The 288,358-nt window shown below is 38.3% G+C and overlaps 1 protein-coding gene across 8 annotated transcripts; it reads right to left on the reverse strand.

The window, feature by feature from the left end:
* Positions 1–20,314: 20,314 nt before the first annotated feature.
* Positions 20,315–153,568, reverse strand: ATP2B1 (ATPase plasma membrane Ca2+ transporting 1). 8 transcript variants are annotated; one of them, XM_036251248.1, is made up of 23 exons: positions 110,603–111,059; positions 87,372–87,794; positions 76,683–76,880; positions 71,974–72,228; positions 71,760–71,885; positions 67,214–67,354; positions 64,508–64,546; positions 63,618–63,779; positions 61,881–62,095; positions 58,939–59,181; positions 57,112–57,353; positions 54,196–54,433; positions 49,348–49,527; positions 48,634–48,721; positions 48,153–48,259; positions 40,861–41,052; positions 40,419–40,632; positions 39,749–39,960; positions 35,723–35,830; positions 33,530–33,712; positions 32,989–33,146; positions 32,768–32,819; positions 20,315–23,556 (listed from the first exon to the last, which is right to left on the reverse strand). In XM_036251248.1, exons 2-23 carry the CDS (start codon positions 87,577–87,579, stop codon positions 23,245–23,247), a joined length of 3,873 nt encoding a protein of 1,290 aa, XP_036107141.1. In that variant the 5' UTR covers positions 87,580–87,794; positions 110,603–111,059; the 3' UTR covers positions 20,315–23,244. The 8 variants fall into 8 exon arrangements, with proteins under 8 accessions (XP_036107141.1, XP_036107134.1, XP_036107135.1 ...); XM_036251241.1 differs by lacking the exons at positions 32,768–32,819; positions 32,989–33,146; positions 110,603–111,059 and adding an exon at positions 153,416–153,568; XM_036251242.1 differs by lacking the exons at positions 32,768–32,819; positions 32,989–33,146; positions 110,603–111,059 and adding an exon at positions 152,801–153,045.
* Between the last annotated feature and the right edge of the window lie 134,790 nt (positions 153,569–288,358).

Genomic DNA, 288,358 nt, shown 5'->3' on the forward strand with positions numbered 1-288,358 from the left:
CCCTAAAATCAATCATTTCTACAATGAGCTCTGGTTCCTTTGGTATTGGTATTGTGTCACTTTTTTGGACCATATTTCAAGTCACATAGTGTCTATGGTTGAGAGAGTCACAAAGATCCATGCAAGTTCAAAGCGGAAGGACATAGATTCCATGTTTTAATGGAGGAATGAAAAGGAGACACTGTAAGAAGAATCTCAGAACGATATGTTGTTATGGCCACATTTGGAAAATAAAAGCTATTACAGGTGGTCAGAGTATCTTAATGAAAAGGTGACATTTGAGCAAAGACTTAGAGGAGGTGAGGAGTCCGCCATATGGCTATCTGCGGGAGGAATGGTCCAGATAGAGGTGACAATCAACGCAAAGGCTTTACAACGAGAAACAGCCACGGGGCCATCATAGCGAATGGAGAGAGTGACGAGTAGAGTTATAGACTATGAGGATGGAGAGGCAGGTTATAAAGGGCCTAGAGGACCTCAAGAGGATTTGAGTGAGAAGACATGCAGGGCATAGAGTTATGACATGATCTGACATATTTTAAAGTGGTTACGATGGCTACTGTGTTGAGACATGATGCAGGGTACAAAGGTAGAAGGAGGCAAACCAGTCAGGATGCTATTCCAGTCATCCACACAGAGGGGGTGGTGACTTGGACCATGTTGTCAGCAGTAAAGGTTGTACAGAGTGGTTGAATTACAAACATCTTCTGAAGCTGAAGCTAAGAGAATTTTCTGATGGCCTGGAGATGGGATGTAAGAGAGAGGAATATCAAGCATGGCTTTGAAGTTTGGCCTGAGAAATTTCAGGGATAAAGTTGGCATCAATTGAGGTGATTATGGATGGGGACAGATTGGGAGCTTATTTTTAGAAACGTTGGTTTCCAGATGTCCGTGAGACATCCAAGTAGAGATGTCAAGGAAGCCCTGGATATATAAATCTGGAGTTCAGGAAAGGAGGCTGGGCTGGAAATATCCATTTGGATGTGGCTGCATAGAGATCTGTATTTCAGGTCATAATGAGATCACAGAGGACATGAGAGTAAAAATATAGAAGAGAATACAAAACTGGGCACCCCAACATTAAGAAGAAACCATCCAAAGAGGCTGAGAGGGAGTAACAAATAGAATGCAATGTGAGGAGAGGAATTGGAGACAGTGTAACTATCTCTTTGAGGAATTTTGCTACAAAGTAGTAAAAGAATGGTGTAGTTACTAGTGAGTTCAAGAGAAGGTTTACGTGCCCATAGCAATAAGACAGTAAAAAAAAAGTAGAAGGCTGGTGGTTTAAGAGAGAGGTGGCCAATTGCTGAAGTAATTTTCTTGCATAGGTGAGGGGACCTGGGGTCTGGTGCACAGGGTGTTGGTAGGAACACATGTAATTCCCCGGAAGGAAGGTACAGTGTATGGGTGCAGATACTGGCAAGTTCACGTGGTGTTGAGGGGTCAGTTAAAACTCTCTTCTAATGGATTTAATTTTTCTAGTGAAGGAGGAAGCCAGGTCATCAGCTGAGAGTGAGAATGTGGGAGGAGGTGTTAGGATTTGAGGAAAGAGCAGAAGCTGTAGACAAGGCACTTGGCAGTCTATTCTACAGTGACTGGATTGGCAAAGTGCTGTCAACATCACAGGGCCACCTGAGGTTGGTGGTCTTCCACTCAAACTGAGGTCAGTGGGAATGGCTGTTTTCTCTGCCCACTACAAGGGCAGGTGCACGTAGGCAGAGGTAGGTTTAACCAGGGTATTATGACATGAGAGATGGGGATATAAGCAAAGGAGCAATTGTAATGACTGACTGAGGAATTTAAGCGGAGTAAGGGAGGACAGTGGAAGACGATGTAAAGTTTGTAGGGTTAATGTTTCTGTGGGCAAAGAACAGAAGAGTGTCACACTTTATACTGGTTACCCTGCCCTCTAGTAAAATTCAATTTTAGGAATATGCCAATCAGATCAATTCTGACTCCCATGAACTAGAAATTTTCTAAAGACAAACAGAGATACACTTGGAGTGAGAAGGAAGACAGAAATAGCACCCTTGCCAGTAATATTCATAAAAATTAGATAAGGCAATAAGTAGAGTTCTTTGGCAGTAAACAAAACCATGAGTTTCATCGAGACTTTTTCCTTACAGCATTCTTCAAAGAGGGTTTCTGGCTTCTTATGGCACCATGCTGACCTTTAATACTGTCTTGTGGTTGTCCCACGGAGGGTGGGATAAACACCCCTAACCCCAAAATGTCTTTGGATGTTGTTAGACGAGGCCGCGTGAACACCGAGAGAATCTGAGGGAGAACGACGCGCACATTGAGGCTTTCCGGGGAGAACAGTGCGGCCCCCAAGCTGGGCTGGAAATGGCTGGAGAAGAGAGGGCCCGGTGACGTGTGTGGTTAGGAGGTAGGGTCGGGCTGAGCTGGATTCCTCACGGAGAGAGGGAAGGTGCTGGCTTCCACACGGGTTTGCTCAGATGTGGAGCAAAAAGGAGAAGAGGGTCGGGGTGGGACCCAAAAGCTGGTCGCTGTCAAACATCCCAAATGGAGCCAGAGTCTTCCTCACAAATGCAGCCACACATCTGCTCGGCAACAACTAGAGCATGGCGCTTACAATCTTCATCTCTGGAGTCCGGATGAAGTCTAAGTCCTAGCTCTTTAGCTATGTGATTCTTTTTTTTTTTTTAATCCTCACCTGAGGATACTTTTGGATGTATCTTCAGATAGAGCAGGAGGAAGAGAGGGAGGGAGGGAGGGAGAGAGAGAGAGAGAGAGAGAGAGAGAGAGAGAGAGAGAGAGAGAGAGAGAGAGAATCGTCCATGTGAGAGAGACACATCGAGTGGCTGCCACCCACACAACCCCAACCGGAGCCGGGGACATGCAACCGAGGTACGTGCCCTTAGCGGGAACTGAACCTGGGTCTCTCTGGTCCGTGGGCAGACGCTCTAACCGCTGAGCCAAACCGGCCAGGGCTATGTGATTCTTATTAGCTCGTTGGCCTTAGGCACAGCACGTGGTTTCTCTGCTGTGTCTGTGTCCTCAGTTGGAAGGGCCACCAAAGTAGGTGCTCCTGGGCTGTGCAAGGTTTAATGATGCCAGTAAACTGCTTCGCGCAGCTTTGCAATGCAGCACGCCACGTGCGAGTTTCTGAAAATTCGCTGGCTGACGTTTCTATTTCAGATAAGTGTGATTTTCGTGGTCGAAGCACGTTGTGTTGCCATTGGCTCTGAATATATTCTTTTCCACATCATGTATTTCCTTTAATTTTGAAAACATTACGTACGACTGAAACCAAACTTTTGCCTTTGTGCTCTGTTGTGTTTAAGCTTCTCGAATGGTTCGAGCCGTCAGAAAACAAAACTTGGACATCAGGGAGAAGTCTAGGGTGCATCAGTGTGTGACGTCAAGGCTTCTTTCAAGTTCGGTATTACTGTTCATTTATCTTTGAAGTTTGCTTTTCCATAGATTCTCTTAAGCCACACAACCTATTGAGTTGATTTTGAGAAAGTAAAAGCCTGATTTTGACATTGTTTGGTGGCATCTACTATGTGCTCAAGGCCCATTCATTCTCTCATCACATATACTGGGCCACGAGGGGCAGGCCCCAGGGACTATGCCACGTGAACAAGCAGGTATCGACTCTCTTCTCGTGGGATTTGGCCGTCTAGTGGGTTTGATGCACAATCGGATAATCCCATCCTGACAATCATGGCTGATATTTGCAAAACACAGAAACCAACTCTGGTTACCAGAGGAGGAAGAGGCAGTTTTGCAATGACGCTGCGTAACCCACGAAACCATGGGGAGCTGGAGAGCCATCGCACTTCAAAAAGGGAGAGTTGCTAAGGGAACCTGGGCCCCTGGATAGGCCAAAGCCCAGCCAGGGCATTCCTGCTCTCCCCGCTGCATCCTGCCACAGCACCACCACCAGCACGAGACAGTGCAGCCACTGCATCGCCACGCTGCGGCCACGAGAGCGCCACGGTGCCCTCGCTTCATGGCTCTAGTTCTGGATTCGTCCAGGAGCAGGAGCGGCCGCCTGGCCGAGCGCACAGCCTTCTGCTCCCAGCCTTGCTCCCAGATCGAGGGGGTCCAAAGGAGGATCTTTGTGTTTCCTGTGCTGGAAGGTGGGAAATGCTGGACAACCAACCAACCAGCCGAATAGAATTAATATCGTAACACACACGAAGAAAAAAATATAACAATGTTAAGTGTTTTCAAGGGGCCCCAGCAGCTAACACACACAGCAGTCTGGTGCTTCACAACCTTCGCTGGGCTTGCGCTGCTGGTGCCCTGCCACGCGGGGAGGCATCTGCACCCAGGGCTGTGTTTCCCACACCTGTCATTCCCGTGCTCCTTCCCCGTGTGGCCACAGCACATCTGGACTTAAATACATGCATCACAGCTGCAGATGCAGAGCCAGCATCATCTGCCATACATGTTCCTGCTTCGAGTGATAAATATTAGACAGTGTGTGGGTTTAAACATGGGCAGGATTTGAGTTTGAATTTCACCTCCCACACTTAGGAGCTCTGATGCTAGGCACATTATATAACCTCTCTGAGCCTCATTATACCCACCTGTAAAATGGGTGCAAAAATACCGATTTTTTTTCCTGGTGTGTTACATAAATTACTGTGTCCCAAACTATCTTGTGCATATGAATTACCTGGGGATCTTGTTAAAATGTACATTCTGATGGACTAGATCTGGATGAGGCCTGAGATTCCGCATTACTAATAAAGTCCCAGGTGAAACTGATGCTATCATTTTGAGGGCCACACTTTAAGTAGCAAGGTTACAGGTCTGCACTCTCCATACGGTAGTCACCAGACACATGTGGCTATGAAGCCCTTGAAACGGAGGCAAATGCACCTAGAAAATGGGATATTTCAATTTAACTAAAATTTTTTTAAAATATGTTTTATTGATTTTTTTAGAGAGAGGAAGAGAGATAGAAACATCAACGTGAGAGAGAGATCAACCAGCTGCCTCCTGCATTATCCCTGCTGAGGATCGGGCCTGAAACCCGGGCATGTGCCCTGACCCGGAATCCAACCAGGACCTCTCAGTCCATGGGACGATGCTCAATCCACTGAGCCACACTGGCCAGGCTAATTTTAATTAATTTTTAAAAAATGATACTTGGTTCAGTTATTCAAAAACAATTTTTAGTATACTTGGAACAACTTGTAAATTTATCTTTTCAGTTGTTAATTTTATGAAATCTGAGTAACTGAACATCTATTTCCAATGAAAATGTAATGTCTGAATTGATGTGCTCCAAGTGTAAAATAAACAACAGAGTTTGAAGACATAGATTAAAAAACAATGTAAAATAGCTTAGTAAATGTTCTTTTGACTGCATGTTGATAATACTTTGAGTATGTTGGGAAATATATATATTTTTTCCCTTTCCTTTATTGGTTTTTAGAGAGAGAGGAAGGGAGAGAGAGGAGAGAACATCGACTGGCTGCCTCCTGCAGCCATCGACTGGGGATCAGGCCCACAACCTGGGCATATGCCTTGACCAGGACTCAAACCGTCGACCTCTTGATGCATGGGTCAATGCTCAACCACTGAGCCACACGCCCGGGCTATATTTAAAAAATTAGTTCTTTTGTCTCCTTTTCCTTTTTTATGTGGCTACTAGAAAATTTAAAATGGCCCGTGTGACACGTGGCATATTCCCATCGGACAGTGCAGGCACAGACCAGTGAGACAGGCCTAGCCGTCAGGTCTGCAGCAGGTGGGTGACCTCTGGAAAGTGGAGGTGAGCCGGTGAACAGACGAGCTTCCTTCCCAGCAGGAGGCTGACCGGAAGCCAGCAGGAGCAGCCAGCTCTTGAGCTCCCAGACTGTTCCCTGGGTGGCGGGTTACTTTTGCTGTATTCCCAAGCAGGCTCTGCGTTCTGCAGAGGCAAACAGGATCATGTCAGCAGTGCAAAGTTGCTCAGAGCCGGCTCTCATAAAAAGATGCTCCGTTTTCCAGAGTTGCAGGCCCAGGGCCCACGTGACCCAAGCTCCTCTGCCATCCGAAGGGGAGTTAATGAGGGCAGCGAGGGCTCCTGCAGTGTGCTGCCGTACTTTCTGGTCCACTCATCAGTTCCAAAGGAGCCTCAGTCTAATGAAGAGCAGGGATAAAGGCATCTGCAAAGTGGACAACAACAAGACGTGAGCAAAAAGAGGTATATGGAAATGAAAGGTTTGTTTTCTCATATCATAAGTTACATTATAGTAAACTCACTCTCCCAGTTTTTTAAAAAAATATATTTTTTAAAATCAACTCAGACAAATATTTTCATGTAGAATCAGACCTGGCAGCAAATCCAAAGAAATCTGTTAAGGCCAACAGAAGATGCTTCTGTATCAGAGGCCTGGGTCTCCAGGTCTCAATTAACCTTTCTAAATAGGAACTGACAGCCTTGGGTGGGAAATGTGGAGGGAGACTGAAATATTTCTGAAGTGTGTTTGACTACAGAGTAAACAGCCTGAATAGAAATATTAAATCCGATGATTCCACAGAACTGAGTACACAGTAAAATGTACTATCTAGTTAAAAGGCTTAGATCAAAGAAGTCATGAAACTGTTTTAGTTTAGTGATGTTTCGACTTCACGGTATTAGTTCTGTTGGTGTAAGAAAGAATATTTATTTTTTTATAATTATGTTAGATCTTGACATGAAATTGTACAGTTGGAAGTGAAGGTATAACTTTAAAGATATTTATCTTTTCAGCCTTCTTATCCTTTCTGTCACGAAATCAAACCATGAGAAAATATTGACTAGGTACATTATTTACTAAAGAGTAGAATGTCCTTTTGGTAACCCCCCCAAAATTTTTTCCCCCACAAAATAGTGCAGTAAATATTCAATCCAGGATTTATTTTGCTTTAGACGGAAGTGAAGGAAGGTGAGTTTAGCAATTCCCATCAGAATCGCGAGTGTAAGGGGAGAGGTTTAAATACTGGAGCAGAACATGTCAGAAGCGCACGTTGATAAGTCCGTATTTCACAGGCAGTTTCCAATAATACAATAATCTACCTGACAGTTGTTCTCATCTGAATGCCTTTCTATATTTATAAACAATATAATCCCACACCTCAAAGAATCTAGTTAAGATAAGCCTGTTCTAGAGAAATTTTTAATGTATTTTAAACATCTATAATTCAGTGCATCTTGAAGAGTAGTGAATTCAGAACTACGGCTCACCTGATGGGCTTTAGATCACGCAGAGAACATCTGTCTCTCCTGCTCCTTTGCCCCAGTTCTTTTCTCTGCGGGGACCGTCTCTGTCACTCTGAGCTAGCAGAGCCACGTTCACCTCTCAGTTTCTTTTTATGTTTTCTTTATTTTAGAGAGAGAGTAAGGAGAAGGGAGAGAAAGAGAGAGAGAAACATCGATGAGAAAGAACATTGATTGGCGCTCTCCTGCATGCCCCCCACTGGGGATTTGGCTCACAACCTGGGCATGTGCCCTGGCTGGGAACCGAACCAGCGACCTGTTGGCGCATGGGTCGACGCTCAGCCATTGAGCCACACCAGCCGGGCCATCTCTCAATTTCTCAATGCGGGATTTCTCTGTGAACCCTGGATTTCCATGCTGTTAGAGTTAATCCTTCAACACACCAGGTTTGGGGTCGTTATTGTCCTTAGGGCATCATAAGAATTGTTCCCATATCAGCCTCAGCTCTTCCTCTCTCTGACAGGGAGAAAGCACTTCTCTGAAATGTCCTTCTCTCAACTTACGACTCTCTCTGCAGACGAGTAGCTCGGGCCACCCGTGTTCCATTCTACCATCCTCTTTGGGAAACAGTCCTTACCAAATAGTTCCTGGGCCTTTAACCACACAGTTCTTTTCCATTTCACTTTTCTGTAGTTTCAGAGACTCTGCTATCTTCCCTTCAGCTGGTCTGCTCACCAAGATTGATGGACCATGCTTGACCCCTTCATATATGTGGAATTTTCTTTTTCTTTTTTAAGGTCTCTGATGTCTCCTTCTACACTTTGGACTGCATTAGGCTGTTTCTAAATCCACCAAACTCTTTTTTTTTTTTTTAAATATCCAAAACCCCAATTGTGGACAGTTCTGAAGATATGAGCGGTGGTATTAAGTCATAAAATAAAAATTCTAAACCTTTTAAGTCTGGGTGATGGGGTTAAGGGTAGTTTTCTTTGTCATTAGATACTTTCCTTATTTAATAATGAGCATGAATTATTCTTATAACCTGAAATAAAAACCAAAGCTATTTATATTTGGGGATGTTTCCCTAACACATATAATCAGAAATCTCCCACATCTAATCCAATGATAAAAGGTAATGTTCCAAACGGCAAAGTGTAAAAAAGCCGTTTTCTTCATAAATCTACTAGCTATAATTCTTTTGTTGCATCTTCAAATTAACTCAGTTAGTCACATGATAAATCTCAAAAGAGCTTTATATTTACACATACAAATAATGCCGCATTTATTTAGCAAAGATTCCATTGTGAATTACCCATGTTATCTGCTCTCATCTCCTTTGGGCTGTTTCCCTTTCCAGAAACTGGAGAGGGGAAGAAAAAGAACACAAAAATAAAATGATTCAATTCAGTCATTTGTTATTTGGAGGGGAAAGTTGAAATTAATAGTTAAAATTTTTAATTTAATATTTACTTATTCATTTATCTCATGCATCTTCCCGTTCCATAGGCAATCAAAGGCCACTCACTACACACTCTTCCTGATACACTAAACTAAATCTACAACCTACAGCATGAGACTACCTCCGCATGCATGCTTCAAAGCCACAGGGCTTTCGACGGACAAGTTCTATCATATTCTCCATTCTTGAAAAAAAATGCAAAATACAATACCTGTCAAATGATTTCTTTAAATTTGTGACAAGCATTAGAGCTAAACGAAAGCTAATTTCGGGAAGTTATCAGAAAATGCTAAAAATCTGCATTGAGAAAGCCATGAATTACATATGTATTTTGTAGAGGCAAGAGGTATTGGAGGGTTTACACTAAAAATAATTGATTTATACTAATTTCCATTATTTAAAAATTAAAACAAAAGTTGCAAAATTTTTAAAAGCCTGAGAGTATAGAGATACACTAGCTCTAGATTCAGCCCAACTATGTTTCTAACTAGAACCTTGGGCAAGTCACAAACTTCAGGGTCCGAACTCATTCATCAATAACTTGGAAAAAAATCTATCTGGTCCAAAGTGCTGTTTGTTACATCTCTAGAATTTTAGGAGAGGCTATGGGTTCTACACAAATACCTCTAAGGTTATGAGTGAAAAAGACCAGAGTGAGAAGAATTTTTCTTGAAAGTGAATCCTCATTAGTCAATCTGACATTATTCCACATGTGATAGCAATACAAATATTTCACTTTCCTTAGTTTTACTGTGAGAGAAGAAGTGAGAAATGGTCACCAGCACTCGTACCTGCCAGTGGTCTGGAGCCCTGGGGAATGGGGGGGACCGCGGCAAAGCGGAGAAGGCAGGTACAGCACCAAGCTCTTGTTACCACATGAGCATCAGGGTCTAGTGTGGCTAGATGCCAACAATTTGGACGTTTTTAGTGAAATCTAATTGTCAATGCAGGTAGTCAAGTAAAAAACATAACACTTATGGGCCACTACTATGTGGCCAAACCAAACTTATCGATGGATCAAATTAGGGTTCACAGGCTACCAATTTATAACACCTGACCTAGTTTGTCTCCCTCATGGTACTGGGATCAGCACACATTAAGCAATTTGCTAATAATTCCTCCTTTAGTAAAAGTTCTTACTGTCATAACCCACAGAGTATTTACTGAGCTCATTTTAGTAAAAGGCGAAAGATTTACACGATCTGAAGAGAAACCAGAGTATCCGAGTTCACTTTATAGGCTGTGCTCCATGCTAGAATTTTCTGATTCTTCATCTCATTTGATCATCACAGTAACCCTGAGTGGTAGGTGAACATACCATTATTCCAACTTCACAGGATGAAGTAAGGCTCACAGATATCAAATAACATACCCTAGTCACACAACTAAATTTTTATAGACTTGAGTCTAAAATATTGACATAAAAACACTTACAGTATTATGCTATATGAAAAAAATTGGGCTATAAAAACTATGTGTACTTTTTAAGCTGCTTTTCAAAAAACATTCTTAATGGTTGAGTATTATTCTATGGTGAAGATATGCTGTAATTGTATGTAAACATGCTTTTATTATTAAACACTTGAGTTGCTATTAAAATCATGTAGGGAAGGAGGGTATTATGCTAAGTGAAATAAGTCAGTCAGAGAAAGACAAATACCATATGATTTCACTTATATGTGGAATCTAAAGAATAATATAAGTGAGCAAACAAAACAGAGACAGACTCATAGACACAGAGAACAGACTGATGATTGCCAGAGGGGAGGAGGGTGAGGCTGGTGGAAAAGGTGAAGGGATCGAGAAGTACAGACCGGTAGTTACAAAATAGTCACAGGCATGTAAAGTACAGCATAGAAAATATGGTCAATAATATTGTAATAACTATGTACACCCAAGGTAGGTACTGAAAATACCGAGTGGGAACACTTTGTGAAGTATATGATTGCCTAACAACTATGCTGCACGCCTGAAACTAATACAAAATAATATTGAATGTAAACTATAATAAAAGTGAAAGAAAAAGATAAAAATCATGTAGGGGAGCACTTGAAATTCTGATTTCACTCATTTAAAAATCATTAATTGATGGACTGTAGGTCATTTTATTAGATGCTGCCCACAAAGGAAAGTCTTACTCATAATGTGCCTCTGGTAAGCCAGGCTTATCTTACAGGGGAAAAAAGCCACAGGCCTCCCCTGAGCTATCAGTGGGCGTTCAGATCAGCTCCACGGATTGTTAAGACATCTAAGCAGTCACCTCTGAATCTGGCCAGGTCGCAGTCTCAGGTGGAAGAAGGCAGACTTCTCCAAGACGGGTTAGTCTGCAGAACTGCACATCGGATTACAGCTCTCTGCCCAGCGAGAAGCTTTAGGAGACTGAGATGCACAAACTGAACTTGGAGAGACACACCTATGAGCAGGACATACTTCGGAGTCTCTTTGTCATCTCTCACATGACAAAATGTGCATCTGTATTTTCTTTTTTTTCCCTCAAATTTCCACTTGTCAGAGCAGTGGAATCCCAAATACCACAATTTCAAAATAGCAGCTGTCAGGCTGCAGACACAGAGATATATCAACACTATAGCGGAAAGGGACCAGGATGATGACGAAAGTTGGAAACATACTGTTTTTATCCCTTTAGAACACTTTTGAGAGTGAAAGGGAGCTCTTATTTCAGTGAAGTGGCAGGTTGGTACACAAAGATTATCCCTGGGAAATATGGTCACCCTACTATGAAGAACAGTTGTGGAAACTGGAGATGATAAATCAGCATGGAAAAGACAGGGTTGGCGTTTGGGGGACACTGCCTTGAAGTATCTGAAAACCTCCATAGACGGGTTTGACATGATCCTAATTTATGCACTTGGAGTGACTGGACCAAGCTGAAGAGGCTTTACCGTCGGATGGAATGGTCATGATTGGGTTGTTGGCCAGTATTCTGGCTTTGAATCCCAGATTATACTAACTAGCTGTGTGGTCATTGGCAAGTTTCCTCTTCATTATAAACAGGGTTTGAGTTGTAATGATTTACTGAGGGCATACAGGAAAGCGAGTGTGACCCAGAATAGGGGCTGGATCAATGTCAGTGTGTGCATGGTAACTATTGCTAGAAATATTCAAGACAGACCGTCCACTGGGTAACATTACAGGATCTTTTCGGGATTAACTAAATGGATGGTTGCAGCCAGGCTTTTATGCCTAATGTAACTTGAAAATTTTGTTAGAAATAAAAAAAAAAAAAAAAAATTCAATTAGTAATATTTTCCAGGTAGGAAGGAGATATGGTGATTTTATGTAAAATATTTTAAATAATTATATTCTTAAATATTATAAATATTTTAATATATTTAATGTCATCATACACTATGGCATTTTCCTGTCAAGTGATACATGCTATTTATTTTCAACTATGAAAAAAGCTTAATGTGCTAAGAAGACATTAAAAAATGACATATTGCTTGATTTTGAGACTGTATCTATAAACATGGACTAGAATTTCAAAAACAAGTAAACTTTCACGACCTGATATTTGAAATCCTCTCATTTTTAAATTGGTCATAATTTGTTTTTCAAACATGAGATAAAACGGTTTTAACCTATTAGTAAGCATATTTCCACAAAAATATATTTCGGAATAGTTTTTAATCACAGGAAAAATTGAAAGACCCTTAAATTGAATATAACCACCTATATACCTTTTTAAACATTGATTTTTAAAGTATTAGAGACAACTTGTTTTTTTAAAAGCAGTTTGTCCAAGTACATAGAAGTTTCAGTACTGAATGTCATCTCGATGGACAAATTCACAAAATTACTTTTTAGTCATTAGTGTCTTGCACTTTAGCATTGAAGTTCTCAATTCTTCCCTCTGTTTAACTTGCAAGTTCCCAAACTTTGGCTGCATATTAGAATTGGGTGTGAAGTTTTTACAAATCCCAAAGCCCAGTCCACACTCCGGACCACCCTGCCTGGGGCGGGAGTCTGGAACCAGTATGTTTTCCTTTGGTATACAGTATTATACTAGTTTCAGGTATACATCATGGTGATTCGATATTTATACACCAGTATGTTTTATTTTATTTATTTAAATCCTTACGCGAGGATATTTTTTCCATTGATTTTCAGATAGAGTGGGAGGGGGAGAGAGAGAGAGAGAGAAACATCAATGTGAGAGAGACACATCGACAGGTTGCCTCCCTCATGACCCCAACCAGGGCTGAGGGTCAAAGTTCTCCCAACTAACAATCAAAGAAACTGTTTCCCCTCTTGGAATTTTCCTTCTTCCTTTTCTATTTTAAAACTATAGCAGATACATGCAATCAAAAGGTAATATAAGTGTGAAGAGTATTACTCAGTTGCACTTTAAAAAGCGGGACGTGTTGCAACCTTCCCACTTGGAGCTGACTCCGTTTATCTCGCTCTGCACGCTTCCCTCTGCCCAGCCCTGCGCTCCCATTGGCTGCCAGCACCTGCGCCTCTGCGGGGCGGGGCCAGAGGTTGTGGGGTTGGAATGGGGTTTGGTACACTTTTGCCTCTGACTTAAAGTGCTCATCTAAAACTTGAAAGTACATTTTAAATACACATAAATTTATTTTTTAATCCTCACTCCAGGGATATTTTTCCATTTATTTTCAGACAGAGTGGGAGGGGGAGAGAGAGAGAGAGAAACATCAATGTGAGAGAGACATATAGACAGGTTGCCTCCCACATGATCCCAACCAGGGCCGGGGATCGAACTGCAACCGAGGTACTGCCCTTGACTGGGATCAAACCTCCGACTCTTTGGTCTGCAGGCCGACGTTCTAACTGCTGAGCCACACCAGCCAGGGATATACCAGCATGTTTTAAATCTTCCCACGTGACTCCAATGTGCTGCCAAGTTTGGAAAATACTGGTTTCTCCCGTGGTCTATTACCATATGGGAACACTGACATGACCAGGTACAAAAAAAGCAACTAAAGTGAGGTATCAGTCCCACACCAGCAGGGGTGATCAGCCAAATAACAGTCAAAAACCGCATGACTGAGCCACTCATCTGCTCACCTCGCAGCTGTGCAAGAGGCAAGCCAGCCACTTCTTTCTAAATGCAAAAATGTCTATTGACTACAAACACGGAAAACAAAAAACAAAAAAACTATTATTTCTAATGAGATAAATCTCCAGGGTAATCTTCATAAAGCCTTGGGTGTTTATGAGCCAGTTGGGACATCAGGGCCCTTTTCAACTCTGCAGTGTTGTTTAAACTGATCTATGGGGGAACAGATCTCCACAGGATTGTTTCTGACGCGGGAAGTACCACCTCATATTGCCCTTTGGAACTATAAAGAGCTTTCCTTTCCAAGTTCATCTGAATGTCCACGGAAGGGCAGGAATCGTGACCCACACTCCTGCTGAGGAAAAGGAGGGCTCAAGGGATTAGCAGTTGGTTCAAGGCAGAGTTGGAACCAGAACCCAGGTCTGCTGACTTGTAGGCAAATGCTCTGCTGACATAATCCTGCCTCTCCCTACACCCCAGAGATCCACTCTCGAGCCTCAGCCCTCTCTCCTGGACAGATCTTCCTCTGGACAAAGCACCCTTCACCATCTGTCCCTTACGGGCACTGAGGGTGGGGGGAGGTCACGTGGTACCCACTGTGGAAGGTAGAAAGCACAAGGGTCTGGGACATGGAGAGCTCACCAGGGATTGCCGGAGAGGGTACACGGACACCGGCTTGTAGCAGTGGGAAGGGGCAGGTGACAACATGCGGCCGAAGAGTTGTGAAGAAGCAAAGAACCATTCAAAGGCGTGTTCTTTTGTTTTTGCTATTTATTTTCTCATCCATTTTTCTTTTTCTGAGGAGGGATGATGTGGCCAAAGTGGTGATTTAGAAACATTTGGATTGTGTGTTGGATAGATTGGTGATGAGAGACAGAGGGTAGGGATGTGGAAGAACAGCTCAGGGTCTGAGGTAAAGAGGAAATAGACCACAGCAATAGCAGTGACAGTAAAGAGATTGGCAAAAGAGCACTAGAGATCAAGGAAGGGATATCTGCAGCAAAAGAGGAAGTATAGTTTACAGCATCTCAGTAAGACATCATCTGCTCTTGGATCTGCCGGCTCCTTGTGTGTGTGACGACAAAATATTGTTAGGTGATCCCTGAGCGACTGGGTTAGATGAGCATTCATACGACCTGGGAGTGGTCTTGAAAATTAAGGCAAAGGGTCCCTGGCAATCCTTCTTGTTTCTGTCTCCCAGCTTTGCTGTGAAACAGTAGTTTCCATAAAGAGGAAAGCTAATCGCTGTCCTGGGCCGTATTAAGCTGAGAAGAGTGGAGAATAAACTATATGATAAAATTAGTAGTCAATTGTCTGGTCAGGGTGGCTCACTGGTTGAGCGTGGACCCATGCACCAAGAGGTCGCTGGTTCAATTCCCAGTCAGAACACATGCCCAGGTTGTGGGCCAAATCCCCAGTGGGGGGCATGCAGGAGGTGACTCATTGATGTTCTCTCTCATCGATGTTTCTCTCTCTCCCCCCCATCGATATTTCTATCTCTCTCTCACTCTCTCTTCCTCTCTCTAAAAAACCAATAAACAAAATTAAAAAAAAAAAAAAAAGATTGGGGCTGCTAAGAGATAAGACCATAACAAAGCTCTCTTTTATTCATCCATTCACTCAACAAATATTTAAAAAATAAATAAATAAAATAAAATTAGGAGTCAAGGTGATGAGTTGACTAAAATAGATTAACGTAAAATCCTGTTCTTGGGGACCAAAAACCAGTAACAGGAGAAACAGATGTCTGCTATAATATATGTGTGTGTGTGTGTGGGGGGGGGGGGGATTACTGGCTTCATTGACTGTGAGAGGTAGAACGAAAAAGATGTGTTCTAGACAAAAATAGAAAGATTTGGAATAAATGCAATGAGGAAGGACCCTGAAACGGAGAGACACGTTAAAGGTCAGTCTGAGCACCAGTGAGGGCAATCAGAAAATGTGTGTGAGTTCTGGTCACCAGCAAGACTGGGAGCACACTTTGAAGCTGAGGACAGGTATGATGCTGAAGGTGGTTTGGGTTTAGGCGCCAGAGCAGTGAAACATCAAGGAGGCGAAGCCATCTCCACGGCAGAGCAGGAACGAGGTAGCCACCTGGAGTGCCTTGGTTAGCATGGAGTCACCAAAGGTAGGCCAAAATGACCGGGGGATGATCAAGGAATGGAGAGAGTAGCAGTCACACTTGGTGTAAGGAATATGAGTAGCAGGTGTAAAGAGCTTCCACAGAGGAGGAAGAAAGACAGTTTGGAGGCGATGCCAACCATAGAAGACTTGTGACCATGTTGCTGAGCAGCACAGAGTAAAAACAAAGACTCCTGCAACCCACGTGGGAAACTGCACACAGGCCAAAGCAAATGGAAAAATGTGTAGGTTCTTGAGTTGACTGTAAAAATATCACCAGGCTTGTTATCTGGAAGAACAGGACAAGCATAACATTAAAACAGATACGGAAGGAAGGGGTCCACAAGACTATAGTGGGCTACAAAGGAAGCAGGAAAAACTGAGCTGGAATGGAAAAAAGCAAAGCTTCCAAACCGGTTTCCCAACTTCCAATTTCCTTGCTGCAGAGAGCAGCCAATGATGCTTTCAAAGGTCCGACTGGCTCACAGTCCACCATTGGCTTCCCATAGAGCCAAAGTTCTCACCAAGCCTTGTAACTTGAAGGTCAGGCCAGGCCTCCCAGTCTGTCTCCAAGCCCATTTCCTACTGCTCTCCCTCTGGGTCACTCCACTCCAGCTACATGGCCTCCTTGCTTTTCTTAACTTGCCAACTGTCATCTACTGGAAGGCTCTTCCAGACAACAGAGAAGTTGGCTTCTTTGGTTTCTTAGGTCTCTGCTTAATATCACCGTATCTGAGATGGCTTCCCTGACCACACTATGTAACAGCATCATCTCCTACCACTTGACATAGGTCTGTCTCTCCCACCCACTAGAACAAACTCCCTAAGAGGAAGGACCTTGCCTGACCAGTGTGGCTCAGGGTTGAGTGTCAACCCATGCACCAAGAGGTTGTCAGTGTGATTCCAGCTCAGGACACATGCCCAGATCCCCAGCGGGGGCATGCTGGAGATGGCCAATGTTCTCTCTCATCAATGTTTCTCTCTTTCCCTTTCCCTTCCTCTCTAAAAATCAATAAAGATAAAATAAATTAAAAAAAAGAGGAAGGACCTTTCTTGGTTCTCCCAAGTCTAGAACAGTATGAATTCCCCATGACAGGTACCAGTACTTGTTGAATGGATAAATGGAGAGCGGGAGATGTAGATAAAGTGGTTAATTTGGGGGAGAGGAAAAGGGGAACAGACACTACGGTAGTGTTGTTAGAAGTTGAGTCCCAGACTCCAGAAATTTGGTGTCTTCACTGCTACAATTCACCCTATCCCCACCACACTTCAGACGCTGAGATTACTGCCCATTCTAAGTCTTTAGCAGTGAGAAAGTGAAAGATAAATGATTTCTGATGTTACAGACTTATCATTCTCAGAGGGCTTGAAGCTAACTGAAAGAGTAGGCTTACGGTTAAAAGACTTAGAATACCAGATAAATGAAAAGCATCCTAATTTGAATTTCTAACCTCAGATACCACAGGCCTCCCTGAGGTATCGTTCTTTATTTTTTTGCACACATTCTCAAGCTATTCATTAAGGCAGCCTTACAGAATAACAATGTTTTTAAATATTTTATCTTCACTAAGATAAATATTACCTTAAAGATTATAAAAATGACCAAGCATTTCATATTTCCAGACTATAATGGAAGCTGATGGACTATTCACAAACTATAAATAAACATTAATATAAAATAGTATTAAAACAGTAGTAAAATGTCTGTAACTTGATTTTTAAAACTGTTAAAGTCTAGTCTGCAGCCCGGCAGATGTGTCTCAGTGGTTGAGCATCGACCCATGCACCAAGAGGTCGCCCGTTTGATTCCCAGTCAGGGCACGTGCCCACGTTGTGGGCCTGATCCCCAGTGCGGGGCATGCAGGAGGTGGCCAATCAATGTTCTCTCTCATCGGGTTTCTATCTCTTTCCCTCTCCCTTCTTTATTCTCTAAAATTTATAAAGGAAAAAAATAGAATAGAATAAAGTCCAGTGTGCCTTACACTAAATATTAGAGTAGAAAAATCCTGCTGGAGAACCAAAACAATTCTTCAACATATGTAAAACATCCTATTCTTTAATTTCACAAATTTTTAGAAAAATGCAGAATATCTGATTAATGTGATAAGGTTATTTCCATTCCAAATTTTTTAGGCTATAAAGCAATGACCTGTTAAATTAGATTATCTTAAAAGCATTGAGGTACAAAATTCTCTAACCAACGTATGCTATTAAAGACGCCATTCTACTGAGCTTATTTTTGACTCTTCAGCTCAAGGTATGATTATAAGGAAACCTTGGGTTACACATCTTAATCGGTGATTCTTTGCTTCAGTCTCTTGAGCTATCCCCTTCAGGAAGGTTATGAGGATTTTAAAGACCATCTCTGAAGCATTTGGGAACAGAAAAGAGAAACAGCAAAGGAGCACTTAAAAGTTAAGCATAGATTTTTAGGCATTGAGACCTCACTGGGGGAAACAAGACGGAAGTACTGCAGGAAAGACAAGGAGCCACCAGCTTGGGCTCTTGAGAAGGTCTTCCTTAAGTGTGACTCCCAGTTCGCCATGTGAGCTAGAGCAAGGGACTGAAGCTCTTTAAGCCTCAGTTTCCCCATATGTAAAGTGGTAGTGTTAGTACAGGGTAACCACTTACATCACCCACGTAAACTGCTCAGCATACAGCAAATACACCATAAATGTTATGTTCTGACAATACAGTCGGCCCTCCTTTATCGCGGTTAATCAGTTCCAGACTCTACTGCAATAAATGAATTTCCATGAAGTAGGGTTCTTTATTGATACACAGCCGTCCCTCCCACTTCGCGCTTCGACTTTCCTGGCTTCACTGTTGCGGTTTTTTCAATACTACACTATATATAAAGTTGAAGCGCACAGTGGCGAGGGAAGACTGTATTTATTTTAATAGCCAAGGAAAGGATCAGTACTTATATTTAATAGTCTGAAAAGTAATTTGGAAATTGTGTGGTCCTTGTTACTGATTTACATTAAGAGAATTTTAGGGGACCTCACACCTGTACATGTGTTACTGAGGTGGGAACTAGTTTTCCTAAGACACAGTGCTGGTTAAGGAAGTTGTGCTGAAGACGGATACTACATAGCACGCCTGCACACTTCTACTTTAATTCCCTACTTTGGCACCATATTATATTGTTCAATAACGACAATGAGTTCAGAGAATATCGATTAAACATGCTTACATATAGTATATTCATTCACATGTAAGCTGAAGTGTTTTTCTAACAAACGGAGAAAAGGTTATAGTAGTTCTTAAGACAAAAAGCATAAAAGTAAACTCTCAATTGAGAATTTATTAATCTGTTGAAAAGAAAATTACATAAGGATAAAAAAATTTCCTTTTTGACATGTACTAAGGGAAGTACGGAACCACAACTTCCCTTATTGCATGAAAACATTTATATTTTTATAATGCATATTCTAAAAGATTTCTTTCAAAAATTATTTTAGTTAGATGTTATGTTAGTAAAGGTATTTTTCTGGGGATCTATGAATGAGTGTTAACACTAGAATTTAACAGATAAAGGCTGTTGCCCAGCTGGTGTGGCTCAGTGGATTGAGAGTTGTCCCATGGACTGAGAGGTCCTGGTTCAATTCCTGGTCAGGGCACATGCCCGGGTTGTGGGCTTGATCCCTAGTAAGGGGTGTGCAGGAGGCAGCCGACTGATGTTTCTCCCTCACATCGATATTTCTATCTCTTCACTCCTCTCTCTTTAAAAAATCAATAAAATCATATCTTAAAAAAAAAAAAGATAAAGGCTGCTATGGTGTTTGGACATCGTAGTTTTAGATGACACACATTAAATGGGAGAAAGCAGCTGTATTATGACACACTTCCACTAAAGACACAGGGAAGGAAAAATGTCAACACGCAAAGACTTAGAGTAACTTCCCTTTCTTATTCAGTTAATTTTATAAAGGGAACTTAATTCAAAATTCAATTGTAAAACATAATATACATATAAAACTTAATTTGATAAAATGAAAAACATCTCATGCCATAAATACGGTATTTACATATACTCAATAACTTACCAATAATTTTTACTAATAGAAAAATACGGTATTCATAGTCATTCAGATTTCACTCAGTATTTCAAAGTTGCTATATTTATGTTAATAATGTATTACAAAAACCAAATAAGGGCAATTCGATTAATTGCATTACCATAGAGTTCAGAGAATTGCTACTAACAAGTTTGCATTATAACAAAAAATTACGCTCTATGGTTAACGTGGAAAACTCAACTTTTATAAACCAAAACATTACACTCCCACGGACTGCGGACATGATCGATTGGGCTACAAGGATTGAAGATGGTGGGCAGGCGAGTAAGAATAATAATCCCACTTTCATTCTAGGGGCAAGCTCATGCCTACTGGACACTGGTTCACAACCATAACATTTCAAGTACATTCTAGAATCTTTATCAATCAAATTTTCATAATTTCAAGTAGAAAAAATTCTAAAATAGGTTCCGGTCAATATAAATATTCAAAAAGTTCAGTCCCCATTCAGAAACAGATAAACAGTATATTTATTAAATGAGTTAAGACAAATAAACTTTACAAATAGACAAATAATAAAAGGCTCAGTGGCTAAAATAGATGGTAAGCATCATTGAAAGAAATCAACACCATCACGGTATCTCAGTTGGCTTACACGTGTAAAAAGAAATTTTCAAAGAGCAATTTCACAGAAATGAAGCCAGTTTTTTTTTTTTTTTCTTATAAACAAATCACCATTTCTTGGTTTAAAACTGACATCTGTTATGAAAATTACCATATCACATATTTGTAAGATGACAAGGAGTAACTCATCTTCAAAGTGCAAGTAAGTCTATTTACAACCACAAAAAAGGCAATGATGCGGAGAAAGGATTTTTTAAAAAATATACAAAGATTAAAAACATTTGGGATGCAAAATTAAACAATTTTTTGGTTAGAGGATAAAAGAGAAAAAGTGATTGAATTACAGATGCTGATGTCAGCTATACATACTATATAATGGGATCCATGGTCTTTAACAGCTTGCTTGCATTTTTTTTTCTACTTACATAATGCTCTGGAAACTTCTGGTAAAAATTACAGTGTCTCAAAGAGAGAAATATACACTAAGCATGTCTTGCTACTACTTCATGGATGTTGTAAGACCAGTTTATGGATTACAGTGGGTGTAAAAAGCCATTGCCTTGAGTTGAAAAATGAATACTGTAAAAGCTCAATAAAAATCCTCCAAAGCACATGCACTTCTAAATCTTTTGGTAATTACATTCATATTTAAGCATAAGCCAAAATAAAAAAGAAAACTGAAAGTATTTCCCTTTTCTCTATTCCCTATGCCCTGTAGGCTTCTCCAGTTGATAGGGTCAATTTTTAGAATTGAAAGGGTTCTTCGAGATAGTCTAGTCCACCACCCTCATTTAGGGTTAATGACTTTCCCAAGGTCATGCAGCACGTTAATGGCAAAACCGATGCTAGAAACCAGGTCTTGACTCCTTGGCTGGTATGCTTCCCAGCATATCATGCTACCTCTTTTTACAGTAGGATTCACTGTAAATACCTGATAAATAAATGTACAAGTGCGGACAGAGCCAACGTGTTTCTAAGACATGTAGAGGATTACCGCAAAGGACTGATGGAGAGAAAAAGATTTTCCCCCACCCACCAAAAATATCAAGCACCATCAACTAAATGTTTCTTTGCTGGGTCAGATGTTGTAGTAGTCCTCGTAAACTTTATGTCAACCTGAGGAGTGTTTATCTGGTGAAATCTGGGCCCTAACACAATGCCAGTACCTAAAAGGTAAAGACAGAGGCAAAAATGGGGAGAAGGTAGACCAAAGAAAGAAGACTTAAAGAATCCAATTGGCTTAGAAATGGGCATTCTAGCATATGGTTAAATATTATATCTAAATATATATATGGACCTTTTTCACCTTTCCATATAATCTCATTTTACCTAATCTGCTATTTGGCCACTTAAGAATTAAAATAAATGTACCAAAGACAACGGGGGTCATTCTTCTTCTTCTTCTTTTTTAAACAGTGAGACTATTTTAGACAAAAATTCAATGAAGAATATGTTGAATGGTGAAATTACAGTATTTTCTTAATCTGGTTCTATGAGCTTATTACCACGGAATTAAAGCAGTATTTCATGGGGCTGTTACCATCTTGAAACGCATTCCAATCATGTTAAAGAGGACAGGCTGTTGCACCATACATGCAGAATGGAGTCAAGAAGCTGAAATGCCTTTTAAAAAAACATTGCCGTGAATTTATTTAATAAAAGGGCAGATTTATTTATGTTTACAAACAAGTTTCAAAAACAAAAGGAGAACATGTATGCTTCTACTTATTAACCTTTTTCAAAATGCCAACAGCCCTCATGCTGTATGAAGGTTTCTAAGGATTTATTAGAAAAATCAATACAGTTCACTCACAGTTCACCAAGACATCACTAACTAACATGTTTAGACAAAAACAGAAAGGACTAAGGTTCTCTTGTAGTTTGATAGCTTGATTTAATTTGATTTGCCTGAAACAACAAAAGCATTTCAAGCATCTTTCATTATGCAGCTGATGTCCCACATTAAACAATCTACTAAATTCTGAACAAAAGGTTATTAGCAAGTTTTCAAAAATTTTAAAAATTAAACAGTTGTTTCAAAACCATTAAGTAGTAAATGTATTTAAGAAACTAAGTAGGACAGATGCCGTAACTTTATTAGAACACCACTGCTCATGTTTTTTTTGTTGTTTTGTTTTGTTTGTTTTTTTAAACAAAGCATTAGTGTTATCTATTTGGCTATTAGTATTAGCAATTTATCTACAATATTTAACAAGGTAAATTGTAGGCAAAAATTTAGTACAGTTTCAATAGAAACACCCCCTTTTTTTTTTTTTTTTTTCCTGAAAATAGAGCAGTATTTGAAGGACTAAGTTTTCTCTGCATCAGTTATAAGGAAGCTTCCCATCTATGAACAGGAACAAAAAAAGTATCTACAAACCTTGTAAACAGATCTGTATCATTTATAAACATAAATAATCCAAATTATTAACAGCCAACAGCAGAAATTAAAGTATCAATTCTATGATCCAGGGCTCTTCGCCTGCCCAGCTTCACTCCCCCACCGCTCCCATCAGCTCTGCTAATACACTGTTCAGGACCACTCTCGGGTACTACCGGTGATGCACAGGCCAACTTATGCCGCGTTACTGTTTATCTGTCAGTTCATTTCTCCCACCCCCCAAAAAGCACCCTCAGTCTGGCAGAAAGCTTTGCGTTTTTTTTTAAAAAAATAAATCTACATTCGTACAAGTGTGTCTTCTGTTGAAGTCCAAAGACAAGAATACTATCTTGTCTGTCACAATATGTGAAAAGACCCAGTTTCAATTTGTTTCTTTACAATGCAGCTAGTGTGTTAACATTCGGCTTACAATCAGAGTGATGTTTCCAAACTATGTAGTGGGCTTCCTGGGGATGAAGAGGTAGCAGACTTGTTCATTTCCATGGTAAGGTAAATCCCGCTGTCAACAGCATTGTTATTCTTGTTGGGAGAGGGTGGAGGGCTGGGGTTGCGTTTCGTAGGAGCATCGTCTTCGGCGTCAGTGTCATCGATAAGGGGGATGTGAGGCTCTGAATCTTCTATCCTAAACTCAGGATGCGTCATAAAGTTGTGAATTGAACTTCTTGATTCCGGTTTTTCTAACCCTTCATATAAGGAACTACGAAATGCATTCACCACTCGAATCTGCAAATATCAGAAAACAGAGAAGTGTCAGTACTATTAGCTTCCCTGAAAGGGGGTGCACTTATGAGTTTGAATCCACAAACAGCTAGGTATGAGTGAATCATATATTTGCATGTAATGCAGTGGCACTTGCAATACACTGTAAAAAAATGAATATTTTAGTAGGACACTACGGGACAACAAAACCACATACTCTAAGAATTAAGAAATACAGAATTTGAAGTAATACTAAGAAAATCTCATTGTCACTGGCTAAAATTTAATAGCCATTTTACAGGATTTTTTTTTCCCTAAGAAAACAAAATCAAACAAGAAACAAACAAAACAAAAACTTAAACAAGCATTAGCTGATTTAAAAAATATGCAATTTTGAAAACAATTCAAATAAGTTAAACAAAGTCAAGCACAGAGGGTTATTATTTGTCATGCTAGGAATTGGGGTGACACCAACTATGAGGAAGCCAAGCAAATATAAGCTGATGCCACATAAACTCACATCTACCCCAGTATTCCCATGGGATATAAAATAAAAATAAAGACAAAGCCCAAATAAATATCTATAAAATGCCATTAAACAGCTATAAATATTTGAGTATATGCCATTTGTCTATAAAGTGTTATATGTTTTTCTCTGTTAATAGATTAAAACAAATCGATTTATATACTGTAATTCATTGGAAAAAATAAACTTAAAACATAGACAGAAAAACCCTTTAGGAGTCTTATGTAAAATAGTTCCCAAGAAGACACAAAGTGTTCTAATATTTTTGTCTCTAAACATTTAGCCTAACAATTCATCCTCCTCTCAGAAGTCTGCTGATGGATGAAAAGAGAGATTAATGGGCAAATTAACTGAAAAAAATATCATGGCACACAGTGATATCAGGTCTCATTAACCCAGTGTCATATAGACTTAAAAAAAAAAGTGGGCAAAATCTAAATAGTTGAACATTTACCATATATCAATTTAAATACAGCGTTTGCTTTTGCTTTGATTCTAATGACTCCTATTTAATGAAGACATTATTTACTCATAAGAGAAGTAACCTACATTGACATTCCAGATAAAACAATGCAGTCACCAAAATTATCTTATAAAAATCAATATAAAAATTAATAAATTTCATTTAAATGCATGAACATATCCATCACTCATAGTTACCATTTGCATGTACAGTCGTCTCTCGCCACTTTGTGCTTCGACTTTCGCTGCTTTGCTCTATTACGGAAAAAAACCGCCATAGAGTGAAGTCGTGAAAGTCGAAGCGCGGATAGGGAGGGACGACTGTATATAAATAAAGAACCCTACTTCGCAGAAATTCATTTATCGCGGTAGAGTCTGGAACTGATTAACCACGATAAACGAGGGCCAACTGTGTGATGAGAACAGTTAGGATTCTCCCTCTCAAGTTTCAATTACACAGCATAGTAACAGTCACCATGCTATACTCCAGAGCTCCCGAACTTACTCATCTTGCATAACTGAAACTTTGTACCCCTTGACCAACATCTCCCCATTTCCCCCTGCCCTCTGGTAACCACCATTCTACTCTCCGCTTCTGTGAATTTGACTATTTTAGATCCCACGTCTGAGAATTTATCCAAAGGCACGAAAATCAGAATCTTGAGGAGACACCTGCACTCCTGTGCTCTGTTCCTTGCAGCATTACTCACAATAAGCAAGACATGGAAAAAACTGTAAATGTCCACTGACAGATGAGTGGGTAAAGAAAATGTAGTGTATTGACAGAGTGGAAGATTATGCAGCCTTAAAAAGAAGGGAATCCTAACATTTCAAACAACATATATCCAGTTCTGATGAAAACCTCCTACAGTGTAACCTCAGTTCTCGAACTTAATTTGTTCTGAAAGGCTGTTAGAAAATCAAAGCATTTTTCCCCATTAGAAATCATGTAAATTGCCCTGGCCAGTTTGGCTCAGTGGTTAGAGCGTCAGCCTGCGGTCCAGAGAGACCTGGGTTCGGTTCCCGTTAGGGGCGCGTACTTCGGTTGCAGTTTGTCCCTGGCCCTGGTTGGTCGTGTGGGTGGCAGCCACTCGATGTGTCCCTTTCACGTCGATGTTTCTCTCTCTCTCTCCCTCCCACTCTATCTGAACAAAAAAATGTAAAAATGTCCTTGGGTGAGGATTAAAAAAAGAGAAATAAATAATGTAAATTGAATTATTCCACTGCAGATCCCCAAATGATTCCCCGTTTTAACCTTTCTTATACATAGTACATGTCTAATGTACTTTTTAATCTATAAGTAAACATTTAAAAAAAGAACATGAAATATAAACAAAAATTTAACAAAGGGGAAATGAAATGTACAGCAATAAATGAAAATTTAACAATAATCAGCAACAAAAGGAAAAAAAAAAACAGATTTTCTCACAGCAGTTTCCCGATGTGTTAACAGCATCGAACTGACTCACACTCCTGCATTCTCTCCCGTCTGTCACCTGAGAAACGCATGACTGATCACAGAGGTATCAGCATGAAAGGGTTGTGGGCTTGAGAAGCGAACTGTTTGATATGGGAGACATTCGAAAACCGAGGTCTGACTGTGTCTCCTCAAAGCTGTCCTGCCCGATTCGCTAGGATGTGTGTGGGCTGCGCTACAACTTGTTCAGTAGCCCTTCATGCAGAGAGGACAGCACAGCTGACCGAGGAGACAGCCCGGTGAAATGCCGGGGTGTGAATTCCAGTGCTGCCACTCACAGCTAAGGGGCCAGCAAACAGATTTCCTCAACTAGAAAATGGAAAGTAACAGTGGCACCAAGCTTATGGGGTTGTTGTAGGAGATTAAGTTCGTTCACACACATCCAGACCAGAACAGGGTTAGCGCCCAACAGGATTTCTCAAACTTCAATGTGCACAGGAAGCACCTGGGAGCTTGTTAAAATGCAGGTTCTGACTCAGCAGGGCCCCAAGACCCTGCAGGTCTAACAAGCTCCCTGTCCACAGTTCACACTTGGGGCTGCAAACATCTGTTCTATGTGGGGTGCTACTTCATTATAGGCTAGTTTACGAGTCTATTCTATTCATGTGTATATACTTTAGTCCCTTCATTGGACAATTAGCAGCAAATACATTTTCAATTTCCTTTATTGCTCTAGTTCCCCATTTACTAAGATGTGAAGTGTTTTACATATGGTGTGCAAACAATGCTTCCTCAACATATCATTACAATCACTCAACTGTTTTTTTATTGTGAAACCTTACAAATCTTACAATTATACATGTGGGCATTTAACAAGTATCCTGACTGCCCTGATAATAAACTATGCAATTTAAAAAACCCAAAAGATGACCTCCTCAAAAATATATATATATATCAGTTGATGTCAGTGGTCAGTAGGCACAGAGCACACCACAGACTGGAGGACCAGCAATCTGACAGGTGATGAGAGCTATTCAAGATGACCCTGACGTGACTTGGTCGCTGACATGCACTAACAGAGCTAGAGAAAGAGTTATGTTTTGACCAATCTGGGGAGAGGGGAATATTAAAGAATCAAGAGGGAAATAAACCAATGTTTTGAACATGTTAGACTTGGGGAGCCGCAAAACATCCAAGTGAGAAGAGCCAGAGCTCAGGAGAGAGGCAGAAGCTTAGATTAGAGAGGTGGGCATCAGCAGCACTCCAGGCTGGGCCGAGTGGAAAGAGCAGCCAGTGTGTGTGTACGCACAATTATACACACACCTCTGTGGCACATGATTCCTTTTTACCAAAACTTTTCAATTTTGGTTAAAATTTTCTTCTTTCTGAAAGAATTTATTTACAACATCCCCGCAGAACATCAGTGCCTGAAAGGGTATTCGACACACTTTCTCTCCTGACCCTTTTACAAATGGTGAATCTGAGCACTGGGAGGATGGGTGGCTGACCTCACGTCACTCTTGGTCAGTGTCAAAGTGCCTTGGAATCAAGATTCCTGGGCTCTCCATTCAAGTTCTTACAAAATCATCAAGAGAACATAGCTAACGTCAATAGAGTAAAATACCTCCCAAGACGAAGATTAACGCTGTCTTCCTTCAATCCCCCTCCTTAGCCACACGAAGACAGGACAGCTCAGAACTGCTCCAACCAATGCCGTTCCCAGGAACAGCTCTCATGTTAGACACGTACAATACAATCTCTGTTAACCAGTGGCCACTGGACCGGATGTGTTACTTTCTACTCATGAAGAACATACATAAAGAAGCGCTCCCAAAGTAGGGCATGACGCTCAGCGAACCTGTACTTGCTGTGATCTCTATTACTTTCTAAATGCACAGTGGTAATTCTGAATAACTAAAAAGCAGAACTGTGTGCACAGTCTTTAGGTAGGTAGAAAACTATTTTAAAATTATACAGGATCCAGTTTAAACAGAAAAATAAGCAACTTGAACTACCATTCTTGGCAATCTGAGCCTCACTGTTTATTTCATCCAATCTCTTAACAATTCCTTGAACATTCATTGAGAACTATAATGCATAATTATAAGTCTTAAAATTATTAAAGTAAAGAAAAATCCAATAATGCCTAGGTCAAAACATTTTTTAAAGTGTAAATTCAGAGAAAAACACTGTACAATGCATATATGGTAAACAAAAAATAGCAATGATTGTCATAATCGTAATTAAAAAAACTGAAAATGATTATCAGTTTACATTAAATACATTAAATTTGAGTAATAAACTAAAACAAAACCATACACCCTGCTAAACCACCCAGTTTTCTAAATACAATCCTAACTTTTGAAAGCAGAAAATAGTATTTTTGCCCAAAACATGATATACAAGGTTATAAAATATGAGACTATTTTAGTCCCTACCTGATATATCATACCTTCCACAACAGACTGCCCATTTTTGAAATTCATATTTATCATTACTTTTACTATATGCACTCACAAAGAATTGCATTGGTGCATGGCCGGTTTGGTTCAGTGGTTAAGAGCGTGGACCTGCGGACCAAAGGGTCATATATTTGATTCCCAGTCAAGGGCAAGTACCTGGGTTGCAGGTTTGATCCCCAGCCCCCGTTGGGGTCAAAGGAGAGGCAACCAATTGATGTTTCTCTCTCCCCCTCCCTCCCTTCCACTCTATCTAAAAAAACAATGGAAAAATATCCTTGGGTGAGGATTAACCAGAACTAACCAAAACCAACCAACTAACCAACCAACCAACCAAAGAATTGCAATAGTAAAATCAAAGACACTATGAACAAAAAAGAAAATTCTAGGGTGTTTTCCAAAGTTGGGTATTTGCACATCAAATCTGCTCAGAATAAGACCCACTTGTGTGGCCATTTACTTAACTGCAACAGAGGCTGGCAAACGTTTTCTGTAAAAGCAGAGTAAATAAAGCTTTCCTGAGCGCTGTGTCTCCGATGCAGCCCTCCACTCTGCTGTGCAGAGCGAAAACTACCACAGATGGCCAAAATGACTGAGTGTAACTCTGTCCCAATGAAAGTTTATTTTCAGTAACAGGCAACAAGCCACATTTGGACCATAGGTTATAGTTTACCAACCCATCACCTAAAGACCAGGTTTCCTCTCAGTTTCTCCTTTCCAGGGAGGTTTAACTATTGATTCAGCAAAATAATTTACTAATGATAAAGACTGATATTAGAATGATATACTTTATAAACAAACAAAAAAAACACTATAGAATGTTTTCTCTAGAGATCTTTAGGAGTAAAACTCTGACAAATAAATGAGGGAAAAAAGATAAGATGATCTTCTTCAGAGATGTTTCAAGTGTAGTATATGACAAAGTTGACATAAATTATTTTTCCATTTAGTAAAGCAAAGATTCCAAATAACAGTCAAAGAAGTTGCACATCCACAGATACTTCTAAGACTATTCCGTATTAGTGCAAGAACACTGAGGAAATCAAACCTTTCATTACATATATTAACATTAATAATTAATTCTGTATATTGGCTGATGTTCTGCATTACCACCAAACACAAGGCTTACCAGCAAGGTTAAAAGAAATGTATGGTAACAGCAATATAACAAGTGCCAACTCTTAGTGGACAATGATAACCTCATGAACAAGAATATACATCAGCCCAGCTGGTATGGCTCAGTGACTGAGCATCAACCCATGGACTGAGAGGTCCTGGTTCAATTCCTGGTCAGGGTACATGCCCAATGGGGGTGGGGGAGGGTATGCAGGAGGCAGCCAATTGATGTATCTCCCTCATAGTGATGTTTTTCTCTCTCTTCCCCTTCCTTTCTAAGAAGATCAATAAAAACATATTAAAAAATAAAAAAGAATATACATCAGCCCTCAATACCTCCTTATGTTCCAAGAACACAAACCTGCCCTCGTCTCTCTGAAGCATACCTCTATCACCTGGCCACATGAGCCCAACAACTCAGAGGTCTCATGCATATCTGTACATCAGAGAAGAGCCTGGGCAGGTGTAGGTGGGTATGTCTTCAGACAAAGTTGGTGACTGATCTGATATTTAATATAAGGCCTAGAACACAACTATACAGAGAAACACAATAAACATACCTAAGGTCATGTGACATCCCTCCAAATAAAAAGTCAATTATTTAAAATTTTGCTGAAATAAAATAAATAGAATACATGCCACCCGGGCATGTAAACTTGTCAGCAAAGTTTAACATGAAGCTAATCATGAGGAAACAAAGAAATTCAGAATAGAGGCTACTTTAAAAGACAATTGGCCTGGATTCTTCAAAAAAAGTCAATGTCCTGAAAAAGAAAGGTAGAAAAAAATGGATCAAGATGAAAGGAGACTAGAGATCCCTAACACACCACCGACGATCCTTTCTTGAATCCTGGCTTTAAAAAGCTATAAAGGGCATTTTGGGGGCCACTAGAAAAATCTGAATATTAGACTGTATAATAGATAAAATGATATCATTGTTAACCTTCTTGGATGGGATAATATGGTGTGATTATGTAGGAGACTTCTTATTAAGAGCTACACGCTGAAGTAATTCAGAGATGAAATGTCATGATATCTGCCACTTTCAAATGGCTCAAGAAAAAGTATATATTAATATATAAAGCAGATGCCATGAAATATTAAAAAGTGGTAAATCCAGATAAAAAAGTATTATTCATGTATTAATCTTTCAACTTGCCTGTTCGTTTGAAATTTTTCAAGTTTAACATTTTGAGTGCAGGGAGTCTTTCAGGATGAAGTCTCCTCTAAGATCCTCCTTACAGGACACAAGCAGACCCTTCCCGTCCTTTCCAGCCTCACAGCTCCTTACCATTTTATTACTGTTTTAGTAGCAAACTATGCCACTGAGGACTGCTTGCCCCAACTGAGCACATTCTATCAAGAACTGGCTCAGGAATCATTTTCTTCAGGTAGTTTTTCCTGACTTCCCAGGGAACGTTAAGGACCCTATTATAATATTCTGTATTCTATTACCAGGCAGTAATTCCCAGCTACTTGCTTGGTTTCCTTCCTGGACTGTCATGTCTCCGGGTTCCAGTGCAGCCTGGCATGGGGGAGGCTTTCCACACATGAAACACTAACAGCAGCTGAAGAGATGAGCTGTCGGAAGCCCTCAGGAGTCAGGAATGCTGGGGAACCCACCCACAGAGGGAGGGAGCAATGCAGCTGACGTGAGCTGTCACAGGCACAAGGCCGGCAATCTACATACACCATTCATTCAGGTAGGTAGTCCCAGCGAAGGCTTTCTAAAAATGTTTTATATTGATTTTTTGAGAGAGAGAGGTAGGGAGAGAAACATAGAAACATCGATGTGAGACATACACGAACTGGCTGCCCCCTGCCCGCCCCTCACTGGGGATCAAGCGCGCATGTGCCCTGACTGGGAATCGGACTGGGACCTCTCTGTCCATGGACAATGCTCAATCCACTGAGCCACACCGGCGAGGCTGTTTTTTTTGTTTTTTAAAGAATAGTTTATTGGTTTTTAAAGAGAGAGGAAGGGAGGAAGAACATCAATGTGAGTGCAAGAGTGATGGGTGCCTCCTGCACGCCCCTTACCAGGGATGGAGCCCGCAACCCAGGCATGTGCCCTGATAGGGAACTGAACCAGCAACCTTCTGGTGCAAGAGCAATGCCCAGCCAACTGAGCCACACTGGCCAGGCCTCAGGGCAGTTTTCATAAGAAAGATTCCTATCTGTCCATGTATGCAAACTTAACGCTCTGTCCAACATCACTGGGTCGGCGTGTCCTCAGAACACTTGTCTGCTCCTTGCGCTACACCACACTGCCTCTGCTTATCAGCATGAACAAGTCATCTGAGCTCCAAGTCAGTTCTCTCAGTAAAATGGGGAACAGTTCCTGTTCTTCCTGTTTCACAACATTGTCAAAAAGAACAAATGAAAATTTCTTAAGCAAACAGTGATCAAAAAGGCACTGAATAAACAGTTCTTTAAACAGCACTGTTATCCCCTCAACTCATCTTCTCCCCGGCTTCCCAAGGTGCCTCTGGTCCTTCACTCGCTAAAGACCAAATGGCAAAGAGGTCTTCCCTCAAAGGAAGATTACCCTTAGGTATCTCAGCTGACTTTGGGGGTGAGGAGAGGTCTAGTGCCTCCAATATACTGAGAATCCACCACAAAATCAAGACCCTCATTCACAATAAGGATGATATAGGTTATAAGGCTTTTGGGGAGTTTGCCACTTAGTAAAAATCTGTAAGGAAATCTGTTACTCTACTCAGTGAATGGAAAGTAGGACATGAAATGGTTCAATAATTAATCAATAGTACACTTTCCCTTACTTCTTTGGAAAACTTAAAACACCAGACTATTTCTTACCTAGAATGCAATTTTAAATTAAATTGACTATACAAATAAAAAAACACCTGTAAATACCAAAGAACTCTGAAGCTTATACAGAGACTCCCCCCGGCCCCCCCCCAAAAAAACCAATATCCAAAACAAGGTCACAAAGTCTAGGCTACGAAGGCAAACAACCGGCCATATATTAAAAACTTTTCTTATAACTTAATCTTCCAACCTCAGCAAGATAAAAGTAAAAATGCTGAATTCATTTTTAGCTTTAAAAACATAGTTTCTTGGTTCAAACCTCCTCCCCAGGTCCTGTTCCCAGTTTAAAATCACATGCTTCTGGGCACCATGCAATATGAACATGTTTAAAGGCATATACTCAAAAATTTATAGTAGTTTCATATTTCTAAACTACAATTTTATTCCCTTACTAAAGATCAGTTAACATAGAGACAAGCTCACAGATTTCATATCTAATCTTTGGTTGCAATTGTTCTGCCTGTTATCTAGCCCTCTAAGAAATAAAACAACAACAATGACAACACTTTGAGGTCTCAATCCACTTTACGAAAAGAAAGCTTTATGAAAAGCCTGAACGATGAATTTAAACATTAAGGAGAAAATGAGAAACGTTAGGTGTGTGAAGTAGGAAATGTTAATTTCATGCACTTAGGAACACACACTCACACCCCACAGTAGTAGAAGCAGTAGAAGAGGAAAACACTACATGTGTAGGGGTAGAAATATTTGTTACATCGTGATGCTGGCTGGCGATGGAGGGTTGCCGCCTTAGAGCCCCCTGCATGGAACTTCCACTCTGGAAAGCATTCACTACATCCATCTGCAAGGAATCAGAGATTGTGACAGCTTGCTCAGCGAGAGAGAGAGAGCCAGAGAAAGGACCATTCCATCTATCAACATATAAAAAGTAAAGGAAAAAAGGCACTTTTTACAGAGCAGATAAATAGGCAAGAGTAGTATTTTGTGATGAAGGGGGAAAGCTAGGAAAAAAGGAGCTTGGGGCATATAGACACATTCTTTCATGATCAGTTAAAACTTTCACTCATTCCAGGTACCAGAATTATATTTCAAAACAGTAAGTTTTGTGGGCTGGGAAGGCTAGAAAGGAAGTTAAGGAGGGTGTTCAAACCTCCTCCCCAGGTCCAAAAGCCCTTGTTTGGCTCCCGTTCCCATCACCTGTCCTACCTCTCTCCAGGCCCATACCTGCGTCTGGATTCTGTTCAGACCTCTAAACCACAAGATCTGGCCACGCCGCAACTCCCTCTCAGCGTGATCAATCTCTTCCACGTCCTCTGCTAACTCCTCCTCAGGTATTTCTTCCTTTTGTGTTCCATGACCAGCTTCTTTTAGGAATTTTAAACGACTAGTTGGAATTGTTGAGATAAGCTACAACACAGGGGAAAGAACTTGAAATAAATCATATCACGTACAATTAAACTGATCAACTTTAGTACAAAGGGTATGAAAAGGTGCATAACCAACTAACTTCACCAATGAAGCAATGAGAGATCCTGTCCATCAGAGGCTTTCTTTCTAAAAACAAAAAATAGTCCTCTCTTAGCTGCACAAAAGATTTAAGTTTGAAGGGTAAAAAAAGTTTTCCTGAATAAAAATAATCTGATTACATTTTTCATACTTCAGGACATTCATGACAGTAAATTTTAAAACCATGCTTTGACATGTATATTTACTTGAACTCCTATTAGTTATATAAAATAAATAAAATATATAAAATAAAATAAAAATATATAATATATATTTAATATATATATTTTATATATAATAAAATATATAAAATAAAAATGGCAGGTTGTCTTACTGGATGCAAAACAAATTTGTATTTCATTAGTGCTGTAAGAATTCAATGAGGAAAAAACATACTCAAATTCCCCAAATCTTCAAGGTTAAACTAAAAATAGTGTTTGGTAAACTAAAAATAGTTTTTTTGTTTATGAAATGTATTTATTTTATAAAAGCAACTATTCAAAAAATTGAGTTAACACTGATTGATACGGACACCACACAGGAACAGATACCCCAGAAAACGTGAAGGATACAAAAACACAAACAAGTATCTATTAACGTATAGATGTCAGCAGCCATTCCTACGGCAGCCGGGCTTATCAGTGGGAAACAAGCATGTAGTCAGAATCAGAACCTCTCAGAGAATGTCGAGTCCAACCACCTCATTTCACAGGTGAAACAGGCTCACAGACCCGAGGAGACTTGCTCATGGAATGACTAAGACCCTAAGTCTCCTGACCACCCAAATCAGTGCTTTCCACCACTGCACACTTCAATTCAATGGACAATGACAACCAAAGATGGCAGCTGATGCCTGTTGGGTATGTATGCTGTGCTGACTTTCCTCTTCCTGAAATTAGCTCGACTTGGGGGAGGTTGTGGGGTTCTGTTCTGCCCACGAGAGAACATCATACAATAATCAGGATAGTCAAAAAAGAAAGGTGGAGCACGTATGGATCCTACTTAAAAGAAGGTCTCTGTTAACGAGGTATTCAAATTGAGTAAGAGAAACCTCGGAACCTAGAAACAATTTTTTTAAAAAAAGGTGAGATAAAGGATTAACTTCAAGAAAAACCTGGATGTTTGGTTTGACTGACTTGCAGAACGACAATAAATTAGTTCACACAAGTTATACACCATAACATTATGTTAACCTTCATTTATGAAAACAGTCTAGATTCTCTATCAATTAGTTTTATAGTAATGGTAATGGGCTTAACATGAACACCGTATACACCGTTACCACTTATCTTTTAAAAGTAATGACATGCTCATTCAAGCCAGCTGCCTATAAAAAAGATGAGGTAGACCTCGTTTTTTTAGGCATTGTATTTTATATACATCCTGTTAGAGCCATTCAATCCAAATAATCTAAATTGTCATTTTGTGGCTCATATATCCAGACACCATTATTTTATGGAAACATTCTCTATGTAAACTGAAACTCAAGACTTTTCCTATGCTACCTTTTGGATTGAGTTAACATAAAAGATGATACAGTCTAAAGCACATAATAGTTTATATTTTTGTAAAAATATCTATTCTAAAAATGCAAAAGTATAGAGCAAAGGATACAGATATTAGATTCCTAGCCAGTTATAAATGCATTATAATACTGTTGTAAAAATTGTTCTAAAAAACTAGGTAGGAAATTTAAATAGTATTTTATTATAGAGGCATACTCATAGTAAACAGCAAGTAACATATTAAAGCAAATATTACATTTTAAAAAACCATATCCCTAACTGCCCTTTTTGCCCTAGAATGGTATATACTTAGAACCAAGTACAGAACTGCTTAAAGAAAATACACACTTGAAATTTCTTTAAAAAATTTGCTTAAGGTTTGAACAGAAAATGAGGGTCTTTTTACCTGGCCCCAGAGCAAGGTTCCCATTCCTAGGAATACTGACCATAGCCACTGTTCTATTGAAAGTTCTGAACAACTGAAAGGTTTTCCACCAAACTGCACAATTATTATCTGGAGGAATAATCAAGAGTAAGTTTATTTAAACCTTTTACATTTACAATTCATATACTTTAAAATTTACCCAGATTTGTGTTCTCTAAAATTTAAGCTTAACAACCATTATTCTCATGGTGACATGTATAAATACAGCTGAAAATAAGACAAATGAAATGAAATAAAGTAAAATCATTCTGTCCAAAAATTTCAATGCAGGTATTATTTCATGTTTCAATTATGCTTACTAATAATTTTAAAAAATTCTCATGATCAAGACAGTAACTTTATATGGTTTTCAATATAATCTCAAAAAACTACTACATTCCCCTGTATTTAACTCTTTGGATAATTTATGCCTTTCCACAAAACATAGTACACTTTTGTGGAAAAGACCGTTTGTTATGGAAAAGTGGACATGATATTCAACCTTTTTGTTTTCCTTCTAATAGCTATTCATTCCCGGTTAACAATGAGATGTTAGGACACACAGAAATGGACTGTAAGAGAAGCAACTTGCAGAGTTCTATGAAACGTGTGCTAACTCAGGTGGTGTACCCTCAGAAATGTGCTCTCCCTCACAAAAAGCAAAGGCCAATGATCCGCATAAATAGCATTCACAACACAGTGCTTATGTTTCCCTTCTTATTTTAAAAAACCTAAGTGTAATGGGAATATTAAGAGTTTGTAACAATAGTCACCCCCTTGTAAACTGATAGATCTCCTTTTAATATGGCAGTTAGTAGCTGCCACATATTGATATTAAAAATAATCATTTTGGTATTAATAGCTTTTAAACTTTGTTTCTGAAAGTTATGACCTCCATTCTTTGTAGCTGTACCGTATTCCAAATTCAAGTGCTATGTATCTGTCAATTCTACTGTCCTTAAAGTCAAGATTATTTGCACCCTTGTACAGATTGATTCTCAACTGTTTTTTTAAGGAGCCCAACCAGATGATTATAAATGATTCAGCAATCTTGCTTGGATTTTAATGGACATATTAAACTGTAATAATTTTCTTTTGTAAACCATAAAAATGAGCATGGAAAAAACCCAACACTTCTTTGTGTGTTTTAAATTTTAAAAAAATTTTTAAATTACCTTTTTTGTTTTAGTGTAATGAGGGATGTGAAAAGGATATTAAGATACCGGGGAAACTGGATTAATATGGTTGGTTATGTGTCATAAGAAATATTTTATTTTATAGTTGAAAGAAATAAAACTGTCTAAATTTACTTCTAAAAATAAATTTCCATATTATTTTATTTTATTTATTTTTTGTGGTACATGCCCCTAACAGGAACCGAACCCGGGACTCTCTGGTCCGTAGGCTGATACCCAGCTGCTGAGCCAAACTGGCCAGGGCAGTTTCCATATTCTTTAATACACTCCTTAGATCTACTGTTACTGAGTTGTGTATTTCAGTGTAGTGAAGCATTTCCTAAATGTGTGTGAATAGAACCTAGCATTAAGTGTTGTCTTCTAAATTTAGAAGGGGCTGGATTAAACAAAGTTCAACAGGGTACCTATCTGAAGGATTTCCCAAAGCCTTTGAATTGTTAATTAAAAAGAAAGAAAGAAAAAAGCAGCTCAGATTTGAGTGTTTCCTTCCACACAGGAAGCTCAGGGCTTCATGTGCACTGTTTCTTTTAATGCTCTAGTAATTCTATGACATGATCTAGTTAATGTTATTACCCCCATCTCACAAGTGAGGAATTGTGGCCTGTCAAGGTCACACAGCTACTGAGGCAGCACCATGGCGGGACCCCAGAACTGACGGACGCCCACATTCATGGTGTACGTACTATGTCATATGGCTTTAAGAATCTCCAAGAGGTAAGCAAAACAGGCAATGTTTTCTAAACTTATTGAGGATGTCAGAGCAACTCAAAAGATTAGTGTTTCACGGAACTTATTTTGAAAACACTGATTTTGTGTCAATTGCTACCAAGCAGAAAAAACCCTAAAAATATTTACAAAGAATTTTAAGGATTATTATGTACTTCATGATCAGTCAAGGAAAAAGTAAAAATAAGAAGAACTGGCTAGTAAATAAGATACCGAAATTAACTTAAATATAATAATATATAAGGTGAAGTCCTTTAGGTACTTCAGATCTATAATCAGGACTGGCTATTCTGTTTCAGAAACAAAGAAAATGAGATATGTGTACACCCAGGGTCATGTTTTCCTACCCCTGACAGTCTAAAAAAGTGCTATTCAGGGTGCTAATCCATGACAGGGGGATAAGGAACATATGCTGGAGTTGGAATCAATGCCCTACTTGCACAGTGCTGCTGCTGCTACCACTAAAAACAAAATAACACCCCCACCCAGCAACAACACAAACACCCCTCCTCTGAAATACAGTGTGAGTAGGGAAGTTGTTGGTTTATTTTCTGGCCTATGCTCCTTATCTGATTGGGGACATGTAATAAAGTGTCTGTGGACCACAGGCCCCACTTTGAGTAGCATTGGCGTGTTCACAGGCACTGAAGAACACCACCTTACATGAACTGTTTCAGGTATATCACCCTTTGTCCGGAACTAAGTGACCAGATTTTCTTGAGACAGAGAAGGCCGTTATATTTTTGTAATCCCCATATTTTAATAACACACCAAATAAACCTAATTTTGTGGCAAGTAAAAGCTAAAACTTTAGCATGTCACAATGATTTTTGTAAAATCTAAGTAAAACACTTTCAGAAACTATGTAGCAAGTAAACAACATTTCTCCTAAAATTTATAGAAATTGAAAGCTAATAGAAATAGTTTTTGCAGAAATAATTAAGTCGAGGGTTTTGGTTTCGGTATCCACAGTGCACAAGGTACAGGCTGAATAAACTGTTAAAAAAAAAATCTCACTTTTTCACTTGAAATCTTATTGTGCTTACTGACTTCCTGGGGCGTATGTACTATTATTTACCTGTTTTGATTCCAGATCCTACTATACAGTCATTCACAGAGAAGAGTACCAGAGAACACAGGAAGATATAAAAACACAGCTATAATACAGTTACATAAAATCACCACATACAAAGCAATCATTACTTTTGTTCTTAAAACGACTTTTTCAGTTCTTCCTATTCATTCCCAGTCCCACTCATCACACCCCATTCTACACTCTCTTCTGCCTTGTTTTGACAAGATTACAAAATGAGAAAGTTGACATGTCCAACTCAGAATGCAGCCATTCAGAATCATACAAAATCTAAAACATTAATTTAAAAATCTTATTATTTTAGCATAGAAACTCAAAGTGTAGAAATACAACTATTAATTGCTAGAAGCAATTAAGCAAGCCTAGAAGGTAAACTGTAACATTTACCTTAAATAGCATCAAAATGATAACAGTCTTGATAATAATGACGTAGAATGAAACAAAACCAGAATCAGAGTGATTGTGAGGTATCACAACCACAGAACCCATCGTGCAATTAAAGTGGTTATTTGCTTAACATATTCTTCTCATATGTAGAATTTCAGGATAGGGCAATTTTTCACTTGAGTTATGATATTTAAAACTTTTTTTTTTTTTTTTTTAAATGCTCACCCGAGGATAATTTTTCCATTGATTTTTAGAAAGAGTGGGAAGGAGGAAGGGAGGAGGAGAGAGAGAAAGAGAAACATTGATGTGGGAGAGACACAATGATTGGTTGCCTCCCGCACGTGTCCTGACCAGGGCCAGGGGTTGAACCTGCAACCCAAGTACGTGCCCTTGACTGGGAACCGAACCCTCAGCCCTTTGGTCCATGGGCCAATGCTCTAACCACTGAGAAACACTGGCCAGGGCTAAAACTCTTTTTAAATGTCCTCAAAGCAATACACAGAAGCCCCACACATTGCGGTCAAGTAATTTCCAGAACAAGTCACTGGCTACCTAATATCTCCCACACAATAATCAAATTTGAATCTATCTTTTCCAATTACCTACCTGTACCACGAAAGTGCCTAAAACAATTGTGCAGAAGATGATATTATTAAATATTCCTTCAAACACATTTCTTTCACCATGAATTTTCCGGGCATTTATTTCGTTGAAAAGTTGCATCAGTACAAATGTATTAAAAACGATAGTGTAATGTTCCGAAGGAGGAGCATGCAAAGGAGCGTTTCTTCCACTATCAATATCAAAAAACTTTTCTCCTGAAAGAATTAAAAATGATTATTTTGTAATTATCATACAAAATTACTTAACATTTTCAAGGACGTATGCAATACTAAAACCTAGCCTGACCTTTTTTTGATCCCAAATGACAACACAGAAAGAGTTGGAAGGGGCCTGGGATTATCGAGTTTTCTCTCTTGTTTTACAGATGAGCACTGTGAAGGCCCCAAAGTACTGTGACATACTCAAGATCACATCTAAGTTAGTGGCTGCGGTAGGACAAGCAATGAGGACTCTACTTCCCCCCACTATTTCTCACATGGCCTCCCAAAACTTACTGAGCATCCAACTGATAAAGAGGAGAAATTAAAGGTAAATGAGGAGTCAAAGAGAGAACAACTTATTTTCTTGAAAAGTTTTTTGATATTAAATAATCATCTAAAATACTAGCGTAGAAGAGAAACAACTGAGGCTTTATCAGGTATTAAATTCTTACCAGCAAACAAGAGTGTAAAGACTACTACAAGTTGATAGAATGCATGACCCAAAATATTCTTCATCATTGTACGTGAGATGAGAGGTTTATTTCTACCATAAGGTTTCCGAAGCAAGAGAGACTCAGTGGGGGGTTCGGTTGCCAGAGCCAGGGAAGCGAGCGTGTCCATTATGAGGTTTACCCACAGCATCTGCACAGCCTTAAGCGGCGAATCCTAGAAGAGACAGGTTTCCTGATAGACATTCACAACTACTCAGGGACTCAGCAATTCTAGGACTTGTATCTGAAAACTCAGTGAACAGGCCTAGACTGCACTTGTCAACTAATTAACCTAAAATATTAATCTTCAGCTTATGTAAATATTTAAGTACTTTTCAGAAGCACATTATACACATATCTGCTTTAAAATAAACACGTTTTAATGAACAAACTGTCAACATACTTGAGTAATACAGGCGCCCGTGAAAGCAACAATCACTGCTACGACATTGACAGTGAGCTGGAACTGAAGGAACTTTGAGATGCTGTCATAGACATTTCGTCCCCACATGACTGCCTTAACAATGCTTGTAAAGTTGTCATCTGTGAGAATAATATCAGATGCTTCTTTAGCTACGTCAGTTCCAGCGATGCCCTATTAAAAAAAATTCTGTAAATTAGACTAAATGTTTACAATGTGACTTTTAAATAGTCAAAAGGATAATACTCAATTGATCAACAAAAAACTTACCATTATACTTATTATTGACTTAAATTTACCGTAAAATTAGGTACTATATATAAGTTACTCTAAGACACCATATCTCAGAAATTCTATCTTGGAAGAAATAAAAAATAAAAAAAAGATGGCTTTGAAAATAAAGTTTAAATTGGGTTAAAAAAAAAAAGACGAATGAACACAAGCGTTACCCCGGTACCTTCCAAAAGTCACACAAAAATAAATATTTTCAAAAAATACCTCACAAAGACAAAGCCAGTGGGGAAAAGATACTGCAAGACAATCTTAAGAGGCTGAAAAGCAGACAAGCAAACATTAAGTAACACTGCCCACTCCCAGGTAACCGAATCCTAAGCCAGCAGCAGGGAAGCAGAGGTGCAGCCTTTTCGCACCACAGACCTCTCCTCAGTTCAGGACTGGGCAGCACCCGGCAGACATGGCAGTAGGGGGGAAGGTGTGAATGAAAACAGGAGGGTTTCCTGAAAGTCTACCGATGCCACTGAAGAAGTACTGAGAAGGTCCAAACTAAGAACAACAATGTCCGTCAACAGTAGAATGAGACGGATTCATTTAAAAAGAGTTAACTACACTATCTGTAAGAACACAGATGAACCTCACAAGCATAATAATGAATAAAGGAAGCTGGACTCAAGATAATATCCAAAGACAGACTACAGTAATCTTCGGAACACTGGGCATCTTTGAAGAGAGGCAGGGTGGTAATTAGAAGTAAGTGTGACTGCAGTACAGGTAATATTCTATTTCTCGCCTTGCATAGACCAGGTCTGTTCATTTGGGATAATTCAGTCAGCGGTGTACTTATGACTCAGGCACTTTTCTGTATGTGTCATGTGTTAACAACAAAGTGGGAAAAAAAGCTAGATCCTCAGAGCCCCTTCCCAAGTCCCTGCAACCAGACATCCTGCCACTCCCTCTGACGTGGTGAAAGACTGCCTGCTAACTCACTAGAGGAAGATGACAGAGAAGCTCTGGACTGGAGGGTAGCAAGCACTGCTGAGTCCAGGGTGCCAGACTGAAAAAGAAGAGGTTAAGAGTAACTCTGCTGAATGAGTGCTGAGACTATCACCTTTCTCTTTCTACTTGTTTCCCAGGATACCAGGATTCAGGTTGGCTCTCTAGGCAGCAGACCTGAAAATTCTTTTATGGGAAATCTGATCATCTTATGGGAAAGACCTAAATACACTGCAATTCAAGGTACCCTAAGAAGTGAAATGGCTAAGCCGGATAACTTTACAGAGAAACATCTGGTTGACAAATCCCACCTACAGGCCCAAGACTTTCCAGCTTTTCAACTTTATACAAGCAAACAGGTAGAGATAACCAAGAATCACCTGACGTCTTAGGAAAGCACAAACCTGAAAGATGGAGATTAAACCAAAAGGAAAGTGGAGACAGATTCTGTAGAGACAAAAGCTCATTAAAAAAAAAAAATCAAATCTTTAGAAAGGTAAAAGGTACATCAATGAAATAAGAACAGGATGTTAAAACAAGAACAAAATTCAGAGATCCAAAAACAAGCCCTGGAAATTAAATATATGACTCACCTAACTGAAAAACAAGTTGAGGAAATAGCCCTGGAAATAAAACAAGATGACAAAGGTATGGTAAACAGGAAAAAAGAGACAAGATAATACATCTGAGAAGTCCAAAAATCAGGGAATAGTCCAAAGAGGAAACAGTGGAGAGGAAATAGGAGTAGCATAAGAAAATTTCACAAGGTTGAAAAAACTGAGTTTTCAAAGTAAAAACCTGCTCTAATACAAATCATCACAACATTCAGAGGACAGAAAACAATGCAAAGACTTTTACACTTTTAGAAAGAAAAAAAAACAAAAACAAAAACCAAGAAGTTCAAATTTTTTTTTTTCTTATCCTCACCCAAGGATATTTTTCCATTTTTTGTACAGATAGAGTGGGAGGGAGAGAGAGGAAGGGAGAGAGAGAGGGAAACATCGATGTGAAAGGGACACATCGAGTGGCTGCCACTCGCACGACTAACCAGGGCCGGGGACAAACTGCAACCGAAGTACGTGCCCTTAGCGGGAACCGAACCCAGGTTTCTCCGGACCGCAGGCCGACGCTCTAACCGCTGAGCCAAACTGGCCAGGGCAAGAGGTTCAAAATTTTTAAAAGTATGTAACAACAATGGAGTCGGAACAAATTAAAAATGCTAAGTGAAAACAATTTTCAATCTAGATAGTCTGGATTAATGATGCCAGAAAATCTGGAAGAGGGATCTCATAAGAAGGTAAAATGGGTAAAAGTGGCAAATATCAAGGAGAATTTGGTGACGAATTAGTGTTAAGTACACAGAAAATCTAAACAAAAATAAATAAAATGAAAAAGACAATTATTGGGAATACAAAAAGTTGTGCAAGGAAATAAAAGTAACCATATTGATATACCCCAAGATTATGACAGAACTGCGGAGGCAAGATGAAGGGCAGGTGTGTGCACGAATGTGGACGGGGTGGAAGGGGTGCGTGTGCCTGTGCAGGTGTGCAGGTGTGCAGGTGCAAGTGCTAAGGCCTTCTCTTCCTCAATGAAAAGTCAATAGCGAATGTTTGATGTTAAAAAAATAAATAAGAAAGCACTATGATCATGTCATTTAGATACATGGAGGCAAACAGTTAAAATAGTTGGTTTCCTTTAATCAAAAAAATGAGCTAGAAGAAATGATATGTGGTAGGGGACTTAGGTATTAAGTCTTATAGAACTATTTGACTTTTTGAATGCTATGCATATATTGTTTTAAAAAACACAAAAACCAAGTTCAAATCAGGCTCTTCTCGAAGAATTCAATAAAGGAACTATTTTAATTTAAAATTTTAGTCTCTAATTCCTAATCGGAATATTTTACTTTTAATGTGCCCCATATTTAACACATCTAAGCCCAAGAGGCTTCCCTGCCTCTGATCATTCTCCTGTCTTTTAGAAATGCAAATCTCATCACTCCTTTGTTCAAAATCCTTCAAAATTTCCAGTTATTAAAACAGTCACGGGGATGTAAACTACAGCATAGGGAATCTAGGCAATAACATTGTAATAACTATGTACAAGTCAGATGGGTACTAGACTTATCAGGGGGAGTCACTCTGCTAGGTATACAAATGTCTAATCACTATGTTGTGCACCTGAAACTAATATAATATTGTATGTTAACTATAATTGAAAAATAAACTAAGAAAAACTAGTTCCATAATAATTTTTAAAAAAGGTAAAGAGCTTTTTTATTAGCTTCTCAGAGCTGTATGCTAACACGCAAGGTGTCTCCAAACTAATTTCCCTTCATCAGATGTCGGCTTGGAAAGAACGCCTTCCCGGAGCACGTCCCCATCGTTAAGCGGTCCGTGACCGGTCCGTGACCGTGGCTGTCATTCATGGAGGGGCTCTTGGTTGTTCTTTTCTACATGCTCTTCTCTCTCCCTCAGCTCAAATGGCACCTCTTTCAGAAACCACTTCCCAGTCTTACAGGCAGAACCGAGGGCTTTTTCCTCGAGGCACGCAGTACGCTGTGTTTACTCCTCCACTATGCTTTCCTTATCTATTTCCTCCTGCGCTGAACCTTCAGAAGACAGCAATTGTTCACCTCCAAGGCTTCTGGGCCAGAATACTGAAAACAGCTTTTCAATATTTGGAAAATAAACAAATGGATCCTTTATTAACCCAAAATTCATAAAGACTATATTTTAATTATTATTTTAATATTTTAATTTAGGGAAAAATCTTACTACTATAGATGTATTTGGTCAAAGAATTGCACCTAGTCTTTTATGACAGAAATATCTGTACACATGATTAACTGATACGGTAAGAAAAATGTATACAGTAGTTCCCCCATCCATACAGTAGTTCTGTTCCCAATCCCACTGTTTTTTTCTCTCTCTCTGTATATATATCTACAATAAAGTTTAATTTATAAGGTAGACACAATAAGGGATTAACAATAATTAATAAAATAGAACAATTATAACAATATTCTGTAATAGAAGTTAAATCAATGTGGTCTCTTGCTCCCTCTCTCTCAAAATATCTTCTTGTACTATATTAATCCTTCTTGTGATAATGAGAGATGACAGAATGCCTACAGGATGAGTTCAAGTGATGTGTGCGATGCCAGCGTACCACTGTTCTTTCTTTATAAGTCACTTAAAGGAAGCACTTTACAGCGTCTCTGTGGCACATCCGGATTGCCAGCACCACTCCGTCTGCACTTTGGGGCCATTATTAAGTAAAACAAGGGTGACTGGAACACAAGCACTGTGATACCAGGACAGTCCATCTGACAACTCAGACAACTGCTAAGTGATTGACGGGCTGCTGGAGCATACAGCGTGGAGACGCTGTTCAAAACAGATGATTCACGATGGAGCGAGCAGGTGCAAGATTTTATCATGCTACTCAGAACATCGCAAATTAAACCTTATGAATGTTTATTTTCGGAATTTTCCTTTTAATAGTTCAGGTCTGCAGTTGACCACAGGTAACTGAAACCATAGAAAGCAAAATCACAAATAAGGGTGGACTACTGTATAATGGGAAAAAAAAGCAATTATATTTTAATTGTACTGTGGAGGCTTGGTATCTAAAGAAATTCTAAGAGGAGTGGCTAAAAATGGGAAAATATAAGATTTTTTTTTGCAAACTAATGATGTACTCACATTACAGTCCTTTCATAAATATTTTTGTAAAGTTTATTTTAATGTTGAATTTGCTAAATATATACTGTATGCGTATAGTGTATGTCCATATATATAACCATGTATAGATACAGCTATATAGAGAGAGAATATATAGATAGGGTTCTAAAATGCTGTTTCTGCCTCAAAAACAACAGACAAGTTTAGAAAGGACTAATCAATAGCAATTTCTTGTTGGTATCTAATAAAAGCCCCAGACATATAATTTTTCCCTTCAGTTTTAAAATATGAAATTGAAGAACTGAACAAAGTTAAATTCAAGCTTGAGCAAGTGCTTTCAAATCCAAGCCACTAAGCAATTATTTTTTCACTAAGCAATTATTTTAAAAATAAATTTTGGGGTTTTTCTGTTGTGCTACCTTTTAAAAAAGGGGGTTGATACACTGAAAAGGGGGCCTGAAACTTCCAGGGCTTTAAAAAAAAAAATCAAACAAAGCAGCTGTTGTACTGTGTTTTTGTTTACATCACTATATCCACCTGTATTTATTTATTTATTTATTTATTTATTTATTTATTTATTTATTTATTTATTTATTTATTTATTTTAATCCTCATCCGAGGACATTTTTCCATTTTTTGTACAGAGTGGGAGGGAGAGAGAGGAAGAGAGAGAGAGGGAAACATCGATGTGAAAGGGACACATCGAGTGGCTGCCACCCACACGACCAACCAGGGCCGGGGACAAACTGCAACCGAGGTACATGCCCTTAGCGGGAACCGAACCCAGGTCTCTCAGGACCGCAGGTGGACGCTCTAACCGCTGTGCCAAACCGGCCAGGGCCCACCTGTATTTATTTAAAGCCCTAAGTATTTGCCTTAAACACTTAAGTTTTGGGAAGAAATTTTTTTTTTAATTTTAAAATGCATTATATATAAATGCCTTCCTGGTCAGCTGGCCAGATGAATCCTGCTAAATTCTCAAGAGCAGCAGTGAATGATCCTACTTGCCTTCTGCCAAAAAGCCTTTTAGAACAGCACTTAAATAAATACTTAAATATTCCTTATCCCTTCAGCTTCTCTTCACAAGTCTCCAGAAGTTCATTCCAATGTCCCACCAACCGCAATAAGTTTGAGACAGGGTACAGTCGAGATCTTTGGGTTCACAACCAATGGCTGAGAGCACTTTATCGTATCATATTACTTCCTTTTTCCACTTCGCTCACTCCTGCTGGAAGACTGCCACCATGGTGGTGGTTCTGCGAAAACCCGACTTTAGCCTCAAAGTACCAGGAGGACAAATTATGCAAAAAAACGCTGGTACACATAAATATTCTCTTACCTGAAACCTTTGGGGCCAGACTGTTTCAGAATTCAGCCTCTTGTATTTTAAAAAGGTAACGAGGCACATAACTTCTATCACAAATTCTCCCAGAGGGTGTTTGCACCCCATAAAACACATTAATATCTCTACAACGGCTATGAATGTTCACATTAAGTGGGACAAATAACATTCTCACATCAGGTCAGGATAAGTTTTGCAGTCAAATGAGTCTGCTGCAAATTCAGGAAAGAAATTTCAGTTTCCAGATTTTTGGATTTGAGAATTATTATTATGGACCTGTATTGTCCAAAAATAAAATTGAAGAGAATACTTAAATTTTCTATGGTACTGAGGGTACAAAGACTAATTTCAACACGAAAAAACTGATAGATTCAAAGATATAAACAATATAATTTCAATCATTAAACATTTATGTAGCATATGTATTTCATGATACCCATGTTATAATAAATGCTTCACCAGTACTATACTATAGCTATAGTACCAAAACACCAGTACAAAATAATGATATAATTTATTTTTCCAGTGCTTTAAACAATCAAATCTAAACTGAGAATGATGGTGAAAAAAATACTTTTTTTCTATAAAAAAGGATGATGTAGATTAAATATGAAATGCAACTCAGTTACTCTTTGGAGACATTTTCAGTTGCTTTTAAGATCTCAATTATGTTTTTAACTTTAATACATATAACTGTTCCAAGCTTGTCTAATACTGGGGGGCTGTTGCAAGGTTCAGATGAGATATGAAGTAAATGCATCTTATATAATTTACAGAATACGAAGTAAATGTATGATTTTATTATAACTGTTCAAAAGATGTCATCTTCCAGCCAGATTTCACTGCATCAAATAAAGTTAGTGTACAAACTAATTAAGCTTATAAATCAATGTAGGCTTACATATTATTCCTCACACTAATCTTGAGACAGTATCTAAAAGCAATTAAAATTTAGTAAAAAACAACAACAAAAACCCAACCAGTAGTTTATACTTAAATAGGTAAGTTCCTACCATTGCAAATCCAACATCAGCTTTCTTTAGTGCCGGACCATCATTTGTACCATCACCAGTTACTGCTACAACCTGACGTTGTTCAGAGACAGTGCTGTCAATTATACCTAAAATAAAAGTAAATATTTGGACTGTAAAAACATTCCCTTTAATTAATAAGGTGATTCTGCAGAATATCTGGGCGAGCTGGTTTTACAGACTCAAGGTTAAAAATAAATAATTAAGCAAACACAGAGGAATGGAAACTGCTGAGATATTGTGCAGGAGCAACTCCAGAAGCAAAGGTTACATTAGGAGCAATATCCTGTTTTAATCACTGAAGATTAACACATTCACCTAAGGTATCAAAAGAAAATGCACTTCGATTTTATTGGAAAAGATGCTATCTATGACTCAACCTAACATGCATGCATCATCTAGTACTATTTCAGGAAGCAGAACACAATTAAGAAATTGTGAAATAATAATAAAATCTACTCACCTTTAACCAGTGTATGTTTGTCAGTGGGAGATGACCTTGCAAGTACTCGAAGCTTTGGCCAGATCTTGTCTATCCGCTCTTGCTCAATCTGTGAATTTTTGTCAAAGTTAAAATGTGCCCAAACTTAATTTCATAACTCCAATTTGTTACCTAGAATATGCATCAGTGGTTCTCATAATGTGACTAGCAGCACCAGCAATTCCTGGGAACTTGATAGATATGCACATTTTGGGGAAGGCCCCAGGTTTATCTTATTAAATACTCTGGGGTGGGGCCTACCTGTCATGTTTTAAAGTCTTCTGGGTAACTCTGATGCATATTCAATTTTGAGAAGCACTGCTATATTTATCATTATAAGATCAAATTTTAAAAATCTCCCCACTGCCTGTGAAAACCAAAGCTCTTTAATTTAGCATGAAAAGCTCAGAGAGTTTGGGGTCCCCTAAAGTATGTTCCACATCAACCGTACCAAACTCATCTCCTATTACTCACTTACACATAACTGTATTTCAGAAATTGGCTTAAATTTAAGGGGAAAAAAAAGTACTCACACACATTTGTACCTTTTATTTCCTAAAATGCTTGTGTTTTGCTTGTTGAGGTGTTGGCTGCATTTACTCATATGTAAGCCTAACACATAGTACATATTCAATATATATTTGTCAAATGGAATTTCTAATACATTAAAAATATTAAAAAAATAAAAACCGTTACCTCTCCTTTTTCATTTCGTATTCTTCTGTTGAAATCTTTACCTTCTATACATAGGAAATCTTCCCCAGGATGTAAAATACCGCATTTGCTGGCAATAGCCCGAGCAGTATTGATATTATCACCAGTGACCATCCGCACAGTAATTCCAGCCTTCTGACATTTCTTTATTGCATCTGGTACCTGGTTTACATTAAAAAAAAAAAAATCCGTATTACAACACAAAATTTCCATAGGGAAAATCCCACTGAATGCATTATCTTATAGTCCTATAAATGACAACTTTAATTTCATCTCAATATTCAATATTTCTTGAATTATTTCAATAATCCCTTTTCCTCTTCCATTGCCACAGTCCTACTTCAGACTCCACTTTCAGTTGTCATCCAACTTCATCTGTTTGCATTATTTATTTACTAAAGGCTTTTTAAAGCACCTGGCAATGATCAGGAAAGTCTTCTCTGGACGGCTCCTACCTTTCTGGTTTTAGTGGCTGTCCATACAACACCAGAGTAAATGTTGGGGTTCTTTAGGGTTGTGGGTAGCTCACCTACTCTCGAACCTTCAACCGCTATTGAGGTGCTAGTAACTTCCCCGTCTATCTTTCCCCCATCTCATTGTGAGAGCTGGATTCATAGTTCACGAGGAAAGTGGGTATCAAAACTTGGGTGTCCAAATTTTGTTTTCCAAACCTATTATCTAACAGAAACCTAAGGGCTATCTGACCTCTTCCTTCTCCCTTACCCTATACACCCTGAAGGGCTGTAGATTTTACCTAATCTCTCCTGCCTGGTGCCTGAGCTATTGCAATAACTTTTTAATTCATATCCATCTTTATGTTTGTTCCTTCTTTAAAACATCTGATCTACTTGACAGAAGGGTGCACACTTTCTTAGAAATATATGATGACTCCCCTACTGTTATAAACCATAAAGTTCTCAGAGTATTATATTCGAGCCTCAGAGTACTTTTCTAAAGCTATCTAAAATTTTCTATTATGTAACTTGATAGATAAATGATCTACATATTATTTCTGTGCCTGTTTCTGAAATTCCCTTTGCCTAGACCTTTCCTGCTCTTCACTGCCCAGAACATCCACAATGACCCTACCAGAGCAAAGGATGAACACGCAAATGCAGGCAACATGAAGCGGGAAACAACGCTGAAAGGGACCACCTCCAAGATGAGCGCCAGTTAAAAGCTACTCAGCTCTACGTTTTTACCGTGGGGGAAATGAGCGCACAATGTTGACAAAACCTACCATTTTAAGAGAAAGCAAAAAGCCAGATTTGTGTGTGTTCTCTTAATGTTTAACGTTTTAAACACACACATGTGACTGAAGACTTAATTTGGCCTGTATGCTGTTTATGACTTCTACTGTAAATACAGTTTAAGTGTCCGGGAGCTTCTATAACCTACCCAGACAGAACTGTATTATACATATCTCTGTTATAGCTCATTATATCATATTATAGTTATTTGTTTACCTAAGTGCTCAGCAAATCAACAAGCTTTTTAAGGATAGAACCCACACCTTCTCATATCTGCATCACCAATGCCTAGTACAATGCCTTTCATTCACTTAACAAACAAGTGCCTGGCTTATCAGACGAGCTTAGTATTTGTTGAACTACTGAATTAGTCATCTTTGGGAATACAGTCAGCCTTAGGTATTTTCCAAGGAGGAGTATATTCTAGACAGGGTACCACGGGTACCATTGTGTCTTAAAACGTGTGTAATTTAATTACTCACAACACAAGTATGTGTCTGTAAGTTTTAGGATTTACAATATAAAAGTATATCCCTCCATCCAGTCAAGTCTTAGTCATTCAAATCAATGGAAAGAAACACCATTTGCATTCATGTTAATACTGACTGAATGACAGACAGCACGCTAGGGCTGGTGACAGGTGAGTGGAAGGACAGACAGAGCCTGCCCAGATTATTAAAAATATAAATACACCAGTATTTGATTTTGAAAACACTGGTCTGCTGTATAAATGTAATATATTCTGATGTTTCATTTGAGATAAAATGTAACCCAAATGTGTCCATCTGCGCAACTGGTCCGAGTTTAAAAGTATGTGGCAAACAGTATTTCAGAATGGCAAACTAACATTAATTGCCCACTAACCACCAAATACTTCCACCTAAAGTTCACACTACCTTTACTTTTACAGGTAAGAAACTGGAGAAGCTAACTACCTTGTTCAAGTACTTATACATATGTTATAAAGCTGGATCTAATTAATCAAGATTCTCACGTCAGAACTGTGTAGTGCAGAATTACTCAGAGAAAGCCGTTTCACATCACACTGTCTCATTTTAGTCTACAAGTACCCACCTTGTGATACTGAAAAAATTAAGTGCCACTTCATGTTTAAAAAAGATAAAACTCTCCATGAACCTCAATGCCAAGAACACAGTAACAGTCACACATTTTCCAAAGGACAAAAGCTTTAGACATCCTGATTTAATATTATATTTAAATAAGATTTGAGCCACACATCAACGTCTAAAACTATGAATGGTTTTCCTCAGACCAATGCTGGCAAAAATTATCCACTTTGATATTTCATCAGCATTTGAAACTCCAAAAACCAAAACTGAATTTATCTTTTTCTCTCAAAATGCTGCTGCTTCTGATTCTCTTATTACCATTTCCCACTCACCCAGTTATGCAAGTCAGAGACTGATTCCCGCTCTTCCAGATGTCCAATTGTGGAGGGATGGCTGTCTTATTAAACCCTTGTTAGCTACATACTTGCCTCAGATTTCCTTTAACCTCAAATGTGAATGCTTCGTCCTCGACCACTTTCAGGCTCCTATGTCCAAATGACTACTTGACATATATTTGGATGTTTCAGACACCTCAACAATGTTAAAAACAGTGTATCCAACCCCAACCTACTCATTCCTATCGGCTCTACCCCCCTTTACTTTGAAATCATACCTTTCTTTCCTTCTCCCTGGCCACACTGTAGCTCTAAGCCATGGTCATCTCTTGCCTGGAATCACTGCAAAGATCTTACTGGCTTCTCTGCTTCTACCCCTTCCTAGTTCATTTCTTACCCAGTACTCAAAATAGTATTTTTAACAACATGAATCATGTCACTTCCCAGCCTGAATTTCCTTAATTTTAGAATAAAATTCAGAACCCTTATTGCCTAGGAAGGCCAGAGGTAAACTCATCTGTCCCTTCGTGTCCACAGTGAGCCACACTGGCTTCCTTTCCACCTCTGAAATACTTTCACATCTTCAGGTCTCTGCGTTTTGTTCCATTTGCCTGCTACCTACATGCTGCTCACGTGAGCCCCTAGACCTCAGCTCAGATTCGTGTGGCCTGTTAACGTATTCCACCCCCATGCTTCTTCACAGCCCTTACCACACGTGTCTCTGTCTTACTAATGTCATACCCCGCCCACCGGCCACCCAGAACGTGAGGCCTAGGAGGGCAGGGACCACGTCTCTATACTGGCACATCTAGAATTTTTCTGGTCATCTCACTTCTCTAGAACGGAAGTTTCATGACAGCCCTGTTTACTGACGTAGTTTCAGTTCTAAGAGTGCCTGGTCCCACGCACTGGGGCTGAGTCAGTTAACTCATGGTGAACAGGGCTGAATCAGTTAACTCATGGTGAACAGGGCTGAATCAGTTAACTCATGGTGAACAGGGCTGAATCAGTTAACTCATGGTGAACAAAGCTGTCTTTGCCTTTCCACTCACACGGACGCTTTGCTCAGAATGTGCTTACTGCTATCTCTTGTTTTAGCTTAATACCTCCTCATCCTTTAAGACTCAGATCAGGTAATTAACCTCTAGGGAGTTTACTTGACCACTCCAGTACTTCATACAGCATAGTGCTTTTAAGCATATGTGTTTAAAAAGGGGCAGGATTTAAACACACTAGCTTCTATGGTCTAAAGGTCTCCATAGCTTAACTTTTTTTTTCATCTGTCAAATGAAAGTAATAATAATTCATAAAGGCGAACATTAAAAGAAATAATACATGTCAAGCACTTGGTACAGTATCTGGCACACAGTAAGAACTCAAAAGATGCTATTACTTTAGGCTAGGTTGGGGGCTCATGCTCTGTGACCATATAGCATGCTCTCTATATATCTAACCATGTACCAACATCCTGGATTATAATTCTCATATGTTTTCCATCCTCACTCAGAACAGTGACTCAAGGCCAGAGAACTGATCTCAAAACTCTCTATGTCTCTGGTACCCTAGTACAGTGCCTGGACACAGTAACTGCTCAATAAACTTAAAAAAAAAAAAAAAAAAAAAAAAAAAAGATGTAAAGAAGAAAAGCTAAGTTTAGAGCTACATGCTATCCAATATAGTAGAAAATTTATTTAAATTTATCTCAAAATTTTAAAATTCAGTCTTTCAGTGTATTAGCCGCACATAAAGAACTCAGTAGTCACATGTGGCCAGTGGCTACTGAACTGAATAATACATAGAACATTTCTATCATCACAGAGTGGACAATGCTGATCTAGAGACTGAAAACAAATAACTTCATGGCATCTGTTAGTTAATTTACTATAAATATAAACTGAAAAACCTACTCAGTTGAAGGCACTATGCTAGGTTATGGCGCTATAAACATCGCAAAGAGAAGCCATCTAAACTATGAATAGTTAAAAAAACAAAAGGAAGATAAACTATAAACAGTACTGCATCACAAGCACTATTGTTTCACTTATCTTGGATTCACATAGAAAAAAAATAAAATCATAAACCTAAGAAGTTTATTAGAAAAGGGGTCACAGTTCGTGCCTAGGTCCTCTATAGTTGAGAGATTCTGCACATGCAGAACACAGAAGGTTTCACCACCTCAGGTCTCACTGGATCTTCAATCCCCACAACAGCAATGCATGTAAGGCCGGTGACAATATCATTTTCATTATCCCACTCTGGTTCTGGTTCTCCTGCTGGGAAATCTCTGAATGCAAGACATATGGTTCTCAAGCCATCTGATGCCATCGGTTCAATCACAGTTTTTATAATATCATCACGGTCCCTTGGTCTGAATACTTTTGCCTCACCATTAGCACTCAAGATTTTGAAACACCTAAAAGGAAATGTTGAATCCAAACATCAATAATTAACAAAAATAATGGTTAATGCCATTTAAGTGAACTGGAAGGGCTAGAAATCATGGGATCTGATATCTGGAACTTAGAGAATTACACAGGCTGTATTTTTACAGACTTAAATCATGTTCATTTTCCATGCTCCCCTTTATAAAAGAGACAGTTCTAATCTTTATAGTTCTCTTTTGATAGCTCTCTACTTTTTCGGTTACGCTAGATACTATCTAAACTTTCCTTTTGGAACTGCAGAGTTCGTGGCAGAGGAGAATAAACTGCACCTACCCATTTTGGTACACAGTTAGCCGCTAATAATGATTAACACAAAATTCACAAACATTTTCTTCTTTTACAATAAAAAGCCAAGTTCAATCAACCCCTTACCTGAGACCTTGTTTCATCATCTATACTGTTTTAACCATGAAAGAAGAAAAAAAAATAACTTATCGTTAAAACAAGCATCCTATGACAAATAATGCCAAAATAGTTTTATTGTCAGTGACACTAACAACCTTTTAATTATGTGGTAAATAAAAGTTACACTGTAGATGTCCATATTGAAAGTTTATTTTCACACAGCCTCTCTATACTCCTCTCCCTTAGTGATGCTACCTCCTCCTGCTTCTAGGCATGTGATTCCCAAATTTACATTTGCTGTTTTGTTTTCCAAAGCTCTCCTTCACTCCTGCAGAGTCCCACTCAGAAGCTGTACCAGTATCATAACCTGACTGCATGGAAGACTAAACATGCCTCCTCACTGCCCATCTAACAGACATCAACATTATCCCAATTGTTTTTATGTACAGTAAATGCTCAATGTACAGTAATACCACCGATAGGCTCTGAGACTTTAAGTGAAACAATGTGTAACAAAACCAATTTTACCATAGGCTAATTGATAAAAAAGAATGATTAAGCTCCTACGGCATTTCATCAACATTATAATGAATGATGTTGAAGGAAACAATGTTATTCAAAGACCTGCTATAAATCTCAAATCTCACCTGAATACTTTTTCCTCACCTATGTAATACTACCTCCTAAGGCCTATATATTTGTCTTGTGAATGGTGTCTCTCCTTCATTTCCCCCTGCTAGTGACTTCTGGCTCTTACTTTGAGCTAGAGTTATGTATTATAATAACCTTCTGATACCTGCCTCCAGTTCACCCTTCTTCCCTCCAACCCACCTCATTTCCTGGTGCAAGAATTATCTTCAACCACAGCTTTGATCATTTCACTATCTGATGAAAAAAATACTTCAGTCACACTATCTGGCTGACTTAACTAAGTTTTAATTGCTCAGCCTAACATTTAAGAGCCTCGACTTACTATATACTTATTATATGTATCAGACTCCATGCTACGTTCTATATGCATTATTTTATTTCACTGTCACCAGACTTGGTGGTTATCACCCTTTTTTTCATTGGAGAAAAATGAAAGCTAAGGAAAGAATTTGCCTAAAATCCCAAAGCTAGTGAGTTGAAGAAAAGCATCAAAACCTGATTGGTTCTTGATGTAAAAAAAAATCTCCCCTGTACCTTCTATCTGCTACCCAGCAGGCCATGGATGCAAATCTCTCACCTTCCAGTGAAATCAGATAACCGAGCCCACGGAAGGGGGGAGAGCCTAGGGCTGTTGGGCCAGGGCAGCCGACCTCTCACCTGAACCCACCACCGCTGTTCCCCTGCTACAGCCTGCACACCACCTCCCCGCTGGGTGTCTCCTTTCACCCTGACGCTCTCAAACCAAATCCTACCTCAAATGCTTCAGCCTTCACAGTAAAACCTTCCATCCTAAAACTTGACCCAAACTGCCTTATCGTTAATTTTATACTTGTCTCTTAAGCCTATTAGACCACAATCTGTCAAGCATTCATTAAGATGACACTGATTATAGTCCATTTGAAAGCAAATTAAAAGTAGAAAGATTTTAAAAATCATGATTTCAAGTTCTATATTTCCAAAATTGCTCTTAATTTTTTTAAAGTTCTCTACTGTAATTAAAGAAACCAAAAATAATTTCAATACCTGTAATAGCACATAAACATTAGAGAAATTATAGATAAACATTTAATAGTAAAATTGAAGCTACCTGTCTGTATAAGGACAGTAAAAAAGAAAGATTACCATTCAAAATGAAAGGAGATATTTAAATATGACACCATGGCAGCATAAATATGATTAAAACCTCACTCGAATATAAAAAGAGAATTCTCAAGATCTAGTTTTAATGCTTTGCTATTTTTAAAAACTAAACTATAATTCATTCACCACATTTTTTTTGTTTGTTTATAATTCAGTGTTGAACACAAAAAGTTTTTACAGGAGGCTTATTTTTCATGATCCTATATAACCATGAAATCAACATGTCTAAAAACAAATATCAAGATTTACTTTATTAAATCTATCACATTGAATGTAATAGGCTTATTTTCCTTGTAGCAAAATACTAAGAAATAAAAGAAACTGGAGTATAAAAATGGCAGAATACCATGGGCAAATATCTGGATACTATGAAAATATATTAAAAGGCTCTGAGGTGCCATCAAATACCGTCATAGTCACAAACAAGAAAATAGCAACAATAACAACACAGTAGGTATTCCATAAAGCAACTGTAGTTAGCAGCTTATTCATCTAAGCATTTTACTCTTACTTTTTCAGAATTATCTCAGATGCACCCTTGCTGAATATTCGATAACTTCCATCTGAATTTTTCAGGACAGTACTCATGGACTTCCTAACAGAATTGAAGGTGTAGACTTTGTACAGTGCTTCTTCTGGTATTTCATTTCTAACATCCTGATAATCCCGTTTTAAATCCAAAAGAAGTCCCAACAAGGCACATTCAGTTTTATTACCAACATGACGAGGTAATCCACCCTCTTTCTCTGGTGGCTATAAGAGAAAAAGGTTCAGAAGCTAGCTTATCATCTTGTTTCTCTACCACAGTTTAATTTATTACATAAAACAGAATGTGACGATTAAAAACAAAATTACACAGGAAACCTCCACTAACAGGGATTCAGAGAGTGGCGCGAAGGGGGGAGGTGGAAAGGAGCTTTGGGACAAGAACGAACGTGGGGCTCAGTCTCAGCCCTGCCAGGTACTAACTATGTGGACTTCTGGCAAGTTACCCAGTGGCTGTGGTCCTTGGCTTCAGCATCTGAAAAACAGGAGCACTTATAACCCAAGAATTAGATAAGACATGTGAAGTTTCAAGCTGGTTCCTGACATGTAGTGGAACTTGACTTGAACTTCTCTCTTTTTCAAAAAAATTTTTCTTTATTAATTTGAGAGAGAGAGGAAGGGAGAGGGAGAGAGAGACAAAAAAACTGATGAGAGAGAACATTGACTGGCCATCTCCTGTTTGCCCCCCACTGGGGATCGGGCCCACAACCTGGGCATGTGTCCAGACCGGGAATTGAACCGGCGACCTCTTAGTGCATGGGCTCAACCACGGAGCCACACCGGTCGGGCTAACTTCTTTCCTTTTTTCTTCCTGTTTTCACTCAACATTTATATTAAATAATTCAAAATTAAATCTACTTTACTAATTTTTATGGCTTAAAATAAAAGTGTATGCATTAAAATAAAGAAGCACTATTGCCTTAAATATAACATAAGCTTTATTTTTTCATTGTATTTTCACGTCACATAATCATTACCACAGTATTAAGGGCAGATGTGACCATCTTTACTTAAAAATTAAAGAAAGTGAAGCTCAGACTTTCTGCTAGTAAGAGGCAAAGCTAGAACTAAGATCTGCATTACTTTCCAGCCCAATAATCCAATCATGCATATTTTCATTGAACAACTTGCAATATTAATTTTGCTCTAAGTCTTTATTTATAAATCACTAGAACACATATCAAGTAAAATAATTCCACGTTTTATGTTATAAATAAGACATTTACGAAGCTGAAAATATTTTGCTCTAAGGTAGCGCAAGTTTAGAACTACTTTATTGAGTTAGTTTCAAAAGTTCTAAGCATCACCTTATAGGTAGCATCTACTAAGAAATCAAAAAGAACTTAAAGCAAACATTTAGAAGACATTGTTTTAAATTGCAATCTGGCTTCAAAATTTTCTCTAGAAAACTGAGAGTTGACTTTCTATAAAAGTCTTTTTTATTTTTGTCTACAAAAGTAAGAGAGCCTGCTCCTTCACAAAATGCGCTTAATAAAAATTAAAATTAAGAACTTGTTCTGGTTCTAAGGCTTGAGAATTTCTAAATATAGGAAATTAAAAATATAGGAGAAGAAAATTACAAGTAAATAAATGTATATGTTGACCAACAGATCTTACAACACAAACTGTATCAAAAAAACTTATTTACATTATATTGATATATGCCTTTTAAAAACAACACAATTCAGTTCTTCAATTTATATGCAGCAAAGGTAGGTCTAAAGAGCTTATATACTATTTAATTGCAAATTAAAAAATCATTTTTTATGTATAATTTATTAAAGACACCTACCAGTATTTTTGATGTATAAGCACAATTCACAGAAATTCCTGTTACAAGATAGGACAAGATATTTGGTGGAATAGCTTCTGGTTCAGGGACCTTTTTATAGTGTTTTTCATTTATGTAAGCTTGAACAACTGTCATTCTGTTCATTGTCAATGTTCCTGTTTTATCAGAGCAAATGGCTGTGGCATTTCCCATGGTTTCACAAGCATCCAGATGCCTTACCAAGTTATTATCTTTCATCATTTTCTACAGTGACAAAAGAAATCTCGTTAAGCTACATATAAAACCAATAGCCTCATTACAGTAAAATTATAAACTGCTTTAAAATCAGAATGAAACTCCCAGCTATATACAGATACAAAGTATAAAAAAAAAATTAATGCTGGAAGAATTTTAGTATATTTGACCTATTCAAATAAGCTTTCTGAGGTTTCAATAATCTGACCATTGCATAACATAATCTAGTAAATGAAACAGATACCTGCACTCGTCTGCAAATCACATTGACTCTATGCAGCTTCCGACAGCTTCTGTGAAGTGACCTTATATTACAAGAGCAACGACAATCTATACTCCTAAGTACAGATGTGTTTAGAGCAATGTAAGAGTGTATTACATTTAAAGATTAAGTCTCTTTATAAAGTAGAAAGGAAAAGATTCTTCTATCAATCACCAAGGGAAAAGTAGCTTATCTCAATTAAAATGTATAGGTTGTGGACATGTAGTTGCTTGATTTTTTTTTTTTGACTCTGATAGATTGAGTTAACAAACCAAAATGAGTCATTTTTATCTTTTCCATATACTGATGCAGTTGGAATTCTCACCCTTTGGATCATTTCTTTCTCTTATTTACAAGAACAAAAAAGATAGTTTCTAAAAAAAAATTGAGAGTCTTTACAGTAGCCTCAAAAGGCAATTAGGTTAATATACTTGATAATTAATTCTCAAAATATATGTGGAATAGGTTAAAAATAAGAGTTTTTTTTTTTACTACTAATATGCAAGAAATTGGAAAAAAACTGGTTCCCTAAAGAAATAAATATAGGGAAGAAAGGTGTACCTCCCAAATTACTTGTGATCTGAGTTAATATTAAAGATTAAAAAAAATGAAGTTCTTTCTATATATAGTACACAAAATGTGTTCAATTTTGCAAAGCACTAACAGAGGAACCATAAAGACTACACCTCAGTGAAAGAACAGTAGTTGGTAACATTTAAGCTAAACATTTAATAAAAGCTTAAAGAACAGTAGTTAAAATGCTCCCATTTTCTATTGAAGGAACATAAATCAATCCTGTTTATATCTTTTTGATGAATTAAAAATTAGTATCATTAATGACTATTCAAAATGAACTAATGACAGTAATGGTAAAATGACTGATCAATGTATCTAAAATGTTTACCCCAAATATTTACAATTACCTTAAAACATTATAAAAGGATAGACAATTACACTGTATTTCATCATCACCTGGATACATTTACCAACCATTTTATTTTTGCAACACAAGATGTTAAATGTCTGGGGGAAAAAAAACCCACCTCAAACAGTCATCAAAAAATATTCTTATCATGGCAAGTCTATTGTAAAATACTTGGGAATACTGCAGACAAGAGCGCTAGAACAGAAACTATGACTAATTACTTCATATCGCTCAATGTCTTCAATGCTACTTAAGGAGAATGGCTAATTAACAACAGAAATTGACAAGAGCAGCATTCTCCCAGTAAGTTTAATTTTACTTGAGAAGCCATTTTGAAAGAAATATCAAAATTGTCCAAGCTGAACCGCTAAAATCCTCCTTTCCATATAAAGTACAAAAATGAGAAAAAGTCATACTCTTCAACCAGATTATTACTTTAGGTAAACAGCAGTTAGCAAAGCCATCAAAGCTCATTATTTTAGCATTCTCCTTGGAAAACAAGGAGGACTGAGCCACTGTGAACTGAGTAGGCAGAGAAGGTGACATCTGAAGAGACCTGAATAGAGGAAGAGGGCAGGTGATTCGGCGGAACCAGTGGGCCCTGAAACAGGGAGACTAGGGATAGAAAGAAAGGGGAAAAGAGGGTGGCGATCAGCACCAGGAGGTGAGCAGGGGCCACATTCCTTCTGGGAAGGACCTGGGGTTTTATTCTTAGTGTCATGAAAAGCCACTGAAATAATGTGATCTTAATTACCTTTTGTTTTGTTTGTTTTTTAATCCTCACCTGAGGACATTTTTCTGATAGAGTGGAAAGGAGAGAGAGAGAGAGAGAGAAAGAGAGAGAGAGAGAGAGAGAGAGAGAGAGAGAGAGAGAGAGAGAGAGAGAGAAACATTGACGTGAAAGGGACACATCGACTGGTTGCCACCAGCACGACCAACCAGGGCCGGGGACAAACTGCAACCGAAGTACGTGCCCTTAGCGGGAACCGAACCCTGGTCTCTCCGGACCACAGGCTAACGCTCTAACCACTGAGCCAAACCTGCCAGGGCCTTAATTACCTTTTTAGGAACTTGAGTCTGCCTACCTTCTGAAGGCTAGACTCTGAGGTAATGGGAGTAGGAGAGGGGAAACAAGGAGGCTTCAGAAAGCTGGGCTGGAATGAACCCTCCCTTTGCCCTTATACCACAAGTAAATGCCATTTTTAATCTTATTCATATGAGAAAAAGGAGGGGACATGACTGGACAACATAACTACCACAGAACGAAAATTAAGCCACAGTCTGCCTATCAGGGCTGTACTCAGTTGTATGGCTGTCCTCCAAGGAGCGTGCAGGTCTCCGTGCACAGGAACCTTCAACTGGCGGAAAGAGAGGGGATCAATGGCAGCATTTCTAAAGCAAACAAGTGTAAATTTATGAAATTCTCTTCCTTTCAGAGTCAGAAACAAGAGTAACCAGACGTGCATTTTCTATACCAGCCAGGGCTTACACCTTCGTACACCTCCAACCATTTCTACTTACCTTGACTGAGTAGGCCAGTGAGATAGTGACTGCAAGTGGAAGACCTTCTGGCACGGCCACCACTAAAACCGTGACTCCAATAATGAAGAACTTCACAAAATACTGTATGTAAATCGGTGTGCACTCAGCAAGCCACGGTCTCTTGTGAACCCAGAATGTATCAATTACAAAATATAATACTAGAATGATAACTGTGATGGCAGACATCAACAAACCTTTCAGTATACAAAGAAAAGAAAAATGTAATTATTTAAATATTCCAGGCACTGCTCATTGTCAGTTACAAACTGGCCACTGGAAGAATTGTAACTGGTTTGGTAATCCTTATTTTAATTTCTCTGGGAAACTGTTAACACCTCCTTATTTGCACTTGACACTGTCATACTTAATTTTTGCTTCCAAGTATAGCCCTGTCCCCAGGAGAACTAGGAGAAAAGTATTTATGATTCTTTCCTAGACTTAAATGTATCTTCAGTCTTCTACTAAAGCGGAGACAAAATAACAGGCAATGACAAGAAATTACCAAAAGTTTAGCATAAACTGGTGCTTTACATGTTGGTAACTTACCTGTTGCTGAGAGAATCCAATAAGAATCTGATGAATGAGGTGACTTGAAATTAAATATTCAACCCTACCTTTTTTATAAAAAAGAATTATCTGAGTTATTTTTTTCAGTCTATCCTTACTACTGCATTAACTTAGAAAAACAAGAGTTAATTATGAATCATTTAGCTATGTTGTGGGCTATTAACTCCGAGAACAGGTAGACAGCACTGACTGGAGGGGGGGGGGGAGAACTCATGGGCATGGACATTAGTGTGGTGATCATAGGGAGGGGGGGGATACATGGTGATGGAAAACATAAAATAAAAAAAATTAAGGCAAGTCCACATATCTGGGTCTAATAACCCAATCCAATGCTTACTAAACACCATCACTATCTTAAATCCACCCCTATCCCCAACACCACAGTCAGCATCATTATCTGCCTTATTTGTTACAAAGTATTAGATAAAAAGCTTCTTGAGGACAGAAGCAAAAACTTAACTTTTTCCAACATATTCTTAGGAAGTAGTAGGATAATGCAATTTAAGTGATTTTAATAATACACATAGACTAACAGATTAACAAAGATGATACTGCTGGAGGGCTCTGTTTTCATCTAAGAGCTTTTTTTTTTTAAACACAGTGCTTCTCTCAACATGTGTTTTCTAGTGATAACAACAACTGAGTAATTTCAGCCTAACCAGGATGATGCTCTAAACTATTTAATCAACTAAACTATAACTTTTAGAAAACCCCATACTTAAATTTTTCATAAATAGTGGAAAGATGAACAAAATGTGTGGTAAAACTTTTTATTAAAATGTTGTTGGGTAATCGGCATGGAGCAAACTCTGTGCCCTCTACAATTGCTCCCAGATATTCAGAGATGAGAGCATGGGCCTGTGAACTGGGCAGACAGGTGCTAATCCTACCTTGACCTCCTATTAGCTAGTTGACAGAGGACATGGCCCTCGGTGTAACATGGGGATAACAACCTCTAAAAGCTGCAATGATGAGGAGCTATAATAATGCAAAAGGCCTGGTACATTGTGGAGAAGTCTGATATTTTTAACTTCCCTTCCACTCACAAAGCTACGATTTTCCAGCCTTAAGTATGTCAGAAGATAATTTTTAAGCAGGAAGTTAGTGCATTTTAAAACAAGACACTTTATTTTCCTTCATATATCATACCTGCTTTGCCAATCTGAACAGCCAGCTTTGTAAGTTTCCCTTGTAAAACAGATTTTTCCTTTTTTGGCAAATTTGCTTTCTTTTTGTCTTTTTCATCACCGTCACCACCATCTTCACTCTTCAAAGGCTGCATTTCCATGGCTGCGCCATCCTGGGCTTTTGCTACATTAAGAGCAAATGGAATTTCATTACATTTTAAAGGCACACACAACTTGACATTTTGAAGCACATCTTGATAAAAATCGGTTTTCTTTTAAAAACAAAAAAAGAATTAAACATTCAGCTGTGTGTGTGTGTGTGTACCCAGAGAAAATAAGACAACAGTGAAACTTGGTTATACCAGATTTGAGAATATTGTGCTACGGAATATGGATGAGGCATAGGAAGAAATACAGGCTCCTTAAACTAAGAACTGAATACCAAATCACTTCTCTTCCCCTGTGCTGTGTTAGGTAATGAGACCTATTCCAAACATCACAAGCTCTTTCCATATACTTTGTGACCAGAATGCAGAATATTATGCAGCACCTTACACAGTGTACAGACTCTTAAACAGATGCAAAAATATTTGTTATCTGTTTTGTTTCCTATGCATTTTTTGCTAGTAATGATACAGTAACCCATGTTATAATACCCAAAATGTTTAAGTTGAAAGACACCTACATCTGGATTTTTCTACACTTACTACCACAAGTCACAATTAAATTCTTAACGTTGTAAAAGCAGCATGACTAAGGCACTAACAGGAAGAGAGTTGAACCCAAGTTAACATAAATTGTTGGTTTTCCCTGCTACATGTATCTTGTACGTTTGGAAGACTACAGTACACAGTAGACATATTTTTAGATATAACAAGAAGAAGCTAACTGTACTTTTAACTCATAATTTACCTTTGTTGCGATTCTCAATAGCTCCATCTTGTTTCTTATCTGTAGGAACAAAATGAGAATTAAAGCTTTCCAAAAAAATGAATATAGCCATGCTAAATTATGCAAAAGTGGTTCACATTTCTGTAATAGCATTGTTACACAATGGTATGAGTGTGTGCACAGATTAGAAAGCATCTGCTTGTAATGACCTACTGGGTCAATCACTCCCTGAGTCTTAACCATAGAGGTATACTCTAACATAATCTCTAACATAATTTTGGCATCTGTACTTGTTTGTTTTCTCCATAAGACTTTACTCTTTTACACTGTAATAAACCCAAATATAATACAAGAGGTTTCCAAACTAAATACAGATATAATCCTAAGAAAGTAGAAAGGACAAGGGTAGAGAGGGAGGGAAAAATGCCACAGAAACATAATAAGCAGGAGAGCTTTGATGAGAATGAGAACAAAAACATTATGTATACAAGAGAGCGGAGGCAAGTAAGTAAAACTAGAATGGGGATGTACTATCAGTTGAGATAGTCTAATAGTTGCCTTAGATTTGAAGAAAAGAGAAATATGAAGATGTCTGAAGCAATAAAGTCATCAAAGAGGGAAAGGGTCACTGGAAGTAGGCAGGATAACATCAGGATAAATGAGAAAGAGGAAGTGGAATCACTCAGGCTATTTTTCTTCCAACTTCTCTATCAAGGAGAACTATCTTCAAACTGGAAAACGTGGAATAAGTATAGGCAAGATGGAACAGAGGCTCAAGATAAATGAGGAGATAGCAAGAGAACACCTAGATACTTTCAATGACCTCGAGTCTGGAGAGAGATGAGAGAGCCACACTCCAGACTACTAGGGGAACTGGACAGGGTACCTTACCTGGACTGCTTGTAACTTTGAGGGGGGGCTGGAAGTCTACAGATATAAAAAATGGTGGTTCTATTACAAAAATAAAACAACCCCAGCCCCAAGAATAAAAAATGGTGGACAATGAGTTAATTAATTCCTTGGAATAGCCTTGACTGGATTCAGAAAACAGGAGTATAATATATAAAAAAGGGTGCTTAGTAGAAAAGACACTGTGAAGTCAATAAGAACAAAGTCATGATGAGAACTGCCCTCTTTCTTAATAGGGCCCCTTGACTAGACTCCTATAAATTAGGAGGCAGCACAATGTATGGTTCAGAGCACAGACTCTTGAGCCAGACAAGTGGGTCTGATCTGCAACTTATTAGATCTTTGACCTGGAGCAAGTTACATGACCTCCATAACCCAGTTTAAAGAGATAATAATGCACATAAAGCATTCAATAAATGGTATCATTACTACTGGTTTTCAAATTGCCTTCCACTCTTCCTTAAGGAACCTAAGGAGGCACATGGGAGGGCTGTGGAGAGGGGCAGGAAAAACCTAGAATGTGGAGCTTGCTACCCTCGTTCACAGCAAGAACTCTTCAAACACATTTTTGTTTGAAAATAAGATTTCACAGCTATATAAAACCCAAAGAACAAAACAACTAAATATTTAAAACTCCACTGTAGTTTGAACAAACCAAGATTTTAGCAAAACAATTATTTTAGAAGATCTCAAAACACTTACGTGTGAGAGAGAAATATGGGCTTACTACTCTAAGCAAAATTAAATAAATCTAAGTGGTTAAGCCACAGTAAACTGCTGTCAAACTTAAAAGGAAAAAACTTCGAAGTGATCCTGAGTGGAAGGAAAGTGTGATAGAACAGACACAGAAGCAGGGAGGGAGGACTTTGTATGATGGCATTCTTCTAAGACCCTCGGTAGATGAACTATGGTCATCAAGTTTGCTGATGATAGATTACTTGGAGGGACAGCAGATACAATGGATCAAAATAAAGATCTTCATTTCTTTTCTTTTTTCAAAAATTTTTTTCCTTTATTGATTTTAGAGAGAGAGGAAGGGAGAGGGAGAGAGAGATAGGAATATTGATGAGAGAGCATCGATTGGCTACTTCCTGCATGCCCCCCACTGGGGATAGGGCCCACAACCTGGGCATGTGACCTGACCAGGAATTGAACTAGTGACCTCCTGGTACATGGGTCAACACTCAACCACCGAGCCACACCAGCTGGGCAACATCTTCATTTCTAATGATGAAGTGAATATAACACGACAAACATAATAGGTATCAAAGTGAAGTCTTGGTCTTATATCCAAAAACCAACTACATAAGTACAGACTGAAAAATATGCAAAGTAGAAAACTTGAAAAAGATCAATAGCTCAATGAGAACAAAATGTCATAAGGCTGGCACACGCGCGCACGCGCGCACACACACACACACACACACACACACACAAGCTACTACAAAAGTAGCAGAAAAAATGAGCAAATAGGAATCAAGAGTTTAATTCATTTTTCTGGTCAGATGGCAGAAAGATTCTAAAACTAGAGAGTAAACAGAATAAAGGCAATGGGAAAGTTCAAGGAGATGATAAATTTATCCATGGTAAAGGGGACTGATGCATTTACTAAAAGCCCTTCATGGACTATTTTAATCTAAAAGAAAAACTTTCCCTCCAGTAATTCTACTACTTGAAAGTATGATATTGAGTGATATTGTAACTTTTTGTAAAATTTTCCATATCAAATCCCATGAAAGTGTATGTTTTGGACCAGTTCTTACAACTTAGTTGCCGTATTTCCAAATACCAATTCTTATAGCACACTTCCACTCTTACTTTTCTTTTCCTTTTTCTTCTCATCTTTCTTCTCTTCCTCTTCCCCTCCAGCTCCAAGTAAGGTAAAGATAATTCCAGTTTGAGAATTTACACCCACAGCAGTAACCACCATTCTTCCAGAGCCTTCCATTACATGAGTACCTACAACAGAAAACATGTTTGGTTTTTAAAATTGGAACAGATTTCTCCTCCTACCACCGAATTTCAAACTTCAGTGACATTGTCTTTAATCTCCTTAATACTTCATAAAATAAACTCTATAAACAAGACATTAAATAAAACATAATTCTTACACTTAAGGTTTTAATTCTGTAATTGCTCACATCTGCGTTCAAGGCCCAACTCTACCCCTCATTTATCATGTGATACCGGGCACATTATAACATCTCAATTCCTGAGCTATAAAATGGATGTAACGGATCAACAATTGTAAAGTACGTAGCACAATGTTGGAATTTGTAGGGGTTCAATACATGCTCAGTTTTTAAAATTATATCATCATCAGGGCAGTTTTCTGGGAAACACATTGCTTGTAAGAGAAATGTGCTTATAATCAACGGGATTCCACAGCAAAAGACATCACATGTCCTATACCCAGCCCCACAGCCTCCGCCCAGCCCCAGCCCAGACTCTCATCCCAGCCTGCCGAGATCCTGTCTAGTCTGTCTTTCCAGTGCATCTCGAAATCAGTTTTAATCTTCCTAAAATGTGACTTCTGTCCTAAGCCTCTCATGCCTCAAAAACTTCTGCTGCACCAAGTGCAACATCTTCACCAGGAGGCCAATCAACCTTTCAAACTTTCCCACCGACTACCTCAACGTCAAATCCCATTCCAGAAAGCGAGGGAGCAGACAGGGAATACTGACTAAATTCAGACCGTCCCTCACAGCAGTGCCCAGAGTCGGCAGACATTTTTATTCTTTTCTAGAAACTATCCCAAGTTTACAGAGCTATTAAGCAGCAAGGCAAACATTCAACCCTGCTCTGCCCGAGGGCCAAGGCCATCACTTCTCAGGACGCAGTGCTGAGGAATGTGCTCCCAGCTCCCACGTGGGCGGCCGCGCCCCTGCACCTGCCAGCATTCCCTAACAGGGTCCTGCCCCTCTCCTCTAACATTCCCGTGCATTTTAAGTAGCTTTCAAAATGCAACTTTTTTTTTTAACACTCAAGTCTTGACAGTTATCATTTATTTGATCTCCTAATTCACAACCACCCGGAGGACAGAGTCTATAGCACCTACCACCATCGTACTTAGGTACGAAGTCAATGCTCAAAGGTTATTTGCTAAATTAGACCATTAAGCATATGTACTTACTTCAGTACTTAAGAATTTATATGTACTTGGTTATGAATTATGGAGTGACTTCTCTAATATGAAATTTTTAGGCCTTTGGTTTTCTTGCTTTAAAATTCTATATTCTGGCCCAGCAAGTGCAGCTCAGTGTTGGAGCGTCGACCCATGCACCAAGAGGTCGCCAGTTCGATTCCCAGTCATGGTACAAGCCCAGGTTGTGGGCCAAACACCCAGTGGGGGGCATGCAGGAGGCGGCCAATCTCTCTCATGGATGTTCAATTTCTCTCTCCCTTTCCCTTCCTCTCTCTCTAAAAATAAATAAAAAATAAATAAATTCATAAAAAAAATCTATATTCTGGCCCTGGCTGGTTTGGCTCAGTGGTTGGAGTGTCGGCTCAAAGACCAATGAGTCACGGGTTAAGTTCCAGTCAAGGGCATGTACCTCAGTTGCAGTTTGTCCCCGGCCCTGGTCATGGTCCTGCGGGAGACAACCAGTCGATGTGTCCCTTTCACATCGATGTCTCTCTCCCTCTACTATGTCTGAAAATAAATGGAAAAATATCCTTGGGTGAAGATTAAAAAATTAAAAAATATATATTCTGAATATTTCACTAATCATTACTTTCTTTGCCAGTGAAAATGCAAGGGAAACAATAAGTGAAATTCAGGACAGTGAAACAATATTTACTGGGCAAGTGCTACGTGTAAAAGATAGCTTGTTTCTTTTAATAATTCTGGCTTTCGGGCAGATTTCAATTTTTTATGTTCTGTTCTTCCTTACCACAGGTAATCATATGTTGGCAGTTAATGTGCTCAAAATAAACAGTTTTTGTTCTAGTCATATCCCCACTGCTAACTAAAAACTGCTTTTAAAGATCTAAATTTAAGAAGCCAAGAACAGCAGTGAGAAATGGCATCATGAGAATAAATTTAAAAATAAATGCATTTCATGTTTTTTAGTACATTTTTGGAATAGGGAAATAAATGCAGAAAAACGTTCCCACCCGTACTGCGATAAGGGACTCGACAAAGTTATTTCAATCTTTTCTTAAGCATGGAAAATTTATCGAGTTCTCCTGGTATATTTGGTGTATTAGGAACCCAACTCTATATTAATTTACCAGCCATTTCTGTAGAAAACAGGAAAGGACGAAAGTTCAGTCAAAGGATGTCAACCTGAAGGGCTAAGCACTAGGTAAACAAGCTAGATGTACGTAAAAGTCCATGAAGTATATATGGCAAAAAGGCAAGAGGAGACTATTTTAGTTTACCAAGTATCAAGGCCCAGTTAGTCTATGGAGGTAAGCTAGGTATGGATTACATAGCTTCTTTCTCCTTTGGAAAGATTATAGATTTTATTTGGTTAACATTAAATACAGTTTCTTAGATGTATGTCAAAGAATAATAAAATAAGTATACATTATACGTAATACTTTATATGCCCAAAACATTCCTGTCTGTTTGGAATAAATCACAAGCACATCAATATAAGGGGAAACCCAAATGCAGTACAAATGTTCTCAGTAGTGTAGAACTTAGAAGGCACACAAACCTCAGGATTTTTTCAAATAAATATTGTCTATATTACAACTGAAACATTTACCCTGTTTATAAATGTACATACATGTAATTACAATGATTTTTTAATAGTTTATTAATTTTTAGAGAGGGAGAGAGAGAAACATAGATGCGAGGGCAGAACATCAATCACTGCCTCGTGCAATGCCCAGGATTGAGCCTGCAAGCAGGCATGTGCCCTTACTGGAAACTGAACCAGCAACCTCCTGGTGCACGGGACGCTACCCAACCAAGCCACACTGGCCAGTGTTAATTACTGTGACTTTTAGTAATTACGGTGGAATGTAATTACTCTCATTTTTGGTGGTGGGGTGTTCTGCAATATGTTTTTTGGCACATATTTGCACATCTTAAAAAGGTAATAGTTAAACTTAGGTATGTGCCCCAAAATTGTGATTCTAACTTAACTGACCCAAGTCACAGGTTTGACTTTGGTTTCAGTAAAACCATGTTTAACCAATTGAAATACAAAATTCACAGAGAAGAACTAGAAAATTAAAGTTGCCAAGTTATTGGAGAGTTAAACCAGCAGGAATCTCCTCACTATGTATACAAAGTGTTAGCATTTCATTAACTTCTGAAAATGATAACAGAAGACAAAGAAACAACAACCTGCTTCCTCCAAACTCTGGTATAATTCGACCCGATGCATTTTAGAAGGCAGCTGGTAACCGTTCCCATCACCCATTCCATTTCATCTCCAGCTGACCTTAGGTCAAGCTGTCACTGTCAGGCTGTGGTAAGAATCTCCCAAGCAGACAAGCACCTTTTCAAACAAAGTCCTTTCACCCATACAAATCCTCCCTTTTCCCACTTCCAGCGCATGTCTTAACCATGTGCAAATTTAATCCCGCCTTGCAGATGTGGTGCTACTCTGGACCTCCTGTGGATTAGTTACATAATCTTTGAGAAACAGCTTATGTTTCAGACTGTCCTCAGTAATTTAAAGCGGGAGTGAGATTTGGTAAACTTTAAAGACAACAACAATAAAACAAAACTATGTCTTTTGTAGACCAACATAGAGAATTCATTAGTTTGCTTTAAGCATAGTCTTCAATTTCCCACTTCAACAGACCATAAATTTAGATGTGATACAGAAAAAAAGAACAATTCAATCAAGATCATTTGACTATAATATTTTAGTTTTAACATTAGCTAATACTGACTCTCAAATCTCTAGACTTTTTTGGACTCAGTTTCCTCATTTGTAAAATACAGCTCTGGATTCAAAGATCTCTAATATCTTCAACAGCTTACAAAGGAAAATCACTAAGTATTATAAATTATAAGTCAGCATAAAATCCATTCTTGTTGTTGTTTTCTTTGTTTGTTAATCCTCAATGGAGGATATCTTTCCATTGATTTTTTTTTTGAGGGAGAGAGAGAGACATCAATGTGAGAGTGACACATCGACTGGTTGCCTCCTGCACAACCCCAACCAGGGCTGGAGATCAAATCTACAACCCAGGTACATGTCCTCGACTGGGAATTGAACTCAAGACTCTTCGGTCCGCAGGCTGATGCTCTAACCGCTGAGCCAAACCAGCCAGGGCATGTCAGCACAAAATCTAGTATCCTCTTCACATTACTGGCTCTTATAGAATGCATGTTTGCTGACAATGGTATACAGCTGTGAGGGAGAAAAAAGTTAAAAGTTATAAAAGAAATTCATACCTGATAGAAGTAAGGGGTCCTTATCTAAAGATTTTTTAACATGATCAGATTCACCAGTCAAGGAACTTTCATCAATCTTAAGATCATTGCCTTGAATAAGTATGCCATCAGCAGGAAGGAGATCACCTAAAACAAAAAAACACACGATATGCTCAGCTGGGAACAAGATGACAATCTTACATTTGGTGTCAGATTGATTCTCTTCTTTACTTACCATATTTCACTTGAGCAATATCTCCAACAATAATGTCAGCTACAGGTATCTGAATGACCTGACCACCCCTGATGACTGTGAACTTCTGTTCTTGTTCAATTCGACTCTGCAAACCTCTAAACTGTTTCTCCTTACTCCAGTCGTTGAAAGCTGTCACTAACACTACACATACTACTGACAGGAGGATTGCAGCTCCTTCAATCCAACCAGTTTCACCTTCACCTTCTTCCTCTCCAACAGAAACTTCTCCACAAACTATTTGGAAAAAAAGAAAATGTTCATCAGAAAGGATCCTGAATGGATAGCAATAACATGTGGTAAGTTATGATCTTTATCTACCTTGCTAATTTTACTTAACACTCTAAACACCTCACTGAGCTCAAAGCACTCCATAAGGACAAAAATGCTTCCTAGGTCAACTTCAAGTTCCCTGTCTCTGAAGATTCTCAACCTCAGGACAGGGGAGGCACTCTAGGGTACTATTTAAGGGTAAAGACTGGAAAAATTTAAACCCCAACCCTTAGGCAAGTTACTTATTTCTGAGACTTGGTTTCTCCACCTGTCCAATAGGATACCATCACCTACTCCAGTGTTGTGATAATTCAATGAAGACATTTGCAAGCAGGTAGAGCAGCAGGTAGCTAAGATGCCCATGGAAAGTATTATGTGCTACACATGAATCATGCTTACTTGTGACATTCATTTTACAGGAATACGATCAAATGTTGGCTTTTATGGCATGAAAAGTTAAGTAAAGTGCTACTCATTAAGTCAACTATTTCAGCACCTAGTCTAGGTGCCAGACAGACACCATTTTGGGAGCTGGGGACACAGAAGTGAATGAGCCACGCAAGCTCCTCACAGAACCCATACTCAGATTGGTAGGTGCGGAGGAAGTATGACGACTTCGGATAATAAAACACATATAATTCCTATCAGATATCCTAAGGGCCATGAAGAAAATAAAACATTGATGACGTGCTTACAAATGAAGAAAGAGGGCTAACTGGTTAGACGGACAGAGAAGGCCCCTCTGAAGTATCCATGACATTTGAGGTAGGAGCCAAATGATAAACAGGAACTAATCATACAGCTCTAAGGAAACAGTATTCCAGGGACAGATGTAAGTCAGTACGAAGGCTCTATGGCAGAAAAGTGTTTGAAAAAAGACAGAAGAGGAAAATTTCAAAAACTCACAACTGTAGAGTCAATCATGATGAGGAAAGAATAATAGAATGGCAAGTGCTGCTTGGACTTTGGGCTGTAATTTTTTTTTATCCTCGCCCGAGGACATTTTTCCATTTTTTGTTCAGATAGAGTGGGAGGGAGAGAGAGGAAAAGAGAGAGAGAGAAACATCAATGTGAAAGGGACATATTGAGTGGCTGCCACCCGCACAACCAACCAGGGCTGGGGACAAACTGCAACCCGGGTCTCTCTGGACTGCAGGCCGATGCTCTAACCGCTGAACCAAGCCCACCAGGGCTGGGTTGTAATTTATTTGTCAGTCTAAAATCAATTTGGTGGCTTGTGACCAGTCTTGAAAAATGAAGCAGAACAAAACATAAAAGTAGTAAAGGTACATAATGTTTCTTGAAAGTTTACTTTGGTTATTTCTAAATTCACATGAAAGCGTATGTTCTGCATTCCTATATGAATTCTTTCTTACTGGAGCATTGAACTGAAAACTGTGAAAGTCAATATTTCTCTTAGCACAGATAAGAAAAAGATGATTCAGAAGAAAAGAATGATTAAATGAAAGACACTAGAAATGATTAAAGCATATTCCAGAATAGTGGACATGAACAGAAGAGAGGATTGAGGTGCAAGGGTGCTGAATAAAATTAACTGGGAGAGTATGTGGGTCAGACAAAGAGAGAGAAGACAGAGGCTAGATAAGTCCAACTGGGGATGAAATAAAGAATGATATGAATATTCACAAAAAATTTTTCTTGTATTTCATGAACGTGTAGTGGAATTCTCCAAAGAATGCACTGCATGTGCTAATATGATACAATGCATACAGAAGCAGGTGAGAATTTCATTATCTTCAATTAAGACTGACATTAAAGAGATACAATAAAATAAAAAACACCACTACTCTTTTTATTACTTCATTTAAAACTTCATTAATCACAATTAAACATAGTAATTATAATTATTTATTATAACAGTTATTTTAAATATGTTGATAAATACTTTTAAATTTCTCAGTTTTAATTCAGAGTACAGTAAACACCTAGAGATATAACTACATAATCAAAGCTCATTGGAGTCCTCAGTACTTGAAGAGTATCAAGGGCCCTGCAACCAAAAAGTCTGAGAACCACTAGTAGTATATATATACTGGTGACTAAAGATTATTCATGATGTGGTTTATAGTGCTTCTTTTTACATCAAACGTAATCAGTAAGAAATTTTGAAAATTTGAAGATCTGTCCTGACCTTATTAGTAACAATCCAGTCCTGTCGAAAATATTTTTCTTTAGTTTTCTTCTAGTCTTGGGAAAAAAATGTTAAAAGTGGTAAGTTTTTTAATAATCTGCTAACTCTTTAATTCTAGAATACCAATTCCCAGTGTTCTATAATGACAGCTGGGTAAACTGAACACTAATGATTTTAGCTATATATTGCGAAACATGGTATGACCTTCCTTTTCAGATAAAAAGACATACATTTACACATTCTTAAACCTACCCAATCATACACATCTACACAAAAATATTTTTAAAAATTTTTTTCTTTATTGAATTTAGAGAGAGAAGAAGGGAGAAGGAGAAATAGAAACCTCGATGAGACAGACATCAATTGGCTGGTTCCTGCATGCCCCCCACTGGGGATTTGGCTCACAACATGGGCATGTGCCCTGACTAGGAATTGAACCAGCAACCTCTTGGTGCATGAGTCAACGTTCAACCTCTGAGCCACGCGGGCCAGGCACACACACACACACACACACAAAAAAAAAAACCCACTTTTTTTTTTATCCTCACCCAAGGATATTTTTCCATTTTTTGTACAGATAGAGTGGGAGGGAGAGAGAGGAAGGGAGAGAGAGAGAGAGAAACATCGACGTGAAGGGACACATTGAGTGGCTGCCACCCGCACGACCAACCAGGGCCGGGGACAAACTGCAACTGAAGTACGTGCCCTTAGCGGGAACCGAACCCGGGTCTCTCCGGATCGCAGGCCGACGCTCTAACCGCTGAGCCAAACTGGCCAGGGCCAAAAAAACACTTTTAAAATATGGGAGGATATATATCAAAATGGTATAGCAGTAATCTCTGAGAAGTGGGATTTTCAATAAGCATTATTTCCTCTGAATTGTCATTTCCTCCCTAATACTTCCATAGCAAAATACGTACTATTTTATCGTATTCCTTAACAAAAATAAAAGCTTTTAAAATTAAAAAGAAAAAGAACAGTGTTAAAAATAATTTGCCTTAATACTAACGAGAACATTGCCTAAATCCTTTCTTTTTTTTGGTACGTGCCCCTAATGGGAACCGAACCCCGGACTCTCTGGTCCACGGGCTGACACTCCAACCGCTGAGCCAAACTGGCCAGGGTGCCTAAATCCTTTCTTAGCTACATCAGTTATTCTAAACCACACAGTTTTGACCTCCAAGGGATACTGTGCAATGCCTGGACACTCTTTGATTGCATGATCGGAGGCGGTATAATGAACATGACAACAAAGAATGTTTCAGTGCAAAATGTCAATAGTGTTGCTGCTGAGAAACCCTGACTGATCCAAACTGATCTCAGATAAACTGGCTTCTTCTGTGACCAACTTTCTTCAAAGGAAAAAAAGTTTTCACAATACCTTTGAAGGAATTACTTTACAGTCAACTTTTTGAGCTAGCAAATATATATTCAATTTTCATAACTTGAAAGGCACAAGAATGAAGTTTTCACAAACGAAAGCATTTTGGTGAACCAAATTTATGTGTCTTCTGACATATAAAATATTACTGATTCACTTTATAGCTACTTAAATACACTGACCAAAATCCAAACTAGATGTCCTAGCAGTTATAGAATATACTGTCAGATATACCCAGTTGAATACATTTTTTAAATGGAGAAGAAGAAATTGAAGAGAGAAAGGAAGGCCATAGAAATATAGGAGAAAAACAAAACCATTTGTAGCTACAAGTTAAAGCTGATCTACCATTCCTTAATGTATTTTTCCACTGGTCAGGATACTTTGTAGTATAAACTTATCTAGAATGGTAAGGAAATGATTCAAATCATGAACATAACAACACATTTTAAGAACTTCAAAAGTAATGGATTGGGAAGAATTCTGCTTTCATAATGATTTTCTAAGATTTAAAACAAAAAATCCAAATGAAAAATTATTTCACAAGAGTATTCCAAAAAACTTAAAAACAGTGATGGAACAGACCACATCATGCATATGGTTTAGCTCCTTGCCAGACACACAGTGTGCATATATGAGCAGCTTATTTACCCTGTCTCTCACTGTAAAATGGAGGTGACACTATCTATATCATAAGGTTGTTGTGAAAATGATCTGTGGTGATATAGTTAAAGAACTACTAAAGGCACTATTAGAATGGTGTCCAATACATAACAAACAGTCAATAAACGCTGGTCTGCTATTATTATTATGTATTAGGTAAGCTAGTGAGCTGAACTTAGCCTCACTCACAAAAGTCTTCTTTTTCCTCTTCAATGTACTTACGTGCATTATTCCCTTCTGGAGGTTGATAAAAAGAAAGGCCCAGTGATACTATGGCTGCAATTTCTAATATAATTAAAGTGACATCTTGTAATGCTTCCCATACTAACTGAAGAAAGGTTTTTGGCTTTTTAGGAGGTATAAAATTCTTTCCAAACGCCGCTTCTCTTCTTTCTATATCTGTAGGGTTTCCACTTAAACCTAATAAAAAGAAACAAAATTTCAGTGAACAGTGTTACTACTTACAAATAAAAATATCTATTTCATTAAAAATACATTCACTCTTTACATTTTAGATTCCAATTAATAAGACCTTCTCAGAATGGTTTATTTTTGCGTGTTAGCAGTGTTCAGAATTTACATCACTACAAACATAATCAACACTTTAAGAGAACACTTTAAGCAGATAATTCAAAATTAGATTAAGGATATTCACTTTTCCAAACTGCTTATTTATTATTTTTTTATCATACTCTCTTATTCCACCTTGTAGACTGCTAGAGAACTGATACGATGCTTTGATCATTTTTATATTGGAATTAAACATTTCCATGACCTTCACTTATGATATATTCCTGCCCAAAATGGGGGACTATATAAAGATATTAGTTTGCCTTATTTATTGCATCTTGGTTAACTTGATCAGTGAACTTCTCCAATTTCACTTGTATTTACTGAAGAACAATAAAAAGTTAATCTATCACAAGCTCTAACAACTCCACTTCTTACCAAATGTCTGTTATGCTTGGATTGATAAAAGATTTGCAAGTCACAAAAAACAGGAGACTTAGGATGACCTTCATTTCAAGTTTTACTTTTAGGATTTATTTCCAGTTGAGGAACTACTGACTGACTGCCCCTTCTGTCACTGTGAGGGAAATAATATTATGCCTGGAGTGTGGAATTAGAAATCTATGAGGGAAGAGGTTGAGAAAGAGTTGGGTGAAGATCAGTTCTGCCTTTCCTTCACCTTATCAAACAAGCCCTACTGTGATTTAACCTGTTGATCCTGTCAAACCTAGCTCTATCCAAATCTGCTTATGCAAAGCATGTACATACTTACATTATCGTGGCGGTATGAACGCACAGCAGTGGCAAGCATTTTTCCTTAGTTTGTTTAAGACCAGCGAAAAGGGGGCAGAGGTATCAGGGTGATATGACTTAATTTATCACCACAAATTTAAATTTGTAATTAATTCAATTAACTCCAACCCTTTTTGGGGGCTCGGGGGCAAGAGCTCATTGTAAGAGAACATCCAGCAGATGACTGGAAGGCTCTGGGCTTTAAGTGGTTTACTATTAACCTCAATGCAGAGGCAGGCGGAAAGCCAGAGAGAGAGAACAGAGAGAGCACACTATTAGAATGCACAGTGAGAAATATAGATTTTTTAATTATTTACTTTGTTAAAGGTACCAAAAATATTCCAGAACATGTTTGTTAGCAGCTCTAACAAAGGTGGTCCACACTGGGCAGCTCAGAAAGTGTATTAGATTTCTGAGGACAAAAGTCATCAACTGAAAGAGTCCACAGAGTTCTAGGCTTTGAGACAAAGTCAATGCAAAGAAAAGTAGCCAGGGATTGTAGCAATTGTTACTAGGGGGAAAGGCATTATGAGAGAAGAAACTTGCAAATTATAATTTAGAATCCACACTGTTTCTGCAGACTAGAGCAATGCTGCCCAATCACACCTGGCTGCAGAGTTAACAATGGCCCATGGTTTGAATGGAGGACAGGAAAATCAATGCAATGTGGTTTTCCACAAACAAAAGTTATTTGTTTTAAAGAATTATACTTTGAGATGCTGTTCTGATCATGTGCTTACTGCTTTTCAAATTAAATGTTCTTTCTTCTACAAAAAGATGATATTAGATAGTGGGTAAGTTTGCCTTATATTTTAATGCCTGTACTAGCAAAAATAAAAGACTGCTATTTCTCTTCCTGTCAGTCTTCAATGTTTTCTAAGAAATTTGTTTGAAGATACTGCAGTGTTCTACCAGTTTAGCTTATACTTAATAGAGCTTACCATTAATTACATATACAATACCAGGTAGTTTTAAATATCACCACTGTAATTATAAAAATAATCAAAAACTTATATTGGTTATAACAAGGACCAATATTTTATGTTAAAGCTGAAAAGAACAGCCATACAGTTAACGATAGCTTTAAAATGTATCCTGGAGCCCGGCCGGTGTGGCTCAGTGGATTGAACATTGTCCCATGGACTGAGAGGCCCTGGTTTGATGTCTGGTCAGGGCACATACCCGGGTTGCAGGCTCAGTCCCCAGTAGGGGGAGTGCAGGAGGCAGCCGATAGATGTATTTTTCTCACACTGATGTTTCTATCTATCTCTCCCTTCCTCTCTCTCTCTCTAAAAATCAATAAAAACATATTAAAAAATAATAAAATGTATCCTGGAGGGAATTTGGGAAGGAAAAAAGCAGCTGGTGCTAAAGGGTTATAATTCTTCCATAATACCACCACACAAACAAACAACACCTACATCACTACAACAATCAAGGTGTCTCGTTTAGGAATCAGAAGACCTAGGTTCCAGTTCACCTATTATAAAATAATAAACTTATATAACCTAAATAGAATGAAGTTAGGTGTTCTGTAACAATAGTCTGTTCCCCCACAGATAGTTATTGAACATCCACTACTTCCAAGGACTGTTCTACATGCTGGAGTCAGTGGGAACAACAAAAGTCCTACATTCAGCAAGCTTACATTAAACTGGAGGGAGACAAATAAAGACAATTAAAATAACATGGAGAGAGGACTGGCATTTACTCTCAGTTCAATGGAAATCACAAGAATCTCATTTAAATAGTTGTGTGAAGGAAAAACTGAAGAGCGCAAGATGTGTGGATGAGAGAAAGGAAAGAATAAAGAACGCCATCTAGATTTTGGGGGGATTCATGTATTTAAGTGAATAGATGCCAGAGACATTTATCAAGAAAAAGTAGGCTTTAGGAATTGTGGGAAAAGGGAGGCAGGAGTTAATGGTTCTGCTTTATAGGTTTACACATGAGATGACCATTGAACACACAAGTGAAAACGTCCAGTATCTGGAACTCAGGGAGAGACCCGAGCCAGAGTCATCAATATACAGATGATTCTGGAGCTATGGGCCCAATAAGAGCTCCTGGAAAGCTAGAGTAAGTAGACAAGAAGAGAGAGGGCTAAGGCAAGAGTCTTGGAATAATGCAACATCAGATGATCAGATAGGGAAGAGAAGCTAAAAGCAACTAAGAAACAGAAGGGTGGGGAAGGGTGTATGACTCATAAACAGGTTCATGCAATAGAAGGTAAATCTATAAAGGTTTTTTTAAAAGCAGAAGATAATGTGGTGGACTGTATCAATGGTGTTACAAAGGTTGAGTAAGATGAAGACAGAGAATGGACAGTTGGCTTTCACTAGATAGAGGCTGGTGACCTTGATAAGGAATCTTCCAGTGAAGTGGTATGTAAAGAAAGTCTGATAAGAAAGAATTGAATGAAAGATGAAAATGAGAATGTGGGAACAATGAGTATAGATAACTTTTTCCAGGAGTATGATACAATGGGGAGAAATAAAGCAGTAAAGGTTAATTAAAATGGGTAACTACAACCCCATTTTACTATTTTAAAGATGAGTGATAGTTATTAAGGCAAGTTATTTACCCACGGAAATAATCTAGCAGAGATAATGATGATACAGGAGACACAGACCAGTGCTCAAGTAAAGCCTTTAAAGAGGCAAGAGGGACCCAGATCCAGGACATGGATGTTAGTCTATTATAGGTGCAGGAAGGGGCTTCCACTTCAAGGAGAGAAAGCAAAGTTCGTGGGGAGGAGACATAGCTAAGCCTGTGGAACTGGGAATGAGACTATGTGGTCTGAGTTATAAAACAGAGTAGATATGGTATCAAATCATTTAGAACTTATAAATAAATACAATGAGAAATCTTCGGCCTAGTCCTACTGGCTCAGTTGATTGTGGTGTTAGGGGCAATGAGGCCAAGGGCAGGCGTTGCATTGATCTACTTATTGCCCAGTTAGCTTTGCACACTCAGAAAAAAACAAAACAAAAAAACATCAAAAGCATCCTCAGAATTATATGCTTTTGGCTTCTGGATTCACCACTGTGGGAAGTATTTTTAAAAAGCCTACATTTATTCTATAAATACATATGGCCTAAGAGTATTGTTACAGATTTAAAAAGGACATGATATGGAATAAAATGTAAATTACAGCACTAGTTTAATGTTTGACAAGAAAATGTAGCATCTCAACTGCTGGGACAAATAAAATCATGTCTCAATTTAGGAAATGAAGAGGGTGGAGTACTAGAATGTAGTAAGTAGGTAGGCTAAACTGAAAATCATGGCTAACACATTAGTCTTACGTCCTATTTGCACATGTGCCCGTGTACATGAGTCTATGCATATGTGACAGTGCTGGTGGCAGAGGCTGCTCTGACTCTCTGTGGGGCCACAGGAAAACATGCAGACCTAGAAAGCACGCAAACATTTATCTTTATGTGCATTCTTCTTGGGAAACAGACTAATACTCCCATCATATTCCCAATTTCAAAAGATAAGGAGACTCCTGGCTCCCTCAACAGTTCACAATCACTGGCCTAAAGTCAAACTTAACACATTTGTTCCCAAAACGCCTACCTCCCAGGAGCCAGGCACTAAGTATACAAAGGGACATGAGTCAGACAGGATGCCTTTCTCCGGCACTTGCCCTCAAGGAACTCCCAGTTTGGTGGGGCAGACTGACAGGTAACTGATCAATCACAGCCCAGTGTGTTGAGTGCTAGGACAAGCGGTGAGGATGTTCCAGGAGTACACCAAGGGAACTGGAATTAAAAACTTAGGGGGTTGGGATGAATAAGGGAATTCTAAGACATCTAACTTGAGATCTTAAGAATGATTAAGAGGTAAACAGTCATAGGAAAGATGAGGTAACGTATTTTAGGTGGAGGATAGTATAGGATGTAGGAGGCCCAGAAACAAGAGGGACCTTGGCACAACAGTAGTTAAGAAAACTGAAAACTCTGCTATGCCCAAGCACTGGGGAGCAGAGGAACAGAGCTGGAAAGAAGAGGTGAGGTCAGAGAGGGAAGCAGGAGTCAGACCCAGAGATTTGCTGACCCACATGAGGAGTCTGAACTTCATTCTCGGGGCCGTGTGACACCACCACCAGCTGTGGGCAGGAAAGTGACAGGCAGCATGGAGGAACCACCACAAGAGAAGACAGTGGCCACAAACAGGGTAGTGGGATGTAGGGAAGCAGACACCCTTAAGACAACAGCAGGAGTTAGAATCTTCAAGTCTTGTTGACAAAGTAAGAGTGGGTGAAAGATTCATTCTTGTCAAGGTCAAGGGGCCACCTCTCAAGGTGGGTAACAGTTTTATTGGAAAGAGGAAAAAAGGAAAGTATGCTTTCAGAAGGGGTACACTGAGAAAATTAAGGTATCTAAAAAGAATTAAGCTTTCAGCCTGAACTTAAGAGGTAGCTACAGATGTGGAATCCCAGCATGCAGATGACAGATGAAGTCTCAGGAGTGGATGGCATCATCCAGGGACAGTGCAGATAGCATGTGTAGATGAACAGAACCTGAGGCCTGCCAGCATCTAAGGAAAAGTATAGGAGCTGATGAGACTTGGCCAGATGGGACAAAAGAAAACCCTAAGAGTATAATGTTATGAAAGCCAGAACAGACTATTTTGAGAAGAAAATAGGTCCATTATACTCAGAAAACTAAACTTTAAAAAAACTCTAAAACTATGCTGCTTCAGGCTCTATCAAGTACAACTTCATAAAATAATATGTATGCTACAAAGTTAGAGGAGTAGTCAATGTTACAGCTATCTTCAAGAAAACTAGTGACCTGAGCAGGTATTAAATGTGTAATTCTCTATTTCTACTACAGCAGCAATAAAATTCTAGGACAAGGTCATACAGAATTATCAACATAAAACCCTTGTTAGTTGCTCTGTACCCGTATTGAAGCATCTGTGACTGACATGCCACAGCCATGCAAATCCTTGCTAAAAGCCTGCAAGGGCTGTGCCAACCTGCATAACCAAGCACATACATCAGGGCATCAGAGTGTTCTTGTAGTAACCAACAGGTCAATAATGACTTATTCTGGGCAAAGGGCTGATGTTTTGAGAGTTAAAATAGATTTTCATGTGTGAAGGTTAGTTTTATTGTATTACACCCTGACAATGTGGTTAAACACACCATTACTAACAGGCTTACTTCTTCTATGAGTGCAAATATAAACCGTCATTGAAACATTATGGAAACATTAGTCAGCAAAGGACAATTGCTGGTGACTCTCTCAGCTTCCTACCACACTACCTTCTGTTTCTACCACTGTTTCCTTTTCTTATTTCCTTTGCTTTTTTCTCTTCTAACTAATTTTAGCAACCACCATTTAAAAAGCTTAGTGTTTTATTTGCTTTCTTGATCTTTCCAAGTCCACAAAGCCATGCCTCTTACAGAATACACTCACTGCCTGTCTTTAATTTTTATAAATTCATTTTTACCCTCTGTTTACTGCAGTATAACGGAATGATAAATATGACACCAAGGCCAGAGATCTGCATACTACACATCTTATCATTTGAAAGTCTAGCCTATAACTCAATATAAGATATAATATTAAAACGGAAAAGATACTAAAAGCTAGTGTAAAAATATGATTTAGAATAGAAATAAGAAAGTAATGTAGGAAAACAGTAAAGATATAGAATAAAATCTTGTCATGGCAATTTCATGCAATTAGGATGTCAGAAGCAGGTTATTTTGGCATAAAAGTACATTCTTGGGTTCTGAGGACAAGACAGGTGCTTGCTTTAATAGAAAAAGCTAAAAATATGAAGTTACAAATCTCAATTCCTGTTAACCTCAAAGTTTATAGTTCTAATTCTTTTAAGAGTAAAGATAATCACTCTTCCTTAATATTCTTAACACTTTTGCAAAGTGTATGAGCTGAAATTTTATAATAGCCAAGTACAACAGAGTGGAGTGGTTAAAAGCATGTTCACTGTAGCCAGAATGTCACAGTGTGAATCCGTGCTCTGGGCTTATGAAATGTGAGACTTAAGGTAAAGTCACGTAAGCTTTTTGTGTTGTGGGTTCTTGGGCTGTAAAACAGGATAAGGTGATTGTGTGGAGAAAACGAGTTAATATTAGTGAGTGCTAACAACCAATCTGGCACAAAAAGTGTTATGTGCTAACCTATTTTGTTGTTGCTGTTCTTAAGAAATGTCTAATGTTCCTCCAGACTTTACAGTAATCTAACAGTAGCAACCCCAATATTTCTGGTTTTCCTTCTCCTCTAATTTTTCTCTAAAGTACCTATCACACTACACATTTCCTTTAGCTGTCTTGTGATTTTGTCTCCCCCACAAAAATATAAGACAGGAATTTTTGTTTTGTTTATAATTTTTGTTTGAATGCATGTTCAGAGCCTTAAAAAAGTACCTGCCACATAATAGATTCCCGATGAACACAATATCCCAGCAATTCGAAGATGCACACATTCTTACATTTTATTAACATCTCTGAAATCGAGATGTAACTTAATCATATACTTAAATTATCTTACAATTAAAACTGCCAACACTAAACTTTTTTAGGGGGTACATAAAATACATGACAATTAACAACATAGATCTGGTGAAAGAATGTGTCAAGACATGAATGAATGAATGAATGAATGAATGAACGAACTGAAGGGAAAGATAAACTTCAGTTTTATCTAACCAAAATTCATGTATTTCGAAAAACTGTTTTACTCTTAGTTTCCCTGATTATAAACAGGTTATAATAACAAAAAAGTACTTGACGTCTAGACCATTTTCTTAGGCAGTTAACTCCTAGCGGATGATTCCCGATGATGATTCATATTTATCATCATTCACCTACTTGATCAGTGATAAAAAGTTCATCAGCTTTCTGAGTGAAATATTTCTAAATTAAACTAGAACTATTACTTTGGAAAGAATATTCTTGTCTGGTTGCTGCTGTTCTTATTTATTCTTACAACTGTAAATACAAATTTGATGTGCAAAATGGCCTTTTTCATACTCAGTAAAAAATTTAAAAATGACAAACTATAAAAAAACAGTGAAGACAACAGTTTGTACAAATTTTTTTAAAAAAATTAAATTCACAATACTAGAAAGATGAGCAAGAATTTTCTAAGAAGGAAAAATATTGCACACATTTATTTAATAGCATAAAGCAGCAACAATACATAAAATTTGAGGGTTAAGTGACAATTTCTAGAGATTATTCACAGCTTCCATAATGTTGCCAAAGGGGTACAAAACCATCCCCTCCTCAAATTTTAAAAATGTACTGATGCAACGTTTTCAGATAACTCAATAAACTTCACTAATTAAATCAAAATCAATAGGAGGAGTACTGCCCAAAATAATTGCACAAAAGAAACTCTAGTGCAAACTAATAAAAATCGTATCTATAAAAATGAGAACACACCATGGAGAAATATTTAATTATCAGAAGACAGGGTTTTAATTAATAGTAGAGTAATGCAAAGACATGCTTGGGGGAAGTACAGTTAAGTAGAGATTTAAAACTGAAGTTCAGTATCATTTTTATGAATAAACCATGTTTTTATATTGAGCGCTTTTTAATATTAATGCCTCCTATCAATTTAGTAGTCATGAAACACCCAACAATTAGGTTTTAGATTAAATGTAATAAGTACACATGGTTGAATAAATGAGAACAGTGTATTAATGTGCAAATCTCTGAGGTGATCTGAAGTCAGTTAACATTTCAAGTGGGTATGCATAATGAACTCCGTATTTTTATCAAATTACTATCTGTTAACCTCCATGGGTCTGTTCCTGATACCCAGAATTTACATCAACAACACGAATCCCAGCTACCTTAAGATGCTACAGCATATTGAAAGTATAACTAAGAAGAATTCATGTTTCTAGTTGTTCCAACTTGAGGATAAGGTCCAGAAAATCTGGGAGTTAATTGGTCTTGCAGAAAAAAGAACATATTCCAAGTAAGTGAGAAAGCTCTTTTACTATATGTGTGCACACTATTGTCCTCAAGGTTATGCAACCTCAGAGAAATCCAAGTAACTACTCATCATTGAAAGAATAAGAAAGTCACATAAAATTATACAAACATTAAAAAATAATTTTAATGTTATTTAAAATTCTTTAACAATTTTGGAAATAACTTTTTGCTATTATTTTTTTTTTTTTATCCTCACCCGAGGATATTTTTCCATTTTTTGCACAGATAGAGTGGGAGGGAGAGAGAGGAAGGGAGGGAGAGAGAAACATCGACGTGAAGGGCCACATCGAGTGGCTGCCACCCGCACGACCAACCAGGGCCGGGGACAAACTGCAACCGAAGTACGCGCCCTTAGCGGGAACCGAACCTGGGTCTCTCCGGACCGCAGGCCGACGCTCTAACCGCTGAGCCAAACTGGCCAGGGCTTTTTGCTATTATTTTAATTTTTATTACAAGTAGTAGAATGGCATGTTTCAGGAAAAAAAGCTAAGAAAAACACTTCTGCATAATTTCTCTAGAATTGGCTTTGCAATATATACTAATATACTTTTAAGTTTCAGCATTAATAATTTCCCATCCTTTCTAAATTGTAGTTAGCACCAATCATCTTCATGTATTCTTCTCCCTCCCTTTGCAACTTGAAACTATGTAACATTAATTTTATGTTCAACATGATCAATGTATAAAAGGCCATCCTTTTAGAAATATATTGATTTATTTTTAGAGATGGCCCTCCTACAACAGGCCCCCACGCTGTTCTCTGTGTCCATCGGTTATGTACATACTCATGTAAGTTCCTTGGTTTATCTCCTCCTGCCTCCCCTCTTCCCTCTGAAGTCTGTCAGTCTTCAAAGAACATACTGCAATTACGTTATAATGAATTTTCCTTTCTTGATTTCCAAAAAGGAAACCCATTACAAATCAAGAATAATGAAACCAAAGGCTTCTGTGAACGGAGGGGAAACTAAATGTAATTCCAAGATTAAAAACTATTTTTAATCAAAGGAAATGCCTGCCCGGTCAAACACTGCCATTTAATTTACTCCATTTGCTTTAGGACCATCTGAACTAATTATTAAAGTTTAGGTTAAAAGCAACTCAGTAGCTACTGTAAGTGACAACTATTTTAAATCACCTGGCAAAACAGAGACTAGTGAGCAGAGCTTATTTCGACTGAATGCCTCTGAGGGTTACCAAGCCTGCTCCCATACTTAGCTCAAGGGGAAAGACAAGCTTGCTATAATAAACAAGCAGCAACAGTATGTACACCAGTATAAAATATTTCCTCATATCAACCAAAAATATATTAAGTAACTTGCAACATTTCTTTTTTTATTATTCTTTTTTTATTGTTGAAAGTATTACAGATGTCCTCCATTTTCCCCGCAATGATCCCTTCTCCTCCCCACTCCCACCTCCCTCCTGCTTTCCCCAAACTAATGTTATTTCTTGATCTAAAGATACTTTAACTGCACCAATCCAATAGTTAACCCATCTTTAATATCACAAAAATTATGGTACAATCATACAAATAGCCAAGACAATATAAGCATATTCATTTATAAGCCAAGTATACAGTCCTCTCTGCACAAAGAAGTAAAATCAAATGCAATAAAACTCACCTTCATTGGGAGATGTTTTCAATCTGGTGCAAATTCCATAGACATCTCCATAGCTTTCCTGTATTTTTCGTAAAGCATCTGTAGACCTGAGCTCCATGAGAGCCCGCAGTTCTGCGAGCGTAATTCCAAAGTCTCCATCATGATTAGCTTCCTTCAAAGAGTTTTTTACTCCACTATATGAAACAGAGTTGTTTGCCATGTCGCCCATTACAAGGATAATTTTTTAGGAGGAAAATGTTTCCCAAAAGATTCTAATTTTCACTTGATATATTTCCAAGATGAAAATCTTTTAAATATGAAAATCTTTCTTAAACCAAACATTCATTGTATGACTTTGTAAAGCAGCATCAGCATTTCCCAGAGAAGTGTCTTGACCTTTGACCCATGACTAGTTTTTCCACATCAATCATGAGATATGTACATCTGTAAGGAGAAAATATAAATTACTAAAATTCATCTTACAATATTGTGCATGTAAGCAAATGTCATCAGGTAAATTAATCAAAGCACAGCATTTAATTATAAAAATATTTTTAGCTGTAATCTCATGCCCTTAAAATGCTTCGTATTATAAAAGATCAAAGTATAATTTCTAAATAAAATTATGTATCATGTGACTAAACAAAACTGCATTTCACATGACTGAATTTTATGTTTCATTCAGCATTACTGTTATTAATAATTATCATTAAGTACTTATGTTCCAAGCACCATGCTAGTTGCTTTAAATTCATTCTCATCTAATCATCACAATTTAATCCCATCAGATATTACTCATTGCTCTTTTAAGAAGAGTAAGCCTCAAAGACACTGAAGAGTTTCTGTGCAGTCACAAATACTTGAAATGGATGAGCTGGGATGTCTCTAAGCCATGTTCCTTCTAATACACAGACCTCTCTTTCCAAACATTTCATATAGGATAGCCTCTGGAAGGGCAAAAAGTACAACAAACCCTCTAATATGCTTTCCTGAAATTCTCTTTCAGGACACCAGCATCTTTTGTCTTCCTAAAATTATCTTCCACCATGATCTTTGTCACATGTCACTACTTCTGGTGTTCCCTTGACCAGGTATCTAAAGAGGTTCTCAATTCCTTAAGTCCCTTCTTACTGACTGTTACTTTATTTTCTTTCTTGGCCCTTAGTATTATCTGAATTTACCTTGTTCGTTTGTTTTTTATTTGGTTGTCTTCTATCAAAGTCTTGGTTCTGAAGGCCAGGTTTGTCTATTACTGTATGCTGAGAACCTAGAACTGTGCCAGGCACGTGGCAGGCATACAATAAGCATTTGAGGAAAGAATGGGTGCATTGCTTTACTTTTCTTAAAAACCTTTTCCAATTCTCTTACTCTATACTACTTAAAGATGAGCTCTCAACTCTTCTTTCTCCACGTATGTCCTTAAAATAATCACTTCAAAGTTAACACGCCCAACGATGGATTCACTTTATTCCCACATTGGAGAGCCCCCTCCCTCAATCACCAATATCCTGATTCTATCCACTCTAGTTCAGTCAGTTACTGAGTTGGGTTAACCCTTCCTTTGAAAAGCCTCCGTCTGTCCCCCTATGCAAATTATAATCACTACCCCCCAGGTTCTCTCTCATTCCAATATCTCCTGCACCCAATTCCTTTTGCTGCCACATTTCGTTTTTTTAAGTAGGCATCATGCCACTGTATCTAAACCCACAGGGTGAAAATAACACTCATTGCTCATGCCTATTTCGTATTCAAGCCTAAGCTCTACTTTAACCTATTCAACCCCATGTTCCCTGCTTAATAAATATTTCACAAATAGGAACTGGAAAAGATTACTGGCACATGCAACTAATCTTCAGCTGTTGTTATGGGGATGTTTGGAAATCATGGTTATCTCATAGTTCAGTATCCATCAAAATCACCTGGCAAGCTTGTTAAAATACAGATGCTGGGCCGTACCTCCAGAGTTTTAGTTTCAGAAGGATTGGAGCAGGCCCCATAACTTGCATTTCTAACCAATTCCCAGGAGATACTGATGCCATTGGTCTAGGAAGCACACTGTGAAAGGCACTGGACTGGAGATTGGGCTAAAACTTTGGATTCACACCAGCTGGTTGAGGACGACTGGTGGAAGAAATTCTCCCTACCTTGGGTTTAATTTGCAGGCATATGATAGTTATGGATTCTATAAGACATCTGCTTTCATGTCTGCTCCCTCCCATGTCATAAACCCTTATCCTTGCCCAATTATTACCAATTTAATTAATCTCCTAGGCAAAATGGGTTTCCTCCTACTCACACAACAATAATTATAATAATCCAATTTCAAAAACTGGAGAGGGAGCTTACTGATAATCTCCTTGAGTTTTCACACTCCAAATTTGTTGGCATCTGAACGAACATCACACTAACTCTATACTAAATTGTTATCATTTGTCCAGAGATAAAATAATTAACATGCATAAACCTGTGTGTTAGAGGCATGTATGTCATCACTGCTCTGGTTTCCACAAAGAGAAACTTCCTCAACATTTCCTGGCCTCTGACCCACCAATTCCCACTGAGGTGAAATGAGCTGCCTGATAGATTTTCCGAGAGCTATTAGACATTAAGTCACTTCTTCATCTCTCAGACTCCTTTCGGGAGCCAGATGTCTGCAGGACTCATGCATTCTGGTCTGCGTTATCAGGGGCAGACCCTCAGGTTAAAAAACTTGTTGTTCAAAGTGCCTGGGGTGGGGGTGACTAACTGTTTAGTTCTGGGTTCCATAATAGCGCCTCACTGTTGTCACACAAATACCATGTCCTTCATTTCAGCTTCTGTCAGTAATAAAACTAATATTTTTATTCCAGCGTGTCAATTTTCATCTTTTCTCTTGACAGACTTCAAGCAGGAAAAAAGGGTGTTATTTACCGGGTGCCGTTAAATTCCTCAACAATGAGTACACATAATAAAGCTAATACTTAATAGAGCTAGGATCTGAATCTCCATTTGTGACTCAAAAGCCATGCCCCTTCCACTAGACTGTTTCCACTTTAAATCTTTACATTTATTAGGTTGAAGCGGAAGTCTTCTTCGGTCAAAAAACAGTCAAATAATTCCAAATGTGCCAATTTGTCATAAAATCAGAATTCAAGAAGCATTATAAGTTATTTGCCACCTCAACATTCTTTCCCCCCATTTTTCAGCAATTGCCCCACTTCTCGTTTAGAGATCTGCCCTTCCCAAATCTCCCCGCAGTCTGCGCCCACGTCCAGGCACCGCCTGGTTCAGGGAGGAGGAGGGGACTCAGGGGCCAACAGGTAGCAGTGCGACGTCTGCTGTGACCCCAGGGGGAGACTTGCTCCTTGAACTGAAGTCTGAGATGTAAAAGCTTCTGTGAGAGAAGGGGCGACGTAGGGTAAAAGGGCAGAAAGGAGCCTGTCGGAGCTGGCTCAGGTCAGGTCAGTGCCAGAAGTCTGCCCCTTCCCGATCTTTTCAGTACTTTGTCAATAAATTCCTTTTTGGAGTTGGGTTTTTCTATCACTTTCCAACCCACAGAACTTTAATAAGTACATGATTCCCAAACACGTTCAGTTCCCCCACTGTTTAAGGAAACGAAAATCCAGGCAAAAGCACCAGATATGCAAATGAGTCACTTTCCTGAAGTGACGATTTGCTTACCTACCAATTCTATATCAGGGTGTTGTCTATTTTTAGGTTGTCTATAGCCTCATCCAGCCACCATTTTTCTCTCTTCCTACTCTCCACTCTTTCATTCACCAAAGTGGATTGACGGAAATGCTACAGACAACCAAAGAGTTTTGCCTTTCACTTGTTAGCTACAATATGACAATCAGGAAGAGATACACTATTTGGGATTGAGAAACAACAGAAAGTAAATATCTTTTTTGTTTCTATTTGTTCTCTGAAGGATTCTGATCTTCCATTTAAAAAGCTTAAGAAGAAATGTTAAGTGGAAGCCGACCGAGGCCCCGAAAGCGAGCAATTTTAAAGAAAGCACGTAGCCACTTCACACGGGCCTCTTGGCCTACATACCTTACAACCCAGAATCCTAAAATGACATCTCTGATCAAACCACTGCTGGTAGTCTTGAGAGATTATGGTAAAAGAGATGTGATTTAAGACCAGTTAGGTGCCCTGGCCAGTGTGGCTCAGCTGGTTGAGTGTTGTCCCACGCAAAGGTTGCTGGTTTGATTTCTGGTCAGGGCCCATGCCTGGGTTGTGCACCTCTCCCTCCCTCCCTCCCTTTCTCTCTCTCTCTCTCTCTCTCTCTCTCTCTCCCTCCCTCCCTCCCTCCCTCCCTCCCTCCCTTTCCCTTCCTCTTTCTCTATAAAAATCAATTTTAAGAAATCTTAAAAATAATAAAAACTAGAGTCAGGCCAAAGGGTTACAGTCTTCAAAAAAGAAGGTAGATTCCAACTGCCACAGAAACTTTCCAGTAATTAGGCAAGGCCACAGGAGGACCAAAGGATGGCTGTGAGGTCCCGGTCATGAGTCGGGCTCGCAGAAAAGACAGCTTTGTTAAATAACACAATTTCAATTCCTTCTTGAATTCAAAAGGTCACTTGATTTATAGATCATTGACTGGACATAGGGGCATTATCTGGACTCAACCATGATAAAACAACAAAATCACGTGTTAGAAAAACTAAAATGAATAGAAATGGTTAAAAATTACGAGGTAAAACATGGAGCTCTAAAAATGATTATTAATATTGTATAGTAAAGAGATTCCTGCAGGCAAGATAGAAAATACACGCTAATGTAATGAAGTGTGTTAGAACAAGAGGAACAACTGGAAGGTGGTTTTTAAATGATCACTGTGTTCCTAATTCTTGACTGTTCTAAACTTCAGTGATGGGAAAACACAGAAGTCCTATTTCTCCAACCTGTAGATGACATGAAGCTAGGTAAGTCAGCAAATAATCAGATGACAGAATTGGGACCCAGAAAGAAAGGTGGCAATGAGAAGCAAAACTTAATTGGTACAGAGTTTGGTTTTTCCATTTAATTCCAAAAACATAATTGTGGAAATAGGACACATAAAAAACAAACAGTATGTATTCAAAGGCAAAGGTTCATTTTGCTCAAAGCTCAGTATGCATTACTTGTTAATTTAACAGGATGAAAGGGCTTTCCCCACCATCCCCAAAGCTGTCTTAAGCAGTAATGACAAGAGTCTAACATCTAACAAAGGGAGATAACAGACATATTCTACTTTGCCTTGCACAAAGACACTTAATATAATGTTATAGGTTCATCTAAAAAATATGGACACAATAGCAGTAAATACATACCTCGTTAAATGTGTTAATACATGTAAAACTATTTGAACTTAGCCTGCCACACAATAAATGGTAAATACATGTTATCTATTTTTGTTGTTGTTATTTAAAAATATTTGCAGATACATTCTACAGAGAATACCCCTCCCATTAGAGGGATCCCCCAAGCCATTTCAGATGAGGAATGTTTACAGAATTACTTCTAAACCTAGAGGAAAAAAGAATCCTGATGATAGTCTAAGAGAAATGAAGCTCTGCTATGCGGATAAAGCACATGATAACTGAATATATCAAAAAGATTAATGAATGAAGGAGAGACACCCAACTTTTATTTGAATTATAGGTAACAAGCCCACTAAACTGCATTGGTAAGATCTGAATTACCATGAAGCACATACTGTAAAATAATGATGAAGAAAATGTTGCAGAATCAGGAAACCAGTCCACTGAAGAACTAGAAGGAATTTAGTCTAGGAGAGGAATGACTTATGGTAACTGTCTTCAAACATCTCAAAGTTTACAGTGTATAAAAGCGACTGGATATAGTCTGTGGAGCACTGAAGAACACAACGAGAATGAAAGGAAAGTTACAGAGAAGCAGAGTTTGGGTAAGGCAGAAAAAGTTATCCAAAATTGGAATGGGTCTATAACAGTTAATTTTATGTAAGTGTTGGGGTGTCCAGATACCTGGCTATACATTACTTCAGGTTGTGCCTGTGAGGATGTTTCTGCATGAGATTAGCATCTGAACAGGTAGACTAGGTAAAGCAGGTTGCCCACTCCAATGTGGGCGGACATCATTCCATTCCACCCACAAGAAGGGGAGGAATAACAAGAAGGGGAATTCACACCCATTCTCTGCCTGAAGACTGGAACTGAGACATCCATCTCCTGCCCTCGGACTGGAAATTACACCATTGGTTTCCCTTAGACTGAACTAAACCACTGGCTTTTCTGGGTCTTTAGCCTGCAGATGGCAGACAGATCGATCCTGGGACTTCTCAGCCTTCATAACTGCCTGAGCCAATTTGTCATAATAAATCACTAGTATATATATTTACACACACACACACTTCCTATTGGTTTTGTTTCTCTGGAGGACTCTTATTAACACAGGATCCCTCAGTCAGTGAGAACTCCCTATCCCTGGAGTTGATCAAGCAAGATACTAAATGAATGCATGGAAGAATGTTCAACACCTGAAGACAGCCCATGCCCTTTTTATGATAAATTTAAGCTGTTAAAATCCATTCCTATTTTAAAAGAGAACATCATTGGTCCCAATCTGTAGTAAGACTGATTTATATATGTATAAACTGACTTTGTTTAGCACCCCATTCTCCATCGATCCTATTTAGCTTTTAGGTAAGATTACTTCAGAGACAAAATAACCCAGACAAGAAAAGTTACTCTTTCTTGTGTCTAAGATTGATATATACCATCTAATTTGAAAATATAGTAATTGTGGTCATAAGCTTAGGAAAGTCATTTAATTTCAACCCTAAATTTACACAAACTGGTTATAAATCACACGTAATATACTTGTTAAGAAATAATACTTTCATTTGTCGCTTAAAATGTCCTTTGAGTCAACTAATGATTCCTATGTAATACTGCTTTTTTCAAATCACTCCCAAATCAGAACGAAAATTAAAAACTAACATAAAAAATTGTAGACTCAGCCCTGGCTGGTTGGGCTTAGTGGTTAGAGTGTCGGCCCAAGGACCAAAAGAGTCTCAGGTTCGATTACGGTCAAGGACACATACCTCGGTTGTGGTTCGGTTCCCAGCCCTGGTCAGGGTCGTGCAGGAGGCAACTAATCGATGTGTTTCTCTTACATCTATGTTTTTTTCTCTTTTTCTCTTTCTCTTTCTCTCTCTCTCTCTCTCTCTCTCTCTCTTTCTCTCTCTCTCTCTTCTTCCCTCTCTCCCTCACACTCTATCTGAAGATAAGTGCAGAAATATCCTCGGGTGAGGATTAAAAAAAAAAAAAATTTGTAGACCTAAATCTTACTCTATTTTCTAATGTTTATAGATTTTTTTAACTACTTCAGTGTATGAAGTTACTTTTGATTTCATATATTCTTTTCCAAGAAAATTCAAACAGTTCTCTGAAGACATGCATACTGAAACAGCTCAATAAAAAAGGTCTTTGGATTTTCATTTGATGTACTAAATAATTTAAGTGTTAAGCTAAATTTCTATTTGCCAGCTTTATTACATGTCCCAATAAAATAAATTATTTATAAAATTTGATTCTATAGGAACACAAATTATTGATTTTTTTAATCCTCTAAAGACAGCCTTTCTTCATTCATTTAAGAGAATATTTGTTTAAAAGTTTCTAAATAAAAATATCAAACATAAATTTTAAAAAGCCAACATTCTGTTAAAAAAATGGTTAAAAAGGAAAGAACCACAGAATTTGACAGCTCTACCCTTAGAGATCATATTCAATTGCTCATAATCTGCTTCCAAAAATAATAAAAATGCTTATAATAAAAGAAAGCAAGCATTAAATACTCAGAAAATCATTAAAAAGAAGAGCAAAAGACAAACATTTAAATCATGGGATAAATCATAACAATATATAGGTTTTAAGACAGCTTATGATCAGGGAAATAACGGGCACTGTACTTCAAATGGATAACAATGAATCCATTCAACTGTACGATTTGATGGACCAAAAGCTAAAAAAAATAGCTGCCTGCAACCTTTTAAAAAAGAACACCCAAGAAATCTCCATTTTATTAGTTTTTTCTTTTTTCTTCTTAACATAAAAATTAATTCAAGTTCCTTCATAGACAAGCAGCTGTGAGAAGAGGGTAACTAGTCTTTTTTTTTTTTTTTAATACTCACCCGAGGAGGAAGGGAGGGAGGGAGGGAGGGGGGAGAGAGGGAGAGAGAGATTGATTGATTTATATTTTAATCCTCACCTGAGGACATTTTTGCATGTATCTTCAGATAGAGCTGGAGGGAGTGAAGGTGGAAGAGAGAGAGAGAGAGACAGACATCGATTGGCTGCTACCCGCACAACCCCAACCAGGGCCGGGGATGAACCGCAACTGAGAACCGCAACTGAGGTACATGCCCTTCTTGGCCAGAATTGAACCCTTTGTCCAAAATGGCCTCTTTGGTCCATGGGCGACGCTCTTACCACTGAGCCATACTGGGCCAGGGCGGGGGTAACTAGTCATCACAGCTGTTTCACTGTGGCTGCTATTGGCATTTTATTGACAGACAACACTACCTCATAAATTAAGAAATCCAGCTCACCCCACCCAACTAGATGCTAGCAGAACCGTCAGTGTGGACAACCTGACACTCACCACCTTAAATGTCCCCTATGGGGGTTGGACAATACAACTATTACATAACTCAGCCTAGACACAGGCCCATTAGATTGAGAGTTTATTTAAAGGCAAAACCATGCCTTACTCACCTTTATCTCCACATCTTAGCAAGAGATACTATGATATACTTCAGTGTTCTTAAAAAAAACAAAACTCCTTATACCTGGATTCACACCCTATAATTTTTAAATCTTTGAACATTAAAATAATTTTTAATAAAGATGTACTATAAACTGCTAAATATGAGTACTGGAGTGTAATATCTGAGTCATGGCAGAAACAGCAGATGATCTAATATAATGCACATCAATGAATGGTAGGGACTTTCTCTTATACTCTTCTTATAAGAGACTTTCTTGTTATATTCAAATTATTTCATTAAAACACTCCAAAGCACCAATAATTAACCCAATTTTAATATTACTCTGAACTCTTATCTTTCACTTTTTAAGTGGGACTTTAAAAAAAGCATATATACTGCATAAAAAAGCATAAACACTTTAAAGCTTGTGTAGAAAAGTAATTTTTATCAGGTGAGTAAAGAATGATACAAAGAAGAGTAAATTCACCAAACAGGATTTCCACTTTATAAAACAAATAGAGCAGAAAAACAAGCACTGTTCACAATGCCTAATTAGTTGCAAAAGGTCACGAATACTATTTGCTGTGTCTGTGGGGACTAAAATGAGTCCCAGTCCCCTCAGTAAGTTACCTTTATCACCTACTAGACTCTTCCAGAGGCAGACACTATACATAATCCTTTGAAGGACAAGTTACAGCTGCTGCCAATAATAAACTCAGATGACCACTTCTGCAAATCTCTAAGGGTGGGACACAAGTAGAATAGTGGAGGCACCAATTTGTTCTTCCATTGCAGCGATTTTCATTCCATGTGCTGCAACAATTAAAAAAAATGATTTTTTCTTTATTGATTTTAGAGAGAGAGGAGAGGGAGAAAGAGATGGAAACATCCACCAATGGCAGAGAACATCGACTGGCCACCTCCTGCATGCTCCCCACTGGGGATCTGGCCCATAACCTGGCCACGTGCCCTGACTAGGAATCGAACTGGTGACCTCTTGGTGTATGGGTCGATGCTCAACCACTGAGCCACACTGGCAGGGCTGCAACAATTGTTAAAACATTCAATACTTGACTATTCAGGGGTACTGACCTCTCTTCCCTTGAATTGTTCAATCAAAAAAAATGTCAACAGCCAACACAATAGCCGTCTGGTGTGAATGAATCAAAATTACATCTATTTTTTGGATCAGATAGTTGAAAAATGTATATTTGTGTGTGTGGCAATATTGTAGTAATTAGTTTGTGTGTGCCATGAGATGAAAAAGGTTGAAAATCACTTTCCTATTGTATATAGCTTTTATCACACAGCTGCAATGATTTGTTTACCTCTCTGTCTTCCCCCAATGAACTGTGATCTCAAGGCAGGGTTTGTATCATTTATTTTTAACCCTCAGCACTGTCTGGAATATAGTAGGTTTAATGTTTATTTAATAAAAATGTTTCTGTTTGAACCTTAAGCCAAAAGCCAATTTGAAAGACAAGTTTACAATAGTAAACAAGGATAATCCAAACAGCAGAGCAAAACCAAACCTCACAACCCTATGTTTAAAATAATATGATAGGGGTGTAGTCAGTAAAGAGAAAGTCATGGTGTTCAAAGAGCTTTCAAACCACCTTGGTATGCAAGATATATAAAATGTAACTTTCCTTTAAATTCCTTTAGACAATAGAAATTAAAAGGTATTTCAGATTTTCAAATGAATTATACAATGACTGCTACACGACAATGGTTTTTAACCAGATCCTAGATACTTGAGGCTACATACAAAGTAACAATGCTGAGTTTCATAAACCCCCAGAAGAAATGATAATATATTTACTTGAGAGAGATAATCTGTTAGGCTTATCTATGCTAAATTAAAATGATACCAAATCAATCATAATAAACAGAGCAATCAGGTCTAAATAATAAAAATCTTACCCAGTTAAGGCAGTTATCACTCTCTGAAATTTGCTATTTCTACTTTATTTCCAACTCACAGCTCAACACATTTCAATTTAGCGTCTTCTCCTGTGCTGCATTGAAACTACTCTTCAAGGTGACCACTGACCCCTCTTGTTCCTGTATCTAATGGACATATTTAGTCCCTCTTATCTGTCCGACAGGCAACCTTTGCTACTGCTAACCACTCCCTCACTCTTCAAATGTTCTGTTGCCTTAATTTCTCTGATGCTTGACTCTTGTTCCCAGCACACTGCTATCTCTGGCTGCTTGTTCTCATTTTCCACTGCATGTTCCTCTTCTTGAATAATTGTCAAGGGAGTCAGTGGGGAGGGGTTGGGTGGCAGTGTAATCGTGACCACAATTGTTTTCATCTGTTTTTAGTCAGCGAGCATGAGATCAGTTTACAGATGATAGTAAAAATTTATTTGCATGTGGCTTTACACGATTTATTTTTTTCTGATTCTCTCATATTTTAGAATTTCACAATTCAATTAAAATGATGAAACCACACTATAGCAGTCTGGCTTAGCGAAAGTGTGAATAAAACCACCCGGTTTCCTTATCCTAGCCCCACACACAGCTCCTATTCTCCATAGCCTTTAGTTTATAAAAAAATATGCCAGCCCAAAGCAGAATAGGCTTTAAAAGTTGGTGATTCATCATCCTCCCTGGGGGTCGTAAGAGAATTATTCTTTCTTTTGATAACTGTCATTTCCAGCACAGATGATTTGTTTACACTAACAAAATATTTAATTAAGCAGAGTACATGATCAAGTTTGTTTGTTTTTTTTAAATCCTCACCTGAGGACACTTTTTGCATTCATAGAGTGGGAGGGAGAGGGAGAGGGAGAGGGAGAGGGAGAGGAGGAGGGAGGGAGAGAGGGAGAGAGAGAGAAACATCGATGTGAGAGAGACGCAATGAGTGGTGGCCACCCACACAACCCCAACTGGGGCCAGGGACAAACTGCAACCGAGGTACGTGCCCTTAGCGAGAACTGAACCCGGGACTCTCTAGACTGCGAGCCAACGCTCCAACCACTGGGCCAAACCGGCCAGGGCCATGATCAAGTTTTAATGTGAATGATCCCAAACACAGATATCTTGAAGTTCACTACTGACATTTTTGCTTTATGATCAAGCCATTCCGAATCATCTTATTTCAAACACTGCTGTTGCCCGTGTCTCCTGAAGGACTGTCCAGTCTTTGCAACGTTGTACTTACAGAGTCAGAAAACACAATCCCTCTGAATTTACCACAATCAGGATAAATTTAAAAATGGTGGGGCAAATACTGGATAATTAAAATCATTTATGTATGAATTTTACGTACTGTGCAGATCAGTGGTTCTCTAGCTTATATCAGAATCACTTGAAGGGTTCCTCAAAACACAAATTGTTGGACTCTACCCCGAGTTTCTTTTTTTATCCTTACCTGAGGACATTTTTCCATTTTTTGTTCAGAGTGGGAGGGAGGGGGAGAGAGAGAGAGAAGCATCGACATGAAAGGGACACATCAAGTGGTTGCCACCTGCACAACCCAACCAGGGCCGGGGACAAACTGCAACTGAGGTACGTGCCCTTAGTGGGAACCAAACCTGGGTCTCTCTGGATTGTAGGGCGATGCTCTAACAGCTGAGCCAAACCAGCCAGACCAGAGTTTCAATTCAATAGATCTGAGGTAGGGCACAAGAATTTACATTTCTAACAACTTCACAGTGACAGTGGTGCTGATGCTACTGGCTTGGAGAACCACTATTGTAAATAAAAAGTGCCCCCTGAACTCTGACTAAGAAACACACAGTTAATTACTCATGGTTACTGTGCTGTTCATAATTTGCATAAATAGATGAAAGCAGATCATACTCTAAAAATATTCTGAGATATTACTTTAAATTGGTTTGATTTTACTATCAAGTACATTAATATTTTTGTACTTAAAATCTAACATCAATACTGCAAATAATAATATCCTTCATTGAAAGTAAGAAATGTGATAGCTAGGTGGCTACATTTTGAACATATGGAAAATGATTTTCAACACCTGAAAGTATTCTATTTTAACACATTTAATTGAAAACTATAATTTAGTCACCCACCTTCTGCTCTCCCCCAAAATAAACTACCCTTTGTTTTTCATCTATTCTATTATTCCATTTAGGCATTTTAGAAACTTTCATCCTAATAATAATAATTTCCCAGTAAAAGAAAAGCCTTTAAAAAGCTCAAAAATAAAGAAAATTAATTTTGTATAATTCTGTGCAACTTACCACCAAATATAAAAACGTATTATATCTCCAGTTAAATATGAGAACAAAATGTTCTATCATTTTCTAGGCTCACTGGTTTTGAGAATGTCAGCTACAGTCAAGGAAGAGATTTCAAAATTAAAACCGTGTTGTTTTCCCCTTCTGCTTAGGAGCTAGAAGGCAACAGGAACGCTTGAGTGTCACACCAGCTGCTCTATCAGCCTACTCAGTTCTTGGGAGCTTCTATCCTGTCAGTTCACAAGAACCTACACTTAAATGCTTAAGGAAACAGGATGCTCATTATGTCACTGAATGAGCTCACAAAAATAAAGTTGGCAATACTGAGGGAGGCATAACTCTTATCTGAAAATCTAACATGAGTTTTCTGTTTTCTTAATTAAAAACTCTAGATTCCAAGGATTTTTTTATTCCAGTATTTAAACATCTGAATACAGAACTATGAACAGAAGACACCTTCCACTTCTTTATCTTCTTTTGCTTTATTTATACAGTTTGATCGTTGATCATCTGTTATTATTTCCAGCTGTGGTTACTAAAGAACAGCTGAGTAAATCAATACTCACTTTTGCAACACATTCAGAGTCTGGCTCAAAATAGGGCAAGCTATACTTTAAGAGAATATTGGGGCAAGAATTCGATTTACAGTTAACTCATCAAAGTGCAAAAAAATATGAACATTAGGGGATGTGTCGGGGTGTAACCACTCCATCCCATCATGCCAATGGTCCTTCGAGCTGGTTTTTCCTATTTCCCCCGTTCATCCCAAGACTGATTTGTCCTCTGTGCCTGCTGTTCAAGGATGGGGCCACACACTGAATGTCATCCCTTGAAATCGTTCTATGTTCAAGATTTCCTCTCCAGTACACTTTATCTCCCTTTGTCTCTCTTCGCTTACACAGAATCTCGCATTCGTTCTAACCTCCAGTTTCTAAGGCAGTCCAGACCCCTTCTGATTATACTTGCCTTCATGAAAAAAAAAAACTAACTTCCCAATGATCAGCAACTCCAGTCCTGCACTTGCTCTTCCATCCTCCCACTGTGCCCATCTGTTCAATGAGCTACCCCTGAACAGACATAACATCTGGCTGAGCAATGTTGATTAAAATGTTTAAAACTGAATTCTTTGTTCCATTAGAAACTTATTTTCTCAGTCACAAATGATCCACAAGTACATCTCTAACTTACTAGTGTGTTCCTCTTCCTATTCTAAGTTTCCTAAATTACTCTCATCTTTACCCAGGCTACTCAAGTCTCCCTCAAGACCTCATTTCCTTGATTGTCATTACGAGCTACCACCACACCTCACACTGGTTCCTTTCCTTCGCTGAAGCAATATGCAGACATATTATACCACCTAAGACTGTTCCGTCCACTGCCCCCTCTGCCCACAAGGCCTATCCATTTCCACCTCCTTTTACCACACACACCTCTTAGTAAGGTCTATCCTCAATGCTTCTGATTGTCCACTCTCACCGTGACCCTGGCCAAGTGGATCCATCCTCACACTCCTGAGTTGTCTCTCCGTGGTGATCAATAATCTCAAGCTTCTCAGTCCTTATCCTTCTATATACATGTGGGTCATCTGACAGTCCTCCCTTTTACCCATTTTATCACTTAGTTCTCATAGGTCTCTATGCAGTTCTTGTTAGCCCACATTCCTTGGCTTTTTAAATCTTTCCACACCCTAAATGAGGTTATCACTTTCTTCCCTACAACCTTTCTCTTGGCAGCTCATACCACATTGTGACCTACATCTAATGCCTTGATCAAGCTCCAGGCCCATGCTTTCAACTGTTAACAGACATCTCCATTGGAATATCTTGCAGCACAGCAAAGTCAATACTCAACATAAAATGTCCCTCCCAAACCTGTTGTTCTTCTCTTTCATTTCTATCCGTTCCAAACATATATGAGTAAGCCTTAAGTCCAAGGCTCTTTCTTCAAGGGCTTTACAGCTTAAATGAGGAAGAAAGACAAGCATACAAGCAAATACAATGAAGTACAACAGAGAGCATGAACAAAAGATAAAAGTGTTAAATGGTATGTGGCTTTGAGAAAGACTCCACTGTCTCAGATGTACCGAAATTGAAGCAAAGGGGGCACAGATAGGAAGGGGCTGAAAACAAGGAGGTGGGATTGCTAGTTCGATATCCTTGAGCACAAAAGGTCTAAGAGGTAGCACAGGAAACATCTATTTGTACCTCTAGAAGCTTTCTTAAAAGTCTGTGTTCTCTCCTCAAATATAACTTAAACTTCCTGAGGGCAGTAGCTACAACTGTGTTCCTTTTATAGCTCATATAGAGCCTGAGATTGCTCAACTGTTCACTCAAATAAAAATGGCGAAGAGTAGAGTTTAAATTGTAAAAGTTAAATGCATTTAAAATCCTAAAACTCCACTAACAGAAAATCAAAATAAAATAAACAGGCACACACATAAAAAAAGAAAACTTCAGGTTAATGTAATACTGAAGTTTCATAGTAACATGCAGTTTTCAAAAGCTCTTGACTTCTCAATTCTTTCTGATATTTTTTTCAACACTGATGATTTAAATCAATGTATAGAACTAATGAGAGACTTGTATCATCATTTGAAAAAGATAGGACATATTTAATTTCTTTTTGTAGCACTGCAGAAAATAAAATGACAGAATCAGGAAGGTGATCAGAAGGAAAGATTACTGTCAAGATGGTGAAAGACACTGGGCAGCATCTAGCTTGTAAGCACCTCCTCTGTACAGGTCTTCAACAGGAGACAGCTTCAGCATGGGTGTCATGTACCAAATCACATCCCTCCTCTCACCCATTTGTTTCAGTATTGCCCTCAGACTCCCCACGTCCTTTTTCTTTGGACAAGTTTCCAATAAGTCTCCTAATGTCATTTTCCCCAATAAAAGGTGGCCTATTACTTCCCTTCTACAAACTTCTCCTTAAAGGAACAGTTAGAATGCCCCTTCTACTCTGATACCCCATGCCACGGAATGTGTCTACTTCTCCGGGCTTCTGTAGTCTGTTTGGGCCACTATCAGATTACTTGTGTACCTAGCTCTCTTCCTGATTAAACTGTGAGTTCTGAGGGCAGAATGGTCTTGCTCATTTCTGTTTCTCCCAGTGATCACTACAGCAATAGCACTTACTCAATACAGGGGAATGAATTAAACTGAGAATATGCGGTAATGCTCTGAAGACAGTGTCCTTTAGTAAGGCTCATCTCAGGCGCCAGCAAAAAGACTGTCAATTCCAGAGAAGCAGAGGTGCTTTCAGCACTCGAGAGCATGCCTGGTTCACCACTGAATTATAACTATGATGATAGCAGGTCTGTAACTTCTTAGATTTCGTTCCAGCACTTTGCTGTACTAGCTCAGTGACCTTAAAGTGTTTCAGCTTCCTCACTTGTAAAATAGGAATAGGAACACTACTTACCTCACAATGTTTGAGGTTTAAATTAACATATGAAATATCTTAATATCATCCCAATATCTTAATACCTAGCACTTAAAAGTAAGCACTCAATAAAATTATAGCCACTTATTTGTTACAATTAGCAGTAACCTTTTTAATTAGTTTCCAGTAAACTGTCATATGCAGCATACACTATGGAATACTTCAGTTAAACTACTAATATACAAGGCTCATCATACATACATCTTAAATAAACAAATTATTTAATTCAATATTTGAATGGGATATCCTTATATAGAATGACACCTAATAGTATTTAAAGAATGAAAAAGCAAGAAGACTGTATCACATACAGAATTTTATGACAGCTGATGTATAAACTAGATTGGTCTACTTTAAAAAGAAGAGTCGAGTGATGTCTCAAGGGGAGAAAAGTGCCCCCCCCATACACACACACAATTAAAAGCAGATAATTGCCCTAGCCAGTGTGGCTCAGTTGGCTAGAGTGTCATCCCTTGCACCAGATGGTTACCAGATGATTCCCGGTCAGGGCACATGCCTAGGTTGTGGATTCCGTGAGTTTGGTAGACAGCCTATTGGTGTTTCTCTCTCGCATTGATGTTTTTTCTCTCTCTTTTCCCCTCTCTCTAAAATCAATAAAACAATTTAAAAATAATTCAGATGATTAATTGTTAAAGATTCTTAGAGATTTACAAATAATGATTTAAGAAAACTAAAGACCAACCTGCAAAAAACTCTTCGTGACAAAATTTGCAAGGCAAAAAAAAAAAAAGAAATATAATCCATCCAATGATTAAAATCACATACCATAAATGGACAAGAACTAGAAAAAATGTGCGGGGAAATGAGCTAATGTGTCAGAGTAGCCTACAGATTTTCTTCTTTCCTAAATGCGTTGGGTGTTATTCGCACAAATTAAAACTGAAGTATTTCTCCTCAATTGTTGGGCGTTCTGAACTAGACAAACCAGCATTACACTGAAATTCTACTGCAATGAAGGAATTTGTCAAGTCTGGTACTGACCCACAATATCCTTACCCAAACTGCGAACATTTAAAAGTCAATGCCCATGATCTAGGATGTCACATGCAAAATGTATACCGAGCAGCAAACACAACACTGGTTTAATCATCTTAATTTACAAAATGCACTATGCAAACTACAATCAAGGAACTACTACAAATAATCATTCATATGTTCAGTGCTGGCCTGAGCAAATGGAAGCCTAATGTAAAGAAAAAGAGATAAAATGACCTATCACAGCAGTGATTTTCAACCATTTTTATCTCATGGCACACACAAACTAATTACTAAAATTCTGCGGGACACCCAAAAATATATTTTTTGACAATCTGACAAAAGTAGGCATAATTCTGATTTCATTTACATTGGGTGGCTATTGTGTGGACTTTTGCCATTAAAAAAAAATTTTTTTTAATCCTCACCCAAGGACAACTTTGCATTTATTCTCAGATAGAGTAGGAGGGAGAGATGGGGGATGAGAGAGAGAGAGAAACATCGATGTGAGAGAGACACACTGACTGGCTGCCACCCACATGACCCCAACTAGGTGGGGACAAACTGCAACCGAGGTACGTGACAGTAGCGGGAACCGAACCTGGGACTCTCTGGTCCACGGGCAAATGCTCTAACTGCTGAGCCAAACCGGCCAAAGCTCATTTTTGAAATTTTTTACTTGACAATCTAAGGGAAAAGAGGTCCGTGTCCCTGACTAAACAGTCCAGTATTGCATGTTTTAAAATTCTTGAGGCACACCAGCTGAAAATCGCTGTACTACAGGAAAGACACAGGCACACACACACACAACAGCAGAACCTTCTCAGAACCTGATCATAGGGAAAGAAGTGTAATGGTGCAGCCCTCTGCATTTTAAAGGAAAGGCTTCAGAACTCACCAACAGACTTAGCCTCTCACAAAAGGAACTGTCGGGACCATATCTGGGAGAAATTAAATTTTAAAACTAGTATATGAGATTAAACCATATGACACTATTATTCTTGTAGATAAAAACCAGTAGAATATTGGCAATTTCATATGGTTCAACATACTATAATTGATTGAGCACAGCATCTAAAATGAGCATACTAAAAAGAACAAGATGTGCCCAGTGAGTGGGCTCAGTGGATCGAGTGTCGTCCCATGGACTGAGGGGTCCTGGTTCGATTCCTGGTCAGGGCACATGCCCGGGTTATGGGCTTGATCCCTGATGGGGGTCCTGCAGGAGGCAGCTGATTGATTTTTCTCTCTCTCTCCCTTAAAATATCATTAAAAAAACATATTTTAAAATAATTTAAAAAATAAAAAGAACAGATTGGAACCCAGGACTCGAGATCTGACATAGGCTTGATGGAGAACTTAATGGAGAAAAAAGCATCGAAAAGTACAAAGTGGGCTGGTCAACCATGAAAGCACAACCCAAGGACAAGTAGACAGAAAAAAAAAATCTGGCTTTTCTCATTCATGAAAGGTTTAAGGGTAGAGGGTATTCCAAGCTATACTGAGGTTCTAGTAGTATTTGCACCCTAACTGTGTAGAATTACATCACTGAAAGTAGTTATCAGACTTTGACACTTGCGCCAGGTACTGTGTTGAACAATTTATAATACGCTTTACACAGGTCATTCTAGCTAATCCTCCCAACACCCCATGAACAAGGTACTATTATTACCTCCAAATGCCAGATGAGGTAATTGGTCTTTGAGAGGTTAAGAGAAGCCTGACTCCATTACACATTCCAAACATATTATACCACTTGTTCTGCCTACATACTCACTAAGCAACCTTCTAATTATAATGTGGTTTCCCATGTGGCAAATCCACAGGGAAGAGAATGTGCTAGCTAGGACTTGAGAGTCTGCTTCCCAAGGCAATTTTACCCCCTTTAAATTAATAAACTGACATCCTGATTCTTATACCAATCTCATGAGCTCTGATAATACAAGCCTGACTCAAAAAATTGATTATGAGAGTGCAGACAAACTGGGTGTCAGAGCCTGCCAGTCTCAGACTCGGGTAAATCTACTAAGGCATGCAGTTCCTGTCCTGTGAGGGCCCTTTGGGGGACAGCCAATCCTCTTCCCCCCAAGAGAAGACATATCTCAACATCATCATTAGTAGCATCTTCCTTTTTGAAATCTCTTAGGGTACAAAGGGGCAACAATGAAGGGATGAGATTCTAATCCTGACTCTGCTGTGCTAATATTTAATCCTGAGTACATAGGACTCTGTCTCCTTCCTGTCTCATTTTTCTCATGCATGAAATAGAGAAGTTAGGCCCAATTATCTTATATTCATTTCTTATATCTAACACCTATGGCTGCCTATTTGGTGAAACAATCCTCCTTCGTGCAATTTCTAGTTTTCTCTCTCTCTCTCAGCATTTCTTCCCGGTATCTCTGATGCACCCCCCCCCACCACCACCACCTCTGCATCCATCCGATCAGTGAAGTCTGGGGTCCTCTACCCTTACTTTACCAGCACTCACAGTTATGGCTCTAGATCTGTATTTATAAACACTGCCTGTACTTCTCCTTATCTGACCACTGTGGATCACACAGTCTAGCATGATTTCTGCATATACTCGAGGTTTTGAAAAGCTATGTGCTTTTATCTGCAATACCCAAATGCAATGCAATAGTTTTGGGTTCAGGATTGTAACTGGGTACTAGTATTTTCTTTTCCAAGTTTTGCCTCTTGCTTCCAATTAGCTCATCTACAAAACTATACATCTAAGCCTCATATCTCTCTCATCTCCAAAACTTTGATCATAATTGAATGTTTAGTTCTAACCTCAAGTTCAAATGTCCAAATTCTATTCCTATAACTAATTCTCTATTCCTCTGGACCAGCCTTTTTCACACTGGTGTCCTCGAGAAGGCCTCACAGTATGTTGCTAGTTATGGTCTAAAAATGTCATCACAGTAAACAGGTTTCTTTGGTCAGAGACTTTTCATAGCCTTGCACATTTGTGAATCTACAAGAGGGAAATATTATATGTAGCATTTCCTGAACTTATTTTTAACTACTCTTTTTTTTTTTTTTTCCATGGGGCACCTATTAATATCTCCTGGAACCAGTGTTTCACAGAATACTTTAGTAAACACTGTTCTATTCTTCCTTATTTCAAAGTAACAACCAGTTAAACTCAAAAAGCACCTCTAATTTCTCACTCTCTCCCCAATAACCAATCTGTAGCTAAATTCCTTTTCCTTTCCAATCTTATCATATTCTTCCTTCCTGTTCTCTCTGAAACACTGAATGTCAGACCCTGTCATACATAAGAGTTATAAATCATATAATAAATATTAGATGTGTTGCCATCAACCCTCAAGGCTGTCACAAGTATTAAAAAAGAATGAATGTGACTTCTTGAATAATATATCTTTCATAAGCATCCAAGCATCTGAGTTACTTGAAATTTGTTCTTTAATATGGAAAATTTTAATTCAAAGCTTATGAATATCCATCTCTTTGATAAGACTAGCAATGGTCTCATAAATATCGGCCATGACTGGGAACTTTTAAATGAATTAAATAAGAAATGCAGGTAATACAAATGTGGTGTAACAACAGTGGCACAGTGGGTATAATGCCCAGCACTGGGTCACCACCTGCTTCAAAATATAATCAGGGGGTACAGAAAAGGTAACAGCTTACAGCTAGTTCCCCATTTATTCAAGCATTAAAGTTGTTTTTTGTGGGGGTTTTTGTTTTTTTGACTCTGTATCAGTAAACTGTGTGCCTCCCTCAATGAGCCAAGGTTTCAGAAGAGGTGAAGACCATCATTCCTGAACATTTATTTGTAACCCCTTTCTGATGTCGCCATGAAAAGAACATATATCCAAAACATTATTCCCTCACTCAAACTGTATCTGAGTGCTAGATGTTGGAGACACAATGAGGCACAAGACAGAATCATCCCTGTCTCCACAGAACTTGCATTCTTCTGGAAGAGATAGATATATGGAACTATTAATTATAAAACTATTTAACTACAATCGAGGTAAGTATACACCAGCTGCTTCTTTTTTAACCTTTGGTTATTATTCACAGTTCAGTAAGAAGGAAAGAAATGGGGTGGGGGGGCATTAAGCTCACATAGGGTTCAAAACAGTATGTCTCCTTAGAGCCTTTTAGAATTGGCCAAAAAAAAAAAAAAAGCCAAACAAATATAGAATATCTGGGGGAAAACAAGGATGGGTAAGTGGGGAACCTCTGGCCACAAGGTAGCATCAAAAGCAAATTCTTTGAAATTGCGCCCATGACGACAAACACACGGCAGAATACTGCCTCTTTGTCTTGCTGCCAAAGGTAAAAGAAAAACTGCTCAATTTTGAGTGTTTACTATTTAGAGAACACTGTGATATAAATTTTACATAAAGATGAGTGATTATGATAATGATGGTGACAAGAATAACTAACATTTCCATTTTACAACTGAGGAAACCGGAAGTGAAGCAGTTTAGGTAATTTGTCCAAGGTCACAGAAGCTATTAGGACAGAGCTGGATTCACACCCAGGCAGTGTGGTTTGCTCCTGACCACTCTGCCATAACTGCTTTTGCATGTATGTACATGAAGACATGGTACCTGACCTCTCTGAGGTGTTCATTTATTTAAAAGTTCAACACATACAACTAAAATTCTCTGGGAATTGTAATTCTGAAGGATCCTGTGTTTAACATATCAGGAATTTTCATGATCATCAATATTTACTGAAGCTCATTATGTGAAAAGCTTTTTATTACATTATGAAAATACAAAGAGGCTGAAAAAACGAAAAGTTGCTGTTCAGCTTACAATTTAAGAAGAGAAGTCTCCATTAAAAATAGACTAGAAACCTCAATTTGTCCTAGCAATTAAACTAGTGCTCATGAATTTCACAATTCAGACACACACATAACGGTATACATGGAATTTTATTACATAAATGTCAACTTATCTCGTTCATAGTAAAAGTATTCAATTCATCTATTCTGAAGGAAGGGATACTTGTCTTCTGAAGGTAGCATTAGCAGTTACTCATTCTTTTAAGGATATTTTCTGAACTTTGAGAATATGTGTGTCATCGCTATATTAAAAACAGGCACAAGAAGCTCATCTTTTATCCCTGGAGTGAAGTATGTAATCGGGCACAAGATAGGCACTTAAATGTTTGCTAAATGAACAAACATTACTATTTTACTATAACGCTAAAAAAAAGCATGCAAATATAAAATATGTACCTCCCCAATATTGCTGTTACATAACTCGCAAGCAAAGCAATGAAGTGTGTTTACTATCCAGAAAAGTGGCCCCTACAGTGAAGTTCATGATCTTCCAAATATTTCACATGATTCAACCATTAGTTACCACTCTGATAAAAGAGGTAAGAAAAGGGTCTCTTCCAGGCTGCCCTAGAATCCATTCTAAGTCTCTGGTGGATGTGCTGCTTATCTTTTGGGGGGAGATGCTGCTTTTACCCAACTTAAAGCCCTCATTTGTCAGGATTTTTAGGTATAATTATTCAAAACAAACGATAAAAGGTTCTCAAAAAATAAAGTTACTTAAAGAATACTTAACAATTCTATTTAGGCCACAGAATTACTTTCACAACCTCAAAGATTTACTGTTATCCAAATGTTTCCTCACTGTAGGGAGGGGGTTAATCAGTAGAAAGGTGTTAATTTTTAAGGCAGCTGAGCCCAGCGGCTTGAACTCGTCTAGCATGTAAATCAGACCCAAGCCGGGGTGGGCACTGAGGTGCACAAGGACAGAAGTGCCAGGATGAAGAACCCCCGTCTCCTCTCCCACTGCAGGAACTCTTAGGAGTGCAGATTAAAAGGGCTAAAACACATTGTTTTCAGTTTACTCTCAACAGTAAATATTTCCTGAATTCACCTTGGATGCAAACAACCATCAGAAAGCATTGCAGAAGAGTTACAGACACCGTTTACAGCTGATGGCTGGCAGATTTACTGGTGATGCATTTTGTTAGACCTTGTGGCAACATTAGATATAACTGCACATGACTTGAAATACTCCTTTAAAAAGTATAATGTTCTCCTAGAAAAGGGATAAAAAATAAGCATTTACTATATTTCAATTTTTAAATGAGAAGAGTGTTTTCTCCAGTTGTTGTTTTTGCTGTGGGTGTTTACATTAAAAGGACAACAAAATGGTATGCTAAGTTTGGGAAATACAGTCTCCTCTAAGTGAAGACACCACTTTTACTTAACTGTAGGTATCAGAATTACAAATAGATGCAACTTTTTCATTTTATAGCTGTTGCCATGTTCATACAAAGCAAAACAAAACTTTTTGGCTCACACATTCCTGCAAGATAATTATCCTTCTAAATTCACATTTTTTGAAACAATTGTAGTAACTCCCAGATTTACAAAACAGCCATTTATTATTACTTATTATTTTACAGAACAAATACAAAAGAGAAAGTGAGCTTTTATACAGTTTCAAACCATGTTCTCTCCTTAGAAGAAAACTCTTTAGGAACTAGTATCCATTATGAATCAAAAACTTTTTCAGAAGCCACTCTCTCAAAAACAAAACCATCACCAAAAATAAACCAATCGTAGAGCTACTCTGAAAAGTATTTCACAATGTTCAGCATTAACAACTAGAATGTACACCCAGCAGTGCCAGGAAAGCAACACAGGACCAGCAGACGAAGTTGTCTTTCTCACTGCCAAGTGATACTGAATAAAGACCCTGCGGGATATTAAACATCACCTTGTACTTGTCATGGGCCCAGGGCCCAGCTTCTGAGGCACTCCTATGAGAGCCCAGCTGTTTTGATTGATTTATCCACAGGACATAGGAGGCAGTGATTATACTCTCCCCAAATCTTTCTAGCACTGTAATGAAACATTTTAAGGGACGGATACCAACTGAGATTAATTTCTCCTTCAAATATTCTCCTCCTAACTCACTAATGGCAATATCTGACTCACCACACTTCACATGGAAGAACATAAGACCAAGCTCAGAAGGAAATTTATGTTTTACCCATTTTAAGACCACGGAACAAATGTACTCTCTTTGCATCCTCCTCTATTATCTTCAAAGGAAAACTGTACTAGAATGCTACTGACACTTCTTTGAAAATACATGAACCAGTTCCTTCAGCTCTTTCTGCACCTGCTTACCGCTCCTGGTACCAAACCTCCAGAGTACCAGAAAATTAGGTGTGGCTTTTCATAATTTCACCAGTAGTAGACTATCAATTAAATTACAACTCATTCTGTTTATTGTTTTCCCCTCAAGAACCTAAATGAAAATATACAAGACACACAATTTTCAAATGCCACAAGTAAAGACAGATCTCATATACCAGGTGGGGCAGACGACATGTTCAATTAGCCGGAAAAACAAAAGAAACAAAATGAAATTTTATAAATACTAAACCCTGCATTTAGATTTGTTAAGAGGGTTTGCCATAGATAAGTACAAAATGAAGAAATCTTAAAAAAAAAAAAATCGAGGGTTTTAGTTCGCTAAACCGAAGTCTGCCTGCATTCACATTACAGCACATAAAATAAGCAGGGAAGGCGAGCAGTGGGTCTTCAAAGTTTCCCGAAGAAACCAATTAAGGAAAAGCATCAGTTGTATGAATACTTATTTGATACTGAGGAAACCTGGTCGGGTTTAGAGGCTCTTGAGTATGCGGTCATGCGGAATGGGCGAGAGAGGCTGAGTGCAAGGCTGAAGGCACCCAAAACAGAGCTCCCTTTCTGGTGGGTCAATGGTTAAGGCAACCTCAAGGCGAAGTCACTGCTCCAGAAAGCTAAGTTCACATGCTCCTATGGAAAAGCACAAAAAACATCCTGTTTAAAATAAAACGAAAACCGTCCTCCTTTTATTCTGGCAATCAAACACAAGTCCAGGTAAATGCAACACTTCACTGCTAATTCATGAGAGTGAATGATAAAAACTTAGAAGCAACTTTCCCAGCTATAGTTACAGGGACACTATTACGTGCTTAACTTTAATGCTTAAATGTTCTTGCTTTGAGAAACTTTGCTCCCACAATGACCATGGATTGGGGATAGTAAAGAGCACATACGAGGTATCACCACGTACATTTCCAAGCTCAGCTGAATTAGCCCTTATCTTCCGTGGAGGGAAGTGCAGTAGGGTGGGGTAGTTACACCACTGTTCGTATTTTATCAATAATGAAAAGGATTGTAATTGGAATAAAAATCATATCGACTGGCAAAAACTTCCACCCATTCCTCAAAATGAGTGCCCTAAGAAGCCAGAACTCAGTGGCAAACATGATCATGTTCCTGCCATAATGAACCTTGAATTCCACTAATTATCTGTTTCTTCCACCTATTTTCTAAGAATGATAAATGCCTGCAAGGACAGTGTGCAAGGGAAGGGCACTGTTTTAGTGAACACGAAGAGTATTTAACAATGACAAGGAAGCATCCTCAAGAGGAGGAGGAGGAAAAGCATTCCTAGTGGAGGGAACAGGAAGGTTCTGAGGTGACATAAGGTTGAAATGACCCAAAGGGATGGAAAGAAGGCCAATGCAGCCAGTGCACAATGTACAAGGCAGAGACCAGTGAGGGACGAGCTGAGAGGTGGAAAGGGCCAGACATTGAAGGCGTGAAAATGAAAATCATAGCATCTCTGAAACAGTGGAGGCAGTCAAGGAAACTGCATCAAGCATAATTACTGACCTATTAACTGCCCCTCCCTCCCACACAAAGTAAGTGTCTGTATAAAAGACTTAAAAAAATTTTTTTTTTCTTTACTGATTTTAGAGAGAGAGGAAGGGAGAGGGAGAGGGAGATGGTAACATTGATGAGAGAGAACATCGATTGGCAGCCTTCTGTGTGCTGCCCATTGGGGACTTGGCCCACAACCTGGGCATGTGCCCTGACCGGGAACTGAACCAACAACCTCTTGGTGCATGGGTCGATGCTCAACCACTGAGCCACACCAGCCAGGATGTATAAAAGACTTTTAAACACTGACCACATCGTGAATAACAAAGATAAACAAGATGACTTGTGACTGAAAATAAAGGTGACTAACATACAGTAGTGCCTTAAAAACAAACAAAATACCCCATGCTTCAAATCATAGTGATTCCACAAAGAAAAGCAATCCCTTCATGGAATACAGAAGGATTAAACGATGTGACTCTAAAAGTGTTTAAGTGTCAAAGTGGCCATCTGACCTCCATTTCATGTCTTCTTATAGTAGGCAGAGAAGGAAGAACTGGTCAGTGAGTAACATTCAGAGATGGCTCCATGACTACGTGAGCCTGAAAATTAAGCCTTAGTCCTTTCTCAGCTCTACACTGTTATTCACCCTTCTAAAAACATTTCTTTGCTCAAGTGAGTCTTATACTCTAAAGCCTGTTTACAATCAGCTGGGGAATCAGCAGGGGCAAGGATGGGCATCCATACAGTAAGATTTCATGTCCTTTCTCCAATATATTCAGACAATAAGAACAGTTTTAAGGCTAAGAACATGCCCTCTGGCCATGGGAAATGAGAAGCTATTTTGCCTCTGTCTTACTAACACAAATCAAGAACTGTCTTAAGAAGGACTTGAACCTGTATACTGCCAGAAAAGCTCAGTATCTGCTGTGCAAAATGTCAAAATAATCTTGGTATAAATTATTAAATTTAAGCAAATAACTCTTAGAGGGATATTTCCAACTTATTCTCCAAGGGCTGCTCATTCACATATTTACAGACACTGTGGCAGTCACTATGATAGGCACCCATCAAAGTGCAGTGTTTTGTGAAAGCAGGTACTTTAAGGGATCTTAAAGTTCTTTTGTTGAAATAACTAACCAGTCCTTGGCTTCAACCTCAAACCATATACTTTGGTTTATACTCCTGAGTAGATCCAAAATTGCTTAAGGCATTAAAAACATTCCTTGTTTCACTCTCTCAGAAAAAGGTAAGCATTACACTAACTTTCAAGCCAAGTTCAGAAAAAGGCATTTGAAGATGTTCTATGGTGAGAAGTTAGCCAAAATACCCAGACTGTTTGGTTAAGGCCTAAGACTAAGAATGATTTTTAAAAATAGTTTTAAAGGGTTAAGAAAACAAAGAGTATATATGCTCATGAAAGCCTAAAATATTTACTATTTGACCATTTACAGAAAAAGTGTGCCGGTCTCTGACCTGAGGCAAGTAGTTCCCCCAAACCAGCTCTGTATCCAAATCATCTAAAGAGCTTAAAAAAAAATTTACAGAGTCCTAGGCTTTCCTCCATACCAACAGAATCAGAGTCTCCAGAGCTAGAATCTAAGAACCTTAATTTTAATTTTAAAAGTTTTTTTTGGAACGTCTGAGTCAGGAAGATAATAGCAGAAGCCTGAATCCCAATCTCTCTCCCCCCAAAATATAAAAAGCACAGAGAGTGCAAATAAAACCACACGTGACCTCCGGTATTACTAGGAGACAGAACACCACAAACTTCAAATTATCTTTAAATAGAGAAATAAACACCAAAATCCAACAGAGCTCCCACTTACTGCCTCTGCAAGCTTGTGGGCACACAGCACAGGAGAGAAGGAGTCTCAGAGACTCTATGAAAAAGAGAAGAGGGACCAGATGCCACAGATGAAACACAGAGAAAAGCCACGCACAGAACAATAAAGTCCAACATCATATCAGGTGTCAAATACTGAACACTGGAATTTGGTAGTTTACAACATCAGCTACACAGAAGTAGATTAGAAGGGAACAGCAAGTGTTTCCTGGGGAAACAGATCAATAGAGAAGGGAGGTGCCCTTGGAGATACTGTGGTGAAGAAAAAGAAGGAAAAATTAAGAATACTGCACAAACCAAAGAGAAAAAGAAATACAAATTCCTGCCTAACCCCCCCCCCACACCCACTACTGCTATCATCCATTAAAAAAAAAGGACTTTGCTATTTTGACAGGAGACATTTATCAACCAAGAAACTTGTCCACAAAATGCTTAGGAAGAGGGGAGGGGGGGCAAACCCAATTCCATAAAAGCTACCAGAGGAAGAAAACAGAAAATGCAAATCACAACATTTCAGCTGATGAACATTCTCCCCACAAAACAATGATAACACACACCAAAAACAATGAAACATTAGAAAACTGTAAAGCAATACTTCTAATTGAATTAAATAACTTCAAGCAAGTATTTGGAGATAAAAACAAAAAGCAGAAATGAACAAAAATCCAATAATGAGAATTCATCAATCTGAGAGACAGAATGAGAGAGAAGACAAAATCATTTCTGAAATTAAGAATAAATTGTAAAATGCTCAAGGGAGAATGCATTTGAGTGAAAAATCTAACAGGACATTGAAGAAGGCAAACAAGAAGGAGAATGAAAATGAGATAACAAATGGGAATAAAAGGGTCAGAAGAAAGAGTCTGAAATGTAACACATGCCAGAGATCCAGCACTGTATAACTGGAGTTCTTCAAGAAGACAATATAACAGGATAGAATTGCTATTTAAAATTATAATTCAAGAAATCTTTTTAAGAAACATGAATCTAAACCACCACATTTGGGAAATTTAACCCAGAACAATCTACTTCAAGATACGTCTTAGTAAACATACTGTAGTCAAAGACAAAGGGGAAAATCCTTAGAGCAAAAAATAAAATAACTTTAAAAATGAAACTATACCTTAAAAGCAATATATGTATTTTAAAAAGACATGTGGAATAGCATTTTCAAGAAACTTAATAATGTGGAAGCAAAGCTTTCCCTCAAATATCAACTCTATAGGGGAAAAAAAAAAATACAGTTCTGAATATACAAGGACTCAGGAATACTCATGTTGCTGCTGAAGATGCACTTCAACCAAGAAATAACTGGGAAGCTTTAGCAGAAGGACTAATGGTGAGCATTCAATATATTTAACTGTAGCACTAAGACATAGGTAGAAATATAGTCAAAAGAACAGAATGGCCCAGACAGTGTGGATCAGTGGATTGAGCACTGTCCCATGGACTGAGAGGTCCTAGTTCAATTCCTAGTCAGGGCACATGCCCAGGCTGCAGGCTCAATTCCCACTAGGGGGCATGCAGGAGGCAGACAATAGATGTTTCTCACATCGATGTTTCTATCTCTCTCTTAAAAAAATTCAATAAAAACATATTTTAAACAAAAGACTATAAAAATGTACAGAATGTACACCTTATATATAACACTGACAAAATTAGAAAGAACATATAAATATAAATGAAAAAAGAGGAAATAACTATTTATGCAAAGGAAATTTCAAAAACATATTGAAAACCTCTATGTAAATAAATCTTAAAACCTAGATTAAATGGGTAATTTCTTAACAGAATACAGTTTACCAAAACCGACCATAACAAAGATGAAACAAAAATGTGCCCTGGCCGGTTTGGCTCAGCGGTTAGAGCATCGGCCTGCGGTCCAGAGACACCCGGGTTCGGTTCCTGCTAAGGGCATGTACATTGGTTGCAGTTTGTCCCCGGCCCTGGTTGGGTCGTGACGGTGGCAACCTTTCACGTCGATGTTTCTCTTTCATGTCAATGTTTCTCTCTCTCTCCCCCACTCTATCTGAACAAAAAATGGAAAAATGTCCTCAGGTGAGGATAAAATAAATAAATAAATAAAAGAAACAAAAATGTCACTAAAGAAAAACCTCCACAGAAAAACACCAGGTCCAGAGTTTCATGAAGACATTCTACCAAACCATTGAAGACCACAGCTCCATGTTACATAAATTGTTTCAGAGAACAGAAAATAAAACTTGTAAGTTTTTTATAAAGCAACTATAATAGCAATATCTACACCTAATAAAGACATTAAAATTGCATACCAATATTAATTTTGAAAATATTCTAGTGTTTTATTTAGGATCTCTGTAAACAGATTCCAAAACCATACTAAAAAACTACAGAATGATAAAGTGATATTTCTACCAGGAATGCAAGGATAGTCCAACATTAGAAAATTAGTAAATAAGAATGAGTGAATAGTTAACATGATAATATTATATGTATCTCAATTCTAAAGTCATATATTAGTGGGAAATACAAGAGGCAGGTCAGAAACAAGAAAAGAATGTACACTATGAGACGAATGGATAAAAAAGCTGTGGTACATATACACACTGGAGTACTATGCAGCTGTAAGAAAGAAAGATCTCTTATCCTTTGAGATGACATGGAGGGACCTGGAAAGTATTATCCTAAACGAAACAAGCCAAAGAGAGAAAGACAAGTATCATATGATCTCACTTATTTGTGGAATATAATGAACATAACAGTCTGAGGAATGGGGTAGTCCCAGAGACATGGAAGTGGGGTACAGACTGACAATTCCCAAGAGAGGGGGTGGTAGGGGAGAGATAAACCACAAAACTTATATACATGTATGCATGAACAATGGGACATGGACAACAAAGCTGGGGACAGGGTGGGGAGGGAGAGGGAGGGGGGAATCAGTGGGATGAAAAAGGAGAAACATCTGTAATAAAAATAACTTCAAAAAAAAAATGTCCACTATGTCCATTACTATTTATCATCATTCTAAAGGTACAAGCTAATGAATCAGACAAAAGAAAACAACTAGGGATGTAAGAACTGGAGAAAAGTAAAATAATCTCTATAGATGACATTATATCTAAAAAACCCTAAACTCCAGAATCAAGAGAATCAGTGAAAACAAACTTAATGAAACAATTAAGTCATAAGGATTAAAATTAACATGTAAAAATCAATGGCCTTTATATACACAACTAATAACCGGTAGAAGATGTTATAGAAAACTCCATCACAGTATCCACCAAAAAAAAGATTTTAAATACTTGGGAATAAACTTAAGAAATGTTCAAAACCTATGTAAGACAATCCTGGAAAACACCCGAAAGACAATAATGCAGACCTGAACCAATGGGGAGAGGTTCTTCATTCATGATGAGGACATATCAACGTCATCAAGAGGTCCATTTTCCCTGGGGCAATTTGTAAACTCATGCTGTCCAAATAGGCACAACAAGCCTTTTTATGGAATAGACAAGTTGATATTTAAGTTTATATGGAAAACTAAACATACAAGAATAGCCAGGAAATGACAGCAAAGGAAGCGCTATGATGGGAAGATTTAGTCCTACCAAATACTAAACCATACTGGAAAGCCCCTATGAATAAAACACTGTGGTGCTGATACGTGAAAAGACCAATGGACTAGAATAGAAAGTCCAGAAATAGATCCAACTACGTATTGAAAGTAGCATATGATAATGGTAATAACTCAAAATACTTGAGAGGGAGGATAAGCAAAGACAGGCTTTTTCATAAATTGTATTGGGACAACTGAACAGTTATTTAGACATACATAAAATTAGATCAATAAGATCTAAGACCACATAAGAATAAATTCCAAATGGATCAAAGTAATGAATATAAAAATTAAAAGAACACACACACACACGAACCTCTCTGTAACTGAAATGTAAGGAAAAGTTTTCTTACTATGACAAAATTCAGAGGCATTAAATAAAATAAGTAAATTTGAGCACAAAATTAAACCTCTATATGGTAAAATACAATGTATGCAAAACCAAGACATAAACAATAAATATGGAAAAGAATTAGCACCATTACAGAAAAAGGGCTACTTTCCTTAATATACTGAAGAAAAATTTTAAGTTGAAGGAAAAAAGACCAAATATCCTCTAGAAAAATGAACAAAGTCACAGATAATCCACAAAAATATAAAAGTAGCCCTTAAAAAGGGTGGAAAGATATTCAATGTCACTTAGAAAAGTACAACTATGGTGAAATACCACCTCTCACCAAACACATTAACAAGACTCCAAGATGTGAAAAATGTACTGTTTATAGTGGGGCCTTCCTTGGGGAAACAAATCCATTCATCAGTCATTTATGCAAAATGTTATGTGGCAGTTTTTTGTTTTGTTTTTTTTATCCTCACCCAAGGACATTTTTGCATTTATCTTCAGATAGAACGGGAGAGAGAGAGAATCATCGTTGTGAGAGAGAGACATCGACTGGTTGCCACCCACATGACCCCATCAGGGGCCGGGGACAAACTGCAACCAAAGTACGTTCCCTTAGTGGGAACCAAACCCAGGCCTCTTTGGTCTGCAGGGCCCACACTCTAACCGCTGAGCCAAAATGGCCAGGGCTTATGTGATACTTTTAAAACAGGGTTGCAAAATTTTGTTACTAGTTCTATGGAGAGATGGAGTCTATGTCCCTAACCTCAAATCTTGGCAAACTTGCGACTGCTTTTCCCCATAGTATCACAGAAACGACATCATGGGACTTCAAGCTAGGTCATAAAAGGTTGTATAGCTTCTGCCTGGTTGTCTTGAAATGCTCATTCTCCTGAGGAGCCCTCTGAGAACTGAGGTTGCCAATTCTGTGAAGAAGCCCAGGCTACACTGACAGACCATGTATGTATGGTTCTGGTTGACAGTCTGACCTGAACTGAGCACAGCTTTAGTTTCAGTCCAGTCTGCCACACAGGGTGGGGCGAAAGTAGGTTTACAGCTGTATGTGAACCCGTTTATTCTTGTATTATCGTTTATTAATGATTGTGTTATTTTGTTTTTTTAAAAAATTTTTTTTTCCTTTATTGATTTTAGAGAGAGAGGAAGGGAGAGGGAAAGAGAGACAGAAGCGTTGATGACAGAGAACCTTGACTGGCCGCCTCCTGCATGCCCCTCACTGGGGATCGGGCCCACAACCTGGGCATGTGCCCTGACTAGGAATCAAACCGGCAACCTCCTGGTGCATGGGTCAATGCTCAACCACTGAGCCGCACCAGCTGGGCATATTATTTTCCATACAAACTGTAAACCTACTTTTGCCCCACCTTGTAAAATTCTAGCTCCTAATTGTTCTTGTCACCTCCTAGCCATTTGGGACTTCCCAGTGGAAGCTGCAGAGATAAACCACCCAGCTGTCCCCTATCCAAATTTCTGATCTAGAATCTAACTATAATTTAAGGATTTTTTTTAACACAATTAAGTTTGGGGTAGTTTGTTAAGCAGCAATAGATAATAAAAACACTCTTAATTTACTCTTCATTTCAGCAATCTCACTTCCAAAAATTTATTTTGAAGACATTATCTTAACAATATGAAAATACATATGCATGAAGTTATTCCTTGCAGCACTGTTTATCACTTCAAAATGCTGGAAACTATCTAAATGTGCAAACAGAGGAGAGTGGATGCACATTAAGCAGAAGAGCACCTGGCTATTTAAAAGAAGAATGTTGACAATGTCTACAAGCCAACATGGAGGGATTTGCAGAATACATTAAATAGAGAAACAAGCAGAGTGCAAAACATATACTATTTTTTTTTGTGTAAGAACGAAGAAACAAGAGAACATACACAAGTCTATTCATTTTGGGGGAAAGAAACACAGAAAGAATAAACCAGAATAACAAGAAAATTGATGATTTGCAAAAAGAGCATGGGGTGAAAGAGTTGAATGGAAAGAACTGACAACTCTAAGTATACATTTCTCATGTGTAGTTTTGATTTTTGGAAGCACCCTCGTGTTCTACCTATTCAAAATATAAAATTGAAACAAAAAGGGTTGGGGGGAAGGGGCTAAAATGGAATACAACATAAGTAAATGAACCCAACTGTATTTCAAATGAATAAAATGACCACTCTGTAAGGGGGTGGGGAAGAACCCAATGCAAGTAACTTTTAGACACAGTAGTATTTAGACACAGGCACCACTCAGTCTCATTCATATGTTTCACTGTAGCCTCTGCTTTTCCAATGCATGTGTGCAATTTAATATTAGGGGGACATTCAGCAAATATTTGAAGGATGTGAAAAGTATTCTGGGAATTAAATTCCTTAATAACAAATATAGAATCAATTTCCCTCCCATTACAGACAACAGACTTAGTCTAGGGATGGTGGAGAAGGAGTGTAAGCAAACTTTAAACTTCTCTTAGTATCTGTGTCATAGTGGCATGAATGTAGAAGTTATCAAACTATATCATGTATACTGTAGCCCAAGCAAAGAACTAAGTGTTAGTAATGGGAGCTACAATTCTCACTGTGGAAGTAGAGACCAAAAAAAAAAAAAAAGAAATAAGAGAAGGCTGGACTGGAATGAAAGCTTTCAGTATGAACTCATAATTTCATATATATTTTTATATATCTGAAACATGTATACACACACATACCAATAACATACACATATCTATCTACATGCTTCTTAAAATACAAGACTCTCTAAGGAGGAGGGAAATATTGGTCATTCACACATGATTATAAAATGATTAGGACTGTTTCAATACTCAGCTAAAATCAACCACACCAAAAGAACTCTTAAAAGAAATGTTGGTTATTCTGGTGCACCAAATACAGATGTTCACTCACAAAAACATAACCTCTGTTGGTCCGTGTGAGATGAAATTGGGGGAAGGGAACTTGGCTTCCCCCCCCCTCTTTCCCTCTTGCCTGATACCCCATATTAATGTAATGGGAATTCCCAGAACTCAGGTCAGTAGTACTAGTGACCTAGCTTCATTTTTGGATTTTGTTGATCAATTGTTGATAGTTCTATTTCTACGAAAAAATTTGTTTCCAATCCTAAATCAACAAAAATGAACTTCTGGAACACAATCCAATTTACTCACTGCCTACACTTTACCTCAAAAGTCTATTTAAATGAACTAAACATTAAATTCTGAGCTTCAGGCACCACTCAGTCTCATTTATATGTTTCACTGTAGCCTCTGCTTTTCCAATGCATGTGTGCAATTTAATATTAGGGGGACATTCAGCAAATATTTGAAGGATGTGAAAAGTATTCTGGGAATTAAATTCCTTAATAACAAATATAGAATCAATTTCCCTCCCATTACAGACAACAGAAATGCTTGCTTTGAACCTCCAATCAAAATATTTCTTTAACTCATTTAACTGAGAGTAAACACAGTAGCTAGTAAGGGAAACCATTATTTCCTCAATGTTCCCAACTACATCTTTTATTTCCCACTTTAGTCTGTCGCATCACTCCCATCCCCAGGAGAATTTCCCCCATTTCAGGGACATTCTTCAGCAACTTCCCTCAATGAAAACAGGCAATGTGGCAAAGAAAGCATGGCTGCCAGACTTAGCAACATCAGCTTGCTGGAAATGCAAATGCTCAGATTCACTCCAGACCTCTTAAATTAGAACCTCTGCAGGTATGACCCAGCAATGTGTTTTGACAAGCCTTCCAGGTTATTCTAATGCATGCTCAAGTTTGAAAACCATCTTCTATTTGACTAAAATTATACTTTACAGTGAATTTATTTGCTTGCCCTGTTATGGACTTAATTGTTGCTCCTCAAAATTCATAAATTGAAGCTCTAACCCCCAGTGTGACTCTTCAGGGATAAGGCTTTTTAAAGAGGTAATTAGGGTTATATGAGGTCATAAAGGTGGGGCTCCAATAGGACTGGTGTCCTTTTAAGAGGAAGAGACATCAGAGAGGAGCACACAGAAAAAAGGCCACGTAAGGACATAGTGAGACAACCATACACAAGCCAAGATGAAAGGCTTCAGTAGAAAACAAATCCTGCCGACATCTTGACCTTGAACTTCCAGCATCCATAACTGTAAGAAACTAATTTTTGTTGTTTAAGCCATTCAGCCTTTGGTATTTTGTTATGGTAGCCCTAGCAGACTAATAAACTCCCTTTTACCCCAAGCAATATATAATGGTAATGCTTTTCCTCCCTATGTGTGAACTGAAAATACTGAATTTTCCTTAAGCATCTGCAACACTCATTCTTCATCAATCTTTCACCCATTTTAGATTACAAAAAGGTTATTTTATACCCCACTACCCCGAGAAGATAATCCCAGAAGTCTATCCTGATTAACCTGTTAGAAATCTATTTCCAGATAAAAAATAGTACTGCTTCCAATATCTACACACCCATCCTCAAATTTTTTAGTCTACTCTTCACCCTGTCTAAGCAAAGACTACACCTCTTTTCAAAATTTTATCCACTATTCTCCCCTAAAACAAAAATGCCAGGTAACTGATAGACTTTTGAGCACACTCACTTTTATTTCAGCTTGTAGTTAAGAACATTAACATCACAACTGTATTTTCCCTTTTATCCAATGTGATGGAGCACATCACTAAACTTCAAAAAAATGTAAAAGGAAATTTTAGCAACAATAGTGCTACATTGAGTACACTCTTCATTAAAAAATGCTAACATGTTAATAAACATTAACCAACCAATCCTATGCCTAAACAACCTCCAGTCCAAGAGCACGCTGCAGGCACAGGCATTTCCACCTGCTTCACTAAGCTCATAGCAGTGCATGGCCTGCTTGTGTTCAATCTCAACATGAAACTAACTACATGATTGGAGAGGGTTTCATATTTCAAGTGCTATGTGCGTCTGTATGCACGCATAGATTCATGTAACAAATTTACATTAGTTAAACTGACAGTATGTACCACAGAGTGGCCACATATATACTAAGAGACAACAATTAGATATTAATCCAAATAAAAATACAATCCTGTCTCTACCATATATCTGTAATTAATTTAACATAACACCCTTATGGTGTTACTTACATTTTCTAGAAATACAAATTATTAGCCTCTTTCAACTTACAAGTGCCAAGCTAATCACCTAATCCTTTTCTTATTTAAATAATACTGACAATATAATTTTCTTATAAAGAAACTACCATCATAAAATCCTTTTTCAAAATGATATAAAACTAATTTGAACACAACTTGAATATTGATTTAATTAGAAATTTTTGACCCCAAGTTAAAGAGGCAGTCAAGTTTACAAATGAGATCAGTTTTAAAAACATTCTGGAAAAATACAAAGTTAGCTCATTCTTTTTTTTACTGTACATCAACTGATGAAGAATCGATGGTAAAATTTATTAAAACTGGGGAACCTGAGTAAAAAGTAACATTAAGTTTTATCCCATACTCTATTTGCTAAGACAGAACACTACTGCTATATTGGGGATAAGATCAATAGGGACTGAAATAAATGGTACTCATCCAGCAATTCTAGTTGCTAGATTTTACTAGTGACCATATTTGCTTTTTCAATGTTTAAATCAAACCAAACATGCTTCACATATCTATTTCAAGACCACTGAAAGATGTCAAAATAAGGAGGCAAAACTCATAGAATACATACAAGATCATCTTCTCCATCAATTTAGTCATATGCAGAATGCTAAGTCAGATGTTTTAAAGCAACAGCCCATTATAAGAATTCTCCTCCAAATGAGAGGAAATCCAGAACCACGGCACGGATCAATTGAGAGCTCCTATAAAAGCACCCAAAGGCACCCACTTCTTACAAATCAGACATCATTCCAGACCAAGGTCCTTGACAGGCATCTAACCCAAAGAGAAAATGAGGCCTTCAGCCAATGTCTGATTTTTGTATGTTCACTGTACCAAGGGGATGAACTTCCAGCACTTTCTTTCATATAACCACAGAGGTCTCACGGGTGTTACTGCCCATTACAGAGGATAACCGAGCAAATTATAAAGAAACAATTAAAGCCTATCAATCTGCAAAAATGTTTTAGGTTATAAAATAGCTGGAGACCCGTATGAATTTTTGTACAACTATTACAAACTTCAGAACAGGACAGTGAGCTACAGACATCAGGAGTAACAGTTCTAGTTACGGACTACACACATTAACGAAACCATTTTATTCTAAAAGTCTTGCTCATTTAGCACCAACTATTTACAATAAATAAATGGAAAAGACAATAAATTTCCATTTATACAGGACAGAAACTACCTGCTTTAACCAATCATATCCCCAGGACCCGGCACAGTACCCAAACTATAGTTGGCACAACATTAAGCTGGCACTCAAATATTTTGTTGACTGAATACTATTTCTGTCCAAGTTTAGGAAAGCTAAAGACTGAACAGTGGAAATAAACACTACATTGGGAGTCAGATCTGGGTTTTCATTCTCATTGTACGATCGAGGGCAAGCTGCAGTGTTCCCAAGTCTCAATTTCCACATCTATATAAGAGAGATGGACCAGGGTTATCTCTAACATCTAGCTCTAAAATTCCCTGTCTGCCCTCAAAACGTTACCCCTTATTTCTTATCTCAGTCCAAGTGCAAACCCATCAGTGCTCCCATCCATAGATTTAGGGCTACTTCAATCTTCTGTGTATGGTCTCCTCTACCAGAAAATACATGAAGAAGTCTCCTGCTAAGCCACTATTTGGATTCAGTATCCAGTTCTCTTTCATGATTCAGAACTTTGCTTCACTGTACTGACTTCAATTGTTTCCATCTTGAACCTAAAAACCTCCCTATCTATTATGATTGGTAGTAACAAACAGACAAACTCTGTTTTCAATATTGGCATCCTTTTAAAAACCTATGTATGATTTCAACTTCCTGTTTTCCAACCAATTTAGACAAAAGATTGACTCTGTTACTGACTGTCTTGTCAGGTCTTCACAGGACTGCCAAATAAAATACAGGCCATTCAGATAGACCTAAATTTCAGACAATTAACTTTTTTTTTTTTAAGTATAAGTACGTCTCATCCACACTTTTATCCACTGTTTATGAGAAATTCAATTTAACTGGGTGTCCTGTATTTTTATTTGCTAAATCTGACAACTCTGGTCCTGATTTCCTATTATTATAATATATTACCAGTTCCCAAAGAAATAAAAAATTTAAAAGTAGTTTACATACTAAATATAATTTAATTTTTCTTTGATTCAGAAGAAAATTGGATTTTCTAATAGCTAAGCTTCACCTCACTCTGGTCTCCCAACCTACACACTTACAAAATACTGGAAATGAATTGTAAAATAGCCCCTACATCTGCCCCTTACCCCTTCTTGGCCCCAGACTAACAGAACTAATAACCATCATCCCTGCAAGATGGAACTTAAAAACATCAAATTCCAATTTGTAGCTCAGAGGCTGCCTTAATCTGAATGCCTATACTCAATATGGTTTCTTAATCCTCACCTATTTTTAATTTGCTTTTATTAGTACATACATTCATCTATCTTACCTAACATCATAAACCATTTAGGGAGATACTTCTTTATCCTCATCTTCATCTCCTCGCCTTCCCCATATGCACAGAGTACACAAAATGTTATGTATACAGAAGTTTAGCAAATGTTTTCCAAATATTAAATGTCACCACAGAACAGAATAAATACAGAAGTAGTGATGATGGCTGACACTGAATTCATACTAATCCTATCACAAACCTGGAATTCACTTTTTGAAATAAATTCATATAGACTATTTGACTTTCTATAATTAAAGCATAAAATATAGAGAAATTCAGTTATGAACTTCCTGGATACTTGGATTATTTCTAAAAAGCATTTACTGAGAGTCTGTCCTAAATGCTCCTTACTATGCAATATGACTATAAAGTAATAACTGTTATTTCAGAATATATATCAGAACATATAAAGCCTAAAAGTATTTACTTTTGCAAATTACATTAGCTCATTGTAATAAGGCTTCCATTGTTGAAAGTATCTCAAGCACTCCTATTTTGAAATTTTCTTTATGGCTTAGATCCTTTTAAAAGAAAATATCCTCAATGACAGCATATCTTCACTTTTTTGAAAAGAAATACCATCAAGAGTAATTCTATAAATAAGTCTCATTAATAAGCGGATGGCTCACGTACGATATGTTATAGGGACATCGGTAAAAACAAAAAGTGTTTTCATATAAACTGTTGTTTTTATCACAGGCAAGAATCATGAAAGGCAGTGTTTTGTAACACAATCTTCTCAATTCAGAATGTCAACATCTTTGGCCCAAATGAGTTGTTCCATCTTGTGGGATGAATTCAACAGAAATATGCTTTTTAAAAATTAATAAACATGGATTTTACCATTTATTATTTACCACTTATTAGTTTTGACATGAGTGCTTTCTTGGATCTTGAGGGTTATGTTTTTCCACTACAGACTTTAATTTTTTCCCCCAGATATGATCACAAATACCACATTTCATCAAGAATTACTATTTCCTCCTGAAGTCTCTCATAGCATAAATTCTCCCTTTAAAATCAGGATAATATCAAGTCTTCAGTGTTTGTCACTTTAAATGTGCAGCACAATCGCCCCACAACCTAAGCAGAACTAGATTTAAAGTTGGTTTTTTGCAGTCAATACTTAGAGTCAGTAAGGATAAACCACACCCCTAGCCTCTTGTGCATTTCCCCTCAAACTTCAGGTGACTAGGAAAGCACTGTAAGAACCATCCAAGAACACTTTAACTCCAAGAAAAGAAAGAGACATCTAGCTCTTCGCATTACTTTAAACTGCTGGTAACATGTCAGAGACTCAACTCTGTACGACAGCAGAAAAAGCAGTGGACAAGGGAGTTGAGAGAGCTGGCAGCATTAGGGCAGGTAAATGGACTCATTTTCTTTATGTACAGGGAAAGAAGCCTCCATTTTATCTGGAGAGGTGCTATGCAGAATAAACAATACCAACTGTCACATGCAACGTGCTTCTGACACAACTAGTTGTCTTCTAACTATAAAAAAAAAAAATCAGGTTCTTTATTCGCATGAGCTCAAATATTAAAGCCACTAAGCCAAATCCATTTTAACGAACAATGATCTGAAGTCTGTGACTGCTACCAGTGTAATATTCAAACTCTTCTCCATGTTGAAAGCCCTTATTATTCAGCAGAATCGGGTTATGAGATTTCTGCCATAAGCTGAAGCTTATCCCTATAAAGATGAAAATTTTATTTTAAATATTTTACACAAAAGTCTTCCAACAACATACCATAAAATTAGCCTGGACAATTTAGAAATGTCAAACATAATTAAACCAGCAAGTAATCACTCAGGATTACTATTCATTTTTCTAAGGCCTACAATATGCCAGGTCCTGGGGATATCAACTATCACCAACCTAGACCTCACCCTTGAAGAACTCTCTCTCTAGGGGGATGGATTTGCAAATAGATAAATATAAGATGGAAAATGATATTTTAGAAATACCATATGTCCCTGGCTCAAATATACTGCAGGAATCATTCTTTCCACTTCCCAGCATTTTCAGTATATAAAATAGGAAATTCCATCCTTTTTTCCATGTTGAGTTGATCGGAATTTGAACCCCTGGTTTTTTTTTTAAAAAGAATCTTTCAAAAGTCTGTAATTAAGAAGTAACACCAAAACCAAATGCTAGTTTATACACAAATTGCCTATCAAATGACAGACAAATCAATGAAAGGGAAAAGGATTTGCCACCTCTCCGAAAATCACAGAATTTCAAACTAAAAAAGGGTAGTGGTTTTGTTTTGTTTTTTAATGCATTAGCACTTAGAGTTACTATTATTTAAGGATAAAGAATGTTTTAAAAGATAGTTTTAAAAACTGAGTTTAAGCAACAGGAAGTGCAAGCAAAACCAAAAACTTGACTAAGTTTCAAAGGTCAACTGTGTTAAGGAGTTTAAGATCATAAAAGAAAGGTTATAAAAAGCAACCTGTTATCATGCTGTCAATTCCTAACCAATCACTGGCCAAAATGATTTAGATGACTTAAAACACAGTCTTGCACTCAAGATTTTTCTATGTTGAAGAAAAGTGCCTATTAGATGCTTCTGTCAGTTAGTAAAGCTATTCCTGTATATATATATACATATGTATATGTATATATACACACAATTTTTCATTTTACTCCCCATAACTATTATTAAATCAATAACTTGATGTTTCAGAATCAAGGAAATGCTGACTTAACAACTTAACATAAAGCAATGGCAAAATACACAGAAATGACCCTGCCTAGGGTAGCTGACTTCCAAAGAGCGGTATTTTGTATTGTAGATAATTTAGGCAAGGGGAATCTGATGTACAAAGGATGTCACAGAATAATGAGCAGGCAAGGCACATCTGTAACACAGGGGACTCGGTGTCTAACTGGACATGCATGAATTCAGTAAGTGCCGCAGAGAAGCAGCTAACTTTCTGGAGGGGTTGAGAGGGATTCATGAAGGAGTTTTCATGATGATTAGTCCAGAGGAGGATATTCCAGCTGGGAAGAGCAGCACAGAGATACTGTTTTCAAACCAAATTTTCCATTAAGTTTTGGGAATTCCTATTTTTGATTTTAAAAACCTCCTTTTTCACTGTCAAGATGTCAACGTTCAATTCTTTCTTGTAATACGTATGCCTGCTTCTTAACAACCTTTCCAGTTTCTCCAAATTTGGTCTCATCTGTTGTGTGCTGGGAAACCAGTTATCAAAATGCTCTAGAAATGTATTTAAAATACTAGTAAACACAGCAGACACTAAAAGCAAGTGATGCACTGAGAGTTTTGATGCATGCACTCCTGGCATTGTAGAAGGCCCTTTCTGCCAATTTCTAGTTCTCTACTTGTTTTACAGGATTTGGGAAACTGGATAAATAATAGCCTTCAGGCAATGAGAGAAATTATCCCACACCTCTCCCCATTCTGCTGGTCTCCTTCCTCTTTCATCCCTTCCCATTTCAGGGTCTTGCAAAAGGCAATTAGGCCACTAAATTGCATTCCACAACAAGACCATTATTCATTGACAACAACATTAGAAGACTGTCATGATACAGATATTTTGGGGACATTTTATTTTTTTACATCTACAACTTTTCTAACTAATTAAGAGGCAGTACTTGAGAGGAAATACACACCTTCGAATGTTTAAATGAATATATATTGATGTAAATCTACTAATTAAATGTGAAAAAGTTCCATTCAATCAACTGTAATTTGTGCCTCCCCCCCCCCATACATCCCACTTTTACAACTGTCATCTTCAAATCCTCAATACCACTACAATCTAGTGACTTTGGATGAGGACTCCAAACTGTGTGTGCATTTGCAACTTCAAATTAAAATATAATCTCTCCAGACTGCCCCCAAACCACTCAAAATGTCTTCCTTTCAACTGCCTGTGGCAACTGCATTACATGGCTACCTAGTATTGAATACTGGAGGAACATGGCCAAAGAAGCTTCTCAAAGGAGTTTTTTATCCTTTCAGTACAATGACCTTCACCAATACAGCCTCTACCTGGGAAACATTCAATTTGAATGTATAGGTATACATCAAGAAAGAAGACAGTAGGGGCAAGTCCAAGATTGCGACACAACTCAGAACTCACAGCCTGGCTCTCTACCTTGACTACAGGTGGCTATACAAGCAAAGCTCAGAGCAACTTAGCAAAAAATCCTTCAAAATAATAGTGACAGAAGGACAGAGATCGCTGTCGAGATACCATGGCAGCTAAACTATTGAGATTTGAAGGTTTGACAACTGACTCCAAAATGCCTTTTATTCTGTTTAATAGCTGGAAACAATATATACCCTTTCTTATAGGCAAGATCAAAGACCAGGAAGGGGATATGTGCACACACTTACATTGGATCCTTGGAAGCATACAGCACCTGATGAATCACTACACAAAAAAAGAAACTGAGAAGGAACGCTGGACACTGACTGAGGCTGACGTGAAGCTCTGCGAAACAGCCTCTCTGCTTGGCAGGTCACAATTGTTAATGTTTAGCACAGGGATCACAGAAACATTTTTTGAGAGAATAAATTTATCCAGAATCTTAAATTTTCCACTCGAAGTCTGAGGATTAATAAAAGTTCAATACAATGTCTTAGGAAGAGTCTTCAAGGACACTTTCCTGAAACTTTAAAGTTTTATTTCACACACAATACAGAACCTTCACTTTTTTGGATTACCTCTTATACATTTGCATTTAAAAGTTTGTATGTTGAATTTTTGTAGGGGTGTCTCCTCTGTAAAAAATAAGATAGATCTATTAATCGGTAAAGACGTATTTTAGAAAAGCTCTTTATCTATTAATTTTGAAATAAAAGTAACTTCCATTTCTATGGTCTTCTTAGTATTCTATTCCACTTAGTGAAGTCCATCCTATCCTTTAAAAGCAAGGACGGTAAAACTGTCTCAGAAAGATTTAAATTTATATAGCCTAGTGTAACAAAAATATTTCTCATCTTCAATAGTACCCTTCAGCTGCAGTTAAAAGAAACAGTGCCTTGTGATAAATTTACCTCAAGCATATTACAGCTTCCAACGAGTGACAAAAGAAGCGATATGCTAGAGTCCAAAGTAAGTAGATGCAAATTCAATACTGGACACAAGATGCTCATTCACTAGTCATTAAGAACCTCAGAGATACAAAGCCAATCTTGTGCCAGGCGCAAGTGACTGAAAGATTAACAATTCCTGTTCTCAAACTGAACATCTCATGAAGGTATCAAACACATAAACAACAAAATATAATTTAAAAGTGCTATGACAATTTAAGCAAGTAAACCAGAGACCTAGAAATGAGTGGCATGAACTGTACACACAGCAAGAAAAGACAAAGAATCCCAAATACCTACACCCTCACAGAAAGAAGGTTGGCAGAAAATTTTAATGAAAATGTAACAAACTACCAAACTCCTTTAAACCAATAACTGAAAAGGAAATAATCATAAACAAAGATAAACATCTACAAATAAAGATGTTTAGTGGAGGATTATTTAACATCAGAGAAAAACTCAAAACCTAAACATTCAACAGTAAGGGAATAGCCACAGGATGAAATATTACATTCGTTAAAATTATGTTGAAAAAAAAAAAAAATTCAATGACAAAGCACACATTTATACCTACATTATCTCAAGGATGTTAACAGGTGCACAAACTTTTTTTTTTTTTGGCTTGGTTACTTTTTTTATTTATTTATTAATTTATTTTTGTTACAAACGTTTCTCCTTTTTTTCCCTCATTGACACCCTCTTCCCCATCCCCCCCACCCTGTCCCCGGCTTTGTTGTCCATGTCCATTGGGTTATGCATACATGCATATAAATTCCTTGGTTTATCTCTTCCCTCCCCCAAACACCCTCTCCTCTGACGGTTGTCAGTCTGCACCCTACTTCCACGTCTCTGGGTCTACCCAATTCCTCAGACTGTTATGTTCATTATATTCCACAAATAAGTGAGATCATGTGGTATTTGTCTTTTTCTACCTGGCTTGTTTCAATTAGGATAATACTTTCCAGGTCCCTCCATGTCGTCTCAAAGGATAAGAGATCTTTCTTTCTTATAGTTGCATAGTACTCCATTGTGTATATGTAACACTGCTTTTTTATCCATTCATCTACTGATGGACACTTGGGCTGTTTCCAGATCTTAGCTATTGTAAATAGTGCTACTATGAACATAGAGGTACATATTCTTTCTGACTGGTGTTTCAGGCTTCTTAGGGTAGATTCCCAGCAGTGGGATCACTGGGTCAAATGGAAGTTCAATTTTTAATTTTTTGAGGTAACACCGTATTGTTCTCCATAGTGGCTGCACCCGTCTGCATTCCCACCAGCAGTGTACTAGAGTCCCCTTTTCTCCACACCCTCACCAACACCTGTTGTTTGATGATTTGTTGATGGTGGCCATTCTGACAAGTGTGAGGTGATACCTCATTGTTGTTTTAATTTGCATCTCTCTGATTAGTGATGTTGAGCATTTCTTCATATGTCTTTTGGCCATTTGTATGTCCTGTTTGAAGAGGTATCTATTTAGTTCCTCTGCCCCCACCCCTTTTTTTTTAAAGATACATTTTATTTTTATTTTATTTATTTCTTTTTTTGTGGTACGTGCCCCTAGCGGGAACCGAACCCAGGATTCTCTGATCCGCAGGCTGACGCTCAACAGCTGAGCCAAACTAGCCAGGGCCCTCTGCCCATTTTTTAATTGGGTTCTTTGTCTTCTTTTTGTTGAGCTGTATGAGCACTCTATATATTTTGGAAATTAACCCCTTATCTGATGTATCATTGACAATAATGCTCTCTCATACTGTGGGTTCCCTTTCCATTTTGATGGTTGTTTTTTTGCTGTGCAAAGCTTTTTAGTTTGATGTAATCCCATGAGGTCATTCTTTGTTTCTGTTGCCTTAGGTGATGTATCAGTGAAAATTCTGCTGTGTATGATGTCGGAAATTTTGTTGCCTACATTTTCTTCTAAGATTTTTATGGATACACGGGTCACATTTAAGTCTTTTATCCATTTTGAGTTTATTTTTGTGTATGGTGTAAGTTGATGGTCTAGTTTCATTTTTTTGGCATGTAGCTGTCCAATTTTCCCAACACCATTTATTAAAGAGGCTGTCTTTACTCCATTGTATGCTCTTGCCTCCTCTGTCAAATATTAAATGAGCATAATGTCTTGGGTCCATTTCTGGGTTCTCTGTTCTGTTCCACTGGTCTATTTGCCTGTTCTTGAGCCAGTACCAGGCTGTTTTGATTACAGTAGCTTTGTAGTATAACCTGATATCCTATATTGTGATCCCACCCACTTTGTCCTTTTTTTTTCAAGATTGCTTTGGCTATTCAGGGTCTTTTATGGTTCCATATGGACTTTTGAAGTATTTGTTCTAGTTCTGTGAAATATGTCGCTGGTATTTTGATGGGACTGCATTGAATCTATATTGCTTTGGATAATATGGACATTTTAATAATGTTATTTCTTCCAATCCATGAACAAGGTATGTGCTTCCACTTTTTTATATCTTCCTCTACTTTTTTCAATGACCTGTAGTTTTCTGAAAATAGGTCCTTTACTTCTTTGTTTAAGTTTATTCCTAGGTATATTAATTTTTTTGCCGCAATGGTGAATGGGATTGTTTTTTTATTTTCTCTTTCTGTGACTTCATCATTAGTGTATAAGAATGCCGTCGATTCCTTGACATTAATTTTGTATCCTGCTACTTTGCCAAATTAATGTATTAAGTCTAATAGATTTTTGATGGAGTCTTTAGGGTTTTCTATGTATAATATCATGTCACCTGCAAATCATGACAGTTCCACTTCCTCCTTTCCAATTTTATGTATTTATGTTTTTATTATTTTTTTATCCTCATCGAGGACATTTTTTTTTTTTTTTCCATTTTTTGTTCAGATAGAGTGGGAGGGAGAGAGAGGAACAGAGAGAAACATTGAAGCGAAAGGGACACATTAAGTTGCTGCCACCCGCACGACCAACCAGGGCCGGAGACAAACTGCAACCAAGGTACGCACCCCTAGCAGGAACCAAGCCAGGGTCTCTCTGGACCACAGGCCGACGCTCTAACCACTGAGCCAAACCAGCCCGGGCTCCCTTTTATTTTTTCTTCATGTCTGATTGTTGTGACTAAGACTTCCAGTACCATGTAGCAAAAGTGGGCATCCCTGTCTTGTCCCTGTTCTAAAGGGAAATGCTTTTAGCTTTTGCCCGTTGAGTATGATGTTGACTGTAGGCTTTCATATATGGCCTTTTTTATGTTGAGATATGATCCCTCTATTCCCACACTGCTGGGCGTTTTATCAGAAATGGGTGCTGGAGTTTGTAGAATGTTTTTTCAGCATCTATTGATATGATCATGTGGGTTTTATTCTGCATTTTGTTTATGTGGTATACCACATTTATTGATTTGCGAATACTGTACCAGCCATGCATCCCTGGGATGAATTCCACTTGGTCATGCTGGATTCGATTTGCTAGTATTTTGTTCGGGATTTTGGCATCTATGTTCATCAGGGATATTGACCTGTAGTTTTCTTTCTTTGTAGTGTCTTTTTCTGGTCTTGGAATTCGAATTATGCTGGCCTCATAAAACTAGTTTGGAAGTTTTCCTTCTTCTTGAATTTTTTGAAATAGTTTGAGGAGAATGGGTGTTGGTTTTTCTTTGAATGTTCAGTAAAACTCCCCAGTGAAGCCATTCGGGCCTGGACTTTTGTTTGCTGGGAGAGTCTTGACTACCTCTTCAATTTCCTTAGTTGTCATTGGTGTGTTCAAGTTTTCTATCTCTTCTCGGTTCAGTTTTGGGAGACGATGTGTCTAGAACTTTATCCATTTAGCTTAGATTGTCAAATTTGTTGCCATATAATTGTTCATACTATTTGTTAACGATCTTTGGTATTTCTGTGGTGTCAGTTGCTACTTCTCCTCTTTCATTTTTGATTTTGTGTATTTGGGTTCTCTCTGTTTGTTTCTTGGTGAGTCTAGCTAAGGGTCCATGAATCTTGTTTATCTTTTTCAAAAATCAGCTCTTTGTTTCATTTATCCTTTGAATTGTTTTTGTTTCTTTGTCTCTATGTTATTTATTTCTGCTCTGATCTTTACTATTTCCTTCTTTCTACTTGATTTGGGGTTTTCTTTTTGTCTGCTTTCTAGTTCTTTAAGTTGTGAGGTTAGATAGTCTATCAGAAATTTTTCTTGTTTCTTGACAGAAGATTTTTAATATGTTTTGGTGGGCCTATATTGGGTACATATATCTTTACCAAGGTTCTATCTTCCTGTTGGATAGATCCTTTCAATATTATGTAATGGCCTACTTTGTCTCTAGTTATGACCTTTATTTTGAAATCTATTTTATCAGATATGTGTATTGCTATCCCAGCTTTATTTTCCTTTCCATTTGCTTGGAAGATTTTTTTCCATCCCTTCACTTTCAGCTTATGTGAGTATTTTGTTGTGAGATGGTTCTCTTGTAAACAAAATATATGAGTCATTCTTTCTTATCCAATCAGCTACTTTGTGTCTTTATCAGAGCATTCAATCCATTTACATTTAAGGTGATTATTGATATGTACTTATTTATTGCCATTTTTGTTTACTGTGGTTATATTTTTCTTCCTGTTTCTTCTACTAATTACAGCAGTCTTCTTAACATTTCTTACAGTGCTGGATTGGTGCTAATGTGTATTCCCTTAGCCTTTTTTTGTCTGGGAAGCTCTTTATTTGACCTTCTATTTTAAATTAGAGCCTTGCTGGGTAGAGTAGTCTTGGATTCAGATCCTTGTTTTTCATGACCTTGATTACTTCATGGCATTCCCTTCTGGCCTGTAGTGTTTCTGTTGAGAAGTCAGCTGAGAGCCTTATGGGAGTTCCTTTGTAGGTAATCTGTTGCTTATCCCTTGCTGCTTTTAGGATTCTCTCTCTGTCTTTAATTTTTGGCATTTTAATTACTATGTGTCCTGGTGTGGGCCTGTTTGGGTTCTTCTTAATTGGGGCTCTCTGTGCTTCTTGAACTTGAATGCCTTCTTCCTTCACCAATTAGGGAAGTTTTCTGTCACTATTTCTTCAAATATATCCTCTGATCCTTGCTTATTTTCTTCTTTTTCTTCGGGGACTCCTATGGTGTGAATATTATTACATTTCCAGTTGTCCCACAGTTCTCTTAAGCTGTCTTCCTATTTTGTAATTGTTTTTTCCTTTTGGTTTTCTGATTGGTTGATTTTTTTCTACCCTGTCTTCTAATTCACTGATCCAGTCCTCAGCTTCCTCTACTCTGCTGTTTAGTCCTTCCAATGTGTTCTTTATTTCTACTGTCATTCTTCATCTCTTTTTGGTGGTTTTTCATTTCCAATGGGTTGATTTTCAATGTTTCTATGTCTTTACTCATTGTGTTGATGTCCTTACTCAAGCTGTTGAGCTTCCTCAAGATCATGGCTCTGAATTCTAGCTCTGTTAACTTGTTTAGCTGCATTTCATTTATCTATCTTCGGTAGAGGTCTCTTGTTCTTTCATTTGGCATTTGTTTCTTTGTTTCACCATTTTGGCTATCTCACTGGGCTTTGGAGCCTGCCAAATTTTCTCTGTGCTGTTGGTGTTCTGCTGTTTGTGGCTCCCTCTACTGGGTTTGGATAAGCGTGGGAGGACCCACGTTAAACACCATTGTCAAGTCTTACTTTCCTGGGTAGAGTTGCAAACCCAGGAATGGTTCAGTTATCCTCTAGCTTTTTGCTTGGAGGCTATTAGTCCGGTTACTTGAAGAGCCTTGGGTTCTCAGTTTAATGAAAAACTCCCTCAGATGTTCAGCGTAAGAATCCTGATGCTGGGGCAGATGCTGGTTGTTAATGAGCTTCAATTTGCATTTCAATGGCCCAACCCCACGGGTGGCTGTTGAATCTCTGAGGGAGGGGGCTGCTGCCCCTCCCCAGGGCCCTGGCAAGGAGTAGGATGACCACCGTCCTGCGTGGCTGCAAATCAGCAAAAGCTCTGAGCACCCTCCAAATCCTGAGTGTCCCCACACAGTTCTAGTCCAGTCCGCCCTCCCTCTGCTGGAGCCCAAGGTGAGTGGCTGTGGCTATTTTAGTGCTCTGTCCCGGCTCTGCGCTGTGGAGTAGCTTGGGAGTTTAACCCTGAGGGCCCTGCTCACAGCTAAGACCACTGCTGTCTGTGGGCTTCCAGCCCCCCTCTCGTGCCTCTGCAATCTTACCAGGATCGATCAGTGTCCCTGGTTATATGGTCCTTGCAAACTGCTTTTCTATAGCTTTTTCCCAATGATTTGTCTTTATCTTAGTTGTAATTCCAGTTTGGTCCTGGGAGACAGTCTGTGTAGCTTCCGTTCACTCATCGCCATTTTGGAATCTCCCGGAATACAAACTTTTTAAGAGATCAAAAATAAATCAAAATGCCAAAGCTGACTATTTTTTCAGAGGTAAGATTATGAGTGATTTTGTTTCATTTTTACATTGTTCTATATTTTCCAAACATTATATAATCAGTACTGTTACATTTTAAATTGGTAAAAAGATTATGTAAGTCACTGTATTTTAGGAATTCCCTTTAAAATCATTAATAACCCTTTCATCTTTTTCGGTAGAGAATATCTCTCCCCAAAATTTCACAGAACCCATTCATTTAAAGAGGTTAACACATAAATTGCTTAGAACAGTACCTAGTAGGTAGAAAGAAGCTGCACAGATGTTAATTTTAAATTTTCAATACTTTTAAACCCCGTTTACCTGGTCAAAGTTTCAGAGCTAGTCTATTCTTCATGGCATCTTGGTAAAAGATCATTTTTTCCCCTTCTGAATTCTAACATCTTTTAATAGATAACTGCTATCTCTCGCTAAGATTCTACTTCCTTCAAAGTTAGCAAGAGGAAGAAATTCAGTCAAATATCAAGTTCCTTAAAGGGAAGACAGGAAATTAATGATGAAGATGAAATTTTAAAATATGTCCAATTGTAAAGACACACCCACAAAAATGTACTCCTTAAGAGATTTATTACAGTCTTTTTTTCTTTTTTTTTTTAATCCTCACCTGAAAACATTTTTCCATTTTTTGTTCAGATAGAGTGGGAGGGAGAGATAGAAAAGAGAGAGGGGGGGGGAGAGAGAGAGAGAGAGAGAGAGAGAGAGAGAGAGAGAAACATCGACGTGAAAGGGACACATCAAGTGGCTGCCACCCGCATGACCAACCAGGGTTGGGGACAAACTGCAACCGAGGTACATGCCCTTAGCGGGAACCGAACCTGGGTCTCTCTGGACCACAGGCCAACGCTCTAACCGCTGAGCAAACCAGCCAGGGCTATTAGAGTCTCTCTTAAATCAACATTTCATGGGACTAAACTCTAACAGTAAGAAGAATATACAGTCGTCCCTCGCCACTTCGCGCTTCGAACTTCGTTGCTTCACTCTATCGCGGTTTTTTCAAATATATTCATTAGAAAGTTGATCGAGAGAGTGAAAATGATACAGTGTGCACTCGGTTGTCTGAGTCAATTATACACCCCGTATTACAATTAAAATTAAAATTACTATACATATGGACTGTAGGCCTATGTATTATAGCGCCCCAGGAATATTTCAATGCCAGGTGCAACTGCTAGAGTCTGGAATGGATTAACCGCAATCAATAAGGGATGACTATACACTTATCTAGATGAAGAAATTGAGAAATCATATACCAGACTCTTAGTAGAGAGAGGACTATATATAATTTGTTGGAAAATAGTATCTTTATGTGTGTATGTGTTTTTTTAAATAATTTTTTTCTTTTATTGATTTGAGAGAGAGATGAAAGAAGAGAAACATCAATGAGAGAGAAAAATGGCCACCTCCTCCATGCCCCCCACTGGGGATTGGGCCCACAACCTGGGCTCGTGTCCTGACTGGGAACTGAACAAGCGACCTCTTAGTACATGGGTCGATGCTCAACCACTGAGCCACACTGACTGGGCTCTTCATGTGTTTTTATGAGCTGCTTGAGGTGTGTATAGAGGGGTGGGGGTGGGGGTGGGAATGAGGAACATCCCAGAGGAAACTCCAAAAAACCACAGATGGCAACCAACTCTTCTACATAATAAAGTAATGATGAATCTGAACTTGCAAAGTGGAGGAAGACTTAAGGAAGAAATCAAGGACCTAAAGTTGTTTGTGATTGTCTTTGCTAAAGAAGTTTTCACTCAAGTCTGCACTACTTGCTTATACTTTTATAAAAACTGATTCTATTATTCAAAGTAATACTGATTCCTACATCCAAATCGCAATAGACTGCACAGAGACACAAGCACTGAACAACAGGGGACAAATCTGGGCTATCCACACATATATGTATTCATTTTTAGTTTTGACAAACTTATACATGCCTAATGCTTGTTTAAAAAAAAAAAACTAAATAGATCTACAAGGCTTTTTTAAAAATTTTTTTTAACATCAGCCGTTCTTTTAGTCCCCCTACCTAATTTTCTCCTCAGAGGCAATAGGTAGGTGCTTTCCCTTTTAGTAACTAAGTCTATCTCTACAAATAATACTTAGAGTGCTCCTGCTTGCTTTTCCAGTTACAGGAGTTATAAATATCTTTCAATAACATTCTTTCTTGCACCCTCAGCACAAACACAAATGCTTCCCAAAGTACTTTATGTAGAGTATAGAAAAAAACTACAACTCAATAATAAGACAAAAAATCTAGTTCAAAGGGACAGAATACCTAAACAGACACTATACATTACTGGAACCCAAAATGTCCATCAACTGATAAACGAATAAACGAACTGTGATGCACCTATACAATGAAATCCTATCAGCAATAACAAAGATTGAACAATTAACATATGTGACATGGATAAGTTTCAAATAATTAGGCTGAATCAGAGACCAAAAAAAGAGCACATACTGTATCTCTATACCTAAAATTCTAGAAAATTTAAATTATCCTATAATCACAGAAAGCAGATTAGTGGTTCCCTGAGGAAAGAACAAAGTAGGAGACTGGAAGAGGGGGAAGATTAAAAAAAGACACAAGGATATTTTAGGGGGGTGGTTATGCTCATTAATTTGACTATGGTGGTAGTTTCACTGCAGTATACACACATCAAATTCAAGATTTTCACTTTAAATATGTGCAGTTTACTCTTATGTCAATTATACCTTAATAAGGCTGTCAACAATACATAAAGCTTCTTAGGAGTTCTGGACTACATGTGAGGCTTTCTGACTATGAAGTTCACTGTAGGGCAACTGACAGTCAAATGTATAATTCTACATACATCATCTGTATATTGTATTGTGTGTTCACCATCCAAAGTCTAGTCTCTCCTTCTGTCACCATTTATCCCCCATTTACCTTCCTGTATCTCCCCCCACCCTCTTTTTCCTCTGGTAATCACCATACTGTTTTCTGTGTCTATGAGGTTTATGTTTGTCTGTTTGTTTGTTTTTGCTTAATCCATTCACCTATTTCACCCAACCCCCCTCAACCCACCTCCCATCTGAGGACTGTCAGTCTGTTCTCTGTATCAATGAGTCTCTTTCTTTTTTGTTTATTTGATTCATTAGATTCCACATATAAGTGAAATCATATGGTATTTGTCTTTCTCTGACTGGCTTATTTCGCTTAGCATAATACCCTCTAGATCCATCCATGCTATCGCAAAAGATAAGACTTCCTTTTTTATGGCTGAGTAGTACCACAGCATTTTTATCCACTCACCCACTGATGGGAACCTGGGCTGTTTCCAAATCTTGGCTACTGTAAACAGCACTACAATGAACACAGGGGTGCATACACTCTGTCTTTAGAGAACCCCTCACACAAACACAGAGCCAATGTCAGAACCTTTAGGTTCTTTCCCTCAAGCTGGTCAGAGTCCTCAGAGAAGACAATTAAACTCTGACCGACATTCTCAGGAAGGCTGGGAATCTTAACATAAATATGTACACTCCACTTACTCTCACATGACCCTACTTTTGGCAGGGAGCAGAGTTAAATACCAGTTATATGCCACGTCTTTAACTGGAAGTATTAGATAAATACATTTGTTGAAAAGCTAAACCATCTTCATGAATGACACACAGCATACCACAAGATGAAATATCAAATGATGACAAGCTAGTTAAAACACAGCATTAAAAGGCAAACCTAAAAGAATTAAATGGTTGAAAATTTGGGGGGCAGGGTGAAGAAAACCTACTATGTCCATACAACTATTTAAAAGTCAACCTTCCAAGAAAGAATATTAATAAAACTTCCTGACTTTATATTTGGTACTTTGGGGGACAGTAACAAAGAAACCAACTGAGAGAACCTGGAAATTGACTCAAGACATTATGCTCAATTAATATTTCACAAAAGTGGCAAGAGCATACAATGAAGTAAAGACAGCCTCTTTAATAAATGGTGTTGGGAAAATTGGACAGCTACATGTAAAAAAATGAAACTAGACCACCAACTTATACCATATACAAGAATAAACTCAAAATGGATAAAAGACTTAAATGTGACACATGAATCCATAAAAATCCTAGAAGAATATGTAGGCAACAAAATTTCAGACATCATATGCAGCTAACACAATGACTACAAAAAGAGAAACAAAGGAAAAAATTAATACGTGGGACTACATCAAACTAAAAAGCTTCTGCACAGCAAAAGAAACAACCATCCAAATGGAAAGGGAACCCACTGTATGGGAGAGCATAAGTGCCAATGATACATCAGATAAGGGGTTAATTTCCAAAATATATAGCGTGCTCATACAGCTCAACAACAGGAAGACAAAGAACCCAATTAAAAAATGGTGCCCTGACTGGTTTGGCTCCGCGGTTAGAGCACTGGCCCATAGACCAGAGTCCCGGGTTCAGTTCCTTCTAAAGGCACATACCTTGGTTGCAGTTTGTCCCTGGTCCCGGCTGGGGTCGTGTGGGTGGCAACCGGTCGATGTGTCTCTCTCACATTGATGTTTCTCTCTCTTTCCCCCTCTCTCCCTCCTGCTCTATCTGAAGATAAATGCAAAAAACAAAAAAAATGTCCTCGGTGAGGATAAAAAAATATGTGCAGAGGACCTAAATAGACAGCACTCCAAAAACGACATACAAATGGCTAAGAGACATATGAAAAAATGCTCAATGTCACTAATCATCAGAGAGAAGCAAGTTAAAATGACTATGAGGTATCACCTCACACCTGCCAGAATGGTTACCATCAACAAATCATCAAACAAGTGCTGGCGAGGGTGTGGAGAAAAGGGGACTCTAGTACACTGCTGGTGGGAATGTAGACTGGCACAGCCACTATGGAAAACAATACGATGTTTCCTCAAAAAATTAAACATTTATCTGACATTTGACCCAGTGATCCCACTTCTAGGAATATATCCTAAGAAGCCTGAAACCAATCAGAAATAATATATGTACCCCTATGTTCACAGCAGCACTATTTACAATTGCTAAGATCTGGAAACAGCCCAAGTGTCCATCAATAGAGGAGTGGATAAAAAAACTGTAGAACATATACTCAATGGAAAACTATGCAGCTGTAAGAAAGAGAGATCTCTTATCCTTTGAGACAAAATGGAGGGACCTGGAGAATATTATGCTAAGCAAAATAAGCCAATCAGAGAAAGACAAATACCACATGCTCTCACTTATTTGTGGAATATAATGAACAAAATAAGCTGATGAACAAAATAGACCCAGAGACATAGAAAGGAGTATGGTTCAGACTGACAAACCTCAGAGAAGGTGGGTGGGGGTATGGATGAGATAAACCAAAGAACTTATATGCATGTATGCGTAACCAATGGACACAGACAACAATGCTGGGGGTGGGGGTCAGGATGAGGAGGAGGTTGTCTGGGGGGGAAAGGAGAAACATCTGTAACAAAAATAAATTAATAAAAACTGGGGGGGGGGGGGGACAAAGTGATTTACCCAAGGTCACATTTGGCTTTTTAGTAGTGAGGATTAAACTCACATTTAAATCTGGAGAGAACTTAACAATATAGAGTAAAAACCGAAATCAGAAGTTTTAGGTCCAGTCACACATAGGACTACCATAAAGATATACTGGCTCTGAGAAAGGTGGGCATTCCTAGCGAAAAGAATGCTGTGGCAAGAGGTCCAGAGGCAAAAGATAATCAGGTAAGTTCCAGGGTTTAGTTACATATATAAAAATAGAGAAGTTTAAGGTCAAAGGCAGGTGAATTTAAACTTTACTCTAAATTCACTGTGCGTGCAGTGAATGAATGACTGATGTTTGTTTTTCTGATACCTGACATCCAGCGGGTTTGGTGCTAGAGGATCTCCTTTTCCTGATGCGTCATCTCCTTCCCACTTCACAGGCTGACCTTCCTTGTTTTCAGCCCTCTTACTCTTAGCACTGGTGCCCTTTAACTCAGCAGTTCTCCACCACAGTATTAGTTGTCAGGAGTGTCCAAGGAAGTACCTGAAGTTTGTGAGTCGGCATAATTAAAGTATCACTCATTTGATTTGGGGGCATCAGTGGAGGACAGAATCATAGCAAAGGAACTGAAAATCTTATATAACTCTAGGTATTAGCAAGGCAGCACAGAGTATATGCCAATGTCATCTTCGTGTGCTCCGATAAGATCAAAACCCAATAAGAAAACTTCAAGCTCCAACCCATTTCACTGTTGCTGGTTTCATGATTTCTGCCTTCATAGATTTCTTTTTTATTTTTTTACTATCAAAACCACTCTACACCCCTCTCTCAATCAACAGTTTTATTATGATTACTATTGCAACATTAAAGAAATAGCAAGTCTTAGAATTCCATCAATGATACCCAACCACAATTAGGTCTATAAAATTTAAAAGGGTTGAGAGAACATTCAACAACAATGCACCTGTACAGTTTCAGCTGTGCTATCACCAGAAAATAATCTCTGGAGAGCAACCTTTCCAAGCATTTTTTTTTTTTTTTACTATAACAGCTTACATACTAAATTTACAGAAACATTAATTACTTATGTTTAAAATTACATCTCATAATTTACATATTAAATATACATAAATCATTAAAATGTTTGAAATTCTGTGAGCACTGAATGAGAAATGATAAAGTCAAGTACAGGCTTTCCTTTCTGGACCTAAGGAAGGCAGTTAGAAGAAAAATCATACTACACTATGCTTTAAACTTTAACAGAGACTATATACCTACACTTCTTCCTGATGCCTATAATGTTCTGCACCAGGCTGAGCTAACTAACAGTTCACCCTCAGATCATAGAAAAGACCTTTCTCAGAAAAACTACAACCTGCAGCAAACAGACATTTAAAAACTTAGCTCCATGGTATTCCTATCAATGAAGAGCAACTACAAGAATATCGTATTTAAAATTTTAAACCATACTACATGTTTCAAATTATGGAATTTTATATCCTGTACTGTGCTAATAGTTTACAGATCCAACAAGCATATCTTAGGAACATCAATCCTGATGAAAGGAAAAGATGTCACAAGCCAAGGGAATAGTGAAAGTGGACATTTCAAGATATGTATTTTAGCTATTATAATGAATACAATCAAAATAAATTCTAAAACAGATAAATTACTTACAACATTGAAATTCAGAAATGGAAAAGAATTCATATACAGAAGCTAAATTTTATTATTCTAGCAACGTTCTATGAAATGTAGCTGTTCTCCAAAAGTAAAACAGGTTATCCCATGAATCCATCTTAGTAAAGTTAAAATTTCAAAGGTAAAAAGGAAATTCTCCAAGAAAAATTCCTTAACCTCATCTGCTTCATCTTAACAATGTAAGCTACACAGTGTCTAAGTCTTAAACTGATATGCCAAAAAAATAATACTGATTAAACACTGTTGACCAAGACAAAAGGATATATAATAAATGGGAAGTGTATGGATCCAGACTACAAATGTAGAAAAATTCAGACACACACACACAAAAATTAATGAGTGATGATTGAGAAAGGTAAAGTAATGCTGAGTTTTGAAGGATGGGAACATTTAGATAGACAAGAAAAGGGAGGGTCTTACCAGGTGACAGAAGAACACATACAGTCACAGCAAAGGAAATGAGCAGGATATAGGTAGGACACTGTCAGGCTCTATGACTGTCACGCAGTGAGCATTGCAACACCGCTCTCAACTCCAGGAAACATGATTTATACTGTGTTCTATGTGAACAGTACCCCATGGAGGTGTGCAAAGGTGGTGATCCTGGTTAGGTAATATAGAAAAGTAGTAGGTGAGATACTCAACTAAAAGGGATTCTGTGAAATAGGGGAACAAAACACGAAATACATTTAGATAGATTCAGTCCACATTAGCATATCAAAGGATGGGTGAAGTCCCAAGTGGGAAAACTATATAAACAAGCATATCTTGGATTTCGGCTTTGCCCCCACCCCCTACCCCCCCATGAAACCTCTATTAATATTTCTTAGAACCAATGTTCTCAACATACTTTAGAAAACACTGAGCTATTTTATAAAAGGCATTCAGAGTCAAGTTGCATCTCGATAAAGAGAAAAATGAGGAACCATTGAAAGTTTTAGTGAAGAAATGACAGCAGGAAAGTTACAAAAAAAAAATCTGGCACAAATATGAAAGGTAGATTAAAGCAGCAGGTCTAAGAATTTTCAGAGTAAAAGACTGTTTATAATCCTGGGAGTGAATTCACTGAGTTAATACAATGAATAATAAATCCACCTTGTTAATAATCAAGTTACTTAAACAATCAAATCCTTTTTTAGGATCTCCTTTTCAGAAAATAATAACTTTTACTCCTCAATTTATCAGGTCTTTACAGTAGTTATACCAGTTTACAGTTAAGCAGTATAATCTCAGATTTCACAGTGTAAGCAAGCACTGGTCCATTCAAAACTATCCCTAGTCCTTCCCCCAGAGGCCCAGGTGACAGCAATATTAACACAAAACAGGTATCCAAGATTTCGAGAAACCATATTGCTGGGAGTTATTGTACTTAGAAATTCCAAATAACATTGTTACTAAAGAGGCAACTAAAAACACTGCATACTGTTTAGAATAGGTGCCACTGTCCTAGGAAAAAAAATTAGTAAAAAAAAAAAAAATAATAGCTTTAAAAGAATATGGTGAAAAGTTTACCTAAAATTTATCTGGATCACACAGCCAGAAAGCTTTATGAGTTTAGATTTCTACAATCTGTCGTAATTATAACCCATGATTCCTAAATATACCCTAAAGCACAGCCAACAAACCTAAGTTTTTGGAAACAAACAAAGCACAGTCTTTAATTGAACCTGCTTTAAAATTAATTTCACTATAAAATCTATTTTAAATACAGATGCAACTACTTACTATATTGTTATTAATGAAGCAAAAACAATTGCATTTTAAAACCAGTCTTAAATAGAAAATAATCCATCTGTGGTATATATTAGTAGATAAAATAGTTCAAAAAGTCAGATCAGTTTATAACAAATGAATGTTCCAATAGATATCTTGCTAACTATGCAAACTATTCTTTAACATTTCTTTAAATATATTTTTCCTTTATTGACTTTAGAGAGAAAGAGGAAGGAAGAGGGAGGGATAGAAACATCAATGAGAGATAACATTTATTATCCACCGCCTGCATGCCCCCCACTGGGGATCAAGCCCAAAATCACAGAATGTGCCCTCATGGGGAATGGAACAGGCGACCTCTTAGTGCGTGGGTCAAAGCTCAACCAGTGAGCCACACAGGCAGGCTGTTATTTAACATTTAAATGAAATAGCAGTAACTTGTTTTAATGCACAGAATGGTAAATTATCAATTAATCATATATCATTAATAGTCTTTAAAGATCACTAGGCACTACCTGCTGTTTTTGAAAGAACAGATGCTTGTTAACTGAAACTAGTAAGAACCACTACTTATTCACTAATTTATGTCCTTTCAGTTTGAAGGAATAGCCAATGTCTTTCCTGCTAACAAAAAGTAAGAGCTAGACTAGAGCATAAATATACAGTACTGTATTGAAACAGCATGCATTAGTTTTACAAAAATAAGCCCTCATGTTCAAATTATTTGGAAATGGTAGACACTGAGGCATGAAAACAAAGAGAAGAACATTATCTGTCAGGAGTTTATAGTGCTTAATAAGTAACTTAATAACCAAGGGTGGACCTTCTGAAAGAAGACAATGCACAGGTATTGTAACAGAAACATTTTCAATTTATCAATTTTACAATTGTCACAAAATACACCAAATCTATAAATCAAACCTGGCTATAATGGCCATAACTATTTGAAAACACTAATTGTTATGTTCACAGTCAAATAAATCAATGATATTCTTCTAATTTATAAAAAGCATCTCTACTATATAACTATAACCAGTTATAAATTCAACATCAATGTTTTCCAAAATGCACACTTCTAGCCGCCCCCCCCCCCAAATCTGCTGAATCAGAACTGCAGAGGCGATGCTAGAGAATCTGCACTCCCCCGATCTTTACGCACATTCATGCTGGAGACCCACTACCTTCCGTGTAGCTTTATAATAAGGTTTGGGATTTCAAAAACGAAAATCTCCTGGCTTCAGACCTTTTTAAACTAAACTTCATTCATAGATTAATATTTCAAATGGTTTAAGTAATAAACATGTTGTGGAATAAAAACAAATACGCTAAAAGAACAATTATAGCAGGAATTAAAAGAAAAAACTTGTAGGCCATTTTAGTTTTAACTCAAGATTTAGACACACCTAAATAATTTCAGAGACCAATGGGTCTTTGAAAACAAAACTGTTAACCTAAAAATAATCCAATCCACAATATTAAAAGCACAGTTTTTCAAATATGTTCAAATTCATTTACTCAGCTATTACATAAATCAGAGTATGACCTGTCTACATTGTATCAAATACAAGAAACGATTAAACTTATAAAGTTAAATCTAAACAAATTTGTTTATATTCCACTACAAAATTTACTCTGGTTAGAAACGGACTTTTCATAAATTTATATTAACTTTAACAAACTTACATAAACATGTATAATGGAAAAACTGATTTTTCATAAATTTTATAACAAACTTACATGCAAACAGCAATGGACCAAAAATTAGAAGCCACCTAAAGTCTACTTCTGGCTAATCTGGTGGCTAGGTATATGACCTTAGGACCTAGACAAATCATTTTATCTTGGGGGGGAGGGGGAGCACCAAGCAGGGTTGTTGAGGGATGGTTCGACAGTTTACTCATCTCACAGGATTATATACTGTGAGAATCAAAGATATAGTATGTAAACGCATTCTGAAATACTGAAAAGCACTTTAGAAACCAAAAGCATTATTAAGAGAACAAAATTTGAGAGACCCAGTCTTTAGTTGCCTGGTGTAACATAGAGTATTATGGAAACAATGAAGAACATAAAAACTGACCCTTCATATTCAATTAGATATAGAACACTATTTGTATAGTCTGTAAATTATAAATATAAAGCATAAGAAATCAATTCAGTTACCTGTCCTATGTTCCCATTTATAACATCCATTTCTTGTTTAAAGATATAAATGATATTAGATAGACCATGGGTTGATAATTGCCACAACTGGTCAGTTTACATTCTCTATACTTTCATATTGTGGCAATTTCCATAATAAATTTTAACAAGACAATGTACATTTGCATACAAAACATTAGTAAAAGCTAAAAAATAATTTCTTTAAAAGTTACTTTTTAAAAAATTATTCCCGTAACTATTTTATCATTTTCATTCAACGTTATCTCAGATTCTATAAATTCCAAAAGAAGCTGCGCTCAGGACCTTTCTATCATGACACCTACTAGAAAATAATTCCTCTTTTCCAACTAGATGAATAAATGTTCTTACTCAAACTGCAAAAATATAATTAAGTTTCTACTTCCTGACTTGTTTTTTTGCTCATTAGTTGCAACTGCATGTATGTATAAAAACTAAGAGAGGAAAAGGAGGCAAATCTTCTTTTCGCTAGTATTGAAAAAGACCAGTGATAGATGCAATCATCCATTCCTCTTAAAATCTGTGGACCTAAACAACTCAATTCACATAAGACACTGTTCACCCAAAAGGAACTTAACTTGTCTGTCAGACAAATAAAATCCCCAAATCAAGGATTCTATCAAAGTGTGCATAACAATGTACAATTACTCTGCATACATCAATCTAATTGCTCAAATAATGTCCTTTAACCTGGGGCCATATTCCACAGATTGAAAAAGCATAAACCACCTTTCACCTCAAGCAGATTTGTTTAAGTTTTAACTTAATAAAATGTTAAAAGTGTTGAAACGTAAATGCAGATAGAAGGGCAATAATAGCTTGTGGTTTATAATTAAAACTGTATTTCGTAATATCCACATTAATATATTCATTACTTGAGAGCTAAATCTTTGTTTCTTCTGTGCCTAAAGAGATAATGTATCTTAATTTTTTCATTTGGGAGGGAGGAGGACAAGAGGGAGCAAGTGGGCAGGGAAGGAAATCTCAACAATTCAACTGTCACTACAGCATTTGGTTTCTCAGCATTAAAAACTCCATTTATTTTTATATGTGATGCATTTGAGAGGAGCCACACAGAAACCAACATGGTATTTAATAACTCTGAATGTAAGTCCTGCTGCAAGTCCTCATTTATATTATTTAAAAACAAGTAATTGTAAAACTCTCAGTAAAACCATAAAAGGCAAACTGTTAGAAGATGAAAAACAAAAAGAATTACTATACCATATTCAAGCAAGGTTAATAATTTTACATGTTTACTTTAGAACATTAATAGCACACAAGCTAAAAAAAAATTGTAAGACCACTATCATGCTGGTGGGTTCCCTTATTTGGTGTCAAGGGCTAGTTGTCACTTACAATGCAGCTATTACTTTCCTTATTTCTTTTCCTAAGTGTCCAGATATCATTACCCCTATTAGTTTATCATAAGCACAAATCAAAACTAGTTTCTCACCTCATCTCAGAATCCTACATTAAACCCCAAGCTTCCATTTAAAAACCATAATTTCCCATATAAATGCAGAAATCCACCCTAAAATAGTGAAGAATTACAGAAAAATGAAGACAAAAATCACCTTATACATCTAAATGAGGATGCCAGTAATGACAACTGCAATAAAAATCAAGAAGGCGTACTCTGAATTTTCACCATTTTAATAAAACAAAATCATGAAATTTTAAATTAAAGGTGGCGCTCTGTCCTCAACTCACCCGATTGTGACTCACTTTTGCAGACTATATGGTAGGCAATAACACTTTTTTCAAAGATCTTAGCAGTTACACCCAAGCCAAAATCAGGACAGAGATCCACCCTTAATTACAGCAATTCAACTGTCTCATCCAAAGCAAGGTAGAAACTAAAACGTCCCCCTGAAATCATGGATAAATAAGCCCATTTCATATACTAGTTTTCAAAGGGTCCCTTTAAAGAAAATGTTTCTATTTACTTTAAATTTGAGCTCAGGTGAAAAAGAAAAAAGAAAGGGAGGGGGACCCAGCCTAAAGGCACAAGTACAAAAAGAGATTCTCCTCCAATCCCTCTAATTCCCCCAATCCGCCTCTGCCACACACAAGGACAGGGAGTCTGGGGAAGGCTAGCAGCAGGGCAAGCGGTAAAGGCCCTCCATTCACTCACGTGGGCCACCATCCAAAGGGGTTACACACCCTCCGCCCGAGAGAGCCTCATACAAAGCAGATCCTTACAAGTACTTTTTATTATAAAATACACCCACGCTGTACAAGAGCTTTATTTTAAAATAAGACTGTCCTCAGGTGGAGGAGGTTAAACACAACAAAGGCTTCCATGTTGAAAGGCAGACAGTCCAGATACAAGCACACATTTACACACGTATGAGAAAAATCCATAACTAATTTATCATGAACAGCAATCGATACCAACAGGAGCCATTAGATTATTAATAAACCCAGAAAAGTGGAATGCATAGCAGCCAAAGTGACCTGTCCGTTGAGCTCTAACCCCAGGAAAAAGTAAAAATACGCCTGCGGAAGAAGGTTAAGCCCTCCTCAGATTTAGAGACCCCCTTCAGCCCACCCTAAGGACCTCCTGCCGGAGTCAAGCCCAATGCACCCCACAGGATGCGAGCAGACTTTCCAGCGCCGCGAGTCCCGCAGAAAACTGGTGAATGAAATGCGCACGGTGACCAACCTGGCTAGTGACCACGGCGCAGAACCAGGGGTCGCTAACTAGCTTAGCCACAGGATTCTCCTGCAGGATGGAATAAAGGGAGGATATAGCCCCAACCTCGCAACCAGAATGCGGTTCTTTCTCACTGACCCTTTCCAAAAAGGGGGTGGAGGACGCATGGTGTTCCCCCCATCCCCCCCTTAAACTAAATAGAGAAACGTGAATCGGAAGCAACGGGGAACATCCTGGGGAGGGGGGTGTGGGGAAGACTGGAGACACCGAGAGAAAGGCGAGACGGCTCTCCAACTCCCAGGAATCACCGTCCGATTTGATACGAATCTACCAACCCCGGACAGGGGCCGAGGAGGGGTCCCCGTCGGAGACCCAGTAGGGCCAAAGCCAGGATCCAAGGGGTGACCCCCTCGGGGCGCGGGGAAATAGTGCCGGGCACCGCTGCCCTCAAGGTCACCACGCGCCGGGCGGGGGTGGCTGGCCAGGGCGGGATGAGCCACGGCTCTGCCGAAGCGGCTCCGAGAAGAGCTGCGGGTGTACACACGAAGCCCCACGGAGCCTGGTTCCTTGGGTCCTGGGCGGGGACTCCCGGCAGGACCCGTCGCTGAGGCGCACTTCCAGCAACCCGCTCACCTTTACGATCTCCTGGTGCCGGCGCGGCAGGAGACAACCTGCAAGAGGCCCCCCGAACGCCCCCGCCAACTTCTCCCGAGCACACTGAAGCCGCTGCAGTTCGCGGGGCACCCATCTGTCAGAACCCCTTCCGAGATGCCCCGACCCTCGTGTCCCGCCCGGCCTTCCCGCAGGTGACCTGCCCCATCGCCCCTGCCGCGGGCGGACGGTGGCCGCCACTCACCTCGCCCGGCCGCAGGAACCATTTTCCAAAGGAGGAAAGGAAGGGGAGGCTGCAGGGGGGTCGGGGGTTGGGTGAGGGACAGCAAGAAGCGCAGAGAATGGGGGCTCGGCCCTCGGCGTGTCCGCAGCCGGCTCGCAGGGCTCCGCGAGCCACGCGGAGGTGAGGTTGCACCTCGAGGATGAGGCGGCTGCGAAGCCGAGAGGCTCCGCGTCCACCAGCCGGGGCTCCCTACTCACGCTGCACTGTGAGGAGGCGGCGGAGCAGGAGGAGGCGGCACCCGGCTCGGCCCCCGCCCAGAACCCGGCAGCCGCCGAGTGGCCGCCCGCGTCCCCGCAGGACCCGCCTCCTCGGCTCCGCAAAGCCGCACACAGGGCGCGCCGCGCTCAGCACGGGCAGCTAGCTCCACCAGCCTCACGCCGCCATCCGCAACGGCAGCGGCGGGCGGGGTGCAGACCCCTCGGTGAGCACCGCAGCCCGGCCCGCTAGGGGCGGGGCCCGCGGCCACCGGGCGGACGGCCGAGCACGAGGGGGCTGCGCGCAGCTTAGGGCATGAGCCCCGTTTGCACCGGGTGGCCCGCAAGATTGTCGGAGTAGGTAGAGGAAGAGAACTCTCACCCGTTCCGGTCTGGCGCCCCCTTCTCTTCACACCCACACGCCTCCCGCTCCACGCTGGCGGCGCAGCTGCTCCCACTGCCACTGCCGCCGCCGCCGCCGCCGCCGAAGCTCGCGCCGCCGCCGCTGCCGCCTTGGCTGGGCGCGGTCACGTGATGCGGCCCGCGGGGAGCCTGGGGGCGGGCAGGCGCGCGCGCGCACGCGGTGATTGCACGGCTCGGACGGGGACTGGGAGCCCAGCGGCACCGAGGGGGAGTTTAAGGGGAGGACCCGGCGAGCGCGCCCCCGGCTGGCGAGCGCGCGCCCGGGGATTAGAACTTGCCGCGCGGTCTGGAAAGGGTGGCTGGAGTGCGGGGCGGGGGACTCACGCCTCCGCCTGCCCCTCCTTCTCTTCCTTGCCTGAGCGCCTTGACTCGCCGCTGCCCCCGCCCCCTCTTTCTAGCTCCTTTCCTCCTGCCGCTGCCAGCGATTGGCTGGGAGGTTCTGACGTCCGTGTTTCCATGACGTATCAGGGCGGGGGGGCGGGGGAGGAGGGGGTGGCTGGGGCGTGCGGGGCGGTAACAACGTCAGTCACAGCTGCTGTATCGGCGCGGGGTCGGGCTGCTCCCACGACAGAGGAGGCTGGAGAGCGATGACTGCTGCAGGCGGACGCGGACGCCTTTCATCTGGGGCCCCTCCCGAGCCACCCACGGCCTGCGCCCCTCGGAAACCCAGGAGCAGGGCCGGCGGGCATGGGAGGGCGAGCTCTCCAGGGGCCGACAGGTTAAGGCTGACCATTCGTCAGCAGGCATTTGAACGGCTTCTCGCCCGTCTCTTCCCTCCTTACCGGACTCAGTGCCTGTCCCGGGCAGTGACGCACGCGCCGGATGACCCAAGTGCCTCCCAACTCGCTCCCTGCTAGGAGAGGAGAGCCCACTTCTCCCTGCAAGTGCTGGACGCCCCATCTCTGCTTAGGGTCGGCCCGCGGACACCTGGGACCCCTCTTCAGCGCGCACGGGGTTAACGCAGGCCCTTCGGGACCCGCGCTCAAAATCCCCGTTTTCGCTTTGGGTTTTCTACCTATGCCAAACTATTGGCTCTTTCAGTTCACTTGTACCATCTCGACCCATCACACTTGTTTCGTGTGGGGGAAAAGACCAAAAAACACCGAGTAACATGCGGAATTGAGATGCTAAAATGTAGCCTGCTTTGCCCTAACCTTCAGAAATTTTGCAATAAAAACCATCCGTCGTGACATCTACTTTAAAAATAAAACGGTTCTTACTTCCTGCACACACACATACACACATATGTAAAGATTAGTGTCTTACCTAATACCGTGCACCATCTTCCTCTGATCGCCTCTGTTTGAACTAACCATCGTCGCTCATTCAGAGATCTTGTCGGTACTATTTTCAGTACTACTTAATCGGAGCAAAAAGATCTGCAGTATCTCCTCCTTTCTCTTAATTACAAGACTGGAAAAATTAATATTTATAATGTCTTTAAAGCATGCAGGCGATGCGAAAGACTTTGTTATGTATATTTACTCTCTGGTAGCTATTATTTTTAAAATATTTTTAGAAGTTTAGAAACAAGCTATGTAAAAGTTTAGAAAGCAAAATCTCCTAGTTAATCCTGTTGAAAATAAATTTTTAAATGAATTAACATAATCTTACCAGGATACACATTACCAAGTTTTGAGCTGTGCCCTTGACAAACAAAGTTAGCATTGGGCAGAATGACACAGTTTTTCCTCTCGTTAATCACTGTTAAGGAATTGGTTGGTGTAGTACAATAGCCCTTCCTGACATTATTTTCAAAACTTAACAGAACATATTAACTTTTCAGAACGGCTTAGAGACATTTAAGAATCATTGGCTTTTGTCCAGCTTTTTCTCCAAGGAAATCACAATAGAAAATTCAATCATGTATTCTACTGTAATCAAGAATGTGACTTTAAAGTAATATACATATGAATCATTGCTATAGTAAACTAGCAAAATGAATAACAAATTAAAGTAGAATCTGTTCACTTCATGGGTTTATTGTAGCTCCAAATAATAAAATATGCATTCTTAATGTGTTAGGGTCATGAAAAATTACTCAGCATCTTCATTTTAGAACATGATTTCAACAGAATTTTTACTTACAGAGATTATATACATATATATCCAAGAACATATTTATATGCATTTAATGAAATGTGAGTCACATACAAAGATATGCTTTCACAGTGGTAAGTCAAGATGGTTGTACTGTGTAGTTTGGTTTTTGTATTTTCATTCCTTAAACAGCAATAAAGGCGGAAAGCAATATAGAAATAACTGTACAGATTACATTAGGAAATTTATTTTTTTTCTCCCAAAGGTTTAATATTTAAACCTCCTTAATGGCACATGTCTCAATGTGAAAATCAAGGAAATATTTTATCACTTAATTAGCATTTCCTAAAAAAATGTAACTACTTTAATTCAAAGATGCTACTGGATATATAACAATAGCCTCTTAATGTTAGACCTCATTCTATAGATTTAATTGATCCAGAGATATATCAGTGCAGAATAAGAACAGCATAATAATGCAACTTATTGTCTAGAGACTTAATCGTAAGTTCTCTTAACACTCCTTGAATATCTTTTTAGTTACATTGCAAAATTTATAAAAACATTTTAATCCTACAGCCAGTTACTATTTAGGTTGTAAACATTGTTTGAAGATAGGCCCTGTATTCAAAATAATGTATTTTTCAAATTGTTACAGTAAATTCCTTCTATCAGAGTAAATCCAAACTATTATCATCTTTTCTGATAAGTTGATCAACATGAACTAATCATGTATAACTCATGGAGACAGTGTTCTAAAATCCTCAATGTAATCAAGTGTGAAGGAAAACATTAAGATTTTTATTTCCTCAAGAATCTGTCACATATATCTAGGAACAGGACAAAATGAAGACATGCCAATAGCAGCATATTTTTTAAACCGTATTGTTTCCTCAAATACACACTTATGTATATGTGAATACCTCAGTTCTGATGATTGCAGTATGCTAAAGAGAACTGACCACTGAAACGAGGCAGGGGAGAAGGAATATTCCATGGTTCATAAAGAAGTAGTTGTATATGTTCTCAAATTTCCATTAACCTCAGAGGGAGGTCAAGAGAAACATTACTTAGCTGAAAACCACAGAGAACTGTTATCTATTAGAAACAAATTAATTACATTTGCTGAATGAAATGAAGTATGATTACAGGGAAGCCTAAAATAAGAATTTTCAAGTCACATAATGAAAAATTTTTATAGGTGAAAAATGCAAAATGGTTAGATGTCACAGTCTGACAGGAATTATTTAACACCATGCACTCTTCTAGGTATAAGACGTTGTTTTCTACCCCAGATGTTGTATAATCTAGGTCATAGAGTACAGTACTAAATCCAAATTCTAGAGAATCCCCCCCAAAAAGAAAGCTCATATTTATTGTTGAAGAAAAACAGGATTTGGACTTGTCTTGTACAAGGAATGATATATTGGATTTAAATTGATGCAAAAGAGGATGACAGTAGAAATGCCAGGAAGAAAATACTTGGGAATTAACAAGTTTACCACATCCATTTTTCATTTTCCACGAAACATATATTTACTACCTTTGATGTCCTTCACCTATGTAAGTGGAACTCCTTTATTTTCTCACTGATACTGATGAGTTACATTGGGTTGTGAAATTTTGGTGAGATATTTATATAAAGTTCTTAACAGAGTGCTTGATGTGTAGTAAGTGCTCATGAATGTCATTATTGCTCATAAACATTCATTCTTTACCTCTTATTACAAGTAAATGTACTGTAAACAAGAATATACATATTTACTTTAATGACTAGGAGTTTATTATTCTCACATTAGAGGTTCAGAGGTAGGTGGTGGCATGATTGATTCAGATACTGGACACAGCCACAAGGACCAGGCTCAGGGCTTTCTCTCCTCTCATCCTCAGTGTATGACTTGTTCAGTAGCCTTTTATGCTGTCAGCAGGATTTGGAGCAAACTCTACATTAGTGCTTATATTCTTTTTATTTTTTATTATTATTTTTTATGTGTGCCCTGACCGGGAGTCTAACGAGTGACCTTTTGGTGCATAGGATGATGCTCAATCCACTGAGTCACACCGGCCAGTCTTGAGGGTTTTTAAAGTCTGGGAGTTTATGGGAGGTCTTAGGGAAGGATCTAAATAGAATATTCATAATCTTTTCCAGGTTTGTCCTTTTAGGGTCTGGTCTCCACTGATAGGTCAGTGCCGGGGCAGAGGGTCATTAGTCATTGCAGCTGGTCCTGGCCTCGCCCACCTGGCTTTTCTGGGCCTGGAGCTGAAATACAACTGAGGCCTAGATGTTATCTCTGGGGAGGAAAGGTCAGGGGGTCCAAACTGCATGACCAGCAACATGAACGCTCAGGAGGTTTAAATCACAGGACTAGCAATGTGCTAGGGAAGGAAAGGCCACCCTGGGGATGAGGTCTGGCGCCAGTTTTGCCTGTTGCTGGGCACCTGGGGCTTCCACCCTGGTGACCTTCTGTGTTTGGCTGTAAATTGCTCAGCCAGAGTTTGTTCATTATCTGTGTCACTTTCCCCATTCCACTTGCCAAGGAATTTCCCTAGCTTCTTACTACCCTGCCTCATTTGGGATAATGAGACCAGTGCTTAAATTCTTACACGGTTTTCCATTGCTGCCCATTGTTTTTCAGGACATTAGAATGTGAGAAGAACCACCTGTGGGATCTGAGGAATGCAGATTTCTGGGGCCACACTCAGAGCTGATTCGATCTGTTTGCAGTAGAGCCAGTAGATACGCATTTTTTTTAATCCTCACCTGAGGATGATATTTTTCCATTTATCTTCAAATAGAGTGGGAGGGAGGAGGAGAAAGAGAGAGAGAGCGAGAGAGAGAGAGAGATGTGAGAGAGCCACATCCACTGGTTGCCTCCCGCCTGGACGAACCACAACTGAGGTACATGCCCTTGGCCAGAATCGAACCCTCGACTCTTTGGTCAGTGAGCTGACGCTCTAACTGCTGAGCCAAACCGGCCAGGGCGCAGATACGCATTTCTGATAGTCCCCTTAGGTGATTTTGAAGCACTTCACCATCTCTGTTTTCTTCCTTTGCCACGTCTTTTGTTGTGTTCTTCATTTGTTCTCCTTTCTCTTTCCCTGGCTGTTTGCAATACTAAGTTCTTACACTTGAGCATTTCTCTCTGTTCTAATTTCTATAAAGTTTACCCATTTTCATGACTGCCACCCCTCAAAGACAAGGATAATGTTACTCATTTATTTATTCAATAACTATTTGTTGATCCTGAAGGATGTCCTCTCAGCTTACTGAGGTAAGAAAGCAAAGCTGCATCTGTTTAGGAGTCATTAGCTTCATGATCAGAGTTTACCTATCCATTCATACAAAGAAACTTTTATTAAGCACGTATTACATGCCAGGCATAACAGAACCTGGCCCATAACAGGTGCTTAAAATAAAAATAGGCTGAAATGAATGAACAAGCAAATGAACTGTCGCGTCTCTGATGATGAATTCTAAATTTATATCCACTGCCTAGCTCTTTTATTCTCGTGACCAGGTCATTTGTTTTTTAATTCCACATAGAAATATTGGAAAGAAGCCAATTTACCAGTCATCAAAAACCAAGTCATTGAGGGCCAACTTTTTGACTCTGTATTGTTGAAGGCAGGGAAGAAGGAGGTCAAGGGAGGTGAGCTGAAAATGCTGGGTAGTAGGTAGAGAAGGTAGGATCTAGAACAGATAGCGGTGGTTACCTTGAAAAGAAAAAGGAACATCTTTTTCTCTGATGTAGAAGAAAAAGGGGGAAAAAAGAGTGTAAATGAAGTCTAAACATTGAAGTTTAGGGGAAGGAAGACCTAGGATAAACGGCATCAAGATAGTAAGTGCTTTTGGTGATCAGCCAGAACTGAGGGAGACTAAGGACTCGAACGGGAAGATTAAAGAAACTGAAGGATGAGTGAATGATAAAGAAAACGTTATCCAAGGCCTAGGAAATTTCAAGTATAATTTTATAGCAATATAGCACAATATTCTCTGGTGACTCAGAACTGGGATTTCCCGTTGCGGTTACAGTTAAGAATTCAAGAGTCTGGTGCAGAGCTTTTCAGTAGAGATGGGCATGGGCACTGATAACAGATTGCATTAGTCTGCCAGGGATGCTTTCAATACCCCAGACTGGGCAGTTTTAACAACAGTTTTTTCCCTTCAGAGTTCTGAAGTCTAGAAGTTCAAGATCAAGTTGCCTTAAAGGTTTGTTTCTGGTGAGACCTCTCTTCCTGGCTTGTAGACTGCCGTCTTCTTGCTGTGTTCTTTCCACTGTGTGCATGCATGGAGAAAAAGATCTGTGCATCTCTTCCTCTTCTTATAAGTCCTAGGAGATTAGGGCCCCACTCTTGTGATCTTGTTAGTTACTCACTAAATGCCTCCAAATATCTCATTTAGTGGTTAGGGCTTCAATATATGAATTTGGGTTTGGGGGACACAATTCAGTTCATAACATGGACTTTTCTGGTGAACATTTTTCAAAATCCACATATCAGAGTCATTCCTCAAATCTACTGGATAAAATTTCCTGCATTATGGAACCCACTCCCCAAATGCATGTGTGCTCGGGCATGCTGGAAATAGAGAATGCAGAGGCAGAAGAGCCATTGTGCACAGATATCAACCCAGGTGATTACTGAACCTGGAAATGAGTCATAAGCTTGAAGTTTTAATGATAGGAGATGTGGCTAGCCCTGAGTGAGGCAGGGAGCTGGAATCGAACCCTCTGTAAAGCCAGAATCCTGTCTTCTAGGCAGTGAAGTGCTGGTACCAGTTCCTACCAGTGGTCTTGCTCAGCTCTTCAAAAACTCCCGCAAAAACTCCCGCATGTACCTGCAAGAGAGTCAGTATTTGAGTGCCTGCCATGCAGAAGGCATCAGCTGCCAAGGGGGCTTGCAATTCAATATAGCAAAGAAAGGAGACTTAGCCCTTTTCTCCTCCTCCATTCTCCCTGTTCTCGACATTAAAGGAGCCATAGCATCTGGAAGGGAGGGAGGAGGAGAGGAAAAGTACACAGAAACAGTGAGGGGGAGGGAACGCCTTAGACTCAGTTGGAGAGTCAAGCGTATAACACTAGCAAACTAAGTTTTCATAATTGAAAAGCCCCAGAAGGTTAAAGAATCTCCTTCAGAAAGTATTAACGAACAAGTATGAGGGAATCATTGGGTGATGGTTGAAATGACTTGTTCAAGAAAAATACCTCACTGAATTGAGTTGAAGCAATTGTCATCAGTGTAAGAATAATCGAGTGAGTGAAATGGAAGAGATAAAGCAATTGCAAATCATAGTTCCATGGAATATACCTGGCAAGTTTCAAGAACCAGGGCTGAGGTAACAGGTAAGCAGCTACTTTGTGTTGGAGACAGGGAGGGAGCACCAACTGTGACATTTTGTAGATAAAACTGCTAAAGTATTATCACCATAAAAACCTGACTATGAGCTGTGTCTGGTCAGATGCATTTCCTATTTCTACTCTAGGCCTAGAAATACTGATTTCTTTATGAAATTTCTTCATGGTGATGATGGAGACATTTCTGGAGCTAGCTTGTCACAGATTTCAAATTGTTTTTTTCTACTCGACTCTCCTGGCTATTGTGTTTTCTGGTTTAACGGCACAAGCCAAGTTCAGATGGCTCGATTTGCATTTCTCTTTTGGGACCAATGTCATCCAGTCTTTGCCGTGAACACTAGTAACTGTGTCTTCTTAATCTTCTGCTCGCCTATCCAGTTTCTGACCCAATGATTAGACTTACTTCTCACATCTATTTATATTCACTTCTTCTTGCTTGTTGCTTAGTTTCTGACCTCACTGGCTCATCTTGAACTTTAATTGTGCCTGTTTCTGAAAAAAATGTCCTGGTGGCTGATTCCCATGCCTTGCAAGAGTCTCCACTTCTTTGCATGTCTGGCTTTCCCAGTTCTAGATTCTAGACCCCTTGTAAAGCTTTGCTATCATCACACACAACCCTAGCATTTAAGTTGCATGTGTCTGTCCATTATCCTTTCATTTCTTATTGTATTCATCTATTTTTTTTTTTTTATGTTTCTCAAATGCCTTGTTTTAGTGTGGGCTATATGAATTCACTCTACCCCTGAACAAAGAGTTTTTATAGCAAAGTTGTTTTTTCCAAGTAATAATGCCTGCTATGAGACTGAAAGAACACTTCTATGCTAAATAATTTGCCAGGAAGGGTGAAAATATAATCATTTTGATGTGGTCATGTTAAATTCTGTTTGAGCTACCATTCGTCTACTGATATAATAGCATGCATATAAAACCTGTTTTCATGGTAATGTTTTGGAAGGCAGTTCTACTCTAACTAAAGATTATAATGTTTTTACTTCTCCTATTTTCATAAATATGGTGTGTCTTTCCCATCATCACATTAATGCTTGTTTTGCTTACATTTTGCCATCCCTTTCTATGGTATACATGGTCACTATCCTTTATAATTCTTATTCATGTCTTTAAAAATGTAATGCTAGGTACTTAGCAGCCTCGTATTCTTCCTATTTCTGTGCCTTAGTCACCTTTTCTCAGATTTTTGAAACCTTACTCATTACTATTATAAACAGAATAACTAAGCTGCCTACCTCATTTGATTTTTTTTGTCTGCAATAATTCAGACATTAAAACCAGATATAGTGTCATAAATGTATATGCATTCTTTATCCCTTTTCCCCCTAGCTTCCATATTTTGGATATTTATAATTATATTGTTCTAGTACTAGGCATAGATAATTATCTGCATGTATGTATTTATACCCTAACATGAGTAGTATCAAAGTTGTATAATTTGTCAAGAATAGTTCTTGCTGTTGGGGCATTAAAGGCAGTAGACAATTTAGTGTTCAAACTTAGAGAATTTATATATCTAGTGGTCCTGAAAAGTTAAAAAATAACAAAAAAAAATCCAAACAAATATAGAAATATGTGACAGTATAGTACACATTGTATATATCAATGCTGAGAGAATTAAAACTAATTGAAAAAATTATGGTGGAAAAGATAAATCTTGGCTTTGAGGAGGAGACAATATGACATTTAGAAAGAGCCTGTGCTTTGAAGTAAGGCAGGCCTGGATTCAAATCCTAGTTCTGACTCTTGGGCAAGTTCACTAACTGCTCTGATTCTTGAGTCCATTCTTCCTTCCCCATGTAAAATGGGGACAAACTTCTACAGTTACTATGAGGATGAAGTTAGATAATGTAGTTTTTCTAGTATTCACTCAATGACTAGATGTTAGTATTCTTCATTTCCCCACATCATCTGCCACACCATGTATTAAGTCTTTGTATTCTCTAGTGTATATAAAAATAATACAATTCAATGGAAAATGTAGAAAATATAGTTAATTCATATTACTTAAATTTTTTTTTAAATTTTATAATCCATCATTAAAAAGCTTTTATAAGTGCCCTGGCTAGTATGGCTCAGCGATAAGAGCATCGCTTGCGGACCAAGGAGTCCCAGGTTCCATTCTGGCCGAGGGTGCTTGGTTGCGGTTCATCCCTGACCCCGGTTGGGGTTGTGCAGGAGGCAACCTGTCGATGTGTCTCTCTCACGTCGATGTTTCTCTCTTCTCTCTCTATCTTCCTCTCTCCCTCCAGCTCTACCTGAAGATTAATGTAAAACAATATCCTCGGGTGAGGATAAAAAAAAAATTTTATAAGTTTAAAGAATTTTGAAATGGTAAAGCAGTAGAGATTTTAAGTTCTATCTATAGGACTTATATACTAGTCAAACTAATTACTCAATTTGTCTTTTTAAAATATTTTTACATATATATATATATATATATAGAGAGAGAGAGAGAGAGAGAGAGAGTTAGAGAAAGAAAAAGCATTGATGTGAGAACAGAGCATCAATCACCTGCACACCCCCAACTGGGGACGGAGCCCACAACCTGGGCATGTACCCTCACTGGGAATCGAACCCACAACATTTTGGTGCACAGGATGATGCCCAACCAACTGAGCCACACAGGCCAGGGCTCAAGTTATCTTTTGATCATTCAGGGCTCTTCTATATCTAGAAGAGTGCCACCATTTTTTATGGTAAGGCCAAATCAATGACTGTACAGTTATGTCAAGAAAACAAGTAAGAGTTTTGGAATGATGATTAAACTTGAGAGCATATGGTCTTTCCCTGGAAACAATGACAATCAATTCTTTAAGAAAGCTGAAAATGACCGCTGAACTCTGAACCAGAGCCCAAAATAATGAATACCAAGCTACCTCCTCCAGAAATGTTATCCCAGCGGTGCAGCTCTGAGTTAATTAAACACTCAAGCTCGCTGTGCTGAACTTTAGTACTGCATTTACAGAATTAATTCTGAGGACATGTTATTAAAGTCTGGGGTTTATCAGAAGAAGGCAGCCTCTTTTTTTAAGCAGTATTAAAAAATTAACATACTGGATAAGTTGCTTATTATAGATAGAGCCTATGAGATCTTTCATATAGATGCAAAAACAAAGCAATGAATTTCTAAGCAAAATAATAAGGCTATTACACTGTGACAATGAATCCAAAAATAGTGCTTTAGATACCCTGAGAGCACTTTCAAAAATAAATTTATATTCTATATGATTATTTCTAAGATTCTAAGAGACATTTAAATGACCACGAATACATTGGAATCTAATAGCTAGATATGTATCTGAAATATGCAGCAATTCTTTACTTAATTAACTTAGAAACAAATCAGTAATAATTGGAATGTGTAAGGCAAGGAAATTTTAAATTACTGTGAAGTATGACAATTTCCCTCTTACTCATAATAGTTGGGCTTTAAAATTTATATCTTGTAATCTAAATAATAAAACAATTCTATTTTTTATTTTTATTTTTTTTAGTAATTCTGAAAGCTGTAATTATTTACATTCTTCCATGTGGGCAATAAGGATAGAAGTAAGGTAGGGAGACATTTAAAGACTGAAAACATTTTGGAGGCCATAAAATACATTATCTCATTTCAAGTACCTTCTTGTAGTGATTCAAGAAGACATGGAACCCTGGCTGGATGGCTCAGCTGGTTGGAGTGTCGTCCCTCTTCCACACCAAAACAGGTGTGGGTTCGATCCCTGGTCAGGGCCTGTAGGGGAAGTAACCAATCAATGTTTCTCTTTCATATCGATGTTTCTCTCTCTTTCTTCCTCTCTCTCTGAAAAAGAAAAAAAAAATTAAAAAAAAAAAAAATGGAGACAGAGTAACTCAAGGAATTCTTTGCAACTCTCTCCACTCATTTCTAGAATGGAGAGAGCAGCACTTACGTTCCTTTCAGTGCTTTGACAAAACAAAGTAACAGCTTTTGAATAGTTGAATAGTTTTGGTATTTATGATGTAACAGGTAAAAATCATTCTGTAAAGAATTCATATTGACACACAAATGAACCTTGCATAAAATACATGCTATCTTAAAATTTAATATGTGCATAAGGAATTAAGTAAAGCAGTGAGCAATGTGATATCTGTATCTATAGATGGATCTAGATCTAGATCTATCTATCTAGCTATCTATCGAGAGAGAAAGAGATACATATATAGGTATATATATATTTTTATCCTCATCCAAGGACATTTTTGCATTTATCTTCAGATAGAGCAGGAGGGAGAGTGGGAGGAAGAGAGAGAGAGAAACATCACCGAGGTACATGCGGGAACCGGACCCAGATCTCTCTGGTCCGCAGGCCGATGCTCTAACCGCTGAGCCAAACCGGCCCGGGCAAGAGACATATATTTTAATCTTCACCTGAGGATATGTTTAGAGAGAGAGAAGCATTGATATAGACAGAATCATGGATCTGTTGCCTCTCATACGCACCCTGAATGGGGATCAAACCCAAAACCTAGGTATGTGCCCTGACCAGGAATCAAACCCATAATCTTTGGTGTGTGGGATTGTGCTCCAGCCAACTGAGCCACATGGCCAGGACTCTACATATATTTTTAAAGTTATTTTTAGTTTCCATTTTGAATTAGTAAAATGTTAAACATTCAGATAAATCAAAAAATAATATAACTACTTTTAAATTGAGGAGCCGAAGAAAATCTGATGGTAATTTTGCTTACAGGTTTGACAGATGACTTTTTAAAAGCAGGTATATGAAGAGTTTTTCAGGAATATATGCTGAGGTGAAAGGAAGACCTTTAGAATGAGGATCTGGAGTTAAAGCCAAAAGATACAGGGTTCCACAGAACTACCCTTCCACAGAAGTGAGGTATAGTGAGAAGAGAGACAGAAACAGGAGATTTCTGATAAGAGGAAATGAACAGTTCTTCTAAAAGACAGACCAAGTAGCCAAACTGAGTGACTTGTCCAAAAAAAATAAAATAAAGTAAAATAAAATAAAAGCAGGTATGGGCTGATTTGGCTCAGCGGTTGGAGCATCGGCCTGTGGTCCCGAGAGACCCGGGTTCAGTTCTCGCTAAGGGCACGTACCTCGGTTGCAGTTTGTCCCCTGCCCTGGTTGGGTGGTGCGGGTGGCAGCTACTCAATGTGTCCCTTTCACGTCGATGTTTCTCTCTCTCGCTCTCCCTCCCACTCTATCTGAACAAAATATCAAAAAATGTCCTCGGGTGAGGATTAAAAAAAAAAAAATGGCAGGATATCTGTTCATATCATTATACACAGGTTTCACCAGAAGATTCCTTTATACATAGAACAAGTTCTTCTCCAACATAGGAATGCCATACTTCGGTCAAGTGTTTGTTTTACTTTCTAGATTCCCCAAACGCCTTTCTAAATATTTCTGAATAGGAATGAAAGACTTTTGCAAGGATTGGTCTTTCAAAGCGAATTAAATGAAAAGAAAGAGAAAGTTGATTGGCTTGGGAGCTTTTGCAGCAATCTTAACTTTTGGAGCTAAGACACAGAATTTTACAAATATCCTCTCTAGCTCACTTTAGCCAGATATTCCCTTGATAAGACACCACGGTACACTCTAGCTCTTGTCCTTCAAACATTGCTGGAGCTTGTTGACCTAAATGTCTTGCCACATTAGGATGCAGCTTGAACAAGGGCTTTCAGGCAAAGATGACATGACTTGATAAAACAAGGTATCAGCAAGTTTTTCTTGGAAAGCATACCTTAAGGAGGAGCAGTTAACAGAGAAGGTGATTATTCAATGTGTGTCTGATTCTGCACTTAGGGAATGGATTGGCTACTTTTTAGATGGTAAAGATTTTGGGGAGTGGAAGGTCAGAAAGCAAGATAGGGGTTAGAGAGATCATTTGTTGAAAAAGAGTTTGGCCCTGGCCGGTTTGGCTCAGCGGTTAGAGCATCGGCCTGCGGTCCGGAGAGACCCAGGTTCGGTTCCCGCTAAGGGCACATACTTCGGTTGCAGTTTGTCCCCAGCCCTGGTTGGTCGTGCGGTGGCAGCCACTCGATGTGTCCCTTCACGTCGATGTTTCTCTCTCTCTGTCTCTTCCTCTCTCTCCCTCCCACTCTATCTGTACAAAAAATGGAAAAATGTCCTCGGGTGAGGATAAAAAAGAAAAAAAAAGAAAAAGAGTTTGTATTACTAGAAATTTAAACTATCAGAGAATTATATTAAATGAACAATTTCTCTAGAAAATGAGTCTATAGGTTTTTCCATATTTATTTAGTAATTTACACAGGCTCATAGGACTTTTCCAATAATTTTGTAGATACAATTCCTCATCTAGACAAGAGTAACTGCCTAAACAGATTAAGTATCTTAAGATGTCGAGTGAAAGTTTAAAATGTGTATATATGTGTCTTTGTCTCTGTCTCTTTCTCTATATATTCATATTTAACATATATTTGAATATTCTCTATATGCAAAACTTTCTATAGTATATGTACTCTATCTGAACCAAATGCCAAAGATTTGGGTAAAAATATATCTCAGATTTGATATAAATCTGTATATCAAGGGTCTTATATTATTATATTTACTCCATCTGAAGCTGAAAGTTATCACAATCAATAGCCATTAATGGTCGTTAGAAAGGAATTAATCTGAAAAGAGCCAAATGGCAAAATTACTTCCAAAGACAAACAAAGCCTTTATAGTAAAGACACAGAATAGAGTAAGCAGCAAAAATAATTAAGGCTAAATGGTCAATTCAATGAGTAAGACAAAAGGATAGAAAATATCAAATTCTTATTCCCTTTGGACCAAATTCTTGGAGAACATTAGGAAGAGCTATTTTGAGTGCCTTTCCATACACCCTAATGCCCACTCCCCCTCCTCCACCCCGTTCTTTCTGTGTCATTTTTTTTTTTAATACAAAGGAATGAATTTCATGTTGCTCAGGCTCATTCTACGTGGCGCTTCACCCCGGCCTTGTTCTCAGCAGACCCAGGGCCTCCCTTTCCATCTATAAACTTCAAGTGATAAGTGGTGTGAATTTTAGACCCCTCAATAAGTGAAAGTCGTATTTTTTTGTTAGAGAGCAGGTACTCCTTTGGATGGGTGTCAAATCATAAGAACAACCAAGGAGCTGCCTACATTTATATGTATAACATTTTCCTTCCAAAACTGCTCAGTATGATATTACCACTTACGTTGCCAGTCATTATTTTCCATGCAAACATATTCCTTTCTCCTTGCCCCTTAAATAAAACAAAGCAAAACAAACAAAATGTAACACAAAACCAGGATGTATAGCAATTGGCTGGTTCACATTCTTGCCACAGTGGTGACTCAGGGCATTGCTACACATTCGACTTTCCACTGTATCTCATTTAGTGGGTGTTCTAATCACAGCGATCCTAAGTGCAATAATTTGTAAAACTTTCCATGACTGTAAAGAGGCATAGAGTTTTTGTAGAGTTTGAATACCATCCATGATGAACTGTCCACTTGCTTTTTTTTATTTTTATTTTCTTGTTTGGTTGCCAAACTTGGTGATAGTAACTTAGAGTGAAGGGCAAAGGGTAACCTATTATCCCCTTAATTGGTCTCCACTGGGAGGCTTATAGAAATGCGCTTATGATATAATTAACAGAGATTTGTGCCTCCTCTGTGAGTCACTGGCCATAAAAGGCGTTGTTTAACAATTGCCCATTGCTGGTTCTATTGCTGTGTCACCTTCAGAGACTGCTGCTTTCTCCCAGTCTAAGCAGTCCCCACAGTCTCCCATATTTCTTTTTAGGTTATCTCCAAAATCTGTTTTCTTCAAGATCCCACCAGTGCTTCTGCTGGTCTCCTCGTTTGTACAAACTAGCTTCATATTTTCACGAAGAGTGTGATCATTAGACATTGTTTCCCCGCCTCTTTCTCTTCTGTAATTATGATATCCTATTCCTTCAGAGTAATCTTCCCACTCTAAGATTCAAAACTCTAATTTTGTCATGGAGGGACCTGGAGAACATTATGCTAAGTGAAATAAGCCAGCCAGAGAAAGACAAACACCATATGATTTCACTCATACGTGGAATTTAATGAACAAAATGAACTAAGGAGAAAAATAGAGACAGATTCATTGATAGAGAGCAGGCAGAGAGCTGAGGGTGGGGAATAGGGGTTTGAGAATAAAAAGAAAAAAAAAAAAAAGAAAGAGAACTCATGGACACAAACCACAGTGTGGTGATTGTGGAGGGTAGGGGTCGTAGAGCAGATAAAAGGCGATGGAAAAAATGAAATTAAATTAAAAATTTAAAAACACCTCTATTTTGTAATGTAGGCCACTAGAAAATATGTGCTAGAGAACAATTCCAGTCTTCAAATGAGATACTTGTAAATACGGCAGTATTAGAAATCAAGACTGTTTCCATTTTCGTATTCGTCACATATCTGTTCTATGCTGCACTAGTCTGCACTTGACCTCCAAATACTTTTTCCTCCTCCTTCTAATAGCCACAGCTTTTTCCTTAGGTCACACAGCAGGCTGTCCTGCTTCTTCCCTGTCTAATGGTGCACTTATGTTCTGCTCATAAGTTTATTTCTCATCCTTTTCCAAAGAGTACAGAATTTGAGCATAGTAAGCGCAATCACTATTTTTTTGTTGTTGTTGTTATTTGTCAGGCAAGTAGCTAATTTAAGATTTAAAATAGTAGTGTAAATTATTATACATAACAGTTATAAGTGGTTAAGTGCCAATCTTGTGCTTTTAGCTGTAGAAAAGGAACATTTCTTACAAAACTCTGATTACATATTCATGCTAATGAGAGTAGGGAGACTGTGAGAGATAGAACGCCGATATCCTAATATCAGCATTTCTCCCCCTGTAGTACTTAGAACATTAAACTAGATATTAAATTTAGAGCCTTTTTCTTTCCAATATTATTTTATAGGTCATTCTAATTCTAATTTTAACTAAATAATAAACCTTTTCTAAAACTATTTCTATTACCAATAAAAAAAAAAATTCTTACTACTTTGTCAGGGGTAACCATGCTTTTGTTAGAAGAGTTGCTTCTCTTGTCCACACCACATAGGGCAGAAACTGAGCTGGCACAGACAGACAGATAAATCTAAATTTCTGGAGCATCTTTTTTTTTTTTTTCTTCTCAGTATAAATATTTAATTCTGCCAGGAGAAATTCTGAAAAATTGTAACCCACAATGGAATTGATTTTCCCTATAAGTAGAGCACTTGATATGTATCTGAGAAAGAAATAAACACTTTTTTCTTCTTCTTTTTCTTTTGATTGGTGAATAGAATAAAATGTTTTATCTTGATTACTAAGCAAGATGTCTATATTTGATATCTTTCTTTTTAACTTTTCTATTACAGTTTAGATTCAATATGATTTTATATTAGTTTCAGGTGTACAGCATAGTGGTTAGACAATTATATAATTAACAAAGTAATCCTCCTGATAATCCAAGTACCCACACCACACATAGTTATTAGAGTATTATTACTATATTTCCTATGCTGTACTTCATATTCCCTGACTATCTTGTAACTACCAATTTGTACTTCTCAATCCCTTCACCTTTTTCACCCAGGCCCCCAAGCCCCTCCCCTCTGGTAACTATTTCTATCTATGAGTCTGTTTCTGTTTTGTTTGTTCATTTATTTTGTTCTTTAGATTTCACATATAAGTGAAATCATACGGTATTTGCCTTTCTCTGTTGGACTTATTTCACTTAGCATAATACCCTCTAGGTACCTTCATACTGTCACAAATGGTAAGATTTTATTTCTTTTCATGGCCAAGTAATATTCTATCATATATGTGAGAAACCAACACTTGTTAAATCTTTCTTAGTGATGGCTCTGTTCCAGGCACTTTAAAATACTTACTTTCATCTTCATTGTATTCTAAAAACCATATATTATTATCCCTATTTTATAAATGAGTAATTTAGGTTAAATAATTTGCCCAAGGTTACACGGTTATTACTAGGAAGAGTCAGGGTTATGACACAAGGCTGATTCTAAAGGTCACATTCTTTTCCCTTTCTTAAAATAGGTCCCTTCTGCTCATTCTTGGGGCAAAACATCACCCTTACAGTATATTATGATGCATACCTTGAGAGCCTTACAGTTTGATGAATAAGAATGGGTTCTAAAGTTGAACTACCTGGGTTCCTATCACTCCTTCACTGTGTAATCTTGAGCAATTACTTCATGTTCTCTGTGCCTCAGTTTCTTCATCTGTAAAAGGAGATGATTACAATAATATACCCTCAATGTGCTTTGTGAGGACTAAATGAGAGAATACATGAACAGTATCCAACAGAGTAGTAGATTTATAATAAGTTTAATAGCTACTGTTTTTCAAGATTTTGATCTCTCTATAAAAATTGTTTTTTTGTGGGTAGAGAAAAGAAGTCTAGGATGTAATTTCTTCTCTTCTTGGCTACTTATGACTGGCTCATTCAGCAATCAGTGTTTTGTTTTATATCTCCACCAATTTTACGTATTAAGTTTTTTTCCCTTCATGCAATGTAGGTTAAAACATGGACATAAATGTCCTGATCATTTTCTTTTGGAGATACGGTGTCTAATGTAGAATGTAGGCTAGACTTAGTAACTTGCTTGATGAATAGAATAAGATAGAGTGGGAGTTTTGAAGCTAAGTAATAGGACGTCTTGCACATTCTGCCCATGACTCTTTGAATGCTCACTACGGGAGCTCTCCACCACCAAGTACAAAGCCTGACTGTCTAGAGACCTCCACACTAGAGAGGTCATCTGGCCAGTCCGGGCCCAGCTAAGCCCAGTCTTCTGGTCATCTCTGCCAAGGAGTCAGAAACATAAGTAAAGTCTAGACCATCTTATTCACCAGCTGAATATAGTGGAAGATCCTCAGTTGCCAGAAGACTCTTCCAGCTGAGCCCTGCCCCAATTCCTGACCCACAGAATGATGCGATATAATACAATGGTTGTTGTTTTAAGCCAGTAAGTTTTTGGGTAATTTATTACATAGCAACATATAACTGAAATCTTGAAAGAGAAACTATTGTGCCAACAACTGTGGTAGGCACTGGGGGATGCTTCCATGAGCAACCTAGACAAGGCCACTGTTCTTATGAAGGTTGCACTCAACTGAAGAGACAGACAAGAACAAATAGACACTTAAGTACATAGATAATTTCAGATGTACATAAATACTGTGGAGAAAAATAAAGCAAAGTAAAAAGACAGACTGACAGGGGTAGGGGTGTGTGGTGGATAGTTTTTAGGTGGTCTGGTTAGGAAAGACCTCTCTGAGGACAGCTCAGTTAAACAGAAATTTGATTGAAGTTTTAAAATTATGCATTCACTCACTCAGTCACTCACTCATTAATCCTTCTACTCTTCAATGAACAAGCAATAATTAGTCATCACTCTGTGTCAGGCACTGTGCTAACTGCTGAATAAGATAATCATAATGTCTTGTGAGGCAAACAGGCATGTAGAGATAACAGCACCATCTGAACATGCTATCAGAGAGAGATGGACGTGGAGCTTTGGAGGCACAGTAAGGAGACATTTGGCCCAACCATGTGGAAGCCAGGAAGATACAATGTTTCTTTAAGTAATCTGTCTTTCAAAGGAGTCAACGGGAAACTGAATACTTAGTCAAATGATGTTTATTCAAATATTGTTGCTCAGACACATCAGGAGCTTCCCTTTTGCTTTGTGCACAGAATAGCACAGTGACATGGCACTATTTGTTGAATTAAAATTGCTTTAGGCTTCAGTTATAAATTGTATAAGAAAATCTTTCTTGCTACTTACTAACTTACTACTCCTCTTTTTTTGAGCCAAAATAATCATTCATTCCCCTATTCATCAGACTTAGCTTTGAATATTTTTTGCTCTCCCATCCAATTTATTCTGAAACAATGATTTGCCATTACTGAGGACATTCAAAAGAATATCTTGTTCGCTTTCTAAAGTATGGCCAAAAAAAATGGAGTGTGGAAAATATTTTTAGCTGTAGTAGCAGCAGAGCCAGCATGAGTGCAGGGCCTCCTGAGGCGACTCATTTGAAAGAAGCATCATTAATTTCGATGTTTAAGTGATACTGTTTTTTTGTTTTTTTTTTTTTTTGAGGAAACAATGCTATTACTTTATAGTCATGCCATGTTTTTGCAGATCTTTATTAAGTTGAGCTTGATGTCATTTTTGCCCACATTTTCAAATATCTTCTATGCTATTGATTCCTTCAACTGTATCTTCCACTTCAAACTTCTGCCTGATTACTTATTTTCTATACCTCAAAGTTTCCCCCAAACCCTAACATTCTGTTTCTCCCAAGCTTAGCTAATTTTCTCCTTTCCCCAAACATTTACTTCTTCTTTATTGATTTTTAGGAGAGAGGAAAGGAGAGAGAAAGAGAGAGAGAGAAACATTGATGAGAGAGAATATTGGTTGGCTGCCTCCTGCATGCTCCCCACTGGGGATTGGGTCCACAACTTGGCATGTGCTCTGACCAGAAATCGAACCTGCGACCTCTTGGTGCATGGGTCGATGCTCAACCAGTGAGCCACACCGGCCAGGATGACTTTTTTTTTTTTAATTTTGTTTTTTCTTTATTGACTTTTAGAGAGAGAGGAAGGGAGAAGAGAGAGAGAGAAGCATTGATGAGCGAGAACATTGATTGGCCACTTCCTGCATGCCCTCCACCAGGGATTGGGCCCACAACCTGGGCATGTGCTCTGACCGGGAATCGAACTGGCAACCTCTTGATACATGGGTTGACACCCAACCACTGAGCCACACCGGCCGGACCGGGATTACTTCTCCTTTAATCCCTACTTAATAAATGGTATTATCACAAGCCTAGTTGGTTAAGAAGAAAATACAGAGGTTCTTTGGACACCTGCTTCCTCAACATTCACAACCAATCTCTCAACAAATCTTGTTGATTCTACTTTTTTTTTATTTTCACCCGAGGACATTTTCCATTTTTTTGTTCAGATAGATTGGGAGAGAAAGAGAGGAAGAGAGAGAGAAACATCAATATGAAAGGGACACATCGAGTTGCTGCCACCCACATGACCCAATCAGGGCCGGGGACAAACCGCAACCGAGGCACATGCCCTTAGTGGGAACCAAACCCAGGTCTCGGGACCATAGTCCGACGCTCTAACCACTGAGCCAAACCAGCCAGGGCTGTTGATTCTACTTTTAAAGTACATCTTGAATTTTCAAGCACTCTCTCCCACTATAATCGCCTTGATTCAGGATTTTATTAATCTTTGGATAAATGATTGTCCCTTTTGCCAGAAATGCTCTTACCCACCTTCACTACATTGGTAAACACATTTTTCAACATTTAGGTTAAACGCATTTCTTCTGTATTCCCTAGCATCTTGCTCATGCTTCGGTAGTAGCCTTAGCCACATTGTAGTACTATTCATTTATGTCACGTCTGTCTTCAGTGTTCAGTTTACACAGCTTACATGGCATTAGATTCATTCATTCAACAAGTATATATTAAACATGAGGCAAGCATTCTGGTAGACCTTCCTGTATAAAACAGACATGATCTTAGACCTCATGGGACATATAATGAGGGAGATATATCATAAAATAAATAATTACAGTAAAGTATAATGAGCATAGTGACAGGTGGATGACAAGCAGACATGAAAATATATAATTTAATGATATGGGGCTAGAAAAAGGTTTTCCTGAAGCAATAACATTTAATCTGAGGACTGAGAAAGATGAGTTAGAACCAGCCAAATTTAGGGAAAGTGGAACTAGGAGGGAAAATATTGCATTTATAGGAGGCAACATGTGCAAAGACCCAGAGCTCGCACATTGAAAAAATTAATCTAAAGCGATCAGTAAACATCTGTTGAATAAATAAGTTCTGGGAGCAGGAGTCCATGTGTTACGCTAAGTTTTCCGAAGAACATAGAATGCTTTTTGGTTTAATAGTACAACAAACTTTAAAAATAGTTTGTGATCTTCCCTGCATTCTTAAACAAAAAAACATCTAATTTCACTTTTTTTCGGACGATTCAGTGTGATTAATAATAGTTTCAGTAATTGTGTTGATGTGACAGTCATTGTTAGTTGCCTCTGGTTCTAGACACTCCTGCCTCTCTTCTCTCTTGTTAACAAAACCGAACTTGATTGGGCTGGAGAAGTGCTCTCTGCCCAGGCAATGGGCTGCGATCGCTCTGTCGTTATGCCCAGTATGGAAACCAGTAGGCACAAGTATCGACTGAACACTAGGCTGCTCCTGAGGCTAGTTTACATTGATGTCCTGGAAATATAAAATGTACATTGGCCCTGGTCGGTTTGGCTCAGCAGTTGGAGTGTCGGCCTGCAGACCAGAGAGTCCCGAGTTCGGTTCCTGCTAGGGGCACGTACCAAAAACAACAACAACAACAAAAACCAAAATCATACATTGGATTTCAAAAACTAAGTCCAAAAAAACAAAAGAATGGAAATATATCTCATTAATAATTTTTATGTTAATCACATGTTGAAATAATATTTTGGATATATTGGGTTAAAATATATTATTAAAATGAATTCACTTGCTTGTTTTTACTTAAAAATATGCCTACTCGAAATTACATACATGGCTCACATAATATATCTACTGGACAGAGGTGATCTAGATCATTCACAGCGATATTTTTTTTTCTCCTTTTTAAGGTATCCAGTCTCCCTTAAAGGTAAGGATGGCCATGTGACCCACTAGTGGCCAATGAGCAAGATTCTCCAGGGAGGGTTTACAAAATTAACAACAAAAAAAATTTAACTCCTATTAAGAAGGGACTGAAACAGCTCTGCTCTTTTTTTTTTTTTTTTTTCCTTTTTCCTTACTTCTTTCTCCCTTGAATTGTGGACATAATGGCTACATTTACTACAGTCATTTTTGTTTGTATGTTTTGTTAATCTTCACCTAAGGATATTTTTTCCATTGATTTTTTAAAAAGTTTTATTTATTTATTTAGAGAGAGTGGAAAGGAGAGAGAGAGAGAGAGAGAGAGAGAGTGAGAGAGAGAGAGAGAGATTGGAGAGAGATACATCAGTTGGTTGCCTCCTGCATGCACTCTGACCAGGGTCAGGATCGAACCTGAACCCAGGTATGTGCCCTTGACCAGGCATTGAACCTACAACCCTTTGGTGTGCAGGCCAAGGTTCTAACCACTGAGAAACACAGACAAGGGCTATTGCAGTCATTAAAACAACACATTTCAAACCATTTCTTAATGGCTTAATATTTATGGGAGAAAGGCCAAGAGAATCACAGAGATTTTTGTCTGGATATGATGGTGAGCACAACAATATGAATGTGTTTAATATGACTGAACTGTACGTTTGAGAATGGTTAAGATAGTAAATTTTATGTTAGGTGGATTTTACCACAATAAAAAATTGAAACAGCCAACAAACCAAAACCCCCCCCAAAAACTAAATAAATGAGCATAAAATTTTAAAACTATGAGTAAACAAACAAACAAAAAAGATAGCCCAGCTGGTGTGGCTCAGTGGTTGAGTGTCGACCCAGAGGTCTCTGGTTCCATTTCCAGTCAGGGCACATGCTCAGGTTGTGGGCCCAATCCCCAGTGGGGGGCATGCAGGAGGCAGGCAATCGATGTTCTCACTCATTGCTGTTTCTAGCTCTCTCTCCCTCTCCTTTCCACTCTCTCTAAAGTCAATAATAAAAAAAAAAATACCTTTGCTTCTATGGAGTTTATAATCTAGCAGGGAGCGATCAACAATGCATAATTAAATTATTCATATATTATTAGGTGATCAGTGCTACAGACACAGAAAGCAGAACAGTGTAAGGGGGATTAAGCATCCTGAGGTGGGTTGCTATTTTAAATAGGATTGTCAGACTTTACTAAGGAGATGACTTGTGCAGAGACATGGAGATGATGGAATAAGCCACGTGAATAGCAGGCCAAAGCATTCTAAGGCAGTGGAAACAGTCAGTGCAAAAGTCCCAAGGTAGGAGCATGTTGAAGAGACCACAAGGAGGTCAGTGTGGTTAGAATAGCGTAAGTGGGTGGGGGAGTAGAGTGGGGTGGTGGTGGTAGAAGTTGAGGTCACAGAAGTAAGGGAACTTCAGATCAAATACATTCTGGGGATTATTTAAAGGACTTTGGTTTTGTCCTGCCAGAAGAAAAAAATAAAATAAAATAAAGGACTTTATTTTTTATTTTTTTTTACTTAAAGGGCTTTTTTTACTCAAAGGTTTTTACTTTGAGGGAAATGGGAACCATTACAGGTTTTAAGGAGGGAATGACATGATGTGACTTGTTTTAAAAGGGTAACTCTGTACAGAGAGAACAGATGCAAGGGGGCAAGAGGAGAAACAAGGAGACCCTTGCGGAGGCTTGGACCAGAGCAGTAGCTGTGGAGATGATGGGAAGTGATTAGATTTTAAAATATATTTTAAAGTTAGAGCCAACAGAATTTCCTGAAGGAGCAGAGGTGGGTGGAGAATAGAACAGTCAAGGGTGACTTCAACGTTTTTTATGTGAACACCTGGACAGATGGATTGCCATATGGGGGATGTTTTGTTTTTTTAGTGGTGGGGTTTGGGAGGTGAAGCAAGAATTCAGTTTTGAATACACTGAGCTGGCTCTATTATCATTACAATTCTTTTTTTTTTTTTTTTAAAGTTGTGCAAGTGAGGGCCCTGGAAAGTATGAGTCAGTGATATAGCATCTGTGACATAGTGTTGCCTCAGAGTAGGTGTGTCCTTTTAGATATGGAAGGAAGAAAGAGGATGCAGGATTGTGAGAACTCCATGATTGACTCATGCTTTTCATGACACTCATTTGTGCAATTGAAAAAAAAATTGCATAGTGATAATAGAGCTCACAATGATTGAGTTCTTTCTGTGTGCTAGACACATGACATGTTAACTCATATCTACATGTATAATTGAAGGACATATTAAATTCCACCTAGAGGCTACCAAAAAGAGCTGTAATTTTATTTTCCTATCTAAATTCACGGAACCCTGTTTTCTGTCCTTGGACTCCAGGTTAAGAACCCTGGAGTGCTTTAAAGTTTATAAACACATCCCTGTTGTGTACATTATTCATCCTTACTAAATCTCATGGGGTAGATTCGTGAGGTTATCCTTTTTGTGTTCGGAGGGCTAGAGTGGCGTGGGTGTGTTACATGCTATTGAGTCAGCTGTGGCTCCTGGCGACCCTATGACTGAGTGATGTCCACAATGTCCTGTTCTCAACAGTCCTGCTCAGCTTCTGAAGACTCATGCCTGTGGCTTTTTTTATGGAGTCAAATCATCTCCTACTTGGTCTTCCTCTTTTTCTGCTTCCTTCTGTTTTTCCCAGCAATACTTTTCCCAAAGACTCTTCCTGCCTTCTCATGATGTACGCAAGGTAGGGCAACTTTGGTTTTGCCATTTTTGCCTCCAGCAATGTTTCTGGCTTAATTTGGTCAAGTTGGTTGAACAAGGACCCACTTGTTTGACACTTGATGCTGCTTTATTTCCTACTTCTTCATGCCAATCACCCATCATTATCAGCATGTCTTGTCTTGGTTTGTTATCAGTTTCTTGGATACTTGGGCTTAAAGCTCTCAATTTCATCTTCTGCAGCCTGTGTTGCTGGAGCTTAGACTTGAGTGATGGTTATGTTAATAGGTTTTCCTACAGGTATGATTAATATTATTTGATTAGACCTTGAATGCAAAGTCTTAACTGCCCATGATACTTCTTTCCTCAGTATTAAACAGGTATGATTAATATTATTTGATTAGACCTTGAATGCAAAGTCTTAACTGCCCATGATACTTCTTTCCTCAGTATTAAAGAGTGGCTTGCTTAAGATAAAACCCTCAGTGGTTGAGCATTGACCCATGTTGCCGGTTTGATTCCTGGTTGGGGCACATGCCCAAGTTGTGGGCTGAATTCCCAGTAGGGGGCAGGCAGGAGGCAGCCAGTTGATGTTCTCTCTCATCGATGTTTCTATCTCTCTCTCCCTCTCCCTTCCTCTCTCTCTCTAAAATCAATAAAAAGAAAAAGAAGAAAAAAAAAAAGCCCTGGCCAGTTTGGCTCAGCGATTGGAGTGTGGGCCTGCGATCCAGAGAGACCCGGGTTGGGTTCCCGCTAAGGGCACGTACCTCGGTTGCAGTTTGTCCCCGGCCCTGGTTGGGTCATGTGGGTGGCAGCCACTCGATGTGTCCCTTTCATGTCGATGTTTCTCTCTCTCTCTCTCTTCCTTTCTCTCCCTCCCACTCTATCTGAGCAAAAAATGGAAAAATGTCCTTGGGTGAGGATAAAAAGAAAAAAAAATTAAAAAGAAAAAAAAAGATAAAAACATTAGTGTGAGATTTGAGATTCTCTGACTTCAAGGTCGACAATATTCGACAACACCTTGGCGTTCAACTTTTATTTAGAACACTTTCAAGCCTATAAAAAATTTTTAATAGTACAACAAACACTTGTATACCATTTACCTAGGTCATCAACTGTTATTTTGCAAAGTTTATGTTTTTACACACACACACACACACACACACACACACACACACAGTCTTTTGGTGACATATTTGAAAGTAAGTTGTAGACCACCTGTCACCTCCAAGTATATTTAACCTGCATCTCTTAAGTAAGGACATTCTCCTACATAACAAATCTTCTCACACCTAAGAAAACTAACAACAACAACAATAATAATGCAATAACATCATCTAACATACTTCCTATATTTAAATGTCCATAACTATCTCAAGTTGTCTTCTATAGCTCTATTTTTTAAATCTAGGATCACACATAATATTGAAATACTGCATCCTTATTCTCTTTTAACACAACAGTGTCCCCATTTTTTGTTTTTGTGTGATTATCTTTTATGAAACAGGTTGCTTGCCATGCAGAATGTCTCAGATTCTGTATCTGTTTGATTGCTGTCTCCCAATTCGACTTAGATTAAAATATCTTTGGCAGGAGTCGTGCAGAGGTGAATGTCAGCTTGCCCCGCTGTTGTGATGCTTAGTTTCATTACTCCATTCAGGTGGTGTCTGCCTGATTTCTCCATTGTAAAGATAAACATCCTCTATTTTAACTGATAAGTTATTGGTGCTGTGACACTTTGAGACCAAGGTTTTAACATCCGTTGATGATATTTGCCTAAATTAGTAACTACACTGGTGGCTACAAAACTCTCATTATGTCCCTATGCTACCAACAGACCCGGAATCTCCTAAAGTTTTATTTCCACTACTCTGAGACCAGCGCACCCAGTATATTTCCCTATGGACACAGGCCACGCAGCGATGGAAGCAACAGGAAGTGAGCTACGGGACCCACTAGCAGACAGCAGGTAGGTGGTCACTGTGGTCCAGAGAGGCCAGGCAGGGCATAATATTGTGAAGCAAAAGGGCTGTTTTGGTGACAGAAAAGTTTCAGTTCTGTAATTCTTGGGTGGGTACAGTTTGCGTTTTACGTAATTTAGCCAACTTTTCCCTTCAAAATAACTTTGTTGTTGTTGTTTTTTCTTTCCATAGAAAAACAACTAAGGCAACACAAACAAGTTCTGGCAAAAACAGGTTTACAGTTGTGAGTATGCAAAACAGTTTATTCTTGTATTATTATTTATTCAGTATTATATTATTTTCCATATGGAAAACTATAAACCTCCTTTTGCCTCATCCTGTATTAGACATAAATCCATTTTAACCCTTTTATTATAGTCATCTATTTCCATTGCCTTCTTTTTCTTCTCTTATTTTCTTTCTTTCTTTTTTTTTCAATCCTCACCCAAGGGTATTTTTTCATTGATTTTCTGATAAAGTGGGAGGAAGGGAGGGGGAGAGAGAGAGAAACATTGACGTGAGAGAGACACATCAGTTGGTTGCCACCCGAACCACCCTGCCCTAGCCAGGGATCAACCACAACCAAGGTTCATGCCCTTGACTGAAATCAAACCTGAGACTCCTTGGTCCGCAGGCCGACACTCAAACTGCTGAGACCAACTGGCCAGGACTTCCTTCTTATTTTCTATTCTCTTTTTCGAAAGAGTTCTTCTTTTTAAAAATATGCTTAAAAATTGTCTGAATTTTTAATTTTCTCAATTTACCGCTTCCAATTGTCCAGTCTGTAATTTTTTCTTCTAGTTATTCTGTGCCTTTCTAGGTAGGGTGAAGGCTTCAGAAATTATAAGGTAACTAAATTATGACATAGGATGCCTTAATTTCAGCTCTTTATATAATATCTGATTTTAGGAGATCATCATTTAAAAATATATTACAATATATTCTCAAACAAACTATGATGGATCTAGTTGTCTCAACAGTACTCAGCTTATTTTAGAATAACATTATTTTGTTAACCACACCCTTTTTCCTTCTATAACTGAAAAATAGGAAGCTTTTTTTTTTTCTTGGTAGTTCCTAACCACATTTCTGTGCTGTGGTTTCATGTACACAGTTGTTGATAATCAACCGATAAGTGTTGTTATGCACAGAGGTATGTGTATGAGGTATGAAAATGGGTAAAACATTTCAGAAAACGTCTATTGGTTGCACTTTCATCAAGTTCCTATGGCAAGAAAGACAAAAAGATTTTCTCTGATGCACTCACCTTTTCCACAAACAGCCCTCTGGTTGTTCAAAGATGATTGTCGTGATTTATTTTGTAATTTAAAATAAAGATTTTTAAAAAAATAGTGTTTTGCCTCCATGTGCTTAATTATTGATTTTCAGAGGCCCCACGGGCTCTACCAATGCTCTCCTGCATAATTTAAAACTTGAAATGATGATAACAATACTGTAGCATATGGCATAGTTTTAAATAGCTAAATATAATTTTGCTGACCGATAAGATTTTACATCTTCTGAACCAAAGTTAGGGATAAGGCTCCTGCACAAGAATGGGAGTCGGCCTTTTGTATTGGCAGGACATCGCCCTGCTTGTCCGTCTCTTTCAGTGGTTTGGAAAGAAAGAGCCAAGGGAGACTTACGCTCTGTCCCAAACACATCCCTGGTCCTATCCCTGCCATGTTTATCCCGATAAGGAAAAGCTGTTTTCTTTCAAATGTTAACCCAGTTTCCTACATAAACCTTCTGAGGCTGGAGAAGTTTGGGCAAAAAAGAATAAATTGTATTTCAGAAGAACAAGGTGTCTGATGATCTGCTTTGAAGCTTGTTTAAGATTAATCAAGACTTTTGTAAACTTAGTTGACCCTGGAAATTATCTTTGCTGAATTAGTCAAATATAAAACTTGTGTTAAGAAAATGATGACAACTGTGTCCTGTAGAATTCACTTTGGAAAGTAAAATTTAATGACTCTATATTAGAAGTTAAAGCCTAAACAAGATAGTTATTCAAGATTCCTTCAATCCTTATAACAATAAAATTCTAGTATAATATGTTTACAAGATCTCATTATTTTCAACTTGAATGCTTACAAATACTATAGATTTTATAAATCTATAAAAAAATAAATGTTAAAGTTAAAAAATATGTTATTTACTAATATAAATGCAATCTTAATGGGAATTAAAATGATGAGTTTTAGTTACATGACATTTTATTGGATGGTTCAAAATGACATCACTTAAGTTGAAAGATAATATTTTATTATAATCTAAATGTTACTGGGTTTATGACTCAGCTGTTTTAATTGTAATTTTTGAAAGCATATTTTTCTAGCCTTTTGAAATAAAAAAATCGAGAAAGGGTTGAAACCTACCATTGCAGCTTTTCCGACATCTGGGTCTTTGAAACCTGTTTAATACAGCTAGATTATACACTCCTTTGAGAGCAAGAACTGTTAAATTTTATTAGTTTTTGTAGCCACTTGTTTTTAGTATGGTGCCTGGAATATGGAAGATACTCAATAATATTTGCAAAATATATTGAGAAATATGTATCAAACTGATGAAAGTACAAGCTATAGTCAACAGAGAACAGCTGAGGAAGAGAGAGCAACTGACTCCGTAAGGACAATAAAGTTTGTGTCACTGTATGGTGAAATTTTAATGGCTTCAATCTAATCATGATGTCCTTGTTGATTTTTTTCTCTATTTTTAACACTCTTAATATCTCTTGATGACTATTCATTTCTGTTGACTAGAATATTTATTTATTCAATAACATGTTGAGTGTCATGTAACTATTTCTGGTGGAATATAGTTCTGCAGTAATATTTAGCATTTTGTAATCCTGTCATGCCATGGAATCTCTTAGGTGAACACAGTGGAGAGCAGATATTTGGAAATTAGTTGAAAGAGATGTTAAAGATGTTAGTTCTCTTGTTTGAAAATTACAGAGGACTGCTCTGGCTGGTGTCCTCAGTGGTTAGAGCATTGGCCCATTGTGGGTTTGATTCACGGTCAAGGACATATACCTGAGTTGCAAGTTTGATCCCTGGCACTGATTGGGGTGTGTGCAGGCATCAACCAATCCATGTGTCTCTCTCACATTAATGCTTCTCTCTCTCTCTCCCCTTCTCGCCCTCCCTTCCACTCTCTCTAAAAAAAAGAAAGCTTCAGAGGACTATGGAATGGAAGAAAACTTAGAAAGGGTAGATGGGTTTGAGGTTGAGCCACAGACACAGCTGACACCAGGGACTCAAATGCCATTGCAAGTTCATGTTTTCATCTCTTTTACATGTTCGTTTTCTTATCTCTTGTTGCTACTGCGATTTCTCTATGTCACAGAAAACATGTTTGCCAGTAGTTCTTGAGTTTAATATATGACCCCCACAACCATCTGGATAGTTAAGTTCTATTTCAGAAAATTCCCAGAAAGGGCTTTTGTTGGCCCAGCTTGGAAGACCTTAGGACCTGTTATGGGTTGAATGTGTCCTCATAAAAGAAGTTCTCACCCCCAGTACTACAGATCCTCCAGTGCAATTTGCTATGATTTGGAACTCAGTTTGGATCAGTTAACTTGAAAATCTTGACTGTAAAAATTTTCCATTGAATGAATAATTTGCTTAGGAATTGGGCAATTAGAAACTACTTAAAAAGTAATTTGCAGATAGTTTGATATCTATGTCTCAGCTTACAAGTCACCACAATGAAAGGGAAATGAAAAAATTTGCTTTGTCTAGGCAGGTAGATCTCTGTAACAAAATTAAATTTATGTGAGGGAACCAATAATGTTTAAGAGCCTACCAATGAAAGATGATGTTGAGCAAAATGGTGGATTCTTGCCTCAAAGTGATAACCTCTCTGATTCTTTAATGAATAGGTTCTTTTGTAATTGTTTATTTAAGACAAGTTCCAGTAGAGACACAATCTTGTAACTACTGCTACCTTCTACCCTTTATCAACTTAATCTTCCTTATAAGAACTTGTACTCTCCAGGTTATACTTCATCAATAAGGAATTTGTGTCAGAGTGAGTGGATTGTTTTAACTGAGAATATAATACCTAAAATTCTAAATCAGGGATTAGGCAAACTACAGCCCTCAGGCCAAATCCAGCCTGCCATCTGTTTTGGGAAATACAGATTTATTGAAACACAGCATATTCATTTACCTATATTCTCTATGGCTGTTTTCATGCTACAACAGCAGGGTTGAACAGTTGTGAGAGATTGTATGGCCCACAAACCCTAAAATATTTACTACCAGCCCTTTTATAGGAAGAGTTTGCTAATTTCTGATTGTCTGAGGAAGGAAAAAAGTGTTTGTTTTTTTCAAATTAAGCCTGCCATAGACAGACTTTTTAGTCTTTGGAAGAAAACATAATTTCCACATTACTAATGACCTGAACTCCACATTTCTGAAATGAAATATATGGTTTAAAAATGCTTCATTGAACTCAATTTTTCTTTGCTTGTAATTAGCAGTTATTTTGCTCTTATAACAGCTTTTTCCTATTGCAAACAACTGGTTACGGAACTGAAACATGGAAGGTTGTCCAAAGGCATCGTCTGTTTGGATATTTTTGACTGAAGGTTTCTCGAAGCCAGGAAGGTGCTTTTGCTCACCATCGGTGGCTTCATTTCCCCAGAGGAAATCACCTAAGATACAAGCTGGGTACGTTCTTGTTGCTTAACTGATTAGTTGATTAATTCGAAAGGACAGAAATAATGAAGAAAGATATTTCTATTTGAAATATGCATTAAGCAGAACATTTATAATAACATGACCTTAGAAAGTTACTTAATTTCTCTGTGCTTCAGTGACTTTTTCTATAAAATGGAGATAATAAAAATACGCACCTCATAGGGCTAGGAGGATAAGCGAGATGTTTCATTTACCTTGCATCTTGCATATAATTATCTTGCATATAACTAAGGCGTAATACATTTAAACTTTTATTATTATTGATATCTCTTTAGCTTCAGCTCTTAAGTCCTCTGCCATATTTTAGCTATATATATAACATCACTTATTCATCCATCTGATTTGTTCCTTGCTGTTTAGACTGTTCCTTTAGAAACAGAACTAATAGGATACACATATACTGTATATATCTGTATGACATTGGTTTACATGGCTGTGGAGGCTGAGAAGTCCCAAGATGAGCAGTCAGCAAGCTGGAGACTAGGAGAGCTGATGGTGTAAATTTCAGTCAGCGTCGGAAGGCAGGAGATAAGAATTCCAGGTCTGAGACAGTCAGGCAGAGAGAGCCAATTCTCCTTCACTCTGCCTTTTCGTATGGTGATCGGAAGTGAAGAATTTAGAGGTCAGGAGACTGGACAATTACCTACATGCCTGGTGAAATGATCAAGGAGGATGACAAAGGTGGCGATGGAGAGTTGACGAGTCTTGTGCTCACTATTCCATGATGTTCTCATTCTTCTGTGAATGTGCCACACTTTTCCTGTTTCTGGGACTCGCATATACTATTTCTGTTTGGAATATTCTTTCTCCTCTTCTCTACTTGGAAAATTCCATTCATTCTTCCAGTTTAGATACCACTTTCCCTGAAAAGCCTCTACTACTGACTTTCCCCATATAGGTTGCTTTTCCTCTGTGATTGCATGGCACTTCATACCTACTTCTTTTTTTAAATTTTATTTATTTATTTTTTTGGTACGTGCCCCTAGTGGGAACTGAACCCAGGATTCTCTGATCTGCAGGCCGACGCTCCAACTGCTGAGCCAAACCGGCCAGGGCCATAACTACTTCTATTGCGACACTTACCAAAATGTAGAGGAAGCTTTGTTTAAAAATCTGCCTGTCCATGTGTACTGTGATGTATCTTTGCTTCAGTTCAATAACATTTGTCAAGCGAACACTTTCCTATTAAAATGCGAGCAAATTCAGGGCATTATTATATACCCAGTATATACTACGGTGTCTAGAAATAGTGGAGTCCCCATAAATACTTATTGAATAAATTCCATTATTATTTTCTAAAGAAAAAAATCCCAAGATTCATTGAATGTAATTATTTTCAAGGGTCCATAGTAGCCAAATACTTGGTAGTGTGAGCCAACCCAGTTAAATCTGATTACAATAAAATATGGATCATATCTGAACTTTTCTATCTATAAATGTTTAAACCATACCAGCTGACTAATGCAAGGCAAATGGAAAGTTGAACCGAAGTGAACATTTACAGTTAAACTTTAGGAGAGACTTGGAGGGATTTAGATTCAAAGGTTGGGTTGGTTTGCATTGGAAATATGCTTGGAATTTATTGCAGCTGCTCAAGGATAGCCTGGAGGTGTATGGATTGTGGGGCAACAGCTGTTTTGTGGAGCAATTAATTTGAGGTAACTCTCCTTAGTGGTCAAATTTTCCTTATCAGGGAGCACTTTTTATTAAAGTTTGAATGGCAATATTCTAACCAATTCCACTCAGAAAAAGCTCACTAAAGAACGATTTGTGTTGCTTATATCAGAATTCTCAATCTTGCTTGTGCATTAGATTCATTTGTGAAGCTTTTTTTTTTTTTCAGACAAAGAAGCCCAGGCTAGTCAAATTGCAGCGAAGGGTTTTATTGTGAATTATATCTTCTTCGAAATCCAACATGAACTGAAATCTTTTGTTTTTATTAAATTACAGTAGTTTCCCCTTATCCAAGGGGGGGTACATTCCCTGACACACCCAGTGGGTGCCTGAAATCACTGACAGTACAGGACCCTATATAGACTATGTTTTTTCCTATACGTACATATCGATGATAAAGTTTCATTTATAAATTAGGCATGGTAAGAGATTAATAAGAGTAACTAATGATAGAAACATTATACCAATATACTATAATAAAAGTTATGTGACTATGATCTCTCTCTCTTTCCCTGATAACCAATCTGGTAACCCAGATGGCTCCTAAGTGACTAATGGGGCGAGTATACGCAGCATGGAGAACTTGGGCAAAGGGATGGTTCCTATCCAGCTGGGATGGAGAGGGGTGATATGAGATTTTGTCCCTCAAAACAGTGCACGATTTAAAACGTATGAATTCCTTATTTCTGGAATTTTCCACGTAATGTTTTCGGATCACGGTTGATGGCAGGTAACTGAAAGTGTGGGAAATGAACCCACCAGTAAGGGTGGACTACTGTATTTTAAAACTGCAAGTTAAAAAGAAGTCAAGCTCTTTTGTGGGAAGGTCCCTATTATATTGAGATTCATCCATTAGAAAGAAACGTTTTGTTTTCTGTAGCTCAGTACAGGTCAAACATGTTCATTTATGTGGACAACTCCCTGAGTTTCAGTTCTTGACCTTCATGACTAAGCTGTTGGTGATGGTCCTTACATAGGTAAATGCTGAAGAACATGTGTACTGAGATAGAGAGGCAAAATACAGCGCTCGACACTATTATATGAAAGCAAAGCAAAACAAAACAAAACCATACCCAATTTCTAAATAATATGAAAAGTATTATATTTTTCAGATTTAAAACACTTTATCACTAACTTTAATCTATTTTTATCCTCAGGAAGTACTGCGAATGTTATCACAGAATGTGAGATAATTTTTACATTCTGTGCTAACACATCACAGATAAAAAACAGAGCTAAGCCACACTGACTGCATTTTCCTTTATAACTTTTTAACGTATAATTCACCAGCTTCTGTTTTCTTTTACCATAAATTTTTGCCAATTTTCTATATATGCTTTTTCTCTTTCAAGAGAGTAGTGTCTTTTCCTATCTTGTACCTTTTCCTCCTTTTCTAAGGTCCTTTTCCCTTTTTTATCATATGTATTTAGAGCAGAACCATGCCTTTTTGCTGAACAACTGTAAAACAGTTTGACTCTACCCTGTGCTATCCACACTGTGAACTTATTCCACCTCTTAGAAGCTCCATTTCCACACCATTAACATCCCTATTGATGGGGATTATAGGGCTCCCCAGAGCCGTGGGAAGGAAGAGGTATCCAGATACCTCACATACATAATGTATGTGTATAGTAGGTCCCCACTATCTTCCAGTTTTTTTCCTTTTTCCCTTTGTAAAGGATCCTTAGAAATTTAGTTTCATCTAGGGCAACTGGATTCATGATTTTGTTCCTATAGTCTCCAAATCATTTGCAAGTTTAAAAATTTTCAAAATATGCCCCAGGGTTGTATCTTAAGGCTATAGTAGGAACTAAGACATTTTGGGAAAGAGTCAAACTGATCACAGTTCAATCGACTCCTTTGTTTCCAATTTAAAGACACTACCTTAAATGAGGACAGAGTCTTTTCAGTCAAGAGGAAGCCACTTTATAAACACGATGAACTGTACTCCCTTCTAATCCCAAATACACTCAAACACAGTCCTTTTTCTATTTAGTCAATAGCAGCTCTAATTCTTGGTATACCTTTATCCTTTGTTCTTTGCATTTTACAGACATTGGTCACTGCGTACAAAATAGTCTTGGTTTCTTTCTTAAAGACTCAGTGGTCTCCCTAACATAAAGATTCACCATGCGTACCTTATTATTATTATTTTTGAAATATGTTTTTATTGATTCTTAGAGAGAGAAGAAGGAAGAGGGACAGAGAGATAGAAATACCGATGAGAGAGAAACATTGATCAGCATCTGCCCCCTGCATGACCCCTACTGGGGATCGAGCCTACAACCTAGGCATGTGCCCTGACTGGGAATCGAACCAGCAACCTCTTCGTGCATGGGTCAGGGCTCAACCACTGAGCCATACCAGCTGGGCAACCTACCTGATTTTAATGGCCCTTTCTAATTCATCTCACCATGCTGCTGGAGTAGCTTTTCCTTTACTCCAACTCAGGCTAAATTTCTTTGCCTGATGTACAGCTCCCTGAGCCTTTTATCTCTTCTGCTTTGTCTACCCCTATCAGCTGCTGCTCTCCGATGTGAGCCTCCCACTCCGTGGCATGCCGGATTGGTCCATATGTCACTACTACTGTATTTATGCTGGTCACAAGTAGAATCCAGGCTCTTCCTCATCTGCCTCCACACATTTTAGGAGCATACTTAGGTCCAGCATTTTTCAACTCTTCTCGGAAAGTGTCCTTTCCCACCAAAAGAGGCCACAAGTATTTCTGTTACTTTCTAACTGATGAATATCTGTTGTCTTTTATTTTCATTTAGACAGCTATGTCTTATTTATCGTCTGCCTTGCTTCAAGAGGTTTTAAGGCAACATTTCTGTGAAACTTACCACAGCAATGAGTCTATAGGCCATTTAAGAGAAGAAAATATGTTTTCGAGACAGAAAACCAGATTTGGGTCTCAGCTCTGTAACTTACCAGCTAGGACTATAGGAAAACAAACAAACAAACAAACAAAAAACAACACAGAGTTTTTTGCTCGGTTGGTTGGTTTTGATTTTTAATCTCTAAAATGAGAACAATAATACGGGCCCTACCCAAACTGGCACTCAGCATTATTATGTATAACAAATGAAACTTTATCATTGAAAGACTTTGTAAATGGTGATAGCCTATACACATTTAAAATATCTTAGTTTTAATAGCCTTGAATCTGCCAAAGTGCTAGCACAATGGTAACCCCTGAGTAGGATGTACTATAAACTCATAGAATTGGATTAAATAATATTAGTTGGTGTCTTTGATACACTAACAAAGCCATATGCAGTTATAGCATACTCATTCTTAGTATTAGAAAGACACAAAGGAATGAACATTATATACTATTAAAATTTCACTGAAGCACTCGTAATAGTATGGTGTACTCCTATTGATCTTGTGCTATGAAGTTGTTGCTTCCTTGGACTAGTGGTGGGAAATCTGAGCTCCTCAGTGTGACAGTTGGAGGAGCATAAATGCATTCATCCTTGATGATTTAGTAACTTTCACCATCCTTTCCTCTGCATGATATGATTCTTTTTTTTTTTTAATCCTCACCCGAGGACATTTTTGCATTTATGTTCAGATAAAGCAGGAGGGAGGGAGGAAGAGACAGAGAGAAAGGTCATGTGAAAGAGACACATCGACTGGTTGCCACCCACACGACCCCAACCAGGGCCAAGGACAAACCGCAACCAAGACACGTACCCTTAGCGGGAACCGAATCTGGGACTCTCTGTTCCACGGGGTGACGCTCTAACTGCCGAGCCAAACTGGCCAGGGCTTGATACAGTTCTTTACATAAGGAATCACTGCAAACTAATAAAAGCTTTTATGTTTGCAATTACTATGCACAAGGAGCAAGATTAAATCTCAGGTAAAGTTCCCAATGGAATCCCAGCCTTTGATCATGCCATCAATGCTTCAATTTTAAAAGTGTGACGAGATGATTAGATCTTGGTGCTGGGCATAATACAGAGTTGAAAGCTGCCTTGAATTCTGCTACTCAGGCAGAATACCCTCCTTAGAAGCACTAACTGAGAAAGAAGTAGAATGTTAAATAAGAAAGTTCCAAGTCAAATCAAGAAGGATAAGAGATATTTGGAATACTGTCAAACACACTGTGGACTTTATTAGGCACCAGATCTTGACCCAAATAGGAAAGAGTGAAAATTTAAGGAACTAGATTTAATAGATGTCCCATATATAATTTCAAGTAGTTTTATAATTATTCTCCTATATATTTAATGTTAAATAAAAAGGACCAATGATGTTTCAAAATTCCATCAGTATGTCTGAACTAAAGAGAACTTTAAAAAATCAAACAAGCATTCTGAGAGAACAGTGGATCAACACAAGACAATGTCATATCTAAAACAGGGTGGGCCAAAATGATGCCATAGGCCAACACCATCACTACCACCCACAACATAATATAAAACACAATTAGAGCTGCCTTTCTTCAAAGGTCTTAGAATTCTTTCATCAAAATAATTAGATTTTCATCAAAATCATAAAGTAGAAACTGTGTGCTTCCTTCTTGTTGAGTCAATCCTCTTCAGACTTGTGGTGTCCCTTGTCCTTCAGTGAATGTCCACCTCTCCACCTTCCCTGTCAAACAGTGTTGGCCACTGTCTCCATTTTCCTGGGGGTCTACTAGGTGACTAGTTGCCAATTTTCAGACTACAATGGGCTAGTGAATTATTGTGTTATTATTCCTCTTCCTCCCTTTATATCATTTACTTGTCAGTAGGATCTTTTTATTGCACGATAAAAATAAAATAATAATAATAATAATAGCAAACTCAGTGGCATTTACTGCATGGCAAGCATTATTCTAAGCATTTTATACATATTAGCACATTTAATGTGTATTGCAATTCTATGAGTTATATAGTATTATTATATTCATTTTATAGATCATGAAATGGTTATATAGTATATAATAATACTATATAATGTAATAATAATATTATATAACCATAGAGCATGGTGATGTCAAGTAGGTCATAAACTGAAAAGTGGTTTTGAAACCAGACAGTTTAACTCCACTGTCCATACTCTGAACCACTGAGATATCCTACTTAAATGTGGAAGTGAGTGATATACAGGGTATAACGGGACATGCCTGTGCATTCGGTCAGAAATACCTATTCAAACTCTGTCTCTTCCTCTTACTGGCTGTGTAGCTTGGGTAAAATATTGACTTTCTCTGAAATCAATTTCTAAGATGTAGAATATTGACAATAGTACTTATATCAAAAGTTTGCTATAGAATTAAAAAAATTAATGCCTATGAATTGCCTACCACCAAAGTCTAAAGCATTCTTTATATGTTTGAATGTGTGACTGAGTGGAAGTGGGGAAGGTATTTTTTGTGCAAAGGGATTTTGCGCGACCACTCGGCTGACTTCTCAGCCTGTGTCTAGGGTAGGCAGAAGTGGGACACTTGTAACAGCAATACCAGTGGGTCATCCGGTGCTTGTCAGTCAGAATTAGGAGAAGGTCAAGGGCTATGTGAATCCAAGAGGCAGAGGCGACAGTCACCATTCCTACAGACCAGAGGCTACAGCCCTCATATTGACACACATGTTGTTGGCCCACTTTTAGAAGGAGATGATGCACCATCAGCAGAGCTTTTTAAAGGAGGCTCTGTCCTAAAACACAAGCATGTACAATGTACTTTCTCCGTACGTTTAAAATGTATATTCATGTAGAGTATAGAAACTACTGCAAATGGTTTGAATGGTCATTATATTTGACGTATCAGGTAGGAAGTAAATTATTATTTTTTATACTTTCTCCGTATGCTCCTCAGCATATAAAATTTGAGCTTGGTTTTACCTTGTGTGGGTAGTTCTTTTTAACTGCACATGCTAACAGCAAAATCTGTTAAGAAGCTCTATTGATTCTAATTTTGTAAATATCAGAAAAGATGTTGCATGTAACAGATTGTCACATGCAAAGAACAATGTCAGGAAATTTGCATTGGCTAATGGTGTCATGAAGATTGCATTCAGAGAAAACAGTTAATTCCCAAGTATTGGTTAGTGAACTAATAATACTTCAAATGTTTATCTTTCAAAACAAAACACTAATAGACAAAATGTGTCTTGTTGTTTTAAAGATTATCTGGAAAGAGTTAGCGCAAAGAACATTTTGCACCTGATACATGTCATTAATAGTTTACATTAGCTTCCCATATAAGAGAAGATAGTATCCTACTTTATAAATAGGTCTTGTGGGAAAAGTGCTTCTTCCCTCAGGTTAAACAATCTGACATGCATTTTTAATGCAGGGATAGTCTAAGGCAATTTGAAAGCTAACCCATGTTGGGTTGTAATATGCCAAACCCCTAAAATAGCAAAGACTTCATCATTCATGGTCTTTTAAAGACTCATTAAGTTTGGTCTCCATAGTTTATGGAATACATACAGAATCTAGCAAATGTACTAAAAAGACCAAATAATATTTCTCAAGAATTATAACGCAGACAATAGCTAAGTGAGATAAAAATGTCATATAGGAGAGAACATTTAGTTATAAATTCTAATACGTAAAAACTATAAGAGGCAGGTGACAGTGATTACCAGCTCCATTCCTAATTCATTAAGGATGGAAAAGGAAGTGGTTTGAAATTGCAGTAGGAGAGATTTAGGTTAGATATCAGAAAGAACTTCCTAACTATGAGAGTTACCGATCACTGAGTAAAGAATGTATCACATTCTTAAAGAGCTCCTTGTGTCATGGGTGGTGAGATCACCACATCTCCACTGGTTGTTAGTAGAAGTGGGCTTCTTACAATGTCCCAAGAAAAGGAATTTTCTGAGACTTGTACAGGATGAGATAAGTAGAAAGATTTATTTCTGTGGAATCAGACCCCTGAGTTTCCAAATGTCCCATTTCCTTCAGTATTGTCATAGAAGTAGTCCCATTCTTCTTTCAACAGAGCTAAAATCAAAACCAGTGATCAGAATTTCCGTTCCATGGTAGGGCATAGTTCAATCCAGCACAAGGTTAGCTTAGTGTGTGTTTCCTGCTGCAGTCCATGAGTTCATTGCATGTGCGTTCCGCGTGGCCACTGCCATGTGGCTATGAAGGGAACAATCTAAGGAACCAGAAAGTCGAGAGAGAGAGAGAGAGAGAGAGAGAGAGAGAGAGAGAGAGAAGAGAGATAGAGAGAGAGAGAGATCCTTTGTTTTGAGATTATGTATTCCCAAATTTTCATGGGTTTGCAATGGCCCTACCTGCTCTAGCCAATCCATGGTACTCAGGTTTGACAGACAGGCACTTTCCTTGTATCACTCTGGCTCATTGTGCATGTGCTCATCATGGTTCCCTGGGGAGTGTGAAATTGCAGCCTCCTGGTGAAGTTGCCCAAATGGCCATGCTTATAATGCCTGGCCTCCCTTTTGCTCCTTTCCTATTATTAATAACTAGCTAATTACAACAGTATCATGTGCAGACATTTAAGACTGAGACATAAACTTGTTCTCTAGAGATCCTTTAAAAGCAGTCCCAACCAACCATAATGACACTGATAAGATTGTATTCCAAAGTCTTTTTAGATTTATCAGTGAAAGTTGGTCTTTGTGTGTGTGTTTAAAGGTGAATAATGTAACTTGTGTCAACGTAAGAAATGTTCAAACCTGTAAAATAATTTTTTGTGATTATTTGAGCTAAGCTGATTACAATTGCTGAGAAGCAAGCAAAATCTCAACGAACTGAGAAAATGCTCCAGAAAACGACAACTTTATCACTTATTTTATACATCAGAACCAAGGGGGTTACATGAAATTCAGTGGTGAGGGATTCGGGAGGTGGGAAAAAGCAAAGTGGGGAAACCTCTGGGGTGGGATAAAAAGTAAAATGAATACACACCTTCTTTTACGTAGGTGGGTACAGGATAGTTAACAGTCAACAATTAACATGATAACAGTGAAGATGAGGGGAGATGAAGGGATTTTTGGTTCCTGCATAGTTGTGTTTTGAGGGGTCCAGAAAAAAGAAAATTACTTTGCTATTCCAAAGGCATGTTATCAAGTATGATATCCTAGATGCAAAAAGACAACAGGTAAGGTGCAGATTGACTTTTGTTAGGGAAAAATACAGCCCTAGGACATGACTGCTTTTAGTTAGTTAAAAAGTTTGAGTCTCAGGCCATTTTATGTGGTTACTTTCAGTCTCTGACTTTGTAAGGCCTCCATGCAGGCCTCCCCTGAGTTTGTCAGGTTTAGTATGTGGCCCCTTTTTTGTCCATGCTCATGATCACGCGCGCGCACACACACACACACACACACACACACACACACAACCCAAAAGAGTGGATTCCACAGTACAGTGACAAAACTACGTGGCATAATAAAACTCAGATGTCTTATGAAGATGCAGCATGATCAGAGAAAGACAGAAATGCTTAATTTATGGAAACTAAGTACTGTCCTTGAGGTTACTTTAAATAAAACAGTGCATGAATGGGGCCATTCTTTTTGATGAAAATCAGAAAAAAATTCCTGTAGGAATCTGCCCTCTTTGCCCTGCCTTGAAAATATCATTCGAAAAACTACACATTTGTAAATAAAACAGAAAATTAGAATAATCCTTAAAATAAGAAGTCAGGGGGCAAAGCCTATCAATTAGAACTCAATGCTTCCACTTCCCTTGCATGCAGATAAGGAAAGGAAAACTTGGGGAAGCTGAGTGGAGTGTCAGGTTCACTTGGAGAGGTGAAGCCTGGCGGGAGCTCCAGGAGCAGCTGTGACACACTGTCCAGATGCTTCTCCCACCTGCCCCCTCTGATGGGCTCATTCTGTCGACAGCTGGGAGTGTTGGTTGCTGAGACAAACAGCTGGTTTCTCTCCAAGAATTCCTTCTTTCTCTAGGCATTGTCTTCTGCCAAGGGGAGCTGCCTTGCCCAAGTCTGTGCCTCCTCCCTAGGGACAGCCTGCATTCAGTGACTGAGTGGATTAGGGCTTGAGGAAATTCAAAGGACCAGCCTCTGTGCCTCACTCAGGACTGCTGGAAAGGGCCATGGTGGCTCCAGGGCTTCCCCAGGGATCAGCCGAGGTCTCTGTTTCAACTGTGTTGCAGTTCAGTTTCTCCATTTGCCCATTTTCCATTCTTCTGCTTCTCTTATGAAAGGCAAAAGGAGCTTCCCAGATGCCTGTCCTTCTCTCTGTCATAGCACTACTGTGGGAAAAGATAGGGTAGGGAAGCGGTTACTGGAAGGGTTGACATTGAAAGTGAAGGGTAGATAGAGGAGACAAAAAGAGGAAGTGAAACCAAACTACTTCCTTTTTCCTTCATCTCAAGCTTATGCACAGAAACGGAGAGGAGTAGATGGACCCAAACTTCTTCCTGATTGGAAGGTGACCTTCTGACTTCAGTGTCTCCCATATCATTTCTTACTTTCTAACTCTTTTTTTTTCTCTACCCATCCTTCCAATATATGCAAACTATTGAACCAGTGAACATATTCAACAGTTAGTTTTGAATTGTAAACGAGTTAGGCTTTCTAGCTCTAAGATGATTGGGACCTCAGCTTTTGTTCTGATCAAATCCTACTTTTGGAAAGATCCTACGAACACATCCTCTGCACTCACAGCTACCAGCCAGCAATGCCTGGAGCATCCGTCCTTCACATCCTGAATGCTGATCATATTGGTAATGATAACAGCTGTGCTAGTGTCCAGAGAGGTAGCCACTGGTCACATGTGGCCATTTACATTTAATTACTATTAAGTTTGTTAATTGAACTAATCAGATGAAATTACTTAAAGTAAAAACAAAGGTTGCTCAGTTGCAATAGCCACAGTAAAAGGGTTCAGTAGCCACATGTGGCTAGTGTCTACTGCCCTGGACAGCACAGGTGGAGGACATTTCCACACCGCAGAAAGGTCTATTGGACAACAGGTTAAATGTGAAATCTTCAGAGTATGGTTCTGACCATGGTTTGCCCTATGTGGTTCAGGGTGACACATTTGGAGTGAAGGTCTAGATCAATAGGCTCCGCCAATTTCCTAAATAATTCAGCTTCAGTGATCACCGAGAAAGTCAGTAGTCTTTACTGTGTTCTAATCATTTTGCCTTCAAAATGACCATTGTCCCTTCTCTTTCCATCTTCACTGCTGCCAGTCTTAATAATCAAGATAATACTGACAATGCAAAGTTACTGAGTCTTTTTTTTTTTTTTTATCCTCACCCGAGGACATTTTTCCATTTTTTGTTCAGGTAGAGTGGGAGGGAGAGAGAGGAACAGAGAGAGAGAGAGAGAGAAACATCGACGTGAAAGGGACACATCGAGTGGCTGCCACCCGCACAACCGACCAGGGCCAGGGACAAACTGCAACCGAGGTACATGCCCTTAGCGGGAACCGAACCCGGGTCTCTCCGGACCGCAGGCTGACGCTCTAACCGCTGAACCAAACCGGCCAGGGCTACTGAGTCTTTTCTATGTGCCAGATACTATGTGCTTCTCCTCTATCATCTCATTTAATTCTCATAGCCATTCCATGAGGTCCACTTCATATTACAGATGAGAATCTTAGAGTAATCAAGTGTTTTTTCCAACGCAAACAGCTGGTAAGTGTCAGAGCCAGGGTTTAAACAAATATTTGTCTGACCCCTGAGCCAATCAACTGTTAAATTATACTGTCTTCATCATCACAGACTTAGATGACTGGGAATCATCTGGCTGTTTACTTGTTCTTATTTTCTCCCATTTACAGTTCAGACTGGGTATTGTTGTCAGACTAATTTTTTTTTCTAAATTTCACTTTTCTCCTCAAAAATCTTAATGTCTCTATTTTGTTCTAGCATTGCATTTAACTGAGTTTTATTGATTTAGTTTTATAATTCATAAAATTGTATAACTTATTTCAAAATGCATAACTGATGACTTTTACTTTTCAGGATTCTCAAGAATTTTATTTATTTTATTCTTATTCTTGTATATGATTGATCATGGCCAGACTTTAAGAGTCCGCTATGATTTTCTGTATACACCAACTTATGGTCCATCTTTTTTTAATGAGCATCTTTTGCTTTTAATCTTATATTTCATGAATGTGATTATTTTTAGAGTATAGGTCTCACAATTGCTTATTTAGTCACATACTCCCTTCAGTTGCCGACTGACATTTTGTACTTGTTAGTGGACTTAATAAACACCTATTGGTTGACTAAAATCACACTAAAATAAATTTAAATTATGCTTCTAAATTCCGCTAGCAAGAAAGAAGGCTAGAAATATTATTTTCTAGAAAATACAAAGTGATCAGTCCTGCACTGGCTAGTGTGGCTCAGTTGGTTGGGTATCATCCCATGTACCAAAGGTTGCTTGTTCGATTCTGGGTGAGGGCACATGCCTGGGTTGCAGGCTTGATCCCTGATGGGGTGTGTGGGGGACACAGCCTATTGGTGTTTTGCTCTCATATCAATGTTTCTCTTTCTCTCTCCCTCTCCATTCCTTTCTAAGAATTAAAAAAAAAAAAATTTTTTTTTTTTTTAAATGTGACCAGTCCTATCTCAAATGAATATTTAGATTTTAATATCAAATTGCTAAGTACATTTTTCGAGAACAATTGTTTTGGCATGACATACAATGTACCACAATATACAATACGAACTTCCTTTAGCACTCAACTCATCAGGAATATATACTTTATTTATAGCTCTAGCTGGAAGTGTCTAATTACTGGCAAATATATTTTCAACATGGTATAAGCCTTGGAAAAAATTACATCAAAATTAGTAGACGTGCAACTAAACTCTGGCTTTGGAAAATGCATTAATTCCCCAAGAATGTCAGCTTTAAATGTAACTAATGGAAGTATGGGTTTACTGAGTTGTCTTTTAGAAAATACAGTATTCTATTGGACAAACAAGGACTTGGGTTTGGAGTAAAACAGTGTTGGCATTTAAGTCCATTCTTTGCTGCTTATTGTGTCCTCTACAAGTCTTTTATCCTCTCTAATCTTCATTCTTCTCTTCTGTAAAATGTGGACAATGAGGGGCAAATTAACGACGCCCCCCTCCCCCAAAGATGTCCATGTTCTAATCTTCGCAACCTGTGAATGTGTTGTGTTACACAATGAAAGAGGCTTTGCAGATGTGATTAAAGAAATGCACCTTAAGATGGGGATATGATCTTGGATTATTCCAGTGGGTCCATTCTAATCACATAAACCCTTAAAAGCAGGAAACTTTTCCTGGCTGAAATCAGAAAGATGACAGATGAGACTGGAAAGACTTGAAATGTGAGAGGGACTCACCCTAATGTTGCTTTGATGGAGGGGAGAGGCCATGAAGCCAAGGGCTGAGGCAGCCTCTAGAATCTAAAATGACTCTTAATTGACAGTCAGCGAGGAAATGAGAACCTTAGTCCTACAACTGCTAGCAACTGCCCACAGCCTGACTGAACCAGTGAACAGATTCTCCTCTCGAGTCTCCAGAAAGAAACAGTCCTGCTAACACCTTGATTTTAGCCTGGTGAGACCCTTGTTGGACTTCTGACCGACAGAACTGTGAGATAATAAATTCGCGTTATCTCACCCACTAATTTTGTGGCAATTTGTGTACAACAGAAAACTAACACAATAATACTATTCCATCTACCTCATGGGGTTGTTGTGAGAGATTGTGTATAAAAATGAATCGTGGCCCTGGCCGGTTTGGCTCAGCGGTTAGAGCGTCAGCCTGTGGTGCAGAGAGACCCAGGTTCAGTTCCTGCTAAGGGCAGGCACCTCGGTTGCAGTTTGTCCCCGGCTCCGGTTGGGGTCGTGTGAGTGGCAACCAGTTGATGTGTCTCTCTCATATCGATGTTAATCTCTCTCTTCCCCTCTCTTCCTCTTGCTCTATCTGAAGATGAATGCAAAAGTGTCCTTGGGTGAGGATAAAAAAAAAAAATGCATTGTGCATTGTAAGGCAGTATACACAGGTTATCATTAATGTTCTCAGCGTTATCAGGCTTTATCTTGCTTTTGAATTGCCAAATTTTAAGATGACAGTCTTAGAAAATAATAACTTGCGTTTACTCTGTGCGAGATACTCAACACAGGCTTTGTCATCTCACCTGCACCATGGCCCTATGGAGTGGAAAGCATTCTGCTCTCTGAAGGACCTGACCAGAAATTGGACCCTGTCTGATTTTATAAGATTGATATCATTTTTATAATTAAACATGTTTTAATTGAGATATCATTGGTATATAGCATTATATTAGTTTCAGGTAAGATTTATATTTCCAAAGGTTTATCTACCGTCAGGAAAGAGTCAGCATGGGAAAAGTTGAAATGTAGTTCCAGTGACAAAGTACTAGGAGAAAATGACCAAGTTTTTCTTTGCTCTGTTTTGATCACTAAAGGAGAAAATTAAAACAGAAGTTATCAGCGAGAAAGAAATGCAGCCCTTGAAGTGATTAAACGGAAGCTATTATTCAGAGTGGTGTTCCTGAGAATGTGCACAGTTTACCTTTAGATCTTGGCTTGGAAGATCCCTCCTGCTGACCTGTGGGCTGTGATCAGACACGGGTCCCAGTGAGCTGTCTACTCTGTGCACACTCTGTGTGATGAGAAAAATTAAAGAAGCACGCTCAATTTGAAGGGGAGGCTTCAGGTACACGGCTTTGAATCCTGAAATCCCAAACATATCTCCATGGAGGAAAATGTTCTTTGAAAATTAATTGAAGACGTTCAGCCTCGTGCTTCGAAATAGTCTCCCAAACAACCTCAGACTTCAGTTATGTTCTTTCATGTAGTCAGAGAAAAACTTTGCTGTTAGCAGAGAGATGTTGCTAGAAATGGCAGGTCATAGGAAGGTAAGCAAACAGAAGAGGGAAGCAAATATTCGAGGTTGCTTACTGATTTTGATGCTATGGATGTCAGTGCTCTGAACTTTCTGGTAATTATTTGAGTCTCTGCATTCTTGTTCCTCAGATCTCTGATGCAATGTATTTGTCTAAGTTTGGGGGATGTAGATTTTGGAAAGTTTTGGGAAAGAGTAAAAAGAAACACACCCATACACTTGTGACCTTAGTTTCAGGGCCTTCACCATATTTAATGAGCTGATTTACCATTCTGTATTCTTGGCATGCTTAAAGGTACTTGCATTTTAATGGAGACCTTGGTAGATGTGGTTATTTCAAAGGAAAGGATTTATAATGAAAACACTGCAGAATTTATGGGTAAAGATGTCTTCTTAGAGTATCTCAAAACACTCTTTGCATCCGGTTGCCCATTTCACCTCGGAATCGTTCGTTTCTCAGTCCAGTAGCTGTGTGCGGTTGCAGCAAAGCTTCATGGGCACTAGTTGCTTGTTGTTCAATAGAATCCACCAATATTTAGTTATTCTAGTTCTGCACAACGTCTCACTAGAGCTGTGAGCTATAAAAACAAATATGCTCTAACTGATACTCACTAAACATGTAAATCTATATTCACAATTAGTCCCACAAAAATTATAAAAATCATGACAGAAATACTGCATCAGGGCCCTTAAGTCACTATTTCTTACATAGTGTATTATATCCATAAACCTGACACTGACTGTAAGGTTGATGCTAATGGTAAGTGTTCAATACAGATCCGTTGACTAGACCATCCCCTAAACAAACAACCGGGCTTTGTAGCCTGGAATAAAACATGTGGGAGTTTGAGGGAAGAATACACTTTACCCTTTTCTGGCTGATCTAATAATCAAATAGACATAAGACAGATTAGCTAGAGAAAATAGCCAAATCTTAATACATACATATGTATGGGAACAATGCATACATGAGAGAGTCAGAGACCCCACAGGCATGAGTGCTTCAGAAGGGGACTGAGCTATAAGATTTTCTGAGCTAGGGATGAGGTAATGCATCTTGGGGGCTTCAAAGGGTCATTGCAGGATGATAAGAAGAGCAGATGTTTAGTAAATAAAATAATTTTCTGCCATATAGGTGGACCAAAAAGGTTATTTCTTATTATGAGCAAGGTCCCTAATTCAAGTTCTTCTATGTAAAGGGAGAAGCAGAAGTTTCTCTTGAGCCTGAAGCTAAAATTGCCTTTAGCGCAAAACAATCAGTATTCTACAGAAGCACATCTTTGGGTGGCTTGTTTTAAATCCCTATGATTTTCTCTTCTGAAACTTCCAGGGAAGTTGGGTTGGGAGATTGTTTTTTATCTCATTATACAAGGCTCAGTCTTGAGAGAAGTTCATTCCAGTTAAACAGTTGTGTCTCATTGCAGGTGGACTCCCAAAGTTAAGCTTATGGTGTGAGTAAGCAATGAGGTATGTAATAAAGAGGCATCTCTATAGAAACAAAATAAAAACAAAGATTACGCATTGGAGTGGGCTGTAATCTCAGTTTCTGAGTTCTGAAGGCAGGCTGTCAAGAAGATTTCTAGATGTCTGTCTCAAATCATCTTCGGATAGAGGGAAGGCAGCTACAGTCTGATAGATTCTCCTGGTCTGCAGTTTGAATGTCTATGGTGATCTCTGCAACAGGCACAAAGATTGTCTGTATATGAGCTGTTGTGATTTCTCTGAAGTCTAAATCAAGTTTTCCTACTTTAGCTTGCATGACCTTGGAAAATAAGTAGTTAAAAAAAAATTTTTTTTTTAGAGGCTGTTTATTTTCCATCCACCTTATTTTCATTTTTTTTAATAGTCCGTGGATGAACAACTTAAGGCCACTCAGGGATTGCTCCCACCTGGTGTGGCCTGAGCAGTGGGGCTGCATCCAGTCTTCTGCGGTGGGTTGAGAGCTCCAGTCTTCAGGAGGAAAGTGCTGAACAGACACAGAGGGCGCCTGCGCCTTCAGACCAGGCTGCAACCTCAGGTTGAGCAGCAGTGAACTTGAGAGCTAGAGCTGTCCACTCACCCTGAAATTCCTCCTTGGTTGCAGCCTTTTCAGCAGGGACCTGCTCTTCCTTTCCCATCTCAGGCTCTCTGTAGAAGCAGAGATCAGGCGTGGCCTCCCCTGGGTGTTCGCACATGCGCAGCACTTCCTGGGCCGGCAGCCTTGGCCTCAGACCCCGGGGAGCTCCCTCTGGTTGCACAGGGTGGCGGCGTCCACACGCGCAGAGGAGGGTCTGTGCACACGGAGCCTGGCAGGCAGGACGTCTGGGAGAGCTGGAGTCAGCCCTGAGATCTTAGCCAGGGGTCTCAGCTCCGGAAGGCTGCCTGGACCTGGCCAGTGGAGGTTCCAGGAGTGACGTGGGCAGCAACGGAGCGGCTCCGAGGACAGCAGCCAACTCCAGCTCAGCTCGCTGGCCCGTGCCCTGGACCAGCGGACACGGACATCAGCCGGCTTTTCAAGGGCAAGGATGGCACGAGCTGCCCGCAGAAGCTTCTCCCAGGTGCCTTCAGATTTAGGATGCAGACGCCATCCCTCTTCCCGTTGCAGATGGACTGTTCCATTTCCGAGCCGAGGTTGGTGCCACCTCAGTGGGTTCCTGCTGCAAGGAGCTTGAGGACCTCCTCCTTCATCTGCAGGACGTCAAGGCCTCTGAATGTTGTGAAGGGTTCCCTCTAAGTTACATAGGAACTGAGAATAAAGCCTTTCTGGCCCCTCTCTGGGTAGCGCGAAAAGCAGAAACAGGCAGTTTTAGTTCTTAATGATTACAAATCAGTGCATGGAAAAATGAAATATTAGCTCGAAGGGCTGCAGGCAAATATTTAAGGAAACTAAAAAAATTTAGAATCTAGTCCAGTTTGAAGGTAGAAATTAAAAAACAAAACAAAACCTCAAGACAATGAGCAGCACTATAATCTAATATCCACAACGGTGTATTATAGTTTCCATTGAAACAATTTTGTTCTCTAAAATGACACTCATTTTTATCAAAGATAGTCAGATTAAGAATATTTGCAAAGTAAGTCTAATTTAAATAAATTTTTCCTGATTATCTGTATAAATCCAGCAGGAATAGTAATTACATAGGCTCTTTTAAATCTACTTGGCTGGAATTTTTCATAAGGAATCTTTAGATTGGATCTAAGAGGCCTCTCAAGGTTAGGAAGCCAAGCTGCAAATTTGCCATCAGACTTAGCCTGCAATACCTATAGATTTGGGGTTAATTTCTGTCTTCTCAAGCCCCCAGTACATTTTGAGGTCTTTCTTTGCATCTCCCAGGAAGCAACCTTTGTTCCTTCCCTGGAAAGACTGCTATAAACCATGTAATCCAGGTACCACACTGTTTTCCCAAGGGGATTTTATTGGCTTCCAAAGTCAGTCTTAATGTCTTAAAGCTTTATGGTCATATATGAGCTTATGCTCTCAAGTATGACATTCCAGTCGAAGCCTTGTAATATTACTACTTTCAACTGTGTCTTGTTATAAGAAGAACAGATTCTTATTAGCATGAAAATAAAAATACTCATCGAGAGTTTTCAAAGTTTGGAGGGGTCAATTTGACAGAGAGAGAGGAGAGAGAGAGAGAGAGAGAGAGAGAGAGAGAGAAATGTTTTAATACTACTAACAAAGATGCATAGAAGAAAAAGTTCTTGTATCTGGAAAACAAAAGATTTAAAAAAATCAGCAATGTATCAAATAAAAAGTCATAAAATTATAACCCTTCTCATCAGTTCATTCAGTCCTGTGTACTTAAACTTGTTCTGATTGAATTCACTTTTCCCATTGGTTCTCTTGAGCTTGCCTGATAATTAAGTGTGCTAGGGTCACAAAAAGTTTCCAAGGCTGTCTATCAAGGCTTGTATGGTTTACTCAGTGGAACGTGTGCCTCAATCACTGGAGATTTTGGAAGGTGTACTGCAAGTGGGGAACGTGTTTTAAGTTTCTTTGCCATTGTGAGGGCAACAGCTCGATGCCAGGGGAAAACTTCAGCTCATACAAAAAAACATACCCATAACATCAAGAACATTTGATAACCCAAACTAAGTGTCAGTTAAATGAAGCCCAGCCAACATGTTTAGAAGGTAGGCGAAAAAATACAAAATCTGAAAAAGTTTCAGGGAGCTGGGAAGAACTCAGTAGCAGCCTTCTTGGGTTTCCCATAATCCTCAACTACTCATTTCCCATACAGCCATTGTTTACCCATCTTAATTTCTTTGATTCCGGATCAGACTGCTACCAAGTTATAAGGATATTAGGATGACAAAAGTCTGGGGTCATTTTCACAAAAACAGAGTGGACTTCATCTATGTATGCCACAATCTGACACTCAGGTTCAGTTGTTTTAGTATGTTCTTCAATTTTGATGACAGACATCGTACGTCAGGACATTTCAGATTTCTGGCAATTTCTCATATATTTCTGGAAAATTTGTGACGTACACAAATAGAACATAAAGAAGGCTCAATGTTACTTTTTATTTGACAATGCTTCTCGTGTCATTTCAACACATCCAAACAAGTCTAATTAGTTTAATATTTCTTTTCTGTAAGGAGAGAAAACTAATCTTTTGAGGTGTTCTAGGTCCTTTCTGGAATACCTCAAAGTCATTTCCAGGTCAAGATTCTATGTATAATTTAAATGTTGGAAAGTCTGTTAAAATATATCAAGAGGTTAGGACATTAGATTCAATAGGATCATAAGTTATCATGAAGCCGCATCTAATAATCCAGTTAACCTAAATGGTAATAAAAAGTTCAAAGAAATTACAGAAATTTACATAATTGTTAGCAAAACTTATATCTTACTATTGAGAAGATTCAATTCTATTAAGTAATCAAGGACCTGATTAAGACAACATAAAACAAAATTTCTTGATAAAACACAGAATCTTTGCTTTGTAGGAAGAAAACTTTTTCATAGTATCAGTAGCAGATCATGGTCCTTTCAGCAGAGAGAGAAAACCAAACTCTAATTTTACAACAGCTCACTTTTAACATTTAAATTCACTTACTTAATTAAAATTTTCTTTCTCAAGATTCCTTTCCCAGAATCCTTCTACAACTTTCCTTTTCACATTCAGACTTTCATCTTGTTTTTCTTTTCCATTCTTAAGCAACCAGCCTTACTTGAGGACAACATTATTTTTATTATTCTCAAAAATACATCTTCATACCTCATGCCCACTTTGTTAAGCCAAAACATTCTATTTTTCTTATAGACACCATTGTTTTTTCTAATGTCATTAATTTTTGTAGCTTTAATGATATATCTTAGAATGCTTAAACTTTAAAATAAGTTAATTAGTGAAAACTAAGAAGTATGCAATCAGGAACTGTCTGTTACACCAGTATTCTTTAGATTAATACCTTTATGAACACGTATTGTTACAATTACAAGGTTTGTGTGCCTGATGCTTCAAAAGAACGACCAATATGCAATGCATCAGACTTTGGAGTAAGGAAAGGTTTATTGACCAAGAAGGCCCAGCGCAAGAAGATGAAAGATCTAACTCTCAAGTCCAGCTTAAGAGAGCTCAAAATTAGGGCATCTTATATATCAAGGGAAGGGAGGATGGGTGAGGTGAAAGGTAGAGACTGTAGACAGTCAGACCTGCAAAAGGATCTAAGCCCTGGCCAGTTTGGCTCAGCGGTTAGAGCGTCGGCCTGCGGTCCGGAGAGACCCGGGTTCGGTTCCCGCTAAGGGCACGTACTTCGGTTGCAGTTTGTCCCCGGCCTTGGTTGGTCGTGCGGGTGGCAGCCACTCGATGTGTCCCTTCACGTCGATGTTTTTCTCTCTCTCTCTCCCTCCCACTCTATCTGTACAAAAAAAATGGAAAAAATATCCTTGCGTGAGGATTAAAAAAAAAAAAAAAAAAAGGATCTAAGAAAAAGTGGGAGAAATTTCTAAATCCCTTTGTTCCTGGTTGGTCTGTTGACCCCTTGCTGATCTGAGTCTAGTTGCCCAGCCATTACTTTGTACAGATTTCCCCAGCTCTTCCTGAGTAAGGGGCTGCTCAAGCCTCAAGCTGACTTCCTACATAATGAGCACTTCTGTAGCAGAAGCTATTAGTCTGAAGGCCATCAGAGAGAGGAAGCATTTCACTCTGTTGCAATAGGATAATTTCTAGAAATATACGTTTTCTCATAGCATGCCTTTTAAAAATGTGGCACAAGACATGCTTGCTAATAGACAAATATCTTCTCTATAATAAGAAGCAAAAAGTAGATAAACCTATGTTCAGTGTTAATGTTTCATTATTTTATCTTTTTGGAAATAGCTGAGACAGTCTATGAATATCCATCATTTAATTTATCTAGTCAAACTTTAAAGTTTCAAGTTACCAAAGAGATTTGGGAAAACAAATTTTTAAACAATTTTTTAAATTACAGTTGATAGTGCAATATATTAGTTTCAGGTGTACAATCCAGTGACTAGACATGACATTTGTATAACTTACAAAGTGATCATCCCCCAAAAATCGAGTACCCACCTGGTATCATACATAGTTATTACAATATTATTGACTATATTCCCTGTACTGTACTTTACATGACTATTATGTAACTACCAAACTGTACTTCTTAATACCCTCACCTTTTTGACCCAAACCCCCAACTCCCCTCCCATTTGGCAACCATCATTTTGTTCTCTGTATCTATAAATTTTTTTCAGTTTTGTATATTTTGTTTTTTAGATTTCACATATAAGTGAAGTTATATGGTATTTGTCTTTCTCTGACTTATGTCAACCAGCACAATACCCTCTAGGACCCTCTAGGTCCATTCATGTTGTCTCAAATGCCAAAATTTCACCTTTTTTATGGCAACTAATATTCCATTGTGTGTGTATGTATATATATATATACCACCTTTTTATCCATTCACTTATTTTTGGATTTCTTTGGGAAAATATCCAGAAGTGGAATTCCTGGGTCCATCTTTGTCTCTAGTTAGAGCCTTTGTTTTAAAGTCCATTTTGTCTAGTATAAGTATTGCTACCCCAGCTTTTTGTGTTTTACATGAAATATTTTTTTTTCCATCTCTTTACTTTCAGTCTGTGTGTGTCTTTCGATCCAAAGTGAGGCTCTTATAGACAACATATGTATGGGTCTTGTTTCCTTATCCATTCAGCCACCCTGTACTTTTTGATTGGAGCATTTAATCTATTTGCATTTAAGGTAACTGTTGATAAATATGTATTTATTGCCATTTTATTATTCCCATTTTTGGAATTTTTTTCTCTTTCTTAAGGAAGACCCTTTAACATACATTGCAATACTGGTTTGGTGATGATAAACTCCTTTAGCTTTTTCTTGTCTGGGAAACTCTTTATCTGTCCATTGATTCTAAACAATAGCTTTGCTGGGTAGAGTAACCCTGGTTGTAGATGCTTGTTTTCATCACTCTGAATATTTTGTGGCAATCTCTTTTGGCTTGAAATATTTCCATTGAGAAATCAGTGGGGAGTTTTATGGAAGCTCCTTTGTAGGCAATTGACTGCTTTTCTTTTTCTGCTTTTGAGATTCTCTCTTTGTCTTTAACCTTTAGTATTTTAATAATGTTTTTTAGTGTTGGTATCTATGGGTTCATCTTGTTTGGGATTCTGCACTTCCTTCACGTGTGTATCTATTTCCTTCACCAGGTTAGGGAAGTTTTCTGTCATTAATTTTTCAAATAAATTTTTAACTTCTTGCTCTCTCTCTTCCCCTTCCAGCAGCCCTATAATGTGAATGTTGGTACGCTTGATGTCCCACAGGTCCCTTAAACTATCCTTGTTTTTTAAATTCTTTTTGCTGCTCTGATTGGGTATTTTTTTTGTTTCGTTATATTCCAAATCACTGATTTGATTCTCTGCTTTATCTAATCTACTGTTGATTTCTTTTAATGTATTCTTCATTTCAGTTATTATATTCTTCACTTCTGACTGGTCCTTTTTTATGTTTTCTATCTCCATTTTTATATTTCCCATCTCTTTGTTGAAGTTCTTGCTGTGTTGATCTATTCTTCCCCTAAATTCTTTTAGTATCCTTATAACTAGTGTTTTGATATCTGCATCTGGTAGATTACTTGTCTTCATTTTGTTCAGTTCTTTTTCTGGATTTTGTTCTGTTCTTTCATTTGGGACATGTTTCTTTGTCTTTTCATTTTGGCTGCCTTCCTGTGTTTGTTTCTATGTATTAAGTAGAGCCACTGCATCTTCTGGACTTGGTAGAGTGGCCTTATGTAGTAGGTGTCCTGTGAGGCCGAGTGGCACAACCACTGGTCACCTAAGTGGGGCATTCCAGATGTGCCTCCATGTGGGCTGTGTGCACCCTCTGTTGTAGTTGAGCCTTGATTGCTATTGGCATGTAAGTGGTGGGGGTTGAACCCCAGGCAGCAAGGGCCAGCTTCAACTACAGCATAAAAGCTGCTGTGCAGGGGCCCATCCCACAGAGGGGGACTCACTTTTGCAGGTCTCTGGTGCCTGCCGAGTATGCCCCCCACTCCCAAGTTGCTCTTAGAGGTGGTTGGGTGGTGCTTGTGCATGGTCTAAAGCTGCCCACAGGGTATGCTGGGGCCTCCCAAGAGGCACAGGCCAAGGTCAGCCTCTGCCTGAGACAACCCTGCATGAGCCACAAAGCAATCTGTAGATGGTGGCCCATTGTCCTGGGCTTGGAGGTGCTTGGGAAAGGCCAAGCTGAGCACCAAGTCTGGTTGCTGCTAGTGCTGGGCCAGGTGCTTCTTAGCAAGAGGTGTGGAGCATACTGAGGTCAGATGCTGCTTGTTTGGAGTTTGTGGACCTTGGTGAGATTTAGGCAAGTCCAAAGCATGAGTTAATACAGGCCATTTGTATAGATATGCCACCGGAAGTGGTTTGAGTGGGCTTGCAAGTTGGGTGGGCAGGGTCTTAGGAAATCACCAGGTTAGGGTGAAGAGTGTTAGCCAGGTTGATGGAGACTCAGACATGGTGCTCACCCGCATCTGCAAGGGAAAGGCGCAGCAAGCAAACAATTGCTTCTGCCAGCACTGCTCTCTGAGAGAAAGTAGCCCCTTCAACCCTCTCCCTGAAAGCACACAATTCAGTTCATCCTTTATGTCCCTGGTGTCTTTTGAGTTGCCAGCCAGCTCTGGACCTGAGTGAGTGAGTGAGTAAGTCTGTGTGTGGGCCCTTTAAAAGGAACAGCTGGGACTCGAGTGGCCCTCCATCTCACTCAGTCGCAGTCTCTGCTGGTTTTCACAGCCAGAAGGTATGGGGGCTTCTTTTTCTGGCACTTGGAAGCCTACGCTAGGGAGCTTGGTGTGGGGCTGGGGATCCTCACTCCTCAGCTGAGATATCCCTCATGATTTTTAACCACCTCACATGTGTGTGTGACCTGCCCGTTCTGCATCTCTGCCCCTCCTTACCAGTCTTGATATGGCTTCTTCTTTGTATCCTTAGTTGTAGAACTTCTGCTCATCCAGACTTCAGGTGGTTTCCAATGATGGCTGTTCTGTAGTTTAGCTGTAATTTTGAAGTGGTCATGGGAGGATGCGAGTATTGTGTTTACCTACTTGGCCACCTTGACCAGAACCTAAGAAACCACTTGTAACAATATAATTATTACTAAAAAGTTCACCTAAAAAGAAGCCTTCTATCCTTACATTTATTTAACATACTTGTTCCTAACACTTAAGTTTAGATTACTGATGGAAATTTCATCATACCAAGTTGCTTTTCTCGCTGAAAAATTTTGCAACAGAAATAAGATAAACATTATTGCCTAAAAAACCCGGGTAGAATAAAAGTGTTATTTAATGCTGATGATTTTAAATATATACCTATTTAACGAAACCAAACTAAATCAACTTTAATACAAAATCTTTTTCAGGTCACATGATTCTGAAAAGCATTTGGGTTAGTTTCTGTTACATTTTTGAGAATTCTCATATAAGCACTTTTTTGTCTAAGTCAGTTTAATAGAGCTCCTTATAAAAGGTCAACAAAACTATTCAGAGGTGGAAAATACCACATAACACACATGAACATACACAGACATACACACGCAGATCTTTTAACCATGAGACAAGTACCATAAATCAAAACTCACTAATTAAAAACAAAATAGTTGGAATAAGTCAAATTGATTTGCTCAGATGGCTAAGATATTTTTTCTTTTAATAAGATTTACTTTCCTGCAATTTTCATTTTAAAAGATGACACAGATAAGTCTTCTTGGAGAAGACCAGGTATTACATCTTAAAGGTACAAGGAAAGAAATGCAAACTCCTCTTAGAAAGACTTTGGTTACATAAATCCAATATTTATAAGCCTTCTGAGATGAATAGGAGAAAGCAAAAAAAAAACAAAACACATTGTTTGGCTTTTAATTGTTTCTGGAACCACACCTCAGGCCCTGTAAAAACTTCATTGGTAAAATAAGAACTATTGTTTTTAGTACCTCAAGACTTGGAGTGCCATCCGGATGATGTCAAAGAACTTACAAATTTATCCACTCATTGTTGAAATCCCCTCCCCCACTCCGGGTACATTCTTATCAGAACATGACATTCATATACAATTTGGCAAAATTTCTGATGAAAAAGTTATTAAATCCTTTTAAATATCTTATCAGGCCCTGGCCGGTTTGGCTCAGTGGTTAGAGCGTCGGCCTGCGGTCCTGAGAGACCCGGGTTCGGTTCCCGCTAAGGGCGCGTACCTCGGTTGCAGTTTGTCCCCGGCCCTGGTTGGTCATCCGGGTGGCAGCCACTCAATGTGCCCCTTTCACATTGATGTTTCTCTCTCTCTGTTCCTCTCTCTCCCTCCCACTCTGTCTGAACAAAAAAATGGGAAAATGTCCTCGGGTGAGGATAAAAAATAATATATATATATATCTTATCAGATACCAATCAGTAAATATTTCTGGCATTATTAACCAATTCCATGGTTTATACCCAAGAAGACACAAAGGTTACTACCTTCTAGTCATTCCCTCTGATAGCCAAAATAGAGAACTCACAGCTGTCATGACCCAGTTCCCCAGTGAGAGAACTTTTATTTCCACAATATAATCAGGTAAAAAAGATGTAACCAATTAAAGTTGACATACTTTTTAAAAACATAAAGCCTATTTAAACATTTTAATTTTTATAATCTTATCATTCTACATTTCCATATTCTTTTAATGTAATTGTAACCTGAGTCAAGACTTCAGTTTTGGTACCACAGTTCAGGAATTCCCATATCAAGTAGTTCTGGAAATTTTTTTCTCTCTCTTTTTAAAAAACTTTATATTAAAGCTACAATATGTTTTTTTTTTCTTTATTGATTTTAGAGAGAGAGGAAATGAGAGGGGGAGAGAGAGAGAAACACTGATGAGAGAGAACATCGATTGGCCACCTTCTGCATACCACCTCTGGGGATTGGGCCCTGACTAGAAATTGAACCGATGACCTCTTGGTGTTTGGGTCTACACTCAACCAGTGAACCACACCAACTGGGCTCTCTTTCTATTTCTTGATCATTTTACCCACTCTTGAGTAGAAAAGCTTTGAGTCCCCAGGAAGGGGTTAAGCCAAGCAAGTCTGGCCCTGTTATCAACTTTTAACTTGATTTAATCAGCCTGACTTAAATCAAGGGATTGTTGGTCAGATTTCACATTGCAGTAACTTCCAGTCTTTTAAATTTTCTTCATACTGCGGTACATAGAACAGACTTGTTTGGGGCCCTTTTGCGGGGCCAACAGGGGTCAACTTGGCCCATTTAGGCTTTGTTAGTGCTGTACTAACCCTTTGTTTTTAACCCCATCAATGTCTGTTTTATTTAGCTTACTTTTTTTCTTTTAAATCCTCACCCAAGGATATTTTTCTATTTACCTTCAGGTCGAGTGAAAGGAAGGGAGGAATGGAGAGAGATGTGAGAGAGACACACCGATTGGTTGCCTCCCACATGACCCCGACCAGGGCCTGGGTTTGAACTGCAACTGAGGTACATGCCCTTGACTGGAATTGAACCCGTGACTCTTTGGTCCGTGGGCCAATGCTCTAACCATTGAGCAAAACTTTCCAGGGCTAGCTCACTTTTTTCTTTTTCCATTGGAGTATTCCTTATAATAACCATTTTAATTTTATGTTATACTTTCCTTGAGGGATGGCAGTAGTTTGGTGAGACCCCAGCCATAAATGGAGTTTAGCTCACATATCTGTCTCATCATATTGTGAAGCTTTCCATTTGACAGACACCAAGCCAAGTCTTTAGGACATGAAATTTTGGGTTGTCTTTTCGTAGGGTTATACTATTCTTTTTCTTTCATTTTTCTTCTTCAGTGCAGAACAATGGGATTTCCAATGTCCCGATTTTTACAATATCTGCAAATGTCTAAAGGCAAATAGAAAGGGGTCTGAGAGGATTTTGATTTTTTTTCTAATTTCTATCCTTTAATCTGATTAAGAGCATCTTAATGACTAGGTTAAGATTAGTGTAATGAGAGCTCTCTAAGAAAAACATCTCTTTCTTTCTTTTTAATTTAGAAGTTTTTCCAATGAAAAGGATTCATCATCTGGCCCTGATGGTAGGATCTATAGCAACTTAAACCTATACTATGGATAGCAAGAGGCATTCCTGAGGGAGAGTGGAAAAAGATGCACAAGAAAGTTAACTCCCCTCTAAAAAAAAAAGCCCTGGCTAGTTTGGCTCAGTGGTTGAGTGTTGGCCTGCGGACCAGAGAGTCCTGGGTTTGGTTCCCGCTAGGGACATGTACCACAATGAGAGAGAGAGAGAGAGAGAGAGAGAGAGAGAGAGAGAGAGAGAGAGAGAGAGAGAAAGAGAAAGAAGAAAGAAAGAAAGAAAGAAGGAAGGAAGGAAGGAAGGAAGGAAGGAAGGAAGGAAGGAAGGAAGGAAGGAAGGAAGGAAGGAAGGAAAGAAGGAAGGAAGGAAGGAAGGAAGGAAGGAAGTTAACTCCCAGAGTTAGCCTAGGAAAGATGGGGAGCCCTGTCCTTAAACAGCTGTTCCAAAACACACGGTATTATGTGCTTTCCCCTCTTGCACAGAATAAGGTTTGAGATACTCTAAGATTGGAGCTACATTGGCTGCCCACCCAGATGCATGCAACTGGCGGAGATGATAGACCGTCTCTGGGAGAAACAGAATAGACACAGAAAACTCCCTTGAGAGCTTGTCATAGCCAGTGCACCCTCTGTATGGTAGAGGCCAGAGAAAATATTCACTAGGCCAAGATCTCAGGACATATGTAGAAGAAGACAAAAGGAAAGAAACCAGACAGAAATAGAGAAAAACAAAACCCATCGAGTTCTCATTCCAGGTCACCAAGAGTCGTTAGACCAAGAAGCTAGTTTCACAAGTATTTTCTCCTGCAAAGCTAAATTTAAAAGAGAGCAAAGAGGATTCTCACCACTTTTGCTTCCACCAGGTCTTGTAGACAGAGACCCGGGGGTGCTGATATGGTGAGAATCCTTAGCGTTTGCCAGCTTGTATCAGGTGCCCCAGGATCTCCTCATCTGCAACAGACAGTGAGTTTGCTGTACATCCATGAGGACCACAGAAAAGATGCTGAGTTCTCATATCCCTGGTGGTTAGTGAATGATGGAAGCCTGTGACACGGGTGATTTTCCTTTTCAACTCTGTGCTGGAAAAAAGTGTTTTGCACGAGTGTAGAAAAGTTTGGCATGTTCTCTCTCACCACTTGCACCCCCCGCCCCAGTTCCAGATAACCATTTTTCTCCTAGGTGTGAGTTACTTTTGGATTCAAATGTTCTTATGCTGTTTTGAAAGATCTTTAACTGACTGTACCCCAGGGAAGACTGGAGAAAAGGGATTGATTAGTTAGGGGCATCCTTTCTTCCCATGCTGGGTGAACGCGCAATTTTCCTGGGAAAAAAAATCAAATTCTTATTGCAATTGATGAGGTAGAAATCTAGGACTTTTTTTTTCCATTAATATTTATTTAACTAATTGTGTCACTTCAATGTCAGGACAGTAGAAATATAATAAATACGTTACAGAAATAGACATTTGGAGGCACATGAGGTTGATTGTCCCATTACTGGTGATGCCAACTTGATCAGCTAGTCAAGGTGGAGTCTGCTAGTTTCTCTGCTCGAAAATTACTATTTTTTTCTTCTGTAGTTAATACGTATCTTGCGACATTTTTCACCAGAATGACATGACAGCTCTGTGCTGGATATCTTCTGTCGCCCCTGCCACACCCTTGTCTCACGATTGACCTGTGTGGACCGTGTCATCCTGACCCTCTGGTTTCTGGTTGGGTTTGGTCAGCGGGGAATCCTATATGACATCTGAGGAGGGTGGAGAGTGAGGTCCAGGCAGCTATCCCCTGAGTCTCCTCCCCAGAGCTTTCTTCTTGTAGGACAGGTGATGTTCCTTATTGGACGGTCAGGGCAACTCTCAGGCAGCAACTCTGGGTCTTGCAATCACCCCCAACCCTTCTTGTCTCTAGTCTAGGAGTGGAATGCATATCCCTTGCATTTCCTTACAATGTTCCCGCACCTTTGTAAACACTCCTTACACTTTCCAATCTGAATGTCATCCATTTCCCGCAAGGAGCCTTATGACATATTCTCCCGTTGCATTGTTAACTTCTTTCTTTCCCATTTTCTCTCAGTTGCAGATACTGTTGGTCTTCAGTAGTCTCAATCCTGACTAGTTCTTGTTCAATCCTGACCCATAATGTACTTTTATAGAAAGTACATTCAATGCCAAAGGCGTAAGTGAATTCAATCTAGGATGAACCTTTCTGCTCCAAGCTAGTCCTCTCGCATGCCTGGGGACTTTTCCCTACTCCCACGTACATCTCTGGCATAATTTGTGCCAGCAGTTTCCTGACTTCCTTTGGGGGTGGACTCCTCCTCCGATCAATTTTTTTTTTTTTTGCCTAGAGCTCTAATACCCTGCCTCACCTTGCCAGTTGCTTTCTCCACAATGCTGAACCCACATATTTTTTGGGATCCTGTTTGGAATAGAATGCTTTCCCAGGTAGGCCCTCATTCTTCAGTTTACCTACCAGACCTCTCTCCGTAACTTTCCACCTTGTTTCTGCCTCTGCTCTCCATAATGCTCTACTGTATATGAACCTACCAACCCTTCTGTCTTCGGACTGGGTTTGTCCAATGGGGGAGCCCTGGCAGGAGATCCATGGGGTGACTATGTGAGACAGCACCAGCTTCTTCCCTCTGGGACTACCGTGACCTGCTCACCTCCTTCCACTGAATGTCAGCGCTCTTCTCCAGGTGGTTTTCATTTTCCAGATTCCAGGAATTGCTTCCGCTCCTCACCTCTTCTGAATTAAGAATGGTTACCTCCTGGTGGGGTATTGGGGTATTGTATTTGTGATTTAATTAAACCTTTAGAAGAGTCCCTTTATCAAACCTCCTTGAATTATTCTAACCTGAGTATGACAAATGCTTCTTCTGGAGCCCTGACTGTTACAGGTTCTGTGGTGATAGGCACATCTGTCTCGGCAGATCACCTAGTGCCTGAAACCTCATTTTGCCAGACTTACCTGCTCAGTGGATCTCAGATACTGATGACTGCTGCAACCAAGCTCGAGGATCACTGTGCCCTTTTGGACTCATCATTTGACGGTCGACTACCTTCTTGGGCACCAGTCCTATACCTGGGTCAGTTTCTCCCAGCTTTGTCCCTGCCCAGTCCTGGCCTCATTCCCCTCATCGCTTACACTGCTGAAGTATCAGCGTACCTCGTAGCAGAAGCAATGCTTGCCCAAATGCAAACACGAAGCGCCCTGCTTGTAAGCAACAGGAGACAGAATATTAGTCTAGACCTGCCCCTTATAATCATGGGACGGACCCGAGAGAAGTAGCTTTCTAATCCATTTCTTTTATGGATGTAAAGATATGTCTAGAATATTTATCTGTAAACCAACAAGGATATGCTTTTCAATATGATTGTATAATATCATTTCTTTATTTAAATTTGTGGTTGCTTTAGATATTGAAAAATGAGTAAAAATGAGCTTCATTCTCCTATGGTTTACTGCCAAGAAAATCCTGTACCTGGATAACTCTATATATCTCTTCATCTATGGAAATATTCAAATGTGTTTAAAAAATTGAGCTAGTAGATAACTAGTCCATGTAATATTTTAATTAATATGTTAATATTAATTAACATTTTGTTTTATATTGTCATACTTTAATATTTTTAGCTTACTGTTGTTCTAGGATAATAAAAAATTTCACATAACCCAGAAATGTATCTTTGTATCTTAAATTGTGCCAGGCATACAGGATTATTTGTAGTGAAATGACTTAAATTACAATATGTTACTTTGAAGCATTTTTGGTTCAGATTGCATCAAAATATCATTATACTTAGAGTTTAATAGTGTGTTAACTTGTTTGTTGGTAACGAGTAAGCTCTATGCCTTTTAAAGGGATATCACCTGCTATGACATTGTGGATTTGCTAATTGTACGCAATTTTGAGTTGGTAGTTTTGTGATTTGGCAGGCATTGCTATTTGTCTTGTGTTAAATGATTGATGGTCTTAGTCCAGTTCCTAATGGGTTTGTGTTTATTTCTGTTGAGGCTGGCATTAATAGGTCTTCTCAGCAAAGATGCCAAGGACTGACCTGGAAAAGACTCTAAATTAATTTTCAGCTTTGAAGATGTTCCTTCTAGGTCAGGATTGAGGCCAACTAGTAGCACAATGTAACAGAGCAGATTTATTATCACTGCTGTGCGTTCCCCTATCCTGCTAATTGGAGGGGGCATCAAAAGTAGTCAAAGGCCCTGGCCGGTTTGGCTCAGCAGTTAGAGTGTTGGCCTGCAGTCCAGAGAGACCCGGGTTCGGTCCCTGCTAAGGGCACGTACCATGGTTGCAGTTTGTTCCCGGCCCTGGTTGGGTCAGGAGGCAGCCACTCGATGTGTCCCTTTCACGTCGATGTTTCCCTCTCTCTTCCTCTCTCTTCCTCCCACTGTATCTGAACAAAAAATGGAAAAATGTCCTCAGAAGAGGATAAAAAAAAGTAGTCAAAGATATTAAATAAGTTCATTAGTTAGAAGGTTAGCAGCATGTAGAATTTCACTCGGAATATTTTTAAGGCCCAATCCACTTATACTGAAGATAGATACAGGAGGAATTTTCAATAGATTTCATAAGTACTTGTGTGAATTCCCAATTATAGCCAGTGGTTTAATATTGAGAGACTAGATGTATCGTTTCTCCTACCCCCAATTTAATTGAGGAATAATTGACATATAATTGTGTATATTTAAACTGTACAATGCGATTATTTGATATACACATACATTGTGGAATGATTACCAAGATCAAGATGATTAACACACCTATCACCTCACATAGTTAGCACCTTTTTTTGAAAATGGTTATGATCTACTTTGTACCTTTCAAGTATACAATACTGTGTTATTAACTGTAGTCCCCATGCTGTACATTAGATCCTCAGAACTTACTCTTCTGATAACTGTACCCTTTGATCTAAATCTCTTTCATCTGTGCCATCTATTTGACCCTTCTTTGCTATCTGTGCAGTTACCAAAGAAGAAGTAGAAATAAGAGAAAACAGGGGAAGAAGAGCCTGAAATAAATGGATAAAATTAGGTTTTAGTATTATCAGCTACATTATATTAGGTATAGTAATTTCACCCCAGTTAATTCAAGAGCTGTTTGCATCCGTTTACCATTTGAAGTACAAGCATAGAATATTAATGCTTGGAGGAACCCTAGAAATATTGGTCTAACTATGTTATAGATTAGGAAAACAGTTGGACAATTCACAGTTTCACTAGGCTCAATATCCTAATAAGATGATCTATTCTTTAAAAAAGTGGTTGTGATAAGATACTGTAATGATTTTGTTTGCAGGTATACTTTTGAAATTGTTGGAAGGGGCAGTCTAACATTTTATTATTAATTGCTGTTTTACTTGACCAAGGTCATGATAATGAAGTAGAGGATAATTATATAAATATCAGGAGCATGGAAGAGGTAGAACTAATTAAAACATAGGATTTCCTATTCCTGCAGCCTGGGCTTTATTAAAATGTTTGCTTCTCTACTGCTTGACTTCTTATAGACTTGGTCTAGTTTATTGCTAGCCCTTGACCTGGGAATCTATGCTGTTTAACTTTGTTGTGTTATACAATATAGAAGGCAAGTGGAAAAATAAAAAGGAGCCTTGTGCTAAATGAGATTTGGACTCTCCCAGACATCTTTATCTAGCGGTGCAAACCAACCTGCTAATGGAAACACCGAAAGTCCTGTGCCCGTATCTTAGCTCCAGATATAATGTGGCTGAGAAGAGGCAGGGGCAGGAAAAAGTTTCAGTTCATTTATAAAAACCTTTCCTGCTATTCTGAGATCGAAAAATGGAAAGCTGGAGTTTTAATCACTGACAACAATGCTAATGTTCAAGCAGGTTCCATTCTATCCGTTACGTTGGTGTAGAACCTGACCCCTTCGTCCACCAAAGATGACACAAACAAAGATGATACCATGACCTTCTTGATAATAACTTCTCAGGTGGAACACCTAGGTGACAAAGTGACAATTTCTTTATTCATGGACTAGGTAGTAGTGTGCCCTTTCGATAACTGAATTGAGAAAGTACATTGCTACTCTAATTTGGTCTGCCTCTAAAGTAGGTTAATAGTGTCACCTGAAGGCTAAAGTCCATTTAAATAAACATGAGAACACTGGCTGAAAATGCCTCCCAACTCCTAACAGTGACTTAACCTGACTAACACAGCTGAGCCCCAGGTATTTGCACCCTGTCTCATTTTTGGTACCAACCAAACGGCAGGCTTTCAACACATGATGAGTGAAGCACTGTAATATAAAGGTCAGAGAAAACTGGTCCCCAGCTATAGCTAGTATCCTTGGCATGCTGCTGGTGCCATCCTGAGGCACCAACTGACTGACTCCAGCTTTAGAAAACACTAGAAGTTTCAGGCCTAAGGACAGGAAACATATTTTGGGCCTTTAAACTTGAATTTCTATGTCAAATTTAGTTTGGGGATATATGTAAACTCTCATGACTAATTGCTTTTTTTTTTTTGAAAATGTGGCTTCAAAGCAGAAGAATATCAATTACTAGTTAAGAAAAATTATATGAATTCTTACATTTATAAAATGCTTTCACATGTATTTTCTCTGACTTTTCCTAATAATCCAGCAGGGCAGGCCAGAAGATTAATATGTATGTATGTATGTATATGTATGTATGTATGTGTGTGTGTATATATTTTTTTCCTTCTTATTTTACAGATAAAAATTCTGAGAGTTTGAAAGGCTGAGAGATTTTCCCAGGGACACCACAGAGCTGATATCCGATATTCTGGCTTCTAGTCCACTGCCTTTCCATTGTGCTACACGGGCTGCCTGATGGAGACAGACTTCTATCAGCCAGCCAACCAGCCGATCAGCTAAAATGCACAGAGCACAGAGTATCCAGATAGGGTACTAGTAATTGTATCAGAGGCATATATTGCTTTTCTTTGTAAATCTAAAATGACTAGGTAAATAATGTCTGTTATTTCGTAATCATGTTGATGAAAGACTATGTAATGTAGCAAATCCATAAATTATCCTGAAAATGTTGGATAAAAAATTATATTCCATATTGTGCAGAGGCATATACTTTTAAAGTATCCTTGTTAAGATTTTCAATGAGACTATATTTTAATTGCCTTTAGATGAATATAATGACTCGTTTTCAACTCCATGAAAGACTGAATGTGTGTGTGTGTGTGTGTGTATCATGTGGTCCAGTTTTCTGCATTTGAAGAAAAAAAATAGTTTCAATTTAGTGATCAAACAAGCAAATCATTTTTGGTCAAGAAAAGGGAAACATGAACAAACATGGAATGAAGAAAGTCAACAAAATATTATCTAATTCTATATTGCAGAAAAGAAGAAAGAAAAAAGAAAGAAAGAAAGAAAAATGAAAAATTTGACAAATAGTAGAAGATTGAAATCAAGGGTTTTGTCAAGTACTTTTCTGTAATTTTACATGTCAGATAGTACACAGACATTAACTTTGTTATTCATAGACATCTTAAGCATATTCTAGCTCTGTTTTCTGTAATTTCTGTTTTCTGAAGAGTTTTTGCTCCCTGAAAACTTCCTCCTTCTTTTCCACAAATGTAATTTCACAGCTGCTATGGCATTTGTATTACCTGTACTCCACTGAGCTTACAGGACATGCCACACTGTTTATGAAGAGTCTTAACATGTCCATTGCTTTCTCTGACAAAAACTCTAAAATCAAAGATTGGAGAATGGAGTTGTAGAGTTGGAAAGTAAGTATAGGCATCCCTGATTTAGGTGGGTCCAATTAATATGTAACTCTCATGCCCAAGTTACCAAGATATAAACACTGAACAATAACACATCCTAAGGATGGCAAATATGATGGTGACCATATCCATCCTTACTTCTTTTTAATGGTCATGGCTCTTTGCTGTTCCTAGAAAACTTACAGAAACACAGAGGTCATTCAGCAGACAAAAATCTTAGAAAATTTTACTTATCACATGGTACTTACTATATAATAAGATCTGACGCTAACCTAGATTAAGTTTGATTCCAAGGCAATTTTTCATCAAGAATTTGAATTTGTGCTTCCACTGTAGCAAAACAAGGGTGTGTGATTGGCACCTCCAACAAGAACTCTACATGTAGAGACATGCCGGTATTACTACCAGTTTGGGGATATTATTAGTTCAGTGGATTTTTGTGGGATGCTGCAAAGACCTAAATATCAGGTAAAACATTGGTAAATCACAAAAGGGAGATGTTGGCAGTTTCTCCTGGACTGTATGCTAATAAGATCACAGGCTGAACGGGGGAAGGAGTAACAAATTGTCATAGTCATTCTCTGGAATGAAATAAAAGGCAGTATTGATTAGAAGGAAGGAGGTAGAGAGGAGGATTAAAGGCCGAATCTTAAAATTCAGGACATGATGTGGACTGATGGAACTCACTTGGATTCTGGGCCTAGCTGCAGAGCGTTCAAGAGAAGTATGTCTTTTGCCCATAATTTCACGAAACACCATTGGCAAAATACTATGAGGATTAAAACTCTTGCCCTATTTATTTGCTTGTTTGTTTATTTAATTTTTGTAGCTGTAGATATTAGAATTCTTGGATTACTTAAAAAAAAAAACATGAACAGTCTTTGGATGAGATTTTCTCAATCGCATGATATTCATCATGTCAGAGAGGGAGTCAGATAAGGTCTTATAGTTAAAGTGAATATAAAAGTCTTATAAAGAATTTTAAAAGTCTAATAGTATAGCCTTCTAATTCCAGCTCTCCCTTGGTTATCAGGATGGCCCATTTAACAAAGGGAACAATCGTGTCCAAGGACTTCGAATTATTCTTTGTTACTTATAGCCTTTCATTGAGTTATATGTAGTTTACATACTAATGTCACAAACAACAAAAAGAACCCAGTGAAAGTCACTATCTGGCCTTTCTTAGCCCTCTGCCTTGGTATGACAACAACTCCCAGCAGAGAATTGGGGGAGGGTACTTGGTCCTCCACTTCTTTTTAATACTAAACATTTAATCTCTATAAACTCAAAACTGTGAAACCTTAATTCAGCAATATCATCCAACATTGAGAATGTCCAGAATCAATCTATGGGCAATTAGTCCTGAGCAACTGCTTTGGATTTTAGCCTCATAATTTTATATATGACTCCTCTGGCAGTCATATATAAAATTATGTAGAAATGGATGCTTTGAGGTTTGATGTAGTCACTGACAATGCCTAGAAGCTGATGAGGATTCACTTTTCTACAAGTCCTGAAGTGCATTTGTGGAGGCAGAAAGAAAGAATGTCTGCTGGGCATCGAGAGACTAAGGAACTCTGCTTGTATCTCACCTCTCAGGGTTATCTGTGTAACCTCTCAGATTCCTGTCAAGTAAGGAGGTGTATCAGTGTTTCTCAGCTTCTTTCTTTCTTTCTTTCTTTCTTTCTTTCTTTCTTTCTTTCTTTCTTTCTTTCTTTCTTTCTTGCTTTCTTGCTTTCTTGCTTTCTTGCTTTCTTGCTTTCTTGCTTTCTTGCTTTCTTGCTTTCTTGCTTTCTCTTTCTCTCTCTTTCTTTCGACTCAAACATCTTTTAATGAAGTATATAATTTATCAAGGTCCCTAGAAATTAAAAGAAATATTATATGTGTAATATATAATATGTAGTTTTAAAGACAAGCACAATTTTCAGATCCGTAAGTCTTTAAAGATTACTGTATAAATTCCTGTTCTTTTTCTTCTTATTATTTTAAAATACATTGTACATTAGTCAGTATATATGTAAATATATATTTTGGCTTTATGTGTTTGATTTTCATGAATTTTATTGTATGAGAAAAAGCGTAATTTGTTGAATCAGTGAAAATAATATTACTTAATGTTTCATTTGGGATTGAATAGATACTAAAACATACAGTAAAATTTAACTTCCTATTGTGCATCAAACTTTGACAAAACTTGTTTTTGTACCTATACTTAGAATTTCTACAATTAGTTTTAACAAAGTGCTAGCTTATTTTTGTAATTTTTGTTTTTTGTTCTAAGGGGTAGAATAAGAGAGAAGGCTTCAAGCTGCTATTTCCAAGCACTTATTCACAAATAACACATTGAGCGTTTAGAAGGTCTCTCTCTCTCTCTTTTTTCTCTAACAAATTGTAAATCAAATTGAATAAAATGTTTTATTTTCTGTTTTAAACAATGGCTTTAAAGTACTCCAAGTGCATTAATGTGCCATTTAAAATTTTTGAGCAGACATTCAGTTTATGAATTCATTGTTGATCATCCTAAAGAAAACTTTTAGAATTTTCATTTTCATGCTTCTTGTCAGGATTATATGTTGCAAACAATAAAAACTTATTCTTGAAAATTCAAGAAAAAAGAGTATTGACTGGAAGGCTATAGGGTGACTCACAGAATCAAAGGAGCTCAAGGACCGGGTTTGAGAAGGGCAAGAATCTGGGGAGCTCTTAGAATTTTGCAGGCAGTGGCTAACATGTCATCACACTGATGAATCAGCTTCTGTCCATTCTTTCCTGTCCTTGGCCATTCAACAAAGATTCAAAGTCTCAGGAGAAGGAATTGGGTTTGCTTACTCTGGGTCACATGCTCATTGCTCATTGCTTAACCACAGGAGAATGGGGCATCTTGAACGACAGTCCCACTTATGTCGTACCTATTAGGGAAGAGGTGCTGATGTTCTCCCATAAGAAAATTATGGTGCTATCATCAGAAGGTGCCAGATGAACATGAACAACACTTGTTAAAATGTATGTGTTTCTCTCTCTAAACAATAGTCCATTATAGGTGTTAAATTACACAATATATGACTAAGAATAAAAATGATTTAAAGTAGAAGAACCAATAAAACACTCAACTAGTAGTACTAACCTGGATGGTAAACTGACTGAATGATTGAGTCATGAGAATTATCTATCTGATCTCCTTGACTGCTAAGGACATTCATTTGTTAAACTCTCAAAGGCTCCAGGATGCTTCTAATTTAAAGAAACATATATAGCCCGGCCAGTGTGGCTCACTGGTTGAGCATCGACCCATGCACCAAGAAGTCTCAGGTTTGATTCCCAGTCAGGGCACATGCCCAGGTTTTGGGCCCAATCCCCAGTGCGGGGCATGCAGGAGGCTGCCAATCAATGTTCTCTCTCATCAATGTTTCTATGTCTCTTTAAAATCAATAAAGAAAAAATATTAAAAAAGAAAGGAACACATATAAACAAGAATTTTACTTGTCAATTTAATAACACTCCTCCTCCCCCATGTGTAGCAGACATTTGCCATGTTCGGCTTTTGGGCACTCATTTCGCTCACCCACAGCAACAGTATTCAAGTTTTCCACTTGTCTCAGGAGAAAACAATTTCACCCCTAGCTCCAGGGACAGGTCCTGACTGACTGAAGCCCAGTTCATTCTCCTTGTCACAGAGATTATGTCCCATGAACTAACCTGGGCTGAAGAAAAACCAGGATATATTTTCTGGGGACATCTGGAAAAGAATTCTAGTTTTTCTTCAGAATTTATCTGGAGAGCTTCTTTCTCTTTCTCTGGATGGTATGAGAGGCAGGTGTGAGGCCTGGTGTTGCTGCAGCCATTTTGCCAAAATAAGGGATATGAAGTCTGAAGTCAAAGTTGACATATAGGGAGAGTAAATTCAAGAGAATTGCAGACAAATGGAGTTGGGACCCAAAGGATCAAACTTGACCTGAAGTGAGCGGTCACTGCTTGTGGACCTTAAATGAGCTCAAAATGTATTTGATCATTTATCCTAGTTGGAGTTGGAGTTACTGTTATTGCATTTGCAACCATCCTAACTGATACATTGCTAGAAAACCTTTGTGAGCCCTAGGGTCTATGAATTACTAATTGAAAAATGCTGGATTACTTGGTATCTATGGTCATCTCTAACAGTAAAAATTTTGTGCTTTTGCTGGTAATAGGTGGTGTAATTGAAGACAAGTTGGAGAAATGCATCTTAAATGAGTGAACATGCATTCCACTATAGATTTCAGCCTTGCTGTTGAAGTACATTTACTGCCTATTAGCTATTTTTAATTCAGAAAGAGGAACTTTTGTGATTCATTTCTCTTTTTGTTCTGTGTGGTTCAATGTTTGTGACTTTCACAACTTTATTTTTCTTTTAGTTTAATGTTTTTTTTTTTTTTTGAGGATTAGAAAATGACTACTTAATGTGCACTGGTGTTGGCCCAGTGGACTCACCTCCAAAGGCTGAGCCCCCAGCCCGGTTCCTGCCACCCTTTGTACAGGATAAGCTTCCAGGCATTTGGGGGATTTCTAGTTCTGCTATAGTTTAGGTGGTTGGCAGGTGGAAGGGGATTACAAAAGCCAGGGGTGAGGTCTATGCATTGCCAAAAAAGGTTGTCTGCAGAAGGCTTGCCTTCTCATTTCCCCCTCTGCTCACAGCAGACTTAGAGAACATTTTGAACAGGGAGTTCCCTTAGTGCTGTGGGAAGAAGAAGGGCGACGCTCTCTTTGACAGCTTCCTGCTGAATAGGGGTGTTGAAGGGGAGTGATGCAGCAACTAAAGTTCTTCACCATCCAGAGGAGAATTGGGGGTCCTTATTTGAAGCATCATTTAGAGCTTTATTGTTTTTCCAAAGGTTGAGCCATAGTTTAATATATTTTAATAGCAAACTTACAGGAACAGCACAGAAGACAGACAACATTAAAAAAAATGTACTTGTATGCAGGACAACTCAGTTAGCAAAGTGTAGTGAGTGGATGGAACCTGCTGCGTGATAACAATGCTACAAACACCGTTTACTTGCCATCGGTAAGAAAGTTACTTGTTTTAAAATAATCCAAATGCTGGCATTGTCCAGAAAAATTGAACAGGTTTGTTGATAGAAGTATGAAGTTGAACTGCTGAACCCTGGTTACTGGGACACTTTGACTGTCATTAATGTTATGTTCCCGCATTTATAGTAAAATATTAGCACACAAATGAAAATGGAAAAACTGTCAATACCTGATTTCTGCCCCCTATTTTCAACTTGCAGTCATATACTTAGGTAACTTTTGACCCCATGGGGGGAAAAAATCGAACATTCAGAACTACCTATAACTGGAAGAAGAGAATTTTTTTTTTAAAGAATGAAATACTTCCCATCATAGTGGATTCTTAAGCATGTTCTCCATGTATGCAGCATTCTAGCTGGATGTCTTCTAGCATAATTGTTACATGTTTGGCATGGAGAGCACACAGGTTGATGTCTTCAAAAAGGCCAACCAGATAGGCCTCACTCTTGCCTCCTGCCAAGCACCGATAGCTGCACGCTGGAAGCCAAGATTTGTTTTGAAGTTCTGAGCAATTTTTCGAACCAGACGCTGGAAGGGACGTTTGCAAATCAGAAGTTCAGTGGACTTCTGATAATGTCTAATTTCACGAAGTGCCTCCGTACCAGGCCTGTATCGGTGAGACTTCTTCACCCCTCCAGTAGAGGGCGCACTCTTGTGAGCCGCTTTGGTAGCCCGCTGTTACCACTGGTGGATTAGTGGACTGTCTGCTTTCTATGAGCCATGGTATAGAGACCTCTTTATTTACCTCCCTTCTCCTTCTGCAGGAGCTTGGTAATCTGGAGGCGGTGCAGGTGTTCACTTTCTTTTTCTTTTTCTTTTGGTGTGTGCCCCTAGCGGGAACTGAAGGCGGGACTCTCTGGTCCACAGGCCGACGTGCCAACCATTGAGCCAAACAGGCCAGGGCATCATGTCCAGCCGGCGTGGCTCAGTGATTGAGCGTTGACCCATGCACCAAGCAGTCACTAGTTCGATTTCTGGTCAGGGCACATGCCCAGGTGGTGGGCCCAATCCCCAGTGGGGGACATGCAGGAGGCGGCCAATGGATGTTCTCTCTCATTGATGTTTCTATCTCTCTCTCCCTCTCACTTCCTCTCTCTGTAAAAATCAATAAAGGGGAAAGAAAACTTAAAAACAAACAATAAAACCGTTTTCTTTAAATGCATTATCTTTCTACAAAGTTTCAAATTAATTAATAATCTCAATTTTTGTCTTTTGTTGGGCAATAGGAAATTCCAAAACATAGTAGGTATTTAATAAATGTATGTTTAATTAAAGTTATGATAGTTTATCAATAGTGTCTCCCCAAACCAGTGGTTCTCAAATGTCGTTGCACATTAGAATCACTTGGGTCATTTTAAAATAGTGGTTCTTAAAATTCAGAGTATGTCAGATCACCTGGCAGCTTGTTGAAACAGATTGCTTGTGCCAATCTAGTTTCTGATTCAGTAGCTACAGGGTGCTGCCCAACATCTCTCCCATGCTGATGCTGCTGACCTGGGGACCACTGCTCTAAAAAATATTCACCCTAGCTTATGTAAATCAGAATCTCCTTACTGGAGGTGATTTTTAAGACTTCTCAGAGGATTCTGATGGAGAAACAGGTTGAAAACCACAGTCCTAAACAGTGGAGGATGGTGGCCTTTATCTCCTGACTAAGCATGTACAGAGACCCTTTTATTATTCCAATAAACATTTTTCTTTCACACCTCAACTGAAATCCTTGGCCCATAGGTAATATCTCACTAGGAAAAGTTAACCTTAAATTTAAAAGAATACAGCCATGGCTGGTTTGGCTCAGCAGTTAGGGTGTCAGCCTGAGGATGAAAGGGTTGCAGGTTCAATTCCAGTCAAGGGGTCAAGGGCACATGCCTGGGTTACAGTTTCAATCCCGGACCCCAGTTGGGGTCAGGTTGGGAGGTAACCAATCCAAGTGCCTCTCTCACATGGATGTTTCTCTCTCTCTCTCCCTCTCCCTTCCTTCCACTCTATTTAAAAATCAATGAAAAAAATATCCTCTGGTGCAGATTAACACAAGAAAAAAGGATAATCACTAATGTTGATTACTTAGAAGAACCACAGCCAACTATCAACTATCTCTTGTCTCAGGAAGATCTGTAGATCATCTCAAAAGAACATCTGCAATAATTTTATTCAGGAAAACAAATTGTCATGCCTAAGATTAGCAATTGTTGGAGGGTCAGAGAAAGGAGGTGATGTTATCAAAACCCAGTGGCCTGGGCTACCCAAGGGAAACTGAAACAAGGATGGGCTTTTTCAGTTGGTAGCTGGTGTGGGGGTCCAAAAGGAGTCATGCCAAGATGTGCCTCTGTGGTATGAGGATTGTTTTGAGCTAAAGGCAACTTTAGCTTCAAGCCAAAGAGAAACTTCTGCCCCTGTCTTTAACTACTGAGAAGAACTTGAACAAGGGGCCTTTTCCATAACAGATTATCAGAGATAACTTCTTTTGGCATATCAATAGTGCAGGACACATTTCTATTTACTAAGCATCTTGTCATCATTCTGCAGTGACCCTTTGAAGCCCCAGAGATGCATTATCTTGTCTCTAGCTCAGGTCTTACATACTTCTATCTCCCTTTTTATCTCTTGCTGGTGGGGTCTCTGATTCGCTCATGTATGGAGGTACCCATGCATATGTATATATGAAATTTGGTTATTTTCTCTTGCTAATCTGTCTCATGTCTATTTGATTATTAGACTAGCCATAAGAACCTTGAGGGCAGAGGAAAGTTTGTTCCTTCCCAACACTGGAATCAAAAAGTAGATACAGCTGCTGCCAGGGATGATTCCCAAGGTAGAGGGAGAAATACTCTCCTTTCTCATCTCTGCAGCTCTGATCAGCACTGCTCATTGGCAGAACTACAGTTGACAAAGGAGTCTGGGAAAAATAACTCTCTGAACCTGTCTCCAAGGCCCCTTTTCTCTGACTCCCCAGTGATCCAAAGCAGCCCAGCCTAGGCCCTTCTGTTGCTTCTTCCATATCCTTCCTTTCCCACTGTCCTAAGTGTGTTTTGCTGCAGCCAATAAATTCTGGGTTGTTCTCCTGCACTTTGCCTCTTGATTGAAATCATTCCTTCAAGAAGGCAAGAACTGAGGTCTCCTCATCTTGCCAGTAACAGGTTGACCTCTCTGCATACAGAGCTGAGCAGAAGAGAAGAAGAGCGAGGAATGAATCTGATGGCAACATGCTGAGGACCAACATAGTTCTTATTTCTGGGACAATTCAGTGTCATTGATAAAGTCAATAGAATGAGGATCCATGCATGTAACTTCACTTCAAGTAACACTTGGAATCGTTAGCTAATTACATTGGAATTTTCACATAGCCTTAAACATGTTTATATACGTGTATTTGTTGTATGGTTTCCTTGACCAATTGTCAACCTACTCCAAACACTATAGTCTCCTTCCAAAGTAAAACTGCAAAAGGATTCTTCGTGTGTCTGGTGTACCAGCTTTTCTAAACCCTTTCCTTTTCAGTGAAAAGTAAGTAGTTGTCTAGAATAGGAACACTCCCTCCCATGGGCTTTAGGATATAGGTAGTTTCTTGGATTTTTTTGTTTTAAATCATGGAGTGACCCCATGTGTTTTCCTGACTGCCAGGTCATAGATCCTCTGACTTCCTACAATGGATGCTTACTTCACTTTTCGAAACACTAAGCTCCCATTTTGCAAAAGAAAGAGTCTCCGCTGTGCTAAAATCCAGTGAAAAACTATCTCTTCAATTCCATTTCAAATGTTCTTTTTTTTTTTTAATCCTCACCTGAGGACATTTTCCCATTGTTTTGTTCAGATAGAGTGGGAGCGAGAGAAGGGGGAGAGAGAGAGAGAAACATCGACATGAAAGGGACACATCGAGTGGCTGCCACCGGCACAACCCAACCAGGGCCGGGGACAAACTGCAACCAAGGTACGTGCCCTTAGTGGTAACCTAACCCTGGTCTCTCTGGACTGCAGGCCAACACTCTAACTGCTGAGCCAAACCGGCCTGGGCTATTTCAAACGTTCTTAATGAGGCCATTCTGAGTTGCCTTGAATTTATCATTTGAATGGTAAACAGGGTTAAATTTTCCAGTTAATCTGCCTTTCTGCACTGTCTCTATAATTTCATCAGAGACTCTTTCCTGTCTAGATTGTCTGATACAGTTTTATCTATGAATACCTAATTATCATGTTCTTCAGCCTTCAGAAAAACAGTCATAATGTTATAATGTATGTAATTATATGTACGTATATAATGTTATTAGTTATTACAAATCATTGACTTCTCATCAAATTCTAGCTTGTCTGAGAGGATCAGTTTAAGAAGCTTTCCCACTGTTCCACTTTAAGAAATTATTAACTCTACTAGCTTCAGTCCAAACTGAGTGAGTGGCTTATCCCTTTTGGGGTGTGTAAATAAAGGAACAGCTAGAGCATTATATCCTGGTAAAAACACTGTTCCTTGGCTTACCCAAGTCCAACCTGACCATTGGGTCGTCATGCTTTATTGAAGAAAAGGGGCTGGAAAGTCAAAGCCTACATTTCCTAGTTTGCCTTATCGTTGGGATTTTCTGAGCTGTCCATGTCAATGTAAGAAACGTCCAAACCTGCAAATTTTTATGAGTTTATTTGAGCCAAACTGACAACAATTGCTGGGAAGCAAAATCTCAATGGATTGAGAAGGGCAGTGTTTCACCTTATTTTATACATTGCAACCAAAGAAGGAGGCATAAAGAGGGTTATGTGAAATTCACTGGTGGTAGATTAGGGAGGTGGGAAAAAGCAAAGCGGGGAAATCTCTGGGATTGGATAAATAGTAAAGTGAAGAGACAAATACTTCTTTTCATTGGTGGTTACAGGATAGTTAACAATGAACATTTATAGCTCATAGAGATGTTATTGGGGGAGCAAGATAACAATAAGGGGGTTCCATGGTCTTGAGCTCTGGTGGGAGATTGTGTCCTGAGGGGTCTGGAAAAAGGAATTACTCAGACATTCCAAAGGTATGTTATCTTAGATGCAAAAAGACAGTAGACAAGCTCAGTTAAGGTAAAGATTGGCCTTTGTCAAGGAAGATACTGGTCTAGGACATGACTACCTGCCATGACTTGCTTTTAGTTAGGAAGTTTGAATTTCAGAACATCCTATGCAGTTACTTTAGGCCTCTGAGTTTGTAGGACCACCACGCAGGCCTCCCCGGAGCTTGTCAGGTTTAGTATATGGCTCCTTTTTTGTCCACACTCATGTGCAAAATTTGGAAGGCAGAAGTGTGGTGGTTGTGTTTTGTTACCGCTTTGGACAAACTTGGTCATGGAGTATTCGGGTTTCTGCAGTAAAGGTGACTGTTCCTAACTTCTTGGGTGTCAAGAGGTGGGACGTGGAGCATCCATTTTTGCTGATGTGAATTTCAGCTACGGTGGTACGCTCCTGAAATGAGCAATTGCATTTGCCTTATTTGCCAAATATCTGATGGCAGAAATAGCAGTTTCCACATAAGTTCATTGTTATATCTGGGGATCATTTTGGGAAGCTAAGACCAGACCTTGCTCCTGTATACACCTGTTTTTCTGTATCAGCTACTGTTTTGATTAGATAAGCTGGAACTGTATCTTCACTAAACCCCAGTATGCTACCAAACACTAAAATATGCAGGTGGTGATATATCCTCCAATTTCCAGACACATACTTCATACTTATTAAAAATCCTGTTATGGAGGGTGACAGGACCATAAACTAGATTAAAAGATACTGATATGCAAAATTTTCTCATAAGTTTTAGTTTACATTATTTTACAGTTTAATTTTAATTGTTCATTTTTTTATTTTTTTTTTTTTTTAATCAATGCTACCCAATGGTTTAAAAAGTCAAGATATTTGCTGGATTTATAACACAGTTATAGTATTCTGTGTCTAAGTTTCTGAACTCCAAATTCCTACTCCTCATAGATGTTCTAACAATTTCCTCTGTAATCTACTTTTTATTTTAAATGGCATACGTGTGTTCTTAAATAGCATGCCTATGTTGTTATCTCTTGAATTTTTCCACTTTTATTTATCTTTTGACTTCCTTCTGTGAAAGATAAAAACTTATCTCTTCTCCATTTCTTCCTCACCAATGAATACCTTCACACATGTCTTTCTCATCATTTTCTTATACAGATATCAATTTTTTATTAGAAAGTCTTTTGTGTTTACATAATTAAGACTATGTGAACCTTCTAGGAATATACCCTAAGAAGTCTGAAATACAAATCAGAAAGAATATATGTACCCTTATGTTCATAGCAGCACTATTTACAATCGCTAAGATCTGAAAACAGCCCAAGTGTCCATCAACAAATGAGTGGATGAAAAAGCAGTGGTACATATACACAATGGAATACTATGCAGCTGTAAGAAAGACAGATCTCTTATCCTTTGAGACAATATGGAGGGATCTGGAGAGTATTATCTTAAGCCAAACAAGCCAATCAGAGAAAGACAAATATCACATGTTCTCACTTATTTGTGGAATATAATGAACAAAACAAACTGATGAACAAAATAGACTCAGAGATATAGAAGTAGGGTACAGACTGACAAACCTCAGAAGAGGGAGTGGGGGGAAGGGAAGAGACAAACCACAGAACTTGCATGCATGCATGTGTAACCGATGGACATAGACAACAATGCTGGGGATGGCGGGGGGATTGGGAGGAGGGTGTCAATGGGGGAAAAGAAGAAACATCTGCAAAAATAAATTAAAAAAAAAAGCTATGCGAACATTATTTACAGCTGAACTATATACATAGTTTATAAGGCTCATACTTCCTTTCTCATAGGTTAAAACTTTTTTCTCTTGAGATAATAATGTTACCTTTTCTTTTGCTTTTATATGCACCTTGCTAATGTACCCACAGACTCTCTACCAGAAGTGTACATTTTCCTCAAGATATTAAAACCTATCAGATCACTTTTAATGTCGCTTTCTCTGTTATTGCTGTTTCTCGCCCCCCCGGACCTCCTTTTTATGCCCCTAGACCTGTGCTCTAGCCTAGAACAGCTCTCTTATGTCGGATCCCCAGTTTCCTGGATCTTATATTTTCAGTTTTCTTGGTTTATTCCCTCATTTGGTAGAAATTTTCTCCAGTTGTTTTTTGAGATATACACATTGGTGCTGGGGGAACCTTACATTTCTTTGTTCTGTACTTTCATTTAGCTGGGTGCCAACTTCTAATCTCACATTTAGTAAGTGTCCCTGGTATTCAGTCTGCTATCGCAACCCTCAGATGTGCCTGGTGCCCCCAAACTACAGTTCATCTAATTAACTGCTTACAGAGTAAAACTCAACTTCTCTTTTGGAGTCAGGAATGAGCATTTCTGTGGATACTTGAAGTTGGGGTGACAATGCTTCTTATATACATTTTGAACCAATTGTCTTCCTTCAGAGATGTCAGGTATCTCCAGTTTCTGAGTCCTAGGGTCCTGCAGTACGTACTGGTACCTTTTTCTGGTCTCCTAATATCCTGCTGTCTTTGTCCTTATAAGTTTTTGTCCTTTTAATCCCCTGACTCTAATTTTAAAGAGGTTTGGGGAGTGGGAAAGAGGTAAATAATTGGGCATATTGAATTGGAAGTCCTTTGGCCATTGTTTTTTTAACATCATCTATTTACAAGAGAGCTGGATTGTAAACAACTGATTTATTCATTATCAAGGATTTTAGTCCTTTTAATAAATCCAGACACTTAATAACATAGATGTAAAAACAGACCTGTTTCCCAAAAAACAGTTCATTTCAGGAGGATGTTTTGAGTTACCTAAAACATCTCATAATAAAGTATTCCTCTTGATTTTAACTCAGCTGACTAGTAAGAGTAACCTATGTTATATGATCTTATTTGTCCTCTGTTCTTTGTATTACATTCATAGTCTGTAGATGACTAATCCTATTTTCTCAGTTTCTTGATATTTATATTATAGGCACTTATTCATTCACATCAGTTTTATAGGACATTTCTATGGTGAAATTAGTAATGCTTTTGTTGAACTTTCATTCAAGAAACATTTGAACTTGGAAGATGGTTTTCCTCTAGGCCACTACTTCAGGGATGTTGACTGAGTCTAAGAAGAAAACTCCAGCTCCTCAAGATGGAATATAGTTAAATGCCAGACAGTGGGATGCTTGGGTGTATAAGAGGGACTTACCTGACATCCCTATTCAAAAGGCCAGCATTTATTATTTTTTTAACTGCCTACATTTTGTGCTTAACTTTGGAAATTTGTGAAAAATTAAATTGAAGAAAAGTATAAAGAAGGAAACAAAATTCATCACTAAATCCACAATTCAGAGATATAGTGTTAATTGCTATTACTGGCTTTAAGTTTATTTTACTTAGTTGCATTAACATATAAATGTGTAAATAAAACTTTCTATGATAGCAAATTTCAAACACACATAAAAGTAGATAAGACTATAGTGAATCTCTGTGTACCCATTACGTATTTCCAATAATTTTTAGCATGTTGCCAATCCATTCTTCATTTGTGAGTTCAGACATTTTTATGTTTCAAAATAGCTTATATAATATGGAGGTAGCTTTTTCTTAAACACACACACAAAATTATTGGAAAAATGAACTGTTCTCCAAACATTTTTTTTTTTTCCTTCTAGCTGAGATTTTTGCATGAACTTGGATGGAACTTAGAGTTTACATTCTTCAAGAAAATAATTCACTTAGTCATGATTCTACAAGCAACTAGTATAGAGTTGTACAAATATAGTTTTTGTAAATGTATTATTTATTTATTTTTATCTTTACTGTTGAGAAATTTACTATAATTTTAAAAATTCTCCACAACTATAATAGTTCTTTATTTCCAATTTTGTCCATTTGTGTGCCTTTCTTATCATATCCACCAAATATTAGCATATTAGTGTTTTTCAAAGAATTTTGAATTTATTATTATTTTTCTTATTTGTAAGTTATAACTTTTTAAATTTAACCTTAGCTATTTTTTAAAATTATTATTTTTTAATCCTTATCTGAGGACATGTTTTTCATTGCTTTTAGAGAAGGATGAAGGGAGAGGGGGAGAGAGAGAAGCGTTGATTGTTTGCCTCCCTTCTGTGTCCTAATGGGGATCAAACCAGCAACCTGGGTATGTGCCCTGATCAGGAATCAAACCTGTGACTCTTTGGGACGACACTACAACTGAGCACACCAGCCAGGGCAATCTTAGTTGTTTTTTATTCTTTTATTAAATAATAAGTGACAGTAATAGATTTGCCTCTATGTGGCATCTTGTAAGTTTTGATATGGTGGGTTTTTATTTTGTGATTTACCAAGTATTTTTCTTTTAAGTTGTGGGTTGCTTCTTGGTCTAATTTTTATTTATTTTTAAATAAGAGAGCTTTAAAACTTAAATGCTGGTAGTTTAGAAAAAGTAGATTTTATAAAATACATGATGTGATAAAACAGTCTTGAAGAAATTCTGAGAAAGATTTTTTGGATACTCTCAAGAATTTTGTGCATATGGCTGGGTTGTGCATTATAAAGTGTTCCGAAAAGGCAGAAAATGTCTAAGAAAACAAAGAACATTCATATTCTGCATAAATAAATACTGTTAACAGGTACATATGTTAAAATATTTTTCTATGTTCTCACATAAATAATATATTTTCAAATAAAGATATAAAATCACATATATAATATTATGTACATATTTTGATTTCTCTATAAATAGGTCTATATTTTCTTTTAAAATATTTACTACATTAATATTTAATATATGATATAATTTATTTAATCACATTTTTCTTGATGGATGCTTAGTTTGATTTAGATATTTTGGTTTTATAAACAATAATACTGAGAATATCTTTGGGTGTATATTTGTAATTTGTTCAAATTTTTTTATGATGAAAACATGGATTATTGGAGGTTAGTACAGTTGTTTTCTATTAATAATTATTTTTCACATTTACTTTTATGCAATCATAATTATAATTATTTAAATAATTCCATTTTAAATTGAATGTAATGCTTAATACTAGTTCCTAACCTTTGTTTTTGTTTTTATCAAGCCATGTATTTTATTTATTTATTTATTTTTCCTCTCTGTTGCCTCCACATATGAATGAGTCCTTGGCTATTAAAAGCTTTGCCTCTCAAAACTTTATAAATCACACTGTTGTCATAAGGAATTTAATATTGCAGAGAACTCTGAAGCCAGACTCACTCATTTCCATAGTTATAAACCTGTTTCTTCCTGCACGAACACTAACAGGGATTTACTTATCATTGTAAAACAGATTTTCTACAATGTATCTTATGGCTCTCTACATTATTTCTATAATAAAAATAAGTCTTTTAAAAATAAATTTGAAGACTTAAGTCTTCATTTCAGCTAGTAAAGTTTTCTTTTATTATATTTTCAATTTTGACTGCTCTTTTGGTTCAGGGTTCTTCGATAAAAACAATTTATCCACTTTTAAGATTTGGATTTTATTTGCTGGCTTTTATATTTATTATCCTCGCTTTTATTTTTATCTTTTTAAAAATATATATATAATTTTTTTTCATTTTTGGAAAAGCCTTCTAAATATTGACCTTCAGGTCACTAATTTAATACCTTTTTTGTCTCTGTTATGCTGATGATTAAGTTTTATTCCAGCCTTCTATTTTAATTTCGCCTTTTCATTTCTAGTGTCATTTAAATTTTAGCTCACTCCAATTCTATTTTTATATCTATTGTGTCACCCCTTTGGAATTCTACTTCTAATTCTAAGGTTTCTTATCATCCGTAATCCTATTCAAAACTCCCAGTTTTCTTTGGCTTTTATTGTTGTAAGAATTTTCCTTGTGCCAAAGAGTTTGTCATAAGCCCTCATGTGTGTTTGTTTTCTGCTTACTCATCCTGGTACAAGGTGTTTACCAATAGATAGGGTCTATGGCCAGAGTCCTATCTGGTATATGGCTTATTGCTTGTCAGTAGAGTTACCTCTTTAGATTTCTCCTTGTGAGGCAGATTCATGTTTACACGTTCTATTTAAATGCTGCAGGTTGGCAGGATGGAGATAGATTCCAGGCCATCAAAAATATCTGTTGTTTAATACTTTCAAGCAAGGGAGTGAAACTAGAGTCCCCACAGTTGACTAACAGGATTGTTATTTTCATTTCTGCCTATAGTAACTTACTTGTTTAAAGCTCTGTCTGCAAGCATACAGTGTATCTATTGTCACCACCACTTCCTCCTTCTCTTCCTACACACCCCCCCACCCCCACACACACACCCACACACACACCCACACACACACTTGTTTCTTGTGTTTTGGGAGTCTCATTCTCCAAAGAAAGGAAGGTAATAACGAAGGTCAGGCTTGGGTATAACATGTTCTTTCCATGCAAAGGTTGTTTGTGTACTGGATGGGATGCAATGCCTGGTGTTCTGGCTAGCACTGATCCTGTATCTTTGATCTGCATGCTATACAGTGAAGGATGAAACAAAACTCTTCCCATATTCTTTCATGTTGTCAACTTTCTCTGTTTAAAGCAGCTGCTAATTATGACTGGCAATTCATCTCCATAGTTCCTGCAGTCAATGGAATTTTCTCTTTCTGGTTGTGAGACGACTGTCATTTTTAGTTTTTGTTGTCCTTAATTTATGTGTTTCCTTTGCCTTTATGGGTATTTTAGCAAGCTGTTGGGACAGTCTACAGTCTGGACTGCTAGTTAAGTGCCAATTTTTGAAATGTTTCCTTGGATTCCATTGTTTTTATTCTTTTTAATTGTTGATATTATTATAGAGGTCCCCCATTTTTCTCCCCTTTATGCACCTCCTCCAACCTCTGCCCCCACCTCCACCCCACCATCACTGCTCTGTTGTCTGTGTCCATGGGCTATGCATATATGTTCCTTGGCTAATCTTCACTTTCTTTGAGCCAGTTCTTTCCTCCCCCTCTCTTCTGACCTCTGTCAGTCTGTTTCATGTATTCATGCCTCTGTTTCTATTTTGTTTGTCAGCTTATTTTGTTCATTAGATTCTACATGTAAGTGAAATCATATAGTATTTGTCTGTCTGTGTCTGGTTTATTTCACTTAACATAATAATCTCCAGGTCCATCTCTACTTTCACAAAAGATAAGATTTCCTTCTTTTTTTATAGCTGCATAGTATTCCACTGTGTAAATGTACCAGGACTTTTTTCATCTACTCCACTACTGATGGGCACTTGGGCTGTTTTCAGATCTTGGCTATTGTAAATAATACTGCTATGACCAAAGGGGTGCATATATTCTTCCGAATTGGTGAAGTAGGATTGCTGGGTCAAAAGGCAGTTCAATTTTTACATGTTTGAGGTTATTCCATACTATTTTCCATAGTGGCTGCACCAGTCTGCATTCCCACCAGCAGGGCATGAAGGATGCCTTTTCTCCGCATCCTCACCAGCATTTGTTGTTTATTGATTTATTGATAGTAGCTAATCTGACAGGTGTGAAGTGATATCTCAATGTAGTTTTAATTTGTGTCTCTGATTAGTGGCGTTGAACATTTTCTCATATGTGTATTGATCATCTGTATGTCCTCTTTGGAGAAGTGTCCGTTGCCCATTTTTTAAGTTGTCTGTCTTCCTGTGTTGAGTTGTATAAGTGTTTTCTATATTTTGAACCCCTCATCAGATGTATCATTGGCAAATATGTTCTCCTATACAGTAGGTTCCCTTTTCATTTTGTTGATGGTTTCTTTTGCTGTGCAGAAGTTTTTTAGTTTTATGTTGTCCTACTTGTTTATTTTTTTCTTGTTTCCCTTGTCCTAGGAGATATATTGGTAAAAATATAGCACCAAGAGATGTCTGAGATTTTACTGCCTATGTTTTTTTTTTCTTTTTTTTTCATTGATCTTCAGATAGAGCAGGAGGGAGAGAGGTAAGAAGAGAGAGAGAAGCATCAATGTTAGAGAGACATATCAAGTGGTTGCCACCCACACAACCCCAACCGGAACTGGGGACAAACTGCAACCGAGGTACATGCCCTTAGTGGGAACCAAACCTGGGACTCTCGGTCTGCAGACCGATGCTCTAACCGGCCAGGGTTCCCTATGTTTTTTCTAGGATTTTTATGGGTTTTCCACTTACAATTAAGTCTTTTATCCATTTTGAGTTTATTCTTGTGTATGGTGTAAGTTGGTGGTCCAGTTTCTTTCTTTGTGTGTATACCTGTCCAATTTTCCAAGCGCCGTTTATTGAGTAGACTATCTTTACTGCTTTGTATGATCTTATCTCCTTTGTCAAATATTATATGACCATAGAGATGTGGAATGATTTCTGGGCTTTCTTTTCTGTTCCATTGATCGATAACACCTGTTCTACCAGTACCAGGCTGTTTTGATTACCATGGCCTTGTAGTATAGTTTGATATTTGATATTGTGATACCTCCAACTTTTTTTTTTTTTTCTCAAGATTTCTGAGGTTATTTGAAGGTCTTTTTTGGTTGCATATAAATTTTTGGAATATATGTTCTAAATCTGTGACATATGGCATTAGTATTTTAATAGAAATTACATTGAATCTAAAGGGTGCTTTGGGTAGTATGGACATTTTAATAATGCTATTTTCCAATTTATGAACATGGTATATATTTTCACTTGTTTGTTATCTTTCTCAATTTCTTTCTTCAATGTCCTATAATTTTCCATGCACAGGGTTTTTACCTCCTTGGTTCAATTTATTCTTGGGTACCTTATTTTTTTGTTGTTGCTATAGTAAATGGAATGGTTTTCTTAGTTTATCTTTCTGATAGTTCATTATGGCTGTATAAAAATGCTACTAATTTCTGAATATTAATTTTTTATCCTGGTACTTTGCCACATTCATTTATTAGATCTAGTAGTTTTTTGGTGGAGTCTTCAGAGTTTTCTATTTATAATGTTACATCATCTGTGAATAATAACAGTTTTACTTCATCCTTTCCAATATGGATGACTTTTATTTCTTCTTCTCTGATTGCTGTGGCTAGGACTTCCAGTACTATGTTGAATAAGAGTGGTGAAAACGAACATCACTGTCTTTCTCCTGATCTTAAAGGAAACACTTTTAGTTATTACCCAGTGAGTATGATGTTGACTGTAGGCTTTTCATTTATGGCCTTTATTGTGTTGAGATAAGGTCTCTCTATTCCCACTTTGTGGAGAGTTTATATCATAAATGTGTGATGGATTTTATCAAATGCTTTTTCTGAATCTTCAGATGTGATCACGGGATTTTTATCTTTTATTTTGTTTATGCGGTATATCACATGTATTAATTTGCAAATTTGTACCAACGTTGACAGAAGAAATCACACTTGATTATAGTGTATGGCTTTTTAAATATATCTGATATACTAATATTTTGTGGATGATTTTAGCATCTCTATTCATCAGTGTTAATGGCCTATACTTTTCTTTCTTTGTAGTGTCTTTATCTGGTTTTGGAATTAGGATAATGCTGGCCATGCAAAAAGAGCTTGGAAGTCTTCCCTTCTGTTGAATTTTTTGTCATAATTTTAGAAGCATAGGTGCTAATTCTTTTTGACTGGTAAAATTTGCTTGTGAAGCCATCTAGTTCAGGACTTTCGTTTGCTGGGTGTTTTTTATTTTATTTACTTATTTATTTTATTTCTGCTTCAATTTTATTAGTTGTTATCTGTCTCTTCAGGTTTTCTGATTCTTCCTGATTCAGTGTTGGAAAATTGTATGTTTTTAGGAATTTGTCCATTTAACCCAGGTTGTCCAATTTATTGGCATATAGTTGTTTATAGTATCTTCTTACAATCATTTGTATTTCTTTGGAGTCCATTGTTACTTCTTCTCTTTCATTTCTGATTTTATTTACTTGAGTTCTCTCTCTTTTTCTCTTGATGAGTCTGGTTAAAGTTTCATCAGTCTTGTTTATTTTTTCAAAGACCAGCTATAACATTGTTACACAGGAAATGTCTTGACATCTCTTAATTGCCTATCTGAACATCACCCTGATAAACTGAGTACATATCTTCCTGCCTTGGCAAACTAAGAGAATAGCATCTTCCTCTATTCTGGTGACATATTTTTACTCTTATTCACTCAAAGAATAAGAACTATCTGAAATTAGTGGCCAATTACTTTAAGAAGGTGCAATGTCACACCGACATTGTCAAAATTATAATTAAAATTTTTATTGTTCTTAATCCTCACTCTAGGACATTTTTTTCCCATTGATTTTTAGAGAGACCTGAAGGGAGGGGAGGGAGAGAGAGAAACATTAATGTGAGAGAGACACATCGATTGGTTGCTTCCTGCCTGTGCCCTGTCAGTGCCGGGGAAAGACCTGAAACCTGGGTACATGCCCTTGACTGAGAATTAAACCCATGACTCTTTGGAGTGAGGGCCAATGCTCTAAACACTGAACCACACCAACCAGGACTAGAATTATAATTTTTTGATAGCTATTCTTCAGGATTCAGATTGACCAAACTGATTATTAAACAGGTCTGTTCTTATAGTTATCCGAGGTATATTTTAAAACTTAGTTATCTGTACAAGGCAAAAAAGATTTAATGTCACTCAAAAGTGTATTTGGCAAGAAATAAGGTATTTTAATAAATGTTTAAGTCAGCTATCTGCTTATACATACCTTGAAATTCTAGGTCTGTATTATCTCTGCTGTGTTATATGATAAGCAATTGGCTTTAGCCAAGTATTCCTTAAGACACCCACTATGATAAAATGTTGCTTCTGTAAGAAAAGTTTAGCTCTGTAGAGTTCCAGTAGAAAACGGAATAGTTGATGTCTTCATGTGAGACTACAAACAGTTCTTATTTTGGTAGACTACTTCTCTGAATTTCTATAGCATAAATGAGCATATGTGGAAGGAATATGCTCTATGGGAAATATTTATCAATTATTTATTGCTACATAACAAGCTACCCTATTAGTTAGTAGCTTTAAATATCAATGATTTATTGAGCTCACAATTCTATAGGTTGGCAGTTTAGGCTCAGGTGGTAGTTCTTTTGGTCTCTATGGATATTACTCATTTGTCTGTAGTCAGCTGCTGGGTCAACTGGGAGTTAACTATCCTAATGTGACCTCATTCATGTGTCCAACAGATGATGGTTCACTGTTAGGTTGGGCACTAGGGTCACCTGGGTCACTTGCCTCTTGATATCCAACAGGCTTATTCACATGGAAATGAAGAGAGTTCCAGGTGAAAGGAAGAAAATTGTGCAAAATCTCCTAGGGCTTAGACTAGGAGCTGTCAAATGTTGCTTCTGTGTTCTATTAGCCAAAGCAACAGGTAGGGTGGAGAAACCTATACCTCTTAATGAAAGTTACTGCTAATTCACATTATAAAAGGACAGGGTATAAGGAGGAGTGGAGATTGTGGCTATTGTTGCAATCTATCAGAGAATTATATGTAATATGGAGGTAGCTTGATAAAATAGTAAGTGTATTAGTCTTCAATGGCTGCTGTAACAAATGACCACAAACATAAAACAACACACATTTGCTTTTTTATAGTTATTGAAACCATACATCCAAAATCAGTTTCACTGGCTGAATCATGGTTTCGGTAGGGCTACATTGCCTCTGGATGTTCCGGGGGGAAATCAGTTCCTTGCCTCTCCCAGCTCTGGTGGCTGCCGGCAATCCTTGGTTTGAGGCTGCATTGCTTCAGTCTCTGCTTCTGTGTTCACAGTGCCTTCTCCTCTTTCAAGGTCAAATCTCCCCTTGCCTTTCTCTTGTAAGGAAAGCTGTGATTACACTTAAGTCCACCTGGTTAATTCAGGATAATTTTTCCATCTCAAGATTCTTAACTTAATTACATGTATAAAGTCATTTTTTTGCTATACATTTTCAGGTTCCAGGGGTCAGGATATGTATATCTTTTGGAGCACCACAGTAAGGGATGTACCTGCGAGATAGTGTCCAGTCATATAGCATCACAGATTTGTTTCCTAGGTCAAAAAACCAAATGGTAAGTAAACTTGACCTAATTCATCTAACATTATACAAGAAAATGTCATCTTTGTCACTTGCAAATCTGCACCAGTAGAATACGGGTCTTCTTTCAGTCTAAGACAGAGAATACAGTTGGCCCACTATATCATCAGATTTCACATTGGTGGATTCAACCAAGTACAAATAAAAATTATTCAAGAAAAAATGTTAAGTTGTTGCTGATATGTACTATGTAGTTGGGATATGATGATTGAATCTGTACTAAACATGTACAGATTTTTTTGTCATTTTTCTGTAAACAATACAGTGTAACAACAATTTACATAACATTTATGTTGGTATTATAAGTAATTTTAAGATAATTTAAAGTATATAGGAGGATGCGCATAAGTTACCTGTAAATACTGCAACATTTTATCTAAGGGGCTTGTGCCTCCCTGGATTTCGGTATCTGTGGAAAGGTCCTGGAACCGATCTCCTGTGGATACTGAGGGACAACTACTTATATTCCACATATTCAACATTCATTCATTCATTCCACAAATTTATTGAGTACACAAAGAGCCAAGGACTGTTATAGCAATCTAGGTTCTAGTGAACAAAAATTTACATTTTAAATTGTGCTATGCAATATGGTAGCAATTAACCACATAAAGGTACTGAACACTTGAAATGTGACTGAATACTTGAAACATGGCTTATTTAAATTTCAGTGTGTTGCCAGTGTAAAATATGCATTAGATTTAGAATAATTAGCATGAAAAAAGAAATATAAAACATCTAATTAATTTTTATTGGTTTCATATTGAAATGGTAATATCTTAGATACATTGAATTCAATAAAATACATTATTAATATTAATTTTATTTGTATTTACATTTTTTTTAGTGAAGCTACTAGAAAGTTTAAAATTACATATATGGCTTACATTAGTGATTCGCATCATATGTCTATTAGCAGCATAGTTCTAGGGTTTGGAAGAAGAGTATAAAAGAAATATTGATAAACAGATTAAAAATGAAATCTAGCCCAGCCCGTGTGGCTCAGTGATTGAGCATTGACCCATGCACCAAGAGGTTGCCGGTTTGATTCCCGGTCAGGGCACATGTCCAGGTTGTGGGCCTGATCCCCAGTGGGGGACATGCAGGAGTTGGCCAATCGATGTTCTCTCTCATCAATGTTTCTATCTCTCTCTCCTTCTCCCTTCCTCTCTCTCTAAAACAAAAAAAAAGAAAGAAAGAAAGAAAATGAAACCTAGTGCTACGTTAGAGAGATCTGAGTCTGTGTCTACAGATTGGGTGACTAAGGAGGGACTCATTTGACTTTTGAGCTGAGATCTGAATTATATGAAAGCATAAGTCACATAAAGATTTTGGGAAATATTTTCTAGGTTGAGGTAACAGAAAAAATATTTTCTAGGTAGAGGGTTTTTTCAAATGTATAACCCTAATGTGAGGAACAAATTTGGTTGGTTAAAGGCAGATAAAGAAATTCTGTGAGCAACAAAGATACTAGAGTAGAATAACATTGGAAAGGTAGGAGAGGTCAAGACATTTTAAAGTCAAGGAAAGCTCAAACTCAAAATGTCTCTTACTTAACTTCTTTTAAAATGCTGAGTGAGGGCCCTGGTCAGTTTTGCTCACTGGTTAGAGTGTCGGCCTGCGGTCCAGAGAGACCAGGGTTAGGTTCCCACTAAGGGCATGTACCTCGGTTGTAGTTTGTCCCTAGCCCTGGTTGGGTTGTGCGGGTCGTGTGGGTGGCACCACTCGATGTGTCCCTTTCATGTCGATGTTTCTCTCTCTCTTCTCCTCTCTCTCCCTCCTGCTCTATCTAAACAAAGAATGGAAAAATGTCCTCCGGTGAGGATAATCCTGAGTGAGGTCAGTAATATTTGAGAGAGAAAAATGTATGGAGAATGTTACTTATGTAGCTGTGTGAATTTGGCAAGTTATTCACTTCTTTGCCTCAGTTCTCTCAACTGTAAAATGGGAATGTGAGTAATTATACTAACCTGTGTGAAGATTAAATGAGATAATGCTCGTATACACATTCTAAGTGATATGTGCTGGCTATGAGTAGTCTTGATCGTGTATCAAGTTAGCGAATCAGAGAGGTAGGTATATATTGCTTTAATTACTTATAGAAATGCCTTGATAGAAATATAATTAAATATGCTCTGAAAGTTTAGTACAAAGAAAAGATGCCCAACATCACTCGTCATTAGGGAAATGCAAATTAAAACCGCAGTGATATATTACCTCATGACTGTTAGAATGTCCATGATCAAAAGAGTAAGAGGTTAACAAATGCTGGCATGGGTATGGAGAAAAGGGAACCCTTGTGCATTGGTGGTGGAAATGTAAATTGGTATAGTCACTATGCAAACAGTATAGAGGCCTCTTAAAAAATTAAAAATATAACTACCATATGATCTAGCAATTCCATTTCTGCAAATATATCTAAAGGTAATAAAATATCTATTCCCCATGTTTATATCAGCATTGTTTATAATAGCCAAGACATGGAAACAACCTAAGTATCCATTGATAGGTGAATAGATAAAAGAAGTTGTGAAAAAATTCTCTCTCTCTCTCTCTCTCTCTCACACACACACATATTCATAAAATGGAATATTACTTAGCCATGAAAAAATGAGGACACCCTACCATTTGTAACAACATAGATGGACATTGAAGCATTATGCTAAATGAAGTCAGACAGAAAAAGATAAATACTTTATGATATCCTTTATATGCAAAATCTAAACAAAACAAAACAACTCCCAAACTCTGAGAAAAGACATCAGACTTGTGGTTTACCAGAGGCCTGGAGTAGGGGAATGGGGAGTGGAGGAGGGTGGTCAGAAGATACACACTTCCAGTTACAAGATAAATAAATGCCAGGGATATAATGTACAACATGATGACTGTAGCTAACATTGCTATATAATATATAGGAGAGTTGTTAAGAAAGTAAATCCTTAGAGTCCCATCATGGGAGGAAATTATTTTCTTTATCTTTCTTTTTCTTTTCTTTTTATTGTATCTCCACGAGAAGATGGACATTAGATTAACTTATTGTGGTAATCATTTCACAATATATGGAAATCAACCCACCATGCTGTATGCCTTCAACTTATACAGTTTTCTATAATGTATTTTGTATAATGTATATGTCAATTATTTCTCAATAAACTGAAAAATTTTGTAAAAATAATTTGTTGAACATTAAAGGCTGCTACATAACATTGACTTCTTTCTCAGAATCATTCATTCATTCAGTAGCTGCCTGTCAAAGGCCTACTTTGTCCTAGAGTTGTAAAGATAGAGGTTAACTGTAGCGTCTTTGACATGAGGCAGGAGAACTCTTCTGGAGTCAGATAATGAAGGGCCTTGTGAAGGCAATAGGGAGCCATTGAAGAATTACAGGCAGAAATGACTTGATTAGATTCAGTGTTTAGAATGGTTTTTGACAGCTGTTTAAGAGATGAATTAATGGAGGTGATGGAGAAATGGGGCAGGTGAGTGGGTGGGATTGTACATTGTTTGACCAAATAGGGAGCTTTTCATAACTAAAAGAAATAGTTTTTAGAGTAGCCGTGAGCATGGGAAAAATATGAAAAACATTTTAGAAAGAACTGAGAGAAGGTGCAGAACTGTCTGGAATGACTAAAGTTTCCAACTTTGGCAATGGAATAGATAATGCTGGTATTCACGGTGACAGGCAGTAAGTGCTATGAGGGCTGGTGGGATTTAACGCAATGCAGCTGGTTTGGGTCACGTCGAAACTGTGATGCCTGTGGGATAGCTGCACTCTTCGTGATTTATTGACGTAAAGCTCGGGAATGGAGCAAAGATTTGAGACACATGAAATCATTGATATTTATTGAAGGCATAGGTATAGATAAAATTTTCTAAAATACTGTATAAATAGAAAAAAAATAGTTGACAATGGAATCTTGGGGAATAATAACATAACATTGAAGAGGGGAATGGTATTGAGGAAGATGATTTGAGTGAGAATGAGTAACTAAGGAAAATCTAGGGACCTTCAGAGGAGAGTTTTAAGGAAGGAGTAGTTGATTATGTCAACTACCAAAGAGAGCTCAAGTAAGATAAAGAACATAAGAATACTTTGACATTTTAAATTGGTATATGGTATCAGAAACTGGCAGGAACAAGCGTAGCAGAATAGGGGGTGAGGAAACCAAGTCACAGTATGACAAATGAATGAGGAATGAAGAGTTGAATGAGTTTAGACTTTGGGTTCTGGAGGGAAGGAAAGAGAAAGATAGTTATAGGGGAACCTAAAGAGGAGGCAGGGTTGTTTTAATATTGGGACTGAAGACTATACTTATATGTGGAGTAGACCTGCATGTGAAGAGTGGGCACTTGTAGACCCAAAGCCCCTGATGTGGGAGAGGAACTGGGACTCAGCACAGGTAGCAGGAGTGGTGCCTTTTCATTTGAATTCTGTTGAAACTTTATCCAGCTCCACAACAATTGGGTAACTTATACGTGTCCTTCATCAATTAGTAATCTTCATTTATAACCAATGGGAATTTCAGGAAATGATTAATTTTCACTACACTCTCTGAAAGAATAATATCTACAGTTGTGACCCTCATCAAGTCTCCAGAGGCCCATTTCTCCTCTACTCATTCTTCAGATTTTATGAGCCATTAAGATCTGTTCTCCATTAATTCAGCAAAATGATGCTTAATGTCAGGAATATGATGATAAACAAAACGCAGTGCTGGTTTTTGAGACCCTTTAGGTTGCACACAGGGTCTGCCTAGGAGTTACTCTCAAGGTCCTTGTGATTGCTGCTGCTGCCAGTGACATACGGTAATATATAGATGGTAACAATATGACCTTGGTCCATGCATCGACTGTGACAAAATAAAGTGTCAGCTTCTCCTTTGCACATGCCTTTAGTAGAAGCTCCATGAAATATTCCTGTAGGATTCTTCTTATGAAAATAAAAAATGAAGTAGTAGTATTAATGCACAGACCAATTTTCACTTGAAAAGTGCTTTCAAGGATGTCAGGTTTTTTACATTTTTAGTTTTATTATTTTTTCCCTATTAATTGAGTGTGTCGTGGACAAGGATGTTCTCTAATACTTTACTTTCAAAATATGCTATACTGGAAAATGCAGTGTTTAGGATTCAGTATACCTGGGGTCAATTAGTAATCAGACACGGAACCTACTAGCTGAGAGACCTTGAACACATTAGTTAACAGCATCTAGAAAATGAAATAACACCTGTTTCTACTATCTCTTATGTTTATTTTTAAAAAACAATCCAAAAAATGAGAATTTTAAAAAATAACTCACAAGTGCTGTGCGGGTGGTTTGGGAGGGTCCCTGAATCCTAATGTACTTTGGTTTCATTCATGCCTAACATTTTTCATCTAAGGAAGATAGTAACTTCCCAGTTTTGCTTAAACTCATGTGAGTTGGTTTCTGTACTCTGTAGCAGAAAGGACCCTGACGTATGCAGTGCTTTCCTTCAGAACTCAGGCTTTTGTGTCATCTGTGACTTGTTCTGAATCGGGTAAAAGGTGGCAAGGAGGCAAAATAAAACAAAGACATATAGAATGCCTTCTGGGGAGCAAGCCAAGGGGCGAGGGTGGACTGACACCTGTGATCCTGACTGGCTGTGGGAGCTGAGAACAAAACTGTCCCCATGCCTTGTACGCATGTGCTCAAACTGAACCTCTGGTGGTAAGTGCCAGACCTTCTGCCCCCTGTAGAAACAAACACGAATGTGATCTTAGTATTGGTAGAAAGACGTGCTCTTCCCATGATCAAGAGTCAAGATTATTATTTATCAAATAAATATGTGTATCAAATTGTAGGAGTTAGGGGTTCTGGTCAATTTTGGGAGCAGAATGGAAGCTGGAGAGAAGGGAAGTCAAGGCTTCCTTGTGGTAGAGCAGCAGTTCCAATCTGGTTCATGGTCAGGTGAGAGGGAATCATCCACAAGAGATGGATGTCGTAAGAAACTGAATACCTCTGTTATCCAGGTTACTTTTTCAGTGGGCATTAATGATTGACTTTACATGGAGAATGATCCGAGTTATACATCAGTCTGTAATTAACGTTTCCTTTCCCTCTTCACTCCCATGACTTGACTTGTCTTACTCAACCTTCTCTACATTTTTGGATCCAGAACTTGGGCATAATATCAGCAGCTTCTGTATTTTGAAAGAGCTTAAATTCTAGCTAGTAAGTCATTGGGCATTAACTTTTTGTTAAGCACCTGGCAAGACATACCCACGTAGATGCTTAATGAATAGTAGTCTTTGCCGAGAGCTCATTGATCCCATAGAAAACTCTCAGTGCTCATATCTATCAAGTAATATGTACTTTAATCAAAGTATTTTCACCAATTTTACTTCCTACTTTTGGATAGCTTCATTTCTTTCCATATCACCGATGCAAGAAAATATAAACAGTGACAAAGAGAATAAAATTTCCCCACAAAAACCTGTTTCTATGGAATTAAATGATGATTATGTATGAATACGTCAGGGCTTCCTCCAGACATGCCTGATTTTTTATGCTTTGAGCTCCACGGCTCATGTAATTAATACTTACTAAGCAGCTACAGCCCTTAGACAGTTGTGTGCTTTATCTTTCTGAGGCTGAAGTCAGGATCACCTCGGCAAGTACTGTGTTATGTTCAGCAGAGGGTGGGACTTTTGATCGTCTTGTCTCATGTGAGGAAGTATCAAGGGAAATGTTAAGAGCAAAGACTCGGGAACCCCACAGAGCAGGATCCAGACACAAACTCTGCTTTATTCTAACTTTTAACCTGGGCAGGTCACGTCAACCCTTGGAGACTCCCTCAATTTCTTCACCTGTGAAATGAGGATTACTTGAACCTCCTGGCTGCTGTAGGATCAAATGAGTAAATATAGGCACATAACTTTGCAGCATGCCATCTGCAGAGTAATCACAGATGACCCCTGCTTGCTCTCATTGTAGTCCAGGGCTATGTAGTACGAACTGCTCTGACTTCTGCAGAAGATGGTGACATTATGTCTGTAAGTTAAATCAGTGGATGCCTCCACCCCAATCCTTTCACCCTCCGGAATATCTGGCAATGTCTGGAGAAATTTCTGGTTGTCCCAACTCATGGGGGTGAGGTGGGGAGGCTGCTACTGGCATCTAATGGGTAAAGTTAATGGCTTGTTTTGTTTCTGAACATTCCACAACGCACAAGCTACCTCCACCCACCCCTCTACCTCCCAGAGAGGAAGCACCTGGTTCAAAAGGTTAGTAATGCTGAAGTTGAGAAACCTTGAAGTAAATGGAAAGGAATACTTTCATAGATGAGTCATGAATATATCTAAATCAAGAAACCAGTCTATCAACAACTATTTGCTGCCCTTCTGTTCCCGGTCTAATATCATTATTAATATCATCTCAGCTGTGGAGCTCTTTACTTAATGTAGCATCTTCACATAGATTAAACTAATGATTCTGACAAAAATCGTAAAAAAACCAGGCTGGACTGCGTTAATCATTACCCCCTCCCCTTTCTTTTGTTGATGTGGAGAGAGGTTGACTTTCTCACAAAAACACAGATGGTAATAAAACCCAGATGTCCTGAGTCCCAACTACAGTGCTTCCTCCACTCTCTCTGACCCAGCATTGCAATTCTGTGAGAATGCAGGAAACATTTTAGACTTGGTGCCTCCCCTATGATTCTTACTCAGTTGTTGAGATATTTACACATGAACACTTATTTATACCTTTAGGGACTAGAATGGAGGCACGTTCCCTTTCCCATACCCACCCCTTCGGTGTTGGAGAATATTGCAGAGCAGCTAACTGGAAACCAGTGTTTTCCTTCTGAACCTCAGAGGGCTCTTTCGCAACATAAATGTAGTAACTTGTCTGCAAAACAAGGGTGCTACCCCTCTTTACAATCTGTACTTTCATAGCATATGTTATCATGTTTCTTCCCCCAGCCGTCCTCCTACAGAGCCCAGATGGTGCCTGGCCTGCTCTTGCAGACTCCTGATTGCCTCTACTGCTTTCTGATGCCCGTCCTTTCCTGAGAACAGAGGGGGAGGAGCTGAGGTGTCTGGATGATGCTTGCCTCACTCGACGTCCAGGTGTTACAATATTCCCAAATGCAACCAGTTTTGATACGTTAACTTTGCTCTTCTCAGCTCAGAGCCCATCCGTATGTCAGCACCTGCAGATGATGTCATGAAGTTTGGGGAAGCACCGATTTTGAATTCGGATTTTATAAAAGTTACAGAAATGTATTTTAGGGGAACAATAGACATGCCGTTCCTAGTTATTGCGTAGCTGCCTGGTACCTGAAAAGAACGACGTACCTTCCTTGCTTTGCACATGCTGTGTTTGCTGTCAAATTAGCATGAGCTTGTTTGGACAAATAAGTAAAACTGATTCTAGCGAACACTCAGGCATGAAGTTTAAACACCGAAGCCATTAAAAAGACAGCCCAAACCCAGGTAATAATCCTTACCACAGAGGAAACAAACAATTCATGATTAATTTTGTGCATATTTATTATCAAAAAGTTACCAAAAGATTCCTAGAACTCTTTCTGCCTGAGGAGTTCTTTGATGATAAGAATAAAATTTGCCCTGGCATTTCTTATTCAAAGACGTGTAACCATTACCAATGCAAACATTAGTAAATGTTATATTAGTTTACAACACTTCAACAAATAATACAGAGTTGAAAACTCTTTGTACTCTGAAAAGGAGGTTTTTGTTTGTTTGCTCTCATGCTTATTGTACTTTGAAAAATACGCCATAATGAAAGTCATTGACAGTTCATTAGCGCTTCCCAGATAAGTGATTTGGAAAGGTACGGCCCCCCAAGTTGGCTTTTTTCCTGCCTAAGGACATGCAGAGAAGTGAAGTGAAAAACACAGTCCTTCTTGATTTGTTTTGACTTGGGTGGCTTTGGGAGTGATTCAGAACTTATGTGCTCCATCAAAGACAGAACTGAAAGTATACACGATGCAACTCAAGCAGAAACTATCAACTGGAAACATTTTCCAGAGTCTGCCACTGCCCCTCGTGGTGGGTGGTGAAGTCCCCTTCAGAGCCGATCGCACAAAGACACGCTGAGTTATGGCCACGAGGGAGGGCGCACCTGCTACTTTTCTCTGCGTGGCCCTCCTTCATGTCATTCCCCTGCTCACAGCTCGTCCAGAGCTTCCCATTGCTTTCCCATTGCTTGGATTCCTAACAGGGATCTTCCTCGTTCTGGTCTCTGACCGGCTCTCCAGTCTCCACGGACACCACCCAAACAGGAGGGTGTGTGCAGAGACCTGCCAGCGTTGACGGATCGCAGGTTTGTGGACTGGGTGCTCGGACCCAGGCGCAGTGCTGGGCAGAGCTTGCCGCTCACCTGACAGCATGAGGAGGGAGGCAGGGGATGGAGGGCAACAGCACTGGGCAGGGCTGTCGAGTGAGGTTTTGGAGACTTTACATGTCCGTGTAAGGAACTTGAACTTCATCCCACGGGTGAGAGGGAGTCCCTGAAATAGTTTAAACTAAAGTTATAGAATGAATTGCTTTGGAGAGACTTAGTTTTCATAGTAGCATAAAGGCCACCGTTCAGCATTTAGCATTTGAGTTTTAAAAAAAAATGGATGCCAACATCAAGTAATAAAATAATTTTCCTTTATGACCTCTTATTGGGTATCAGTTTGTTCACTGAACGATGTTGACTGAGAAGAGCCAGGCCCAGCGACCCGTACTCATTGTACGGTTCGGAACATGCCACCCTGCCAGACTCCTTCCCCGTGGAACACGCCATCAAACAGAGGACACATAACTAGCAAGATGACCGAGTATGGCATGTGTTAAGAAAGGCACAAACAGGGTTCTGAAATAGAAACTATGAAAATAACAAGGAGGGTCCACACTTTTGATAAATTGCTGGGGAACACCTGACTGAGGAGGTGAGATATAAACTGAACCCCAAGAGAGAAGCGCCGCGCGTTCGCAGAGAGGAAAGATGAGCACCCCAGGAAAAGGGGCAGCAGGGAGGGTCAGATCTGGGTGTGGAGCTGAGATAATGTGGCTGGATTCTGTAGGGTGAGGAGGACTGGAGCATGAGATGAAATGGCAAAGACAGAAGCCAAGACGTGCAGGAGCTGTAAAGTATGCTAACGAGTTTAGATATTGTTCTCATTTTCTCTTGGAGGACAGACTGTAGTGCATTTTTAAAAGGGGTTACAGAGGTATTTTTTTTTTATATGAATAATCCAATATGTAATACTTTATTTATTTGGGTACTAAATCTTAAAAATATTTATAATAGATTGAAAATGATTATAATGAATTCTTCTGTATAAAAAAAAAACTTAAATTTTTTTTTCTTTTATTGATTTTTAGAGAGAGAAGAAGGGAGAGGGAGAGAGAGATAGAAACATCGATGAGAGAGAACATCGATTGGCTGCCTCCTGTATGCCCCCCACTGGGAATCGTGCCCACAACCTGGGAATGTGCCCTGATTGGGAATCAAACTGGTGACCTCTTGGTGAATGGGTCGACACTCAACCACTGAGCCACACGGGCTGGGCTAAAATGTTTTTTTTTTTTAAATCCTCACCTGAAGATATTTGCATTCATCTTCAGATAGAGTGGGAGGGAGAGAGAGAGAGACACACACACACACACACATCGACTGGTTGCCAACCACACAACCCCAACCAGGGCCAGGGACAAATTTTAACCGAGGTACATGCCCTTACTGGGAACAAAACCTGGGACTCTCTGGTCTGCGGGCCGATGCTCTAACATCTGAGCCAAACTGGCCAGGGCAAAACAATTTTTTTTTAAATGAGCCATTTTATCTTTTGGCTCACTGGACAAAAACAAAACAAAACATCATTTCTAATTATTGTTCTAGGAAAAACTAACATGTTAAGCTACCAGCTAATCATTGGTTGCTGAGACTATAAAAGGGGAGTTTGACTTTCAGAAGAGAATTTCTGAGAAGGTTTTGGATAAGTAATCTGAAAATTGTATCTTTCTCCTGGAAGCTAGTGATCAATTGTATCCTTCAGTGTATGTCATACATAACAGAGAAGACAATTCAGTGGGCCTGTATCCTAAGCCCAGGAGGCTGCTATCATTTACAGCACAGCCTCTTAGATAAGGTTTCATTCCCTTTGGTGCAGGAAGCGGCCGGGTCTCCTGACGCAGCCCGGACCATTGTGATTTTGACCATGGTAGGGTTGTAAATACTGGTTGTGGGTAGACTGTAGCTTTCAAAGAGTGAGTCAAGAAAAATCTGTCCATGTCTTATTTCTTTAAATATCACCCTCCCATTAAAAAATATTGGTTGCCTTTTCTATTAACTGGAAAACACAGTGCAATGATTCTAATATTAAATAGTAATTGGAGCAAGAGCTAAGGTTGTTCCAGAGCTAAAAGGCTGCTGAGACAAATTAAAAACTCATTCACCTACATCAGGAGCATATTTATCATAAAGAGAAAAAGGGCAGTGTCTCCAGCTTATTGCTAAGAGCCGAATGAAGATCACCTGCCATCAGGTTTAAAGCTGTGTTAGTGTTTGGCTACATTTATAACTACGCAATTAAAACATATGGAAAATGATAACATCTTCCATGTTCTTTTATTCCAAACTTTGTCCCAGGAATTTTTTATTTCTCTTTATTACACAAAATGATCTTCTATTGAGTAAAGGTTGTTCCATTGCCATTTCTCTATTAATGGGATTCAGGTTTAACGATAGAATGAAATTATAGTAAAGAGTGGCGTCATTACAAGCCATCCCGTGTGTGAGTTATATAATATGTCTAGGAGATTGCTACGAAGCCATACTTATCTAATTATAATGAGGCCAACTCCTTGAAGAACACATGTTTGTGTCTCATATAACTAATTAATGAAGACTGAAATAATTGATGTGAATGTAACAGAAGTATACCAGTAGATACTGAAGTTTATCTCCTTCTTCACCATTGGTTCTTTATCTGTGGTACTAATATTAATTGAGTAATTAAAAAAAAAAAACAATAGCTTTGTTTGTTTTCTGTTCTTATGGAACACACTGCATGAGTGAGATTAAACACCTGGAAATAAACGATGAATGGTGGGTTCCTGTAGAAAATTAAAATTAATATCAAACAGTTATTATTTTTTTAACCATTTCCTTAAGTTTTCAGATCATAGTTGTCTGTTTCATGGTAAGAAAGTGTTCTACAATTCCAAGTTCAATTTATTCATATTTAAGTGATTGGAGCTTTCACGTTCATTAAACAGGACACATAAGGACTGCACTGATTGATCCTTCCGGGAGTGAAACAATCCTCATTTCCATGATCTGAAATCTAAATAAATTCTAAAACCTCCCTTCTGCTGCGACACAACGACATCAGTTGTTAGCAAAGCCTGTAAGTATCTATGTAAGAACAGTGTTGGATTAATGGATTTGTAATAAAACTGAGTATAGGAGACAAAGATAAAAATAAAAAAAGTATGAAGGATGAAGTGTGTCATGAGTTACGGCCCACCTACAGTAAATCATGAAGCTGTGTTAGCCGAGAGGCAAATCAGAATGGAGATCCCTTAGCTACATAGAACTTGTATATGAATGACATTATAGTTTATGCTTTGAAAAGCAGTGAGAGATACATGACAGACAGCGTCTAGATCCCACATGGAACCGCACACTGGTCAAGGGTTTTTTAATGAAATTAACCTTTTACACTGCACAGTTAAAATTTTTCCTTCCCAATCCAATCTTGGGATTTCCCCCCAAATTCTTAGTTAGTTGAGGTCTAAACACTTTCAGGCAAAGATACAGCCCTGTTACTGGAAAATCTAAGTATCTTTCCTCAAGTAGTTACATATATGTCAAGGTCTTATATCTTTTAATTTTTATGTATTAGCTTGTGTTTTCCAAATTTGCCCCGTCCTTTAGAAAAATCACATTGGATTTGTGCAGATGCTTTTCCAAAAAGGTCTTCCACTGTCCTCTGTAGTGTGCTATTTTGTTGAAAGTAAGAGTAATTTACCTTTTTTTTTCATTTTGAGCTACTGTGTATTTTTCATTTTGAGGACAGCGGAACAGGCTTAGATGAAATCAATCTTCAGTCTTCGTCTGTTTTCTGATGGGTGAAGAGAGAGCAATGTGAGTTTTTGTATCTGCCTTTTGCTTACAGTACAAAGATAATGGGTTACCTTTTGCAAAGTGTCTGAATTCAACTTTTCAAGAGTGGCTGAGAAAAAGAGTCAGAAGGTTTTACATCAGCCATGCACTGAAACATATGTAATTGCATCAATACCTGTTTTGGTGAAAGGGAAACCTACATTTATCTCTTAAATTCTTATTAGCATGACTGTGGCACTGGGCAAGACGGGTGTTGCTAAATACGCAATGTCCAAGCAGAAATATGTTCACAGTAGTTATTAGTTATTAGATAAATTGAAAAACCTGAATGGTGTATAGTTCTCACAAGGAGACTAGTTTGTAAAAAATGTGGATGTTTAACTTGAATTTTTGAATATTAATAAAAAATGTAATAGGAAAATTGCAAAGTCGCCAAGTGTATAATTTTTTGTCTTACTGAAAAGGTTAAAAAAAATAAAAGCCCAAAAAACAACAACAAACAAAGCAGCCCTAAAAAGTTGACCTTACTTCACAATCTGAAACTTAGATAACAAGCTTCATGAACTTTTGATTCTTTGTTGTTCTCAAATAAACCCCAACTTAATTACAAGGTAATTTAAAAATTCACACATTCATGTTGAGTATGAATTATACAAGATTTCTGGAACTAAGCAAAATGAACACAAGTACTGTGTACGATGTCATGGTAGGTAAACTGCCTGTTAATTTTTTTTTTTTCCAGATCAGTTTACATAGTGTAACTATAGCTTTGTTTTATCTACCTTTAAACTCAATTCACCCAACAGTAAAGGATCTGAACTGGTAACACAGTCTAGATAACAGATAAGATAGTGTCACGTGGTACAAATGGAGGCTTCATTCTCTTTTTTTAAAGAACCCTCTTAAGACGGGGCAGTTGACTCAGACATTTTTGCACACCACAGCCTAAGACACAGTTTATAACCCACTGATGACAAAAATAAATAATTTCAAGCTGAGAAGTAATTTCTCATATAGGATAAAGACAATTTTATTCATGGACAAAATGCCCTATGGAAAGGATCTTCTAATCACCCATTATCACAATCATCAAATGCATACAACCTCTAAGTTCATTTAATGGAAGATGGAACAATATGGACATCTGTCACAGTGTTGTGGTAAGAAGAGAATGCTTTGTGTCTTCAGTCCAAGTGCTTTAGAAGCATTAAGCTTCTCAGTATCTTTGTGAACTAGGTAAGCAATTTTCTATGCTCTGCTTTCCCGTTGTGCCTCAATGTATCCAAGGTAAGGCTCCTGCTGCTGATTGTCGTTGAATATGTTATGATAATTATAACTTTAAAATGTTGAATTCAGTTTCCTCAGGAGGGACCATATTGAATTCTGTGTTTTACATGATGTCTTAATGAGGAAAAAACCATGTCTCGTCATAGTATCACTTCCACTGGGTCTTAAAGAGACCTCATTCACAAAGCTAATGCTCAGGCGAAGGTAGCTTTTAGCGTGCTCATCCGTGAGGATGGTTTCCGGGTGCTGGTGGCCTGCTCCTGGAACTGGGGGAGAGAAAGCACTTTTAACACAATAGGTCAACTCAGGTGGCTTTGCCCTTGCACTCTCTTTAAGCTGCCTGTCTCTGGGGTTACCGCATAAGGAGGAGCTGGGACTTGGCAAGAACCAATGGACATGTAGACATAATGGTTTTGTAACTGTATGTTCAAGGGGATGGGGGTCAGCTACATGAAGTGAAGATGTAGCAGGGTAGCAAAAGAATGCTTTAGATCAATAAATAGCCACAAAGGTTTTTGAGCCCAAAGGGAGAGCTGAATACACAGACTAAGTGTAATTTTGTGCAGTCTTGTACAAGTCAGAGATGCTGAGCCAATTTGGCTTCATGGAAAACATCTGGATGACTACATTGTTTTATGGCTTGACTGAGTTGACTTGACATTCTACATATTTATACATATAGTGTAACTGTTAGCTAAATGAAAATTCGATTTCATTGGAATATTTGTAGATATTAAATGTGATACCTCTGCAAAAAATCACTATTGCTGAATTTTACTTTATTGGCTTTCGTAAAAGCCTGGCCCAGAAGCCAGGCAGATAACTTCACTTCTCTTTTTTTCTGTAAAACTGCTTTTTAAGACTGATATTATTGATTATGTTTTCTCGTAAATCCAATAAATTACATTGATTTTAAAGTTTGGTACCAGAAACAAATGTTGTGGTACCAGAATTATGCAGGCCATTATATTTGCTTTGTTGCCTTGGCTCTCAGGAAGCTCAGAGATAAATAATGATTGTGATGATACAGTCTTTACATAATGAAGTAATTTGTTTTACTAAAACGAATGTAGTCAAATCAGGCATAACCTAGTATTTGGGTCATATAAGCTACTGTGCTCATTTACATGGACCTATTAACCCTACTACACATATGGTGATAAGACAAAATTTCTCTTGATTCTGGATAATTGTACTGAAGAAAAAAATGTAATTATAGTCCCTTTATCATTAATAGAAGGCAGCATGACACCGGTGAAAAGATACTGGATTCAAAGTCAGACTGACTTGGGTTTGAATTATAGTTCTTCCACTTTTTATTTGTATGATTTGGGGTATATTGCTATCATTTTTGAGTTTGAGTATTTTATTTGTGGAATATGTGAGGTTCTTAAAATGGTGCCTAGCACATGATAAATATTCAATAAATATTGACTACTATTACCTTAATAATGATAAATATTGATTAAAGCTTAGCCTAGACAATACTGATTAAAACTTGAAAGTAGATGTTTTCAGAAGATTCTGTAAGAGATGCAAAAGAAATATTAACAAAATAATGAATATTTTCTATTTGAATGTTGAGGTTTTATAAATATTCCATTATATGTATTTAAACATTATATTAAAAAACTTAATAATAGTTTTTCCTTTACTGGTATAACATATGTATGATTTTACTCAAAGTCTAATAGTATTTTTATTTAAGAATGCCAAAACTATTGCATAGTGTTTTGACATGACAAAATGTCACTAATTAAAACTGACAAAAGTCAAACAATTAATGAGTTATATAATTGAAGAGTACCCAAAGATTTCATAGTTCCCCAAATCCAGAGACTGCAGTATTGAGTTTTATTTTTATATTTTAATTTATTTTATTTTTTCCATCCCTTTTGTCCCCTCCATGACCTCTACCACCTCCACCCATCTCCCTCCACCCCCACAATCACCACACTGTTGTCCATGGCCACGAGTTCTCTCTTTTTTCTTTTTTGCTCAATTTCTCCACTCCCCCCCCCCCCCCACCAGAGCTGTCTGCTTGCTTTCTATGAGCCAGTCTCTGTTTGTTTTTTTATTGCTCACCGGAGGATATCTTTCTATTTATCATTAGATAGAGTGGGAGTAAGGGAGAGAGAGAGAGAGACGAAGAGAAACATCAATGTGAGAGAGCCACATTGACTGGTTGCCTCCTGCATGACCCGACCAGGGCCAGGGACGACCCACAACCAAGGTACGTGCCTTTGATCGGAATCAAACCCATGACTCATTGGTCTGAGGGCTGATGCTCTAACTGCTGAGTCAAACCAGCCAGGGTGAGCCTGTCTCTGTTTTGCTTAGTACTTCAGGTTGTTCATTAAATTCTACATATGAGTGAAATCATATGGCATTTGTCTTTCTCTGACTGGCTTATTTCACTTAGCATAATGGTCTCCACGTCCATCCAAGCTGTCACAAAGGGTAAAATTTTCTTCCTTTTTACAGCAGAGTAGTATCCATTGTGTAAATGTACCACAGCCTTTCTATCCACTCATCTACTGATGGACACTTGGGCTGCTTCCAAATCTTGACTATTGTAAATAATGCTGCAGTGAACATAGGGGTGGGTGCATATGTTCTTTCAAGTTAGTATTTCAGGCCCTGGCCAGTCTGGCTTAGCCAGTCTGGAATGTCGGCCTGTGGACTGGAGAGTCCCAGGTTCAGTTCCCGCTAAGGGCGCAAACCTCGGTTGTAGTTTGTCCCTGGCCCTCGTTGGGGTCCTGTGGGTGGCAACCAGTCGATGTATCTCTCTCAGGTTGATGTTTCTCTCTCTCTCTCCCTTCCACTCTATCTGAAGAAAAATGCAAAAATGTCCTCGGATGAGGTTAAAAAAAAAAATTAGTATTTCAGATTTATTCAGATAAATTCCCAGAAGAGGAATCATTGGGTCATAAGGCAGTTCCATTTTTAATTTTTTGAGGTAACTCCATACTGCTTTTCACAGTAGCTGCACCAGTCTGCATGCCCACCAACAGCGTACAGGGGTTTCCTTTTTCTCCACATCCTCATCAACACTTGTTCTTTGATTATTTATTGATGGTAGCCATTCTGATAGGTGTGAGATGATATTTCATTGTGGTTTTAATTTGCATTTATCTGATGATTAGTGATGTTGAGCAATGATGTCTATTGGCCATCTGTATGTCCTCTTTGGAGAAGTGTCTATTCAGGTCTTTTGCCCATTTTTAAATTGGATTGTTTGTTTTTTTTGGTGTTGAATTTTGTAAGTTCTTTATAAATTTTGGATATCAATCCCTTATTAGATGTATCACTGATGAATATGTTCTCTCATTCAGTGGTTTGTCTTTTCATTTTGTTGATGGTTAAAGTCTTTAGTTTGATGTAATCCCATTTGTTCATTTTTTCTTTTGTTTCCCTTGCCCGATGAGATATATCAGAAAAAATATTACTACAAGAAATATCTGAGATTTTACTGCCTATGTTCTCTTCTACGATTTTTATGGTTTTGGGTATAACATTTAAGTCTTTAATTCATTTTGAATTTATTTTAATGTGAGGTGTAAGAAGGTGGCTTAGTTTTATTTATTTTTTGCATATATCTGTCCAATTTTCCCAACACCATTTATTGAATAGACTATCTTTAGTCCATTGTTTGTGTTGCCTTCTTTGTCAAATATTAATTGATGATAAAGGTGTGGATATATTTCTGGGCTCTCTATTCTGTTCCATTGACCCATATGTTTGTTTTTATGCAAGTACTCTATGGTTTTAATTACTATGGCCTTGTAGTAGTATAGTTTGATATCAGGTAGGGTGATTCCTCCAACTTTGTTCTTCCTCAAGATTGCTGTTGGTATTCAGGGTCTTTTGTGGTTCCATACAAATTTTTGAAACATTTGTTCTAGTTCTGTGTAATACTCCATTGGTTGAATCTGTAGATTGCTTTGGGTAGTATGGACATTTTAATGATGTTAATTCTTCCTATACAGGAACACAGTCTATGCTTCCACTTATTTGTATCTTCCTCAATTTCTTTCTTTATAGGTCTTTTACATCCTTGGTTAAATTTTTTGAATTTTTGAAGGAATTGTGAATGGGATTGTTTTTTAGTTTCCCTTTCTGATAGTTTATTATTGCTGTATAAAAAATGCAACTGATTTCTGAATATTTATTTTGTATCCTGCTACTTTACTGAATTTATTGATCAGATCTAGTAGTTTTTTGATGGGATATTTAGGGTTCTCTCTATATAATATTGTGTCATCTGCAAATAATGACAATTTTTTTTCTTCCTTTCCAATTTGGATGTCTTTTATTTATTTTTCTTGTCTGATTGCTGTGGCTAGGACTTCCAGTGCTATGTTGAATAGAGTGGTGAAAGTGGATTTTTAGAGTTTAGATGTCTAGTGTGTAGCCCTACCCACCAAGTTACAATTACATTATCTTCTAAAAGTTTCCTCATAACTTGTTAGTTTGAAACTGAGAATGAATTTCCTTACCAAAAATATATTATAAATGTTGGCTTGTTTCCATTTAAGTACTTCTTTTCAAAGCTGACTTAATACATAAAGTTTTGTGTTCAATAAAAGGCAGAAAATAATCCCCTAGTAACACCTTTTATTCTAAAACTAATAAATATATTTAAACATACATAATATTTATATATCATTTTAACTAAATATTTCCCTACTCTGCAGCTTGTACTCAAGAAAGGCTGAAAAGAAAGAATTATAAAATTTATTTTTAATGACTTTAATTTGATGTGGGCAAAACGATCAGGGGAAATTTGATACAGATCTGAATTCTGGGCCCTATCAGTGGTTCAATTCAATAAATATATTTCTCAGCTGGACCTGTCTTGCTGAGATCATGTTGCATATTTCAATATTCTGTACTTATATACCACTGAAGATCAAGTCCAGCTGCATATTATAGAAATATCCAAAATAACCTCAGATTAAATGAGAGAGAAGTATATTTCCCTCCTATTAATAAAGCAGCAGGAACTGGTGAAGAACTTCAGCTTCTTTTCCCTCATTATTCTGCTGAATATGGCTTTTCTTCTCAAGACCACTAATGTCCATGATGGGTTCAGGAATTTAGCTATCCCTTCTGTGTCTACAGCAGTAGGAAGGAGTAAAAAAGAAGAGGTAGGCACACTCATTGCTTAAATCTTAATAGTCTTTTTTTTTTTTTTTTTATCCTCACCTGAGGACATTTTTCTATTTTTTGTTCAGGTAGAGTGGGAGGGGGAGAGAGGAAGAGAGAGAGAAACATTGATGTGAAAGGGACACATCGAGTGGCTGCCACCCGCATGACCAACCAGGGCCGGGGACGAACTGCAACCGAGGTACATGCCCTTAGCGGGACCGAATCCGGGTCTCTCGGGACCGCAGGCCGACGCTCTAACTGCTGAGCCAAACCGGCCAGGGCTTAATAGTCTTTTTTTTAAAGAGCAATTTTAGTTTCACGATAAAATTGAATAGAAGGCACAGATTTCTTGTATACCTCTGCACCCCACACATGCATATCTCCCCCATTATTATCATCTCTCATTAAACAAAATTTTCTGGAAGTTTCATTCAGCATTTCTGCTTACCTCTCAGTTGGCCAGAGCTTAGTCATATGAGTCACCTATGTGCATGGAAGACTGGGGAAAGTGGTCTTAGCTGCCTGGCTAGGTACCCAGCTAAGATTCAAGGTTCTCTTGCAAATGAAAGGAAAATAAGATATTGAGGGCAACCAGCAGTCTGTAGAGCACTCTGAAGGCAATTCCAATATAGAAGCTGGTTTGTCAATATAAAGAGAATGGTAGCACTGGGCATCATGAGTGAAGAACCAAGAGAGGTACACACACAGGACAATAAGCATCCAGAGAGCAAATGCAGTTGGGAGTACTGGAATGTCTTCATGAAAGGGACACATCTCAAGACCTGGAGGATGGGTAGTATATCCAACACTGTTGCCTACCCCAACACCCTCTGTTCCTTTCTTTCTGGCTGACCCTGGATTTGAGGCTTCTCTTAGCATGAGGCTCCTCTTAACAACCTACCTCTGTAAGGAATGGGAAAACCATTTTTGTTATAGCTTAAGCTTCACATAAGCTGAGAACTAAACATAAAATTAGAAGTTCTTGAAGAAAACATGAGAGCCTCTTTAAAAATGTTTGAGGTCCCGAGAGGATCTTGGACCTTAGGTTGAGAAACACTGGTTTAAGCCAGCAATTTGCAACCTGTTTCAGCTCATGGCACACTCAAACTAATTACTAAAATTCTACGGCACACTAAAATATATATTATGTTTTTTGCTGATTTGACCCCCAAATAGGTATAATTTTGATCGATTTACAACAAATAATAATAATGGCAATTATCTACCCTTTTTGCTCCAAAGCAACTTGAAAAAAAACCAGGTGTCTATACTTGTATATAAGGATTTCAGATACCAAAAACGAACCAATCATATGCCACCTTGTTATGTGATGTGAGCAATAATGCACAACTTTATTATATGAGCTATATATATATAGTTCAAGACAGAATGGCTATTGTGTTGGCTGTGTCTTTTTTATTTTTATTTTTATTTGACAACCTAAGGGAAAAGAAATCAGTGTCCCTGACTAAATAGTCAGGTATTGCATGTTTAAAAAATTGTTGCAACACAGTGGTTAAAAATTGCTAATCTAAGCCCATGAAAAGGAATAAAATATTTTCCTGTCAGGGGTAGTATATTACAGTGCTTAAGTGCTTGGTCTAGAGCCAAACTGCCTGGTTTAAATCTTAATTTCATCCTTCTCTAACAGCAGATTTTTGGGCAAGTGATTTAGCATTTTTATATTTCAGTTTCTTTATCTGTGAAATGAGGGAAAGAATAGTACTCATTTCATAGGTTGTTATAAGGATTAAATGAGCTGATATTTATTAAGTACATAAAATAGTGTCTGACATACAGTCTATGCTATATGAGTGTTTATTAGATCTACTGTAAAAGTTCAAATAGTTTCTCCCTCTAGAGAATCTGTAAGGCTCAACATTATGTAAAATCTAGTCCCTCCACTTCTCTTCTCTTTGTGCTTGATAAGAATAAAAGAAGTGTCCCTTCTGTGGCTCGCTTCTGCTTAATGCCTCATTTCATTAGTCACACAAATAGAACCGTAGAGAACCCTAGTTTAGCAAAGATGCAATTCAATTCTTTAAAAGCAATTTTTTTATTAATATGTTTTTATTGATTTTTTTAGAGAAAGAGGAGGGGAGAGAGAGATAGAAACATTGAATTGCGGGAGAAACATCAATCAGCTGCCTCCTGCATGCTCCCTACTGGGGATCAAGCCCCAGTGAGAAAGAGAAACATGGATATGTTTCCTCTCTCATGATCTGACTAGGGTCGGGGATAAACCACAGCCAAGGTAAGTGTCCCTGACCCGAATCGAACCCGCAACTCATTGGTCCGTGGGGCCGACGCTCTAATCGCTGAGCCAAACCAGCCAGGGCGAAACTCAGTTCTTCACCACGGTCCCTTGTTCTTCTCAGAACCCACCTTGGGGAGGGGAAAGAGAGCTTCATTCTTACTCTTTCAAAAAATGATCATAACTGGGTTCGAATCCAGACACTGCAACTTGTATCTGCACGTTCCCTTCACCTTTCTAATCTTCAGTTTCTTCGTATGTCAAAGGGACTAGCAATATCCTAAAGGATTGTGATGAGAATTAATTTAAATGATGGCTCTAGCATGTTTATCAGGGTTAGCGTGATTGAAGACATCATACAGGTTCTGTAGGTCCCACAGATCCGTTCGATGACCAGCTGTCAAGTCAGCTGATTTGTCCTTTCAAATGATAAGCACCCAGGAATAGATGGGGAAAGGTCAAGGAGAAATCCCTGTCGCTAAGGAGGGGAGAAGGTAAGGGGAAATTCTGATGGTAAGGAGGTGTGCTTTGGGCCAGGGCTCTGTGTTATAAATTGTATGCTCTTAATTATCAAATATAGAAGAAAAATTATCAATTTTTTTTCCCCCCAAAGAGGAGTTTTTATATTATACAAAGATCAAAACTGAAATTTGGGCAAAGTACATTTCTGATCATTTCACTAAATGAAACAACAAGTATTGTCATGTGTTAATATGAAACCTCGATACCGAAATAGTGTACTTCAGTAGCATATGAAAGTACTTTTCAAGTTATTTCTTGGAATTTCTGGGCAGAAGTGAGAATCCCCTCAAAAACAGCACATGTTAACATGGCTACCATGAATTGTTTTTTTTTTTTAAATAGAAAAGGTCTTTTGAGAACCATTTATCAAATCTGCTTTCCGTATAGCCAGAGAATTCCTATAACTGGACTAGTAACTCCATAATATGCTTTAGCTTTCTTTCATTTTCATGGACTCACAGGTCCTTGTGATATACAGATATCATATTCCTTAACTGAGACCAAATACGGGTGTGACATTAGATTCAACTTTTCTCTGATGGCATTGGAAAATGAAAAGTGATCACAGTACATCATACTATCTAACTAATATTTTCTTTCCGAAGTTCAGAGGGATATTTATAGAAATATATCTCGGGAAACACCTATTGTCATGATGAAAGTCTGTCACCAGGGGACTTCCATTATCTAGGGACTCTGCATGCACAGTCACCTAAAGTAGAGGCCAATTATTTTCTTTTCCTCTCTTTGATCCACACCAGAAGTTTCTTGGGGAAGTTTAAACAATATTCACTCGATTTCTTTAAAAAAATTTTTTTTTCTTTATTGATTTTAGAAAGAGAGGAAGGGAGAGGGAGAGAGAGATAGAAACATCGATGAGAGAGAACATTGATTGGCTGGCTGCCTGCTGCATGTCCCCCATTGGGGATCGGGCCCACAACATGGGCATGTACCCTGACCTGGAATAGAACTGGCGTCCTCTCGGTGCATGGGTCAACACTCAACCATTGAGCCGTACCGGCTGGGCTTCATTCAATTTCATTTGCAAAGTCAAAACTTTGTCTCACACAGACATGTACTATATACTTTCTAAGTTTTTTCCACGTGCTCTCCTTGAGTTACTTTTGACAAAGTTAAATTGATACCAACATTTATTCTTTTCTTATTTTATGAGGAGAAAAATTCTAAAACATTAAATATTTTTGGTACAAAAACTCACGTGAATTTATTGAGTACATCTGAACTTACGATAGCCTCTGGTGTACAGAAGACAAAAGACCTAACCTATTCTTGGATATCTTATTACGCAATAGACAAGGCAATGTCAGCATACAACGTGTTGTTAAAACTGGACAGAAACAGCCAAAATAAACTGTTCTAAACCTTCAATGAAATGAAGAGGTAATGATTTCTACCGAGGGATTGCTCCATTTGGGGCTGAAATTATAGTTCTGTAAGGACCAAAAAGTTCACCAGATAGGAGGTCGCTTGAATTCACAATAATACATATCTTTTTTGTCTGAAAGAAAGAGACATTGGTTTCCTGACATGTTATCAGAAAAATTGTTCATTTCTATTCTTCATCTGTCACTCAAAGTTGTCACTACATTTAATGGCTATTTATTGTGCACATCACTCCTGCCTCTAACCGTGCTGCCAGCCCGTCTGGTATTCCTTTGCCAGCAACACATTTTTTGATACTTCAAACACAACTTCTGGAAAAGTAACTTCCTCCTTCTGTTGTAAATCCCAACCGAGTCATTTCGAGATGTTTCAGTCTGTTCACCCTTCTTTCTGTTCCTCATTTTTAATCAAAATAGGAACTAGTGACATTTTCTTTGATTAGTAGGGCCTTGTTTTGAGTTACTCTTTGAGTTGAAGCGTTCGATTCCAGCTGATTTGTCATGCATTTCCACTGAGCCTTTTTTTTGGGACCAATGGCACAAGTTCAAATTTGAATGATGAAGGGTAAAGTTTCAAATTTATCTGTGACCTTTATATTATAAATATTTCAGTAAACTTAGCTCAGTAGTGAGTATTAAGAAATAATGAAACAATTTTTATTACCTATTTCACACCACTCAGACACAATGCAGGCTGAACAAACTGGGAATTCTATCTAATGCATAATTTAAGGGCAGTTCCTTTGCAAAGCAAAACAAAGCAAAACAAAAAACTGAGTACTCTAATCCTTCCTTTACCACTGATATACTGCATGATTATAAATAAGCTCATTAACCTCTTCATTCCAGTAATCCCATTGACAATGGAGTGCAAGCCAAAGTATCACGTAGAAAGAAATTAATTAAAATTGTTCTTCAAAGATTTTTATTAAGCTTTCATCATCTAAATGTTTATAAAGTAATCTTACCAAGTAAATATTAACCAATACTTTACCAGGAAACTGCCTGGCTGGCGTGGCTAGGTTGATTGGGTGTCGTCCCTTGCACCAAAAGGTCACTGGTTGGATTCCTGGTCACAGCTCATGCTTGGGTTGGGGGCTCAATCCCCAGTAGGGGGTGTGCAGTAGGCAGCTGATCCATGTTTCTCTTTCACTGATGTCTCTATCCCTCTCTCTGTCCCTCTCTCTTGTCTCTCTAAAATCAATAAAAAACATATTTTAAAAAAGACAATATTAACTAATATCCAATGAAGATAAAGGCTTACGATGTAATTATTCAAGGCAGCCATGGAATATTCTGAAACATATTACCTAAACGAGTTTAAAAGTAAAAAATACCAGATGGCTTTAGAATTTCCAATTCCGAAAAGGAATTTTAGTGCTTGATTTTGTTTCTTCAGAGGACAAATGTGTCATCATATATTACTATAGCAATTATTTTCTAATTTAGGATTAATCAATCTAGTTACAGAGCACAATTACTAAACACAAAAAGGCTAACACTGGTCCTCAGAAAAGAAAGGATCTCCCAAAGAAGAGCTGACTCCTCTTCATCGACACATGGTTGCACGGTGTGGTGTGTGAAGAGCGCTGGAATGTGCATCAGGAGACTTTGAATTCAGTCCTGCCTCTTCCATTGAAAAGTCCCCGAACACTTTGGGTCTCAGCTTATTCATGTGTAGAATGGAAGGGTTGGGCCATATCATTCTTAAGGTCTCTTCCAATCCAAAGATTTTCTTTTAGAATTTAGAAACGGATTTATGTTGCATATAAAAAATGGAAAAGTTAATGAAAATTATTTAAAAAGTTGAGATGGGCCCTGGCCGGTTTGGTTCAGCGGTTAGAGCATCGGCCTGCGGTCCTGAGAGACCCGGGTTCGGTTCCCGCTAAGGGCGCGTACCTCGGTTGCAGTTTGTCCCTGGCCCTGGTCGGTTGTGCGGGTGGCAGCCACTCGATGTGTTCCTTTCACATCGATGTTCTCTCTCTCTCTCTGTTCCTCTCTCTTTCTCCCACTCTACCTGAACAAAAAATGGAAAAATGTCCTTGGGTGAGGAAAAAAAAAAAAGTTGAGATGGGCCTGGCTGGTGTGGCTCATTGGTTGAGCGTCGACCCATGCACCAAGAGGTCACCGGTTTGATTCCCGATCAGGGCACAAGCCCAGGTTGTGGGCCCGATCCCCAGTGGGGAGCACGCAAGAGGCAGCCAACTGATTTTCTCCCTTATTGATGTTTCTATATCTTTCTAAAATCAATAAAGAAAAGCAAAAGTTGAGATAGTGATTTTGATTGTACAGATGGATAGAGTTTAGCTAAAATGACTGATATGTAAATGGGAGCATTCTTAATCTTAAAAATAAAATCTATGTTCTCTGAATGGACAATAAACTGTCCCCCTTCTCCCAGGCAATGTGGATAACCTGACCTCAGGATAATTCTGTTCTTTCGGAATCAGGGTTTCTCAACCTCAGTGCTATTGACATTTCAAGATGGATATCTTTGTTGTGGGGTCTCTCCAGTGCATTGCAGGGTGTTTAGCAGCTTCCTGGCCTCCAGTAGATGCCAGTAACATCCCCAGCCCCCTAAGTGGTGACTATCAAAAATGTCTCCAAATATTTGTCCCCACTTGAAAAATCACTGCTTTAAAATGAACTAGCTTTCTCTGGCTTCCTGTCTTAACCTGTGCCTGAGGTATCAGAGTTGTCTTACCATTCTTATAATTTTAAAACATGTATATATATTTCTATGAACAAAAGCACCAAAAATGAGAATTGTTAGGGTTAGATGGATGTTAACCTATACCGGACACTGATAAATCTCTGTTTTCTGAATCTAGGGTCTATACAGTTAACACTTACATTACATGAAAAAATATATTTTTGTCCCCAAAGACTTTACTTTCTTCCTGGGGAGACACATAGTCGATTGCTTCAGAATGGGCTTCAGGCTGTTTACAAAGAAGCACGATGATGAAGTGAGTGTGCAGAAGAGGGTGCTGAGTGAGGGCTGATCAGAGTGGACAGGGAAGGGGCGGGTGGAGAGGGGCGAGGCGGTGGGTCCCCGCAGTGGGAGGTGCTGGAGGGGACAGAGGAGGGAGAGGATCGGCGGCTGAGGGACAGCAGGCATGACCCGGAGCACGGAGAACTCAAAACTCCAGAGAAAGGCAATGAAAGCGGTGGGAGGAGCCTGCAGAGTCCTGCGTCCCGCCTTGGGGCTCAGCGCTTTAACTTTATAAGGGACCAGAAGGCTGAAGTAAAAGGAGCTTTTTGATGGAAACATCTTTCATTCTTACGACAAAAGCTTTGAAGGAAATTGAGACTACTCAAAACGCCTTTTTACTGCCCAAGAGGGCAGTCAAGGGCTGATTAGAGAGTTTTTCTTTTCTACTCCTACTTAGAAAGGTGATTAGTATGAAAATTTAGAGTCTAACCATACTAATATACTCAACCATTTCAGAGCAGCCAAATTATTGTGACCAAGTTCTTATATTGGGTAGCGACTATGTCTTCATTGCAGCATGTTGGAAAATGCCACCCTCCCTGCCAAACAAATGCCAAATGCCAGACTTATCCAGAGCAAGAAACCATATAGAATACTGGCAAGAGCGTGAGTGTTGGGACCACATGGGTTTGGATTTGAGTCCTGACTCTATCATGGACTATTTGTGTGATTCTCAATTTTCTCTTCTATGAAATGGGAATAAGAGGTGTATTGGAAGAAATCATGATATGTTGGTAATTCTGGTATGAATCAATTATAAAATATAATATAATATAAATAATAGCATAATTTATAATATAAAGTACTTAGTAAAATTCCTAGCATCTAGTAAAGACTCAGTAAATATGAACTACATTATTTTTCATGCTAAATTGTAAAGTCTTCTCAAAAGTTTTAAATATGTACTGAAATCCCTTGAGGTTGCCTTTTACATGTAAACATGTTTTCTGAATTCACGAAATGAGAAGTTTTAAAATAAAAAGATATGGTACGAGGAGGAATTCTTCAGCTATGCTCGGAGAATAAAAAGAGGTCAAAAGTGCACTTTGTTATCATTAAAGGGCTATGGAAAGAATGAGCACATAGGTTCAGAGTTCCTGAGAAGGGTGATGGAGAGGCCCTGCCGTGGGTCTGCCCGCTGATGCAGGACTGTGCAGTTCTGCCTGGGGACAGAGGCATGTCTTGGAAGGAGCTTTTTGTGCTTTTGAATGTTCCAGGGGTATTGGCTTCTTCATATTTTTCCTCATAGCCCCTTTCCCCTCAATTCCAAAAGAAATAGCAAGAAAGAAGAGTTTTGAGCAGCTCAAACTCACCCTGCCTCTCCCAGCCCTGGGACAGGATGAAAAGGGGCATCTTTCCTCGTCTGAAATGAGCTGAGGACATACAGGTCTTGTTCTGGGGCTGTTCTCTCCCTACAGCTCTGCACATGTCCCTTCCCCACAGAAAGGAGTGAGATGTCTCCCGTGTGGATGGAGGGGGTGGTTACATAGACAGTAGTTTCAACCCTAAATGGAAGGATCCTACGAAAGAATGCAGCTTAAGTCAAAGCTACTCACCAAAAAAGAATCTGACCTGCGGTCAGACTGGCAAATAGGAGATAGGGCAGAGTAGGGAGGCGGACCCCAGCCTCAAGGCCAGAGAAGTTGCTATGCCTCAGGGAGTCAAATGGGGTGCTGGTTTACCAAACCCAATGCAGTCATCTTGATCTGCTGGTCCCATGACTAGGATGCCAGTCAATCTTCAGATCTTGATTTATGAGGATGAGTAAACAGTGTTCTTCCATTTGGGGCAGTACTAACTTCAGTTTTAAGACACTCTGTCTCTGAAGCTCTGCAGTGACCACTGGTCCTTTTGAGTGTTGAGTTCTTCCTGCCTCATCCTGACCTGACTCCCTGGTTTCTGACTTTTTTTTTTTTCACTTCATTGATTTTTTTTTTTCCCAGAGAGAGAGGAAGGGAGAGGGAGAGAGAAATAGAAACATCGATGAGAGAGAACATTGGCCTCCTCCTGCATGCCCCTCATTGGGGATTGTGCCCACAACCTGGACATGTGCCCTGACTGGGAATTGAACCAGTGACCTCTGGTGCATGGGTCCAGTGCTCAACCACTGAGCCACACTGGCTTGGCCTTGATTTCTGATTCTTTGCCTTTGCCTCCCATCTTCTTCTCTCTTTGGCTTTTGTTCACCTGTCTCCGGGCTATCTGTTTACGTGTTCCTATAATCTGGTCCCATCTTTTTCCTTAATTTATTTTCCACCGTAATTCTCCTGGTCCTGACTTTATAATCCTTCATTTTACAGTCTGCTGTTGCTCAAGTTTTGGCAGAACAAAAGGAGGATCTCTGGGATATCAGAAGGGACTGTCCAGTGTTTTACAAAAGAGGAATTAGAGGCATGACAATCGCCAGTGCTGACCCTGTTCTTCTTAGTGTCCTTACACTGTTGGAACTTCGTCGGGTGTGTGAACTGACCGTGGATCCACACCCACAGTGTCCGGAGCCTGTGATGAGCGAGGCCCTGGAGGAGGACACCAGGGCAGAATGTGGTTAGATGGAATTGTGCGGTTTGAATGGAAGAAATCTCCCTTCTGTTCTCCGCCATTCTGGTTACCCAGCGTTCACTTGAGCTCAACATGTGCATAAGACGGGCTCCTTATCTGTTTTATTACCCAGATGCCATTCTGCCGTTTAATGTTTATTAAGTTTGGCATCTTGTTATTTCAGACGACCCTTTCCAGAGACCAAGTGTGACAACAAAAGCCAGTTCAAGACTCACATTCATCAGTTTTGGAAGCAACATAACCTTTTCCACTGTTTAATTCCTAGCTATCCCTTGGTGTAAGTATATGCTCTCTGACTTCCTTAAGATGTTTTTGACTTCCTTAGAAGTACAATTGCATGGTTATATTATCTGACAGCGTATTAAAGGTAACAACTCCATGTGGCTTTCTATTCTGAGCCGTTCCCTTTCATCTCCTTCTTTTTGTTCAGAGGGTAAGGTTTGTGTCGTATTGGTCAAAATGTTATTTCTAACTAAAAGATATCCTTTTCATCACCTACCATTCTGCTAAAAGTGAAAAACCGGGATCAATATAATGAACCGATAATAGGTAACTGGTGAAATTCAGAGGTATAGTGCATGTGTCTGATGGAGAAGAGGCAGCCATTAAGAATAATTAAAAATCATGATTTCAGAAAATGTTTATTGGCATAGAAAATACAGCCTAAGAGAAAACAGCAAGATACAAAGCCAGATAATACAATTTAGAACAGGTAAAAACATAGCAAATGTACATAAAGGAAAACACCAAATATTAATCGACTTTATATCTGGCATGAGCTTATGGATGGTTGTATGTTTTTTCTTTTCGTATTTCTATGCTTTTGTATTTCACCCCACTGGTGTGGCTCAGTGGATTGTGCATTGTGCCATGGAGTCAGAAGTCCCGGTTCGATTCCCAGTCAGGGCACATGCCTGGGGTTGTGGATTCGATCCCCAGTAGGGGGCGTGCAGGAGGCAGCTGATCCATGTTTCTCTCTCACATTGATGTTTCTATCTCTCTCTCTCCCTTCCTCTTTCTCTATAAAAATCAATAAAAACATTAAAAAAATAAAAAATAAAGTGCATATTATTTCATAATTAAAATATAAATATTATATATTTTTTGTTTAACCAGACCTCACTTAACAATACCTTCTCAAGTTACGTCTTCTAGTTGCACCATCTCCCCAGAAGACTCCTCTCCTTTATATTCATCATCCGTTGTGCTTTTAAATCACTAAGTGTTTATATGTACATCTGAATAGCTTTCAATAGCAATATATTTAATGCTATTTCCTTGTTACTGGCGTGTATGGTTTCATGTATTTGTAAGAAACAATATATACAGCTACTTGGTCTATAGCAACCAGAAAGGCGTGCTTTTGTTTTTTGTTTGTTTGGTTGGTTTTTAAATCATGGTGCTTAAGAAGCAGAACTGCCAAGAAAGTGCAGGCTTCATAGTGAGCTATAAGTCAGAAATCAAAGTAAAATGCACGGAAAGAGAATGACTGGTTATGGAGAACTCTGCTAGGCACCTCCACATGTACTTTGCTTACCCCGTCATTTACTCCTTTCCACAGGCAAAGACGTGGAGGCTCGGTGAGGCCACAGGACTGCCAGAGGCCACACAGCTAGTAAGTGCTGCCTCTTTTTGACTTGACTTTCCCTCTTGGTCTTAAACAAATCTATCTGGCAATGCAAGGACACTCGGAGAGGGCAAGCACACAATCAGGTATAAGTTTAGGAAGACAGGACAGAGATGTGTGTACATACATTGTTTTATGTTTGTTATTTCGTATCACAGCAACTTATTTTGTGTATGTTGTACATAAGTTCTGTGTTGTCCAAGAACATATGTTTTTATTCTTTTTTTTTACTTCTTTGCAATTACCAGTGCACAGTGCTTTCAATCCAAAGAATTTCAGACAACCAAAACAACCAGTGTGGGAGCTATAGCTGTAACTCATGTGTTCCTTCATAAAATTGAGAGAATTGAAGTTGATCTGTTTTGTGGCTAATTTTTATACAGTAGTGGTGGAAAATGCACATGTTATTGATGTTTTTTATATAACTACATTTTAGCAGATGAGTCAAAAGTGAGTGATCTTTTTTGAGTTGTTCTGGTGTAGTAATAACCATTGAATTACAAATATTTTGCTGAAATAAGGACAGGTCAGTAAGCAAAGCAGTAGTAATTAAATCACCAGTGACCCAGTACACGCTAGTTCTTAGATTCCAAATATAGTGTCAAATCAGAGTATTTGACATAATCAATACAAAAATGACAATAATCAAAATACTTCAACAAGACCTAAGCTACTGGATTTTCTCTTTATGCATTTTTTCTCATTTAATTTAGCAAAATGTTATGTGTATTCTAGAATTAATTGGCTAGTTAATTAATTGAATATCTAATTATGCTCTGGGTGCCGGATATAACACAAAATATAAAAATAAAAAAGACACAGTTCCTCGAATCAAGGACCTCAACGTCCAGTACATTATCAGTATATCAACAAGGACACAAGTAACAGTACATGCAGGTGGGGAAGGGAAGGGACAATGCACTCTGTGTGTAGAATGAATCAGTCTACAGAATCCAACGGGTTCTATGGAGTATCCAGAGGCAACGAATCCTGCTGGCCAGATGATGGTGAGTGGGTTTTCATGACATGTCACTGTAAGACGCGTAATGTTTATAAAGCCATGAGCCATGGAGTTCTGTCCCAGGGCAGTATTGTGTGCAACGGAACTCAGCTATCAGCAGTAATTTTAGACTATCTCAAATACTTTACCTGTATTTCTCAAATACCACGGAAGGTACAGATAACTCTCAGAAAATTCCCTCAAAATGCCCCCTTTCTCTTTCCCACGGCTGCCTTCACACCCACAGCTATTCTCACCCCTCTAACTTAGTTCGGAGCCAGTTCCTCTGCCCCCAGTTGGCGCTGCCTTCGCTTTCCTCCGCCCACCCTCTCCTGCGCCTTCATTGGCTGCGTTAAGTCCTTCCCCTCTTCCCACCACTTCACAAGCATCGCTCTCTCTGTCGGCTCTCCATTACTAAAGCCCAAACCATTGCTTTCTTTTGACATCTCTTCTTTTCTCAGAGGATAGAGGAGGGGAAGAAGCTGTGTAAAGCCAGAATCTTCTTTAGCAGGCTGGTAAAATCCCTAAATGGGTTGCAAACCTACCAAATCTGAGGTCCTGCACATTATGCCTCTAATCTCTTCCCTATTGAATTCTTCAGTCAGATTGCTGTGGCCTATACATTTTTGTATGTCTATGGCTGCACTTTTCATTGCAGCTGTGATTCACGCAGGAAACAGCTTGCAACTGTAGAAACTAGGCCAGGATCATGCATATTTAGGATGTCATTCATATGGGAGATAAAAGACAAGGGTGCCTATTATAAATGTCTCTTTCCTTCATCTATTTTAGTATTATAGATATTGGTACTTAGATTTTTTTTTTTTTTTTTTGGTCTCATATGGAAAAATGTGGATTCTTTCATATTAATATTCCTGGCTATGTTTACATATGACGCATCAATAAACCATCACTAAAGAGATTATTTACCCAAATATATTATTTTCCAACCATGATCCAATGTTTGGATTATCAGCATGCATATTACAGAAATGAACCTGATGAAGTATTCATGGATTATGGTCTGAGAGATGAATTTTTGAGTGGTTGGGGGCTCTGCTACTGTGCTGGTTGGCTGATTACATACATATATATGCTTATTTGTAATATATGTATTACACACTCATAATTGTTTTTAATAATGACCTGGGGTATAGGAAAAGAATTGTACAAATCTTATTTTTAATAAGTCTCATCCATTTTCTTTTGCACTAAATTCCTCTTCAAACCAGAAACGCAAAAAGGCTGGAAACTAGTGAATTTGAGGTTTTCCCAGCTTTTTGCTTCCTCTGGCTCTTGTTGGAAGTGCTAGTGAGCTGACAGCTCACAAAAAATCCTGCACCCAGTAGTCACTCAAATTTTTACTGAATGGAAAAAGAAACCCCCCAAATCAGAGCACAGAGCACACCAGGTAGGAAGGAGCCAAGCGCATCCTGGTCATTTACACCTAATCACAGAGTGGCTGAGGACAATTCATGGGAAAGACCTATTCAAGGAAGGAAGTGAAAGTCAGAGGCTAAAAAATGACCCATAATCAGGTGCTGACAGTTGTGTGTTGAAAGGTCTATGTAAAGCCAAACTTTCCAACCACAAAAAGGGACCTGTTCTGTTTAACATTTTGGAGTGAAGAAATTAAGGGGAAAGCTGAGCTGAGATGAAAGGTCTAGAAATAGTTTTAACTTTCATGCTTGACACAGAGAAATGAAAGAAATCTACTGTGTAAATTAAACAAATAAATGTCCAATCATGCATTTAATTTGAGTTCCCATGAAAATTTGTAGAATTGGTAAGAAGACTCCAAAGTTTATTTTTTATACAAGGTAGGTTATATCATATGCCAAAAATTAAAATGCCTATGAAATCATGTACGGATGACTCAGCAATTCAGGGGCAGAAAGTTGAGAGTATCTTTTCTTGACATTCCCCGTTGCTTCTTTATAAGTTAAGATATGCATTTATTAACACATTCATTTCTTCTTCTTTTTTTTTATTCAACATTGTTAGTTCTTAATCCATATTGGGCATTGTGCTAGGTTTTAGGAATACAACGTGTCTCCCTCTGCTAAGGAATTTACAGTCTGGTTTGTGAGACAAGAAAAGAGATTTTAACTGTACAATGCTGTAAGTGCTGTGACAAAAATAAACCCAGAATGCTAATTCAGACTGGGGGAATCTAAAAAGGCTTCCAGGACCTATAAATGCATGAGCTGAGCTTTGAATAAGAATGGGTTTAATCATATGGACAGGAACATGGTTGCTAAATGCATAGATTCTACAGCCAGGCTGTCTGGGTTCAAGTCTTGGTTTTGCCAGAAACTATGTATGACTCCAGGCAACTGTTCCTCACTTTTCTCCGTAAGTGGGGAAAATAATATACCTACCTCGTACCCATCCCAGGATTGTAAGGATGAATATGTGAGTTAATATTTCTAAAGTACTCAGAGGGTATCTGTCTCACTTAACAGTTACATGTGTATAAACAAATGAAGAAGTTGGGAGGTGAGTTCCTAGGTAGCAGGTATAGCTGCTACAGTGGCCTGGAAGGGCCTGAATACTTCCTTTAGGAAAGAGTTAAGAATACAGAGTAGCGTCCATAACTGAGGAGGCTGAGAGATATGAAGGCTCTGTTAAAGAATGTGGATATTATCCTTGATACCGTGAAGAACCGAAGAATTGATAAGACTGGATTAGTATTTTAAAAGGTCCACTCTGGCAATGCTTTGGAGAGTAGATTTTAGGATGGGAGGCAACTCTGGAATCAGGGAGACAAATTAGAACAATGTTTTCCCAAATTTTCCAATAATAAGAATCACCTGGGGTGCTTTTTATAGCTATAAATTCCCAGTCTCCTTCCTGGGAGATTCTGGGAAGATTCAGGGAAGGTCTGGTAATCTATGCTTTCAAAAACCATTAAACCATATGCTTCCTATCTTCAGATGATTCCTGTTTTCAGAGAGATTTTGCAAGGTGGTGGCTATAAGCATTGAGGTGAGGACTAATGAGGATCTAAACAAAAGTAATAGAAACAATGTGGTTGGAAAGCAGGTGGCAGACTTCAAAAGGAAGAAGCAATAGGACTTGGTGACTGATAAAAAGGAGCCAAGGATGACATTCAGATTTTTGGCTTGGGTGACTGGGCAAATTGTGGAAGAATCTGAAAGAAAAGTAGGCCTCACAGTGAGGTCAGTGGGTCTAGATTTGGGCAGGTTGACTTTGGAGTGTTGGTGGGAGGAAAGTCAACCAGTGGTTGCTGATCTGTGCCTGGAGAACAGGGAAGACTTCTGGGCTAGAGACATCATGTGCAAGTCATCAGCATATTGGTAACAACTGAAGCTTGACAAACGCCGACATTTAATTAGTGGGTAGAGGACAGAATCTTACCTAATTTGTTCATTCATTTATGCATTCAATCATTCACTCAACAAGCCAATTTTAAATGCATATTTTATGCCATGTACCATGTTACACACTTTTTCCATAAAGGAGACTGAAGAAATAGCTGGGGGAATGTAAGAGAGAGAGTAGTGTCCTTGAAGCCAATGGAGAAGATTGGGTCAAGTAATGCCAAGACACCAAATGAGATCAGTGAAATGGATTCCCTGGATTTAATAAACAACAAGAAGGTCATTGGTAACTTAGGAGAGAACAGATTCTGCTGAGTGATGGGTAAGGAAACGGAATTTCAGACACAACTTCAGGCATGAGTGGGTAGTAAAGAAATGAAGGTAATGAAGGACGAAGAGAGATAGATGGAGTAGACTGCAACAATGACTACAAAATCTTCTAATGTATGCATGCCCCTTTCTTTGTAGTGACTCTTGTCAAGAGGAAGAATCTGTCTTCATTTTTGTAAGCTGGGCTTGGTCATGCGACTTGCTATAATCAAGGGGACATTAGCAAATGTGATGGAAACAGAAGTTTGAAAAGTCTTTGTGCTTTGGGCTTGCCTCTCTTGCTGCTTTTGGGAACCCTGTGATTGCCACCAGGTATAAATAAACCTAGCCTAATTTTATGGAGACCTTGGCCAGTCAACTTTGTCACTCTACAGCATCCGGCATCAACTGACAGCAAGCACCAGCCACCAGATGTTGAGCAAGATACTGAATCAGCCCCTAGCCAATCTACCCACTGACTCCAACTACAGAGTGAACCTAGGCAATCCTAGCAAAACTACCCAGCAAAGATGAACCCAAGTCATTGATCCACAGAAAAGTGACTATTGTTTTACACCATTTAGTTTTGGGGGTGGTTTCTTACATAGCAAAAACTAACTGGTGGAATAAGATATTGTCTGCGTGTCAAAGATTTCAAATGTCTAAATTATTCTGGGGTTTGTATGTGTCTCTGAGCTGGATTGGAGGTCAGAAAAACTTTGGTTGTTCTTATTCTATTTTTTCTTCCTAACACACCATCCCAGGCAGAAATAATAAAAGCAATATCTAGGAGTGGAATGGCTAGGTCATATAGTATTATTAATTCATGCCACAATATGGCTGAATCTTAAAATAATTATGCTGAGAGGAGCTGTAAGGAAGAAAGATCTCTTATCCTTTGAGACGACATGGAGAGTATTATGCTAAGAAAAATAAGCCAGAGAAAGACCAGTATCACATGATCTCACTTATTTGTGGAATATAATGAACAAAATAAGGTAATGAACAAAATAGACCCAGAGACACAGAAGTAGGGTTCAGACTGATAAACCAAAGAACTTACGCATATAAGCATAACCAATGATCATAGACAACAATGCGGGGGTGGTGGGTGGGAAGGGAGAAAGGTGTCAATGGGGGAAAAAGGAGAAACATCTGTAACAAAAATAAATTAATTAAATCAAAAAAATAATCATGCTCCGTGAAAGAAGCCAGAATGAAAAGAAATACATACTGTGTATCCCATTTACATAAAATTCTAGACAATGTACACTCATCTGTAATGACGAAAAGCAGATCAGGGATTGCCTGGGGGTGGGATGGATGAGAGAAAGATGGATTACCAAGGCGCAGGGAGACACTTTTAGAGATAATAGATATAGTCATTATCCTGATTGTGATGATGGATTCATGGGTGTATACTATATACATATGCCAAAACTCACAAAATTGTACATTTTAAAGGTGTGCAGTTTAATGTACATCAATTACACATCAATAAAGCTGCTGAAGAGAAAAAGAAGTACAAATAAATTCTTCCAATTGTGCCTCTTATTCCTAAGTGTGGTGGCAGAATAATGCCTCTCCCCCAAAGGTGTTCATGCCTTTATCTCCCAACCTGGAGCTCTGAGTGTGTGGAAATGTGGAGAACTGTGAATTATTACCCTCCATGGCAATGAACTTCGCAGCTGTCATCACAGGTGTGGCTCTTACGGTCAGGGGATCATCCTGGATTAATTGTATGGGTCAAATCTAATCACACGAACCCTTGAAAGGGGGAAAAAACTTTCCTGGTTGGGTCAGAGAGAGAACACGGAAGAAAAGATCAGAGATTTGAAAGCCTCCACTTGACATTTCTGGTTTTGAAGGTAAAGAAAGGCACCAAGAGCAAAGGAACGTGAGGCCTTTATAAGCTGGAAGTGGGCCTCAGTTTACAGGAAGCAAGAAGACAAGGACTTTGGTCCTATCATCACAAACTGCTAATAACCCAGATGAGCAAGAAATAGAATCTCCCTTAGGTCTCCAGAAAGAAATCCAGCCTGCAGACACCTTAGTCTGGCTTCACTGTTCACCTACTAAACTATAAAATGCTTAGTTTGTGTTGTTTTATGACACACGATTTGTGGCAATTCATTACAGCAGTAATAGAAAATGAATATGTCATTTTGGGCAGAAAGTTGAACTTACGGGCCATAGCAGCGGTTTCGATGACCTGTTTCTCACCATAAATGACAAATAATTAAGAGTTGATTGCATTTTGCCTCCCTTTGCTGCCTGCTTCCATTTTATTGACTTGCTCACCTTTTCAAATGCTGCTCAGGCCGCTCGGGTTTGCTGCCATAGACTGGCTGTGGGCGCTTAGCCCTCCCGCTCCCCTAGTCTGAACCATACGCAGGTACCATTTCCCACTAACTACACACATATTCTCTCATTTAACACTGGTCCCATCAAGCTTCACTAGGGTAAACAATGTTACTTTATTTGTGTGTGTGTGTGTGTGTGTGTGTATGTGTCTAGACTTTGAAAGTCAATTGTCTCTTAAGGGAAATACTGTATACTTTTCCAGACATCTCTTCTCTTCAGTTTTTGAAGACCGAAAATCAAACTGCCTAGGTTTAAACACTGGCTTCACTCTCTTATGAGTTGCTTAGACATCTGTGCCTTCGTTTTCTCATCTGTAAAGTGGGGACGGTAGTGGTACAATGAAAGTAAGGATTAAATTAATCTACCCATATAAAACACTTTTAACAATGCCTGGTTCTCATGAGCACTCAGTGAGTGGTGAGTTGTTAGTTGTGATTATTATGACGATGTCTTTGCTATCAGATAGGACAATTTTTTTATCTCAGTAGTGGATTTATATGTCCTAACTTCATATGTCCTAACTTCATATGTCCTAGCAAGAGACTTCTGTTTATCTTTCTTGTGTGCCTGTCCTGCTAAGAAGATCAGATCACCCACTCTGACTTGCTTGCCCTGAAAGTTTCTATTTCTTCTGAGGCAGAAGCCGGAAGGGGAAAGTCACATAGGGATGTTTGCTGAACACAGCAGAATTCCGTCCAGTGACTCTTTCCCCTACAATCTAATGGTGTGTTGCCAGGGCAGGGATTATTCTTTTTACTTTTCCCGTCTTTTCAGCTTTTCCTGAATGGCCTGATCACCACCCTGAACCTTTCCTCGTCAGTGCGTGATGATGAATCAAAAGATGCCTTAAGTTCTGTTGACTCTGAAAATAAAACTGAACATTCCAACCAAGCCATTTATAATTTTATTACATCTCAGCTTTCCTGGAAGGCATTTATTTGAGGAAAGGCCCTCTTGCATGCGAGAGACTTGGTTTTAGAACATTAAATCAGACATTAATATGATCTGATTTAGGAGAAGGAAAAGATACACCATGTGATAGAAGAGTTATTGTAATGAACTTATTTTTATGACACCGAGTGCACAGAGGAGAAAACATATGGATGGTATTGCTAACTTAGCAGAGTGTTTGCTTCAGGCTTTACATGCAGTTTTCTAGAGTGGGCAGCCAACCCTCTGGTCTTCACTTTTGAATAGAGTGCTGCTAGAGATGTTGTCTGATGTACGCAACAGTCAGCTGAAAATAAACTAGCATGATTAACGTAGGCAATTTTCTCCACTGTGGTTACAAGAGGGCTGGGGCTGTTAAATTTGCACACTGTACATTGAAGTGGAAGTGGATGCCAGATCTAAGAGCTCTGTGTGGGCAGCCTCGACAGTGGGTATTTGAGTTTGACAGTTTTGTTAGTTGCCATAGTAATTGTCACAATCATGTGGTTGGTGTGGTTTTTGTTATACTGAACACCTATTAGAAGCACCCAGCAAGCAATAGCATTTTACTTTATTGTTTTCTTGTGCATACCCATTGAGGAAAAACAAAAATGTGTGGTCAAATTTTAAGTTGAAAACAAAACTAAACAAACAGACTACTTGTACATCTTTACGTAAAGCATGTTCATTTCCTCATTATTTTTTAATCAGTTTTGGTTAGCACAGAAATCATCAGGATGTCATTTTATTTTCCAAAACAAGGAGTCCTGGAAACCAAGGTTACAAAGCTTCATAAAAAGAAGAACAGGAAACTCCCTTCTTGTTATGAATGTGTTGTGTCAGCACGATGCTGCTCAAGTTCAGGCTGAAATTTAAGCAGAATCGAAAGAGACTGTAAATGTTACTACTCTCTGTGCAGATGGTGCTCACCATGGCCATGTATCACTCAGTTCCTGAATGCTTTTCCCAAGGCGAGGTTTTGCAGGTGGTTTCTGAAACACTGGGAGGCATTATTTTGCTAAACAAAATATTTATATTGCAATTGTTATAAAAATCCCAAGGCATGTGGCTAAATCTTCACAGCCCTCGTTATCTTTGCCATAGGATTACTATATTTTTTATCTTGCTGAATGTTAATTCTGCAGTGAAAGTACAGATATAATAATAATGAAAATATAAGTGTCTTGTTTGGATTATTTTCTTACTTTCATCAGACGGGGCTAGGGCCAGCTCCTCCAATCTTTTGCAGAGCCATATGACATGGGAATTGAAGTGTCTCCATTTGGCTTGCAGACTTCATGGGAGGAGAAAGTGGAAGTAGTAGCTTGTCTGGAGTTTGGATGGTTGTGCGTCCTTGGATGGGGCTGTAGAAATTAACCACCTCTTACTATTTTCAATGAAATATCCTGAAAGAATTTTGGGTGAGTGACATAAATGCCATTTCTTACATTTAATACACTGGATATGTACACTGATCAAATAAAATTTAGGTAGCATGTCCTAATTTGGAAATCTTTGCACAACAATGGATCTCACTGCCTTCAAAGGGTAGTGCAAGTAGATGTGATCTATGTGCACTTGAATTTATTATTAACAATACTTTGATCAATAGACTTCTGCCACTGAGAAAGAGTGACCAGGAAATTATACACTCTTGGCAAATTATTTGGAGTGAAACCATTTGCAGTTGAAAAGTCATCAGCTTTATAGTCTGGTTTTTCTATGTATTTTCCTGCTGGAGATATTGGGGATTATGAGAATGCTAAACATTTATTAAAAAGGAAGTAGTATATAGTGAAATGAAGAGTCAACTAATGCCTTCAAAATTTTATTAACTATATTAAATAATGCATAAAATTAAGACAAATAAAAAAACACAAACCATTATTAACTTCACAACCAACTGCTCTTTCTTTTTTATCATGTATTTTAAATTTAATTCTGGATGGATAAGGCATTTTTGTGTTTCAAAAAAAACATAAGAATTTGTACAGTTACAAGTGTCATTTCTATCCATGTCTTTTATTTCCTCATTGCTCCTTGGTCCAACCCTCTGGACAACAGCTATTAATCCTGGAACATTCATCTAGAATTTATTTGTGAATATACAGGGCAATATTGATATATGGTTTTCCTACTTTTTACTGAAAGGATGACATACCATACATTATTCTCTTTTCACTTAATAAACACTATTCTTCTTTCACTTTATTATATTATTTTCACTTAATATACCTTGGATATCACTTGATATTCGTACAAGGAGAGTTACTACCAGTTTTCAATAACTATGTGTAATTTCATTGTATGGGCATACTCTGCCTTCTATATATAGTTACATATTGATGAACATTTGTATATTTCCATTTTTTGTTGTTGTTGCAGTAACTTTGCACATGCAACACTCTATTCATCAGTGGTGGATATCTGGGATTTCTTAGCAGTGGAATTGCTAGGCTGAAGGGCATATACATTTTTAATTTGTGTAGATATCAACACATTGCCCAATTTATACTCTCATCAGCAATGCATGAGAAAATATTATTTTCCCTTAGAGTCTTATCAATAGAGTGTGTTAGTTAACTTTGGATTTTTGCCAATTGAGAGGTAGAAAATGGTATTGTGTGGTTTTAATTTACATTTCTCTTTTTTTATGGATGAGGTTCATTATTTTGTCATTTGTTTAAGAGCGAATTTCCTTGTCTATATTTCAAATGGGTAATGATCTTATTAATTTACATATTAGGGTCTCTAGCTCTTTGTCTGTGATATGGTTTTAAATATTTCCCTCAGTTTGTCTCTTTGAAACTTTGTTTATTATGTTTCTTTCTGTGAATTCAAAAATTATCTGACCAAATTTATGAGTAAAATCATTTATGAGTTGGAAATTTTGAGTCATAAAAGGTTAGACAGAACTTCCTAACTCCAAATTTATTTTAAAAATGGTTTCAAGTTTGCTTTTTATTATTACATGGTTGCATTTTAAAAATTTAAAATTTTGGTACATTTGGAATTTATCCTGGCATATAAAGTAAGATATGAATATTACTTTACTTATCCCTGAACCATTATTGACAAGTCTCTTTATCCCCAATGCTTTGAGATGGCATCTTTTTTATACACTGAGTTCCTATTTGTATCTGACATACTTACTTCCGGGATTTCTATTTTGCTAATGAACCAGTATGATGCTCTTAATTATTTAAGCTTTTAAAATGTCTTAATGCCTTTTAGAGTTGGTCCCCTTTATGTTTATTTATTTATTTATTTTACTAAATTTAACATCAGGTGATAGTGCTTAAAACTGTTGGGCTTTCATTGAGATCATGTTACAGTTACAAATTATTTTAGGGAGAATCGACACAGTCATGATGCTGAGTCTTTCTATTTGTAGAAAGTATATTTTGTGGCCTTCAGTATTTTTTAAGTTTTATTTTTAACAAATCTTACACTTTTCTTAACAACATTATGTTTATGTATTTTATCTGTTCTGTTGCTTTCGTATATGGACCCTTCTATTAAATCTTCTAACTGGTTGTTTGAATATATAAAAACTGCTGATTTTGTACATTGACTTTTGTACTCAGTTATTACTGAATTCTCTTATTGTTTATAGTATTTAATAAAGTCTTTTGAGTCTTTCTTTCTTTTTTCTTTTTTGTTCAGGTACAGTGGGAGGGAGAGAGAGGAACAGAGAGAGAGAGAAACATCGATGTGAAAGGAACACATCGAGTGGCTGCCACCCGCACAACCGACCAGGGCCGGGGACAAACTGCAACCGAGGTACGCGCCCTTAGCGGGAACCGAACCCGGGTCTCTCAGGACCGCAGGCCGATGCTCTAACCCCTGAGCCAAACCGGCCAGGGCTCTTTTGAGTCTTTCAATTGCACTACCATGTCATCTACAATTAGTGTTAATTTTACACATCTTCCAATTTTTATAACTATATATATTTTTTCTCTTGGATAATTGTGTTGACTAAGAATAATAGCACAATGTTAAATAGTGGTATTAGTGGATATTAACCAACACAATGAAAATATTTTCATAAAAGCCAGGAATATTTTGATGGCTTTGGATTGAAGTTGATACATTTTATCATGTAAGTTAGTCTCCCTCTATTTCTATTTAGTTCAATGTTTTCTTGATTGTCTTATTTGTTTGTTGTATTAGGAAATACTGATACATTTTATCTAATGCTTTTTCAGTATCTATGAAGTGATCCTATGATTTTTTTTTTCAGATTTGTCAATATGATGAATTACAGTCATAGATTTTCTATTGTGATCTCATTTGGTAATGATGTTTTATTTCTTTAAATGAGGTCCTGGATTCTTTTTACTAACATATTATCTAGAATATATGCATTGTTATTAAGAGTGTGGTTAATCTCTAGTTAGTGTGATAAAAAAAATGTTAGTTGCATGATTCTATTTTTTAAGATTTTATTAAAGTTTGTTATAAGTCATTATTTAAAAAGAAGGTGTATTCTCTATTTTTATGTTATGGAGCTGGAGTGTATAATATATTAACCATTATATTAACTATGGTATTTAGGTCATTCTGTCCTTATTTATTTTTTGTCCATCTGATCAATGATACACTGGAAAAGATGAACTGAAGTGTCCCAAGATTAGTGTGTTTGTGTTTATTTCTCTTTATATCGCCTATAATTTCTACTCAATGAATGTTGATGTTATGTTGTATAGATATACTTGTTATATCTTTATTGAGAATTATATACTTTGGCATTGTTTCCTTCTTTGTGTTATTTAATACTATTTGTCCTGACTTTCTATCTCATCTAATACTAAGATTATGACTTCTGCTTTTGATATTATTTATTTTTGTTTGGTAGATTTTTTTAACCACTCTTGATATTTTGAGCTTTTATCTTAGGATTTTTCTTGTATTTGACATAGACTAAGGTTTTTCTTGGTGATTCAACCTGTAAAAAATTTTCTTTACAAAGATGATAAAACAAATTTACATTATTGATATGACAGATATTTGGTCTTAGTTTTGTTATTGTTTTATGTCATATTTCCCTTTTGTAATTTATTTAAAAAGTCTGTTACTACATGATCTGTTTGTTTTGTGTACTGTTTTCAGTATGGAATTTGCTGAGATTTACAGAGGTTTACATATTTATTTTAATATTTTCAATATTATATTTCTATATAATGCCATTAGTTCTAATCTTCTTTAAACAGAACCTACTTATTTTCTTTTCTGAACAACAATAAAGGTAGTTTAGCCCTGGCCGGTTTGGCTCAGCGGTTAGAGCGTAGGCCTGCGGTCCCGAGAGACCCGGGTTCGGTTCCCGCTAAGGGCATGTACCTTGGTTGCAGTTTGTCCCCGGCCCTGGTCGGTCGTGCGGGTGGCAGCCACTCGATGTGTCCCTTTCACATCGATGTTTCTCTCTCTCTCTCTTCCTCTCTCTCCCTCCCACTCTACCTGAACAATAAATGTCCTCGGATGAGGATTAAAAAAAAAAGGTAGTTTACTTACTATTCTTTCCTCATCTCTCTTTTTAATTTTAGTTAATTTAATGTTTTCTTTCTAATTTTAGTTAATTTTCTTTCTGAATGTGGTTTTTTTTTTTTTGGTAGTTATATATACTTATAGATCATTTTTAAATTATAGCATTTGGCTCTTGGCTATTACAGATGGCTATTACACATTCTTTCCCTTACATTTTTTTCCCTAAAATTGAGTTCTCATTTTATTGTCAGGCATATACAGTTTACATTATATTCCTTCACTGTAAATAGCAGTTTGTGCTACTCTTAATTATACAGTTAAATGCACATTTAGTGGTCACTACCACTCCTTTTGCTATGATTTCCCCGGTTATATCTAGGCTTACTGAACATTTTCCTCTAGTAGTTTCCCAAAGAAGTATCCATGAGAATAATATTCCATGAATTCTTGAATATTTAAAACATCTTTAATTTTTATTCTTAAGGGTCAGTTTGGCTGGGTATAGAATTCTTATTTCACCCTTTTTTTTGGTGGAGTATTTTGCAGGCTTTTCTCCATAGTTTCTGGTATTGATACTGCTATGAAGAAATCTGATTCCAACATAATTTCCTTCCTTTATAAGTAATGATATTTTTGCCTGACTGTCCCATTTTTTCTTTATTTCCATCATTTAATCATTTTATTAATACAAGATTAGTTATTGACCATTGTGAGTCATTTTTTTTTGTCACAGAAAATTGTGCCCTTGCACTATACAAAGTCAAATAATTTTTTCTTAAATTATAACTTTAAATATTTGTTTTGTTAAAATTTTCATTTTTGAGGGGTACTACACCTGTGTGAATATTGGCTCCTCTTTGTTAGTCTTCCATTTCTCCTATTTTCTCTTTCCTACTTTTTATTCTTTAGTTTCATGTGTTTTGTTTGCCTTCTTACCTCTATTTCCTTTACTGTGTTTTTACCATGTCCACTCTCCATGATCATTCCAATTTTATATTTATTTTTAATAAGATTTAAAAGTTCCACTTCTTTCCTGACTAGAGCACCATGAGTGGGTGGGTGAGGAGGGGGTCAGGCATGTACTCACTGAACAGAGTACAGAAGAGTCTGAAGAATAAGGCAGCAGATAGACTATGTAAGTTTTAGGCTATGGCAAGGAGTTTAGACTGTATTGCATGATGGAGGGTTTTAAGCACAAGAATAGTGTGATCTGATGCGTGTATTAATAAAATTACTCTGACTAGATTGTAGGGAAGTGAAAGTAGAAGAAAGGAGACCAGTTAGGAGGTCACTGTAGTAAT

This window comes from Molossus molossus, unplaced genomic scaffold (assembly GCF_014108415.1).
Source record: "Molossus molossus isolate mMolMol1 unplaced genomic scaffold, mMolMol1.p scaffold_m16_p_10, whole genome shotgun sequence".
NCBI classification, from domain to species: Eukaryota; Metazoa; Chordata; class Mammalia; order Chiroptera; family Molossidae; genus Molossus; species Molossus molossus.

Excerpts from the sequence above, each read along its gene's own strand:
- ATP2B1 (XM_036251248.1), bottom strand. The coding sequence starts at position 87,579 with ATGGGCGACATGGCAAACAACTCTGTTTCATATAGTGGAGTAAAAAAC. Across the intron at positions 72,229-76,682 it reads TCCAGAAGGGAATAATGCAC|TTTGTGGAGAAGTTTCTGTT; the intron begins GTAAGTACATTG and ends TTTTCCAAATAG. Across the intron at positions 71,886-71,973 it reads TATTGCTCAAGTGAAATATG|GTGATCTCCTTCCTGCTGAT; the intron begins GTAAGTAAAGAA and ends TTTTTGTTTTAG.